The sequence below is a fragment of the Bufo gargarizans genome, chromosome 11, assembly GCF_014858855.1.
Source record: "Bufo gargarizans isolate SCDJY-AF-19 chromosome 11, ASM1485885v1, whole genome shotgun sequence".
Taxonomy (NCBI): domain Eukaryota; kingdom Metazoa; phylum Chordata; class Amphibia; order Anura; family Bufonidae; genus Bufo; species Bufo gargarizans.
In genome coordinates, this window is record NC_058090.1 from 38,265,727 (window position 1) to 38,554,084 (window position 288,358).

The window sequence follows — 288,358 nt, forward strand, 5'->3', positions numbered from 1 at the left end:
TGGCTGCCATAGTAACACTGAACGCATTTTGAAGACGGATCAGTATTCAAATGCGTTCAGTTCACTTGCGTTTTTCCAGATCCGGCGTGTAATTCCGGCAAATGGAGTACACGACGGAACCAGACAACGCAAGTGTGAAAGAGGCCTAAACCCAGCATCTCAGGGAGAAGAGCAAACTAGAGATCTAGCATACAGCTGCTACAAAATGCCAGATACAAGTTATATTATGGCTGGAAATAGTTATTCCTTATATACAAACTGTACTACTGGTTAATACACAGTTTGTTGAAAGCTGCTCTGAGATCTCACTGCTGTTTAGTCACAGGTCTACTGCACTCAGTGATTTTTATTACAAAGGCCTTAGAATATTACAAATTCAACACTGTTCATATATATTTATTATACTTGTCATTTTCTACCTCTGTTTTGTTCTATTTCAATGGGAGCTTTGATATTTATGTAGAATAGGTCACCGGATGCCAACTTACTATTTAATCACTGCTGTTGAACTTGCAAATACAGTGCTAATGAAGAAGCTTATTCTTTGCGTTTTCGTGCTCAAACTTATGTCACAAGAACAGTCTGATCCAACTTAAACCTACAATTACAGTCAGTGGAAATTTTCAATTTGACACAAGCAACATTCGCCTAGAAGCAAACAAGATCACAATGACTTCAAACACACTCACTGTAGGGTAAAAAAAAAGTTTTTTTAAACTTTATTGGGATCTCAAAGTATATCACAGTTACATAGGATTTCATTGCCTACATCGACAGACCGTACAATCTGCTGAGCTACAACACTAATAATCGCCAGGGTATAGGCCAAAATGTGGAAAATAATGTTAATATGATTTAAAGTGTATACTTATATATGGATATTAACATTACTTCGTACATAGCAAAGTTTAACCCTCACCAACCCATCCAGCCTGGTATAAAGGGTCAGGGGCTGTCAGCTGTTTTCGGTCTGTGTTCCTTGTGTACTCTGTGCCAAAGACACCCAGCAACACCAGGTCCACAAACCTTGTCTGGGCGTCCTACAAGACTCGGATGATGTTTACCTGACCTCTGCAAGATTTCCAGCATCTGTGCAGCAGACGTGACTAGCATATCTCCAGTGCTTCACATTCCCAAAGCCGTTCCTACAAACAAGACAAAGACATGTGATCTGGTGCCGTAACGCACAACCCTCAGCTAGAAGAGAAACTCTAGAAAGTCCACACCAATCAACACTGCAGCAGTGGCTGGCTGACGGAAGGCTTGTATATAGCTTATTGCATATGCCGCAACACAATTAATTTTTTCTCTGTCTGGTACCTACCACTCTTGTCCATTTCCTTTTAAAGGGGTTCTCCGGGAATAAACTTTTTCTGTACTGCCCACAGCCTGCATCCTTAACTAGAAGATTCATACTTACCTGCTCCAGTCCGCTGCACATCCATTTTCTGGTGTCTGGACTGTTTGCATCCGGTGGTGCACGCTCTGCCGCAACATGTGACCAAGCACCGACGGAGGTAAACAATCCAGGAACCAGAACATGGACATGCTGGAGGACCAGAGAGCAGTACGAATACCTGGAGAGACCCTTTAAAGCCCCCATATACATCAGTGTATTGGTCTGACAGAACCTAACATTTCCGTCAGGACCAGCCATCAATCTGATGTTTTTGGGAGATCATGATCCTCACCTGGTGGGGGTAAAAGATTGGGTGAAAAGATTTTATTTTCATCCGATCCTTTTGTTCTCCTACAAGATAAACCGCTATCTGAGGTGTCTGGCAGCAGCTTTCTCCTCTGCCCCCGTTGAAAATACATACATGGTTTTCAATATTGGATCGGTGAGGGTCCAACACCTGGCACCCCCACCCATGAGCCGTTACAGGTTGCTGCAGGGCAAGAAACTATACACAGCTAAAGCAGACAGTGCCGTACGCGGTGTAGAGGCCACGGTGGGGTACTGCAGCTCAGCTCCTATTTAAGTGAATGAGAATATAAGTATAATATCATCGGCAATTGTAGAAAAGACGGACGGCACTTACCCTTTTGCGCTAATACGATCTTTTTATTGGCAGTGGGTAGCGGACAACATGTACAGCAGTGTGACCAGCTGAATGGGCCCATTCAGCTGGTCACACTGCTGTACATGTTGTCCGCTACCCACTGCCAATAAAAAGATGATCGTATTAGCGCAAAAGGGTGAGTGCCGTCCGTCTTTTCTACAATTGCCTATGAAATTTTCTGAATGCAACTTGCTTGTTACACGTGGGACAGAGCACCGCCAGCCAGCGCTTCGATTTAATAGCAGACTCACCTGACTTCACCCTCATTGACGTCTCTGCCACAGTAACAGGGGCACTATTCATTCTACTGCAGTGCCACTCCGTCTCTCTTCTCCTCAGTATATAAGTATAATATGTTGATGACTTACACGGAGCATAGATCATCAATACAAGATAAGTGGTGGTCCAATACATCCACCAATTAGCTGTTCTCAGGAACCACCAGCGCCAGAATATACACAGCGGACAGAGCTGGAAGCAGAGGGTGCTATACATTGTGTAGGGACTCTTAAGAAAATACCTGCAATGGCGGATCCCAAACGTTTCTCCTAATGACCCCAGGCCATTGCTCAGCATCGTAGTCCTCATGGTACATGCGTCTTGGCATCTTCGAGCCTAGCATTGCCTTTTCTTTCCGGTTCTTAACCTTGTCCATGATGTGGTGCTCCTTCAGAACGTCTCGAACAGTCCATCAGGAAACTCCTGGATGACACTTTCATAGCAAAGTCCCTGCCCACGGTGGATGCAAGTCGTCTTATGGTGGTAAGAAGTCATCTGAAAAACAGCCCTATTTAATACCTTCATATAAGATTTGTCTAAGACGAGAACCTGAAAGTGCTAAAGCTGGTGACGGACAGAAGCTTTGTACCAGCAGGTCTTGCAGTCAGTGTCGATGTGACATCACTGCTGCAGCCAGAAGATTGCGTGGGTTGTCATCTCAGACACTGGTTGTCAGACAGGTGCAGGCCTTACTTTTGGGACCCACTCCTATCTCCAGAACAGGGCCTCCAAAAGCGCAAAGAGTGCACCGCGCGCATGCATGGCCACCTCTCCATTCGCCTCTATCTGAGCTCCCATGGCAGTAAATAGAGAACATGCCGCGCCTGTGTGGTGTGCTCTCCTTTGGGGGCACCCGTTCTGGAGTGCCAGTTCTTTTTCCAGCTCCTGCAGCGTAACATATCACATAGAAGAAGACATTAGTCTTGCAAGTCCCCTGCCCCACAAGTTATTTACCAGCAGGCAAACATGGTGGGTCGGCTGCGCTCACGTGTCAGGCGCTGCGCGTCATTGCTTAAGCTTAGAAAGCAAAAGTCAATGGGGGAGAGGAGAGACTCTCAGGATCAGTGGTGCTTGAGAGGAGAGTATGTGACACCGCACATACCCTCAGGGTAAGATTCGCCACAGATTTCACCCCTATACGCCATGACACCCACTGTGAAAAGCCGCCGCGTTTCCTTAACAGGATGAGCGTGTTGGTTTTTGCGGCATTTCTGAAAGCTTACTGACAAATATCCTCCTTAGGCCTCACGCACACAACGGAGTGCTGTCCGCATCTTTTGCGGCCCCATTAAAGTGAATGGGTCCGCATCCGAGCTGCAAAAACTGTGGCTCGGATGCGGACCAGAACAATGGTCGTGTGCATGCGCCCTTACACTGAAATTTTAAAGGTTCATGGAAACTCCCTTTAAGGCCACTTGGAAACACTGTAGACATCATCGTACAGCACACTCCGTATGCGGGCGGTTACTGCGGGAATAGGAGCAGGCTCCAGAGTTCTCATACCAGCAGCACGCTCTTTATGTTGCTGAAAAGCCGTGGACTTCACCCTTGCAATGCATAAGGTATAATCCCCACTAAATCCTCATGTAACACACGCAAATGTTTGGACTGGATAGGCGCCAAAATCCACTGCAGAAATGATCCTCTTCTTAAGGTCAAGCTTAATTAAAAAGGACCCGTCACCTCTCCTAACACGTAGTGACTACTTCCATTTCCCATGTCATATTTCGGTATGACTATGTTGTGTTCTTGCTCTATTATTCCTGCTAGAAGTGAATGAATTACTAGCAGTTTGCAATAGAGGTCCATATAGACGTTACCAATTGGGTGTGTGTCCCTGCATTGCTTGCCTCTATCCTATCAGTGTCAGACTGTGCAGGGATGCACTACCAACTGGTAACGCCCATCTGGACCTTCAATGCAAACTGCTGGTAATCCATTGATAACTTCTAGCATGATTATTAGAGGAATGGCACAGAGTCATAGAATAGATGCTCCAAATTGTTATTACATGAGGAATGCAGGTAGTGACTAAGCCGTGTCAAGAGAGGGGAGGAACATAATGGAAGGTAGCAGTGTGTTAGGGTTAACCCTTAAAAATAAACAAAAAAAACTTGATTTTCCAAAATGCCCTCCGCTCCCATTGTTTCCTGCTTGGCCAGAAGTGACGGGGATCTGTTCTTGGTCATGTGACTTGTGCATCCAATCAGTAGCCATGTGTGCAAGAACGGCATGACACTAGTAAAGGCTGCAGCAGCCATGTGACGTGACCGCTGAGGCCACTGATTGGTTGCAGCAGTCATGTGACCAAGAACAGGTCGCTGTCACCAAGTTACTGGGGGCATCGAGAGCCGCTGCGCTGGAACTGAGTTTTTTTTTTTGTCTGCCATTCATACCTTTTTGAATAGGTCGGACAACCCCGCGACAGATTCTGTAAAGCAGTGTTCACACCTGCCTCGGAGGTTTGCAGATTGAATCACATTTAGTGACCCAAGGAAAGAGGAAAAAAAAAAAGTTACGCTGCATGCAAAATGTCAGACACCGTGACTCCATTATTGGTGAAGGAGGGTCCGTCATGGTGCCCTCGGCGTCTGCTGTGACTCACCCAGTGCGGCACCGTACCGCTAATGTGAACAGCACCTTATAGGGATTTTCTTTACTGGAGAACTCTAAACACTGCGGTTCCTGCTTCAGTCTTATTTTCAGCGCCGCTAACCTGCTCACGATTTACTGCTGCCGAAATTAGCTAAACCGCGAGCATACGCCTGCCGCAGCATCCACGCGGAATCCCTGACAACAACACCTTAACGATCCTTTGGGGGCATGAACGGTGGTGGCACAGGTGAATATAACGGGCGTTCAGTTTTATGTGCAGGATCTGTGGCCAAAAAACAAAACCTAGACTTTTTTTTGGGAAGCAAGAATCAGTGATGGCGCCTCCGACACAGATATGAACAGTGCATTATTACATATATTTTCTTTTATAGAATGTATTTTTTTAATTAAAAAAATTTAACATTTTTTTTTTAAAGAATGAAAAAAAAAAGAGATTATAAAAATATTCATATATTAAATAAAAAAAAACATTCTCTTTAACATATGCATATTTTTAATTCTTAAAAAAAAAAAAAAAAATATTGGTTTAAAGAAAAGAATTATAAAAATATGCATAAAGAGTCTAAAACTAAACACACACAAAACTAAAATAAAACTGAACACACGCTCCCGTGTATCTGCTGCCGGAGGAGCTGACGTGGGTAGCAGCTGTCGCTGCTCCGGACCACACAGGGTTAACCGCACCCGGAAGCGCAGCTCCTTTGACAGTCATGACTTCCTGTGACGCTGCTGATGTCACCTCAGCAAATGGATTCCATTACCAACAACGTCACAGCCTTGATATGACCTCTGGTCTCCGTTAGGAGCGGGTATCTCCCCGGTACATACCCCTCAGGCGTCCACACCGTGTGTATACCTCGACAGGACATTGATAACGGCTGCTCCGCCCTCCTCCGCAGCGTCCGCCGGCCTCCCCCGGGCTTCTTCTGCCTCCCGTACCGCTCGCTCCTCCTGCCCGTCTAAGCATAAAATGGGAATCATCCCCCTTTACAAAATGGCGCTGAGCCCTTTGGCAGGCGCAGGCGCACGCGCACTGGCTCAAAGCGCGCACGAGTCGCCGCCCCCTTGCGCAGCCCTTTTCAGCTCGCTCTAAACTCGGCTTTTAGTTCCGTTTCCAGGAAACAGAGCAGCCAATGGCAGGGCAGGGACGGATTCATCCCTCAATCCGCGGAGCCAATCGGAGCTCTTCGAACTTCATCCGGATCCCAGCTAGCCAATGGCGTCCAGAGAAGGGCTGTCTCCGCCGTCATCTGTCTAATAAGAGGCGAGAGCCAGAAGCGACCAATGAGCGGAGAGAATGAGCTCACCTGTATTCCGGAGAGCCAATGGGCGGGGTTCAGTCGCTTCAGCCAATCGGCGTCTTGGATGGGCCGTCCAATCAGGCGCTGCGCCTGCTCCCCACGGCAAGAGGCTGAGCCAATGGTCTTCGGAGAAGGATTGGTTCTGCTCAACAGCTTGTTATTTCGTTTACTGCTTGCAGTTCCGTGCAAGTGGGGAGTTATAGGAGCCGAGTGTGTGAGTGAAACTTTCACCCGTTTTGGGGTCACTTTGCGGAACCTGAGGGTGCGTTGAATGGGAAGAGGGTGCACGGTGGTGGTCGCGGTTGACGGAAGGAGGGGGGGCGGACTCCTTCAGCTTGGGGCGTCCGGCTTGGCCGAGAGCTGACTTCTCAGTCAGGCGAGAGTTTGCAGGTATGTGACGGGGCCGGGAGCTGAGGGGCCGGCGGCTGCGGAGCCCTGTGAGGAGGACAGTGAATGAAGTGCGAGGAAGTCTGACGGGGGGAGGGGAGGAGGGGGGGCACCTGGCATATGGGGGTGCCCTGTCCATGTGCCCCGGTGCTGCCCCCCAACTTCTGCCCGGGAAGCGGGAGAAGCCCGCAGAGGCCGGGGCTCTGACACGGATCTGACCAGCAATGGCGACGTGACATTCCGCCGTCTGGATGAAAGGAGGACCCCCTCCTCCTCCACACAAAGCCTACAGACCACCCCGATCATGCCAGCTCTGCTCCACCGCTAGGCCTGAAGGGGTTAATGTGCCCTCTTTTATTTTTGTTTTTGTGTCCCTTTAACTGTTGTTCTTTTGTTGCTGTATGGTAGCATTGGTCATGTCAGACTGGGGTCCTCCTTGTGACTAGTCCCCTTTTTGGGGAGGGGGGGGGGATAAAAAAAAAGTTCGGGCTGTTGCCGAGCAACCAATGTGGCAGTTTGGGGGGGCGACTACGCAGGTCCTTTAAGAAAATTGGTGTCGCCATGCTGTGTAGGGGGTATGTGTTCATGATGCGTCACTTCTGCCCCCCCCCCCCCCCAAAAGGAGCCTGGTGGCAGAAAGCGGTGGTCTGAGTGCTGCCCCCGAGAGGGTGACTGGTGACAGAGAGGGGTGGTATGAGTGCTGCCCACTCCCCCCCCCCGACAGCGGGCGAGTGGTGGCAGAGAGGGGCGGTATGAGTGCTGCCCCCCTGACAGAGGGTGACTGGTGACAGAGAGGGGCGGTATGAGTGCTGCCCCCCTGACAGAGGGTGACTGGTGACAGAGAGGGGCGGTATGAGTGCTGCCCCCCTGACAGAGGGTGACTGGTGGCAGAGAGGGGCGGTATGAGTGTTGCCCCCCTGACAGCGGGCGAGCGGTGGCAGAGAGGGGCGGTATGAGTGTTGCCCCCCTGACAGCGGGCGAGCGGTGGCAGAGAGGGGCGGTATGAGTGCTGCCCCCCTGACAGAGGGTGACTGGTGGCAGAGAGGGGCGGTATGAGTGCTGCCCCCCTGACAGAGGGTGACTGGTGGCAGAGAGGGGCGGTATGAGTGGTGCCCCCCTGACAGCGGGCGAGCGGTGGCAGAGAGGGGCGGTATGAGTGTTGCCCCCCTGACAGCGGGCGAGCGGTGGCAGAGAGGGGCGGTATGAGTGCTTGCCCCCCTGACAGCGGGCGAGCGGTGGCAGAGAGGGGCGGTATGAGTGCTTGCCCCCCTGACAGCGGGCGAGCGGTGGCAGAGAGGGGCGGTATGAGTGCTTGCCCCCCTGACAGCGGGCGAGCGGTGGCAGAGAGGGGCGGTATGAGTGCTTGCCCCCCTGACAGCGGGCGAGCGGTGGCAGAGAGGAGCGGTATGAGTGCTTGCCCCCCTGACAGCGGGCGAGCGGTGGCAGAGAGGGGCGGTATGAGTGCTTGCCCCCCTGACAGAGGGTGAGCGGTGGCAGAGAGGAGCGGTATGAGTGCTTGCCCCCCTGACAGCGGGCGAGCGGTGGCAGAGAGGGGCGGTATGAGTGCTTGCCCCCCTGACAGCGGGCGAGCGGTGGCAGAGAGGGGCGGTATGATTGCTTGCCCTCCTGACAGAGGGCGAGCGGTGGCAGAGAGGGGCGGTATGGGTGATGCCCCCCTGACAGAGGGTGAGCTGTGGCAGAGAGGGGCAGTATTATGGGTGCGGGTGTATCGCTGCCATGTGTAACGCCTGTGTCTTCTTCTTTGCAGTTGTAGTGAAGACAAATCTTCGAGCTGGAATCCCTCAAATAACCTTCGACGATGAAGGTAAGTCCTTTTAAGCAGAGGGGGAGGGGGGCGTTAGTGACATGCCACCTCTCTGGGCTCCCATGGCAGCTGACACGTATGACTTTTTATCAGAGGTCATACGTGTAGTATGCGTGTTTCAGTGTGACGCATGGGCTAAACCTCCCCGTTCTGCATGTTACAGATGTAGCAGAGGCGGCACAGCTCACCATGCAGTGTCTCTGGGCTTACACAGGGCTGCAAATAAAAAGGCTAAGACCACGTTCACGCAGTCAGTGTTTAGTCAGTGCTGGATCAGTGATTTCCATCCATGATTGTCAACCAAAACCATGATTGGAGGCTGCACGGAGACTGAGGTATAGTGGAAAGATCTTCTCCTGCTCTGTGTTTTGGATTCGCAATCACTGATGGAAATCACTGATTGGACACTGACTAAACGCTGACAGCGTCAATGTGGCCTAACTTCAAGCTGTCAGTCGTGACAGAGTTAAATGACAGTCGTCTCTGCTGCATCTGTGCATGCTTTGCTCAGACCCAGTGGTAGCGGGATGCTGCTGACGGCGATGTGCGCTGTAGTGTTACCAAGGGGCTGATACGCTCGCTAGGTTTAGATGTGTCAGTTTGTACTGCTTCTTTCCTGTGGTTCTTGGGTGAGATGCTGTGCGTTTTACTGTCCGGAGCGGCTGTCATTTGTGTCTTCTCGTTGCCTGTCCTTCTTGTGTGCGCTTTTTGCTGCTGCTTGTTCAGCGTCTGTCTGCTCAGTCCTTAGTTCAGTCCGTTGAGTTCTTTTTAAGCGAATTTCATTGCGTGTCCCGTGCAGAATTCCGCGGCAGAACATGCGTGTTTTCTGCAATAAGAATCCAGTGTGTAGTTCATACGGTGCGGATTTTAAATCCGCCTCGTGGAAAGAGAAGTATTGACACCTCCATTCTTTAGGGTTTGTCCACATGGCGGGTTTTGTGACTGTGAAAATTCGGCATGCGCTCAGCGCATATTTTTTTTAAATTTGAGATCCCTGGAGCTAAACCACGAGTAGACACCCGCCACGGCTTCCAGCAGCGTCCGTATAGACATTGTGCCAAGAGAGGACACGTCCTTTCTCGACCTAAACCATTGAAAACAATGGGAGGCTGTGTCGGCTCTGCTGCTGGAGCGTCCACACACGGCGTCAGCATCCGGATCCTCGGCCTCCGATTTCTGCCATGGGTTTTCTGCTGTGTGAACATGCCCTTACTGGTTTCTCCAGCTAGAACAGGGGCAGCAACCTTCTGCACTCCAGCTGTTGTGAAACTACAATTCCCAGCATGCTCCATTCGTTTCTGTGAGACTTCTAAAAAGGGCAGAGCAAGTATGCATGCTGGGAGTTGTAGTTTTTCAACAGCTGGCGTGCCAGAGGTTACCAACCCCCTGAGCTAGAAAGAGACAGTTTGTTTTACTCTCTCCGATGTTGCATGGGACACACAATGGGCCCCTCTAAATGTTGCTGTCGGCCCTCGGGCTCCTTTGCTGGGGGGCGTCGCCTTCCGACTCCGTCCTTTTGCTGAAGTGTTTGGTTAATTATTGTAACATGTGGAAGGAGTTGTGAAACACGTGAGTTGTAAGACTCCTCGGTCAGACCTGCCGCTGGGCGGTAACCTGACTTTACAGGAGGCTGTATAGGAGAAGACGCATGTTTAAGAGCTCAAGAGACAGACTTAGGCCTCATGCACACGACCGTTGTGTGTTTTGCGGTCCGCAAATTGCGGATCCTCAAAACACGGATGGCGTCCTTGTGCGTTCCGCAATTTGCCTATTCTTGTCCAAAACGGACGTTGCTCGATACGGAACAACGGATGCGGAAAGCACACTGAGTGCTATCAGCATCTTTTGCTGCCCCATTGAAGTGTATGGGTCCGCATCCTAGCCGCCAAAACTGCGTCTCTGATGCGGACCAAAACAACTGCCATGAGGCCTTAGGCCGCTTTCACACGTCCGTGTTTGATCAGTGATTTCCATCAGTGATTGTGAGCCAAAACGGAAAGATCTGCTCCTGTTCTGTGTTTTAGAGCCGCACCTGATTTTGTATCACAATCACTGACCAAAACACTGAGGCCTCGTTCACCTTTCCATGTCACGTCTGTGGAAAAAAGTGTACGTGTTTCATCCGTGAAGGATCCGTGGTGGGTCCGTGTCCGTTTTTACCATCCGTGTCACATCTGTAATTCACTGACGTTGTTCAGCTGAAAATGTATTTTTCAAATAATCTCCTATTAGTCTTGAAAAACAGACACAACACGGATGTGTCAGTGATTTTCACGGACCCATAGACTTCAATGCCCGCAGGAAAAGTTATTGGGCATAACACGAGTTTTCGCCCCCCAGTTATGTAACACTAGGTTTCACATTTGCAGCACAGCGTTCCTGCATAGAGCAGCCTGCCAGATTCTCTGGATCTGGTATTGCTGGATCTTACCAGAATGGTATCCGGCATGCAACGACTTTTGCTCGCCTGCCGGAAGGCTGTACCGCGAATGTGTGAGATGCCTAAGATGCACGGCCAGCCTCAGCTTTAAACATTTCTCCCAGCAACACCGTAGACACGCACGCTCGGCTCGGCTGAGTGTGCATGTTTATTGCAATGGGGACAGTCTCCCGTAGGAACAAAAGATCAGACATATTGAAATCTAACATGTCTGATCCTTCTTTTGCCTCAGCAGCTAGCCCCACCAAAGTCTGCGTGGCACTACTTTATATTGTATATGGCCAGCTTTGGTCTGTGCTCACTGCTGGGAAGATGAGGGTTGTAGTGTTTGTTCACGGACAGGCATATATAAGCAGACGTATGTACAGAAGCCAAACTGCAACGTCAGCACTACAGCTTTCTACAGCGAGGACCATATGTCCGTCCTAGTGCCATTTCTTCTCTGCCCCAGTAACTTACCAACTGAATTAACCCTTGAGGTACAGTATGTGTCACATAAGACTTCCTGGTAAAGGGGCGCCTGGCCTTGTCCCCTGTATAAGCAGCCTGTGCTTTGTTGTGGTGAAATTTTTCCCCACCTATGGTGTGTGAGAGCCTCCTTACAGAAAATTACGACGTGCTCCATGTCATGGCTCCTTTTGGGGGTTTTGTGGAGATGTAAGTCTGATCCAAAAATCCACAGCGGATCTATTGCAAAATCGTATTTTGCTGATCCGCGATTCAGATATGGTTGTGTGAATGCCCCCTTGGGCAGCACTCCTTTTCAGCATTGCGTCACGTGGTAATTTAATTTATACTTGAAGCGGTCCAGAAATACTTGGGACTTTCTGAAGATGTCCAGACATAAAGTGAACCGAAGAGAAGCTTATCGTAATGGATTGTAAGCTCATGTCTTTGTCTTTTTAGGCAGCGGATGAGCCTGCCTATCTAACAGTGGGGACCGACGTCAGTGCTAAATACCGGGGTGCCTTCTGCGAGGCGAAGATTAAAACCGTCAAACGGTTGGTGAAAGTCAAGGTATGTTGTACAAGAGTAGAGTATCTCCACTTTCTAGTTATATCTTGTTGAACTGCAACTAAGGCTACTTCCACACTGGCGTTTTGGCTTTCCGTTTGTGAGATCCGTCATGGGCTCTCACAAGCGTCCAAAACGGATCAGTTTTTCCCTAATTAATTCTGAATGGAAAAGGATCCGCTCAGAATGCATCAGTTTGCCTCCGTTCCGTCTCCATTCCGCTTTAGAGTCTGACGAAACTGAGACCAACAGATACGTCCTGGCACACAATGTAAGTCAATGGGGACGGATCCGTTTTCACTGGCACAATAGAAAACAGATCCGTCCTCCATTGACTTTCAATGGTGTTCAAGACGGATCCGTCTTGGCTATGTTACAGATAACACAAACGGATCCGTTCTGAACAGATGCAGACGGTTGGATTATCTGAACGGATCCGTCTGTGCAGATCCATGACGGATCTGCACCAAGCAGCGAGTGTGAAAGTAGTCTTACAGCATCGTATCCCGGCCATATTGGGAGGGTGATTTCTGATGTGGCTTGTATCTTTAACCCCTTTATTACCATTTCCGAAAGAGCCTTTTTAGCAACTTTGGGCTTCTGGTGGTTTAATAGCCCCGGCTTTTTGTTATTTCCTCAACTCCGAAATTTATTTTTGCAGTGCGTAGTTTTTATTTTTTTATTTTTAAATACATGGCTGTTCTTTTGGTCAAGAGTTAACCATACTGATTCTTTCATTTACTAAATAAAGCATTAAAATAGGTTCCATGTTTTATGTCAGTCATTTTGATACCTAATGTGTATGGTGTCTGGCAGCTATGGTGACCTAGGTTGAGGTTTTTTCCCTCTTTCTTGTGCATGTATAGTATGTCCCACAAGGTCATAGTATACCCCTGGGAGACTTTTTTTTTATTTTTATACAGTTTTCTGCTGTAACTGTGGCATCTCTAGGAGCCCCCTGTGGAGATGGGCCTCGTCATTATGTGGACTGCAATAGAGAAGCCAGAAGTAGGTGGTTACAATCCTCTTCTGCCTTCTCCATGTCTTTTACATCCAGACCTACAGGTCTCGAAAAATTAGAATATTGTGCAAAAGTCCATTTATTTCAGTAATGCAAATGAAAAGGAATTGCATTAATGCAGCTTAAAATTAGAATATTGTGAAAAGGTTCAATATTCTAGGCTCAAAGTCTCACGCTCTAGTCAGCTAATTAATCCATACCCCCTGAGCAAAGGGCACCTGAGATTGTGACTTTGGGGGTTCATAAGCTGTAAGCCATAATCATCCAAATAAGGCTTGAAATATCTCGCTTTGCATGTAATGAGTCTATCTCATATGTTAGTTTCACCATTTAACTTGCATTACTGAAATAAATAAACTTTGCATGATATTCAAATTTTTCGAGTTTCACCTGTAGTCCTGTTAGATTGAGGGGTTGGCATATCTCTATAATGGAGCCTGCAAAATGAAGGAGAGAGGACCCTGCATGCGCGGTCGCCCTCCATTCATTTCTATGAGACTTCCGAAAATAGCTTTATTGGCTTTGCTATTTCCGTCAGCTCCACAGAACGGAGCAGTGGCACTTCCAATAAATTTCTATGGGACTTTGGTCACTCCCTTAGAAATGAATGGAGGGAGGCTGTGCATGTGCGGTCCGCCCTTCTTCACTTTGCGGTCCGCCCTTCTTCACATTACAAGCTCCATTCTAGAGATAGGTGCAGGTCCCAGAGGTGTGTGACATGGGCCAACCACTTCAATGCAGTGACTGTAAGGGACTGCACTGACACTGATCGCCGTAAAAACAAACCAAAAAACGGGTGGTCGCTAATGACTCATTTCCGTGGCCTGATGTCAGGCAGTTTATTGGGTATGAACGTTACTAAAGAACGATCAGCCCGTGTAAAGGTGTCGGCGATCACCATGAATGCATCGGGTGAATTCACCTTTCCTGCGGACACTTCAACAATTTCTGGCAGCAGATTGTGCTGTGTGAGAAAGGAATACAGTGGAGGTGATCACTACATGTAAATGCAGCTCTACACCTCCACTAACGAGCATTCCGTTATCTGGAAGGAACGCTTCACCCCGATAATTGTCTGCTCACTGGCGCAGTGTAAATGCGCCTTGAGGTGTTAAACCTCCAATAAGAATGCGCATTTCGGATTTCCTGCATCTACAAATGTTGTACTTTTAGTTTGTCTGTCGCTGGAGTTGCAGTTCAGCGTCAGCCATGCAGAGCCCAAATAATTTTTATATATTTTTTATTTATTTTTTGGCTTTTGAAGGGGGTCTCCGTTTTAGGGTCCATTCACACATCCGCATCAATTTCGCAATTTTGCGGAACAGGTGCGGACTCATTCATTTTCATTGGGGCTGGAAAGGATGCGGACAGCACTTCACGTTCCGCGGCCCCGCAAAAAAATAGAACATGTCCTATTCTTGTCCGCAGACACGGACAAGAATAGGTATTTTCTATGAGAGTGCCGGCCATGTGCGCACATGGCCAGAGTCCGTGTTTTTTGGATCTGCAAAACCCTTGCGGACATGTGAATGGACCCTAAGAGAAGGATAAAGTGCTCAGTGTTGTAGTAAACCTGTCTGTCAGCCTGTGGTTTTAGCCTCCTGCTGCATTTGTTTACATCTGTCAGTGTAATGACGACGTGGGCTCTATGCACAGTGTGTCCTTTTAGGTTACTAGAAATGTATGTAGCATGACAAGCCTGCAGGTGCCATCCCCGACACCTAAGGGGCAGGCATTATGCCTCACACATAGCGCCCATCTGCTATTCACTTTAAACTGTTTCAAACCATCAGAATTATTTTACATTTTCTATTTGGTTTATTATTAATAATATTATATTTATTTTTTTGTGTGTTTTTGGTACTGCAAAATAGGCGCACAGCTGAGATTGGTGATCGGCCTAAATGCATTTGTCTTGTTAGCGCGTTTCAGCTCTTTCAGTGGGATCTTAATAAACTTGCTATGATTAGTAATAAAACTTTTCCATATAAGTCCATAAGACTCTGCACTTTCTGTCATCTACTTAGTTAAGAAATGCCAGTGGTGTATTCCCAGTGACCCACCTCTTCACGCCTGTGCCAGTTACTCGATAATTGGATTTTCAGACCTCTAATTGATTTGCTCTTCTTCTGCTTTCCTCCACAAGCTCCTGTGTTTGACAGTGCAGGCGCCAAAACATAGTAATCTGACTGTGGCTTCATTTGCAGGTGACTCTGAAACAAGACAACTCTAGGCAACTGGTTCAGGATGACCAAGTTAAAGGGCCATTGAGGGTACGTTACTTTCACACTAATCAGTATGCATTGTATCCTGTTCTACTGTGTTTATTGGTCTGTTGTCTGTTTTGTTTATTGGTATCACGGCTCAGCCCTGTTCAGTTCAATGAGGCTGAGCTGCACCTAAGCCAAGTGAGCGAGAAGGCCGCAGCGCTACCTTTTCAAGCCCCACCAATCGGATATTGATGATCTCAATGAGTTAAAATATCTTGGGGAAACCCCCTTTTAATAGGTTTTCAGATCAAGACGACCCACGTCCTGTTAGGGCGCATGGAGGCAGACTTGAGCCATCCTGTATTATTTGTATGCCACTAACCACCATATAATTCTACTTTTCCCCTGCAGCGGGCCTGGCTGGTCACGGCTTCAACTGGACAAATTCAGTTGTTTGCTGGGGTACCAGGAGATCAGTGGGCAAGGAGACAACCCCTTTAAATGGACTGACCATTTCACAAAAAAACAGGGTTTGTGTACATTGTCAAACTTAATAGAAATCGGTGTATTTGGGCCTTATAGCCCCACATACATAGACCCACCAACACAAACCAGACCCCTAGACCCCCCCCCCCCCCCCCCCAGCAGAGGATTCAGATCCAAGTGCTGAATTATTGCTTGTGTCCTGTAAAAGAAAAGCAGATCTAAGACTTAGAACCTCATTAGCAATGTAATTTTCCTCTAATTAACTAAGAACTAGCAATTTCTAATTTGGTGAATAATGAATTTTCCTACAGCCCTGATGTCGGAGGGACTTTATAGGCGCCATTCTAAAGAATATTGGTTTAGCCCAAAATAACTCGCTCAAGTGCGTGTGTGTGGGTGAGAATGTTAACCCACTCACTGTGTATGTACTTTTGTTGGAAAGAAGAAAAGAACCTCATGAAGGGTGTAAAATATTCCTTATATTTTTGGCATAAAGACATGCATATGGTAATCTGGTTCTGCAGGCAGAAGCTCTAGGAACTTTCTTAGATCTTCCTTAAAGGGGTATTCTGATTATACGAAGTTACTCTGTATCCACAGCAGGGATGCTCAACCTGCGGCCTGCCAGCTGTTGTAAAACTACAACTCCCACGATGCCCTTCTGTAGGCTGTCAGGGAATGAAGGGAGTTGTATTTTTGCAACAGCTGGAGGGACGTAGGTTGAGCATGCCTGATCCACAGGATAGGGGATAATGATTAGATTGGTAAGAGTTCCAACCACTGGAACCCCCATTGTTCTTGAGAATGTGGGCCCCGTGCTCTAAAATTAATACAGCAGTAGGTTGAGCATGTGCACTGCCGTTGTATTTATTCTCTATGGGACTGCCGGAGATGGAGGAGAACAATTTTCATCTGTTTTCAGCAGTCCTATAGCGAATAGAGGGAGTGTCAGCGCACTTGCCTTACTTGCCATTCCATTTTAGGGCTCATGCACACGATTGTTGAATGTTTTGCGGTCCGCAAGTTGCGGATGCCAGTTGTGTGCATTCCACATTTTGCGGAACGGCCGGCCCCTAATAAAACAGTTCTATACTTGTCCATAAAGTGGACTATAATAGGCCATCATTTTGCGTGATGGACATGGAATGAACACAAAGTTCTTAATTTTTAATTTTTTTTTTGCGGCCTCATTGCCGTATCTTTGGATGTAGACGTGAGGCTGCAGGTTAAAAGCTCCAGATCCGGATGCTTCCAGTTTGCTGCGTCTCGCTGCTCATCCGGCCCCAGTTTTCCTTTGCATTTAGAGCATGAGATGATGTCTCATTCTACCATCTCATGCTGTAGACACTGGGGAAGAGCGCTGAGGTGGAGGCAGAAGACTGCAAGGTCAGCTATATGCACTGAAGGGGTTTCATTTGTATCCGTCATTTAACCCTTGGGCGAATAGAAATAGAGAAAACACAATGTGTACGTGAAGCCCTCAAATCCGTGTAGTAGTGTTGTAGTGATTAAAGGGGTTGTCCGAGTGTTTAATTCTGATGACCTACCCTCAGGATAGGTCATCAGTATCTGATCGGCCAGTGACGTCATGTTTTATTGGTCACATGGCCTGGGCGCAGGTCAGTCCCACTTAAAGGGAACCTGTCACCGGGATTTTGTGTATAGAGCTGAGGACATGGGTTGCTAGATGGCCGCTAGCACATCCGCAATACCTAGTCCCCATAGCTCTGTGTGCTTTTAGTGTGTTAAAAATCCGATTTAATACATATGCAAATTAACCTGAGATGAGTCAGGGACAGGACTCATCTCAGGTTAATTTGCATATGTATCAAATCGTTTTTTTTACACAATAAAAGCACACAGAGCTATGGGGACTGGGTATTGCGGATGTGCTAGCGGCCATCTAGCAACCCATGTCCTCAGCTCTGTACACAAAATCCCGGTGACAGGTTCCCTTTAAGTGAATGGTGCTGAGTTGCAATACCAAGCACTGCCACTATCGAACGGATGTCGTTGTGCTTGGTAAGATGCGGGGTGTCAAACCCCCACAATCCGAAACTGATGACCGATATTTAGGATATCTCATCGGTATTAAACTCTCAGAAAATCGCTTCAACTTGATTGTCAAAGTTCAATTAACACTTTGTCAGGAGCAGTAAAGAAAGTGATGGTCACCACGTCTCCCCTGCTGCCTCCAGTGCTCTGCTCCTGTCCTTCACGCTAGTGTTTTCCTGGTAGCAGTGGTGACTAGAGATGAGCGAATTTCACGGACCATAACGCAATTCTGCTTTTGCCACCAAACGAAGCGTGAACGAATTTCAAAATATGAAATTCGCTCATCTCTAGCTGTGACGTCCCATACACATCACCGCTGGAGCCAATCCCTGGCCTCTGCTGTCATGTGGCTGGCCACACAGTGACCTGGTGTCTACGGGACGCCACTGCTGTAGCCAGGAAGATGGTGTCAGTGCTGCAGAATCGAGCAGGGGAGGGAAGTGTTAAGCGTCAGTGTTGTTGTTTTAGTACCTTTACTGCCCTGCCACTGACCCCGTTACTAGTGGATGTTTTTCTTTTGTTGTTTGTTTTATTTATTTACACAATGAAGAAATACATAACATTGTGCGAAACAGAAGTGATGTTTATGCTCCAATTTCCTGGTCTTCAGAGGCCTGATGGTGTAATGGATGAAAGCATGCAGTGTAGGTTGTTAAAGGGGTTTTCTGGGGATTTCATCTGAGCATTTGGTAATAACCTGTGGATGGAAGATGTTTTACATAGTACTTGCTCCACCTATGCCGCCATCTCCCCTGCACTCACACAGGCTATTTCGCTCCGCTCCCGACAGTTTTTTGATTTTTATTTTCTTTTTTTTTTCCATTGAAAATGGTGCTCAGTAGAGAACTTCAAAGGGGTTGTCTCACTTTCAGCAAATGGGGGGGGTCCATCAAGGTTCTACTGTTTTTGACAGCAAGGATATTATTGCAGGCTACCCTGTCCTTGCCATCAAAAACAACTGAACCCTAGAGGTAAGGCGGAAACCACCCATGCCATACTTGTTGTTAAAGACCCACATACTGTGAGATTAAAAGGTGTACAAATAGTGCAGTCTATAACCTCTCATATTGGTTACTTGCTGTAGGTTGGCGCTACAGTTGAAATGAAAGCACCTGACGGATCCGTCCAGGAAGCCGTTATAAGTAAGCTGACAGATGCTAGCTGGTATACTGTGGGTGAGTATCAGATGTATGTCAGTATATGAAATACAAACATTTGACAGACAGGAAATTCACTCCTTGCTAGACCGGAAGTGATGATTGTGGTCACGTGACCACTGCAACCAGTCTCTGGCACTCTGACACATGCACGAATGGCCAGTGACCACAAAGGCTCGGCTGTCAGGTGCTGTGTTCGCGAACGTGTCGCCCCTTATGCCAGTGATGGGTTACTGCAGTCACATGACCATGGACCCTAGGTCAGCTCTTCTGGTCCTGTCTGTATGGGAGCCGCAACACTGAAACGACAGGCCTTTTAAAAGTGAAGTGATGTTTTTGTATTCACATGGTTCCTGTCTATCATGACTCTTTTGTCGAATGATCCTTTTAATTATTATATTATTTTCCTCACGTATATAGCGCTGACATATTCCGCAGTGCTTTACAGACATTATCAATGTGTGCTGTCTCCAATAGAGCTCACTAATTCCCGATCAGTATGTCAGTGTGGTAGGAGACACAACATGGGGAGAACTTACAAACTCTGTGTAGATGTTGTCCTTGGTCAGATTTTAATATAAATCATACAAAAAATGTTGACAATTTATTTTTTATTTTTAAATTGTTAATTATACTGCCATATGAATTCTTTCAATCCAGCATAAATGGGACCTAAAGTTCAGAACTACTAGTTATTATTTTTTTGTATGTAAGGAAACTGCTGGTCTTAATGTCCCAGTTCCATCCAATCCAGCGCTACCACTTCTTTCTCTTCCTCTTCCTTGGGCTGCTGCAGCCAGTGACATTGTTTTGGGTTCCGCTGCGACGTCCTGTACACCGCTGCAGCCAATCACTTGCCTTGGCGTTGTATGGCACATGAATGCTGAGGCCAGTGACTGGCTCCAGTGGCGTATGGGTAGTCACTTTCTGCTTCCAGAGCGGCGTGCTGGGAATGTTACTTACAGGACACATAAATCTAAAAGTTTGTGTGAAGGTCGCCCTCTGATCTGTTGTGTTATCTTGCACTTGAGAAGATTGGGAATAAACTAAGGTGGATGGTAAACAATGGAGGCACGCTGAGCTTCAAGTGTCCCTGTGTTGTGACTACATGAGGAATCGCATGTGTCCTGTCTGAAAATGGGAAGGAAGTCAGTATGTGAGTCAATCTACCTTCCAGACAACTTGCACAGTGTACATTGCACAATATAAGAGTTAACACGACGAACTTGCCTGTGATTTGCTTTTTCTAAGTGTGCTTTTTTTATTTTATAGTTTTTGATGATGGTGATGAAAGGACTTTGAGACGGACATCGTTGTGTTTGAAGGGAGAAAGGCACTTTGCGGAGAGTGAGGTAATCCTAATGAAGTTTTCTGAATGTGCATCAAATATATAGACCTAACGATTCCCAGAAATAACATTTATCCCCGATCTGATGGAGCCCACCCATCATGAAGACGGCTGTCCCATGCCCTGTGTCTGAATGGATCAGCAGTCACTCATTTCCACTGCTCCATTCAAACTCTTGGATTACCAAAGAGAAGCCTAGCACAGCACTCAGCATTTTGTGGCGGTCCCAAAGAGTTTGAATGTAGGGCCAGCAGTCATGTGCTGCCACACATGCATTTAAATAAGGGAGGTGGAGCACTCCTTCTTGTGATCAGTGATGGGTCCCACAGCGTCCAGAAACAGATTATCTTTCCTATGTTCGTCATGGGATAAAGTTTTTAAGGAAGCTTTTACTTTTGTGTCTCGTTTAGACTTTGGACCAACTTCCATTAACCAATCCCGAGCATTTTGGCACGCCTGTCATTGGGAAAAAAAACCAACAGGGGAAGAAGGTCGTCTCTTCCAATGTAAGTAAGATCGCTTCCTTGTGTAAGTATACAGATGTTTTTTTAGGACTCATTCTGGCAGTGGCAGTGTTCACATCCGGGTGCTCTCAGTCTAGAACATACAGCACCCTGACTGAACACTGGCCCATTATAGTTCAGGGGCCAAATTCATTGGTCTGAGCAGAGAAATTTGCAGCGTCCAACTAGATTAACTCATTTGAGTAAAATGGTCTGGGAGACAAGGGGACTGCACACAGATGCCATCTGTGTGTGGTCCCTTTAAAAACGTGTCCTTAACGTCCGGAACACAGATGAGTTTAACATCAATTGTCTGAAGGAGCCCTTAGATTTCAACCCTCCCTGATCAGCTTTGCTCTGAGAAACCTGCAATATGATATGGAAACTTTTTCTCTTTCCATTGCTGGATGGTAATGTGATAGCAGCATGATCAGAATTTGAGGCTTTAAATATTCCAGTCCAGCGCACTGTTTACCGAAGTGCCAGCCGCTCTCTAATTATGACGTTACCATAGTGATTACTCCCCTGTCTACTAAAGCCCATTATGTTCATAAATATAGAGCACCGCTGGGTAACATTGGACTTACACTAAAAGCTATCTGTGTCAGCTGAAGATTGATGAGAATAGGGTCGCGGTGGTGGTGAGGATTTTGGGTTGCCATCTACAATAAGGCCCCTTTCACACGGGCGAGTATTCCGCGCGGATGCGATGCGTGAGTTGAACGCATTGCACCCGCACTGAATCCTGACCCATTCATTTCTATGGGGCTGTGCACACAAGCGGTGATTTTCACGCAACGCAGGCCCCATAGAAGTGAATGGGGTTGTGTGAAAATCGCAAGCATCCGCAACCAATGTGGTGCGATTTTCACGCACGGTTGCTAGGAGATGATCGGGATGGAGACCCGATCATTATTAATTTCCCTTATAACATGGTTATAAGGGAAAATAATAGCACTCTGAATACAGAATGCATAGTACAATAGCGCTGGAGGGGTTAAAAAAATAATAATAATAATTTAACTCCCCTTAGTCCACTTGATCGCGCAGCCCGGCTTCTCCGTCTTCTTTTTTGCTGTGTGCAGGAAAAGGACCTGTGGTCACGTCACTCCGGTCATCACATGGGCCATCACATGATCTTTTACCATGGTGATCCTTTAATGTGATTTAGATATTGAAGACATTAAAGGGGTTCTCTGGGAATTAAGAAAATGAAAATACTTAAATATTACTTTATTAAAAATATATTCTCAATTACCTTTCATTATTTATAATGGCTTGTTTTGTCTGGGGAGCAATCATCAGGGGAAACAAAATGGCCGCCATCCCATTAGTTCACATAAAACCTGTTCTGATCACACATGAGGACAAGTTACTTTACAACACTGAGGTAAAAAGCTGCCTCATCCTCCTCTCTGCTCTACTTGTCAGGGATTATGATCCTGAATACAGATGATAAGAACTTTATCTGAATCTCTGGGGAATCGAATTCATGAGGAGACACTAAGTACAGAGAGGACAGACTGTGGTAATGGAGACTACATACAAGTGCTGCTGCTCATTGGCCACATCTCCTCTCATGTCTCCTCATCATCTCCATTCCCACAGAGATTTACCTGTATTCAGGATCATGATTCCTGACAAGCAGAGCAGAGGAGGATGAGGAAGAACTATGGCTCATTGTGGTGAAGTACCTTCTCCTCATGTGTGATTAGGACAGGTTTTGTGTGTACGGATAGGACGGCGGCCATTTTATTTCTTCTAATGATTGCTCCCTAGACAAAACAAGCCATTCTAAGTAATGAAAGGTATTTGTGAATATATTTATTATAAAATAATTTTTAAGTATTTTCCTTTTTTATTTATTCCTGGAGAACCCCTTTTAGAAAATCCAATGCTCCTGAGCAAGATTTTATTTTATTTTTTTACCAGGCAGAAATGTTTTTTTATTATGGTTTCGGTTGAGTGTTTTTATGTCAGTCATTAACCTACAACATATAATATTATCAGGGTAGTCCACTCAAACAACTCCTTTTTGTAAAGCATCTTGCCGCGTGTCCACTCCTGTGTAAGACTGTTTCATCCTGGATGGTCATAAATGATTGTGTGGTAAAATAGTACTTTATTTTATTTTTATTTTTTTTCCTGACCCTTGTGTGAAAGACTGAGACTTGACGACTACAAGTGAAAGTGAAGCTTGTACCGCATAGAATCCTATTAATCTCTAAAGAAAATCTCAGCTTACCTTGGTGGAGTGGATCTTTTAATAATGCAGAAGAAATATTATCTAGATCTAACTTCTGTTTTTGTCACATTTTCTTACAGGACAGAAGATGAGAAAGAAGAAAGCAGCAGCGAAGAGGAGGATAATGATATGAAACGTTTTGGGGATGAATTATTGGGAAAAGTCGTGAGTGTGAACTGCAGCACAACAAAGGAATGCTATACTGCGGTGGTGAGTGATGCGGTTTTGAATCTCTGGGCTGGAGCAGCCGTACACTATGGGAGAAGATTTATCAAACTGGTGTAAAGTAGAACTGGCTTAGTTGCCCATAGCAACCAATCTGATTCCACCTTTCATTTTGGACAGCTCCTTTGGAAAATTGAGAAATCTGATTGGTTGCTATGGGCAACTAAGCCAGTTCTACTTTACACCAGTTTGATAAATCTTCCCCTATATACCTCATTATCCAGGATGTTCGGCCTGTTCACGATTTATAAGAGTGCTGCTTATTTAGTTTTTATCTTGCTGAATGAAGTTGGTTATAGACATGAAATTGGATCTCATGCAAAAAATGTTATCCTGCTGGAAAACCCTTTAAATTAAGTATTTTAATCGGTATAATAGGTTAAAAAAATAAATTTACCGGTCCCCAGCAACTGAAGTACATTAACCAAACACATATGCCAGTAAGACAAGATGGATAACTTTTGGCATAAGTTTTTTTTTAAAGTTTTCTGGCATAAATGCTTCATGTAGTTCTCAGTCGTGATATGTACAAAGCCTAAGGGTACCTGCACACGGGGCGGGTTAAGCGTGTTTCTTCTGTGCCGCATAATACAGTACTAGCAAAGTGAATGAGCTTTGACGTATAGTGTGGCTTTTAAAATCCTCTGCGTGTCAATTGTTTGTGCAGATCTGCGGGTGATGTAGTATGGTTTCCCCATGGGCTTAAATGGGGTTGTTAAAATACACAGGAGATCCGCAATAGTGTCTATTTATGCAGTGTTTTTTTTCATAAAATTTTTCATGCAGATTTTCTCCATACAAATCTGCACTGCTTGCAGGTTCCCTTAGGCTGGGTTCAAACATCACTGAAAAACTGCAAGTTTTACCATTCTCGTATGGCAAATCTGCAGCGTTGTACAGTACCATCAAAGTGAATGGAAATTTCTGAATTCTCAATCACACACTGCGTCCAAAAAAACGCTGAGTAAATTGACCTGTGGTGCGAATTTTTGAATCTGCAGCATTGTCAATTTATGCTGCAAAAACTATGTGAGGCTACTTTCACACCTGCGTTCAGGTGTCCGCTCGTGAGCTCCGTTTGAAGGGGCTCACAAGCGGCCCTGAACGCAGCCGTCTGGCCCTAATGCATTCTCAGTGGAGGCGGATCCACTGAGAATGCATCCGTCTGCCAGCGCTCAGCCTCCGCTCAGTGAGCGGACACCTGAACGCTGCAAGCAGCGTTCGGGTGTCCGCCTGGCCGTGCGGAGGCGAGCGGATCCGTTCCGACTTATAATGGAAGTCAATGGGGACGGATCTGCTTGAAGATGACACCATATGGCTCAATCTTCAAGCGGATCCGTCCCCCATTGACTTTCAATGTAAAGTCTGAACGGATCCGCTCAGGCTACTTTCACAGTTAGAAATTTTTCTAAGTTATAATGCAGACGGATCCGTTCTGAACGGAGCCACCATCTGCATTAATATGAGCGGATCCGTTCAGAACGGATCCGCTCGAACGCTAGTGTGAAAGTAGCCTAATGCATGTCGTTTCAGAAACGCAACAAAATCTGCAGCACATTTTTCCACCGTATTTTCAGTTGCATGTGAACCCAGCCTTAGAGTGTGGTCATACATCGTGGTCAAATTGTGTTTATTGCCATGATATTCACATAGTGGCACGATTTGCACAAAATCTCTAGCCTTCTTGCTATCGCATGGACTGCCATTCTAGAGAAACCCTTTTAAGATTTTTTATTTTTTTTATTTTTTGAAAGAAATTGGATGCTGTGATTTTATGAACATCTAAAATAGGTTTGTGACATTTGGGGGAGTTGTTCCTGGTCAGTTTTGTATGGTTGGCTGATTTCTGCAAGCCATAACTTGTGTAGAAAAAGAAGGTCTTTGAAGCAGTAGGGTTTGATAATGACCCACGATTTGTTACTTTTGAGTTGTTGCTCCTTTTGAGTAGTAATACTGAACAGCAGGTTGAGATTTAGTGTTTTTGTTCCGTGTGTCCATTTTCCACAGACGGCACACGTACCCATTGATTTAAATGTGTCTGTTCATATCTCAGTATCCCTTTTTTTTATTTTTTATATCTGACCATAGGTCAGTAAGGCTACTTTCACACTGGCGTTTTGGCTTTCCGTTTGTGAGATCCGTTCAGGGCTCTCGCAGGTGGTCCAAAACGGATCAGTTTTGCTCTAATGCATTCTGAATAGAAAAGGATCCGCTCAGAATGCATCAGTTTGCCTCCGTTCCGTCTCCATTTCGCTCTGGAGGCGGACACCAAAACGCTGCTTACAGTGTTTTGGTGTCCGCCTGACGATGCGGAGGCAAACTGATCCATTCTGACACACAATGTAAGTCAATGGGGACGGATCCCTTTTTTACTGACACAATCTAGCACAATAGAAAACTGATCCGCGCTGAACAGATGCATGCGGTTGTATTATCGGTGCGGATCCATCTGCAGATCTATGACGGATCCGCACCAAACGCGAGTTTGAAAGTAGCCTAAATAAATCGCTGAGACATTCACTACTTTGATCCATGTTGTGGACAATATAACAAAATGGCAAAGGACAGGTGCACTCTGCGGTATTACTAAATCCTCAAACTGGTTTTAAAATTGAGAAATTAGTCAACATGTCCTACGGAGTAGGACATGTCTAAGCCCGGGCACCGCGACAAGGTTTCTCAAGTAGCCCGGGACCTAACACTCTCCTACCTGTGCCAGTGGGCAAATACCAGGAGCCAGTGGGCAAATTACAGGAGCATAAGGCCGACTCACAAACAACTCACCAGTTACCTCCAACATGTATCCATGCTTGCAATGGGAGGAGGGAGGAGTCTGCAAGTCCCACTCAAGACTGTCTGGTATGGCCCAGGCCTCACAGGTGCACCTAAATGTGGCCTGTAGATGGAACACAGGCACATTTAAATTGGAGTTTATATACCTCCAGGAATCTCTATATATACAAATTGAATGGAATGACGTGGTATAGCAGGAGGTGCTCAAACCCACATGCAGTCGTGCATATATATAGGGGAGCAAATCCTGCACTTGTGGCCCGTTGCTAATGGCAATCCCCAGCAAACATGCATACGGTGGAGGATGCCCGCAGCGAACCACAAGTGCCACAATAGACATCCTACACAAGGTAACAATTGTGTGGATGTGATAATCAATATAACAATATAACAAAATGGCAAAGGACAGGTGCACTCTGCGGTATTACTAAATCCTCAAACTGGTTTTAAAATTGAGAAATTAGTCAACATGTCCTACGGAGTAGGACATGTCTAAGCCCGGGCACCGCGACAAGGTTTCTCAAGTAGCCCGGGACCTAACACTCTCCTACCTGTGCCAGTGGGCAAATACCAGGAGCCAGTGGGCAAATTACAGGAGCATAAGGCCGACTCACAAACAACTCACCAGTTACCTCCAACATGTATCCATGCTTGCAATGGGAGGAGGGAGGAGTCTGCAAGTCCCACTCAAGACTGTCTGGTATGGCCCAGGCCTCACAGGTGCACCTAAATGTGGCCTGTAGATGGAACACAGGCACATTTAAATTGGAGTTTATATACCTCCAGGAATCTCTATATATACAAATTGAATGGAATGACGTGGTATAGCAGGAGGTGCTCAAACCCACATGCAGTCGTGCATATATATAGGGGAGCAAATCAAGCACTCCCATAGAAGTCTATGGATCAGTGAAAATCATGGAACACCACGGATGGCATCTGTGTTGCGCCTGTTTTTCACTGAAGACTAATGGGAGATTCTTTGGAAATGAATTTTCAGCTGAGCAACGTCTGTGAATTACGGATGGTAAAAATGGACCAACCACGGATTCTTCACGGACATCTTCACAGATGAAACGCATACATTTTTTTCAGACGTGTCACTGACCTGGAAATGTCGAGGCCCAAGGCATGAATTCCATGTGGTTTTGCTTTTGCCACAGATCTCAACCTTGCAGGGTGAAATCCGCACAAAAGAATTCATGTGATGTGGATTTCAGAATCTGCACGACAAGTCGATATTCACACTGAAGGAAAAAGTGAAGTGTATGTGAGATTTGCCATTTTTCCACATGAGAATTTGCAATGAAAGTGTGCAGGTAGTGCCTTACTCTGTATTGTACGGTGTATCAGGACATAAAACTGCACGCTTTAGAAGCACCGCAATGTTCTTTATTCAGATACTAGTTGGCTGTGGTGATCTGCCCCAGAAGAGTCTGCCTGCAGGCTCCCCTCCTTCTCTTGCTGCAGCCTCTTGTTCTGCATAGGTGTCCTTTGCATGCCCCATGTGTCTGTACTGTCCTCTGACTCTTCCCCGAGCCTCTGGTAACTCCTTCTCCCTGTGAGGTCAAGCAGCTTGCCGAGAGCAAGGAGGTATCTGGAGCTGCATTAGGCTAGGTTCACACGCATTTCTGCTTCTAATATGCAGCAGAAAACAATGCGCCAGCATCATGTACATGCTGCGGATTTTGTTGCAGGAAAGCCCTGTTAGTTGCAGTTTCATTCTTTTGCATTGGAAAGGATGAAATCCGCAGTATAAATTGACGCGCTGCAAATTTCAAATCTGCATTACCGCATCTTTTCTGCTACGTTTATTTTTTTATTTTTTTACTAAATACATACTGTACAACGCTGCGGATTTGCCGCACAAAAATCCGGAATGGCAGCTAATCAGTCACATGTGACACCAGACTCGGAGTCCCCGGCTGGTGAAGTCCTTCTCCTCGGTCTCCAGCAGCTCCTGATCCTCCCTATGGCCTGGAAGACGGAACTGTTTAGCTTGGGGAGGACAAAAAAATAAATCGGAGGAGCTGCAGTAGAGGTAGAGGACAATATGTGACGCATGCAAAGGACACTTGGGTAGACGCTACTGCAAAGTTAAAAAAGTTTAGGGGCGTGTGATAAGTCTGCTACTGTGGTATATGGCCTGAAGTAAGAGGGGCAGCACATCGCTGTAGAAGCACCTAGCGGTATATAGAGAGGTCATTTATCAGTGGGGGTATTTGTACGCTGCTGTGGACATGCTGGTACATGGATAGCTATGCATATATTGATATGCATGCCCTACATTTTGTGACCGCCATTTTCATTTGTAATTCGTGTATCTTTGTGGCACACAGTGATCAGCGGATGTCCAGGTCCCGTGTTATGGGAAGGTTGACCGTCTGATCACTTCACAGTGAACTTTAGCAATGTATTCGTGACAGTCTGTGGAAGCAGCCGCCCCTCTGTAACATCTGTTTATTGCCTCTTGAATGTTGGGCTTGGCACCGGTCCACCACCAGCCCCGTCTTAGCGGTTCAGTACTGCGCACATAGCTGGCATTCTGTCTCAGCTGCGTTGCTTTCCTTTGTCAGGAATTATCTAGAAAAAGCCTATTTATCAAGGTTCATTTAGAAGGTAAAGCCCATTGCAGCACAGCTGAGAGGGGAGGAGAGGGACACGAGTGTGCACCCAAATATCTGATCTTCAGTATAGAAAGAAATACTCAAGACCAAAAGGCCATAGCCTGTGAATATGATCCACGTCTCTCCGGACTTGTGTCCAAACCTCCTTTCATACTTGGGCCCCTTGCAGACGAGCGTGCCCGGATTAGGTCCGGATGCGTTCAGTGAACACTGCGCAATTTGGCAAACAGTCATTCAGTTTTGTTTGCGATCGCGTTCAGTTTTTATTGCGCGGGTGCAATGCGATTTACTGCGTTTTGCACTCATAAAAAAACGGAATGTTTACAAACATCTTTTAGCAACCATCTGTGAAAATCGTATCACATCCGCACTTGCTTGCAGGTGCGATTTTTCACGCAGCCCCATACACTTCTAGGGGGCCTGCTGCGATTTTCATGCAACGCAAAAGTGATGCATAAAAACCACCGCTCGTGTTCACAGACCCATTTAAATGAACGGGTCCGGATTCCGTGCGGGCGCAATGCGTTCGCATCACGCATTGCACCTGCGCGGAATTCTCGTTCGTGTGAAAGGGTCCTTACTCATGTACATGTTGGTGAATAACACTCTTCGGTTACCTGCACGTTTTGCAGAACATGTGCGTTTTTCCCATGCGGATTCTCGTGCAGAAAAAACGCGGCTTAAGACGGCACCTGGAAAATGTATGGTATTTGCTTATTTTTTTTATTTGTGCAGAAATTGACCTGCTGAGCGGATTTAGAAATTTGCAGCGTGTCAATTGTTGAGCTTTTCTTGTGCCTTGTCAATAGAAGAGTGACATCTGCGGCAAATTCGCACCAAAAACGCATAAAAACCACACAAACATACTTAAAAAAAAAAGTGGTAGTGCGGATTTATGTCCCTTTGTTAATTCTTTTGGACTACCAGCATGGCCTCCATTACAGCTCCCACATTTGTCATGTGTGCGTGCACTATCAGTTCGGGGTGTATGCGTGCCAAACAAGATGGGATGTTTGATTGTAAGACAATATAACTGTGACATCAATTGATTATACGTTGTCACGTTCCACATCATTAGTTGATCTTTGAAGTGCTTTTTAAAGGGTCAGACTTGTCATAAGAACAAAATCGGAAGCTATCTTCTGCAGCAATTGCCAGATTGAAGGAGACGCAGCACCACTTTGTCTTTGATATGTCAACTAACCAGCGACTGAATATCTGCATATCTGACAGCTACATATACATCATTCCCTTTGTAAACTCCCGTTACATTGCTATCCCAATGTTAATATATATATATTTTTTTTTCCTCTCTTGCTTCAGGTTGTTTGTCCTAGCTGCAATGAGGATACATCAATGAAAAATAACCAATGCTTGGTTCGATCCTTTGTGGATGCAAAATTGTAAGTAATTTTACGATTTGTATCGGTTATGTTCAAGTATAGAGCACAATTCATATAAAAGAGAACGGTATTATCTCTTAACTCGTAAGAAGTGTTAGCAGTCAATACATGATGCGACTGTAAATCATACGTAAAAGACAATTAGGTCAAAGGCGTCAACTGCGATCTAATTGTCTTTTTTTCTTTTTACGTGTGATTTAGTCGCATCATTTAAGGACTGTTAACACTTATCAGTTGAGAGATAATACCGTTCTATAAAATACCTTTTATATGAATTGTGCTCTATATCCTACTGTATCCTACTATCTTTAAATACATTGTGGCGCCCCACACACTTGTTTCTCATTAATGTTATTGGGGACACCGTACCATGGGTATATGCCCAGCTACCACTAGGAGGCGGCACTAGATATCAAAAAGGTTGACTCCGCCCAGGTAGGCCTTACCTTCTCCACAGACACTAGGCTAATCAGTTTTAGTCTAGTGTCTGTAGGAGGCAGACATGACCTGCTGCTTTTTTTTTTTTATTCTTTTATTTTATTCCTTTTTTATTTTTTTTGTCTGCAGGTCTCTGCCTGCTGCAGGATGGGGCTCCATCGTGGATATCCACTTTAGTTGCACCCCCTGCGGGCGCGTACTTTGAGTACCTCGCCGGTCACCCAGTCCTCCATTACTGCATCCGCAGTGGAATGCCGGTAATCCCACATAAGTGAGAGTTTGCCGAAGGGGTGACCTTGCGGCGCCTGAAGACGCCGGACGGTAAGTATTACCCCCTGCATCCCTGTCCCATGTGGTCTCGGGTTAGTTCTCCTCCTTTGGCCAGGTGGTGGGTTTTAACTTATTCGGGGGGCCTGGGAAACCCTTCTCCTCCTGGCCACCCATGCCCCTCCCCGGCCTTTCCTTCTACCTTAGTCCCCGGCTTCTACCGGGACTAGGCCGCATCTTCTCTGGCCTGTCCTCTGGTCCCAGGTGCGCCTTTTCCCCCGTTTTTCACCTACCTGAGCGTCGCTCCTCCTTAGGAGCCCCCCACGCCTGTTTTATTATTATTTTTTTCTCCCCAGAGGGCCCCCAGCTTCCCGCGGTTCTGTTCCGCCTGACTTCTCACTTTTCTCATTCAAGTGCCGGCTTTAGCCGTGGAGTTTTTCACTTAACTCCGGCTTCAGGGCCTCCATCTTGCCAGCATCAAGGATCATCCCATACAGCCTTTCTGCACACTTCTGCGGCTGCTGCAGCACCCCTTTGGGGACACTGCACCTGGGGTCTTTTTTTTATTTTATTTTTATTTTTTTGTTCCTGCTGAGAAATACCCCATTCCCAGCCCACCTTCGAGGTCGCCACATTATTTTCGTGCGCCCGCTGTAGAAAGTCGCCATGCGGTCAGCCTGACCCTGTTTGTGTGCAGTGCCTCCAGGCTCCCTCAGGGCTCCCTTCTCTGTCCCAGGCCATTGGGAGGGAAGGGCTAGATTCCCTATCTATGGTGGAGGTTTTGGACCGCTTGCCTGCCCAAATGCGGCCGCCTCTGGGGGCCCCCCCGCACGGACTCTTCTGAGTGAAACTCCTCAGGTTTCTCCTGCCTCATCGAGGGACTCCTCTGCACTGAGTCTGACTCGAACAGAGCATCAGGCGGTCTTCCACCATACAGAATCTCGCTGGGTGGTCAAAGACAGCTGTCCAATGAGGAACCTCTCTCAGGGTTGGTATCCCCTTTAGTGGATTTTCAGATGGCACTCCCCTGGTTGCACAAGTAATTATCCGCATAGGTAAGTCAGCTTGCCGCCTCTCCAGTAGGTGGTGCTTTACCTGCCACAGTGTTTAGCACGCCGGCATACCTATGTGGTGTCCCAGGTACATACGCCTTCCCCTTAACAGGGGGGTACTCGTACCACTGCCAAATGCTGTATCCGGCAGAGTTTCCTAGTTCCAATGTATTTCCTTTTCAGCTGGAGTAATTTTACTATTACCAGGAGCTATATTCAACACGCTGTCCTAGTCCGAGAGTGTTCCAGGCCACCGTATTACTTCTCCAGACGCTGTAGCCAATTCACCATCCTGGTGCTAGTGTGCACCACGCAACCATATTACTCCCTTATTAAGCGGAGTACCTATACCATCTTCAGATGCTATAGCCACTTCACTTGTCTGGTACTAGTGTGCACCATGTAGCCAGATTACTCCATTATTAGGTGGAGTACCTCTACCATCTCCAGATGCTGTAGCCATTACACCTGTCTGGTTCTAGTGTGCATCACGCAGTCATATTACTCTTTATTAAGCGGAGTACCTATACCAGTTCCAGATGCTGTAGCCATGTTCCCACTCCCACTATAGTGTGCATCATGCAGCCAGATTACTCCTATTCTCAGGCGGAGTATTTGTAGTATCTCCAAGTGCTGTGCCCTATTGGTACAATCTGTGGCCCATACGGCTCCTGCATTGCCCTTTCCAGGCTCTTATGTGTGCTAGGCAATCATGTGGCCCCTCTTCATGTGGAGTGATGGTACCTTCCCCAGACACTGTATTCATCACTCTTTTCTGGTTCTAGTATGCATCTGGCACCCCATTACCGTCGTCCTCGGCGGTGTACTTGTACTATCTCAAGGCGCTGTATCCGACAAACCATCCTGGTTGTAGTATGTACCTGGTAACCATATCCCCCCCCCCCCCCTCCTTCTTGGGCGGAGTAGAGTTGCACTAGTTAGATCCAGTATATAGCTGGCCTGTTCAGATCTGACACCCGTGCAGTACCTCCTGAACCAGGCCCTCTGAGTGCACCAAGTCTTCTCATTGCCCCTGTACTAGGCATGATTTTTACTTTATTGCTTGACGCATTACTTCTCAGTCCTGTTATGCACCAAACAACCACACTCCCTCAGCCATGGGCAGGTTGTTGGCTATCATGCTAGGTTTGTTCTTTGTCAACCCTATAAAGTACTACTGTATTCCGCACAGCCACGTTACCCCCAGTTCATGGATGGAGTACTCTCGTTGTTACTGCCTCTCTGCTTTGTTTTCAGAGTTACATGGCCAAGTCCTGGCAGATTACCTGGATCACCACTGGATGTTCTATCCTGCAGGGATACGCAGCATTGTGAGCACCAGCCGCTACCGTAGTTTTCGGGGCATCGCTGGACGTCCTCTCTGATATGGCTGTGACAGGACTAGTGAGAGTCACACACCTACTTGGTGGATGGAATTTTCTGCTGCTCGCCATGGTATCGGACATAGTCCCGTAGTTCTTCCATGGTCCGGGCGTTCTTTATACTTTCTTATGGTCTCTGATTAGTTGTGCTACATGACAGAAGTGCCGTTCCCTTGGGCCTTGCCGTTGTCTGCACATGTCAGTTCCTTCCCCCTTCCTTGGGGGTTTCATTGTGCTCTGCTGGTAGCTTCTACATGTCGGTGTAGTCTCTCCCGGCTTCCCCAGGCGAATTCTGCATCCTTTTCTGACATATGGATGTCTGGCGATTCTTTTACAAAATCCAGGCTGCTGTACTTACCCCTTCCGGGGCAGTGTTATACAATATGCTAGTCACTACACTTAGGATGGTTGATTAACCATGGTTGATGTTTTTTTCCCTATGATTGCTACATTTCATTTTTCCTTTGATAATCTGGCTATTATTGTCCTCATGTGGTCCAGTTCTGTGGACCCTACCTGAGCCTCTGACTGGGTAATCCTGCTTGGAGTCCCTGCCCCAATGGTTCTTAGACGATCTAGCTACCCTGGCCTTCACTGGCCGGTTCCCTCTGGGGAAGCTACTCATGGCATCTCTGACCGCACATGCTCTGTATGACAGCTGCTTCTTTGGGCACGGTTTGGTTCTTTTCCCTCCTGGGTCCTCATAGGCTTTTTCCCCTCTTGAGATTCTAACCTCTCTTCCCGTCTCCCCAGGTTCAGGTCCTGGTACCTTGGAGTTGTTGCTCTGGTTTGCAATTTACATTCATATTGGCCACTTCTGGGATGGAGCTTTCCCTCGATTGAGAACTGTTCCTCTTTAGGCTGTTTGGAGTCCTCTCTCTTATACTCCGATATCTCTCAGACGAGTGTGTCCCCACTTGTATTACCAGGGCCTGCGGCAGGTTCCTTTTTTTCCTGAGGCTTTATCTGGCCAGGGATTCTCCGGTCTTACATTTCACAGTGATGTTTTGTTCTAGTATTTCTGAGGCTTGATTCTCGCCTACTTTGTACGGGACGCAAGTCTTTACGTTCCCTTCTCCTGGCCATTACCGAGGACCCCCTCCTCCCCCCAGAGGTTGGCTGCTTTATCTGGCAGATGGGGTTTCCACCTTCTCCTAGGGTGTTTCTCTTTTCCCACCTGCCTTGCAGTGGAAGGAGGCTTGCTTGCTTCCCGTGGTGAGTCTTTGCTATACTTTCTCTCAATAGTTCAGCCTCCAATGCTTCACATGGTGTTTGCAACAGACAGGCCATGTTTTTGGTCTGAGACAATTTAGAGTTTTTTTCCTTGTCGGGTCCTCTTACTGGTCGAGTTCCTTTTACTTCCAGGCCTTATGGTATCGCCTTCCTTTTGCCGAGGGGTGGTCCACTGGGTCTTCCTTTAGTTTGTCTCCAGGAAGTTTTTTCCGGTTCAGGACTGCTCCTGTCCTTTTTCCCAGGCATTTTCTCTCCTGCCAGGTTCCCTCATGGTCTAATTTTTCTTGTTGGGTCTATCCTCTTATAGATCCTCCTCCTGGAGCATCCTTCTATATGCAGAGCGCTAGGTCATTACCAACAGACGCCTTCCGGTTGTGATGCTCTCCTGTCTCTTCCCTGACACTTCCAGATCCTTCCTCGGGCTCTGTAGTGCGCACTTGTTCAACTCTTGGTTCTTGTGCAGGACATCTAGCCCTGGTCCGTATTCTCTTGGCTATTATTTTTTCACCTTGGGTGGAGCTGGATGTTTCCCCTTGTACCCTTCTTGCATATGGCCTTTTTTCCCAGGCACTTGTCCTTGGAATCCTGGCGGTCTCCCATAATTTGTTTCTTTGGACTCTTCCTTGTCCTGGAACCTCTCGGCTCACTTCCTTAGTTTTCTATCTACCATTTTATGCTATGGCCTCTCCTGGTCCTGTTGGGTCACTTGGTTCTCCTGCACCTGTGCTTCTGACTTTTTGTATGAGATTTCCTTCCCACCCTAGGGGACCCCCAATGACCTTTTAATGAGAAAATTGGATTTTTGTACTCGCCGTAAAATCTGTTTCTCGTTCAATTCATTGGGGGACACAGATCCCACCCTTTGTTTTCATTTCTCTTTCTGTCACCGGGCTGCTGCTCTTCTTCCTTCCCCGGTCTAGGACACGTTGGTTCTTCGCTTTTGTTTCTCTCTCCTACTGCTATTGGTACAAACTGATTAGCCTAGTGCAGTGTTGGCTAACCTTGGCACTCCAGCTGTGGTAAAACTACGACTCCCAGCATGCTCCATTTATTTCTACAGAGTTCTGAGAGCAACCAAGCAAGGGGGGCATCTTGGGAGTTGTAGTTTTACCACAGCTGGAGTGCCAAGGTTAGCCATCACTGACCTGGGCAGAGACAACCTTTTTGATATCTAGTGTTGCCTCCTAGTGGTAGCTGGGAGTATACCCATGGTGCTGTGTCCCCCAATGAATTGAACGAGAAACGGATTTTACGGCGAGTACGAAAATCCAATTTTTTCAACTCTCCAGATATACGGTCCATCACCCTTGATGAGTCCGTGCCTTTTTGTGGTTCTGTGGGCTGCTGCCTAACACTTCCTCGATATCTGACTATTTCACCTAGGTGTCTCCTTGGCGATCCCACCCACGTCCCTTTTCCTATTGGTTTATCCTCTCCCTTCTGTGTCTCACTTCAGTTTTTGCTTTTTATCTATGTTGTATAGGAAGTAAATATATTGTGTGTGGATATAATGGGGCAGATATAGTGAGATCTTTTCGTAATTTTTATGGTCGTTGCTTATAGCTGGAGTAGCTTTGAATTTTTGGCGCACGGACTGCCAGAAGATGCTGTACATTTATTAAAGAGCATCTGTCACCATGGTCAACTCTCGTGCCGCAGACCACATGTTCATCAGGTGAAAAAAATTGTTCACGCACATACCTAAATTATCAGTTCTGGGCAGCAAATGATGCTGTGTAAACAGCGATCTGCTGCCCAGAAAAAAATGTAGCTGTATGAGGACGAGTGATGGCATCAGCCATTGCTCGCGCTCATACTATGGAGGTGATCGCTGCATGTAAATTCAACTCTTCACGCCCACTAACGTGCAGGCAATTATCAAAACAGAACACTTCCTTTCCGACAAATGTGTGCTCAATTGTTGCGTGTAAATGCAGCATAAAGCCTCATTCACACGTCCGTGCTCAAATCCGTGAGCAGGGCATCTGTAAAGCTGTCCGTGTTGCATCCATGTTTTATTTCCACTGAACAGCTGAAATTTTAATTTTTTATTTTTTTTTATCCGATTTTTATTGAAGTAAAAGTAAATACAAATCTATTCAATAAATACAATAACTAAATCCCCCATAACCCCAACATTGTGGGAGAAGAGCAGCAAATCTAACATATTAGTCAGATACATTAGAATATGTGCAATTACACAGAGCACAGTAATGAATTCAACAGCGGAGACAATGGAGACGCCGGCAGAAAAATAATTTTCAAAGCATCTCTTCTTAATGATCCATGAAACACGGATTGCATCCATGGTTTTCACGGACCCATAGACTATAATGGGCATGAGGGATCCGGTAACATGGACCAAGATAGGACATGCATCCGTGCTGAAAACACGGACCGTGCTAAAACACTGATGTGTGCTGTCCGCATTGAACACGGACAGCACACGTACGTGAAACACTGACGTGGGAATGAGGCTTAAGACTGGCACATATAACCCCAGTCTTAATGTATTTGCCCAATGGTTATCATGCAGTCGTCTTGGAGCCATAAATAATTAGTATTGTGCCAGGGTACACATTTTTTTTTCATCTTGAAAATGGTCTAGATAGGAGTCCTTATGTGTTGCTGTGGACATTTTTTACTATATAACAGAATAAATGGCCACTGCAATTTTTTTTCAGTTTTGCATCACTTCAATAGGTTACACTCATTTTTCTGCAGATTTTTCGGTAACCTATAGCTGCATACAAAATGAGTATTGCCACCTTGTGGTTAGATTGGGTTGCAAATGTGTTGCATATGTCTTTGCTGGGTATGGTGGCCTAGGGCTATAGGGCAAGTTGCAGTAAAACTGTCAGTTGATCGCAGCGCAACCTCTGAGGAAATTTAGTAAGAACCCCTATTGGAGTCTGGTTGTGGGCCACCTAAGAAATGTTGAATGCTACATTTTCTTAGGAACATTTTTAATCTGGGCAGAGAAAATAGTATTTTAGTAACATCTGCACAGTTACTTAGAAAACTTGAAATCTATACAGCGTTTTGCAGATTTCCCAGAACGCAGCCCAGTGTGCAGTTTCTGGAGTAGAAATATTGAGTTACTTCTTAAAAAGTGAGAGTATATTGCTCAGCTATACCGTTACTTTATCGCCCTGTGTGCTGCGGCCTCTTCAACCAATCAGTTGGGGCTCATGCACACGGACGTTTTTTTGCGTTCAGTATACTGGACGTTTTTTAGTTCAGTATGCGTTACTTATACTAAACCATTCATTTCAATGGGTCAGCACAAAAAATAAACAACTGAAGTGTCTCCGTGTGCATTCCATTTCCGTATTTCCGTTTTTCCATTCAAAGATAGAACATGTCATATTATTACTGCCCGCAAATCACGTTCCGTGGCTCCATTCAAGTCAATGGGTCAGCAAAAAAACCAAAAAAAAAACGGAACACATACGGAATGTACTCCCTATGTCTTCCGTATCTGTTCCGTTTTTGCAGATCCATCTATTGAAAATTTTATGCCCAGCCCAATTTTTCCTATGTAATTACTGTATATACCATACCGAAAAACGGAACTGAACCGGAAACACTACTGAAACGAAAAACGGATCAGTTAAAAATGGCCCTGAAAACGCCATACAGTCGTGTGTGTGTTGTGTTTTGGATCCCCACCAGTCGATTTTAAAGTCCGAACAATCCCTTCAAGCCAAACCTTATCTTTAGAATTATTTCGGCACAGATCTAGGGGAAAGTGCCAGTATCATATAGAAAAATATGTAATAAATGTGTAATAAATGTGTTTCTTAGTCTATTTTTTTTCTTTAATTTATGAACGTTTTTCATATATATATATATATATATATATATATATTTTTTATTCAGCCATTCGGTAGCAAGGAAAGATATCGAAGAGCTTGACATGAATGCACTGAAATCGGAGAGCCCTGAAAAGCCAGGTAACTGACTTATTGTGCCCATGATCAGTGTGTGGATATACTAAAATAATAAGGAAAGAGTAGCATTGTATCAGAGGTAGTAATCATGCAATGATGCATCTGTTGGCCTACTTCTCAGGTGGCACACGGTAATGAGTAGACCCACAATCCCTTTTAATTTTTAGCTTGGGCTACTTTCACATCTGCATTTCTGCTGCATCCGTCATGAATCGGCAAAAAACGCTTCCCTCATGATAATACAACCGTCTGCATCTGTTATGAACGGATCTGGTTGTATTATCTCTAAAATAGCCATGATGTTTTGCGTCAGAGAAAACTGATCCGTCACCATTGTGAGTCATGACTGATCTGTCTTGCTCCGCATCTCGGGACACGCTCAAGAAACGCTGCTTGCTGCGCTTTTGTGTGCAGCATGGGAACGCAATGAAACGGAATGGAATACATTCTGGAGCACTCCGTTCCTTTCAGTTCAGTTTTGTTCCCATTGACAATGAATGGAGACAAAACTGAGGCCGCCCCCCCCCATTATTGAGATCCTATGACTGATCTCAATAGCGGAAAGGGAAGATGTGAAAGTAGCCTTAGATCTAGGAAAGGCATGATATTTCATCATTTATTGACTTCAGGCGACAGCTTAAATTAAAAAAAATATATATATAAATAACATATAAAGCAATCAAATAGAATCTCTTCTGCAATCAGGTCTCATCCCCTACACAGCAGGACAATGCCTTTTAATATAATACTATCAGTTACTCAGAGGGCACCGATCTTTGTAAGCAGCCCTGGCTGATGGCAGGGTCTTTAGAATCCCCCTACCCTTCAATGATGTGTGCTGTAATACTCTATGTCCATTAGTTGCCATGATGTACTGAAGGATCATCAAAATGCACCTAGTGCTCAGGTTCTTGCAAAAAATGTGTTCAAAGTTTTTGGGAAATGCCTGTGTCGTTGTCTGTGTACATGAAAGACAAATTAATCTTTGGGAAAATAGTGACTAAACCTTCCTTCCTCCTCCAGGTATAGAGGAAGCCATGGCTTTTTTCAAGTCCCGGACAGTACCCAGCAGTTGGAAGATGGACATAAGTGAAATATTGGAGTCTTCCAGCAGTGATGAAGAGGATGGGGATGCAGAGGCTAGCGATGGCGAGCGGCACAAAGAGGAAGAGGAAGAAGCTGCGGTGAGTGTCTTGTCATCACCTAGACTCTTATACTGCGCAATAAATGAAGTTGCACCTTTTTAATAGAGATTCCTGTTTGATGTGATATCGGTCTTAGGTAAAGGATTCATTCAGGAATTTGGAGGCATTAGACTAAGGCTACTTTCACACTCGTGTTTTGGCTTTAAGTTTGTGAGATCCGTTTAGGGTTCTCACAAGCGGTCCAAAACAGATCAGTTTGCATTCTGAATGGAAAAGGATCCGCTCAGAATGCATCAGTTTGCCTCCGTCCTCGCACACAATGTAAGTCAATGGGGACGGATCCGTTTTCGATGACACAATCTGGCACAATAGAAAACGGCTCCGTCCTCCATTGACTTTCAATGGTGTCCAAGACGGATCCATCTTGGCTATGTTAGAGATAATACAAATGGATCCGTTCTGAAAGGATGCAGACGGTTGGATTATCTGAACGGATCCGTCCATGACTGATCCGCACAAAACGCGAGTGTGAAAGTAGCCTTACTAGTACTGTAAATCCACAGAGTATAGGACCTGTGTGGATGTACCCTTAAAGGGAACCTGTCGCCGGGATTTTGTATATAGAGCTGCGGACATGGGTTGCTAGATGGCCGCTAGCACATCAGCAATACCCAGTCCCCATAGCTCTGTGTGCTTTTATTGTGTCAAAAAAAAACATTTGATACATATGCAAATTAACCTGAGATGAGTCCTGTCCCTGACTCCTCTCAGGGAAAGGACTTATCTCAGGTTAATTTGCATATGTATCAAATAGTTTTATTTTTACATAAAAGCACACAGAGCTATGGGGACTGGGTATTGGGGATGTGCTAGCGGCCATCTAGCAACCCATGTCCTCAGCTCTATACACAAAATCCCGGTGACAGGTTCCCTTTAAAGGGTTTGGCCCATCTGGAACATTGATGGCCTATTGCTAGGATAGGCCATCAATGTCAGTTAGGTGCAGTTCTCGCCTCTGGAACCCTCTTCTATGTCCAGAACGAAGCCCTCGAAGTGAAGGATAGAGCACCGAACATGTGTGACGTGCTCTCCTTTTTATTGATATGGGTGTTCTGAAAACAGCTGAGTGAATGCCCTCGGCCATTTACAGCAGTCCCATTAACAGTACATGGAGCGCGCACTATGCAAACGCAGTCACCTCTCCATGCACTGCTGGAAATGGCCAAGCCAGTGCTCATAGCAGTGAACGGAGGGTGGCCGCTCATGCGTGGTTGCTCTCCATTCACTTTGGTGAGTCTGTAATGTAGTAGTCCTCAGTATGTTTTTACAAGACCTGATGATGGCTTCAGTACTTGCCTGGTTTGAAAGGGTTTTTATGTTAAGCGAAATATGCTTACCATGTGAATTTCATCTTGGCCACATGTCACGGGGCAGATGGCTTGATTGAAATGTGGTAATATGACGTCACGACTGTGGCAGCAATACATGGTCACTTTCATTGCTTGGTCATGTGATTGGCTATTAGTTATAATTGTAAGTTGAGGTTTGAGGACGTGATTTACATCTGAAATGCATGAGGATAAAGATGCCTGAAGTGCTGTGTCTCGACTTCTGGGCCGAATCCTGACTGATGACAACCCATTCTTGCCTAATCAGTGCTTGGAGTTTATCACAATTTCAGTGTTTTTGTTTGTTTCCTGCATTTTTGAGGATTTACCGAGATCTGTAGAATTTCTTGGCCATGGAGTCAAGTGCTTTGTTCACTAAGGCACTAGGTCCTCACTTTTGCCTCCCATCATGCTGGAAGAAGCATTGTTCATCAGCAAATTGCTCCTGGATGGTTGGGAGAAGCTGCTCTTGGAGGTTTTGATCCCATTCTTTATTCATGGCAGTTGTTCTTAGTCAAAATTGAGAGTGAGCCTTGAGAAGCAACCTCAACCATAAATGGTCTCAGGATGCTTCACTGTTGGCATCCCTGTACTTCCTGCAGAATGTCAGTCTGTCCTTGATGTTTTCTTGGAGAAAAGTGGTTTCTTTGCTGCCCTTCTTGACGCCAGGCTATTCTCCAAAAGCCTTTGCCTCACTGTGTGTGCAGGTGCTCTCACACCTGCCTGCTCTGCAGAGGTGGTGATCCGATCCCATAGCTCCATCCTCTTTAGGAAACAGTCCTGGCACTTGCAGGACTTTCTTTGGCATGCTGAAGCTTTCTTGACGGCAATTGAGCGCCTCTCTCTTTGATGCTCCAAGAAATTAGTGATTTAGGTACAATCTTTCAATGTCCTTGCCTGTGAAGCCCTTTTGATGCAAAGCAATGATGACTGTGTAAGTTTCCTTGGAGGTAACCATGGTTAACAGAGGAAGACAATGATTCCATGGACCTCCACCCCCTTTTAAATCAGCCAATCTGCTCCTCCAATTCAGTCAGTTTAATAGAGTGATATCAGTTGCCTTGTCCTAGTATACACTTTCTCCTGAGCTAACAAAAAGATGTTAGCAGGTTATTTTGTTGCAAGGATAAAATGCTGTGGAAATGGGGGGTTTGTGATTACATTTTTGTGAAGCAGTGATCTTTGTGAAAACCAAAATTTGTGTCAGCCTCAAAACTTTTGGTTAAGTCTTTACGTGAGGATGGTTGTTGCCTAGATATAACTGCGCCACTGGTGCGATTTTTACGTGTGGTTTCTTAATTTTTTTGCAGCAGATTTTTCCGTCACGTGTGTCCCTGGCCTAAGGAGACTTAGGGGCCTTTTGTCCACTCCGGTCAGGGGTCTGAATTTAGCTGTCTCGTTTGGAGTCTGATTTAATTTTGGAGTCTAAGGCTACTTTCACACTTGCGACAGAGTGATCCGGCAAGCAGTTCCATCGCTGGAACTGCCTGCTGGACCCAACAAAACGTATGCCAACTGATGGCATTTGTAAGACTGATCAGGATCAGAGTAAGACTGAAAAATGCCTGATCAGTCAGAAAAAATTATTAAAAAAGCTGGATCCATCTTTCTGGTGTCATCTGGAAAAATTTATCTTTTTTTTATTTTATTTTATTTTTTCACTTTATTTATTTTTTTCGGTCTGCGGGAAGGTCGGATCCGGCATTCTGGTATTTTGAATCACTAATACATTCCTATGGGAAAAAAAATGCCAGATTCAGGCAAGTCTTCAGTATTTTTTAGCCGGAGATAAAACCGTAGCATGTTGCGGTTTTATCTTTTGCCTGATCAGTCAAAAAGACTGAACTGAAGACATCCTGATGCATCCTGAACGGATTACTCTCCATTCAGAATGCATGGGGATAAAACTGATCAGCTCTTTTCTGGATTTGAGCCCCTAGGATGGAACTCAGCGCCGGAAAAGAAAAACGCTAGTGTGAAAGTACCCTAACAGAAGCTAAAAGACCTTGGTTGTAGAAGAACTTTTCGAAGTGCATATTATTCCTGAGGATGTCTATTCTTTCACCGGGGCTGACCTTCATGGAGAACCCCTATTAATGTCTGGTATTTGAAATCCCTTTTAAATTAATAATTTTGAGATGCCCTAAAAAGGGTAAGGCAATGGGTGACACTGTACCTACTGATCCCTTACAGTGACTGAAAACATAAAAGAAAATGCTTTTTTATATACCTACTGGCTGAATTAGGTCTGTCTCCTGCTACCTGTCTTGGGTGTTAATTGGGCCCTGGTGTGGAATAGCTGTTACATCATATGGCACAATGTCACTCTGGTCCACAATATCCCAGGGCTGTTGGCACGGAAAAGGAAAAAAATGTGTAGATTTAAAGGGGTTCTGCAGTTCTTTTAAACTGACTATCTATCCTATGGATAGATCATTAGCATCTGATCGGCGGAGGTCCGACACCCAGGGCCCCCGCCGATCAACTGTTTGAGAAGGCAGCAGCACTGGCAGTAGCGCCGTGGCCATCTCGCTGTTTACCGCAGGCCCAGTGACGTCACGACTAGTGTGCCTGGGTGGGGCTAAGCTCTGTTTACTTCTCAAACAGCTGATCAGCGGGGGTCCATAGGATAGATAATCAGTTTAAAAGAACTGCAGAACCCCTTTAAGAGGACTTGTCCTCACTAAATGCAGTGCAATCTGCAGGCAGCGTGTTATAGAGCAGGAGGAGCTGAGCAGATTGATTGTATAGTTTTGTGGGAAAAGATTCAGTACAAGTTATATTTTATTCATTTACATTCCTGCTCATTCTGAGCTTTAAAGTTAAAGGGTTTCTACCACTTTGATTTCACATAATTAGGTGTCAGACACTAGCGATCCGCTAGTGTCTGCTCTGCCAAACTATCCTGCTATAATAGCTTTTGGGGCAGCCGTTTACCTAAAAAAAGAACTTTATATTGATATGTAAATGACCCTCTAGGTGCTATGGGGGCGTCATTAGCACCTAGAGGATCGGTCTACCTTCTCAAGATGCCGCCGCCCAGCGCCTCCCTCCAGCCCGCCCATCTGCTTCAGAATGCATCAAACGGACGACTTCACGCGCATGCGCCGTGCGCGGCTGTATTCGGCACATGCGCCGTGCGCGGCTGTATTCGGCGCATGCGCAGTGAATGTCCGACCGCTTCCCTGCTCAGACATCTTTACTGCGCCTGCGCCGATGGAGCACTATGACGTCATCGGTGCAGGCGCAGTGGAGATGTCTGAGCAGGGAAGCGGTCGGACATTCACTGCGCATGCGCCGAATACAGCCGCGCATGCGCGTGAAGTCGTCAGTTTGATGCATTCTGAAGCAGATGGGCGGGCTGGAGGGAGGCGCTGGGCGGCGGCATCTTGAGAAGGTAGACCGATCCTCTAGGTGCTAATGACGCCCCCATAGCACCTAGAGGGTCATTTACATATCAATATAAGTTCTTTTTTTTAGGTAAACGGCTGCCCCAAAAGCTATTATAGCAGGATAGTTTGGCAGAGCAGACACTAGCGGATCGCTAGTGTCTGACACCTAATTATGTGAAATCAAAGTGGTAGAAACCCTTTAAGGAAACTGTCCTATCAGTGATTGACAGCTCTCTGTATATACAGTCAGAGGGAAGGCTGTCAATCACTGATAGGACCTCCTCCTCATAGAGGGAAGGCTGTCATCACTGATATGACCTACTCCTCATAGAGGGAAGGCTGTCATCACTGATATGACCTACTCCTCATAGAGGGAAGGCTGTCAATCACTGATAGGACCTCCTCCTCATAGAGGGAAGGCTGTCAGTCACTGATGGGACCTCCTCCTCATAGAGGGAAGGCTGTCAGTCACTGATGGGACCTCCTCCTCATAGAGGGAAGGCTGTCAGTCACTGATGGGACCTCCTCCTCATAGAGGGAAGGCTGTCAGTCACTGATGGGACCTCCTCCTCATAGAGGGAAGGCTGTCAGTCACTGATGGGACCTCCTCCTCATAGAGGGAAGGCTGTCAGTCACTGATGGGACCTCCTCCTCATAGAGGGAAGGCTGTCAGTCACTGATGGGACCTCCTCCTCATAGAGGGAAGGCTGTCAGTTACTGATGGGACCTCCTCCTCATAGAGGGAAGGCTGTCAGTCACTGATGGGACCTCCTCCTCATAGAGGGAAGGCTGTCAGTCACTGATGGGACCTCCTCCTCATAGAGGGAAGGCTGTCAATCACTGATGGGACCTCCTCCTTATAGAGGAAAGGCTGTCAGTCACTGATGGGACCTCCTCCTCATAGAGGGAAGGCTGTCAGTCACTGATGGGACCTCCTCCTCATAGAGGGAAGGCAGTCAGTCACTGATAGGACCTCCTCCTCAGAGGGAAGGCTGTCAATCACTGATGGGAAAATATTAATTAAAACGTGTAATGTATTCATTTATATCTCTATTTCTGGTTTCATTGTAGATGAAGGAGGTGTTATTGGTGATTGATGGTTATCTCTGTATACACCCTTACACAGAGAATGCTATCAATCACTGGTAACACCTCCTTTGTAAACAATGAAGTCAGAAAGAGGAGAGATATAAATGCATAAATTACAAGTTTTACTGAATAATTTCCTATAAAACTATATATTGGTTTGCTCAGCTCCTATTATTTAAAGAAACCAGTCATGTTGAATATAGTGCTCAATCTGATAGCAGTATGTTATAGAGACGAAGGAGCTTAGCAGATATATTGTTTTTTGGGGAAAAGATTCAGCATAACTTGTATTTGAGTGATCCAGATCCCTTTACGTTTTGTGCTTAGGAGTACAGTGTGCCTTTGCTCCGTTCTGTGGCTCCGAAAAAAATATAGAGCGTGTCTTATTCTTGTCAGTTTTTCTATAATGGGCTGCCTGTTCAGTTTCGTAAATTACAGAATTCCCACGAGCGACATCCATGATTTGCGGACTGCAAAACACTGCATGGTCGTGTGCATGTAGCCTTATACTGAATCCTTTCCTACAAAGCGATGTATGTCTGCTCAGCTTTACCTCCTTTATAAACATGCTACCTGTAGGTTGAATAACCATTTTGATGGACAGATCCCTTTAAGAGATTATCCTCTGGACAGGTCATTGGCTTCTGATCGGTGGAGGTCTGGCACCCAGGACCCCTGAGGATCCGCTGTTTGAGAGCGCCTAGGCAGCCATGTAACCAATGGTTGTGACGTCGCTGGCCTAGGGCAAGCAGCAAGAAGACCAAGGTTCTCACAGGAGCTCCAGGCTTTCTCAAACAGCAGAGGTGTCAGACCCACACCGATCAGATGCTGATGACCTATCCTGAGGACAGGTCATCAGTTACAAAGAGTCTGATGACCCATTTAAGTATATGTCAGTTTCCTTTTGTAGGCCTTTTTTTGGTTTACTGTAAAACTCACAAGCTAAAGCTCACAAAGAAATACAAAAACAGTGTCTCCCCATAAGAAAACATTGAGTTTGTAGCAATGCTTGATTCTTAGCTCAACCAAAAGTCCCTGTGAAGCCGTGCATGTTACCCATGGATTTACCATACGGATTTGTATGCAGCAGATCTGCATCTAAGTAGATAAGATTTTGCGGAAATATGCGCCGTGAAAATTGACCTGCGGATCTTGCAATCTGCAGCTTGTCAACTCTTTCTGCAGACTACATTGCAACGGTTGAAAACCTCAATGAAAAAATTTGAAATCCGGGGGCAAATCTGCATGTAACACTTGTTGCCTCTGAGTCCACACTGAAACATAATCTGCATAAAAGATATGAGCCGTTGATTGTAGTGCAACTCTCATGCGTCAGAATTGCACTGCCCCAGAGTTGCGGTCAGTAGTCAAAGAAGTCACATTGGGGCGACTAAACTACCAGCATGCCGTTATATTAATTATAGCATTTAATTACTGATGACCCATCCTTAGGATAGATAATCAGTATCTGATCAGTGGAGGTCCAACACCCTGATCAGCTATTTGGAGAAGTCAGCGGCGGTCCTGTGAGTGCCGCAGCCGTACATTGTATAGCGGCTGTGCTTGGTATCAGCAGATCAGCCCCATTCACCTAGGAAAAGCTGCCAGAAGCCTGCGGCAGTCACAGGACCACCGGTGCCTTATCAAACAGCCGGTCGGCGGGGGGTTCGGATAGTCAGACTCCCACTATCGGGTACTGATGACCTATTCTGGGGATAGATCATCGGTATTAAAATCTCAGAAAACCCCTTTTGAGAAGAGTCCAGGACTCTTCTCTAGTGTTATCAGGGGCATGCTCTGGGATGGATCCGAGAATGGTGCACCTCCCTTCACTGCACGGTGTATCATTGGCATCATTGTGTATGCCTCTGGTGCTGGGGAACAGTCTTGGACTCTTCTCTCAGTAAGTTTGAATTTCTTTTACTTTCTTTTTTTTCCAGATTTGCCGTGGATATTTTTGGGATCCTAAACCCTCCCTGTGTAACAGCGGGCTGGTGAGTTAGTGGCCTTTAAACCAGGTGACAGGTTCCCTTTAAGTCAGACGAGTTGCATGGTTCGATCCATTCCTATGGAGGCTACGTGCATGCCCTAACCTAAATGCAGTCTGTGCGTCTGCAGTCGGCACTTTCTCTGCCGGGCAGGACCAGGCCCGTGTAACCCCTTTGTGTCTGGATCTCTGACCGTAGAATTTGCTGAGACAGTGAGACCCCAGAACACAACCTGTGTATAGAGCTCTGCAGCAATCCGACGAGTTAGAAGCCCCCCCTGGGGGGGAGGGAGGTGACTTTGTAACTTATGATGTATCACATTCCCTTCTATTCTTCTTTCTTTTTTTTTTTCTTCTCCTGTCTGATCCGTGCAAAGCTTTAGGGTTTCGTATAGATCCACAGCCATATGGGAGACGAGGGGAAGCACTCTGTATGGTATTGTGTCTAGTTCAGAAATATTTCCCTTTTTTCCCTCTTCTTCCTCCCTCCCTCCCTACATGCCTGCTGATGGCATTTTTTGTCTATGTGAAAACACAACGCTTTCTCCCCCTATTCGAGGGGCTGCCTAGAGTGTTACCATGGAAACCTGGTGCTGGGCATAAAGCACGCATGCTCTACCGAGACAGGAAGGTTGAGCAGAGGCTTGGCAAGCTGCCAGGGGAGGTTCGCCAGATGCTTTGAAATGGGGCTGTCTTTCTCTTTTTCATGTAATGTCTGAAATTTTTTTTTTGCTCCCTTACACGGGAGGGAATAATGCAGGCAAAGCAGCGAGCGCGTAGCTACCCCAGGCAGGCAGAAGCGCTGTAACGCAGGCCCGTCTGAAGGCAGCACTGGGGGCTCTCATGCTGCTAGGACATGCATGAACAATTCCCATCCTGGAAGGAGGAAAAGCAGTCGTTAGGTAAGCATTGTGCCATGTTCCCTCTGCATCGCCGGCTGCAGGGGAGCTCTCTCCTCGTCAGGATCAGAGACGTAATGTGGTCTGCTCGGCGGGGGGAAAGAAAAATGCCTAGGAAAAGTGAGACGTTTTAGTGCTGGTCTCGGAGGGGAAGAAGTAGCGTGTGCATGGCTCCAGCAGATTGGCATGTTCTGAGTGGGGCTGACATGAGGAGGCTGGGCAGGCTCGCAGACAATAAGTGGGATCTGTCACGCTGCTCATATCTTTTAATAAAGAGATCAAGAAGAATGATCTGCCCCCCACCCTTGTTGTTGTTGGGTGGGAGCTACTTTCAGCCTGCAAATCATTAAGGCGATGGGGTGGTTTGTACATACGTTAAGTTTAAGTCGACCTGAGGTGTGGAGAAGGGGAAAAAATGGGAAGGCCGAGCGGAGATCCAGCCCCTTGATGTCTTCAGGAGTTAGGTGGCAGCAGAGCAGAATGGAGACGCGTTTTTCTTTTCTTTTCTTTCCTTTCCTTTTTTTTTTTTTTTTGTAATGTAGCCATGAGGGTCCACAGCCTGCCTGCTTGGGGCTCACATTAAGGGGGCTGTGAGTATTTTTATTTTATTTTTTCTAGCTTTGCAAGGAGAATGTGTTCCATTTTTTTTGTTTATTCACTTTGTCCATGATGGGGCATCCAGTGACGAATTGGGGGGCGCGCAACGATATGTCGGCTGCTGCAGTTTAACCCTTGGAAGTCTGCAGGGAGGCTGATCACAGGCCATGCCTAGAGCAAGGTGTCCCGGCGCCGGCCTGTGCAGGATGACCTGGCAGGGCTTTTAGCGTTCCTTATGGTGCTGTGTTAAGCAGGTGGGTGTGGAGGGAGCCACTCGGCCGCATTGTTTCTGGCTTTTTATTGATTAGCTCCGATTGTCCCTTTTTGTAAGGTTGTGGTTTGCACAAACGTTATTAGAACTTGTTTGTTGGGATGGGATGTATTCAGCCATTTTTTCTTTTCCCCCCTCCATGCTGTAGTTGCTATTGTGCAGCAGCCTGCCTGTCTCTCCTAATACAGCACAATGAAGCATGCACCCGTGGGCAGAGCACATCCAGCCATATATTTTCTACTGGTTTGTCGCATGGAAACCTGCTAGGATACCTTTTTTTTTTTTTATTAGCATGATTGAAAATCGAATGCACAATACCAGTGTATACACAAAGGACATATAAAGCACATGTGTACAGTTAAAGTACGTGCCTCGTTTCCAATGGGGATGGCCACCAGCCATGCATAATATGTATATATGTTGTGTCTCCTACAGTGATGTTCCTGTAAAGAGTATGCCTCCGTACACGGCGGTGTGCATGTGTGCTAGTGGCAGGGAGATTAGATTGTAAGCTCCTGTGACATATTACCTGCACTTTACAAAGGATATGTACTATGCAAAAACAAATGCAACGGGCAAATTAGTTATAGTTTTCTATCATGACTATGATGTATTTCCAGCGATTTAAGACCCTTTCACTCGCGAACATTGGTTCTCTGCTCCCACAAGGGTTGTTTCACAGCTTTTCCAAACTCCTGAAGCGCTAATTTCTCCAGTTATGCAGCGGTTTTCCTTCCTGCAGCGCTGTATAGCATGGCACTGGGCATTCAGTGCTCTGAGGAAGGTGGGTTTTAAAGCGGTTCTCTGATCCTTGCTGGGCCTGTACTGACGATGTTATGTGCATGAACAGCACGAGACCGCTAAGGTCAGCGAAATGGCTGCAGCGGTGATAGAAGCTATGAGTGGCATCTGTCTGCTGCAGGCCCAGCGGAGACAGAATGGTGGAGAATTTTAAGGGGAAGGATTTTGGGGGGTAATTTACGATCAGAAATACGCCTATATTAGGCGTATTTCTGGCGCAGATTGTGGCGCCAAGGTTATTTGCTCCACAATCTGTGACTTTTCCCCTGTCACGCCAAAAAAGTGGGCGGGGAAAGGGAGGCTTATTTATAATTTTCTACAGTGGTGTACATTTAGACTGGCACCGGATACACTGAAGTTATGTATAGGCCGGCGCCGCTACATAACTTCAGCGGATCCATCGTAGGGGCTTATTAAGACCGGCATCTAAAACACTGGTCTTATTAAATGACCCTCTTTAAGTTTCTACAGCCTTTTGCTCCCAGTGGAGAACCCCTTTAACTCCCTTTGAGCGCGGTACTGTGGGCAGTTACAGTGATTGCTCAGCTTTCCCAGAGCAGCTCTTCGTAGAGTCTTGACGTGTTCGAATGATGGTGTTCCAGTGTTTCTCAGACTCCTACAGTTACGCATCATTACATTCAGATTTGAGTGCTAAAGTCAAGCTGTATCCAAACAGTCTGCTGACGTGGTGTCACGTCCTCTGCAGAAGCCGCACTTGGGATTTGAGGATTGGCCCTTTGCTCTTTAAAAGAAAGCACTGTGCATGGTTTTGTTTGAATCTGGCATCTCCTTCGTCTGACTCTGCACTGGGAATAGCACAGGAGTTTTGTCTAGTGTGTCCCTTTAAATCTCCCGGGGACCTAAGATTTCATTATTAAGACCTGCATCCTAATTGAGGTTCCGACCTGGAAATCACAATTTACTTTTTCCTTTAACATGTCTTCCATTTTCAGTGATGCAGCTGATGAGCCGGAGTGTTGCACAGTTTCTTACGTTTCTTTCTTTCTCCTTCCATGTAGCCAGAGGAAGAAGCAGACCCAATTGAAAGGGACAACTTCCTGCAGCAGCTTTACAAGTTTATGGAAGACAGAGGTAAGCTGCAGTCTAGCATGGTGACGATAATGGGCATTTATTTCACTGGTGACTAAACTGCTGCTAATACTCATGAAAACTACGTACCCATTGATTCAGCAGACGTCAAAGCGGCAAAGACATTAGGAAGGGGCAATCTCTCCTGATCCTCCCTTACATATGCGTGCTTGACAAGGCCGAGCATGCATATGTAAAGAATGCGGTGAGGAAAGAAAGCTCCTTCCCAATAACTTTGCCATTCTGTTGGATTAGATGTCTGCTGGACACCTCTGGCTGTGCCTTATCTCCTTGAGAACATGGGATCAGGCACCTGAAATCCAACATGCCCAACTTTTCTCTCCCAACATCAGCCTTCAGGGAAGAGTCGGGAGGCCCCATACACATTAGATCAGGCATCCTCAAACTACGGCCCTCCAGCTGTTGCAAAACTACAACTCCCAGCATGCCCGAACAGCCTACAGGTATCCGCCTACAGCAGGGCATTGTGGGAGTTGTAGTTTTACAACAGCCGGAGGGCCGCAGTTTGAGGATGCCTGCATTAGATGGTCGTCCGAACCTGCCGAGATCAGTGGGTTTGCCCAGCGTAGACCTAATGTGTATTGCCAGCTCCACTAAATTGCTGAAAATAGCTAGTAATAGACCTGGCTTGGTCGAAACGCTTTCTGTTCTGCCATTTTGAATTCAGTGAAATTAACTTTGTTCAGGCACTGTGTGCTGTACAACTCGAAGGTTCACACACAAAATTACTGAAGAGCTTTTTGAGACTTTAGTAAGAGGAAATGGTGAATAAGAAATCTGCTGCAGGATAAAGAGGTCACAAAACAATATGATAGGATCTAGGAGATTAGGTTTCCTAAAGCAGGTCTACCTTATGCATGTACCTGCTAATTATCTAGGTGTGGCAGTAGTTCGGCTTGGCAGCTCTTACCTGTCGCAACATGGGGTCTTTTCACTTTAGTTTTTATCCTGCACATTTTTGTCAACCTAAGCAGCAAATATGGTATTTTTGTACTGAAGAGTTAAAGAAAACTTTGCTGATCCCGTGTACAGCAGAAGAATAGTCATTCGCCAGCGATATGCTGAAGCTGTAACGACCAATATCTCAGAGGTGTTCAAAATATCTTACGAAGAAGTAGCTAACGGAGGTTGTGTTCACATCTCCGTTGTGGCTCCTGTCTAGTCTGTCACCTCACCTTCATTGCTGGACAGAGAAATTGCTTGCAGGGATATTTCGGAGGGATAATTTTAATTAAAACTGCTGTTGTAGTGGGTTAAAAGAGCAAAGCATGAGTTCTCACCTCACCGATCCCTCCGCTGCTGCGATCCCTGCTTTTCTTCACTTCCTAATCTCTGGCTTAAAGTGCATCTGTCAGCAGATTTGTACCTATGACACTGGCTGACCTGTTACATGTGCACTTGGCAGCTGAAGACATCTGTGTTGGTCCCATGTTCATATGTGCCCGCATTGCTGAGAAAAATGAAGTTTTAATACATGCAAATGAGTATCTATGAGCAACGGGGGCGTTTCCATTACACCTAGAGGCTCTGCTCTCTCTGCAACTGCCACCCCTCTACACTTTGAACAGGACCAGACAGTGAAATCGTCATCACACCTGGCCCGGTCAAAGTGTAGAGGGCACGCCAGTCGCAGAGAAAGCAGTTTCTCGGTGTAAAGGCAACACCCCCATTGCTCCAAGAGGCTAATTTGCATATATCTAAAACCTGTATTTTTCTATGAACATGGGACCAACACAGATGCCTTCAGCTGCCAAGCGCACATGTAACAGGTCAGCCAGTGTCATAGGGACAAATCTAAAGATGCCCTTTAACACCCCAGGAATGGCTTGGACTGCCCATTCACTGGAGTGGCGACTTTTTTTGGCGGTGCATTGTAACAAAAAGAAATTGCCAAAAGCGGATGACCCTTTTTTAAAGCAACTCTGTAGCCAAATTGACTAAAAACCTGAAATCAGACTCGGAAGTTTGAGGATCACCAAATATAAACACACTTACTTGTAGGAGCACCACTTCTGTTACTAGCTATCATTGAGGTCCCAGTGCACAGAGGAGAATAAAGGATTTCTTACTTAATATGTAGTTTAGTAGTAGGCCTTCAACAATGCAGTTTATATGCAGCGGAACTTGCAGATTTTTTTAAAGGGCACCTACACATATGACTGTAAAAAACGCATAAACACAATGAGGGTCCTTTACAAACTGATATACACCACTTTTTGGCATATATCTGACGCAGTTTTCAGCACAAAGGTTATTTGCGCCACAATCTGCTTCTCTTCCCTGCTCAAGCCAGGTCTAAAAAAAGGGGGCGAGGGGGGTGGGAAAGGAGGCAGATCAACAGACTGATATGTTAACATTTTCTACACCTGTTTGAGGTGTCGAGAATGGTTTATATCTATGCCAGCAAGGGAGCTGGCGTAGATTTAGACAGGCGGTGGATTAGCCAAAGTTATGTGGAGGCTGGCACCTCTACATAAATTCGGCACATCCATCGCTAGCTAAAGGGGTATTAAGTCCGGCATCTAAAATGCCAGGCTTAATAAATGACCTCCCTCCCCATTTGTTTTTGTAAAAATATATTTTTTATTTTTTGCAAACAATGGGAGTGATTTAATATGACCTCCACTGTGCCTGAAACTGGTATAAAATTGTCGCGCGGCCCTGTTTTGCATTTTTTTTTAATGCCTGTGCGCCTATATTCACATGGCATTTCCATGCCGTCCTCGCCACTGTGGAGTTATGGGGGGTGTAGTGTAGGCTGGTTTCTGGTGTAAATTGTGATTCAAACCTACTCCAGCAAGAGCCTGGCATGCGGAGTGCCAGAGAATCCACCTTATTTTATGACAAGTCCAGCGCCTTGTCATAAATCAAGCACATCCTGCGGCAGCGCTGGGTTTTAAAACACATGACTTTGACAAATGACCCCAGTGTGTTTGCCAATTGCATTTTCTTCATGGCATTTTTCCCCTATAAAGAGCAGATGTCAAAATGCTGGAAAAAAGCGTCAAGGGCTCCAGCATGTGTTTTTTTTTTTTTTGTTGTTTTTTTAAAGAGGCCAAAAACACAAAAAAAAAAACACTTGAGTTTCATATTTCCATAGACTTTAAACTAGTCTCTGGAACAGGTGTTTTTATTGCAAAAATCCCCCAAAAATAAACACCAAAAATGTAAGTGCAAAAAACGCCACTAAAACTGCAGAATAACGCTACTATAAACCTATGTGTGAACTCGCCCTAATGGTATCCCAGGTAGACATCCCCTGTCCATATAGGGCTTTTGGATATTGTAGGTTACATTACTCCGAAAGCACTCAAATTAAAATGGTCGCCTCCTGGGGCATCTTTTTGGGTCTTTTTTTGCATATTTTCTGACTCCATGCCTGCTTAGTGGCATGATGCTGTGCCGAGGACTGTGAACCAGTGAGATGTTTCTTCCTCGCTGCCCCCTCACAGCTTCTAAAGGAAAAACCTGCAGCCGCATCCCCCTCCTCCCTCCCTACTGTATGTATTACAGAAATTAGAAGCTATTAATATGCAACATATAATAAACCCACAAAAGAGAAAGAAGATGGAGAAATTGATGGGGCATATATATTTGGACTTGAGCTATTTTAAAGAGGAAGATGCCTCTTTATTCGATCAGATACTTAAAGGGGTTGTCCGGGTTCAGAGCTGAACCCGGACATACCCAGAATTTCTCCAGGCAGCCCCACTGACAAGAGCATCGGAGCGCTGCACTAGCCTGTAAAACGGCTAGGACAGTGCTAAAGTCGGCCCACCAGAACCGGTGACGTCACCGAACACACTACTGGGCGGAAGCCTCCGCCCAGCAGTGTGTTATAGTAAATAAAGGAGCCCTTGCCCTGCGCGATCCTGCACAGGGCAAGGGGAGAGCATTGGAGCATGAACTGCTCCGATGCTCATGTCAGGGGCTGACTGGGTGAAATTATGGGTATGTCCAGGTTCAGCTCTGAACCCGGACAACCCCTTTAACAAAGATTTCATGTAATCAAAGAAATAAAAAGATGACAATAGATATGCTTAAAGGGGTTGTTACAGTTCACCATTCCACGGCGAGTTAGGCCTAAACACTGACCTGGTGGCCGGGTTTATGGAAGGATCAGAGCGGGCTGTCGCTCTGCTGTTTCCATAACTCTGTGTAATGCTACACTGCCTCCATATCTACTCCAACCCATGAATTCCAGTCTGATGGTTTATCCCAATATCTCGCTTAAACACACTGCCTGTCCAAAAAAAAAGTCGCCACCTGGATTTAACTAAGCAAATAGTTATGAGCCTCCTATTGGATAATTACTGCATGGGCCATTATCTTTCCGCTGGCAACAAGTTATTTAACCCCAACTCGTGCAATGAGTTGCTTCTCACTTCTTAAACAACCATGTCGAAAGACACGTCTCGTGGTCGTGGAAAAGATGTTAGTCTGTTTGAGAAGGGTCAAATCATTGGCATGCATCAAGCAGAGAAAACATCTAAGGAGATTGCAGAAACTACTACAATTGGGTTAAGAACTGTCCAACACATTATAAAAAAACTGGAAGGATAGTGGGGACCCATTGTATTCGAGGAAGAAATGTGTCGGGAAAAAAATTCTGAATGATTATGATCGGCGATCACTTAAACGTTTTGTGAAATCAAATCGAAGAAAAACAGTAGAACTCAGGGCTATGTTTAATAGTGAAAGTAAGAGCTTTTCCACACGCACAATGTGATGGGAACTCAAGGGATTGGGACTGAACAGCTGTGTAGCCGTAAGAAAACCACTAATCAGTGAGGCAAACCAGAAAAAAAGGCTTCAATTTGCTAGGAAGCATAAAGATTGGACTCTGGAGCAATGGAAGAAGGTCATGTGGTCTGAGTCCAGATTTACCCTGTTCCAGAGTGATGGGCGCATCAGGGTAAGAAGAGAGGCAGATGAAGTGATGCCCCCATCATGCCTAGTGCCTACTGTACCAGCCTGTGGGGGCAGTGCTATGATCTGGGGTTGCTGCAGTTGGTCAGGTCCAGGTTCAGGAACAGTATGTGTTGTTCCATCAATGGATTTTTTTCTTCCCTGATGGCACGGGCATATTCCAAGATGACAATGCCAGGATTCTTTGGGCTCAAATTGTGAAAGAGTGGTTCAGGGAGCATGAGACATCATTTTCACACATGGATTGGTCTCCACAGAGTCCAGACCTTAACCCCATGGAGAATCTTTGGGATGTACTGGAGAAGGCTTTGCACAGCGGTCAGACTCTACCATCATCAATGCAAGATCTTGGTGAAAAATGAATGCAACACTGGATGGAAATAAATCTTGTGACATTGCAGAAGCTTATCAAAACAATGCCACAGCGAATGCGTGCCGTAACGAAATATTAGTGTGTGGCTTTTATTTTTTTGTCCCATATATCCCAGCTGCCTGAGCGGCAAAGTGGGCACTTGGTTATCGCAGTCGCTTTTAAATTTGTCATTTTTTTTTAAATTTTACTATTTAATGAAATGGCGAGCTGCCCCCTAGGTTTCACCTTGCTGACTCACTGAACTGGATTAGCTTGGGGGGGGGCAGATGTAATTTCCATGATCCAAAAACACGTCCAGAGAACATCTCCCACACACTCGCAGGAAACGAGGGGTACCTGTCGCCTACACGTGCAGGGAACAGCCGCCTTGTGGGATGGAATAGTAGTCAACGTGCTAATTGACGAGATATAGCACCATGAAGCTATTCCTCCGTCAGCACGGCTTCTGTTTAACAAGGACAGGAGGTAAACCGGAACTGATCCCAAAAAAAGTTTAGAATCTTTGCTAATCAAATACAATTACATTAAATGTAATGACAGCGTTGTATACCAGTGTATAGTTCACTGAACAGTTTTTATGTATGATTTACGTGAAATTCTGTGCAAGAATACAACATTGGTACAAACTAAGGTCTGATATATTCATACACACCGAGGGACATGCATAAAAAGTAGGGACCTATAGCCACGATCCAAATGTCCCCACCTTAACGTGCTGGGTTTTGCCTCGCGTTTGTTCCCCTTTGTACTCCCTTTCCATCACCCTTGGACCATTCCCAACCACTTGTCTTCTAATGATGCATGGCCCTTTGAGAGGGGAGTCCTGCTCTCACCACTTGGCAGCAATGTGGATGGGACCAAGAAGGCCTCACCCTCCCTCTAAGGCCTGCACCGTAGCCGCATGGTTGCCTGTACAGTCTGTATGCACTTGCATGTGGTCCCGGACCGGTTTTGATGCTACATGAGAGTCTTGAGCTTGATCTTTCCTGGTTCGGGTATTGGATGCTACATGACAGTATGTGAAATGCATATTTAGTTGCTATGTATTGCTAAGTTTTACCTTTTGCATACACACAGTAGTAGGTGATAGCAGACTGCTGGTTTACGTTTTCATGCGGCTGTGGGCTATGTACCTCCTCATAAACCTGATTTGAGTTTTTCTACTTTTGCAGCGGCTGCCTCCAGGCTTCAGACTGTAGGCTGTCCCTCACCCACTGACCCGACCAAGGGCCCATGCTGCGGGGGGGTGCTCGTCTCCCCTAGGCAGTGACTTGTTCTGTAAGTTTGGTCGGTCTGTGTGGGGGCCCTAAGGTTTTTGTTTTTTTTTCATTCGCTTCATTTCGGGACGGTGCCTGTTTCTCAGAATTTCTTTTCACAAACATTAGTTTTAAGGCGACTGCAATGTTGAGTTCATATGTCATTTCTTCTTTGCTTCATTCACAGAAGGGAAATGTTGTGACCTTCTAATGGCAGTTATAAGGTTACACCGCAGCAAAGACCTTTTAGTGTGCTTCCTCTCTTCTAGCATATGCAGTCTTGCATACCTTCTGGGTTTGCCCACTAATATTCTGGTATTGCAGTATTAAAAGGGGACTCCAATTGTTTGAAGTTATCCTCTATCCACAGGATAGGGGATAACTATTAGATCACAAAAACGGGGGGCCCGTACCCCCATGCAAACACCCTAAAAGCAACGGGGCATCTGTGCTCCCGCTCCTTTCGTTTCTATGGGAATTCCAGAGATGGCTGAGCACTGTACTCGGCCATCTTCGGAGCTCCTATAGAAATAAATGCATGTGCGACCGGTCACTCCGTTCATTTCAGGGGGGCTGCAGGGGGTACGGAGGCCCCGTTCTCATGATTGGTGGAGGTACCAGGGATAGGATATAATAGTCCTGTGGATAGGAGATTTCTGCAATCAGTCGGAATACTCTTTTAAATTACTTTAAAAGGGGTCTCTTCATTTGTACAATAATCCAATGTTAAATGTTCTTTTTTTTTTTTTCTTCAAGGGGTTGTCCAGGATCATAAGAAAGTTGCTTAAGAGAGGGAAATTGAATAAAAACAAAAAAAATCATTGTTCAATCCACCTCCACTTTACAACGATTTCCTCAAAATGATATAGCCATCTGTTTGATTCTGTTATAAATTACCTTAAAGGGGTATTCTGGTTATTCCACAGTATAGGGAGTAACTCTGTATCGGTGGAGGTCTGACAGTTAGGACTTGACCAATTACAAAAACAAGGGACCTTATACTGCATGGGCTTTCCTGAAACGAGCAGCTGGTTGAGCATGCACCGTGCAACGCCATTCATTCTCTATGGGACTATTTTCACTAGTCCCATAGAGAATGAATAAAGCTGCACGTTAAATGCTTGACCAGCGATTCCATTTATTTTTGGAGGCCCCGCGAGGTACAGGGCCCTCATTCTCAAGATTCATGGGGACCCCAGTGGTCACACCTCCACCAATCTAGTAGTTATCCTCTATCCTGTGAATAGGAGGATAAGCTTATATACAGTAACTGGAATACCCCATTAAAGATGATATTGCCAATAACTAAATTCCTGTAGCCCCCACAAAATAAAATTGTGGAGTATATTTTCTTACAACCCTGTATCACCGTTCCTCAGATATTTACCCTGGAAATGTGTGAATAGATTGGTGTATCTCTTGGGTGTGTCCCTACACTGTCTGCGGCCACATTCACATCACCATTTAGTTTTCCTTTCTTCTGATCTGTCAGTAGAACAGAAAAATAAAAAAAAAGGATCCTTTTTTGAGCATGCGTTATGCTCATTTTGCATCAGTTTTTGTCAGCTCCGTCCAAGATCTGCTATTTTAGACGAGAAGTCCTTTTTTCTACCGTCTAAAATAATGAATGCAAAATGAGCACAACGGATGCTTAAAATAATGGATCCTTTTTAAAATGTATTAAATTTTTTCCCCCCTGTTCTTTTGATAGATGAGAAGAACGATAAACTAAACGGTGATGGGAAAGTGGCCTAACCGTGTCCAGTCACTCTGGGCATGATCAGACTTTGTTAGGGGCACACCCTGTTGATGAGGAGAATGATAGTACTCAGTTGTCAATGTATTCATATAGTTTTAGGGGGAGTAATAGAGGACTAGCACAGTGCGGAGTTCTACAAAAAATATTGTTTATAATATATATATTTTCTGGTTTACTGAAACATCTTCTGATTATCTCATACTTTCTATATTTGATTAAATTCTATATTGCACATGCTAATCACATGTATAACCGCTTGTGTCCAGTTCATGAGATGCCATTTTTATGGATCTTCCTCTATTTATTTTTTAATTTTATTTTTTATTACTAGGAACCCCAATCAACAAGCCGCCAGTATTGGGTTACAAGGATTTAAACCTCTTCAAGCTTTTTCGACTTGTGTATCAGCAGGGGGGTTGTGACAAAGTAAGTAGAAGTTAGAGTGAGTACTATCTCTGCTTCAATAACCTGTTGGGGGATTGATATATCTGTAATTTTATTTTTCCCCATCAGATTGAAAGCGGCCCTGTATGGAAGCAGATTTATATGGACCTTGGCATTCCTATTTTGAATTCGGCAGCGTCTTACAATGTAAAAACAGCATACAAAAAGTACGTTGGAGTGTAAGGTATCGTGTGTGTCCCTCTCTCCTCTCTCTTCTCTCTCTCTCCTCTCTCTTCTCTCTTCTCTCTCTCTCTCTCTCTCTCTCTCTCTCTCTCTCTCTCTCTCTCTCTCTCTCTCTCTCTCTCTCTCTCTCTCTCTCTCTCTCTCTCTCTCTCTCTCTCTCTCTCTCTCTCTCTCTCTCTCTCATATACAGTGGCGATCAAAATTAAAGAATACACAATTTCCAAAATGTCAAGGTCATAGTGTAGTCCTATGTGAATATATCCTAACATGAGTAAAATAGCAGCATTTTAAGCTTATTTCATAAATTGTATTTATGCTAAATCGCAGAATAAAAATGTAAATGAGATCATTGAAAAGGAACACTGATCAAAATTAGAGAACTCTTTCAGATACCTGCAAGTTATTGGTGTTAATCTGGTAACTGGTGCTAATTTCCTTAATGATCTGACAATGACAAACCCTATTTAACTGACAGCCTAACTTTCCAGTTTTCACTGACTTTTGCCAAAATGGTGTGCCGTTCCAAAGTGACTGAAACCCTCCGACAGCAGATTGTCCAGATGAAGGCCAAAGAGGTGACCCTATCAGCCATAGCAAGAGAAGTTGGTGGTTCCAAGTCTGTGATTTCTAGAATATTGCATCTTTACAACATCACAAACTCATTCAAGTCCCCCAAGAAGGCTGGTCGCCCCCGAAAGACAAATGCAAGAGAGGACAGGATAATGCGGAGAATCTCCATGGGTAATCGTTTCGACACTGCAGCCGGAATTGCTCGCCAGTTCAGCACTGAACAGGGTAAGGATCTGTCTCGTCATGCATGTTCTCCACGTTTAAGAGCATTTGGACTGAAAGCCCACTCTGCAGTGACCAAACCTCTCATTAGCAGAAAACATCAAAAGGCTAGACTTTGCTGAGGAGCATGTTGTGTGGACAGAGGAGAAGTGGCCCAGAGTTCATTTTAGTGATGAAAGCAAGTTTAATTTATTTGGCTCTGATGGGCAACATTATGTTCAGTCGATAAACTGGAGAAAGACTGAACCCAAAGTGTGTAAAGAAGTCAGTGAAAGGTGGAGGAGGAAGTGTGATGGTTTGGGGAATGTTTTCTGCAGCAGGAGTTGGACCTCTCATACAGCTACATGGCAGAGTGAATGCAAGTGTGGATCAGAACCTTCTTCCAACACACGGTTCCTTCCTTGCATTCATCACTCAATCAGCCAGCAATTTCCATGCAGGACAATGTCCCCCTGTCACACAGCAAAACGGGTAAAGCAGTTCCTTGAAACTGAAAACATTGAAACAATGAAATGGCCGGCACAGAGTCCTGATCTAAAGCCCAATAGAAAACCTCTGGAAAACCCTTGGTGACCAAGTTTTATGGTCAAGAAACCCACAACAGTCACAGAACTTTTGAAGAGACTGGAAGAAGAGTGGAGCAAAATCCCACCAGAGCGAGAGACAAGTGATGTCCTGCGGCTGCAGATGTGCTGAAGTCATTCACAGCCAAGGGCATGTGCACTTCTACTGATTGGTGACCGGTGTAACCTGCAGAAAAATCTCTCTGTGTTAGTCATTGCTGTTCTCTAATTATGATCACACGTTTTGAAAAATAAAGGTTTTATGTTGATATACTTTAGTTATTTTGGAAAACCACAGTTCTAATGGCATGGTGTACCCCTTACAAAACATCCTTCCAACGATGATCAATGTTGGGAGGTGTAGAAAGAGATGGTACCCACTCTTGCACCAGACTGTCTGCCTGACTAAAATACACACCATGGATCGCAATGTCTACAGCAGGACCTGGACCTCTAGAGTCTCTAGACAAGTATATCACTTACCCCGCATGCCTCCAAACTGGCCGGAGGCATTGGCTCAGTGTATCATTCCTGGATTTACATACAATGCTGGTGCTACTGTTATTCTATGTTAACCTCACTTGATTAAATATAAGTTGGATATATATCATTCTTGAGGTTTATGGGCTCTGTACGCCTGAACACCAACAAGATGTTTTATAGTTATCCAAGTGACTAAAAATCTAAAATGATATGTTGTATTTTATGTTCGAGAATATTCCACCAACCCGGATTATTGGGCCATAGTAACATGTATTCTAATATTTGCTTATTTCAAAAAAAAAAAAATGAAATTTGAAACAAATGATGATCAATGTAGATTACATTATTTCTGAAAAATCAAGTGTTCATAAATTGTTCTCTAATTTTGATCATATATATATCGGAGTCCCAAATATGTGAACTGCACAGCAGAAATGTAGAGAAACTGGTGCCAGCGGCTGATGGAGCGATCCTCTCCTAGATAAATAATCGAAAATATCCACAGCACTTTCAGTAAAAAAGTGTAGGTTTATTCACCAGTAGCAACGTTTCGGTTCACACACTGGAACCTTCAGAAAGGTTCCAGTGTGTAAACCGAAACGTTGCTACTGGTGAATAAACCTACACTTTTTTACTGAAGGAAGTGCCGTGGATATATTCAATATTAATAAATATATATATATTATATTGTGGTGTGCTGTCGTATATTGAAAAAATAATAATTTGGCCTGTTAGCTTGAAAATGGGGTAAATTAGTAATAGGCCCAAAAATGTTGTTACTCTATATGATGTATAATATCCGGCTGTCGTGTATTGAAGAAGAGGGGCAGAAGACGCGCAATCGTAACAAAATGCCTCAGACGGTGTACAAGCTACAAAGAAAAGAAAAAAATGATTGCTGTATTTGACCTTTGGCTTCTAATTTCAGGTATTTGTATCGGTTTGAGGAATATTGCCGTTCCTTAGAAATTCAGTTCAGGACTATTCACCATAATGACCCTAGACCTATAGAGGAAAGCCCGGCACAGGAAGAACCAATGGAGAATAGTGACAAGAAAGAAGATGCAGACCCCCCAGTCAACGCAAAGATTAAAGATGATGATGACGATGATGACACCGATTCTACCAGTGAGAATGAGAAGGATGAGACTGAAGTCAGATCGCCAAGGGTGAGTATTTATTAATTGTGCAGCTCCGGAAGGCTTACTTGTTGCTTCTGTGTGAAGTTACACTACACATAGGATAAAACCCATGGATGTTAGGGAATGACCATGTGCAGGCTGAGTACTGGAGACGGCATGAAACTGTCATGTATTCTCAAGGCCTTCTGACCTCATTACTTTTTGTCATAGAAAATAGAAGGGTAGGAACTCCGACTGTGCCAATGTGAACCTTAGGTCCAAGATCCGAGACATCGCTTGCAGAAAACAGGTGGCTGTGAGACATCAAATTATGAATGGCCAATCTTAAAGGGAACCTGTCACCGGGATTTTGTGTATAGAGCTGAGGACATGGGTTGCTAGATGGCCGCTAGCACATCCACAATACCCAGTCCCCATAGCTCTGTGTGCTTTTATTGTGTAAAAAAAAATCGATTTGATACATATGCAAATTACCCTGAGATGAGTCCTGTCCCTGACTCATCTCACGGACAGAACTCATCTCAGGTTAATTTGCATATGTATCAAATCGTTTTTTTTTTTTTAAACAATAAAAGCACACAGAGCTATGGGTAATAGATATTGCGGATGTGCTAGCGGCCATCTAGCAGCCCATGTCCTCAGCTCTATACTCAAAATCCTGGTGACAGGTTCCCTTTAAAGAGGAGCTGTCTCCTCTCCTGACCTGTCTGTTTTAGTAACTACCTACATTCCCCATGTAATATCAATTCTAGAGCATCTCTTCTTATGACTTGTTGTCATTCCTCTTTTATTCCTGCTAGAAGTTTCTTGATATAGGTACAGATGGGAGTTAACGGCTGGGAGTGTGTCCCCAGCCTGACACTGGCAGCACTGATTGGATAGTGTCAGTCTGTACAGGGACACCCCCTAGCTGTTAACACCCATCTGGACCTGTATCCATAATATTCTAGCACGTCATAGAACCATAGGAAGAGATGCTCTAGAATTGTTATTACATGGGGAATACAAGTAGTTACTAAAACAGGCAGGTCAGGAGAGGGGACATCTCCTCTTTAGAGGGCGTATGTCAGCTGAAAAATCACTATTAAATTAACCACAATGCCTGGTAGACGTGCCTCCCTGTATTGCATATTTGCTGCCAAAGGGATCTTGCAATCCAGAGAAATTAATCTTTTAATACATATGCAAATTAGGTATTCAGTGCGCCTGCATTAGACCTGAGCACAAGTGCAGTACATGACTGTCCAGGCATCAATGGAGAGTACAGCATAAGCAGTGTTGTTTGAAGCAGGATTTCGGGACCAGGCGAGATAGCCATGGGGATGTCTGGCCCTGTTAATCAATGTGTGCTGGGAGGCAAAGACACAGAGCTATGATGCACCATGCGGCTCGGGCACACCCTCAGCTTCTGCACTGAATACCTAATTTGCAGATGAATTTCCTGTGAGTGCAGGATCATTTTAGGCAATGGTAAGTGTATAATACAGGGAGGCACCCCTGCCAGGCATTGCGGTTAGTTTAATTGTGATTTTGCAGCAGACATACTTCCTCTAATGGGGTTTTTGTTAATTTTTGGATGTGGGTAGATGCGCCCTTAAAGAAAACCCTTTAAATGACAGAGATCGGAATAGATCATACAGATAACTCGTACGTTTTCTGTAGGGGAGGCGAAGGCCTGCCTGTAATGCAGTTTCAGTCACAAAAGATCCAGAAGATTGTGACCAAAGAAAGGACAACGACAAGGAAAATAAAGATTTGGAAGAGGAGCTGGATAAAAGCGATGAGAAGAAGGAAAATGATGCTACTCCAGGAAGGAGAAGCCTATCCTGCAAATCAAAAGACAGGAGAAGCCAGAAACAAGAGGACTCTGATCAGGAGTCTGATGAGGAGGATGACGAGCTCTGTGATGGGTGAGTGAAGCAGGTGTATTAAAGGGGCTATGCAGGGGTTTTATATTGATGACCTATTCTCAGGACCACGCCACACTGCCACCCATTGTACACTTGCACCTCTGGCTGAGTTAGGCATGCTTGTGTGCTTAGTGGGGAAGGGGGTAGTAAACCACTCCCAGATTTCTGATAGTGGCTTATGTTCCTTGAGAAGAATTGTTCAAATCAAACATGCCTGTTTTTACATTGGCTCAGCATCTGTCATTGTGGGGAAGCATTACCAGACCTGGGAACCTCGAGAAACATCTAGATGCAATGCCATGTCAGTACTTAAAGGGATTGTGCAGCCAGTACATATAGATGACCTATCCTCAAGATAGGTCCTCAATATCTGATGGGTGGTGGTCTGACTCCTGGCACCCGTCAATTAGTGGCGCTTGTATGAGCACTACTGCCTCTATAAGAATGCACTGCGTGTAGTCTTGGAAGTCTCGGCAGCCCAGTGTAATTTAATGGTGCTTGTTCCATTCACTTGAATGGGATGAGCACTTGTAATCATACTGCACTGCCACTGCAAGCGAGATGACACACATTGTCATCTCAAGGAGGAAGCAGTGCTCCTACGAGTTCCGCTTCCTCTTTTCACAGCTGATCGTGAGAGGCGCCCATCGATGGACGCCCACCGCCCACCTGTCCTAAGGATAGGTCATCAATATGTACTGGCTGCACAACCCCTTTTAAGTTATATTTTTATACTTGATCTTGGCTCTAAGATCTATACCGGATATCTGCATCTGTGTTAAATCACAAGAATCCATTTATTTCTCAGGTTGTAATTGACAGTCTGTACCCACGTATGCCCCACTTACAATTTACAAACACATGCTGGGTCACTTGGTTACTATAAAGTGTATGCCAAGAGGGAACGGCAGCACATAACAGAGTGCCTTCCTGTTGGTAACAGTGGCAGTCATTTAGTTTGCTATGCCAACATTATTACCAGTAGGGTATCCCTGCCAAGATTCACAACCCTGGGTTTTGTTTCCTCTGTTCTAAATAAGCATTTTAATTTGGTACCTGGGTGTTTTTTTTTTAAAGTACAGCTGTAATCTGATGTATTGATTTCCATCCCCCACCTTCACATTGGTATTGTTGCCTCGTACAGAGGAGACGATTCAGACCATAAAGGAGACAGCGAAGGAGACGACGACTCGGAGGATAGAGACTATCTCGCAGGCACCAAAGTGAAAGTCAAATATGGACGTGGGAAAACCCAGAAAATCTATGAAGCCAATATCAAGAGCACCGAGGTAGACGGAGGAGAGTTGCTGTACCTGGTACACTATTATGGCTGGAATGTAAGGTAAGTCAGGATTTACAATGACACGACGTGCCGAGAAGTGTACTGTATGGAAGAGTCATGGTGGCTGTTGCAGAACGCCTCCATTATTATATGATGTATGTACAGTGATTAATGCCTTTACCCAGTTTGAATAGTCGGAGATGTTTCTGTGTAGTGTTTTCTGCTGTGCAGTCCTGATATTCGTCAAGCAGTTGGCATGTACAATTCATTCTCTTACAGATATGATGAATGGGTAAAAGCCGACCGAATCATCTGGCCTACGGAGAAAGTTTTAACAAAAAGAAAGCAAAAGAAAAAAACAAAAGTAATTACATTAACCTTACATTTTACCAGTTTTCTCAGTCGTATAATGTAATCTTGTAACTTCTTATCCATTGTGAATGTGAGGCTCGAGTATTTGGGGGCTTGAGGGCAGGCTTACAACACATTACCGTGAACTTTTTGTTCTTTCAGAATAAAGATGAAAATGAGGAAAAGAAGGACGATGAGAAAAACAAAATAAAGCGAGGACGCCCTCCCTTAAAATCAACCCTGCAGACTAATGTGTCTTGTGCCATGCCCAAGACACCCAATAGTGAGAATAAAACAGCCAATAAAAATGTGAGGCACAGCCTGCCCGACGGTAATTTCTTGTCAAATGGAGTAGAAGGTAAGGGAAGCAGCAGTAAAGACCTGCTAACCTTATATATGGATTTTCATCTGATTTTTACAATGGTTAAGGCTACTTTCACACTTGCGTTTTTCTTTTCCGGCATAGAGTTCAGTCACAGGGGCTCTATACTGGAAAAGAACTGATCAGGCATATCCCCATGCATTCTGAATGGAGAGTAATCCGTTCAGGATGCATCAGGATGTTTTCAGTTCAGTCATTTTGACTGATCAGGCAAAAGATGAACCCGCAACATGCTACAGTTTTATCTCCGGTGAAAAAATGCCGGCATTTTTCCCCATAGGAATCTATTAGTGCCGGATCCGGCATTCAAAACCGCAGACTGGTAAAAATGTGAAAAAAGATACAATACGGATCCGTCTGTCCGCATGACCAGCGGAGAGACGGATCCGTTCTTGCAATGCATTTGTGAGACGGATCCGCATCCGGATGCGTCTCACAAATGCTGTCAGTCACATCCAGATCGGCGGATCCGGCAGGTAGTTCTGACGACGGAACTGCCCGCCTGATCACACTGCCGCAAGTGTGAAAATGGCCTAATTTAATTTTTAAAAGGGTTTTCTGGGAATTTTAACTGATGACTTATCATCTGGATAGGTCATCGGTATCTGATTGGTTGGGGGTCTGAAACTTGGGACCCCTGCCAATCAGCTGTTTGAGAAGGCTCACAGTAGCGCTGCAGCCTTCTTGCAGCTTTGCCTAGTCCATGTAACGTCTCATTCATCGGTCACATGGCCTAAGCACAGCTCAGCCCCATTCACTTTCATGTACAGCGCTGTGCTTGGTGAGCAGAGAGAAGGCCCTGTCAGCACTGTGAGCGCTGGCGCCTTCTCAAACAGCTGATCATCAGGGGTCCTGGGTGTCGGTCCTCCGCTGATCAGTTAAAAATTCTTGGAAAACCCCCTTGAGTCTGTAAAGTTTAGATCAGTCTAAGACCTTGTTCCGGTATCTGTAATGTGGGTGCCTGTTAGCATCTATATTACAGCCTCAAATGCTAGCCCGACCACAAGTCTGTGCACCCAAACTAAAAGCATTGTGGTGATCTACCATGCTATAGGTTTGGGTCATTACATGCATGGTCGGACTGGAATTTGCAGCTGTAATACTGATGCTCCGAATGAGCCCACATTACAACCACATTGAGGCCTAGGAGTTTGCCTTCTAATATGGCGCTTCCTGTATGTACACTACCATACACATTACGTAAAAGTCACTCAAACCTGCCATTTCCAGCAGGACCAGCAAGACGGTCTCATTTGTATGGGGGTGACCACAGGTATTGGGGATGGAGGAGGGAAAATTACAGACAAATTGCAAAAACCTGCTACAAATACCGGATACAAGTCGTATAATGGCCAGAAATACAGTTTTTTCGTGTATACCCTCTTAGCAGACTATTGTGAAAAAAATACCTGAAATGACAGCTACACTTTAATTTTGCATTTAGTAAGAAAAAAAGCAATAAAAAAATGAATGCAAAGGTGTCCATAGACTTGAAAGCAATACTATATGTAACGGCACACTGCTCCAATGCGCAAAAACACACGCAAACACTGGAAATATGGATTATTCCGAATTGCATTACTACTATACTTATAGTGCCTTGCAAAAGTATTCACCCCCTTGACTTTTTTCGTATTTTGGTGCCTCACAACCTGGAATTAACATGGATTGTTTGAGGATTTGCATCATTTAATTTACAGGAACATGCACACAACTTTGAAGATGTTTGCTTCTCAATAAAAAATAGGACAAAATAACTGAAAGTCAATGTGCATAACTATTCACCCCTCTAAGTCAATACTTTGTAGAGCCACCTTTTGCGGCAATCACAGCTCCAAGTCGCTTTGGATAAGTCTCTATGAGCAGTCGCCACATCTTACCACTGGGATTTTTGCCCATTTCTCCTTGCAAAACTGCTCCAGCTCCTTCAGGTTGGATGGTTTGCGCTTGTGAACAGCAATCTTTATGTCTGACCACAGATTTTCTATTGGATTGAGATCTGGGCTGTGACTCAGCCATTCCAACACATTTACATGTTTCCCTTTAAACCACTCAAGTGTTGCTTTAGCCGTGTGTTTGGGGTCATTGTCCTGCTGGAAGGTGAACCTCCGTCCTAGCCTGAAATCACACACAGAGTGGTGCAGGTTTTGCTCAAGAATATTCCTGTGTTTAGCACCTTCCATCTTTCCCTCAGCTCTGACCAGTTTCCCAGTCCCATCCCCCCCCCAGCATGATGCTACCACCACCATGTCTCACTGTGGGGATGGTGTTCTGTGGGTGATGTTATGTGTTGGGTTTCCGCCAGACATAGTGTTTTCTTTGCCCCAAAAGTTCAATTTTAGTCTCATCAGACCAGAGCACCTTCCTCCATACATTTTGGGAGTCTCCCACATGCCTTTTCGCAAACTCACACGTTGTTTTTGTTTTTAGCTGAAAGTAATGGCTTTCTTCTGGCCACTTTGCCATAAAGCCCAACTCGATGGAGCGTACGGCTTATTGTCGTCCTATGTACAGATACTCCAGTCTCTGCTGTGGAACTCTGCAGCTCCTCCAGGGTTAACTTAGGTCTCTGTGCTGCCTCTCTGATTAATGCCCTGCTTGCCCGGTGCGTGAGTTTTGGTGGGCGGCCGCCTCTTGGCAGGTTTGACGTTATGCCACGTTCTTTCCATTTGGTTATGATAGATTTGATGGTGCTCATGGGGATCATCAAAGATATGGATATTTTTTTTATAACCTAACCCTGACTTGTACTTCTCAACAACATTGTCCCTTACTTGTTTGGAGAGTTCCTTGGTCTTCATGGCAGTGTTTGGTTAGTGATGCCTCTTGCTTAGGTGTTACAGCCTCTGGGGCCTTTCAAAAAAGTTGCGTATATGTCATGACCGATCATGTGACACTTAGATTGCACACAGGTGACATCATTTCACCAATTATGTGACTTCTGAAGGTAATTGGTTGCACCAGAGCTTTTTATGGGCTTCCTAACAAAGAGGGTGAATACATACACACATGACAATTTTCTGTTTTCTATTTCTAAAGAATAGTTTATCTATTTTTCTCATTTCACTTCGCCAACTTAGACTATTGTGTTCTGATCCATCACATAAAATTCAGATTAACAAAACATTGAACTTAAGGCTGTAATGTAATAAAACACGAGAAAAGTCAAGGGGGGTGAATACTTTTGCAAGGCACTGTACTATACATGAAATTTGAAGCTCTTTAAAAATGTTTGCAATTAAAATTCTTGTCAGGCCTATCTACCAGAGACAAGGTGGCTTCTTCAGATAAGAAACTACACTATCATACTTGCCTATTTTGGTCCTAGACCTACAAAATTCAGGGCAGTGTAGAATCCAACTTTGCTATACTCTATATATAAAAGCCTTGGACAAATGGGCAGGAGTGCATATTCCCGATTTGAGGCAGCCACTTCCCCATATGTGCATAGCATAGCTGGATCCTACACTGGCATGACATTTGTAGGCCCAAGTCTGATAGTGTAGGTCCCGTCTGAAGAAGCCACCTTGCCGTTGGTAGATGGGTCCAACGCAATTTTAATCAAAAATGTGCGCAAAGAGTTTCTAATTTTCATGTGTGAGAAGTATAGCAGTAATGCAATTCTGAATAATCCATGTTTCCAGTGTTTGCATGTGTCTTTGCGCTTTCTGCAGTGTGCTGCTACCTATACTGTTTGTTTGCTTTTTCATGTCAGTCATAGGAGCGTGCACCTGTACTTTTTTTCATATTACTTGGAGGTGATGGTCTATCTGATTGCTACGGGCAAGAAATACAGTTTTCCTGTACACCAGTTTTGATGAATCTCCACCATTGTGCTGAAATTCTCTACTAATTCTTACTCTGTACCCGTTTGGAACAGCTCGTAGGAGGACGAGAAGGAACTCGGGAATGTACGATTCAGATAGATGCTCGAATGGTGAGTTCCGATCACTGGCACCGTAAATTTGTTTGCTTGGATTGTGCTGTCAATTTTGTATTATGATGAGATTTTGCTGTAATGATGGTTCACTCTGATTCCAGATTCATCAACATCAGGAAGCGATTCGGAGGAAGCTATTGAAAAGACACCGGTGAAGGAGGAGGTTTTACCAAAGGTCGAAAAGGAGCCTGAGCAAACTGATAACGTGGTTGAGAATATTATTGAGGAGGAAGAAGCAGAAGAAGAAGAAGTCATCACTCCAGTTCTTTGCCCTGTGAAAGATCAGGAAACAAGCCCTATAAAGCCAGCAGAGACCTTACAGCAAGAGGTGGAAGAAAGTGAACAAATTGTGCAGAGTTACGGGAAGCAAACAGAACAAATTGTTGAGGTCAAGGAGACAGAAAATCTGCCAAAAAAAGGCAGAAGAAGCAAAACAAAAGAGCCTTGTCCGGAGACCGTAAAAATTGTTTCGGTGCCTGCAGAAGAAGACTGTGAGCCGGAACCCAAGGTAGAACCCAGAATAGAACCTGAAGCCTTAGACTTTGCTCCGTTCGCCTCATTACAAAGTAAGGAGTTGCTGTTTGTTCCAAATGAGTTAGAACTTCCTAATGATCAACAGACGAAGGAGAAGAAAGCTTGTAAAAGAAAACCTGTGGAGCAGACATCCCCAGAAAAAAAGCTGCGCACAGAGTGCGAGCCAGAGTTGCCCATTATTACTGTGGAGGAGAAACCAGTAGAAAGCTGCGAAGCTCTGGAACCCATCTGCATCATTAAGGAAGAGCAGGTCCAGAATACCAACGAGGAAATGCCCTCCTTAACGGCGGAGCTGGAACACGTGCAGAGCACTAGGACTGAGGACTACGACATGCCGCTGAATGACATCACAAGGATTTCATATAAAGAAGAGCAAGAGGACATCATGCCCATGATTGGACCAGAAACTTTAGTTTGTCATGAAGTGGACTTGGATGATTTTGATGAAAAGGACAAGGTGGAGGATATGGTCATAGTGAAGCCAGAGCCAGAAGCACAGACTGTCCTTGCCCCCACCTTGCAGCCCGCTGTCCTGCCACCTCAAACTTATTCTGAGCCTTCACCCCTTGCCCTGAGCCACGATGAGTCCCACAGCATAAAGAGCGAGAGTGACATAACCATTGAAGTGGACAGTGTGGCGGAAGAATCGCAGGAAGGCCTTTGTGAGAGTGAATCAGCTAATGGCTTTGAAGCCAGCACCACATCCAGCAACTGCAGCATAGCCGCCCAAGAAGCAGAGATGCGGGACAAAGGTAATATCCTGTTTAATGCTAAGGCAGCCATTAGTGCACACAAATTGTAAGTGACCCAGTGGTGGAATCGGGCTTTCTGTCCTCAGATTACCATTAAAAAACAGGAAAATAAATTCTACCTAAAATCCTGCTGTCCCTATGAATATTGAAAATGACCTTAGTTGGAGCTTTGCGACTTGAAAACCTGAACCGCCGACAGATTCCCAAAGCGAAGCGGCTACAGTACAGTTACATGCATTCTACTGCCCCTCTTATAAGCAAAGTCCGCTTCATTTTGAGAATCTTTGTTTTGAGCTCCGTTCACACCACAGTGCCATGGTTGTTGAAAGCCGTGACTTTTATCAGGTGCGCACAAATCGCATTTCCTGTAAATGTTGAGGAAGATTGAATGGTTTGCATATTAGGGTTATTCCAGTGTCCATTATGAAAGGGTGAAATGGAAATAATCCTTTAACCCTTAGAATACCAGAGTTTTTTTCGTTTTTGCATTTTAATTTTTCTTCCCTATTTTCCGTCAGCCATAACTTTTTTTTTGTTATATATATTTGCGGGACAAGTTGTACTTTCTAATGCCACCATTGATTATGCCATAAAATGTAGTAGGAAGCAGGAAAAAAATTCCAAATCGGGTGGAATAAAAAAAATAAAAAATAAAAAAACACAATCCCAACACCGTTTTACGGGTTTTGTTCCCAAGGCGTTTTGTTTATGACAAAACTGACCCATGCCCTTCATTCTCGCGGTCAGTACGATTACAATGATACCCCATATGTATAGGTTTTTTTGGTGTGTAAATAGTGTAAAAATAAATTTAAACATTGAGAATTTTTTTGACATCACCATATTTGGACAACCATCATTTTTTTTATATACTTTTGTCTACTGAGCTGTTTAGGGGCAATTTTTTTCGGGGCAATTCATAGTTTTTATTGATACCATTTTGGAATCTGCATGACTTTTGGATCACAATTTATTAAAAAAAAATTTGGGTAAGAGAAGCAATGAAAAAAATGCCAAATCTGACATTTTAACCCTTTTTTTCCGTTACGCCATTCACCGTATTGTTGTGTTGTTTTTTTTTGTTTTTTTTATATACACTGGTATGATCTATACGAGTGTATTACTGTAGTGCAGCAGCGGCATGAAGCGCACGGTGTCATAGCAACCAGTGACGCCGTGCGCTCCTGCTCTCAGCAGGAATCCAGGCCGGGTTACCACGGACCGCTCACAGCCGTGGAACACATACACGATATAGCAATAAGACAGCAATACTCACTTTTCTGTTAGTTCAGAGATTCCAGTTTGTGGTGGTGCCTGCAGCGTTGGATCCTGGTCCAGAGGTTCCCGTGTTGGCTTCACTATTTATCTCTGACAGCCGTGAAACACGGCCGTGTGCATTCGGCCTAAGGCTCATAAATGACCTATAAATGATGTTTTAGAATTTTTCATTTTGATCTATAAGCGATTTAAAAAATGACAATTTCTTAGCATTTTGCTCATTTCTTATGTTGGCCTGCCATCTGGTGGCCAAAATAAAGAATTGCAGCATTAATGCTCTGAAGTCCTGATTGGCCGCACAGGGCTTCAGTACTTTGCGCTTCCGGGTTTTTGCGCATTCAGGTGCCGTGATCTCACTTGATCACGGCATCTAAAGCATTTAATTACCGGGATCGGACATTATTGCCGGTTGTGGTAATTAGCCGCAGGTCTCTGTTTGAAACAGCAGAGACTTGCCGGCCATGATGCCCGCTGCACGCGCGAGCAGGCGTCATGCTTGCACAACGCTACCAGTGCCGTACATGTACGGCGCTGGTAACGAAATGGATGAACAGTGGCCATGGGTGACCAGAGTTGCAAGCTGTGCTTCGCCGTTTCCACAACTCCCATAACATTGAATGTAAGCTACACAAATAGCATATCGCAGCGAGCTGCACGATTTCTGTAACCTCAGCTGTCCTTGACTGACATATACAAGGGTTAATCTGTGTAGAACAGGGGTGTCAAACTCAAATTCATCAGGGGCCGCATCAGCAGTTTGGTCACCCTCAAAGGGCCGGTCCCGGCCTGACCTGCAAGCGCTGACTGGGGTCACATAGCATTATACTGATTTATTATGCTATGTAACCCTTACAGTTCTGGAATGTGTTGGATAACACTGACATAATGCTGTCAGTGTTATCCAACACATTCCAGAACTGTAAGGGTTACCGTATTTTTCGCCCTATAAGACGCATCGGACCCATAAGACGCACCTAGGTTTTTGAGGAGGAAAATAAGAAAAAAATAATGTTGAAACCAAAAGGTGTGCTTTGGTGGGTTTTGAACTAATTGTGGTCTGTGGGTGGCACTGTTATGGGGGACCTGTGGGTGACGCACTGTTATGGGGGATCTGTGGGTGACGCACTGTTATGGGGGATCTGTGGGTGACGCACTGTTATGGGGGATCTGTGGGTGACGCACTGTTATGGGGATCTGTGGGTGACGCACTGTTATGGGGGATCTGTGGGTGACGCACTGTTATGGGGATCTGTGGGGAAGCACTGTTATGGGGGATCTGTGGGTGACCACTGTTATGGGGATCTGTGGGTGACGCACTGTTATGGGGGATCTGTGGGTGACGCACTGTTATGGGGGATCTGTGGGTGACGCACTGTTATGGGGGAATTCTGGTGGGTGGACGCACGGTATGGGGTCTTTCCGGGATCTGTGGGTGACGCACTGTTATGGTGGATCTGTGGGTGACGCACTGTTATGGGGGATCTGTGGGTGACGCACTGTTATGGGGGATCTGTGGGTGACGCACTGTTATGGGGGATCTGTGGGTGACACTTTTTTTCGCCCTATAAGACGCACCGGCCCATAAGACGCACCTAGGTTTTTGAGGAGGAAAATAAGAAGAAAAAAAATGTTGAACCAAAAGGTGTGCTTTTGGTGGGTTTTGAACTAATTGTGGTCTGTGGGTGGCACTGTTATGGGGGATCTGTGGGTGGCACTGTTATGGGGGATCTGTGGGTGGCACTGTTATGGGGGATCTGTGGGTGGCACTTATGGGGGATCTGTGGGTGACACTTATGGGGGATCTGTGGGTGACACTTATGGGGGATCTGTGGGTGACACTTATGGGGGATCTGTGGGTGACACTTATGGGGGATCTGTGGGTGACACTTATGGGGGATCTGTGGGTGACACTTATGGGGGATCTGTGGGTGACACTTATGGGGGATCTGTGGGTGGCTCTTATGGGGGATCTGTGTATGACACATATATAGCATCTTATGCTATGTGTCATCCACAGATCCCCTCCATAAGTGTCCCTGTAGTGTAGTGAATGACCCTCAATACACGGGCTAGGGGCCGGCATCTGCTTTTATAATGACAGCGGGGCCCGTGCAGTGACTATTCTACTACACGGGCCCCGCTCACTGTATAATCCTATGTCTAATAGTTAATTGTAATTGTATGTAATCGCATAAGGAGCGCTGTGTATTACGGTACTTACAACTACAAGCGCTCGCCGCTCGGTAGGTAGCAGAGAGGAGGAGGCAGGCCTGGAGGACAGGCGCTGGCAGCGTGAGTCATACGTCATGCGCCCACGCCGCCTGCTTTATTCATAAAGTGGGCGGCGCAGGCGCGTGACGTATGACTCACACTGCCAGCGCCCATTCTCCCAGCCTGCCTCCTCCCTCCTCTCGGCGAGCGCTTGTAGTTGTAAGTACCGGTAATGCACAGCGCTCCTTATGCGATACAACCGATACAGGAGCCGGGAGGAGCGGGGGCCGCCTGCGGCTACGCGGGCCACATGACGAGGTCTGGCGGGCCGGATTCGGCCCGCGGGCCTTGTGTTTGACACCCGTGGTGTAGAATAAAGGGGGTAGGGCGCTCACCTCTTGTTCCAGGTAGAGGGTTCTGTCTCCGCTCCCTTCTGACCCCTGTGGACCGCAAATGTGACATTGCATCTGTGGTCATGTGCACTGGCACTGCTGCAGCCATTAAGTGGCCTCAGTGATGACATGTTTCTGAGCAGTACATGACCACTGAGCTTCTGCTGCTCGGAGACTCATCTCCACTAAGTGCTGCACGTGACCACAGACTGCACATCACACTTCTGGTCCACAGGGGACCAAAAGCAGCTGGGACTGGACCCTCGACAATAGAACAGAGGCGAGTGGCTTTTTTTTTATTTTTTTATTTTTTTATTTTACGCTCACAAACGCCATTAATTTTCGATTGGAGGTTGGTCATCCCATTAAGATTAGGCAAAAGCAAACCTTTTTGTTGTTGGTTGTTTTTTTTTTGTTTTTTTTTATACAAATACAGTCCTGATCAAAAGTTTAAGACCTATTTAGCATGGCTGAATCTCAACAAGGTTCAAAGTAGAGCTTCAACATGCAACAAGAAGAAATTGGAGCGAGACAAAACATTTTTTGAGCATTCAATTCAATTCAATGAAAACAACGAATAAACTGAAACAGGCTGTTTTTCAGCTGATCAAAAGTTTAGGACCACACCTCCCAAAAAAAAAATAATCCAACTTCCAAACATGAACTCAGTAATGAGTAGCTCCGCCGTTATTGTTTATCACTTCAAAAATTTGTTTCGGCATGCTTGATGCAAGCGTTTCCATGAGGTGAGTGGGAACATTTCTCCAAGTGGTGAAGACGGCCGCACGAAGGCCATCTACTGTCTGGAACTGTTGTCCATTTTTGTAAGCCCCTTGCCATCCATCCCCAAAGGTTCTCAATTGGATTTAGATCAGAGGAACACGCAGGATGGGCCAAAAGCGTGATTTTATTCTCCTGGAAGAAGTCCCTTGTCCTGCGGGCATTGTGTACTGTAGTGTTGTCTTGTAGAAAAACCCAGTCATTACCACACAGACGAGGACCCTCAGTCATGAGGAATGCTCTCTGCAACATCTGGACATAGCCAGCGGCCGTTTGACACCCCCCGCACTTCCTGAAGCTCCATTGTTCCACTGAAGGAAAAAGCACCCAGGCCATTATGGCACCCCCTCCACTGTGGCGCGTAGAAAACATCTCCGGTGGGATCTGCTTGTCATGCCAGTAACGTTGGAAACCATCAGGACCATCAAGGTTAAATTTTTTCTCATCAGAGAATAAAACTTTCTTCCACCTTTGAATGTACCATGTTTGGTGCTCTCTTGCAAAGTCCAAACGAGCAGTTCTGTGGCGTTCAAGGAGACGAGGTCTTTGAAGACGTTTTTGAAGCCCTTCAGTCTCAGATGCCGTCTGATGGTTATGGGGCTGCAGTCAGCACCAGTAGGGGCCTTAATTTGGGTCGAGGATCGTCCAGTGTCTTGACGGACAGCCAATTGGATCCTCTGGCTCAGTGCTGATGAAATTTTTTGGGGTCTTCCACTTGACTTTTTTGTTCCATAACCCTCAGGTTCATTTAAGAAATTTCAAATCACTGTCTAACCCTGGTTTCACACCTAAGCGTTTCTCAAACGCGCGTTTCTATGCGCGTTTTTGATGCGCGTTTTTTTTAATAGTGAACGCGCGTTTGGGTGATTGACAGCAGTGTTGTCCAAAGTCCCACCTCAGCAGCGATGGCGCGCTGTGAGAGACCCTGCTTATGCAGTTCAACAACCCGACCACGTTCAAAAATAGTTTTTTTGCCTTTACCATCACAACGTGTGACTACCTGACAGAAAATGACAATGAATCCACATCTTTGCACAGATTTGGCCTTTTTAAAGGCATGTGGTCCTAAAATTTAGATCAGCTGAAAAACAGCCTGTTTCAGTTTAATCGTTATTTTCAATTAATTGAATGCTCAAAAAATGTTTGGTCTCACTCTCATTTCTTCTTGTTGCATGTTGAAGCTCTACTTGGAACCTTTCACATGGAAACACATTGTCAACTAAGTATCATGACATATAGAGCGGCGCCCGGGGATCTCACTGCACTTACTATTATCCCTGGGCGCCGCTCTGTTCGGCCACGATGTCCTCCGGTATCTTCGCTCACTTGGTTATAGTAGGCGGAGTCTGCCCTTGTTCTGCTCGGCGTCTACTCCTCCTAGTCTGTAGCGCTGGCCAATCACAGCGCAGAGCTCACAGCCTGGGAGAGAAAAACCTCCCAGGCTGTGAGCTCTGCGCTGCGATTGGCCAGCGCTAGAGCAGAACAAGCGCAGACTCCGCCTACCATAATTTAGTGACTGAAATCTCCGCCTACTATAACTTAGTGAGCGGAGATACCGGAGGGCATAGCGGGAGAACGGAGAGGCGCCCAGGGATAATAGTAAGTGCAGTGAGATCCCTGGGCGCCGCTCTCCATGTTTGTATAGTTAGTTCACAATGTCAGGATTGGTGAAAGGTCCTCTTTAAACTTTTGATCAGGACTGTAACACCACTCCTATATGGGTTGTGTTTGGTATTTCAGCTCATCCTCATTCACTTGGATAGCGCTAAACAACAGTACCAGATAACATCATAGACACAAGTGGTTCTACTTTTAATGTACCGACAAGATACTTGGACTTTGCTTTATCTTATCTTGACTTTTTTTTAAATCTTTATATTCTTTATCAGGCCATAAACGGATTAGTGACAGCAACATGGGAGCACTAGCAAAGAAACAGAAGCGTACACCAAAGCGAATCAATACTTCATTGAAAACTGAGAAGAATGGGATAGGTGAGACACCCGTTCATGAGCCTCATCAGTCAGAGCTTGAACCCCCTTTTTATCTTTAGTGTTGTTTCATTGGATTTTTTTCACATTTTATTTTCAGGGCAAAGCAGCGACAGTGAAGATCTTTCTGCTATGGACAGCGCCAGTAAATGTTCTCCAGGTAAACATGTAAATGTTCCCAAGCCTCAAAAGATCATGAGATCACCAGCAAGAATCACGTCTCCGCATACAAAAGATATGGAAAAGGATAAGCATCGAGAGAAACACCACCACCACCACTCAAGAACGTACAAGTGGACGTTACAGCTCAGTAAGTAGATGGTCACTCAGTGTAAAGACTTCTAGGAGATTGCATATACAAGAAAATATGGGGATTAAAGAGCTGATCTCCTCACACACAACCACATAAATCTGTAAGTCACTGGAACCTATCAGTTGATCCCAAGACCCTCAGCAAGCAGCTGTCAATAACCTACAATGCAGCTGTGTTTTCACACAGTGATTAATAAAAAAATAATAATTCACGATGGATTCCGATATGTGTTACACTGTGTAAACATACACTTAATAGGGTTTTCTCATCCATATCATTGAGGGACACAGGCTTGACCTTGGGTATAGCTATTGCCACTAGGAGGCGACACTAAGCACAAAAGTGTGAGCTCCTCCCTCCAGCTATACCCTTCCTACAGGGACTAAGCTAAAACGCCAGCCTTCGCGTTACCACGGCCGCCCATGACAAGTCCCCTCTGTTTCTGGTGTAGCAGCCCTCCCCAAGGAGCCACACACCGAAGGTGGTGACCCAGCTGGAACCAGGGGGGCGGAAGACGCCGGCCGGTTAAGTATTCCTGGCTCCAAGCCCCCCTTTCCCCCCCCTCCCTCTTCACAGGTTACTTGCTAGGATGGCCCCTACGAAGCCTTGTTCCCCCAGGCAGGGAAAGAGTTAAAGGGTTTCTGTTATCCCAATTTTTGCTATTAAACAGGCTGACATTATAGATGTGAAAATGTCACCTGAATTTAACTCTGCATTTCTTTTTATTTAAGTATGCTCCTGTTTTCGTGTAATTTTAACTTTTATGATATGCAAATAAGTTTCTAGAAGGGGGGGGGCATTGCACGGCTCCGTTCGCCCACCTCATTTGCACGCCCTTCTGTCTTGATTGACAGGGCCAGGCCAGCGTTGGCTCCCCTGCTGGCCCCCTCTGCCGTGTAAATCTCGTGCCTATGCCGTATTTTGCATAGGCGCAATGAGAAAGCCGGCTGTCAGACTCTGGTGAACCCTCTGCTACTCCCCATCCTCGAAGGGTGTCTGCGTCCCCCGTTTATCCACCTCCCCGCCACCTTCCAGGGAGTCTTGCCCCGACGCACCCTAATTAGAAGAGGCGTGTTCTGAGGAAAAGTGGTCAGACGCTGACTTTGTCTCACCGGAGGAGCAGTCTTCCAAACTGTCCTCTATGGTAGACAATCTCATCGCAGCAGTTATAGAAACCTTACAGGTTGAGGACCCTGCGCCCTCCTCGGTTCTGTTTTTTTCTTCAGGCGATCCTGTTGCTCGCCAAAGGTGTTCCCCAACCACCTGGAGTTTGATTTCTCCCTTTCCAAGGAATGAAACTTCCCGAACAGGCGTTTTGCTTTACCGAAACGCTTAGATGTCTTATATCCCTTTCCAGAGGCCTTGACGTCCCTCCCCTTTGCCAGGTAGACTTTTTGGCAAGTGTCTGGATGAGATTATCTCTGATGCTACAGGGGGTAAAAGCACCCATTTGCCGCAGAGCAGGACGTGCTTCAACATATCTAAAAAGCGCAGACCTCTTTTTCAGCCCTTTCACAGTTCCTCCAGCTCGAAGCGGCCAACCGACAAATCTGCCCGAGAGCAGAAGCGCAAACCATCTTTCAAACCGTGCCCTACCCACTCCAATCTCTTTGTGGTCCCCAAGAAGGAGGGTACAGTCCGTCCCATCCTAGACCTCAAAGGCCTCAACCGATCTTTACCAAGATCCTCGCCTCAGTCATGGCTGTTTCATACCAGGGGGATAGTGGCGATTCCGTACTTGGACGATATCCTGATCAAGGGTCCGTCATTCCAGGCATGCTGTTCGACACCGATCGGGCCAAGATTTTTTTGCTCCCGGACAAACTCTCTGCTCTCCGTCGTCAGATCCTCCCTTTGTTGCGGACTCGGCCGCTTCCCATTCGACACTCTGGGCCACATGGTCTCTTCCTTAGAAGCAGTGCCCTATGCTCAGTTCCATACCAGGGCTCTTCAGCGGTGCATTCTGTCTATTTGGGACCGTTCCCCAGCTTTCCTGGATCGACTCATCAGTCTCCCTGCCCCGACGCGCCGAGACCTTCGGTGGTGGTTTATGTTCGATGCTGACGTCGGGCCACTCCTTCCTTCCCCTTCGTTGGATAGTGTTGACAACGGACGCCAGTCTCTGAGGCTGTGGGGGAGTTCTGGACAATCTCTCGGTCCAGGGCTCCTGGTCCCGTGAGGAACGCCAACTTCCGATCAATATTCTGGAATTGTGGGTGATTCGTCTCTCTGTCAAATTGGTATCTAGTTCAGGGTTGAATCCGACAATTCCTACGGCAGTCACATATCTAAACCACCAGGGTGGCACCTGGAGCCCCACAGCCATGTCTGAAGCAGCGCTTATCCTCTCCTGGGCGGAGAGAGCCATGTTCCTGCTTCATCCGCAAGGTAGAGACCTTTGTGGCGAGGTCCAAGGATCCTCTGGCACGGGCGTCGGACGCCCTTGTGATCCCGTGGACGCAGTTCACGTTTCCTTACGTGTTCCCTCCTCTTCTGCTTATTCCACCTCTTCTCTGAAAAATCGGGTCCGAAGGTCTGCCTGTCATTCTCATGGCCACGCAGAGTATGGCACGCATCCCTAGTCTCCCTCCTCGCCGACGAACCCTGGCGCCTACCCCTTCGGGAGGACCTCTTGTTGCAGGGACCGATCTTCCACCCAAATTTAGGGTCGCTACATTTAACGGCATGGCTGTTGTCGGGTGGTAATAATTCAATTAATAATTATTAATTATGGTCATAAAAATAATCAACCATAAAATTTATAAAATTTGTCATAAATTCTTACAATCATGACCTGGTGAATTGTAGACAACCTAATTGATACCATTCACATCTGAGTCCGACTATTTCCTCAGATAAATAAGTTCTTTTTGACGTGAGATGACGTTAATGATAAAACTGTAGTCTTACATTATACAATAATACACAGGTATTATAAAAATATGCAGATTTATTGGTTACAAGGTTATAAACATATATAAGTAAATAAACACAATGATACATGCAAATGAATGAATATATATATATATATATATATAGCGTTAATATAAAGCATTACAAGCTTAACAATACATGTGAGTGGAAATAACTTGTCACATTATAACCAAGCCATTATTAGGTTAGGATATCAAAATGGGAACATAAGTTATATACATTACCTCTGTTCAGAGAAAACCTCATGATATCAAGATGGGCATGTCTAATCCTAGACATCAATATGGAATGCTAAATACATTCTGCCCCCTTCTAACCAACTACACATCACATGACTTCAAGATGGGAAAATCCATTCAAGGATATAACTTAGAAGAGCTGTATCCTTCCGCCCTATCCTGGACTATTTTGACACATTTAACTTTGGTAAGACCATTAAGACAAATAACGGGGATCTAGGATTTTGCTAGATCATATCTTAAAGGGGAAGGACTTGAAATAAGTCTTTCCTGTGGGAATCCATCACTTAGCTTGGCGAAGAATGAGATATATATATATCTCTATCTCATATATATATCTCTATCTCATATATATATATCTCTATCTCATATATATATATCTCTATCTCTCTATCTATCTATCTATCTATCTATCTATATATATATATATATATATATATATATATATATATATATATATATATATATATATCATTTAATGCTTTGCTAGATTATCAGTCTAGATTCTTCTGCAGGTAGAATGAAGCCTCACAATATCCTAAGACTACATCTCAATATGGAGATAATCAATAAAAAAAAATATTTATTCGCCAATCTAGATGGTATAATTTCACCCACACTATCAAATTAGTCTTAATAAATTGAAATATAATTTTCTGTCTTTTACCAAGTCCTAGTAGAAATCTCACTTCTGTTCCTAGAAAAGCTGGGTGGTCCATCATAGTGCATCTCACCATGGCTTTCATCTTGATAGACCCCTCTAGAGAGCTTTACTTGTCTCCTCTCCTCTTCTTTTTTTTTTTTCTTTTTTTTTGTGTCCTTTCTCCCCCCTGTGTATGGTTTAATGGTTTATGATCACAAACTTATCAGTTAGACACACCTTCCTAGTTTGGAACTTTCCAATCATAGTCGGATGGGCGTGACCATTGATAAAAATGTGACATCATAACCTTACCCAAAATGCACTTATGCTACTGTTGTTAATGTAACCTACTGATACCTAGGTGGCACTTCTGTATAAGCTATTTGCATCATAGTATAAAGGGTTAACTTATGCAAGTCTGAATAAAACTTATTTTATACATTTGACCTTAGAAGCTTTAATTCAAAGCTATAGGGATTAATTCTGACACTTGTAGCAATTAGAGACCTCTAGGCGTCTCTCTGAATGTTTCTCACACTGTTGATTTATATATCATAAATAACTTGAATGGCCTTGTTTTCTCAGAGATATCATTACCTCCTGTCATACCAAAGATGTGAATAATAGTTACAAAACGCACATCTTCACAGACACTCTTTTAGAGACTAATATTCTCCTAATGAGAAATATATAATATATTGGATACATGTCTTCATAACATATAACAATATAAGATAGAGAGAGAGATATAGATATATATATATATATATATATATATATATATATTATATATATATATATAATCTATATCCTACTGATTGTCTTATGCTAAGGACTAACTAAGGCTCATTAAATGAATACATGAATATTATATATTTTGCTTCATTAATAAATGCCTAATTGTATAGGTAATTATCACCAGCTGCATAGAGCTCATCTTTATCTCCCGTCATAAATTTATAAGTAGACAAGGAGGATTCTTCTCAGACTGGTACATTCATGAGAAGAATAACACTAAAGAGCAGAAACTTTTGTGCGACCTTACTTTGGCCTACTCAAGACATACAAAATTGTAAATATAGTCGAGCATGGCTCTTAAAGGCAATGAACATCCATCTTGACTAGAATGAATTGGATATCAATGCATTTACCTATGAAAAGGCACAACACTCTTGAAGCCGCCGTACTAAGGGCTTAGGGTTTCTCGGATGCTGTTTTCCAGACCATGATTCGAGCTAGAAAACCATCGTCCTCCCGGATCTATCACCTGGACCTGGAAGTCTTGCTTTAGTTGGTGTGAATGCCAGTTGTCTCCCATTCGGTTCTCATTGCCTCGACTCTTGTATTTCCTACAGTCGGGCATGGACGTGGGGCTGGCTATCAGTTCCCTCAGAGGGCAAGTTTTGGCCCTTTCCATTCTTTTTCAACGAAACCTTCGATTTCTGTGGTTCGGACCTTCCTGCAGGGGGTGGTGCACGCTGCACCCCCTTACCGTCCCCCGTTGAATCCGTGGGACCTTATTCCGGTGCTCAGCGCTCTCCGGTCCTCTCCGTTTGAGCCTTTGCAGCAGGTGTCCCTTCGGTTCCTGTCCTACAAGGTGGCCTTTTTGGTGGCAATCCCTTCCATCCGTAGGGTGTCGGACCTAGCGGCTTTTTCCTGTCAGTCTCCTTTCCTTATCCTCCATCAGGACAAAGTAGTCCTTCGTCCGGTCTAGTACTTCCTTCCGTAGGTCGGACATTATTCTCCCTTCCTTTTGTCCTGCCCCGGCTCATCCTCGTGAGCAGTCGCCCCACACTCTGGATTTGGTTCGGGCCATTCGCATCTATCTGTCTCAGATGTCCTCTTTCCGACTGGCGGATTCTCTATTTGTCATTCCAGAGGTAACGAGACGAGGGCTGGCTGCATCAAAAGTTTCAATTTCCCGATGGATTAATTTGGCCATTGTGGAAGCGTGCCGTATCTGCTGCACTTCCGGGTTACTGCTCATTCTGCTCGGGCAGTGGGGGCCTCTTGGGTAGTACATCATGGAGCGTCGCCCCTTCAGGTGTGCAGGTGATCGTCTTTACACACCTTTTTCCAAGTTTTACAGAGTACACACTTTTTACATCTTCTGACGCTTCTCTAGGGCGTAGCGTTTTGCAGACGGCAGTTCTCTGATTGGCCGGAGGTCTTCTTTGTTTATGACCCACCCCTGGGACGGCTCTGTAACGTCCCAAGGTCAAGCCGGTGTCCCCCAATGATACAGATTATTTTTGGACTTACCGTTAAATCTGTTTCTCTTCCGTTCCCTGGGGGACACAGCTCACACCCATTTTCTCTGGCTGCGGGCCTCGTCGTGGCCTGCGTGATTCTGGGTTTGTACATTGTTTGGTTTTCCTGTTTTTTGTTTTCTTTTGCACAAACTGATTTAGCTCAGTCCCTGTAGGAAGGGTATAGATGGAGGGAGGAGCTCACACCTTTGTGCTTAGTGTCGCCTCCTAGTGGCAATAGCTATACCCAAGCCTGTGTCCCCAAATAAACGGAAGAGAAACAGATTTTACGGTAAGTACAAAAATGTAGTTTTAATACACACACACACACACACACACACACACACACACACTTGAGAAAGTAAGGTAAAGGCTCTGGATATGAAGTAGAATATTTGCAGTGAATTAGTAGAAAACCATCCACCCTTTTGTTTAAAAAAAATAATAATTATAATGTATTATTTTTCTAATATTTGTTATGTGATTATTTTTTACTTACCGTATTTTTCATGTATTCCTTAGGTGAGTTGGATAACATGACTGGAGCAGATAAGATTGTTTTCCTGCAAGACAAGTTGCAAGAAATCAGGAAATACTACATGTCTTTGAAATCTGAAGTAGCTACAATAGACAGGAGGCGGAAGCGGTTAAAAAAGAAAGATCGGGAAGGTAAGTTTTGTTTTTTGTTACTTTTTTAATTACGGGTTTTCTCTATAATTTGTAATACGTGAAAACTTCTCTTAACGGGTCCATAAAGGCGGCATCATGTTGTGGCTAAAACATGACTATTTTATCAGTGTAAATCTTAGTGTTGCCATCAGCTGTCTGAAGAGACTGTGGTGCTTCGGGCAGTTCTGTGGCCTCCCCACAGCTTATTAAAGGAGTTGTACCATAAATAATGTAAAAAATTAAAATAATTTAAACTGAGCATGTTCACCCGCACAAGAAATAAGGAAAAGAACAAACAGCAGGTGGCGCTATACAGATACATTTCATTGAATAACTCATTGGCTATACTACATTTTTAATTACATGCTATTACAAAAGTATTGAGATCCAGGTGCTGGTTTGAAAAATGTATAATGTTATATTAATTGATTACCTATCCTCAGGATAGATCGGCGGGGGTCTGACACCCGGCTACCCCGCCGATCAGCTGTTTGAAGAGAAGGCGCGCGCCGTGCCAGCACTGCCTCCTCTTCATTGTTTACCTGCTCGCCGTCGCATCTGCAGTGGTGGGCAGGTGTAATTACACCCAAGCCGTAAGGAACGAGCCGTCCCATTGAAATGAATGGGATTGCTTGGGTGTAATTATACCTGCTCACTGCTGCCCATGCAACGGCGAGCAGGTAAACAATGAAGAGGGGGCAGCGCTGGCACGGCGCGCACCTTTTCTTCAAACTGCTGATCGGCAGGGGGTGCCGGCTGTCGGACCCCTGCTGATCTGATATGGACCTGTCCTTAGGATAGGTAATCAATAAATATAACTTGGACGACCTCGTTAAGCACTGCCCTGTATATTGTATAGAGGCTGTGCTTGGTATTGCAGCCTTTTCACTTGATTGGCAATGTGAGCGCTGTGACCTCTTCAGTCAGCCGATCGGTGGGGCTGAGGATAGGTCATCAGTATTTAACTTCCAGAAAACCCCTTTAATCTGAAATTTTACATATTTCTATGTAGTAATATATTTTTCTTCCTCTCTTTACAGTGTCCAATACAGGAGCTTCAACGTCATCTGCGTCCTCAGAGACCGGAATGAGTCCTTCGTCGTCTTCTCCCCCACAGAATACACTTGCTCTAGAGTGCAGGTGATATGTGCCCTGCTGCCATGGACACTTATCCTCCCTTCCCCCTTTAATCCCACCACACAAAAGCACTCAACCAGTTTGACATTGCCAAGTATTTTTATTTTATTTTTGTTTCGGAACTTTCCTCTGCTGGATTGCTTTTTTATTATTTCCATGTCATGTGTCTTTTCTTTTGAAATAAGATTATGATTTAGGAATAGGAGACTAGCAGTCAGCGTGCCACAATGGCTTCTTATTTTGTTCAACCTGAAGACATGATACTTTTTTTTTTTTTTCTTTTTTTGTTAGAGAAATGACAAAATGTCTGAATAAAATTTTCAAGGAGCTCCCAGAAAAGGGATATATCCCCGCTACCCCACTCCTGCCCAGTATAAAAATAAAATGAAACAAGTGCATACAACAAACCTCAGCGAGCTACTAAAGATCCGATCCTGGCAGCTGCACTTTACGACAAAGCTGCACATTAGCTCCTGAAGTTTTATTTTTTACAGGCCGTGTTTTCGGAAGCACTTGCAAATGTACAGAACTGCCAAAGTCCAATGTATTCAGCAGAGTGCCCAGTTTTAAAGCTGTAAGTAAGCGAGACAAAATAAATTGTGAAAGGGAATGTAGTGGACTGAAAACTACATGAAGAAAAAATAGTCTTCCACTTTTTACAGGAATTTAGAGCACAGAATTATGCAACTATTTTAAATGTCTATTAATGTTTACAGTGGAATTGTGAATATGTTTTCAGTGGACTATCTTACCCCTTGACAAATCTATTTTGTCTTTTTTTCTATGTAATTTCAGAGTTTTTATTTTGTTACAAAAACAGACAAAAAAATAAAATATATGACAACAGCGAAGTTATTTAACAAGATTTCTAAAGCTGAAATTTTTTTTTGTGTAAAATAAGGTATTATCTTGCAACCTGTTAAATATATTTATTCAGACATTGGATGTTGTATTTTTATGTATTTTTTAAAATATTAATAAATAAAATTAAAAAAAATTAAGAGAAGGATCTAGCTTAGTTCTCTCCTCCAATACACCTATAGCTCTTGGCCAGGTTTACACAGAGGTTTTTTTTTTATATATATATATATATTAAAGTGCATCTGTCAGCAGATTTGCACCTATGACACTGGCTGACCCGTTACATGTGCACTTGGCAGCTGAAGACATCTGTGTTAGTCCCATGTTCCTATGTGCCCACATTGCTGAGAAAAATGATGCTTTAATATATGCAAATTAGCCTTTAGGAGCAACGGGGGCGTTACCATTACACCTAGAGGCTCTGCTCTCTCTGCAACTTCCATGCCATCTCCGGTTTGGCAGGGCCAGGCGTGATAATGATTTCCCTGTAAGTCAAAGTTAAGAGGGCACGGCAGTTGCAGAGAGAGCAGAGCCTCTAGGTGTAATGGCAATGCCCCCATTGCTCCTAGAGGCTCATTTACATATATTAAAACATCCTTTTTCTCAGCAATGCGGGCACATATGAACATGGGACCAAGACAAATGCCTTCAGCTGCCAAATGCACATGTAACAGGTCAGCCAGTGTCATAGGGACAAATCTCCTGACAGATGCCCTTTTAGCCAAAACTAGACATTTTGGCTATACAAGCTAAAACAATCTGTGTGAACCCAGGCTTAACCTAATTTACTGCGTTTTGCTTTACAACACTGAAAATTAATTTTCGTTTCTTCTTCCATGTCAGTTTGTTCCTCCTATGCTCCTTCCTGTTTTCAGGAAGCCGTTTTTTTTTTTTTTTTGTATATTTAATATACTGCCAATCCAATTTCTTTATTTTTTTCTGTCCAACCGTTGAAGAATAATCTCAAATTGTTGAGATTTGCAGCATTACAGCAAAGAAGCGTACACCCCTGAGGACTGTGGTTCATTCCATAGGCTAATCCATGTAAATAATTCTTCCTGAAACGTGTATTTAAGAGATTTTTTTGCATATACATTATGTACAAAAGTGATTTTTTTATCAATTTTTTATTCATGTTTGTACATTGCAAAAGGGTTTTTAAACCCCTTCTTCCGTGTTTAATATGTGTAGAATAATGTAGATTTCTCTAGAGCGATGTTTTTCAGCCATCCATGCATACCAGTTGTCTTAGACAAAACCCACTATTCTTTCGGTCTGAATATCAATGTATGTGTAATTGCTATATCATCAATGATTTATAAATTTTTTGATTCCACCTTTCAGGAGATCAGACTAACACACACCGAGCCTGTTAATAGTGAGCGAGGCTTGTTCTACGGCTGGGTTGTGCAGAGCAGTTAGGAACGGTTCTAGACTGTGTAGGAGAGACTCGTTCACAATAGCTGAAAATCTGAGCGAAACACTAAAATTGGGTAATCATTGCTAAAATAAAGAAATATATTATTTTTTCTTTTTCATCATGCTGCATTGTGAACTTGTCTGATTCTTTCCAGCACAGATTTATCTTCTCAGCTGTCAGAGGGGGTTATACATAAAATACTCCTGTAATATGCACTTTTTCTGTTACACAACTCTGCGTTGCTTAAGAGTATGTAAACGGCGCTCACTTGAAGAGCATCAATAAAGGCCATGGTTTAAACGTACCTTTTTTTTTTTGTGCCTTTTTTGTATGTTTTTTTTTTTTTTCCCTCTTGGAGATAAAAAAAAAAGGGTTATCCAACTGTCTAAGGCAGGCATCCTCAAACTGGAGCCCTCCAGCTGTTGTAAAACTACAAATCCCACAATGCCCTGCTGTAGGCTGATACCTGTAGGCTGTTTGGGCATGTTGGGACTTGTAGTTTTGCAACAGCTGGACGGCCGCAGTTTGAGGATGCCTGGTCTAAGGGCTCATGCACACTGGTCCGCAAAAAATACGGATGACGTCTGTGTGCATATTTTGCGGAACATAACAGCAATCCCCTAATAGAACAGTCCTATCCTTGTCTGTAATGTGGACAAAAATAGGACATGTTCTATTGTTTTTTTGCGGCACGGACCTACGGAAACAGAATGCACACGGAGTAAAAAAAAAAAAAGAATGGACACGGAAATAAAATACGTTCATGTGCATGAGCCCTAATGTTGATGGGCCTACCCTCAGCCATCAATATTACATTGGTGTGAGACCAGCTCTCAGCATCCCCACCGATCAGCTGTTTGAAGAGGCCGCAGAGCTTGGGAAGCGCTGAGGATAGGCAATCGGTATTGGAAGGCTGGTTAACCCGTTAAAAAGTGTTGGTCTTTCACTGTATAATGAAAACTTTAAAAGGAGTATCGGTGAGATTTTAATACTGATGACCTATCCTCTAGATAGGTAATCAGTATCTGATCGGTCGGAGGTCTGACCCCCACCGATCAGCTGTTTGAGAAACCACTGGCGCTCACAGTACCACAGTGGCCTTCCTGCAGCTTTCCCTAGGCCAATCAGTCACATGACCTGGGTGCAGCTCAACCCAATTGAAGTGAATGGGGCCGAGCGAGATACCAGCACAGCCACTATACAGTGTACAGCAGCTGTAGCTTGATGAACTAAAAGAAGACAGCGGGGGTCTCTGGTGTCGGATCCCCACTGATCGGATACTGATGACCTATTCTGAAGATAGATCATCAGTGTTTAAAATCTCGAAAAAAAAACTATTTATTTAAATCATTTTCTAGTATAATATCTCTTTCAGTTGCTCACAGGATCTCTGCTTTCAGTAGTCAAATAGGAACAGTCATCACTTTCATCTAGTGGATGGCAAGCTGCCCGAGTCTTTCATGTTTTCACCTTGTGATAGGATACTGCTCTAACTGTACTCTAATGACCTGTGTATCCATCATGTGACCAGGGTAGAGTCTTGTCCACTAGAAGTAAACAGTGAATGACAGCAAGCAGAGATCTTAAAAACCATGATAGACAAACCTTAAAGGGCATCTGTCACAGTGGCGGATCCAGAGCCTGGTCTCGGGAGGGGCACTTCCAGATTATTTTCTGTCCGCTGCCACAAAACAATGTGGTGCTTATACAACAGACTACACAGTGTAGCGGTATACTGTATATTGTGTGGCACAGTGTAGGCTATATGTGTATAACAAACATTTCACATGAAAACTTACAATTACTTGGCTTGGCCCTTGGGGATCTCGGACACCACTTCCACACTTTGGCCGGGGGCTCGGCGGAGCTGATGTTGTGCTTTATCCTAATGAGAAAGATTTCATATTAAGGATTTGGAGAAGGGGCAGAGGGATAGCAGAGCAGGGAGAGGCTGGTGGTGCTACTAGGGGGTCATACCATGGGGGAGTAATAAAGCCCACCATAATGCCCCCCTCCCAGTAGAAATAATTCTCCTTATAATGTGACCGTGCAAAAAATACCCCTTGGAATGCCCCCAGTTGAGCTAATGTCCCCATAGTGCCCCCATAATGTGCCAGTATTAAAAAAACTATATAGTGCCCCAGTAAATGCCCCCATAGTGCTCTTCTCCCCCTTCCTCCTAGTGCCCCCCATAATGTACCAGTATAAAATGCCCCATATATAGTGCCCCCATAATGTACCAGTATAAAATGGCCCATATATAGTGTTCCTCTCCCCCTCCCTCCTAGTGCCCCCATAATGTACCAGTACAAAATGCCCCATATATAGTGCCCCCATAGTGCTCCTCTCCCCCTCCCTCCTAGTGCCCCCATAATGTACCAGTATAAAGTGCCCCATATATAGTGCCCCAGTAGATGTCCTCAGTGTCCCCCATAATTTGCAAGTATAAAATACCCCTTCTTAGTGCCCCCATAGTAATCCCTTCCCCATAGTACCCATTATAATGTGTCCCAGTATAAAATTCTACTGTACAGAGCCCCCATATAAAATGCCCCTTCTGTGGCCTCCATAAATGCCCCTATAGTGCCCACCAATAATGTGCCAATAAGAAGTACCCCGATAGTGCCATCCAATCATGTGCCAGTAATTAGATCCCCCCCCCCTCATCATGTGCCAGTAACATGCATACGTCCTTTATATATAGATTTTCACAGGATCCCTGGCAATTTGCTACAATAAAAACTAGATTTTTGTACTTACCGTAAAATCTGTTTCTCTTCCGTTCAGTGGGGGGGGGGGGGGGGGACAGGCTTGACCTTGGGTATAGCTATTGCCACTAGGAGGCGACACTAAGCAGAAAAGTGTGAGCTCTTCCCTCCAGCTAAATCAGTTTGTGCAAAAGCAGTAGGAGAAGCAAAAGGATAAACAGGAAAACCAAACAATGTACAAACCCAGAATCACGCAGGCCACGACAAGGCCCGTAACCAGAGAGAATGGGTGGGAGCTGTGTGCCCCATTGAACAGAAGAGAAACAGATTTTACGGTAAGTATAAAAATCTAGTTTTCTCATCCGTATCATTGGGGGACACAGGCTTGACCTTGGGACGTTACAGAGCAGTCCCAGGGGTGGGTCATAAACGAAGACTACCTCCGGCCAATCAGAGAACAGCAGTCTGCAAAACTCTACCGCCTTTCGTCGGCATCGGAGACATCAACCACCACCAAAGGTCTTGACTCGTCGGGGCAAGGAGATGCATAAGTCGATCCATGGAGGCTGGGAAACAGTCCCAAATGGTCAGAATGCACAGCTGAAGAGCCCTGGTATGGAACTGAGCTTAGGGCACTGCTTCGAAGGAAGAGACCATGTGGCCTAGAGCCCTCATGCACTGGCGAATGGGAAGAGGCTGAGGTCGTAACCAGGAGATGATCTGACGACTGAGAGCAGAGAGTTTGTCCAGGGGCAAGAATATCTTGTCGAACAGCATGCCCAGAAACATCGGCTGCCGAGATAGATGAAGACATGACTGATAGGTTCAGAACCCATCCCATCCAGGGTGTCCTGGACAATGTGCAGGCTGTCCGCCGTTGCCTGGAATGACTGACTCTTGATCAGGATATCGTCCAAGTACAGAATCGCCGCTATCCCCCTGGCATGAAGCAGAGCCATGACTGAGGCCAGAATCTTAGTAGACTCTGGAAGCTGTGGCCAGACCGAACGGGAGGGCCACAAACTGATAATGAAAAGGGCCCACTGTGAACCGAAGATATTTCTGGTAACCGCCGCAGATGGGAACATGGAGGTAGGCGTCCTTGATGTCTATCGAGGACAGGAATTCCCCTGGGTCCATGGATGCAATGATCGAACGCAGGGAGTCCATCCGGAAGCGAAGCCGAAGGAATCGGTTGAGGGCTTTGAGGTCTTAGTATGGGACGATTGGAGTAGAATCTGCGAAAACTGTCTTGAGGCGGAACCGGAACAATCACTCCCTGCCGCAGAAGGGAGAGAATATCCTGAAAAAAGAAATGGGCAGCGGAGGGAGAGGACGAGCGAAAAAACCAGGGTGGAGGTGGGGATCGGAACTCCAGTTTGTAACCCTCTGATATGACTTTAAGTACCCAGGCATCTGAGACGTGAGCTATAGCCAGACATGCTGGAACAGATAAAGACATTCCTCCCACTCGACTGGGGGGCGCCAGAGGCCACCCATCATGCAGAGGAGGACTTGGAGGTAGGACTTGGAGGTATAGGACTTGGAGCCCTGGTGGCGAGGACGCCAGGGACGGTGAGGCTTGAAAGATGGTATGCGCTTCTGCTCTGAGGCAGATTTGACGGCTGGCCGCTTTGGGCTGGAGGTACTCCAAAAGGGCCCAAAAAGAGGTCTGCACTTTTTAGACCTGTTGAATCACGTCCTACTCTGCGGCAAATGGGTGATTTTACCCCCTGTAGCATCAGAGATAATCTCATCCAGACGCTTGCCGAAAAGTCTGCTACCTGCAAAGGTGAGGGACGTCAAGGCCCGTTTAGAAGCGTTCAGAGAGGCCTTACAGATGTAAGAGCTGGTGTGGGAATGTTGCACTGCAATATCCGAAAGTTCCTCCGGGGAATCCCCAGAGGCGAGGCCCTGACGTAGCTTGTTTTCCCACTCATCATAGCCTTACTAACCCATGTCGAGACAAAAACTGGGCCCAGGGCAGTGCAAACTGCTTCAAAGGAGGATTTGGCAAAAGAGAAGGAATAGAAGGAAGCCCTATCCGCGAAAGGCAAGGTGGTATTCTTAGCCAGGTGGGATGCCGGCAGGGTCAACAACAGGAGAGGATTGACCACTTCTTTGTCAAATCCTCTGGAAAGGGATATAAGACGTCTAAACGTTTCGGTAAAGCAAAATCGTGTCGGGGAAGTTCCATTCCTTGGAAAGGGAGGAATCAAACTCCGGGTGGTTGGGGAACACCTTTGGCGAGCGACGGGATCGCCTGAAGGAAAAAACAGAACTGGCAGATGAGGGCACAGGGTCCTCAACCTGTAAGGTTTCTGTAACTGCTGCGATGAGATTGTCTACCATAGCGGACAGTTTGGAAGACTGGTCCTCCGGTGAGAAAAAGTAAGCGTCTGACCACTTTTCCTCAGAATACGCCTCTTCTAATGAGGAGGCGTCGGAGCGAGACTTCCGGGGAAATGGATGAAACGAGGGACGCAGACTCCCTAGTGAGCAGCAGAGTGGTCCCCAGAGTCTGATTGGTCAGAGGGTGGCTACGCAGCCAAACGCTCCAGCATGTCCACAATGACCCTGTTCGAATGGGAAACGTCCTGCACCATCTTAGACAGAGAGCGCACCCACAGGGTCAGAGCCACTTGGCGGGGGATCAGAGCAAGAGGAGAAGAAGGGGTCCGACTGACCGGATGGGAATTTTGAGTGACAAGAAGCAGATGCAAAATGTCGGACGGAAGTGCCTGCCGGCTCTGGGCTTGGGATCTGGGTTCAGACATAGTGAGTACCTGTAGTGAAATGTAGGAGGGTAAAGCTAGACCCTGTAGGAAGGAAGGGAAAGAGCTTACCCAGCCTGTTTCCCTTACTGCAGCCTGTTCGGAGAAAACCTAGTGCCAGGGTCCGCAGAGGTCCTCCTGAGCAGGAGATGGGCGGAGTTAGAGAAACTATCGCAAAGAATTTGCGCGAGGATGCCAGATAAAGGTGGGGGGAAGCGGGGAGAACGCATGCTCCGCCCCACAATGGAGTGGCCGCCCGTGAAAAAACGATTGCCAACTGACCACCCAGGACTCACCCCCACACCCCCCGTACAGTGGTACTGCCACAAGGAGCCCTGGCCGAGCTGAAATGTCGGCCGGATGAGAAGTATCCACGACGAGCGGATTGGAAGTAGGCCACAGTAAAAGACGGGGCCTCAATTTTCACGTTGCCCCAGCGGAGGAGAATACAGGGGGGCGGGCAGGCGGCACTTGGGTGGTTTGTGGTGCAGGGCACAGAAAGAAGCTTGGCAAGTACAGAGGACTACCCTACCCCCACAGGGGAGCTGACATGCATCTTCTCAACTCTTTTCCCGCCTGGGGAGACAAGGCTTCGTGGGGGCCATTCTAGCAAATAACCTTAAAATCAGCAGACCTGCAAAGCAGGGAGGTCTGCTCCTACGGACACTAAGCTAAAACCGTTTTAGCTTAGTCCCTGTAGGAAGGGTATAGCTGGAGGGAGGAGCTCACACTTTTGTGCTTAGTGTCGCCTCCTAGCGGCAACAGCTATACCCAAGGTCAAGCCTGTGTCCCCCAATGATACGGAAAACGCTTCCGTCATGATAATACAACCATCTGCAACAGTTATTAACGGATTTGGTTGTATTATCTTTAAAGGGCTTCTGTCACCCCCCAAAAGTCATATATATATTTTTTTTTAGGCTAATTAAAATCCTTATACTGCGATTTTTCAATATATAGTGCTCTTACCCTTTTCTGTTGGCTAGTTTCTTTAAAAACGGCACTTTTATAATATGTAAATTACCTTTCTACCAGCAAGTAGGGCGTCTACTTGCTGGTAGCCGCCGCATCCTCCTTTCAAAAAAACGCCCCCTCCTCCTGTTGATTGACAGGGCCAGGGAGCGCTCTCCTCCTCCGACTGGTCCTCTCTGCAATTCAAATCCCGCGCCTGCACCTCATTCGGTGCAGGCGCTCTGAGAGAAGGACGCTCGCCTTCTCAGTGCGCCTGTGCCGATGACATCACCTGAAAGAGAAGACGTCATTGGCGCAGGCGCACTGAGGAAGCGAGCGTCCTTCTCTCAGAGCGCCTGCACCAATGAGGTGCAGGCGCGGGATTTGAATTGCAGAGAGGACCAGTCGGAGGAGGAGAGCGCTCCCTGGCCCTGTCAATCAGCAGGAGGAGGGGGCGTTTTTTTGAAAGGAGGATGCGGCGGCTACCAGCAAGCAACCGCCCTACTTGCTGGTAGAAAGGTAATTTACATATTATAAAAGTGCCGTTTTTAACCACTTCCCATCTGGGCCATTTGCCCCCTTCCTGACCAGGCCTAATTTTGCAAAACTGACATATCTCACATTATGTGGTAATAACTTTGGAACGCCTTTATTTATCCAAGTCATTCAGAGATTGTTTTCTCGTGACACATTGTACTTCATGATAGACATAAATTTGAGTCAAAATATTTCACCTTTATTTATGAAAACATCCCAAATTTACCAAAAAATTTGAAAAATTCGCAATTTTCTAAATTTCAATTTCTCTGCTTTTAAAACAGAAAGTGATACCTCATAAAATATTTATTATTTAACATTCCCCATATGTCTACTTTATGTTGGCATCATTTTGGAAATGTCATTTTATTTTTTTAGGACGTTAGAAGGCTTAGAAGTTTAGAAGAAATTCTTCAAATTTTTAAGAAAATTGCCAAAACCCACTTTATAAGGACCAGTTCAGGTCTGAAGTCACTTTGTGGGGCCTACATAGTGGATACCCCCATAAATGACCCCATTGTAGAAACTACACCCCTCAAGGTATTCAAAACCGATTTTACAAACTTTGTTAACCCTTTATGCGTTCCACAAGAATTAAAGGAAAATGGAGATCAAATTTTTAAATTTCAATTTTTTGGCAGATTTTCCATTTTAATCCAATTTTTTCTTTAACACATCGATGGTTAACAGCCAAACAAAACTCAATATTTATTACCCAGATTCTGCGGTTTACAGAAACACCCCACATGTGGTCATAAACTGCTGTATGGGCACACGGCAGGGCGCAGAAGAAAAGGAACTCCACATGGTTTTTAGATGCCATGTCCCATTTGAAGCCCCCTGATGCACCCTTACAGTAGAAACTCCCAAGAAGTGACCCCATTTTGGAAATTAGGGGATAAGGTGCCAGTTTTATTAGTACTATTTTTGGGTACATATGATTTTTTGATCATTCATTATAACACTTTATGGGGCAAGGTGACCAAAAAATTGGTTGTTTTAGCACAGTTTCTATTTATTTATTTTTACAGCGTTCACCTGAGGGGTTAAGTCAAGTGACATTTTTATAGAGCAGATTGTTACGGACGTGGCAATACCTAATATGTATACTTTTTCTCATTTAATAAAGTTTTACACAATAATAGCATTTTTGAAACAAAAAAATTATGTTTTAATGTGTCCATGTTCTGATAGCTATAGTTTTTTTATTTTTTGAGAGATTTTCTTATGTAGGGGCTCATTTTTTGCGGGATGAGGTGACTGTTTTATTGGTACCATTTTGGGGGACATACGCGTTTTTGATCACTTGGTGTTGCACCTTTTGTGATGCAAGGTGACAAAAATTGCTTGTTTTGACACCGTTTTTTTTTTTTTTTTTACGGTGTTCATCTGAGGGGTTAGCTCATGTGATATTTTTATAGAGCTGGTTTTTACAGACGCGGCAATACCTAATATGTATACTTTTTTTTATTTGTTTCACTTTAACACAATAATAGCATTTTTGAAACCAAAAAATGATGTTTTAGTGTCTCCATGTTCTAAGAGCTATAGTTTTTTTATTTTTTGAGAGATTTTCTTATGTTGGGGCTCATTTTTTGCGGGATGAGGTGACTGTTTTATTGGTACCATTTTGGGGGACATACGCATTTTTGATCACTTGGTGTTGCACCTTTTGTGATGCAAGGTGACAAATTGCTTGTTTTGACACAGTTTTTTTTGTTTTGTTTTTACGGTGTTCACCCGAGGGGTTAGCTCATGTGATATTTTTATAGAGCTGGTTTTTACGGACGCGGCAATACCAAATATGTCTATTTTATTTTATTTTTTCTATTTTTTATTTATTTTTTTATTCCTTACTTGGGGACCTGAAACTTTTTTTTATTTTTTATTTTTTTTTATTTTACACTTTTCGTCCCCCATAAGGTCATACAAGACCTCTGGGGGACATTTGCTTCACTTTTTCTTTTTTTTTTCACTGTTGATTTCTCCTGTAACTGGGGCTGACATAGTCGCCCCAGTTACAGAAGAAATGCACCCCCCAGAGAGGCTGTACAGCGTGATTCTGCGCTGTACAGCCTCAGAGCAGGGCTGATCGAGGTCTCTGTAAGACCTCACACAGCTCCTGCACGCTCCGGTCCCGGCGATCACATGACCGCCGGGCCGGAACAGGAAGCGCACAGCGCTTCCTGCTCTGCATACACAGCGCTCGGTGAGCGCTGTGTCTGCAGCGATCCGGAAGGCAGGGACACCTGGGCACTGTCCCTGCCTTATCTCTGGGTTGCCCTGCTGTCACTGACAGCGGGCAACCCGATCAGCAGCTGCACGATTAGCGTGCAGCTGCTATTTCTGAAAGGACGTTTTAAAACGTGCTTTCAGAAATAGAGGTCCACCCATAGGACGTTTATATCCTATGGGCGGACTTAAAGTGGTTAAAGAAACTAGCCAACAGAAAAGGGTAAGAGCCCTATATATTGAAAAATCGCACTATAAGGATTTTAATTAGCCCAAAAAAAATAAAAAAATTTGGGGGGTGACAGAAGCCCTTTAACATAAGCAATGCCAGATCCGTCTTGCTCTGCATCCCAGGACGTACTCAAAAGCGCATTTGTGTGTGTCATGGGAATGCAATGAAGCGTAATGGAATGCATTCTGGTGCACTCCGTTCCCTTCACTTCAGTTTTATCCCCATTGACAGTGAATGGGGATAAAACTGAAGCCTTTTTATCCACTATTGAGACCCTATGACGGATAACGCTGGCCTTAGTCCCATGTCCCGATGTGCCCGTATTTCTGAGAAAACTGATGTCTTAATATATGCGAATGAGTCTCTAGGAGCAACGGGGACGCTGCCATTACACCTAGAGGCTCATTTGCATATAATAAAACATTTTTCTTAGCAATACAGGCACATCGGAACATGGGACCATAATCATGCAATTAAAATTTCCAAATTTTTGGGCAGATAGAAGTCTATCGGCTGTCGCAAAGGATTGTTGGCCAAAATCGGCTATCTTGGGTGACTTTACTCTTGTGTATAGCCATGTTTTGGCCTAGTTTCACTTGTCAGTAGTGATGAGAAAATCTGTTTGTACAATTCAAATGTGTTCAAAAGTCTCAGCCTGCTTGAGCAGTGAGGGGCTGCGCAAGAGACTCCCCTCTCCCCCTTGATTGCAGGAGCAGAGCCTCCGCTCTTGCGTCGCTAATCGGAGCAGTGGGATTGACAAGGAGGCAGATTTTTTACATTCTATTCGTACAGATCGATTCGCTCATCACTGATCACAAGGCTTGGATTTTAAGAGGTTGTGCCATAAGTATGAATCAAATATAATGACATTTGACCACAGTATCTCCTTTCCTCCATGATGAATCCTAACTAACTGGTTTGTTCTGCATGCTGTGCGTTCCTGGTGTGGATGTTCTGCCGTCACCATGTCTTGTGGCAATAACGCCAACATTTTATACGATCACTCACAATCGAAACACAATAGTGTGCTGGGCTCCAGTGGAAGAACGGTGAGCAGGCTGATCCAGTGATGTCAGAACACAGTCACAATAGAAGCGAGACGAGTAAGGCTACTTTCACACTAGCAGGTTTTTTTTTCGGATCCGTCATGGATCTGCAAAAATGCTTTTGGTACAATAATAAAACCGCCTGCATCCGTCATGAACGGATCCGGTTGTATTATGTCTTCTATAGCCATGACAGATCTGTCATGAACACCATTTAAAGTCAACGGGGGACGGATCCGTTTTCTATTGTGTCAGAGAAAACTGATCTGTCTCCAATGACTTACATTGTGAGTCAGGACGGATCTTTCTTGCTCCGTACCACATCGCGGACAGAAAAGCGCTGCTTGCAGCGTTATTCCGTCCGCAATGGGAGCGCAACCAAACGGAACAAAATGCATTCTGGTGTACTCAGTTTTGTTCATTGTCAATGGGGACAAAACTGAAGCGTTTTCATCTGCTATTGAGATCCTATGACGGATCTCAATAGCGCAATTGAAAACGCTAGTGTGAAAATAGCCTAAGTATAACTGCAACCTGTATATGACCACCATGTACTGGACCCTAAGGTGGTCATAACCTGGAATAACAGTGGAGCCAATGGCTTACCATTCTTAGTGCACAACTTTTCATGCAGAAAAATGTTGTTTTAAAGTGATACCAATAAAAACGGTTCCCCCTAATTCTGAAGTGGTCGTGATTTTGCGCCCTGAGATATTGTGAATCACCTATGGAGCTCTAGCCCAGCACTGAATCCTCTACCTACATTATGCACTTCGTAAATTTGGCAGCTCTGCCGAAGTGTGTATGCGCCATCATATTTGACGGCACACACTACGGCAGAGCACGACGTACCCCGCTATCAGTTACGGGTATAAATCCAGCACTGCAGCGTTTTAAATGGCAACCGTGGTGCAGATGTGACCAGAGATATTAGTGTACAACTGTAATGTATTGTAATTGACATAATTCCATCAGTACAAAGTTTAGGTCGGTCGGAGACACACAGCATTATAAATCATCATAATGCTGTGCAGTCAATGGAGCAGCATTCACTACAGGAATTCACACTCCGATATGGAGTAAGTTTCACGCAGTGAACAAGCTCATTTCAAACTGGCCTTACTTTGTGAAAGCCACAAGGCGTTTAGGTTCTCTGATCGTCCAGCTTTGGCGGACCAGACTTCTGCCCGTGGTTAGAACCGACAGCACCCGGACTGAAGACTCAGCCATGTTCAGTCCATTTAAAAACATGTCTGTGTTCACTGTCCAGAACGAGGACGAGTCTCAAGTCCTTAGGGCTCATGCACATGAACATATTTTTTGTTTGTGTCTGTTCCATTTAAAAATAAAAAATTCTGTGGAACCATTTATTTCAACGGGCCACAAAAAAATAAAAATAAAAAATAAAAGTACGTTCCGCAAAAAAAAAAATATAACATGTCTTATTCTTGGCTGTTTTGCAGACAAGGACAGGCATTGTTACAATAGATCCGCAAAAAAAAATAAAAAAAAATTCCAATGTAACACGAACAGTGATGGCCAGTTCGCCAGTGAACACATTCGGGCTGCCATCTTTAGTACGGTTAGACTCACCCGTCCGGCGATGCTCATGTCCTTGCCTGTGCCGCGAGCCGGTCTGAAATCAAATGCAGTCACCGGGTGCAGGCAGTTCCGAGAACAGCCCGATGAAGGCCCCCGGCGGCTGTTCTCGGTGCATTTGATTTCAGACCGGCTCGCAGCACACGTAAGGGCTTACCTGTGCATCGCCGGACGGGTGAGTCTAACCTTACTAAAGATGGCAGCCCGTATGTGTTCGCTGGCTATCACTGAACACGAACATTACACGGATGTCATATGGTCGTGTGCATGAGCCCTTGGTCTGAGGGAATCCTTAGTTTACCCTGTGGATGGAGCGCTTGGTCATCAGCGACCATTATCTTCTGTGTGTGGATTTACAATCAGGTAAAACTAGCATGACCAGTGTGAGCATCATTAGTAGCTTATCAGTATACCATCTACTCAAAAACGTTTATGGTACATAAATCTTGGGGCATGTTCACGCAAATAAATACGTATTCATATATGATTGGTGTGGGCTCCGTCTCCGGGCACACCCCTCGATCAGCTGTTTGGAGAGGCTGCAGCCTCCTCACAATTTACACAGCGCTGTGTAGTGGCTATGCTTGGTATTGCAGCCCATGGCCCTCCATGGCCTCTTCACACACCTAATCGGCGGGGGTGCCTGGAGTTTGCCCCCCCCCACCCATCAGTTATTGGAAACCTATCCTGAGGATAGGTCATCAATATCAGAATCCTGGAAACCCCTTTATAGGGGTTTTCCCATCACAAAAAATAGGGGCATATCGCTAGGATTATGCTTCCGTTGTCTGATAGGTGCGGGTCCCAGAGATGGGTTCAGCTATTACCGACAGCCCCATAGAAATGAATGGGAGCTGTGGCCGTGCAAGCCCGGTGAGTTTCCATTCAATTGTATGGGGAGAGTGCTTAGCAGAGGCCGGACCCCGGGGTCCTCCAGCCACCAATCTCCCCGCTCCTATCTCGGCGTAGGTCCCAGAGGTGGTACCCGATCCTATCAGACAATGGGGGCATATCCTAGCGATATGCCCCCATTGTCCGTGATGGGAAAACCCCTTTAAGGATAGTAATATAAAGTAATTAGCAAAGCGCAAGGAATACATGGCTATGCGATAATTCATTCTTATAACCACGTTTATTTCACTGGAATATTATTACTTTAGCTGGTAGATTATGGACCCATGATCTCCTTCATGTCACATCTTCCAAAAGATGTAAGAAACAAGTAACCTGTGGTTTTCTGTCCAGATGAAGTGTGATAATGAAATCAGATTTTTATTAGAAAAGTATTCAGAATGTCCAGTGATGCGGACACCTCTCAGGGAGCACAATCTACGACTGCCTCCCATGACCAGTTTCTTCTGGTATCAGTCATTCTTCAGCATCCATCAATGCTCAAGTCCGGGGCTCTGTTGGGAGTAGACTGGCACACCTGTCACTCCAGAGCGTGAGTACCCGGACCGCGCAGCGTGTTGTCACCTGGACTTGATGGGACCTTGAATAGCTGATTCAGCTCTTATCGAGGCTGCCCAATAAGTCCTGCTTTGGCGGCCAAGGCCTCGTTCTGCTGTATGTGGTACTCTTGAAATCTCATGGATATCCTCTGTGTCATTTTCAGGTACTTCTGTAGACAGTGCTCTGAGCAAGTAATCTAACAGCGGAGAAAAAAAAAAAAGGAATACAGGTTTATCCCCATGCGCAAATAGCGAAGCCTCAGTCTTAAAGAAATGTCATCCTAAATTTAAAGAGGTCAGTGGTTTTCATCAATCTCAGGCTACATTCCGTATGTGTTTTGCGGTCCACAAATTGCTGATCTGCAAAAAAAATAAAATAAACGGATGACGTCTGTATGGCATCCGTTTTTTTGGGGCGGATCCATTGTAACAGTGCCTATCCTTGTCCACAAAACGGACAAGAATAGGACACGTTCTATTTTATTTTATTTTTTGCGGGGCTATGGAACGGACATGCGGATCGCACACGCTGATCATGTGAAGCTGTAGAGGTCAGAAACCTCAGTCATTCATGCAGTGATCAGTAGGGGGTAGTAGGGGTCTGACCTCTACTCCTTCACATGATCAGTTAGGGCAGTGTTTCCCAAACAGTGTGCCTCCAGCTGTTGCAAAACTACAACTCCCAGCATGCCCGGGCAGCATTTGGCTGTGCGGGCATGCTGGGAGTTGTAGTTCTGTAACAGCTGGAGGCACACTGGTTGGGAAACACTGAGTTAGGGTACTAAAGGTCTGACCTCTACAGCTTCACATGATGAGTGGGTGGTAGTAGGGGGTCTGACTTCTACAGCTTCACATGATGAGTGGGTGGTAGTAGGGGGTCTGACTTCTACAGCTTCACATGATGAGTGGGTGGTAGTAGGGGGTCTGACTTCTACAGCTTCACATGATGAGTGGGTGGTAGTAGGGGGTCTGACTTCTACAGCTTCACATGATGAGTGGGTGGTAGTAGGGGGTCTGACTCTACAGCTTCACATGATCAGTGCGGGCAGTAGGGGGTCTGACCTCTACAGCTTCACATGATCAGTGAGGGTAGTAGGGGTCTGATCTCTACAGCTTCACATGATCAGTGAGGGTAGTAGGGGTCTGACCTCTACAGCTTCACATGATCAGTGAGGGTAGTAGGGGTCTGACCTCTACAGCTTCACATGATCAGTGAGGGTAGTAGGGGTCTGACCTCTACAGCTTCACATGATCAGTGAGGGTAGTAGGGGTCTGACCTCTACAGCTTCACATGATCAGTGAGGGTAGTAGGGGTCTGACCTCTACAGCTTCACATGATCAGTGGGGATTGTAGGGGTCTGACCTCTACAGCTTCACATGATGAGTGGGTGGTAGTAGGGGGTCTGACTTCTACAGCTTCACATGATCAGTGCGGGCAGTAGGGGTCTGACCTCTACTTCTTCACATGATTAACGGGGATAGTAAGGGTCTAGACTCTACAGTTTCTCATAATCAGTGGGGGTAGTAGGGGTCTGACCTCTACAGCTTTTCACAAAATTCTCGTACCATTTTACATGGAGAGGAACATACCTCTTCAGGCTTAACATCTCGTGTAGTAAAATCCTTCACACAGTCCAGGAAGCAGTTCTCTGTAAGTTTATTATAAGTCCCAAGAAATTCTTTGAACTGAGAACAAAGAAAAATGTTGGCAGTGAACTTTGGACCAGCACCACTTCCAGACACATACGTGTGGTAAGTAGTGTTGAGCGAACTTGTGTTTTAAGTTTGGCGTCTAAAGTTCGGGTTATCGAAGAATCGTGTTGTGGAACGGAATTTAGAATCCATAACGCGATTCTTCGATAACCCGAACCCAAACTTTAGACGCCGAACTTAAAACACAAGTTCGCTCAACACTAGTAGTAAGTAGAAGCCTGCCAGAAGCCTGACCTACTGTAGTGTGTGGCATATATGGTCAGTGTACCTCAAACTTCCCTGATTCTACTGCTCTCACCTGCTTAAAGAGTAACTAAACCTTTAATATGTTCTCCCTAATACAACTATCTCTAATATACTTTATTAATGAATTTTCTATTTTTACAACACTTTACAAGATTTAACAAAATCTTGCTCTGGAGAACCCAGCAGTTACATGAGTGAGATAGCCTAATCCATCATTATCTGATCGGAAGGGGTTCCGACACCCCCCACGATCAGCGGTTTGAAGAGGAGGCGGCGCTTCCGCTTCATTACACTGCCCGCCCTCTCGGAAGTGCAGAGTAATTACAAGTATTCGCTCCAACCACTTGAGCGCTGTTTCCACTTCAAACAGCTGACTGGCAGGGGTCCCGGGTGTTGGACCCTCGCCAATCTAATAATGATGACCTATCCTGAGGATGGGTTACCAATATAAAACACCTGCATGACCCCTTTAAATTTCCGCTGGGGCTAGACGGCAAAGGAAATGAACACTTGCAGTGGAATTCCCAGCTAGATTACAGCAGAGCCCTTGTGGCAATGGAAACCCAGGAATAAGAGCTAAATAAAAGAGACATCCAGGACATCCCCTTTAAAGCGGACCTTTTAGCAGGCTAGCCCTAGTCTAATTATCATCCTACCTTATAGGGCGGCCCCCACTGATGTAGTACAGGCCATACACATTAGCTGCAAGACGCCTGCTGTGTCCATTTACCTGCTTGATTTGATCGGATTCGGTGGTCTGAGCTGCCATGTCTCTGAGAATTTACAATCAGTCACCTGGAAAGGAGACAAGACACTGAATACACACAGTGGATATACTTTAAATGGACACATCTCTCTTTCACACAAGCAAGTTTTCCCATCTGGGTGCGATGCGTGAAGCAGACGCATAGCATCCGGACTGTGCACATGAGCGACTATTTTCAGGCCTCATTTCTGCGTTCAGGAAAAATCACAGCATGTTCTATATCCGGATGAAATGCGTTTTTCACTGATGGTTGCTAGGTGATGCAGATTGTTGTTCTTCAGGGGGTTTTTTTTTCACACGCGTGAAAAATGCATTATAAACTGATTGCACCCACGTGGAAAAAACTGAACGCAATCGCAGACAATCTGACAGAACTTACATGCAAATCTATAAGGTTTTTTTCTGAACAGACCCTGAGAGAATCCGTATCTTTCATGTGAAAGAGACCTGAAGGGGTTGTGAATACAAGCCACTTACTAATGTATTGTGATTGTCCATATTGCCTCCTTTGCTGGCTGGATGCCTTTTTCCATTATATTACACACTGCTTATTTCCATGGTTACGACCACCCTGCAATCCATCACACTGCACACTATAGGAAAAAAGCACCAACACTCTTGCAGGTGTCGGCTAGAGGATGGTGCTTTTTCCTATGGTGTGGAAGCACGACCACCGCTGCTGGATTGCTAGGTGGTCATAACCCCTGAATATGAGCAGTGTGTAATTTGATGGAAAAATTAATCCAGCCAGCAAAGGAGACAATATGGACAATCACAATACATTAGGAAGTGCCTTGTATTAACTTTGTCTACATCAGGCATGCTCAACCTGCGGCCCTCCAGCTGTTGCAAAACTACAACTCCCAGCATGCCTGAACAGCCTACAGCTATTAGCCTACAGCAGGGCATTGTGGGAGTTGTAGTTTTACAACAGCTGGAGGGCCGCAGGTTGAGCATGCCTGGTCTACATGATAAAGGCCATTTGCAGAAGTGAGACAACCCCTTTAAGTGTGTCCATCAAGGGTTAAATGCTCAATGCAAAATTGGGAGGGTGGAAAACTCTGCTAGATGTCACTGGTCGAACAGGGATACACAGATAGCAGGCGTGTCTCTGACATTAGCACTGGTGACCTTGAATAAGAAATTACAGCAAGGTCAATCAGAATTTTCAGTACTTATTAGGAGCCAATAGACTGGCACTGATATGGGCACATGGGGTGAGACACGGTAGCCACCAAAACGTGTGGTCGAAAACAACTTTGTACAAGTGGAGTCAATGGATAGTGCACAATGTTTCAGTTGACTTTGGCGGCCTGTGCTGCAGGCTGACGTCAGAGTGACCCTCAGTAGAAATCTATATCCGGTAAACCCTGCTCAGCCTAAGGCCCCATTCACACCACGTATTCAGCCCACGTTTGACATATACGCCAGAAAAAGCTTTAAAAACCCAGTATTACCATACCCAACAGAGGTCAAACAGACACTCTAGGGTGAATGGAGCCTTAAAGGGGTTGTCCCATCTTGCCGTATCCAGACGGCGCCAGGGCTTGCGGAAACTGACGAGCACCGCTGTTTCCGTAACTTCCACTACGGTGAATGGAAGCCAAGTAAACAGCACAGAACAAAGTACAAGCTGAGTTATGGAAACAGCATACCTCCAAATCACTGCAATGGGAGCTCCGGAAAGAGACGCTAGGCCCGGCCACCTGAGGTCAGCATGCAAACGGCGAGATGAGACAACCCCTTTAAGGACGCACTTCGCGTGCGAGATCTTAAAATGCAGCTCTATCACAAGTTGTCCGAAACTGGCCTAATGCTGCATCCATGAGGCTGGATTTTAGTTTCCAAATTTCTTGTTTAAAACAGAATCGGAGAGAGGAGCACCATACGGACCCAAAATACAGGCATGCAAAGCCGAGCGTTTGGCCACCAACGGAGGACACGCTGCCCATTTTCCATCTGGATTTGTGGGCAGAAACTCTGCAAGGCATTGCGGTAAAGCGGATGGGGGGATTCAAGGGGTGTCCAGCCGATTCTTTTTAACCCTCTTCGCGACTTCAGCTGTCCATGTACGGCAGGACTATGTGTCTGCACCATTCTGCTCTTATACTCATTGTACATGATCGGCGATTACTGACATTTAAAGGGTTAATTCCCATTTTGGACATTGGGGGCATATCACTAGGATGAACCCCCAATGTCTGATAGGTGCAAGGCCCAGCTCCGAGACCCGCACCTATGCTTAGCACGGAGCCCAAAACGTACAAGCGCAGCCACCACTCCATTCACTTCTATGGGGCTGAGATAGCAGTCAGCGCTCGGCCATTTCTGTAAGCCCCATAGAGGTTAACGGAGCGGGGGCCGCGCTTCCCATTCATTTCATTGGGACTTCTGAAAAAAGCCGGAGCGCGCCGCTGAGCTATTTTCAGAGCTCCCATAGAAACTAATGCAGGGCAGGCACAGTGCCCTGTTCTAAGTATAGGTGGGATCCACACCTATCTGAAATTGGGAGCATATTCTAGTGGAATACCCCTTTAACCCCTCCAATGCCATGGCCAATTGTGACCACGGTGTCTGCAGACTGGCGAGATCGAGAAAGCCCTTTGGTTGCTATGGAAGCCCAGTACTACAGTTAAATCCCATTCAGTGGGTGCATGTGACCGTCACCCTCCACAGGAGTCCGTCCGTGACAGTGTGACATCTCCATGGAATCCATTGAACATGTGCTCCCACAAGCCTCATGCTGCCCTCTAGGCGGTAGGACACGGCAGTGCACATGGCGTCGCCACTACATGGGGACACACACACACATGCGGCGGCCTCCTCCGCACCCCGGTAGTCACTGACCTCCGCAGCAGCAGCACCTCTCTCTGCTCTCCTCGTTTGCAGGGGGATCACGTGGGCGGGGCGACAGCTATTTCACCTCGGCAGATTCGTCGCGGACTCGTCTGGCCGCTCCACTACAGCGCTTCATACAATATCGTAGCTTTCATCTCGCGTCACTCCGTGTATCGCCCCGTTTAGAATTCTATTATCCCAATATTTATTTATTTTTCCCCTTGTGGAATGGTTACATGTGAAACCTCAGCTCAATTTACAACCGGCTACTAGGACGTTCTTGTGCATCACTATAAGCTTCCCGTGGAAACAATACACGAGCTTTAGGTTCCTGAAGACTTTTGCATTTTGTAACCTGCCGGGAACTCACTAGAACTAGAACAGTCTTGCTGCCAGTGCCACCAGTAGCCACTATGTGAGGACACAATGACAGCAGCAGTCACAGATTTTACCCCCTTGGTCTGTTTTAGGCCTTAAAGGGGTTTTCTGAGTGTTTTTTTACCGATGACCTATCCTCAGGACAGGTCATCAGTATCTGACCCATTGGGATTAGGGTTGCCACCTTTCCCAACACAAAATACGGCCAAGGGAGGGGTGGGGGGTGGCTTAAAGGGAACCTGTCACCGGGATTTTGTGTATAGAGCTGAGGAGATGGGCTGCTAGATCACCGCTAGCAAATCTGCAATACCCAGTCCCCATAGCTCTGTGTGCTTTTATTGTGTAAAAAAACCGATTCTCATCTCACATACAGGACTCATCTCAGGTTAACTTGCATATGTATCAAATCGTGTTTTTTTTTTTACACAATAAAAGCACACAGAGCTATGGGGACTGGGTATTGCGGATGTGCTAGCGGCCATCTAGCAACCCATGTCCTCAGCTCTATACACAAAATCCCGGTGACAGGTTCCCTTTAATGGTCAACATGCTAAAATGACTCCAGGAGAACACGGACAACTTGTGCGGTGAGATAATTCCGTAAGTCAATTACTCATATATTACCTCCTAGCCAGGCCACGCAGTTTGGCTTTGCAGGTGGACTGTGAACCTTGAAGGTCTTGGTGGCGAGGGCTTCTTTATATTTTGGCTTTTCCACCAAGAATCGTATCTTTGCCATCAACCGGTGTAGAAATCCCTCAGCTCTATACACAAAATCCCGGTGACAGGTTCCCTTTAACATAGTGTTAAGTCGCTGTGATACTGTGGCTCCCAATAATATTAATGCCTCTATTAAATTTCCCCCCAGTAATATTAGTGCCGCCCAGAATTAATAATGCCCCCATTAGCGCTCCCTAAAATTTATATTGCCCCCATTAGTGCCCCCAGTAATAGCAGGGATCTCCCTGACGCCCGCATGTGAAACAATATATCCCGGATACTAGTGATGTCCGGTTCATGAACGAATCGTTCTTTTGAATGGATTCAGTTCACTGAACCGGAGGAGTCGATTCCTCTGACTGAGCCAATCCGCGTGAAGCCGCTCAGTCAGATAGCAGAGCAGAGAGACGCTGGCAGCAGGGAGGAGCCTAATCTGATCCTAGAGTGGAAGCCCCTCCCCTCCTCGCCCACCCCGGCCTGCAACCAATCAGAGCTGACGCAAGCACTAGCAGCACTGAGTCACACAGTACAGGGAGTCTAAGGCTGGGTTCAGACGGGCGTTGCGGGAAAAGGTGCGGGTGCGTTGCGGGAACATGCGCGATTTTTCCGCATTGTAATGCGTTTTGCACGCGCGTGAGAAAAATCGGCATGTTTGGTACCCAAACCCGAACTTCTTCACAGAAGTTCGGGCTTGGGATCGGTGTTCTGTAGATTGTATTATTTTCCCTTATAACATGGTTATAAGGGAAAATAATAGCATTCTGATTACAGAATGCATAGTACAATAGGGCTGGAGGGGTTAAAAATAAATAAATAATGTAACTCACCTTAATCCACTTGCTCGCGCAGCCGGCATCTCTTCTGTCTGTCTTCTGTGCTGTGTGCAGGAACAGAACCTGTGGTGACGTCACTCAGGTCATCACATGGTCCGTCACATGATCTTTTACCATGGTGACGGACCATGTGATGACCGGAGTGACGTCACCACAGGTCCTTTTCCTGCACACAGCACAGAATACAGACAGAAGAGATGCTGGCTGCGCGAGCAAGTGGATTAAGGCGAGTTAAATATATTATTTTTTTTAACCCCTCCAGCGCTATTTTACTATGCATTCTGAATTCAGAATGCTATTATTTTCCCTCATAACCATGTTATAAGGGAAAATAATAATGATCGGGTCTCTATCCCGATCGTCTCCTAGCAACCGTGCGTGAAAATCGCACCGCATCCGCACTTGCTTGCGGATGCTTGCGATTTTCACGCACCCCTATTCACTTCTATGGGGTCTGCGTTACGTGGAAAACGCACAATATAGAACATGCTGCGATTTTCACGCAACGCACAAGTGATGCTTGAAAATCACCGCTCATGTGCACAGCCCCATTGAAATGAATGGGTCCGGATTCAGTGCGGGTGCAATGCTGTTCACCTCACACATTGCACCCGCGCGGAAATCTCGCCCGTGTGAAAGGGGCCTAAGAATCGAATGAGTCTACAGGTTAAAAGAAAACCTCTTGGAAATGAGAAGTGCACCTCCCTGAAATGAGTTTTTGCAGGTTGGGATGTCTGTAATAGTAATGCCCCCATTAGTACCCCCCCAGATTAAATAATGCCCATATTCATGCACCACAATAATATTAAAGGATAACTGTCATATTTTTTATTTTATTTTCGTAGTTGGATTGTGGTGATTAATATCTCCTTGGTGGCCCTATTTCAACTTTTCACTGTGTATTCAATTACCCCTTAATTCCACAGTTTTGTTCCCTGTACTGCCTACTTTTACCTGTGCTTAAAATCAGGTTGCTATGCAGGGTCGTCTATGTGTTGAAGGACGGAGGACGCAGAAGCACGCAGCGTGCAAGGTCACATTACAGACAGCCAGGGACTGTAAGTAAATGATTAGAGCCAGGTCCTCCCCAGCAGCTGATAACAGTGCCTGGGCTGTGTGCACTTCTCCCTGTCCCTGCGCTTGGCAGACGCTCCCTCACTCAGCAGAGCTGGGACAATGCAGAGTTGAAGCAGCGCAGACCAGGGAAGGGAGATCTGCCATCTGCTCAGTGTATAAATGAAAGCAACGTGTGGTAAGAGGACCCCTTTGTGCTGCAGGAGATTAACCCTTTAGGGGGGAGGGCTCTGGTTACTGACACTTTTGGGGGGCTATTGTTACTGGCTAGTGAGGGCAGGCGGGATTAGCCTCAGGGTGAGGGCAGTTGCGGCCATCTTAACTGAATAGTGAGATTGCAGTTTTATGCAGACTGGTTGCTAAGGGCTGAATCTTATTAAATATGGGGTAAGTCAGTCTAATAGTAACTGATTCTGGAATATCATGTTATTAGTAACTACATACAGTGGGATGCGAATATTTGGGCAACCTTGTTAATCGTCATGATTTTCCTGTATAAATCATTGGTTGTTACGATAAAAAATGTCAGTTAAATATATCATATAGGAGACACACACAGTGATATTTGAGAAGTGAAATGAAGTTTATTGGATTTACAGAAAGTGTGCTATAATTTTTTAAACAAAATTAGGCAGGTGCATACATTTGGGCACTGTTGTCATTTTATTGATTCCAAAACCTTTAGAACTAATTATTGGAACTCAAATTGGCTTGGTAAGCTCAGTGACCCCTGACCTACATACACAGGTGAATCCAATTATGAGAAAGAGTATTTAAGGGGGTCAATTGTAAGTTTCCCTCCTTAATTTTCTCTGAAGAGTAGCAACATGGGGGTCTCAAAACAACTCTCAAATGATTGTTCACCATCATGGTTTAGGGGAAGGATACAGAAAGCTGTCTCAGAGATTTCTGCCGTCTGTTTCCACAGTTAGGAACATATTGAGGAAATGGAAGACCACAGGCTCAGTTCAAGTTAAGGCTCAAAGAGGCAGACCAAGAAAAATCTCGGATAGACAGAAGCGACGAATGGTGAGAACAGTCAGAGTCAACCCACAGACCAGCACCAAAGACCTACAACATCATCTTGCTGCAGTTGGAGTCACTGTGCATCGTTCAACCATTCGGCGCACTTTACACAAGGAGATGCTGTATGCGAGAGGGATGCAGAGGAAGCCTTTTCTCCGCCCACAGCACAAAAAGTGTCGCTTGAGGTGGGCAAAAGCACATTTGGACAAGCCAGCTTCATTTTGGAATAAGGTGCTGTGGACTGATGAAACTAAAATGGAGTTATTTGGCCATAACAAGGGGCGTTATGCATGGAGGAAAAAGAACACAGCATTCCAAGAAAAACACCTGCTACCTACAGTAAAATATGGTGGTGGTTCCATCATGCTGCGGAGCTGTGTGGCCAGGGCAGGGACTGGAAATCTTGTCAAAGTTGAGGGATGCTTGGATTCCACTCAGTATCAGCAGATTCTGGAGACCAATGTCCAGGAATCGGTGACAAAGCTGAAGCTGCGTCGGGGCTGGATCTTTCAACAAGACAACGACCCTAAACACTGCTCAAAATCCACTAAGGCATTTATGCAGAGGAACAAGTACAACGTTCATCTCAGTCCCCAGACCTGAATATAATGGAAAATCTGTGGTGTGACTTAAAGAGAGCTGTCCATGCTCGGAAGCCATCAAACCTGAATGAACTAAAGATGTTTTGTAAAGAGGAATGGTCCAAAATACCTTCAACCAGAATCCAGACTCTCATTGGAACCTACAGGAAGCGTTTAGCGGCTGTCATTTCTGCAAAAGGAGGATCTACTAAATATTGATTTCATTTCTTTTTTGTGGTGCCCAAATTTATGCACCTGCCTAATTTTGTTTAAACAATTATAGCACACTTTCTGTAAATCCAATAAACTTCATTTCACTTCTCAAATATCACTGTGTGTGTCTCCTATATGATAGATTTAACTGACATTTTTTATCGTAACAACCAACGATTTATACAGGAAAATCATGAAGATTAACAAGGTTGCCCAAACTTTTGCATCCCACTGTATATGAAAATTGAAATTAGGGTCTAAATGTGACAGTTATCCTTTAATGCTCCCATTAGCGCCCCCCCCCCCAGAATAAATACTGCCCCCCAGTAATAGTTATGCCCCCATTAGTGCCCCAAGTAAGAATAATGCCCCGATTATTGCCCCCCAGTAAGAAGAATGCCCCAATTAGTGCCCCAGTAAGAGTAATGCCTCTATTAGTGCCTCCTTCTCTACTTCTGCAAAAAAAAAAAAAAAAAAGCACTCACCTCCTCCTCCTCCTCGGAGGTGAACACTCACTGCTGACTGGAAGCTCAGGTCTTCTTAACATAAGTGGGGGAGGGAGGTAAAGGCTGTACTAATGAGCGCTCCCCAATGGAAGCGCTCATTAGTAACAGTCCGCATAGGAAAATACCGGCAATTAATATTTCCGGTAGAAAAAAATTACCGGCATCAGCAGGTCCACTAAAATACTGGCCTTGCTGGTGAGATACCAGCCGGGTGGCAACCCTATCCGACTCCCGAAACACCCTCCTCTCAGCTCACCAAACACAGTGCTGTCCGTTGGTTAGCGGCTGTACTTGGTATTGACGCTCAGCTCCATTCACTTGTATGGGACTGAGCTGTGCCTAGGTCATGAGACAGATAAACGTGACGACACTGGCTTAGACAGAGGCCGCAGCGTTCACCGGTTCACCACAGCCCCTTCATATAGCTGATCAGCGGGGGTGCCAGCAGTCAGACGCCCACCGATCAGATACTGATGACCCATCCTGAGGACAAGTCATCAGTATATTACACTTGGAAAACCCCATTAACCTAGCAAAATAAGACTAAGGGCTCATTCAGATGGCCGTATGCTGTCCGCAAAAATGTGGATCCGTTTTTTGCGGATTAGATGCTGTCCCATTCACTTCTGTGGGGGGGGGATTTTTTCCATTGCACGGCTCAGCAAAAAAATTAAACATGTCCTATGTATGTCAGTGAAAATCAGGACATGGCCCTATTAAAGTCTATGGATCAGCAAAAAAACGGAATGCAATCCGTTTTTTTGCGGCCATGCTGAACTGTCTGCAAGAAAACGGATCTGCATTTTTGCGGACAGCATACAGCCGTCTGAATAAGCCCTGAGTAAGCGTCAGCCCCAGGTGGCCAAGCTTACCGAAACTGACGAGCGGGCAAGCACTCCACTGTGTTCATAACTCCCTTTGGGGTACAATTTGTGTCTTGTAACATGAAAAAGCCCACTTACCTGTCTGGGATACTGCTGCTTCGTTCCCAGCCGCTTCCAGTCCTGGCAGAAATGGGAAGCAGGTTGGACCGTGACTGCTGCAGCCAAGCACATTGGCTTGAATGAGCTGTGATGTATCATTCAAGCCAATGAGACTGCACAAGACCAAGCTGCTTGGCGATCCTGCAGAGACCAGAAGCAGCCAGGAACCTCAGATGGGTAAGTGGGCTTTTTTTATTTTAAGGGTCACAGATTAGAACGCAGGGGTTGCTTGACTGCAAGGCTGGACAACAACTTTTTCCTTAGACTGGTGTAAGAAATGCCAGACTTAGGCCTCTTTCACACGAACAATACACATTGTCAGGATGTCCATCAAGTTCAACCAAGGGATAGGTGAGAGGTGAATCCCAGAAGGAAGTGACTCTCAGATTTCTACACATTTTCATAAGCATTAATGTCATTTACTTTCAAGAATATATCTAAACCCTTTTTAAAACTGTCCACTGTTCCTGCTGTGACAACGTCCTGAGGAAGTCTATTCCACAGATTCTGTAACTGCAGCTGCTGGGCGCCGCTGTTCCCCTGCTTACCGCCACGGTCCCAGGCGCCGTGTTCAGCGGTGATCTGCTGCCAGTGCTTCCCATTCACCGCTGCAGTCCTAGATCCTTTTTTGAATACGGGCACTACATTTACCTTGCGCCAATCACTTGGCACTGTACCAGTACCTAGAGAATCTTTAAAAATTATAAACAAGGGCAAATCAATGACTGAACTGAGCTCTTTAAGCACTCTTGGGTGTAATCCATCTGGACCCGCAGCTTTGTTCACATTTACCTTATCTTGGACCATATCTACAGTTAGCTATATTACTGGCTGTACTAACAGCCCCAGCACCATAGATATCAGCTACTTTCTCTTCTTTTGTATATACAGAGCTAAAAAAAAACATTTAGTAACTCTGCCTTTTCCTTATCTTCAGTGACTACCCCCCCCCCCCCTTTACCATTATTTAGGGGACCTACCTGCTCAGACCTTGGTTTTTTAGCATTTATATATTTCGAAGGCTACAGCTGACCCCTCAGATTGGTATTTTTTTAAATGCCCTTTTTTTAATCATTTAGTGCCCTTTCTACAGTAGAACGAACAAAAACCGCCTCGGCAGTATATAGACAAATGAGGAAGTGTAAATTATACGTAAAGCTAAAACATTTTCCCATTTAATAAAATATAACTTTTAATGATATCTTAAAAACATATGCTCACATAAAGCTCAAACCCCACGGATCAAGATACCAGATACATATGGAATACCTATTATCTCAGAACAGAATATTGATTCTGGGATTACTCACGGTTTGTGAACCATAAGCTGCAGGGGACTCTCTGCAGAGACGGACGTAGTGAGGATGTTTGCTGATAAACACTTCAGATAGGCGAAGCACGGGAAGCAAATGGAACAGATGATAAATACCTATTTTTCCCTATGCGTCCCTCCCTAGATCTAAGCCCTCCTGACAGAGTTTGCTCCTTATTCTCTATGTCTACGTTATTTTAATCATGAGTAAGGCGCCTCATATGTTTTTGCTATAAGGCTATGGCTACACGGCGGCATCTGTCATGCGACATTTCATGTAATGTATTTCAGTGTCGCGACGTGCTGCGATGCGACAGTTGCAAAAAATCCAAGTCATATTTTTTGGTGTGTTGCGTCACATTGCGACATTGAAATACATTACATGAAATGTCGCGCCACACGTGTAGCCCCAGCCTTAAAGTTGTGCATAATTTTCATAAAGTATATGTATCCTTTATTTTTAGATAGTTTTCCCCTCTCTTTTTGAATGACTATGCCAAAGGTCAGCCTTAATACTTTAAAAACACTTTTACAATAATTTGCCTATGAATTTTATTGTATTCGGAATCAGAACAGACCATAATGTGTTCTTATTAAATTCAGCACCGTTTTTCCGGTACTATATGTACACGCTGCTCTGTTTCCGCCCGGAACACTTATTTTACGCTGACGTTCCAACCGTTATTACTTGCAGGAGTCTGCTAGAGGCCGCTGTGCTACAACTAATGCTGTCTCCGTTTTCGGAAGCCATTTTGGCGCAGACATTTCGCCCGGTTCCAATGAACAAGCGGTCTCTGAAGAGATGGCCGCCGTCCTTAGTGGAGCCTACTGAATTGACGACACCTCCTACAATAGCGTTGTATTAGCTACAGTAATAGTCGCTGTCCGCCTCTATATGTTTCCCCCTGTTGATGTTTTGCAGCCTAGTGACCGGGTAACAGCCATAGAGGAGCAGTGTCCTCCTGACTGCTTTCAGAGGGATGAGGGAAGAAGCTTCTGATATTAGCCTGGATTCCATGGCCAGCACTACTGCTAGTGACGTCCTCATCCGCTCCACAAGTGTCCATAAGACCTTCCACAGTAAGGAGGACAGCAGACCCCCCACTGCTCATGGGAGACTGGCCCCAGGTGAAACCAGCTCCTTACACTCAGGTGAGGCAGCAGGAGGAGGCCTTGGGCGCCCTGTTTCAGGGGCCTCCAGAATGGAGCACAGTCAGGTGGCATCTGCTGATGGTAGTGGACGCCAGGACAGCGATGCCAGGAGGGTGCACATCTCGGTGAAGAGGTTGCGGGAGGTGCCCGCTCCCGTCCTCCCAGACTTTGCCTTTAAGAAGCGAGACCCTGCCCACATCCCGCCGGCTCTACCTGCTAATAAGTACCCCGCTGTCACCTTCACCCTAATGGATGGTAAGTAGGTATGCGGGTAGTCACCCAGCTTTTCTAGAGTTGCCCTGTAGTTATACAGTCATATTACGTCCTTCAGGAATCTGACAACTCGGTAGTGGCTGAATTCTTGCCATGGTGGTTGTCACGCAACCAATGACAGAATAGGATTATGTCTGCTCAGGGTTTGGTTGGTTTTGTGACTTTTTACATTAGGTATCTTTTCTAGGACTGCATTGTGCCGTTCCTCAGTTATTCCTCTTGGAAATGTATGAATAAATGAACACCAGGGTGTTCTTCTCATTCCACTTGTCAGTAGGGTGTGTACACTGACCAATCGGTGCAGACCTTGTCAGATTGTCTAGCGCAGGGGTAGGCAACCTCCGGCACTCCGGATGTTGTGAAACTACAACTCCCAGCATGCACACTTGCTCTGCTCTTCTCATAACTCCTATAGAAATGAATGTAGCATGCTGGGAATTATAGTTTCACAACAGCTGGAGTGCCAAAGGTTGCTGCCCCTGGTCTAGCACAGAGATCAGCACCATCCCGCACTCCAGCTGTTCTGAAACTACAACTCCCATAATCCTACTTTCACTTCTGTGGGAGTTACAAGAACAGCCAAGTAAGTGTGCCTGCTGGGAGTTGTAGTGTCACAACAGCTGAAGAGCCGAAGTTTGCTGATCCCTGGTCTAGCGTATGGACAAGGAGAATGGTAACGTCCAGTTGTGATTTTCTACTTGCATTTCCAGTAGGAATAACAGAAGAAGAGAACTAAGAATTGTTTCATTAGGACATGTCAGAAGAGAGGACAGGTGAGCAGCTCTGCCGATGTAAACAAGGGGCCGCACGTTCACAGGAGCACCAAGGTACCAAGGCCCTCTCGTTGTGCAGTGCAATAGGGCGTTGGACCCTTCAGGAGCAGCCATCAGTTTTGAAGGTGCAGAGAACCCCATTTAATGGATGTTTTTTGGCTTTATTGATGGGACCTTTGTACTTGACATTGTTTAACCCAGTGCTTCTCTGGCTGAAAGGCGCAGCTCACTGGGTGGTGAGGCGCGGGGTCCCCACCAGTGTCGGCATACATGAGAACCTCTTCATATGTACACAGCCTGGCAGTGCCGCCCCTACTGATGTCACACAGGTGCCAGTATGGCTAGCAACTCAGGAAGGTCATCAGCCCAAACAAGACCAGGAGAGCCCCCAGCCCCCCCTCCGGGGAGGGAAAGCTGAGGTATAAAGGTATTCCGGTTCCAAAAAGTTCTGGTTACAAAATCGGATCAGTGGGGGTCTTACCGCTAAGGGGCCTCAAAACCCATGGAGCTCCCCCCAAAATGGACAGAGCAGCTATCGGAATGCACACCGCCCCTGCTCCATTCATTTCTATGGGAACGCCGGGGATAGCTGAGTACAGAGCTTTTTATTTTAGCACAAGGCCACAACCGAACAAAATGTGAAAAAGGTGAAGGGCTCTGAAGACTTCCCACTTGTCCACTGAGTTGAGTAGTGTTTTTTGTTTTTTTTTGGGCCTAGGATCTTTTCATGTTCCCTGGTAATACAGTGCCACCTTGTGGCTAAAGTCTGCATTACATGTATCACATTCTACTCGTGTACAAATAGAGGGAAGACGATAAAGGGGACCTGTCGGCATGTTTTGGCTGCCTGCCACTGACTGACAGCTTTCCTCCCATGAACAGTAATATTGAGAGCGCTGTCAGTCAGTAGGAGAACCCCGCAGCTCATGAATATGTCGCAGTACTCTCAGCGAGCTGCAGCTAATACACTGTTCAGCCAGAATACGGAATATGTTCCCATAATGACACAAGGCTGCCGCCATCGCCCCTGAGATGCCCTCAGAGAATTTGCAGAAAAATCTGCTTGGTTGACATGCGGATCTTGTTACGGGTATCACCCTATGCATTGCAGAGGTTTAAATTTGGGGTGAAAATCTGCAACGTAACTTGCTAAAATACATATAACAAGTCAGACTTTGCATACGTTTTTTTTTTTTTTGTGTCGTGTTTGGATGACATTTCGTGTTCTGCTGAGGATGATGCAGCAGAAAATCTGAAGCGTATCCGTCGTGTGTGCACATAGTCTAAACACGCTGACAGCTTGTCTTTGTAAAGGTCGGGAGACCATCCCCTGGTGGCAGATGAGGATCGGGCAGTTGGATTTCAACAATCGAGACTCCAACCAGAGGTATCCGGCTTAGGGCTCGTTCACACGACGGTGCTGTTTTTTGCGGACCGCCAATTGCCGATCCGCAAAAAACGGAAGCCGCCCGTGTGCCTTCTGCAATTTGCGGAACGGAACAGGAGGCCTATTATAGAAATGCCTATTCTTGTCTGCAAAACTGACAAGAATAGGATTAGGACTCATCATTTTTGCGGGGCCACGGAATGGAGCAACGGATGCGGACAGCACACAGAGTGCTGTCCGCATCTTTTACGGCCCCATTTAAATGACTGGTGGACCCTATGCGGAACGCAGAAAACGGCCCGTGTATGGAACGCAAAATACGTTTGTGTGAATGAGCCCTTACTGCCCTATCCCTATGTAGCGCACATGCCTAGAAAGCATGTATGGGGGAGGGGGTCAGGAGAGAGAGCTCTGGGCAAGCGAGATAATGTGTATGGTGATCCTAAGGATGGGGGTGATAACATCAAGAACTAGTTTATGCATCATGCCTCTGACTGGACTGGAAGGCTGTGCAGGGGAGAGGGGACAGGAGCAGGCAGTGACGGGTTAGGATTTTCCTTCCTTCTCTTACTCAAAGGGTTTTGCCATGATGCATGTAAAATTTGAAAATCAGACATCATATAGTCCATGACAGTCTCTTTCTAACCAAGCCAGAACCAGCCCTGTACCTCACATGGATCCAGAGATCTCCCCATTCATTGCTCCAATTGCTTTGCTAGATTTATATCAAGCTGGCAGCTCAGGAGGAGTGTCCTTTTCTGCTGCAGCTCAGGAGGAGTGTCCTTTTCTGCTGCAGCTCAGGAGGAGTGTCCTTTTCTGCTGCAGCTCAGGAGGAGTGTCCTTTTTTGCTGCAGCTCAGGAGGAGTGTCCTTTTCTGCTGCAGCTCAGGAGGAGTGTCCTTTTTTTGCTGCAGCTCAGGAGGAGTGTCCTTTTTTTGCTGCAGCTCAGGAGGAGTGTCCTTTTTTTGCTGCAGCTCAGGAGGAGTGTCCTTTTTTTGCTGCAGCTCAGGAGGAGTGTCCTTTTTTTGCTGCAGCTCAGGAGGAGTGTCCTTTTTTTGCTGCAGCTCAGGAGGAGTGTCCTTTTTTTGCTGCAGCTCAGGAGGAGTGTCCTTTTTTTGCTGCAGCTCAGGAGGAGTGTCCTTTTCTGCTGCAGCCCCGGAGGAGTGTCCTTTTCTGCTGCAGCCCCGGAGGAGTGTCCTTTTTTTGCTGCAGCTCAGGAGGAGTGTCCTTTTTTGCTGCAGCTCAGGAGGAGTGTCCTTTTTTTGCTGCAGCTTTCTCCCCATCACAGGTCAGGGGCCATGTCCCTTGTGCTGCATCTTTCTCCCTATAACTGCCACAGCTTTCAACACAACATATGGCTGGGCACAGTTGGAGATTTAAACTGAGCATGTGCGACCACCTCAGTGAGGTGGCCAGAGAAATGAAGAAAAGAACAAGCAGCAGGTGTCGCTATACAGATACATTTTATTGAATAACTCACTGGCTATACGGAAGGTGCTGGTTTGAACAATGTAGAATATTTTTCATGGCACAACCCCTCTCATCTGACCCCCATTCATGGCATAGGGGATAAGTGCAAAAAATAGCCCGACCGCAGCGCAGGCGCCAATCCCCAAGCTAAAACAGGGTCAAATAGAGATAGAAGCCCGTGGAGATGGAGAATTATTTGGCTATTTTTGAGATCTAATAGGTGTAAGACAGTTCAAAGCGGGGAAAAAAAACATGAATAGAGAACGAGGTGATGTTATCAACCTGGACATCAAATCCGTACATGCCAATGTATATAAAAATTATCAGAGACGGCTAAAAACATCAATATAAATAAGTGTATAGGCAACTCACTTCACTGGGGAGATGGGCTGAACTCTAGGCACCCACCGGCTTCACTCCCCCGCCAGGATCGCTTGTAGAATCACAGGAAGAATCGCAGCCACCACCGAAGGTACTTCTGGAAAATTCCCTTTATTTAAATCGAGGCTCCAGCTCCACGGGCTTCTATCTGTATTTGACCCGGTTTTAGCTTGGGGATTGGCGCCTGCACTGTGGTCCGGCTATTTTTTTGCTCTTCTCTCACTTTCCTTATTATATGCATCTGCCTGACACAGATCCAACCACTTCCGGCAGCCTTTCACCACTTGTCTTTTAAAACAAACTACTCGCCTATTTTACTTCTTCCTCTCCTTTGGCGCCCGGTAGTTACTCCTAATACCTTCTTTGGACTTCGTCCAAGGGGAATTTTGTGACTAACACTCAGTTTTTTGGGGATTTGTGTTCCCTTTCCTTTTTTTCTGCATAGGGGATAAGTGTCTGGCAGGGGGTCCAACCACTGGGGCCCCGCTGCTCACAGGAACAGGGGCAAGGTTCCTCCCTTGGAATAGAGAAGCGGACACACATTCAGCTCTATAGGACTCCCAGAAATAGCCAAGTACAAGCGCACATGTGTCTCCAGCAGCCCCATAGAGCTGCATGGAAAAGCAGCATGCCTGTGCGTCCGCATCTCCAGTTAAACTGGGAAACGCACAGTCGGACTGCAGCCGATAAGACACTTATCCCCTGCCCTGTGTTCAGGTTATTTTGGTTGTGATTATTTTTTTTTTGCTTTTATGTAAAGCATGTACAATGAAATGTATTTCAGGAAAATTTATTGCTTGTTTATTAACATTTTTAATTACATCTTTTTATTACATTCTTTTAGAAACCTGTGAAGGAATGACTCTTTTGTAAATGTATTTTATGCTTCTAATCTATTAGTGGACTCCTGTACGTTGTGCTCTGTATGGCACAGGCTGTGGGAAGGGTAACACCAGCGTGCCCGAACAGCAGGATTACTGAATTTACAGACCTGGGGTCATTCCTAGGCCCCGACTACCCAGCCTCCGATCACATCACTGTGGAACCCAATCAGAGGGGGAAATCCCTTTTGATCACGTTGTAATCACAGACTGGAACAATCAGAGGGTTAACAGTTGGTACTGGAACTACCTCCGATCCTGGCTGTAGAGGAAAATGCGGCTCTAAGAACGCAAAGCGGTTTGCGTCTGGCCGATTCTCTGCATTGTCTGCCGTACGAGTCTCCACTGGACCATATTATACTTAATAGGGCCGGCGGGCATTCCGTTGGCATCCGGCAGCGCTGGATGCAGAGAATTCCGTCAGTCTGTTCTCTGCCGGAATTCGCCCCGCGGATGTGAAACTAGCCTAATAGAGATCAGAAAAGACAGTGGGTGGTCATTAAAGGGTCAAAATGAATGCTGCTCCCCTAATATTGCATGCTTTAGCCCTTCTATTCGAGCCAGTGCAAAAGTGATTATGCATTACATATGCTTTTGGCAGGCAGAGGGTTAAAAGCAGCCTGCGATTCCTGAAGGACGTCTGCCCTCAATATGATTTCGACCACTTTTATGAGATTGCCTTGAGCTCGTTCCCCTGTGGCGGACCCCCATAGATTGGACATTTGCTCGATGTATAGAATTATTTCGGATTTCTGTAATCATTGCTATCACTTTGTAGATACGAGGAATGGCTCCACCATGCCGAAAACACATTCTCCATCCCAAAAGGTAAGAGAGAGCCAGTCCTTTGTATCACTGGTACTGGAAGCGCAGTTACTATATTTATCGGGATATATTCAGTCATTTCTATGTAAATGACCTATTTTGTGGCTTGATGGAGTTCTCTCAAAGTACACTGTAATGTAGTCTTAAAGGGCACCTGTCACCATGAAATTGACTGTTACACCAGGCACGGTGCCTTGTAGGGCTCGCTCAGTACGAGTGCTCGCTTGCCTGACGGCTCTTTCTCCTGACTTCTCCCTACACGTGCTCACTTGGCCGAGTGTTTTTTTTGGGGACACCTCTGGCCATAACAGAAAGATGCACACTACATCTGTCCCCTAAAGTCATCTGCTGGGGTACGGTTGGGGCACCCACCCACACACACATAAGATAGTGGGCCGATCCTGATGAAATCTGTGGGGTCGGCCGGCTTTTCTCTTGTGTGTGTGTGTGTGTGGAGGCCCCTGTAGAGATCCTGGCTTTGCAGCTAATGGAAGCTGTAGTATATGACTTGTTCTATTGCACAAACCTCTTGTCATCCGCTGTCTCCAAAAGGTTCATGTGACAAGACATTTTCAAGACTCCGCTGAAGAGAAAACGGTCATGAAGAAACCACTAGAGGGCAGCACACAGAAAAGTAAGTGGCCACTTCTTATTTCCGATGGGCTGATACACATTTATGTGGATATATCCCATGTGATGGGCTAATAGGGAATAATTCTTCTCCCACCTATTGAATCACATCGCTGTCCAGGGACGGACTGTGAACTTAAAGTGGCCCTGGAAAAAAATCTAAAAGTGGCCCCAATTTGTAGGCAGGTCCAAATTAACAGAAGGCGGATCAACACAAATAGTTGGGGTCAACAATACCATGCCAGCAGAACCAAATAACACAGTCTAGGACAATATACTGCCCCAAAAGCTGGTCCTCTGTGGTGGCCATCAATAGCTGCCAGCTTTTGTCCTCCTCCTCCAGTTGTCTATGGAGCAGGGGGCTTAGGCGGTGAGGTCAGGGTCATAGCAGTCAAATTCAGGAGAGGGTTCTGGCGGTCGCTGGCCTTTTAATTACTATTGAGTGCTCTTATGTACCCGCTCAGACGCAGAGAGGAGGTCTGGGGCATCGGCCCACCGAGAAATTTCCCTGTAAGGTCTATGGCCAATCCGCCCCTGTCGCTGTCATCTACTCCTGGGATTACTTTTGTTGTCAGTGATTCTTTATGTCTTTAAAGGGATTTTCTGAGATTCTGACATCGATGACCTACCCTCAGGATCCAACACCCAGGATCCCCCTCCGATCAGCTGTTTGAGGAGGCAGCAGCATTCAGGTTACCAAGCACAGCGCCGTCCGTTGTATAGTAGCTGTACTTGGTATTGCAGCTCAATCCCATTCACTTAAATGGGACTGAGCTGTGTCTGGGCCATGTGACAGATGCACGGTGAGTCGGTGACGTTACTGGCCTGCGGCGCTGACTAAAGCACTGTGGCCTCTTCAAACAGCTGATCGGCGCAGCGCTGGGGAGTTGGACTCCCACCATGCAGATGCTGATGACCTATCCTAACAGTCAGGCAACCCCTTTAAAATAAGTTTTCACAATGATGCCTTGTCTCTAAGATTATATAAATGATGATATTTGTATCGTATCCTATTGTCCTGTCTTTGAATTGCAGGTACGGACGTTCAGATTTCACAGTTTACTAATGGCCAAAAAGAGACTTTGTTGGCAGCTTTAAATAAAAGGTAGGTAGGTGGCACTAATGAAGTCTATGGCACAGATTCCATTGTTCATCTCACACATGTCGCCTGTACAGCATTGCCCCCTGAGATTCTCTCTCAGGGACTCAATTTTCACAAGTCTGTAGTGTAATAATTATTGGCTGAGTGGCAATGCAGAAAGTCCGCTGTCTAGTGGAGATCGAGAGTTGTCACTCGTTGAGTGCCTTTAACACACGTGCATACGTCTAGTCTACCTAGACGTCCGTTACTGGCGGTCAGGAACCAGTGCTAAATTCTGGGTTACTGTGTGTTTATTTTTTATTTTTTGTGAAGTGGTAGATGGCTGCACATGTCAGCAAGGAGACCGCCACATCAAGAGCTGCTATTTCTAATGGCTTTCCACTGTAATAGAACAAGTTGAGGCTTTAAACCCTATTAGAAAGGGCTAACCTGATGGGGGGATACCTATTAAATTACCACTAGGTTATTCTATCAGTAATGTTGGAAATATTGGGGTGTAAAGTAGTTGTTCTCTCTTCTGCAGAGCCCAGAGTGGACCTGTCGCCAAACACGTTCCCGTTCAGCTGCTGGGTGATGTTGCTGGTAAAGGTAGAAAGACTGTGAGCAGCGCTGAGAAGAATCAGGAGACCAGTGCGATTCAGACAGCTACCATTGCTGCTGCCACTGCTGCTGCCATCGCTGCCGCTGCTCCAGTGCTAAAGGTGAGTGGATATTTCATAGGTGGTTTCTAGGTATATGTTTTCTTACTCTTTATATATGTGAAATGTGAGGATTTCCAATATGTAGGCATAGATAAGGTAAGCAGAGAAATCGATATCTTGAATAGCGTCCATTAAAACAGTGTTTCCCAACCAGTGTGCCTCCAGCTGTTGCAAAACTACAACTCCCAGCATGCCCGGGCAGCCTTCGGCTGTGCGGGCATGCTGGGAGTTGTAGTTTTGCAACAGCTGGAGGCACACTGGTTGGGAAACACTGCATAAAAAGGGTTTTCCGAAGTCTAAAAGATCCCGCCCTCCCCTTCCCCAATGCCCGGGCTCCTTGTATATAATATACGTACCTGCTTCGCGCCACTGGCTTCGCTCTGGATCCCTGCACGGCCACCGCGGGAGAGGCTTGAGCTTTATCCTATAGTGTGCAAGCACGACTACCACTGCTGGTTTGCAGGCTGGTCGTGACAGTGTATAATGTGATGGGAAAATCAATCAAGCCAGCAAAGGAGACAATATGGACAATGACCATACATTAGTAAGTGACTTGTATTAACATATTCTACATGATAAATACCAGTTGCTGAAGCGAGGCGACCCCTTTAAGGGAATTTCAGCAACAACTGTAATAGTCTGGACAGTGTCACTTGGGTCAGCGCTGCAGCAAGGCAGAACACGTGTAATGTAGAAATAGCGGTTTCCTTATCTCTTTCTTTACCTCCGTGCTGATGTAAGGGCTGAGGTCATTTTGTCTTTCTTGTCCCCTAGGTTCAGGGTAATCTGGAGGCTCAAGTGAACTCTGTGACTCAGCTGCTTAACAAACTCCAGGAGGCTGACGGGCAGCTGCAAGCGCTCACAGAGCAGCACAGACAGATCCAGGGTCAGCCTCTGGAAAGATTGTATCAGGGGAGAGTCAGCGAGCTGGAGAGGCAGCTGACCCTGCTGACAGAGCAGAGGCTCCAACATCTGGAAAAGCTCCAGCAGCAGCAGCTGGAGATGCAGGTAAGTACTGCCTGCGTACATGCAATGGGTGTCCTGTAAGCCTCCCCCATTTGATAATTAAAGGCTATGTACACCTTCGGAGTAAATTTTCTTTTTTTTTCTTTTTATGATTGCATGTTACTAGTGTTGAGCGAATTTCCGTATTGCGTTCTATCGTAATATAAGTCTATGCTGGCCAACCAATTCCTTCAACTACTCCAGGTTTCCCTTTCCTGGGGTACCCTGTTTGCAAGATAGTGGGCTTTACAATTTTCTCCATGCTAATACAGGGCAGCAAGGACTGTGGTGTGGCATCTTAACGTGGGCCCGGTGGCTCACAAGGGCATACTGGCCATAGACCTTAAAGGGAAATTTACTGGTGGCCCGATGCCCAGGGGACTAACCAAGCCTTTCTCACCCCCTCCAGCTAACTAAGAATCTGATGCTTTCAGCAGTAATTAATGCTAGGGGCATCAGGTACTTTTGCACCTGGCGATGGCCGCAGGTGCCCTCCTGAATTCAGCTATATTGCTGTCCTTGGGACGGTAATAAAGTTGAATGCTGCAGCATGAGCAGTGGTATTTTGTGCTGCGCTGTGGTTTTGCTGCCTCCCCACTTCTGCTGTCCGTGCCTACTTGTGTTGTCCCAACTTCTGTCAATTTGAACCTGTCTGCAACATAGAATCACTTTTAGTTTTTTTTTTTCCAGGGCCACTTTAAGTTTCCAGTCCTCCCCTGCTCACCTGCACTTGGTTGTCCAGAACACCCACTCCTCAGCCTTCAATTGTTCTTATAAAGCCTCCATGAAGGAAGATGTGGGGAATTATTTTTGTTCTTGATGGGCTATGCCACACCATAGAGTTGAATATACAACCTATGTTGCCCTCATGGAAGCCTTTGGGCCACGTTTATAGCTACATCAATGAAGCACTGCTACCATGTTTGATAGGTACTACTGCCAGGTACAGTTATCCCGGCCTGCTCTCACAGGGCATATCTTCCTTGGCACACATTCTTACTTCCCGAAACAATTTCACTAATTCAAGTTTTGGTGTGATAGACTTTGGTCCCTAAAGGCTGATCTTGTGTGTATGGATGCTTGGTGTTGGGGTATGCTCCTCCATATAAACACGATGCGTATATAGGTCTGAAAAGACACTGAAGTCATTGTATGGTACAGCTCAGTCCTAACAGTTGTTGTCTATGTGCTTCTCAGTCACAGTTTATGAACTCCGCTATTAATGCCAGCGCAAGTCATCGTGAAGCTGCAGCTCCAGTTTATTCTCATCTGCCGGTGACGGTTTTTCAGCCCCAGACAAGTGCACCTCCGAAGAACCGCGAGAAAGGTTGGCTTTTCCACTTTGTGGTGATTTGAACAGATAGGAGTTTTAACATTATGAGATATTTTCCTAAAATGTATTCCTTGGCTGGCATGCTTCCATTTAATGTGTACAATTGCCGCTCACCCCTGGAGAGACCGTCTCTACCTCCTCAGGACAGGAACCAGAACCGCCTTTTAAAAGAGGGATCATCCCCTCTACCTCCAGTTCTGTTTCCTGTCCTAAGGGGCCGGAGGGAATCGGATCCGCCAGATAACACTAAGATGAAGCTGCTGGGCCCCGGCTATTGTTATAGTGTGAGGAGGTTCACCCCATGCGGCATAAGACTCCTCTAGGAGCCGCTGCAAAAGTCTGGGCTCCCTTTCGTTCTCCTTCCCGGCTGCTGGGGAGGTTTCGGCCTTTCTGGGCTACAGCCAATCTCTGCGGCTGTGTTTGCATGTTCGGCCGCTGGCCATCGTGCTGTATTCCATTACTTCCGGGTTGCGGCGGTGGGAGGAAGCTGAAGCTGCGGACCGGAAGGGGAGGGAGCCGGCTTGTGCGCGCTGAGGAGTAAAGCCCAGCCAGCTCACTGCCATGCCGAGTGGAGTAGGTTGACCGTTTTTCCTCCATTCTGGCTTGGTTTTCTGTGAGATATGAAGCAGGCTCAGCGCACTGAAACCACCAATGATACATCGGTACCAGGGTGGGGTTATACCCCAGCATCTATTTTAATTTTATTTAGAATTGTGCTCATGAGGTCATGTTTTGTGCTTAAGTGTCTAAGGAGTCTTCCAGAAAGACCTCCAGAGCAAAAGAAAGGGCGTGTGCTGTGTGTAAAAAGAAGCTACCTTCTGCCTGGGCAAAACCCCTATGTCAATTGTGTATCAGCAAGTTATTGGAGGAGGAAACTCTGTCTTTAACGAGTAGCATTAAGCAGATGATCCGTGAAGAGGTCAAAGAGTCGTTTAGCGGTTTGATTAAAAGCCACCCCAGTACTTCTGCAGCTAAGGATTCCCCCTCCAGTGACAGTGATATACTTTCTGGTTTGGAGGAAGGAAAATGAGTGTCATCAGATGAGTCTTCTGAGGACAAAGCCTTAGGGAAACCACTGTTTCATGTTAAGAACACTAAGGCCCCTTGCAGATGAGCGTTCCTCCCGCAGCGAGTCCGCAACGCAGCTCCCGGCCTGACCTCCCAGCACTGCCGGGGGTCACATAGCATTATATTGATTTATGATGCTATGTAACCTTTACAGTTCTAGAATGTATTGGATAACACTGGCATAATGTTGCCAATGTTATCCAATACATTCCAGAACTGTAAGGGTTACATGGCATCATAAATCAATATAATGCTATGTGAATCCCGTCAGGGCGGGTGCTGCAATGCGGACTCGCTGCGAGACGAACGCTCGTCTGCAAGGGGCCTAACTCCCTAGTCAAGGCGGTTAGAGCTACCATGGGGTTGGATGATTCAAAGCCACAGCAATCAGTCCAGGACTCTGTTTGAAGGTTTAGGTCCCAAGAAAAGAAAGGTGTTTGACGTGCATAAAAACATTCAAGCAGTGATTTGCCAGAGTGGAAAAAACCTGATAGGAAGTTTTTTGCTTCTTTTTCTGTGAAGCGGAAGTATCTGTTTGATGAACAGATCTCAGCTCCTTGGGTTAGGGCCCCAAAGCTTGATGCTCCGGGAGAGCAGAGGTTTATTTAAAGAAGAACTGGGAAGCCTCTGCGGCGGCTTTTAAACCTGCTATTGCCGCTACGTCTGTTGCTAGGTCCCCAAAAGTGTGGATGGGGGAGTTAGATGCTCACATTAAGAGGGGTACCCCTAGGGAACAGTTACTTTCTTCCTTCCCTACTTTAAATGCTTTAAATTTAATAAGGGATTTCTTTTTTCCGGGTCAGATGCCTCAAAAAAGCATTCCCAATGACGCCAGGGCACCTGTAGGAGGTCGTCTGTCTCTTTTTTTTTTTTTTTTTTTTTTTTTTTTTTTTTTTCTCTTCAATGACAGAAGATCTCCAACAGCCCGTGGATACATTCTGTGATAGGGGAGGGTGTAAAGCAAACATTTCAGAGCATTTCAGAAGGGAGATTTAATAATTACCGTTCAGATCCCACAAATGCAGTCGGCCATCATCTCAGAGGTTTTTTCCCTAATAGAGAAAATGGTGTTGGTAAGAGTTACAGAGCAGGAAGTGACAAGGTGTTTTATTCAACCATTTTTCTTGTCAAAAAAACAAATGGCTCGTTTTGGACAATAATAAAATAAGTGTTGGAACCGGTATCTGCTGTACGAGAGATTTCGTATGGAGTTCATCAGGTCTTCTGTGAACAGTCTTTTCCTGGACTGCTTTATGGCCACAGTAGACCTGAGGAATGCCTACTATCATGTCCCTATCCATCCCAGCCACCAGATGTTTCTGAGGGTAGCCGTCCAGTTAGAGAGAGATGTTCTGCATCTTCACATTAGGCCTCACTGCAGGCTTTACCCTTTGGGCTGTCACAGGCTCCGAGGGTCTTCACGAAGATAGTTTCAGAGATGATGGCCCATGTGAGAGAGGAGATCGTCATTATACCATACCTTGACAATTTTCTTCTAGTGGCCCGGTCAAGTTAGATTCTTCAGGGACAGATTGCCTGGTTGAGGGAGGTTCTAGAGAAACTGGGATAGGAGATAAACCTAGAAAAATCCAGTTTATGCCCGAGCCACAGATGAAGCTTCCTAGGAATGATTTTGGACTCCAGTTCCCAGAGGTGCCTGTTACCCATTCAAAAAGCTTTACTTATCAGATCAAGGGTTCAGCTTCTATGCTCGTGTCCGTCAGTCACCCTAAGAGACCAGGTCGGTGCTGGGTCCCGTGACAGCCGCTATTCCGTGAGTAGAATGGACCCAGTATCATTCAAGGTTTCTTCAGATTCTGTAGGATTGGGACAGACATCTCCTCTCTCTGGACGCAGAGATCTCTCTATCACCCCAGACTCTGAGTTCCTTAGGGTGGTGGATGGATCTGCAAAATTTGATAAAAAGGGTTCCTTGGATCAGGGAGGCAGTTCTCCCCTTGACCACGCATGTGAGACCATCCGGTAAGGGAGCCTAGGTGGGGGTCCCTGCTGTTGCAGGAGAACTGGGACAGGAATTCTCTATCCCAGTCTCACAACTTAAAGGAATTGAATGCAATCAAGATAGCCGGGAGATTCTGTACTAAGGCTATCAGGGGCAGAAACGTGAGAGTCTACTCGGACAATACGTCAGCCGTGGCCTATATCAATCGGCAGGGAGGTACAAGGGCTCAGGACCTCATGTTTCTCACTCATCAGATTTTCAGTCTTGCAGAAGCTTCTCTATTATCTCTTTCTGCAGTACATCTAAGGGGTTCAGACAATATGAAAGCAGACTTTCTCAGTCGTCATCATCTGTACCAGGGAGAGTGGTCCCAAGATCAGGGGGTATTCAATCAGGTTGCAGCGTTGTGGAGGATTCCAGAGATAGATCTTTTTGCCACCAGGTCAAACAGGAAGGTTGAGGACTTCTTTTCCCTATCTCCGGGGGAGCATCCGAGAGCAGTGGACACATTCGCCCAATCATGGCAGCAGGGCCTACTTTAAGCCTCCCCCCCCCCCCCCCCCCTAAAGTTGTTACCAACGGTTTTCAGGAAAATCGGAGAGGAGGGAGCCACGGTGATAGTTATAGCTCCTTTTTAGCCGAGATAAGTGTGGCTTTCCTGGCTTTGCAAGATGTCAATAGCGACCCCATGGGTGCTTCCAGGGTCTCGGGAGCTTCTGTCTCGGGGTGCAATCTTTCACCCAGAGATGACAAATCTGTACCTGACTGCCTGGTTGTTGAGATGGAGATGTTAAAGAAAAGAGGTCTCTCTGGGGATGTAGTTAACACTCTGTTGGCCAGTCTGAAGAAGGTCACTTCTGATATCTATCTTTTTGGAGTTTGAAGGGCCTTTTTCAGATTCGCCCAAAAACCTGTGGATGTGCTAGAAGTTCCTGACATCCCACTCGTATTAGATTTCCTACAAGAGGGATGGAAGAAAAAACTTAGGCCTAGCACTTTGAAGGTCCAAATCTCAGCTTTATGCGCTTTGTTTGAGTTTAAGTTAGCAGAACATCCTTGGGTTAAGGGGTTTGTGACAACAGTGTCCAAGTTATCTCTGGTCTGTAAAAATAGAGTTCCTCCCTGGGATTTAAATTTGGTCCGGTCTACTCTCACTTCAGACCCAATTGAGCCTATTGATAGGATCTCCCCAAAGATGCTCTCCCTTAAACTTGCGTTCCTTCTGGCCATTACTTCGGCTAGAAGGGTTAGTGAGATCTCTGCTCTCTCGGTTGACCCTCCCTACTTGTTAATCTTGGAAGATCGGTTGGCGATTTCTCCTGATCCTCCTTTTTACCAAAAGTCTCTTCACTTTTTCTCCGTTCTCAGGAGATAGTGTTACCTTCTTTCTGTGCTTCCCCTAAAAATAAGAAGGAATCAGAATTCCATTGTTTAGCTGTTAGGAGGTGTATTTTGCAATATCTACAGGTGACTCAGCCTTGGAGGTCCTCCTCACGTCTGCTGCTTTTATTTCAGGAAGCTAAGAAGGGATCTGCAGCTTCTTCTCAGACTATTGCTAGGTGGATTAGACAAGCCATTTCCTTAGCTTACTCTTCTAAGGAAGTTGTTCCGTCCTCCGGGTTTGGGGCTCACTCTACGAGACCAGTCTCCACTTCATGGACAGAGAGAGCTTCAGCTTCTATAGAGCAGATTTGTAAGGTGGCAACCTGGAGCTCTCCACATACTTTTTATATTTTTTTTTTTTTAGGCACTATAGACTTTAGATACCTTCTAATGAAGGTCTTACCTTTGGCCGTAAGGTGCTTCAGGCTGTGCTCCCACCCTAGAAGGGTTTTCTTGCCTATTCTCCAGGGGTGCTGTCATAGGAGAAAGAGAAATATTGGATTACACTTACCGGTAATCGTGTTTTTTGGGGTTTTCTTTGAGCCTATGACAGCACCCGATTAATCCTCCTCCCCAAAAAATATATCTATATCTATATCTCTATAAAAACAAATGTATAATGTTTAGGTTGTTTAGATATTATGTTTCTTAGTTCTTGAAAAAAAGACTGGAGGTAGATGATCCCTCTTTTAAAAGGGGGTTCTGGTTCCTGTTTCCTGTCCTGAGGAGGTGGAGGTGGTCTCTCCAGGGGTGTCATAGGCTCAAATAAAACCGTTTACCGGTAAGTGTAATCCAATATTTTCCCATCTGGGGCATTGATGGTATATTGCTAGAATATGCCATCAATGTCAGATAGGTGCGAGTCTAGAGCATCGGGACCCTGAAGTGAAGAATAGCGGTTGCTCATGTGTGGAGTGCTCTCCATTCGTTGCTATGGGAATTCTGAACAAGCGCGCTCTGTTATTTTCAGAAGTCCCTTGGCGGTGACTGGCGAGAGCACCACACAAGCACAGATGCTCCATTCACTGCTATCGGGCTGCAGGAAATAATGTCCCAGATGTGAGTACCCCTTTAACCCCTTAAGGACCGGGCTCATTTTCACCTTAAGGACCAGGCCATTTTTTGCAAATCTGACCAGTGTCACTTTAAGTGCTGATAACTTTAAAACACTTTGACTTATCCAGGCCATTCTGAGATTGTTTTTTCGTCACATATTGTACTTCATGACACTGGTAAAATAAAGTAAAAAAAAAATAATTTTTTTGCATAATAAAATACCTAATTTACCAAAAATTTTGAAAAATTTGCAAATTTCAAAGTTTCAGTTTCTCTACTTCTGTAATACATAGTAATACCCCCAAAAATTGTGATGACTTAACATTCCCCATATGTCTACTTCATGTTTGAATTATTTTGGGAATGATATTTTATTTTTTGGGGATGTTACAAGGCTTAGAAGTTTAGAAGCAAATCTTGAAATTTTTCTGAAATTTACAAAAACCCAATTTTTAGGGACCACTACAGCTCTGAAGTCACTTTGCGAGGCTTACATAATAGAAACCGCCCAAAATTACCCCATTCTATAAACTACACCCCTCAAGGTATTCAAAACTGGTGTTACACAAGAGTTATTGGCAAATGGGGATGAAATTTGAGAATTTTATTTTTTTGCCTAATTTTCCATTTTAGGGTACTTTCACACTTGCGTTTTTCTTTTCCGGCATAGAGTTCCGTCACAGGGGCTCTATACCGGAAAATAACTGATCAGGCATATCCCCATGCATTCTGAATGGAGAGTAATCCGTTCAGTTTGCATCAGGATGTCTTCAGTTCAGTCGTTTTGACTGATCAGGCAAAAGAGAATACCGTAGCATGCTACGGTTTTATCTCCGGCGAAAAAAACTGAAGACTTGCCTGAATGCCGGATCCGGCATTTTTTTCCATAGGAATGTATTAGTGCCGGATCCGGCATTCAAAATACCGGAATGCCGGATCCGTCCTTACGGTCTGCGCATGCGCAGACCTTTAAAAATGAAAAAAAAAAGAAAAACGGATCCGTTTTGGCTGATGACACCGGAAAAACGGATCCGGTATTGCAATGCATTTTTCTGACTGATCAGGCATTTTTCTGACTGATCAGGATCCTGATCAGTCAGAAAAATGCCTGATCAGTCAGAAAAAATGACATCTGTTTGCATACAGTTTGCCTGATCAGGCAGTCAGTTCAGGCAACGGAACTGCCTGCCGGAATCAAACAACGCAAGTGTGAAAGTACCCTTAACCCATTTTTTCCACTAACAAAGCAAGGGTTAACAGCCAAACAAGACTGTATCTTTATTGCCCTGACTCTGCCGTTTACAGAAACACCCCATATGTGGCCGTAAACTACTGTACGGGCACACAGTAGGGCGTAGAGTGAAAGGTGCGCCGTATGGTTTTTGGAAGCCAGATTTTGCTGGACAGTTTTTTTGACACCATGTCCCATTTGAAGCCCCCTGATGCACCCCTAGAGTAGAAACTCCATAAAAGTGACCCCATCTAAGAAACTACACCCCTCAAGGTATTCAAAACTGATTTTACAAACTTTTTTAACCCTTTAGGTGTTGCACAAGATTTAATGGAAAATAGAGATACAATTTCAAAATTTCACTTTTTTTGGCAGATTTTCCATTTTAATATTTTTCCAGTTACAAAGCAAGGGTTAACAGCCAAACAAAACTCATTATTTATGGCCCTGATTCTGTAGTTTACAGAAACACCTCATATGTGGTTGTAAACCGCTGTACGGGCACACGGCAGGGCGCAGAAGGAAAGGCATGCCATACGGTTTTTGGAAGGCAGATTTTGCTGGACAGTTTTTTTGACACCATGTCCCATTTGAAGCCACCCTGATGCACCCCTAGAGTATAAACTCCAAAAAAGTGACCCCATTTTAGAAAGTACGGAATAGGGTGGCAGTATTGTTGATACTAGTTTAGGGTACATATGATTTTTGGTTTCTCTATATTACACTTTTTGTGCGGCAAGGTAACAAGAAATAGCTTTTTTGGCACTTTTTTTTTGTTATTTACAACATTCATCTGACAGGTTAGATCATGTGGTAATTTTATAGAGCAGGTTGTCACGGACGCGGCGATACCGAATATGTATACAATTTTTTTTATTTCTGTAAGTTTTATACAATAACTTCATTTTTAAAACCCAAAAATTGTTTAGTGTCTCCATAGTCTAAGAGCCATAGTTTTTTTTCAGTTTTTGGGCGATTATCTTGAGTAGGGTCTAATTTTTTGCGGAATGAGATGACTGTTTGATTGGCACTATTTTGGGGTGCATATGACTTTTTGATCGCTTGCTATTACACTTTTTGTGACGTAAGATGGCCAAAAATTGCTTTTTTTACACTTTTTTTTAATTTTTATTTTTTTACGGTGGTCACCTGAGGGGTTAGGTCATGTGATATTTTTATAGAGCCGGTCGATACGGACTCGGCGATACCCAATATGTATACTTTATTTTTATTTATGTAAGTTTTACACAATGATTTTATTTTTGAAACAAAAAAAAAAATCATGTTTTAGTGTTTCCATAGTCTAAGAGCCATAGTTTTTTTTTCAGTTTTTGGGCGATTATCTTGAGTAGGGTCTCATTTTTTGCGTGATGAGAACGGTTTGATTGGTACTATTTTGGCCTACATGCGACTTTTTTGATCACTTTTATTACCTTTTTTGGGAAGTAAGGTGGGCAAAATAAAAATTTTCTCAGTTTTTATTTTTTTATTTTTATGGCGTTCACCGTGCGGGGAAAGTAACATGACCGTTTTATAGATCAGGTCGTTACGGACGCGGCGATACCTAATATGTGTAGTGTATTTTATTTTTTAAATTTTTATTCAGTGATAAATGTTATGTTTTTTTTTATCTTAACTTTTTTCACTTTAAAAAAAAAAAAAATTAACCCAGACCCACTTGGTTCTTGAAGATCCAGTGGGTCTGATGTCTGTATAATACAGTACAGAACCTATATAGGTTTCTGTACTGTATTTTACTTACAGCACAGATCTGTTCAGCACCATGGACAGCAGGACGCCTGAGCAGGCGTCCTGTTGCCATGGGAACCTTCCCCGTCTGCCACAACTTCGCAGACGGGGAAGGGTGAGGACGGGGCTTTGGGGGGCTGCCTGGGGGCTCTCTCCCTCTCCATCGGGGGGCTGCAAAGGCACAGCAGCCCCCCGATCGGAGAGGGAGGGAGCTCCCTGCGCTGTTAACCTTTTCCGTACGGACCGCTGTATGGAAAGGGTTAAACGGCTGACATCGCATCAACGATGTCAGCCGTTTATACCAGGGTGCCAGCAATGTGCTGGCACCCTGGTATACCCACTGTACACCAACGATTATTCAATGGGAGGCGGCCGGGGGATCGCGATCCTGCCTGCCACACCGCCCGCCTCCCGCAACGCCCCCACTGCCTGCGACACCCCCCCTGCACCACCCGCCGCCATCAAATCGTGCAGGGGGGAGGTGCAATCTTGATTTTAGGCACTCTGAAGTTTGATAACCGCAGGTCTGAATTGACCTGCGGTTTGCTGCGATCGCCGACACGGAGGGGTCACATGACCCCCCCTGGCGTTGTGACAGGATGCCGGCTGAATGATTTCAGCCGGCATCCTGTTCAGATTAACCCCTGGGGCGCCGGAATGCCGATTTTAAAGTTAGGACGTACCGGTACGTCCTTGGTCCTTAAGGACTCGGGAAATAGGACGTACCGGTACGTCCTATGTCCTTAAGGGGTTAATGTTACCCTAGAATATTTGTCTGTACGACGCTTCATTTTATATGGAGCTGTAATTGCATACCCATATAAATCCACTTGGAAGTGCACCCAATATTTAACACTTCAATTGCTAACTGGACAAAAGCGATCACCTGACATCCTAGCGTACACCGCTCTTGTAACGGTTCTCATTCTTGGCCAGAATATGCATCTTTACATACACCTTTTTCTTATCCCATTCTAGTCCCAGTCAGAGCTGCACCCACTTCATTAGGACTGGTCTTTGGGCATCTTTTAGATGCTGTAATATAAAAAAGTCTGTATGCAAGATCTGAAAAAGTGCTTTTATAGTGTTAAACCGCTGTAGGCAATGATTTCCTGCTCTGCAGCACTGGTGAATGTGCTGAGTAGACAAAAAGGTCCTGTGAGAAATGGACAACAATTCTCATAACTTTTATTATCTGTGTATGTTTTACTGGTCGTGTGATCCCATATATGTACATGCCATCCTGTGATTGTACGTTGCGTTCCTTCTGCGCCTTCAGGTGGAATACGCACTGACCTTGGAGGAAATCAGTTTATCACCTGAATGTTAAAACAACTGGTCCTTTTACAAGTGGTAATGAAGGTGGTTCCTGGAAATGCAGACACTCAGACAGCATGGAACCTCTCCCTGCAGGGGTCCAGAAGCTTTTCTAATACAGTGCGAGAGGATGAAGAAAATATCTCATAAGTAATAACTCCTCTCTAGTACTGCTCACGTATTAATAATTGTGATCATTGTATTCCGAGTGATGTGGGCATCGTAGGGGGTCTAAATATCCCATCCCTGACAGCCAGCATTTCCACATAACCAGTATCTCACCTTCTGGGACAACCACACCGGTCATGTGTGGTATCAAAATGATTAGCCGGATATAATATGCATTATTAAAACATGTCGGGTCCCAAATATCCATTAGTGTGGACGGGAAGCTATGTTTGAATATTTATTGTCTGCCAGCTGAATAGGAGAGGTGGAGCATGTACAGGTAATGAGGGCCATCCCAGAAGACTGGGACAGAATAGGAGGGAGATTCTTCTCCGCTCAACCCTCTGCCGAATGGGGATAAAAATGAACTATTGGGAACATTTATTTGACACAATTTGGGGATCCGATCAACAGAGGGAACTCTGACCACACAATTCGTTGAGTAAGAACCTTTCTGCTTTTTATCCTTTTTTTTTTAATTTTCTCGCTCGTATCATTGGGGGACAAAGGACCGTGGGTATAACTGCTGCTGCCACTAGGAGGCGACACTAGGCTGAAAAGTGTTAGCTCCTCCTCTGCCGGCTATACCACCTCCAGCCTGGAGAGAGGATATCAGTTTTTAGCTTAGTGTCGTAGGAGGCAGACCTCCCTGCTTGCAGGGCGGCTTCCTTTTTTGTTATTTTTTTTTCTTTTTTCTTTTTTATCTTTTTCCCTTTTTAGGTAGGGGAAACTGAGTCGCCTAGCCTCTCTGTCTACCCTGGGAGCAAGGACGGTGTCGGGTTCCCTCACCGCCCGACCTTCCCAAAGAAGCCAAAGTGGACCAGGGCAGCCTAGCTCCCTTGCTTCCCGCCAGCCTCCTGGTCGGGCGCGCGCTGCAAATTTAGACCCCGGCTTTAGAGGAGTGTAGGCCGCAACTCTGCGCCTCCCACAGTGATGCGAGGGGGCGGAGCTAGGCTTCCCGCCACGGCTCAGAAGACTCAGCAGGACCGCAGCTACCTGCGCGGACTCAGCTTCACCCTGCAGCATGATTTTTCAGGGACCACAGGGCCTGGGATACCCTGCATGCTGGTAGAACGGTTACCTTCCCTCTCCAGCCTTGAGACCAGTAGTGGGCAGCGATGTCCGAACCCACAAGTGACCCCCGCATGCCAACAGCCGCCACTTATTTTGCATGTGTTAAATGCAAAATTAAGTTCCCTCGCGGCCAGCTGGACTCTGTATGCTCTGCACCCACACAGGTTATCCCTACGCAGCCACATGACCGCCCTGACCATATGGAACCGGACTGGGCCCGTGCCTTATCTCGGGGAGTGGAGGACCTCTTCCGAAGGGGAAGTTCTGTCTGATTGGGAGATTGTTCTGGATCCATATCTGAGTCGCCAATCTTCCAAGGTTGCTTCCATTGTGGACAGCTTAGTTTGTGCTGTCGGTGACACCTTCCAGGTGCATGATGACTCCCCCTCCACAAGTCACAAAAGTGTATTTTTTTCCGTTCCAGGCAAACTCCTAAAGACTTCCCCTTGCATGACGACTTTTCGGTTGTCATTGCCAAGGCGTGGGACCATCCAGATCGTCGCTTTACCAGTCCAAGCGGCTTGATCTGCTTTATCCCTTTCCGGCGGATTGGGTGGCTAAATGGTCCTCTCCTCCCAAGGTGGACCCTCTGGTAGCGCGCCTCGCCAAACACACCACCATTCCGATGGCTCAGCCCTTCAGGATCCCGTGGATCGCTTCTTTGGCGCGCATCCAGCAGCAGGAGCCCCTCCCAGATCCTCCACGCAGGACCAGCGGAAGAAGCCGTTCTTCAGGCCTCAACCAGCCCGGCGCCCGTGGGCGCAGCCTGCCCGTCCCTCGACCGGCAGGCAGTCCCCCGCATGAAGACGCGCCCCCACCTTCTCGGGTGGGGGGTCACCTACTCCTTTTTCAGGAAGTGTGGCGGACCCACATCTCAGACGTGTGGGCGCTCGAAATCGTAATCTCGGGTTACGTGTTTGCGTCCCCTCCTCCACAAAATTTTGTTCTCTCCCAATCACCTAGGGATCCAGGTCGGGCTGTTGCCTTTTTCCAGGCAATTCAATCTCTCCTCGCGTGGGGGGTGATCTCCCTGTTTCCTTTGACGGAAAAATTCACTGGTTTTTATTCAAACCTGTTTGTTGCTCCCAAGAAAGAAGGATCAGTTCGCCCGGTGCTGGACCTCAAGTTGCTGAACCGGTTCCTCCGGGTTCAACACTTCAGAATGGAATCCCTTCGCTCCGTGATTGTGTCACTGGACCGAGGCGTATTCCTCTCTTCAATAGACATTCGAGATGCGTACTTACACGTCCCTATTGCCCCGACACATCAGCGCTTCCTCCGCTTTGCAATGGGGCACCATTACAACCAGTTCGTAGCCCTTCCCTTTGGCTTGGCGACGGCACCGGGAGTCTTCACAAAAGTACTCGCTCCTCTCCTGGCACTTCTTCGTACCAGGGGCATCACCCTGATTCGCTATCTGGATGACATCCTGGTCAAAGCAGCGACTCTTGATCAGAACAGTCTGCGTTTCACTCTGGATACCCTGGCGCATTCGACTGGCTGGTGAACTTCCAAAAGTCTTTCCTACGTGCCACCAGACTGATCACTTTTCTAGGCATGATCCTCGACACAGCCGCGGCGTTAGTGCGCCTCCCTCTGGACAAGCGGCTAGCCCTTCGTCGGTCAGTCCGCCTTCTCCTCCTGCACAGGTACCCTTCTCCCGGTCTCATGGACAGTCATCACCACTGACGCCAGTCTTCAGGGTTGGGGCAGAGTCTTCCCGCCCCAGACAGTCCAAGGCGTATGGTCTCAGTCGGAGTCCAAACTGCCCATCAGCATTCTGGAACTCCGGGCCATTCATCTGTCCCTTCTACATTGGGCCCCTCTCCTGAAAGGCCGGCCGATCCAGATACAGTCAAACAACGCCACGGCAGTGGCTTATATCAATCAAGGAGGAACCCGCAGTCGAGCAGTGCTGGCGAAGTTGGAGAAAATCCTGCGGTGGGCAGAGACCCATGTTCCAGCTCTTTCGGCGGTCTACATTCTGGGATTGGACGGCAGATTTCCTCAGTCGGATGACGGTGGACCCGGGAGAGTGGTCTCTTCACCCGGAGGTGTTCCAAGTGATCTGTCTCCGGTGGAGTCAACTGGAGGTGGACCTGATGGCATCCCAGCTCAACCACAAACTCCCCGCCTTCTTCTCTCGAACAAGAGATCCCAGGGCATGCTCTGTAGACGCGCTGGTGGCACCATAGGACGGGTTCTCCCTGGTGTATGTGTTCCCGCCTCTTCCACTCCTGCCTTGAGACGATCCTCATCGCTCCGGATTGGCCCCATCGCTCTTGGTACACAGACATCGTCCGTATTCTAGGAGACACGCCGTGGCCTCTTCTGCTCAGACCCGATCTTCTCTCTCAGGGTCCTGTCTTCCACCAGCATTTAGAGTCACTATGCTTGATGGCGTGGCTGTTGAAACCACCATTCTGAAGCAGCGAGGTTTCCCGGACAGGGTCATCCACATCATGATTAAAGCCAGGAAACCAGCGTCGTCCAAGATTTATTACAGAACTTGGAGGTCTTTTTTGCATTTCTGTGTGGAATGTAACCTCCCCCCGCTACGCTTCTCCCTTCACACCATCCTTCCCTTTCTGCAATTGGGTCTGGATTTGGGTCTTGCACTTAGTTCCTTGAAGGGGAATTTTTTTTCCAGCGTCCTCTGGCACTTCAGGCTACGGTTAGGACCTTCCTACAAAGGGTGGCCCACACCGTCCCTCCTTATTTTTTCCCCCTTCCCTTCTTGGGACTTGAACCTGGTTCTGGGTTCCCTCCAATCGGCTCCATTTGAGCCCCTCCGTATTCTCTCCTGGAAGGTTGCATTCCTGGTGGTTATCACTTCCATGGGAGTTGGCAGCGCTTTCCTGCAAGGAACCCTTCCTTATTCTGCACCAAGATAAGGCGGTGCTCTGACCTATACCTTCTTTTCAGCCGAAGGTAGTCTCTGCCTTCTATGTCAACGAAGACATTGTTCTTCCTTTGTTCTGCCCCTCTCCTTCGCATCCTAGGGAGCGAGCTCTCCATCAGCTGGATGTGGTTAGGGCTCTCAGGTCTTACTTATCCGTCTCGAAGCACTTTCCGCCGTACGGACTCTCTGTTCGTTATTCCGGTAGGTCCTCGCAAAGGTTTGGCGGCCTCCAAGGTGACAATTGCCAGGTGAATTTGTTTGGCAATTGCTGAGGCATACCGCTCTCCAGGGGCAAGGCGCCGCCCCCTTTCTCGCTTAGTTCATTGGAGGACACAGCTCCCACCCATTGTTTTCCGTTATTGCCCCAGGTTCTAGCGGTTTGTTTGCTGGTGGGGTCCTCAGTTTGGTTCGGCCCTTCCGGCATTAGTTATGCTCTGGTTTATTTCATGTATGTTTTTTTTTTTCTCTTACTCCTACTGCTTGGGCACAAACTGATCTGCTCTCTCCAGGCTGGAGGGGGTATAGCTGACAGAAGAGGAGCTAACACTTTTCAGCCTAGTGTCGCCTCCTAGTGGAAGCAGCAGCCATACCCATGGTCCTGTGTCCCCTAATGATCTAAGCGAGAGAGCTTTTACATGCAAGTCCACAAAAATCTCGTTTTTATACTGTTTTGTGCACGTTTATGTAGGTCTTATTTCTTAACTTTTTGTAACTAAGTGCTGTACCTTTTTAGTACATTAAAGGGGTTCTACAGTTTGTTTTAACTGATGATCTATCCTCTGGATATCCTCTGGATAGATCATCAGCATCTGATCGGCGGGGGTCCGACACCCGGGACCCCTGCCGATCAGCTGTTTGAGAAGGCCGCGGCGCTCCATCAACTGGCCTGGGCGGGGCTAAGATCCATTCAAGTAAACAGAGCTTAGCCCCGCCCAGGCCAGTGATGCTAGTCATAATGTCACTGGGCCAGCGGTAAACGGTGAGAAGGCACGGCGCTGCTGGAGCGCCGCGGCCTTCTTAAACAGCTGATCGGCGGGGGTTCCGGGTGTCGGACCCCCGCCGATCAGCTGCTGATGATCTATCCAGAGGATAGATCATCAGTTAAAACAAACTGTAGAACCCCTTTTAAAGCACATCTTTAATGGTTTTGCCTTGTGCCCTGAACGAGCCCAGTAACCTCCTTTTTTAAGTGTATGAGTTCGGTTTGCGTTACCGTGTATTTGCTATACGTGTGGCCTGTGGCACCGGGAGCCTGCTTGCGAGTGGGGCGCTGTGGGGTTTTCTATGAGCCCTTAATTAAACGGTGTATTGATTTAAATGTCATAGATGGTGGCAGCGTTTTGGGGTGCATGAGAAGCTGTGTCAGGGTGTGATCGAGGCTTAATCTGAGGCCTGTGTGTAGGGGCGCGAGATAGATCGACCCTTGGCAGTCACATTCGAGTCATGTGACAGGGCGGTTCCCGTACGTGACGGGTCCATCAATGTATTTGATCCTCTAATGTCTTCTTTTACACTAACGAAAACATAATGGTACTACTTTACGAAGACTGGCACTGTTGAAGTAAGATGTTCCAAAGGTCTGGCCCCATCGATGACGCGGGGGTGGATTTGAAATTTTGTACAGCCTCCAATGAATTCTATGGGTTTGTTCTCATGGAATTATTATTTTTCTTTTAGTTACTGCTCCAGCTGTGACAGAAATAACTCAGAATACAGGGAAATCTCCATTAGAGACTCCTGCCCCTCGCAGATTTGCACCAGTACCTATATCTATGGATGTTCAGGTTCCATCAAGATCATCGCTGGGAAAAGAAAATGTGGAGGAACCCAAACTATCAACTTCTGGTGAGACAGTAGGGCCATGGCTTTCAATGACAGTTTTCCAATAAGCAAACACAGTAATTCTAAGCTACCCTCAAGTAGCCAGTGAATGTTCCCTACCACTGTATGTAGACACGATTCAGAATTACTTGTATTTTATTCAGTTAAATCCTTGACCTTTCTGTACTTAAGAGTCCAGTGGGTGGTCCTGCTGAATGGTTGAGATAGCTGACTCTCACTGATTAGGACCGCCCACTGGACTCCTGAGCATAGAAAGAGCAAGGATACAAGTGAATAGAATACAGGGTTTATTGAATCATTTCCCACAGAAGTATTTATAAATCTGCCCAAGCTCCTCCATCTCTATAACCTGCAGATCAGACAATATGTTCAACTTGACAAGTTCCTTATAATGCACTGCTTGAATTCTATCTACGGAGTGTGTACAAGCGTCATGTACATGTAGTGCACAATATTGGTGTATTTCCCATTTACATTTGTAAATCTGTATAGTGCAATGAGTGGATAAAGTGAACCGGTCACTAGTTTTTTGCTGCCCGACCTAAGAGCTGAATAAACTACTGTCAGAGACCCTGAGCAAAATGCTAGGTCACTTTCTTGAATTGACCCTGTGTGCAATAGTCCGCTCAGGAGTCCTCATATTTATATGAAATAGGGCAGCATACTAAAACCGCCGACAGTTTCTCTTTAGAAATTATACTCTATTGGCTTGAGTTATAAACTTTAAGGAGAGTAGAATATTCAGTATTGAAAAAAATCAAGTGCAATATCGAATATATTGCACTCGATATTCGATATTGCACTTGATTCTTTTTAACACTTGATTTTTTTCAATACTGAATATTCTACTCGCCTTAAAGTTTGTTATTTATGGTTATAACTCAAGCCAATAGAGTATATTTCTATATGTTGTATGCAAAGTGATTATACATTTTTAGGTTTTATATTTTAGACTACCATTATTTACTAAATTTTATAATTTTTTTAAAAATAATTTCTATAAATGTGTTTATATATGTGAAATACAGATGGTGAGTGCCTGCTGATTAATATATAATTGTTTGAATTAAGAGATTAGGTGAATCACTTACAGCAGGGCGCCATTACCAGAGTGACAAGTGAGGTGAGCCACTATATTCCACAAAAATTCAGTTTCTCTTTAGGGCTCCCTTTCCCTTTAGGACTCATGCACAAGGTGTTTTGCGGTCAGCAATTCACGGATCCGCAAAACATGGATCCAGGCTGAGTGCATGTCTCCATTTATTTTTAAAGTTCTGTAGAAATGTCCTATCCTTGTCTGAAAAATGGATGTAAATTATTATTATTTTTGTGGGGCCGCAGAACGGACATGCAGACAGCACACGGCCCCATTTGAAATTAATGGGTACACATCTGATCAGCAAAAATGTGCATTGGATGTGGATAGAAACTACGGTCGTGTGCATGAGCCCTTAACTGCATGTCTTCAGGATATACATCCTGGCTCCCCACATGCAGCATGATGGAGCGCACACAGGGACACATTTTTTAAATAAGAGAAGCTCATAAAGTGACTTCTATTACCTAAATATAGTGAATTTCTATAAGAAGGATGTTGCCATTTTTCATTGTGTTCTGCGATGTGCAGCCGTTTTGAAAAATACTAAAGTGTTTGACAGAACAAGTCTTATTATTATAGGTAAGCACCATTTTGTCTATTTTGTGCTAAATACTGGCGTACATGTGTGACTTCCATGTGGGGACATGAGGAGGGCCATGAGGGGGTCACAAGGAGGAGAATTTGGTTTGCCAAATGGACCTTGTAGCGTTCTCCAGCTGCCTGCATGCAGTGTTTAGTAGGAGAGCTTTGGTAAATCAGTAGGTGCTGTGCGGCAAGTCTTCCATACAGAATATGGGAGATCAAATGCTAGGTCTCCTGTTCTGCATTTTATGGGCTGGATGCAGCGCAGAAAAAAATAAAGTCTCTGCTGCAATATCTTAGGAAGTAAACATGTAGCACGGTCTCTTTCTTGATATTCATTTCTATATGTAACGAGAGGTACTTTTAAAATTATATCAGTTTTAACGTAAGCAAAGTTAATAAATGGTTCTCATCCAGACGGCTTCGTTTTAGATTCAAGCGTCCTGGCTTGATGCAGCACTTTCTAAGCAGCTCTGTGCTCTAATAGACCGTGTCCCCCTTTAAAATCCATATGCTGTAATGGGGCATATAGAAAAGCTTTGTCTTCATAAGACAGCCTTTAAAGGGGTTTATTTTCCCCCATGCCCAGGCCCCTCTTATGGATTATACTTACCTGCTCCCCGACACACAGATCGATCCGGATCCCTGTACGGCCGCTGCTGCATCACGTCACTGTTGCAGCCTGCAATTGGCTGCTCCCCCCCCCCCCCCCTGTCGCCGGATGTCTTGATCCGCATGACTGGGAAATACAGCGGCAGCTATGCAGGGATCCGGCTCGACGCTGGTGCCGGGGAGCAGGTAAATATAATCCATACGAGGGACCTGGGCATTGGTGGGGGGGGGGGGTCATTATAGGGGGTTGGATAACCCCTTTAAAAGTAATGCTTTTGGATTTTATTCTGCTTTAAAACAATTACATGGTGCTGTATTTATGCACTATAAGACGCACCTACAATTGTCATACAAATAGAAATTACAGTTTTCTGTAGCAGTTGTAGCGGACCATTAAGGTACACTCTATCTAAATTTGACAGCCTAGGCTAGGGTACCTCACTGAGATATGATGCTATGTCATCCCTATGACAACCTATACGTGACTGATACAAATCGGCAGAAAAGGAGCCAATGACAGACACTATTGCCTGGCTATCCACAATTTCCGTTCCATCCACCCCCTGTAAAGCAGTGACCTTTGCCGACGTGGACTGTGCCCTAGCCACAAGGGCTAGTAGGTGGCCCGCCTTCTCCCCCTCATCATAATACTTCTGTCGCTGAAAGGCTTGCTTTGTGCGGGCAAGATCCACAACATGCAAGTTATATGCATCCTGTGCCTCCTTCCAGACGAAGACAGCTGATGGCCCTTCTCCACAAAGTTCGCCTCTGTCACCCCAACCCGATCTCTCAAAAATACTCCAAACTGTCGACTTGGCTCTACTAATTTCTTCAATAAGCACCCCCTTAGGCAAGCCTTCATGGCGTCCCATACCACCCCTCACAAGACATGCATAGTCCTCACAACTGCACTGCCAGGACCTTTCAGTTACTAACTTGACTCCGAGTCTCCTGCTTCTAATGTCGGCAAGGAGAAAAATTGCGTCCTATAGTCTGGAAAATACAGTAATTATTTGTTATTCTTATGTTTCACTGCAGTTTCATCTTGTATTTTTATCTTACAGGTAAAGTGCATTTTTTACGTGAGATCCTAGGACCTGACAATACTCCAGTATCAAGATCAGCATATAAAACCCACAGTCCCTTAAACCTGACAGCAACTGACAGCCGCCCCTTCACTGACAGGTAAGCAAAGCTACAAAATACACTTTTTGCATAAATTATCTATCAGTCAGAGCAAACTGTCTCAGTGCATAAAGTTTTAATTGTTATCGCTTGTCATAATGCATCTCCCCATAATACACCGGCTGAGGAGATCAGACTGGGCAGCTTTTATAGGTATCTGTCATGGGAAAAGCCACCCTGTTTACGGCAGCTTTTCAAAGGAGGTGTTTAAAGGAGTTGTCTAAATCTTTTTTTAAATGGAACCCCTCTGACAAACAGATGTTTTTTTTTTTCACTTCCAACTTTTTAAACACCTTGCAACTAGCCATACATACAGGGAATATGTAGTAATGCATGACTAGGCTGAGTTAGGGTCCTTTAACGTGGCCTGACGCAGGACCATAACGTCCGTTCGATAATATAGAGGGGTGCTTGTTTAAAGGCATGGTCCCATAATATGTGTCTGATCTGGGAGGGTTAAACCTCTTGGGTCCCTGCTGCCCCATTCAACTCTCAGGGGCTGGCAAAGATTGGAAAGCGCTTGTACTCGGCTATCTCTAGCTGAGTAGACATACAGGGAACACAAGCTCCCATTCAAGTGATAGGTGGGTTCACAGGGGTCAAAACCCCGCTGAACAGGCACTTATTCCCTATCCTGTGAATAGTGCTTAGAGTCACTGTACTTTCATATAATTTTATTTAACAGAGAATGGTATAACTAGCAATTTTATAAATCGCTTAATTTAAAAAAATCTGCCTGCATCCACTTAAAAAAGCTGTAAAGTCATGGCCACTAGGGGTCTCACTTCCACCTAAGTTGCAGTCCACCTCCTGTTGTCAGGCAAGATCCATCTCTAGTAACGGAGACACAGAAGGCAGTTCACAGGAAATGGGGGCGTAATAAAATAACTGCTTCTGAAGATCACAGGTGCCTCCTGCCTTTATATGTGTGTAATTTATCCCCCCCCCTTATTTTTTCTGTGAGCTCCAGTGCTAAAAACAAACCTAGTGGGAAGTAAAGAAAATGAGGTCACTGGCAGAAGGGAGACACCCACTGCTTCTGGGTGAAATGCATCTAGCTGTGCGGCTGAAACAGGGAGTGATATGGCTGAAAGAGACTTTAGGAAAGCCCAAACGTAACTCTCCAATGTAGCTTATAGAGACGAATCCCTTTAACCAGATAACCCCCATAGAACAATTATGATCACGTTTATAGTCCCCTAATGACATATGACAACTAAAGGGATAATTATCCTTTTATAATAGTATACATTCCCTACTAATTTTTTTCAAGAAGGCTGAACAGCGTTAAAACATTTTTCAGCTGTGGATTACTATAGACGTGACGCATGTACAAACCCGTGCCATAACATCTTGTAAATAGTGACGCCCACCTAATCATACGGATTAAATGCATGCAGTCACATCAGCACTGGATTCTCCTCCAGCAGCACTGTGCACCATGTCGTCCTTGGCTTATGCCATTGCTCCAGCTGCCTCCTATAAATCTGAATTAACTATACTTATCCCATTAAGGGGGGAAAAAAGTTTGAGCTGTTACAGCTGCCATTCCTGTATTCATGATGGCCTGTAGTGTTGGTTGCGCTTGAGCGCGCTAATGGCAGAGGCGAGCAGCTGGCCCCTCTCCAGGCTTCGATGGTAGAGAAGACGCACTGTACTGCGCGGTTGTCATGTTGTCAGGGCTGCTTAATCTTTATGGTGTCTGAGAAGATTGACCTGCACTGGGTTCCAGCTGGAGCGCTTCGAAATGTCAGGTTATAGGAGTGCGGTGTAATGAGATGTCATCCTGTGTTAGACCAGATGTACTTCTACACTGCTGGAAATCCCAGCTACATGGTTTGTGTGGTTCGCCTTCCCCGGACTTTACTAGTTCTTTTGATATATAATGAGCAGATTTACGAAGACTACTGTACCTGCCATCTGTACAGAGTTGGCTAGATCTCTAAACACTGGGAATATGTTCAGTACATGAAAGGAAGTCCTATACTGATCGCAGCAGAGTTACTCTTCTCTTATATCTTATGGTTTGTTTTATTCCAGCTTCCTCCAGAATAAGGATCCATGTGGTGCTCGAACATTGTCTCTCGCCTCTAGCACTGCGGTGCAGAAGGCCAATGATGTCCTGCAGGATCTGAGTGCTTTAAAGCAGGAGATGCAAATTATGATGAAGGTGAGAATGCGCGGGCATAGTCTAATCTGTTATTATTTGGTTTGGTATTACTTTGTTTTTTTATTGTTTGTCTCTTCTAAAGGCCGGATTTACTTTATTGTTTTGTTTTCTGTTCTACTGATCCATCAGAAGAATAGAAAAAAAAATGGATGTCCACAATCCTATAGGCTTCAGGCCTGACAGCTCTCCTTTATGGCCACCAATATGCCTTTTTATAGTAGTCATTAAAGGGATATTTCAGGGTTTTCCGAGATTTTAATATACCTCAGGATAGGTCATCAGTATCTGATCGACGGGGGTCCGACACCCAGGACCCGCGCCAATCAGCTGTTTGAGAAGGCACCAGCCTCCTTGCCCTTACCAAGCACAGCACCATACATTTGATAGTGGCTGTGCTTGGTACTATGCTCAGCCCCATTCACTTCTATAGAGCTGAGCTGCACCCAGTCCACGTGACACATGAACGTGTCGTCACTCGGCCTAAAGAAACAAGGCCACCACACTACTGCAACAAGGCCACGGCACTACTGCAAGCAACAGTGCCTTCTCGCACAGCTGATCTGCGGGGGTGTCGGGTGTTGGTCCCCCACCAATCAGATACTGATGACCTATCCAGAGGATAGGTCATCGACGGGGCATCCGACAGCTCTACCCCCAGCGATCAGCTGTTTCAAAGTTGCTCCAGTGCCAGAACTACACCGCTCTATACATTGTGAAGAGTGTGCAGCTGGTATCACTGTTCACAAGGAAGTGAATGGAATCAGCGCTACAATAATGGATGGAGCTGTGCTGTAGTCCCCCCGACGCTTTTCCTCTGTCAGTCGGAGGATAGGCCATCACTGTTAAAATCCTGGAATACCTTTTTAAAGTGCCTGATTGTACACTGGTGTAAAAACTGTAGGATAAGTGCTGCACAGGCGTTCCTTTGCCACCGTAGAGCGGGTACTCGACTGTAAAAGGACCACCTAGAGCTTTGATTTCAGTTACTAAACCATAAGTGACCATGGCATGATTAAATATGTACCCCCGATAAGCACGGTGAAGACAGCAGTGGACCCACGAAGCCAGAACCGAGCAGGGGGCAAATGTAATTCCCTTCACAAGTCTGGCGGGGTGGAGGTGTTATTTTAAGAACATGTCAGTGTTGGATAACCCCTTTAAGACCAAAACTGTTGTGTCATTAGTGGGTTTATAAGATCCAGACTTTGATTTCACTATAATTGCATAATTTTACAAATGTGTAATTTTTTTCCTTTAAGGATGCAAAGCAGTGGAAATCTCAAGAAGCTGAACTGAAGGTGTGTTCCTCCCGTGGCTATGTTTTTAGTAGGGATAACCATTCTAAAGGTTGCTCGCACACGAGAGTAAAATCGGTAGAATGCATCCAATTCATCAGGACTAGCCAACTACCTCCTGTGTATGGGGGTGTGCCCACTCTCCCCGACTGATCATGTTGACGGAATGAAGGATCAGACATGTGGATTTCAATGTCTGATTCTTTTGTTCTCAGGGCACATAAGTCGCCCCCAGAGCGGTCAGTGGCTTACTGCCCTCTCCGAGCTGAGCATGCATGTATATGAGGTGGAGACAGGAAGAATAGCAGTCAGGCCAGTGAGCGTTTGACCGACCACTATCGAAGGAGCATATGGGCACCTTAAAAACGTGGTCTGGTGGATTATTACTGTTTTGTTTTTCCCAAAAAATGAAACTAACAATTTTATCTTTAGCCCAAGGAGAAGCCAGCATTTCTCTCCACTTGTCTATCTAAATCCCCTGTCTCCTGGAGAAGAGCTGTGAATCCCCCAAAGTCCATGTTTGAGGACGCTGAACGCATCTTAAGAGAAGTACAGAATAATAAGAAAATACTTGAAGACAATTTAGAAGCCATTGCCCGAGCCAATGATTGGGCCCGCAGAGATGCCTTCATCAGTGCCCTGGCTACAGCAGACAGGTAACATTCCTATTGGACATTTGCTGATCTTGTCTTTCTGTAATAGTAAGTGAGCCAACAGGACATCTGGTGTCGGGGAAGAGTCAGGCCTCTAAAGACATTAGATGGTCTGCCAGTCCTGCCAAATCAATAGGTTTCACTGACATACATGTAAAGTGTGTGACCTGCTTTCCAGATAGTGTTCAACATCATTTGTATCATTGTACTGATGAATGCTACAGTTGTTGAAGTTATATATTTAAAGGGGGTTATATGCCACCAATGTCAGATAGGTGCGGGTCCCACCTATGAGACCTGCTCCTATCTCCAGGACAGGACCCCAATACTGAATGGGTTCAGCTATTTCTGGCAGTCCCATAGAGGTTAATGGTTCAGTGGCCACTTGTGCACTGTGCTCTTTCTATTCCTTTCTAAGGGACTTAAGAAAGTAGCCGACTGCCCTCACTCGCTATTTTTGGAATTTTCACAGAAATGAATGGAGAGCACGCCGCGCATGCACAATGCGCTCTCCTTCACTTTCGGGGGCCCATTCTGGAGATAGGTGCAGGTCCTAGAGGTAGGACCTGTCTGATATTGGTTGCATGCCACCAATGTCTGAGGAGATAAAACCCCTTTAACACATTGTAGATCCTTTCCATTGCTTCAAAGAGCTTTTAACATTTGTCACCTAAAGATGCAGGAACGGGGGAGTGTCACGGGAATGTCTGTTTGTCACACAAGACCTTCCACTAATTGCCGAGTGACACTCTTTTTGACACACACAACGTGACTATCTCTTTGGCATATAATATCAGAACCGTGGTCATGGTTGGGACATGCATGACATTTGTATAGTTTATTGAATTTTTTGTTTTTTCCTCAGTAATGAAGCAGAGAAAGTTCGAATTCAACAGACTGTAGATTCATGGATTACTGTAATCTCCTCTGAAATTCGGGCAAGTCATCCTTTCATAATTTAAAAATTTCTACATTTCTTTTGGCTTGAGTACCACAAATAACTTTTGAAAGACTGGAAATAACCGATTGAAAGACTGGAATCCATTAGATTTATGGAGATTCCTCTTGAAAGTATTTCTTGACATCTAATTGCTATGGTCATCTTAAAGGGGTTGTCTCTTCTTAGACACTGGTGACATATCTCTAGTAAGAACCAAGGTAGGATCCGCACTCCTCTTCAGAATGCGACCCCCTGAAGTGAGCGGAGAGCAGCCATGCATGTGCGGCCTTCCTTCACTCACTTCTATGGGACTGCCAAAAATAGGCTAGCACTGGCTTGGCTATTTCCGGCAGTCCCATAGCAGTGAATGGAGCAGTTAGCTGCACTTGCGCGGCGGGCTCACCATTAATTTCTATGGAAGTTCCTAATATAGCTGAGCACACTCACATGACTATTTTCGGAACTCCTATAGAAGTAAATTGAGAGCATGTCCCACATGCGCGGTGCACACTACTTTCAGGGGCCTGTTTTAGAGATAGGCATGGGTCTCAGAGGTAGGACCTGCACCTACCTGACTTTGATGGACACAACCCCTTTATTTATTTATTGTATATTGGGGGAATGGTCAGACAGTGAAAAGCAAGAAGGACACAGATCTTGTATCATGGGAATAGAAGACCCGTCGCCACTCCCGACATGTGTTTTTATTTTCGTAAATACTTGTATTCCTCATGAAATAACAATTCTGGAACATTTTTTCTTATCACTCTGCATTGTGACTTTCCTCAGTTATTCCTCTTAAGTGTTTCTGATTAAAGTGAATGCTGGCCTTTACCATCCTCCTTGTCAATGGCGTGTGTCAAACCTTAGGTACTGTCAGAACTAGTTGGATATTGCCAGATTGTCTAGAGAAACCCCCTGATTGGTAACGCCCAGCTGTGAGTTTATTCATACTTTTCCAGGAGGAATAACTCCAGAATTGTTATTTAATGAAGAATACAGGATTTTTCTTGAAAAGGAGTCCATAATGGATGTCCATTCTAAGGACTGTGATTGGTAACCAGTGATGGCCAGTTCGCAGTGTTCGCCAGTGAACACATGTGGGCTGCCATCTTTAGTTAAGGTAGACTCACCCGTCCGGCGATGCACAGGTAAACCCTTATCTGTGTCGGGAGCCGGTCTGAAATCAAATGCAGGCAGTTCCGAGAACAGCCACCGGGGGCCTTCATCGGGCTGTTCTCGGAACTGCCTGCTCCCGGTGACTGCATTTGATTTTAGACCGGCTCCCGGCACAGGTAAGGGCTTTCCTGTGCATCGCTCTGGACGGGTGAGTCTACCTTACTAAAGATGGCAGCCCGAATGTGTTCGCTGGCGAACACTGCGAACTGACCATCACTGTTGGCAGAAAACAGAAGAAAAGAGCTTAGAGTACCAATAATTAGAAAAATATATACGCTTTTATTAAATTCATGATAAAAAACACACATATAGTGAATGCCAAGGACAGGGTAAGGGAGCAGGGGAAGAGAAAATCACTGTTGGTAACCACGTATAGAGCCCTCAGGTAACAACCCTGGACTCGTGGATATCCGATGTCACTCCCATACAGATCAATGCCATGGGGCACCATACTAATGTGACACTGGCATGGAATATCATTCACGGTGCTTTGTTTTTCCCCAGAGAACTGATTTGATTGCCCTGTAATATGTAGAAGGACTATGTGATGGACAATTATTATTTTATTGTCAGCATTTTTAACATGTTTTTTTTTTTTCCCCCCCAGGATGAATTGGCAACAGATGATTTAAGAAAAAAGAAATCGGATGAGAGCTGTAAAGAGTCTGCAGTAAGGAGAAACACAGGAAGCACTAAAGACATAAAAGATAATAGATGGCGGGACATCAAAGCTCCAGCGAGCAGTGCGATGAGAAGTACAAAGCCTTCATCTGGGGTCTCGGCCAAACTTCAATGTAAGAAAAGTGGAGAGAAGATCGCAGGGCAGAGCAACCGAGACTTGCCAAAGAAAGATGGAGGTTCAAAGGTGAGATCCAGCGGGACTTGACTAGTGAGAGGCTTCTTCTTCTGCACACAGCTGTGTGCTCCTCACCTATATTCTCTGCTGGGTTTCCCAGCGGTTCTTAGTCAAGTATTTATCTTTTATTCATAAGGGAAATTACAAAAGCATTTTCTGTACATTTATCCTAAAGTACAAAGAACGTGTAGAGTATAAGAAATTTCGTCTTGGAGGCCACCTTCAAAGGTAAAATCTAGACTTGAGTCACACTAAGTACTGCAAGAAAAAAAAATGTGTCCATTGCAGTGACAGTCCTTTTCAAGGGGTTGTCCGCTTTTGCTATATTGATGACCTATCCTCCTAGCTCATTAATATCAGTTCATCGGGGTCCGACTGCCGGTACCCCCGCCGGTCAGCTTTTTGAAGAGAATGCAGCGCTCGTACAACTCGCTCCTATTTACAAGCACTGATCGGCTAGAGTACCGGCAGTTGGGCCCCTGACGAACTATTAATAATGACCTATCCTGTGAATAGGTCATCAATATACCAAAAGCAGTCAACCCCTTTAATTATTGCTTTTGTAATCTACTATCTGTTCTAAAATGCTCTAGTTGTGAGAGATTCCCTTTAAAGGGATTCTGTCATCAGATTTGTGCCCTATAAGCTAAACATATGGCCATGTCGGTGCTAATAACATGAATCCTAAACTGCCCTTATTAAACCTACTTGTGGCTCTATTAGCCCAAAAAACAGGTTTTTATAAGCTGTCACTCACCTACCTAAGGTGCCCAAGGAGTTTTACGTTAATCCAGGGTGCCCGCCCGGACCCCTCGCCGTCTGGTGCCCAGCGCCGCCTCCTCAATCCACCCGTCCCTCTGCCAGATCCGGCACCTGCGCACTAGGCTCAGCCTGATGCGCCGCAGACTCCTGGCAGCGGCTTCGTTGAGCGAAGTGCGCATGCGCCGGCCTGATGCGCACTTCGCTCAACGAAGCCGCTGCTAGGAGTCCGCGGCGCATCAGGCTGAACCTAGTGCGCAGGTGCCGGATCTGGCAGAGGGACGGGTGGATTGAGGAGGCGGCGCTGAGGTGAGGAAGGCGGCGCTGGGCACCAGACGGCGAGGGGTGCAGGCGGGCACCCTGGATTAACGTAAAACCCCTTGGGCACCTTAGGTAGGTGAGTGACAGCTTATAAAAACCATTTTTTTGGGCTAATAGAGCCACAAGCAGGTTTAATAAGGGCAGTTTAGGATTCATGTTATTAGCACCGACATGGCCATATGTTTAGCTTATAGGGCACAAATCTGATGACAGAATCCCTTTAAAGAGGACCTTTCATTCTGCGCTCAGTATGCTAATAATGAACATCGGAGCAATGAGGAGGAGACAGTCTTTCTCTGTGGGTGTCTCCTTCTCCCCTGGCTGTAGCGCTGTCCAATCGCAGCGCAGAGCGTCATGCGAAGGAAACCGCCCACAGAGAAAGACCGTGTCTCCTCTCCGTTGCTCCAATGCTCATTATTAGTATACTGAGCGCGACATTTGCAATTGTCACGCTCAGGCTACTTTCACACTAGCGTTCGGCTGTCCGCTTGTGAGCTCCGTTTGAAGGGGCTCACAAGCGGACCCGAACGCTTCCGTCCAGCCCTAATGCATTCTGAGTGGACGCGGATCCGCTCAGAATGCATCAGTCTGGCGGCGTTCAGCCTCCGCTCCGCTCAGCAGGCGGACACCTGAACGCTGCGTGCAGCGTTCGGGTGTCCGCCTGGCCGTGCGGAGGCGTGCGTATCCGTCCAGACTTACCCGGTACGTCAATGGGGACGGATCCGTTTGAAGATGACACACTATGGCTCAATCTTCAAACGGATCCGTCCACCATTGACTTTCAATGTAAAAGTCTGGACGGATCCGCTCAGGCTACTTTCACACTTAGAAAATTTTATACAATATAATGCAGACGGATCCGTTCTGAACGGAGACACCGTCTGCATTATATGAGCTGATCCGTTCAGAACGGATCCGCTCTGAACGCTAGTGTGAAAGTAGCCTCAGTTGGACAGCGCTACAGCCAGGGGAGAAGGAGACGCCCACAGAGAAAGACTGTGTCTCCTCCTCATTGCTCCGATGTTCATTATTAGCATAGTGAGCGCAAAATTTGCGGGGGGCCATAACGGGGCGCTGGAGCGCTATTTTAAAAAAACAGGCAGGGTGGCAGCACAGCGGGGGATACACCGAAGGTACAGATATTTATCTCACTTACTACAAACCAATGAAAGGTCCTCTTTAACTTAATTATAATGGTGCCCCCTAGTGTTTTAACTGTATGGTAACGTGCATGCCCACCCACTGAGGTGGTTGCGCATACTCAGTTCTGTCCTTCAACTGTCACCAGCTGTATCTGCTGTTCAGAAGCAGTGACTGTTACAGGGAGAGAGCTGCAGCAGAAAGGACACCCCCATGTGAAGGGATGAGAACACACTACTGAGCTGTCATCTTAAAAAAATCTAGCAGAGCAATTGTAGCAATGACTGAGGTCAGCTCTGGACCCATGTGACCAGTAGGTACCCAGGAGGTGAAGCTTCGATGTGATGTTCTCTCAGCATTGTGATGCATCACAGCCCGCCCCTCTTGCCTTGAGTGACAGCTATAGCATCCAATCAGGAGACCCCTACAGCCGTCACTCAGAGCAGAGGGGAGTAGCTGTGAACGAGCTCTTCACAATGAAGCCCAACCTCCTGGCCACCTGCAGGAGCACAACCCTGCCGAATAGAAGTTCATATTCACACTACTCCTGATAATAAAAGCTCCACAAAAGGTATGTTTATCCTGCTCTCCCTAGCCCCTACTCTGCGCTGTCAGCAATTTAGCATGGTCAAAACTGCTGCTGACAGATTACCTTTAAGTAAATTTAGTTTGATTGGAGGACATCTTGGAAGTCTTAGGATAAATGTACAGAGTCTTATTGCGGTCAAAATTGTATGCAAACAGATTATGGATGGCGGTGAGAAACTGATCTAGTTTCTATTACCGACGTGCTGTATATCACTCTAACTGGATAGTTCTCTTTTATAGGGAAGGCCCTCAATACTTCGATTTTTTTTTTATATAATATTATGTTTTTGTTTGACTATGTGAGTATTATTTTTCTGCTACTGTACGATTTTACAAAAAAATTATAAATTAAAACACATTGAAGCAGTGAGAGGGGCCGCCGGTTGGGGAACTCAGCAACTGTTTAAGCTTTCGATAGAAGTGTCTCCTCCACTTAAGGATCCTGCCCGACTGGAAAATGCATTAGAGTCTGGTAAATGTTTCCCCGGTGGGACACAGAAGCCATCCATCTTCGCTAATCCATCCAACACTTCCATACAGACGCCCCCCTCCATGCTCAAGATGTTGACATAGTGTCAGCTTGTGGAGGACTACCGCAGGTAGCCACTAAATCAATGTCAGCTGTTTACACCGCCAGATATTCAGGGGACCAGCGTGTCATCAATAGAGGCTTTGCACAATTCACACTGCTAAGAACATGGCCACCTGGAAGGGAATAGGTCGCTTGTGCTGGAGGTGACCACTGTGGATTGCATTTAATAGCCCGACATGCTTTGCACTCCTTCGAGTGAGGCCTCATGCACACGACCGTTTAGTTTTTTGCAGTCTGCAAACCGTGGATCCGCAAAAAACGAAAGCAGCCTGTGTGCCTTCCGCAGTTTAACGGAACGGGCGGCCTTCAATATAAATGCCTATTCTTGTCCGCAAAGCGAGGTGAGGTGGTTGCACATGCTCACTTTAAATTTTCAGCTGCCAACAGCCATATCTTATGTTAGAAGCCACAGCAGAGAGCGTACATCCCCTGAGCTGTGATAGGGAGAGAACTGCAGCAGAATGGACACGCCCTCTGAGCTGTGATAGGGAGAGAACTGCAGCAGAAAAGACACTCCCTTTGAGCTGTCATCCTGATGAGAATGTAGCAGTACAATTGGAGCAATGAATGGGGGAGATCTCTGGACCCATGTGAGGTACAGGTCTGGTTCTAGCTTTGTTAGAAAGAGACGGTCATGCACTGATAAATATATATCAATCATGGGCTTCATGGCACAGGACGACAGAACAGCAGATTCTCAGGAGGGAATCGTTCTTTCCCTTCAATCGCCTGCTCGTCAGCGGAGGAGGCCGCTGCATTTGCATGCAGAGATCTTCTGCACAGTCTGAGGAGGAGCGATCGCTAATGCCATTGCCATACAGCCTTTTTCACATGTTTCTATTGAGTTTAATGTCTGTATTAGCACCACAGAAGCATGGTCTGCGATTACGGATCCCTTGTGCACACTGTAGTCTGTGGGTCTGTGAAAACGGACACAACACAAATGCCATCCGTGTTCTGTCAGTGAATAGGAGATGGGCTGAAAACTAATTATCAGCCTAGCAGTATCAGTGGAATGTAGATGACCCATGGAGGGCAAAAAACGGACACATGGACCAAACACGGATCTTCACCATCTGGTCAGAGATATCATCACTCACACATACAGGTGAAAGAGGCCTAAGGGCTCCCTTGACCCAGCTGACCATCTAAGGCTACTTTCGCACTCGCGTTTTGGCTTTCTGTTTGTGAGATCCGTTCAGGGCTCTCCCAGGCGGTCCAAAACGGATCAATTTTGCCCTAATGCATTCTGAATGGAAAAGGATCCGTTCAGAATGCATCAGTTTGCCTCCGATCAGTCTCCATTCCACTCTGGAGGCGGACACCAAAACGCTTCTTGCAGCATATTGCTGTCCACTTGACGAAACTGAGCCAAACGGATCCATCCTGGCACACAATGTAAGTCAATGGGGACGGATCCGTTTTCTATGACACAATCTGCCACAATAGAAAACTGATCCGTCCTCCTTTGACTTTGAATGCAGTTCATGACGGATCCTGTCTTGGCTATGTTACAGATAATACAAACTGATCCGTTCATGACGGATGCATGCGGTTGTACTATTGTAATGGATCCGTTTTTGCAGATCCATGATGGATCCGCCCAACTAGCCTAATGTGTATTGGATCCTCAGCCTGTGTTAGCCTATATCAGGGGAAAAACCAGGATCGGGCATGTTGCATTTCAACATACCCAATCCTTTGTTCTTATGGAAGATAAGCCGTGTCTGAGAGGTGTCTAGCAGCAGCTTACTACTGCGTTTGTATTGGGGAGTCTGGAGAGAGAGCCACCATGACCGTTGTTAAAGGGGTGTTCCCATCATGGCCCTTCATGGCCAGCTCTGGCCAGGTGTTAATACCTGAGTGGCTGGCTCTCCACTGTTTCCGGAACTCCTATCCGTTACGGAAGCGGTATAGCTTGCTGTGCTGTTTTGCTTAGCCGCCATTTGCTGCAATGAGAATTACAGAAACGGAGGAGCTCCGACCGCTTGGCCATTTCCGTAACTCCGCCTACACCTGGCCAGTGCTTACTCTTAGTATTCCCATGTCTGGCATGAAGGCAGAGATGGGGATAACCCTTTAACTACAGTCCCCCCTCCCAAACTGCTATGGTTAATAACAGGGTGCAATATACTGTACTTAGTACATACTGTACTATAGACCTTAGGGCCCTTTAATGGACACTTGTCAGCAGGGTCGTTTATGGTCCAGGTAGCTTTGTATAGTGAATTTTATATAAACCAATCCCAATATAATATAGGACCTGCTGATGGGTGGGCAGAGAAACGCCAGTCATTTCCTGAGGTGGGTGATGGCTATTTCTTAATAAATTACTGACTTTCTGCTTGTTTTGTCATCATTGCTGCACTTTGAGCATTTCCAGTCCATCCTCTAGGGATCTTACTGGGATTCGTGCCATCTTTAGTGAGAATATTGCTCCAATAATACAAATGGAGGAATGTGCAACGTTCCAGCAATGAATGCGAGCGCAGTCTTTCTGAGTGTCGGCATGGTTCTTCAGGTTTCTTCACGTCAACCACCAGACCAACCGAGACTCCCATCATCCTAGCATCCTCATTTGAAGTAACCCTTTAATTGCCCACACCATGCCTACAATGTTGGTTGTAGGCCGTCTATAGACTTTGGGGGTCATTTATTATTAGATAAACCCCCAATTTTTGGCATTTATCAGTCACAGATTCGGGTACAAAGGGGATTTGCGGCCGAATCAGCGACTTTTTCCCGCTTGCGCAATGCCTAAAAAAGGCGGCGGGCCGGCCAGCCCGTCTAGTTTATCATTTTCTATGCCTGTTTTAAGAGTTGAAAATGATCTAAATCTACACCAGCAAGGGAGCTGGATTTAGACAGGCGCGTCCACCGTCAGCACAGGGGTTATTAAGACTGGCGTCTAAAACGCCGGTCTTAATAAATAACCCCATAGGTTTCTAGAGCATAGTACATTGTGAACATGTCGGTGTCAGATACCGGTATAGCAGTGACTTGTAGATGTACTCACGATTATGTCGTTTTTCCGTAGGTTTTACCATATTGTACGTTCAGTAGGTAGGATACTTTTAAATAGGACCTTTCATGGGTCCAGACATTATAAACTAAGTAGCACGTTATGTAGGGATCAGGGATCTAACTGCGCTTACTATTTTCTCTGTGCACCGCTCCATTCGCCTGCTGCGTCCCCTATAGAATTCTACCGCCCTGTATGCTAATGTTAGCATCGGAACAAGGGGGAGGAGACTGCCTTGTTTCTCAGTGGGCGTCCCCTTCTCCCTGGCTGTAGCGCGGTCCAGTCGCAGCAGAGAAAGTGATATATATATTTTTTTTTTTTATTTCTCCCTGGTGGTGACGCTCTCCGCTGCGATTGGACCGCACTATAGCCAGGGAGAAGGAGACGCCCACTGAGAAACAGGGCAGTCTCCTCCTCCTTGTTCTGATGCTAACATTTAGCATACAGGGCGGGAGAATTCCACGGGGGCCACAGCGGGCGAACGGAGCGGCGCCCAGAAAAAATAGTAAGTGCAGTTAGATACCTGGACTATGCCCTACATAACATGCTACTTAGTTTATAATGTCTGGACCCAGGAAAGGCCCTCTTTAATATTGAGTCCATCTTCTTGCGCAGGTGCCTCAGAAGGTCAACGCATCCTCTGTGATGGATGAAGAAATGCTAAACCGTGTTTATGGGACACCCGTCTATCAAGGACACCGCGGGACTCTTAAAAAGGGTCCATATCTTCGGTTTAGCTCTCCCCCTCCCAAAACCAAACCGCAGAGGCCTAAAGTTGTGGAGACTGTGAGGGGTAAGTGACTTTAAATGGTCAATCAACTTTCAAAAAAACTTTTGATGTGTTTTTAAGGCATCAGCACTGCCGCAAATGAGATGACAGGATGCCAATGTCTTATATTATAGCCATGCCCCCACCTGGCCAACCTGGAGTGTATGCCTATCAGGCTGTGCCCTCCTTCCCAGATCTTTCTCTGGGGTCTTTATTTTCATCATGTGATGTCTACTACTTTTGACAATGTGTGAAGTTCTCTGGTTTGCACTTTGCAGGTGTCAAGGTGAAGTCTGCTAAGATACAGACCAGCTCCTCTGAAATGGAGAGAGACGTCGTCAAATCCCGATCTCCTGACTTTTCTGTACCAAAGAATTGCGAGCCTCAGTATGTATTTATCCCGTCACGAGAGACCTATGCATTAGATACGCCAGTGGAGGGACGCCTCATCCCAATGGCGATACCACTAGGTAAGAGATTGTCAGGATCAGTGGACCATAGGTCAGGCCACAGCTTTCATGTGGTTTGCAATAGCTGGAATCTATTAATGTTCATTTATAGATTTTTTTTTTTTTTTTTCTTGCATTTCCACAAGTTTAATTTACCCAACGATAGTCATGCCTAATTGGATCTGCAGAATTTTTGAGAACGGTTTCTCTAAGGCCCCTGAGGGGAAGCGAGATGAAGAATGATTCTCTCTGGGATTAGAGAAACAATTGGCATTGAAAATCCATATTGTACATGAGATCTACGGCTGCATTCATATATTTCTGAACTTGGGTAACTGTAGTTGACCTGTCACATCACCATATGGATTCTGACAGCACTTTCATCTTGGAAAGATCTTCAAAGAGCCGAATGCTCCCAGAATGGTTGCACCTTGGAGCAATCCCTCTGCATGAGTCCTCAGCATGGACATCAGACGCAAGACACCCCAGCAGATCCCTCAGTGTTTATATAGCTGGACTCTTCCATCTTCATTCATCCAGGAAGGATTATGGCTCATCGTTGGTTTTATTGTCTTTTTTTTTTTTTTTTCTTTTTGAAATATCATTTCAATCTGTTGTGATTTTAAAGGGATTATCTGATATCACAAACAGCCCCCCCCATGTGTCGGGCCCCTCAGAGGTAATATACTTACCCCGCTCCCTGCGGCGCTCCTGGTCCCTGCACCACCGCTGCTGCTTCTCCTGTACACGGATTGAAAACATCCGGTGTAGGGGGGAGCAGGCAATGGGAGGCGGGGATGGGGACGAACCTTCCTAGCATCGCGGGTGACGCTGGGGAGGCTCGTCCCCTTGCCTGCCTGCTATTGGCTGCTCCCCCCATCGGATGTTTTCATTCGTGTACAGGGAGAAGCAGCAGCGGCGGTGCAGGGACCAGAAACGCCGCAGGGAGTGGGGTAAGTATATTCCCTTTGAGGGGCCCGACACATGGGGAGGCTGTTTGTGATATCGGATAACCCGTTTAAGAAGTGTTTTTAACAAATCTTAAAGCGGTTGTGCACCTTGAGGGTGGGGGGAATATTGGCAAACTCCCCATCTTGGGTAGACCTGCAAAGAGAAGCAATACTTACCTGCTTCCTGACACTGGCTCCGCTCTCCTCTCCCCGACCTTAGCTGCTCCGCTACGCTCCCATGATGCAAACTTACATTTTGATGCCGCTGCAGCCAATCCCTGGCGGTAGCGGTGGCTTGCTCCTCTTTCATCACGTGACCATTCGACATGACGCAAGGAAATTAGGTCACCGTATGCAGCCATCGATTGGCAGCAGCAACATCAAAAAGTGAGTTTACATCTTGGGAGCGCAGCAGAGCAGCCAACCCGGGGAGGGAAGGAGCAGTTACCTAGCGCTGGGAAGCAGGTAAGTATGCTTTTCTTCAGGTCTGCCCAAGAAGGGAGGGGTTGCCACACATGCCCTTGCCCACCTTCCATCATATTTGGCGATGCTGCCACAGCTACAGCTAAAGGAAGTATTCTTTCTATAATAACCTTATCAGGGATTTTGCTGGAGGCAGAGTTTTGCTTTAAAGTGGTTTTCTAGACTTTTTGAAAATCCTGGAGTTTTGAGACCCTGTGGAGGAAAGACTGTTTCCTCTCTGATTCCCCGTCACCCCCGATACAGCTGTCTCTGCTTCGCTCGGACTTGCTGCGGGGTCTTCCTCTCTGGTCCTACCTGTATCTGCCTGTGTTCTCAGTCCTCTTGTTTGGATGCATTACGCAGTTGAAAGACTCGGGAACACAGCTCTTCGGGACCTGAGCGGATCAAACGCAGCGGGGATGGCGGCATCGCGGACGCTTCAGACTACCCCCCGAATAAAACGTAGCCTTTAATAAACATGCATTAAAAAGTAACCCCCCCATCAACGTGAGGACAGTAATATACATATACACAATAACAAATGGGCAATAAATATTAGGGCTTTTGTTTAGGTATAGCTTGAATCCCTAGATGGAAACTTTCCCTAATTCTACCCCTATGCTGTCGGCCCTTCCTACAAACGGAATGGCCGTCCTGACAGGGGCGATCCCGTATTCAGGAACCTCCTGTATGCCCCTGGAAGACGCTAAAAGGGAGGCGGTGGTGGTGGTGTGACCTAGAGCAAGTTTATTTGATGGCCTAATCTAAATGCCAAAAACAATAATTATGGATACAAACATTATATACTGATAAAAATGTCGGATGCTGTTTCCACTCACAATGATTAGCAACTCATTACAGATTGGTCTCATTCAATATCCCAATATTCTAGTCCAGTAGGACCAACGCGTTTCGCCCTGTAGAGTTTAAGGGCTCATCAGGGGACCATGAAAAAATCACTGTCACTAGTGCTGCCCTCAAGCAGTGGTAACACAGACGCAACAGGGGGTAAGTACAGAGGGAACGATTTTACCTCCACAGGATCTGAAGACTCCTGGATTTTCACAAAAGCCAGAGGAACCCCTTTAAAGGGGGGTTCCAGAACTTTATTGATACTGAAGATAGTTCATTAGTACTTTAAGTTATTTAAAACCCCTTTAAATTGAATGTCCATCCTTTATTCTAAATAGGTTCAAAATATTGTACTGGGAAAATTTCTGAATATATCTTTAAAACTGTTCATTTTTCTGATACAAAGCTCTAAATCCCCTGTCTAGCAAGCTGTCCTATAAGCATCTTATAATTCTGCATGGTGACGTTCCTCTGTCATTCCCCCTGAAAATGTATGCATAAATTGATAGCTGGCTCTGGAGCAATTTATGCCTACAAGTGGCTGGAGCAGGAGCTTCCCTGCTATGTCCCATCTGCAGTATTACAGAAAGCTTGAAGGGGTTGTGTCACCTCAGCAAGTAGCATTTATCATGTAGAGAAAGTTAATACAAGACACTTACTAATGTATCGCGATTGTCCATATTGCTTCCTTTGCTGGCTGGATTCATTTTTCCATCACATTATACACTGCTTATTTCCATGGTTATGACCACCCTGCAATCCATCAGAGGTGGACGTGCTTGCACACTGTAGGGAAAAAGTGCCGGCTTCACTGGTGGCGGGACCATGGGAGGAGCGCACATAGGCTAGTGCTTTTTTCTATAGTGCGCAAACACGACCACCACTGATGGATTGCAGGGTGGTCATAACCATGGAAACGAACAGTGGAAAATGAATCCAGCCAGCAAAGGAGGCAATATGGACAATCACAATACATTAGTAAGTGGCTTGTATTAACTTTCTCCACATGATAAATGCTGTTTGCTGAAGTGAGACAACCCCTTTAAGCCCCGCCCCCTGGGTCAGTCTCTAGCCGGAGATTAACCTCTTTGTTCTCTGTAGGATTTCTACAACACTTTATCAGTCTGCAGCAAGTTTATTTTATGTTTGCATTTAGCATTCTTTTCTACGTTTAGTGCTCCTTAAAATGTATTGGTTTGGCAGCTGTGTGACTTGATAAACTATTATTATCTAGCCTTTTTTATGCATTTGCATCACTGTAAGGTCTATAGCTTGCAATATCCTTCCTGCCACTAGAGGTCACTTTCACATGAATTTGTATTTGCATACATGTAACTGCAGATGATTCAATATGTCTTCCTCCATATTCTTGTCATATTTCTATAATCAAATGATTTCAGTGTGATGTCCTGCTTACGGCTGATTTTGATATTGACCCATCAGTGTCTCCTAGTAGCACCACTGCAATGAAAACTGTTTAAAGGGGTATTCCCATCTCAGACATTGATGGCATATGGTCAGATAAGTGTTGGTACCACGTGTGGAACTCCCATAGCGGTGAATGGTGGGTGACCCCTTCAATTTGGTAGGCCCCGTTATGGAGATAGGTGCGGGTCCCACCTCTGGGACCAGCTCCTATCTGACATTGATGGCGCATCCTACCAATATGAGATGGAAATACCCCTTTAACTACTCGTTGTCAGCTCCTCATTTATTCTGCTGTACTGTCTGTGTCTCACATGCTGTATCTTGGTTTCAGGGAGACCACGATTTGGTAGGACTTCTCCTCTTCCATCTTCTGTAATTCTTGCCCCTCATCAGCCTGTGGTGAATGTTTCTATTCCACCAATGCCAGCAAAGCCTAAGGCAGAAGTTGTGAAACCCAACATCGCTGTGGTAGAGATGAGGTCCGAGAGAAAGGATCCCCCACAGCTTAGTGTGCAGGTACTTGTTAGGTTCCCCTTTTTGTCTTTCTCATTTGCAGCTTTTTGTAGCAGACCTGTTTTTCTCATCCGTATCATTGGGGGACACAGGTTTGACCATGGGTATAGCTGCTGTCACTAGGAGGTGGACACTAAGCACAAAAGTGTGAGCTCCTCCCTTCCTACAGGGACTAAGCTAAAACGGTTTTAGCTTAGTGTCCGTAGGAGCAGACCTCCCTGCTTTTGCAGGTCTGCTGTTTTTTTTTTTTCTTGCCCCCGGAGATGCTATCCACTCTCCAGCTTCAGATTCTTCCCTTGTTGCGGCCCCGTCCTCTCCGTATTCGGCTCTGCATGAGGGTTCTGGGTCACATGGTCTCTGCCTTCGAGGCAGTGCTCTATGCTCAGTTCCACACCAGGACTCTTCAGCAAGACATCCTAAGGCCCCTTTCACACGGGCGAGTATTCCGCGCGGATGCGATGCGTGAGTTGAACGCATTGCACCCGCACTGAATCCCGACCCATTCATTTCTATGGGGCTGTTCACATGAGCGGTGATTTTCACGCATCACTTGTGCGTTGCGTGAAAATCGCAGCATGCTCTATATGCTGCGTTTTTCACGTAACACAGGCCCCATAGAAGTGAATGGGGTTGCGTGAAAATCGCAAGCATCCGCAAGCAAGTGCGGATGCGGTGCGATTTTCACGCACGGTTGCTAGAAGACGATCGGGATGGAGACCCGTTCATTATTGTTTTCCCTTATAACATGGTTATAAGGGAAAATAGCATTCTGAATACAGAATGTATAGTACAATAGCGCTGGAGGGGCCGACATTTCCTTCTGCCTTCATCTTAGCTGTGTGCAGTAACAGGACCTGTGGTGACGTCACTCTGGTCATCACATGGTCCATCACATGATCCATCACCGTGGTAAAAGATCATGTGATGGATCATGTGATGACCGGAGTGCGGCCATTGATTTCTGGTGTGGCTCATCTCTCCTAAAAACAAAAGGATTGGGCTTTGAAATTCAACACATGTGAAAGGGGTTGTGCAAGAATTGGGGGGGGGGGGGGAATGGATACTCTACTTGGCTGGACCTGTAAAGGGAAGCTTACTTATTTGCTGGCTCCCCACTCCTTCTCCTCCCCCCGGTCTGTGATGCTCTGCTGGGCTCCCTCACTTTGAATATCCGTTTTGACATTGCCGCAGCCAATCACTGGCCACAGTGGTGACCGGATCCCCTTACGTCATGACAAATGGTCACATGACGCAAGGGATCTGGTCTCCGCCACAGCCAGTGATTGGCTGTAGCAATGTCAAACCGGATGTTTTCAGCAAGGGAGCCCAGCGGAGCAGCCCAGGTCTGGAAGAGAAGGAATGAGGATCCCTATCTGAGAAACAGGTAAGTAACAGCTCCGGCCAAGTGTATGTGTGTGGAGGGATTGCCCAAAAAAACTAATTGTTGCAGCACAAGTCCTTTAACCTGACATAATCTGTCCTGGCATGATTTCCGTCTTTTTAACAACATTATGCTATTTTGTATTAATCTAAAACCTAGTATACACTTTGTTATGTAATAGTTTCGAGGGGTTTCTCCAGATAATTTAAAAATGGGAAGGGTGGAGTGAACGGCCATTAAATAACACTCATAAGACTCATCGGTCACCTGATACATCTGCTGTACACCGCTGTTGTTGGCAATTGACCTCAGAGGTCACGTGGGTAGTTTGAGACGTGACTATTGCAGCATAGACCAGCGGGAGCTGCAGTGTTGAAACGGCCTGGGATTTACACCCCACTTGACATCATTTTTGATTATCTCTGAAAACCGCTCCATCCACCCCGGACTAATGATCCATGTTACAGAGTTAACGCCTCTAATACCCTTATGTTCCAGGTTCTACCTTGTGTTGATATAGACAGCATTGCCAGTGACAGCCCATCAACGAGCCATAGGACCCCAAGCCCAGATCCACCACCTCGTACACCCAGCCCTGTGAAAACTGAGATTCAGGTAGGAAGTGCTAAAAATGTTCACTGACTTCTCCAAACCAGTACTTATTCTGTAAGGTGGATTCATACATCCATGTGTCAGCTATGTTATCCGTCTGTATTAGGGGCCATTCACGTGCCCGTATTGCGGCCTGCAAACTATGCGGTTGCGGAACCATTGACTTTAATGGGTTTGCGATCCGCAAGATACTGAAACAGGTAGGACATGTGCTGTCTTTTCCGGAATGGAGGCACAGATCGGAAGTGCTCAGAAGCACTTCCGTGGGCTTTCGGGTCTTAGCCTCCGCACCGCAAAAGATAGGACGTCCTATCTTTTGCTGTATTTCGCGGCTCACGGACCCATTCAAGTCAATGGGTTTGCCCACGGCTGGGCACAGAGCACTTACATTTGTGTGAATGTATCCTTACTTAGATATTTAATGGCCCAACCACAGGTTTAACCGACTGATCTATGATGTTTTGAGTTGGGGGCCATTAACCCACAGTCGGGCCATATCGCATCCGAGTATTATGGACAGAGGACACTGCTGGTACATGGACTTGTGAATCCAGCGTTATAGGGATAGTCCAGGATCTTTGTTAATGATTGCCTATCCTTGGGATAGGCCATCAATATCTGATCGTCAGGGGTGCAACATCCTTCTGATTGATTAGCTGTTCTGCAGTAGCTCCGGTGCCAGGGTTACAATGCTATGTCCATTGTGTAATGAGACGATCCGATATCGATTGCCTATTCCCGCAGTATAGGCCATCGATATCAAAATCCTGGAATACCCCTTTAATCTCTCTTTATAACTAAGGAAACAATGCAGATGCCAGGATTCCTCATACAGATATCGGTTCTGATCTGGGGTGGTGTTTGGGAAGTCTTGTAAAATTTGCCTTTGAAAAATATATGCCAGATTGGTCTAAGAATTTGCAACAGGAGTCGGAGGCTGAAACTGATATAACTGCAGCGCTTGTACATTGTAAAGCAGCTGTGCTTGGTATTGTACCTCTGTTCCATTCACTTGATTGGGATTGAGCGGCACACAAATGCTGAGGAAGAGGCTGCAGGGCTTACCCGAGCGCCGTGGCCCCTTCCATAGTTGATTAGTGGGGGTACCAGAAGTTGAACCCCCACTAATCAGATATATTGATGACCTTTCCCAAGGACAGCAATACAATATTTAATTCGCAGAAAACCCTTTTAAAGGGGTTGTCTGACTTCAGTTATTTGGGGCATATCGCTAGGACTGTGCATGTGCGGCCGCTGTCCATTCATTTCTGTGGGAACGCCAAAAACAGTCGGCTATTTTCAGGAAGTCCCATTGAAATGAATGGGAAGCACACTGCACAAACGCAGCCACTGCTCCATTCACTTCTATGGGGCTGACGGAAATAGCCGAGACAATGCTCAACTATTTTTGGCGCTCCCATATGAATGAATGGAGGGGGCAGTGCATGCGCGATGCGCCCTCCTATACTTTGTGGGCTCCGTTCTAAAGACAGGTGTAGTTCTCAGGTGAGACAACCCCTTTAATGTTTACTACATAAACATGGATTCTTATTGCAAGAGTGTGTGAATATCATGTCATAGGTAACACAGGGCATCTCTCACATCATGTTTACAAGGATATTTCCACCTCACACTGATGACTTATGGCTAGGATACAGCACCACTTGAGATGGAATGCCCCTTTAATAGGTGAACAGCACAAAAGGGTGACTAGCTTTTCAAAGTGCAAAGCCAGTTTAGCATATGAAGGAAGAGCCTTAAATGTACAGTGCATTCGGGAAGTCTTCAGACTCTTTCACTTCTTTCAAATTTTTTTACATTGCGGCCAAGTTTTCTCTCATTAGTCTGCACCCAATACCCCATAATAAAGAAAGTGGAAACACTTTTTAGAAATCTTTGGCAAATTTATTAAAAAGGAAAAACTAAAAATTTGCATCATCATAAGTACACTTGCAATTTATCTCCGGGGCCTTGTATTTCTCTTCATCTTTGAGATGTTTCGACAGCTTGATTGGAGTCACCTGTGGTAAATTCAGTTTATTGGTCATGATTTGGAAAGACACAGCCCTGTCTATATAAGGTCTCACAGCTGCCTGTAGAGCTCAGAGACAGGATTGTGTGGAGGCACAGATCGGGAGAAGGATATAACAAATATCTACTGCACTGAAAGTTCCCAAGAGCATTGTGGCCTCCATAATACTTAAATGGAAGAAGTTTGGAACAGCCAGGACTCTTCCTGGCCGCCCCTCCCAAGAACCCAATGGTCACTCTGGCTCCAAAGATCCTGTGTGCAGATGGGAGAAACTTCCAGAAGGTCAACCATCACTGTAGCACCCAGTCAGTCTGGGCTTTATGGCAGAGTGGCCAGAATGAAGTCTCTCCTCAGTAAAAGACACGTAAAAGCACCTAAAGGACTCTGATGAAACCAAGATCGGACTTTTTGGCCTCAATTCTAAGCGTCATATCTGGAGGAAACCAGGGCCTGCTCATTAGCTGCCCAATACCAACCCTACAGTGAAGCATGGTGGTGGCAGCATCGTGCTGTGGGGGTGTTTTTCAGCGGCTGGGACAGGGAGACTGGTCAGGTCTGAGGGAAAGCTGAAAGGAGCAAAGTACAGAGATATTCTTAATGAAAACCTGATGCAGAGTGCTCTGAACCTCGGACTGGGCCGAATGTTCTCCATCTGACAAGACAATGACCCTAAGCACACAGCCAAGACAACACAGGAGCGGCTTAGGGACAACTCTGAGAATGTCCTTGAGTGGCCCAGCCAGAGCCCTGACCTGAACCCAATCAAACATCTCTAGAGAGACCTGAAAATGGCCGTCCACCAACGGTCCCCATCCAACCTTACAGAGCTTGAGAGGGTCTGCAGAGCAGAATGGCAGAAAATCCCTAAATCCTGATGTGCAAACCTTGTGGCCTCATACCCAAGAAGACCGGAGGCTGTAATCACTGCCAAACTAAGCCCTGAGTAAAGCGCCTGAATACTTAGGTCCGTGCAAGATTTTATTTTTTTATTTATTTAAATAAATTAGCAAAGATTTAGAATTATTTTTTTTACTTTCTCATTATGGGGCATTGAATGGTGAGGAAAAACTAGAATTTTGTATTTATTTTAGCACAAGGCCGCAACATAACAAAATGTTTAAAAAAAAAAAAGTGAACGGGTCTGAAGACTTTCTGAATGTATTTTATTTCCAGCGACATATCGTTCGTCTTCTGTACTGTGTGCGTGCTACTGGTGTATACTGTGAAAACTGAGGGGTTAATACCTATGGGCTCCCATTACAAGCAGCAGAGATAAATAATTCATAATTTAATTACTCCTCAAACACAACAAACGCCCCGTCTGCGAGCACTCCCTGCCTCTAAAGGTAATTTATTCGTTCTTCATTTGGCTTTGGCAACTTTTCAGTAATGTCACCAAACCTTCCATGCGTCTGAGTAATGGAAAACATCTGTGCGAATTGTGATAAAACGCGCCGTTTCCATAACATTAGACAACAGATTAAATTACCGAGCGAGCGAGGGTGCAGTTGATTAAAACTCGGGCAGGGCGGGAGGCAGCGCGGCAGTTCCTTGCTTGGATAAATAAGGAACACGTTTCCTTTAAGTATTGGCTGTACGTAGATGGCTTTATTTTGTGTCCTCGCTAAATAATTTTGACTGTTTGCAACAGAATTGCACGTTTTATGCAGCTGAGCCATCGTGCCCAGTTCTCGGGGTTAATACATGTACTATGGGTCTGTAGCGTTCTCTACAAAAGCAGTAGCTGACTCTCTTTTTTACAGATGTTTTTGTCTTCAGTTTCATGTTACTTCCTTTGTCTTAAGCTGGCCGGCAGCTATCGGCCCCGGCTTATTAACATGCATGTCTTGCTCAGCCAAATGTGCACATGATTTTAGTAGAGGGGGATAAGCAGCTGCCAGACACTTCGGACTCCACTGATCTCTGGGGAAAACAAAGACTCGTACAAGAAAAAAAAAAAAGGCAAATGTCTGATATTGTCGAGCAGTCGCCATAAACCTTAAAGGGGTTGTCCAGTTCCAGAACAACGGACATCCTGGCAGATCTTGCGCTGCTGCACATGGCCGGGCTCTAGTGACCTGGCTTCAGCGTTGATGTAACGTAAGCAAAATGCTGACCTCATTGGTGCATTAAAAAGGCCAGTGATTGGCTGCAGTTGTAGATGCAACATCACCACTGCAGCCAGGTAAATAGCGTTCGTCTGGTAAAAATGGTGTTGCAACACGGAGCCTGTCGTTATTGCAGGCTGACTCTGAGGGTTGTCCAGTTTTCTCCTGAAACTAGACAACCCCTTCAAAGAGGCCGTTCACCCCTGGCAACCTTTTCTGCAGGCGCCCGTCTCCATCGCTACCCTGCCGCTCTACGCGTTTCCTCACATCAACATCCGCTTTAATGTTTGCAGCTAGTCACTGGCAGCAACTGTGATGTGCCACCCATGCATTAGGTCACGGTCATGTGGCGCATGACTGACATGTCAGCGTTTGACCCTTGTCAAAGTGGATGTTGATATGGGGAGACTCGGGACCTGACAAGCCGGCAGGGGAGCGATGGGGCTGGAACGTAGTGGTGGGGATCAGATAAATATGATTACCCATACCCCCTTAATAGTTACCTCCACAGCCCCCACCCCCTTAACAGTGACCACTACAGCGCCCCACCCCCTTAACAGTGACCTTCACAGCGCCCCACCCCCTTAACAGTGACCTTCACAGTGCCCCACCCCCTTAAGTTACCTCCACAGTGTCCTGCCTCTTTAACAGTGACTTCCACAGCACCCCGCCCCCTTAACAGTAACCTCTACTGCTGCTCGTCCCCTTAAGGGCTCATGCACACAAAGGTATTTTCTTTCCGTGTCCGTTCCGTTTTTTGGGTTTTTTTTTTTGCGGACCGTATACGAAACCATTCATTTCAATGGGTCCACCCAAAAATTTTTTAAGTGCATTCCGTTTCCGTATGTCCGTATTTCCGTTCCGCCAATTTTTTTTACATGTCCTATTATTGTCTGCATTACGGACAAGGATAGGACTGTTTTATTAGGGGCCAGCTGTTCCGTTCCGCAAAATACGGAATACACACGGACATCATCCGTATTTTTTGCGGATACGTTTTTTGGGGACCGCAAAATACATACGGTCGTGTACATGAGGCCTAACAGTGACCTCCACAGCGCCCTGCTCCTTAACAGAGAAGAATAATGGCTTCATTGTTATGGAAACCTGGTGTAACTGTGTGTATGTTAGTGAGGCGAAGCCTGAAGGACCTTCAAGCCTCTATTGGCTATTAAAGGTCATGTGACCGTGTGTATGTCAGAATATGAGAGAAGGCGCTGCGAGCTTCTATTAGTTAGAGTCGTGTGATGTCATTTTTTTTTTTTTTGAGAATATCTCAAGAACACTACGTCCTAGAGAGCTGAGACCTTTATGTACCTATACGCCAGATTTGGTATCCAACGGTTCAGGTGTTTGGATGCCTATAGAGGACGGACATGTTTATAATATAAATGTTCACAGAGGTTGGTGACATGTTTGGCCCAATTTGGACGACCATTAGCCTTTTTTACACAAGCTATTAATCCATGATCCTCCAGCAGGTCGATGGTTGGCTTATTCACATCGGCCGGATCAATAACCATGTGTATGGCCGACATTAAAGTGGACTTGTCACCACTACAGGTCTTTTTAATACAACAATTCTGGAGCATCTTTTCTTATAATTTGTGCTGTTCCTCTGTTATTCCTTCTAGAAATTTGAGAACAAAGCAATACTTGGGTGTTCCAGTGCCTTTGGCAAAGGGGTGCGTCTACCCATGGCTGCGCTGATTGGAAGGTGTCAGACCGTGCAGAGATATGCCCCCGACTGGTAACACCCAGTTTGTTTATACATTTCTAGGAGCAATAGCTGAGGAACAGCAGATTACACTTATAAAAAAGGATGTCCCAGAACTGAGACTTCATGAGGAACACAAGTATTTTCTAAAGCAGACAGGAATGTCAGGGGCAAGGTATGTTATTTCAGTGGAGGACGTGTGCTGAGTGTCTGGCACTACTTACCTCCCAGGAAAATAAAAGGATTGGATGGAAAAAGAGTAAAGAAACCTGTTATTACCATTACTTAATCTGTCATCTGTATTAGGGCGCTATTACACGTGCCTCTCAGCCATGGTAAGCGCTCCGCAGTTATAGCCATTGGCCGGGCCGCACCCATACTCTGCAGAGACGGGCGAGGCCCAGCGGGTACTGCTGCCCGTGTAATAGCGCCTTTTAATATTATTTCCTTACTTTTTAATGAGTGGAACATTATGGCTTTCCATACAGTTAACACTTATAATCGTGGTTTGCTTTTCGTTTTTTTTACCTTTTAGATGCCAGAAAACATTGAAACTGAAGAAGAAATCCTAGCAATTCCCGGCAACTCCTTGCAAGAAACAGACATCACTCCGGTAAATGTTGGCCTGTACCGATCTGTGACGGTGTAATCCTAACACTCTGAATAATAATACGCCCCACCGTGATCCGTGTCGTTGATATGGATTTTGGGGTGTAACACTAATTAAAACTCACGGTCAGTCCCTGTCCTCAGTTTTACAATATCCAGTGTTGAAACTCCATTACTTATTAGTGTGAACTGCACCAAAGGATTGGAGTTATACTACTGAAGGAAATGGCGGTCACTGTCACTTTAGGTTCGGCTACGTGGCGATCTTGGTTGCACAACAGGTGTCGCGCCCAAGTATTGCAGTGTAGCAGGGCAGCCATAGAAATGAATGAGGTTGCAGCGTGACTTGCGTGTTTCCCACAACTGCTATCCCAGAATCTAAAGAAATCCAGCAAGGTTGGATTTTTTTGATATTTTGTGGCCACTGCAAACGTGTGAGTCACACTGTGAACCCATCCTTTTTTATGGCAGCCCTGATACACTTCAGTACTTGGGCGTGACACTTGTCGTACGACCAAGATCGGCATTTAGCCGAACCCTTAAGGGGAATCTGTCACCCCGATTTTGGACTATTATCTACTGTAATACTTGGGTAGTCCTACAGATAAAGAGTGCAGATCACTATTTTATTCTCCTTCTACCTCTGGTTCCCCCGCTGTCAGCGCTCACGGCCACACTGAAATAGTCAGGACTGTTGTGCTGACATAATGGAGAAGGACTCGGGCGCGTGCACAGCAGTCCTGACGATGTATTTCCTGGGAACGGGGGGAGTAGGGAAATAATAAATAGTGGTCTGCACTCCTGATCTGCAGTACTACACATGTTTTACTATAAATAATAGTCCACAATTGGGGTGACAGATTCCCCTTAAAGACTCCAGCATGCATGGAACAGGCCCAGATAGCACACAGTCTCTTGTATACTGTATATGTGTAGTGTGTGTGTGTGTGTGTGTATACCGCACTACCTGCTGCACCCATTGATTCAGCAGTAGGGATCTTTATATCAAGACTGTGCAATTTCTTTCTAGGATAATCAGTTAGATGAAGTCCCAGAGCCTCTGTTGGAGCTCAATGGTTTTGGGGATACAAATCCACCTCAGTATGGAGGAATACCTTTCCCTCCTCCGGCACCTGCTCCGCAGACCAGTTCTGATATCCTTGATGGAATCTTTACAAGGAGGGAGGCTCTGGTGAACAGACTGGTCAACCGGTAAGTACAGTTTTGTGGACCGCAAGCCCTTCCTGTACGGTTCTGCGTCTGTGCTACAAAAGATGGGACATGTCCTATCTTTACCTGCAACATGCAGATCTTGGATCCATCAAAGTCAATAGGTCCCCACTACAGTGCGGGTTTCTCATGGCTGATGTCTGCATTTTGCGGTCCGCAGAACGTACACGGCTGTGTATGCAGCCTAAAAGTCAAGTTTATTAGCTACCTCATGACTGCCAATATACTTTTTTACAGCAGTCATTAAAGAGGTTGTACCAAGAAGACAGCTTCTAACCTACCCACGGTATAGGAGATAAGTGCCCCTACCACTGCGGTGGATAGGAGATAAGTTGCCTTGATAAGACAACCCCTTTAAGGGACCTGTAGAATAAGCTGTCTACATCTGTCCTGTTCCATTCTTGGCTGTCTAATAACAGCTTAGCTCCTGCTGTCATGGCTGTGATCCGTCCATCTACCTCTTTGTTTACAACGATTCTGATTTACATTCAGATTTAAATAAGGTAAGAAGGGCATATTTTTAATCACCTGCACCAGTTTTTCCAACTTTTCTCTAGCTATTTGGAGACGTGGGCAGTGCATCAGTCACTAGTTTTGTCAGATTTTCCCCCCACTTTGCGGAGCAGTACTAGGTCTGACTTGGTGTTGTCTAAACCCCCACATTGTATTCATCAAGAGGGCCTGCAAGACCGGTACATCTCCTGCGCAGGTGCCGAACAGTGTGGTCTCCCCCAGTGTTCTATTGTTGATATATCTGATTACCATTACATTGGTGGACTGGTGTGCCCAGGGGCATATGTAGGTGATGGTTTGGGGGGCACAGACTCAGATCCTAGGCAAAAGCTTCAAGTTTCCAGCTCTGGTGATGCTGAAGGAACTGCAGTTACTTATGCCACCCAGTACGTTATACATTGCGTCTTAATTTGTAGCTACAGTGTGTAATGTCTTTTTATTTCCTTCAGGGTGGAGCAGGAAATTATGGCCAATTTAATCAGAGAAATGGATTCAAGGAGACAGGACGTCACCACGTACAGCAACGAGAATAGTGAATCGTCGTCTTCGGATATTGGTAGGCGGATTGTTTTATCTCATCATATTTACAGGGCATGTTATGCTTACTCAGGGCAGTTTTCATTGGTCAGTACAGCAGATATGGAGACACTCATGAATGAATTTTATTTGTCAGATGTCATAGATGATAGGGGTGACCATTAGGGCTGATTCACATGACTGTGATTGGCCTGGGAAACTCTGTCCATGTTTCGGCAGCATATCCACTGACCTGGACTAACTGCACCATAGCAATTTATGATAGTCAGTTCCTATCTGATTGTGGGTCTCTTATGTGAGTACAGTACAATAGCCCCATGATTAGATAGACTGACTGTATCCTAAATCTCTATGATGGAGTCAGGTCGGGTCAGGGGAGCCACGGCCACGTGTGAATGAGGCCTGTTCTGATACCATTTGTTTGCTCGTAGACTTGATGTTTGGAGCTGAAAAGTATTAATCTTAAAAATATGTATGGAGGTGAAATCAGATGTGAGCCGGGAATACATGTTAAGAGATGGCTATGCCACTTTTTGTTCTACCCAGCAATGCAGGACAGATTTTTTTGGTAATTTTTCCATCATCATGGATGCCAGGTCTGCAGCAATTTCCTTTGTCATATACATAGGTATATATTGGGGTTATGTGCTTTTTTTGCCAAGATGTTCCTAAATCATGGCAAGAATGCTATGGTTTTAAACACAAAAAAAAAACTATATCAATTTTGTATCACTCTAATCGTACTAAGGCACAGTTCAGTTTTACCACATAGGGAACACAGTAAAAATGAAAAACCATAAAACTGTGGCGGAATTAGTTTTTTTTCAGATTCCCACTACATTGTATACAATAATAAATGGTGCCATTAGAAAGTACAACTTGACCCATAAAAAACAAGCCCTCCTACGGCTATGTGAATGGAAAAATGAAACAAGTTTATGGCTCTGGGAAGGCAGTAAAAAAAAAAAAAAAAAAGAAAAATCATTCGATATTTAATGGGTTAATATTGCGCTTTTCTTTTGCAGTGGAGGCAGCAGGAGGAGAAGGCTTGCAGTTGTCTGTTGATGCTGGTGTCCCTGTAGATTCCATCCTGATTCGCCAGTATGTCGAAGACTACTTCCGAGAGACCATCGCCATAATACTGCGTGAAAGAGAGACTCGACGTGCGCCAGTGTCTCCACCAAAGGAGCCTGTGGTTCAGGTATATGACGTGCCGCTATAAAGGAAACCTGGTGTCTGTGCACCCAATCAGTTGTTCCATCTTCACCCCATACAGATTTCATACTATAGAGTGGGCTGTAAGAACTGTGCTCTCCGCATGTATAGGGTATTGGTTAGGGGGGGTTTACAAGGGTACGTTTACATGGAGATTTTGGCCGTGACAGTTGTCGCACAACTAAAGATGAAAGTGTATCAAGGCTGCCATAGGAATAAATGGGGTTACAGTGTGACTTGCACGTTTGAAACCTTGACACGTGAATCCCGAAAAATCCAAGACTGCAAGTCTTCCTGCGACCCCATTCGTTCCTATGGCGGACCTGCTACACATCACAGCAATTGTGGCCAAAATCGCCATTTCGATAATGCCAGAAACCCCCCTGCATGTGTAAGCCTGATTTCCCATTCTGACCTCCTCTCTTCTGACAGGGTCGCATGGCACTGTAATGAGTTATAATGCTGTGTATTCCTGTGAGGCCTGATATCTAGCGAATTGTTCTGACATGAAGCTGTCGGTGTAGTTCAGGAGATTCCAGGTCTAGCAGGGACACACAGCATTATAATGCTGCGATCCTGGCAGAGGTCAGAACAGGAAGTGACACTTACACATGTGTTTCTCACACTACACTCACTTATCTGAGTCTGGTCTAAATAATATATGGATTGATGTGACATGAGGTTCTCCTTTCTTCAGCCAGCACGTGTTGAGATTACTCCAGTTGCCACCCCTCAGTGCACACCACCATCGTCTCCTCCGCCTCCTCCAAGAGAGGTCATTATATTGAAAACACCTGAACTATCTCCGCAGACTTCATTGGATGAACCCGAACTTCATCAAGAAGCAGGTTAGCTTTCATTACAAAACTATGGCTTGGCTGTGGTATCGGAGCAGCCGTTTACCACAAATTGCTGTAAGTATAATGTAGGTGAAGAACCTAAAACCCATGTGCTTCATCTGTACTGGCTGCAAAACTGCATCAGTTTTTGGTTATGAGCCACATGGCACATTTCCGCCTGCAATGTGGAAACGCAGCCTTGAGGACATTGGACTGCTGTATTAGTAATCAGTCCCCAGTTCTTATGGATTAGCATTACACTGGTAAACATTTCAGGCCAGATTTAGTGGCGCACGCCAGGCTATGATAACCAGGAGCTGTGCTGCATGCTGTGCCTGATTTATGACCAGGTGTATTCCTCTTCATAAGTTAGGTGGAGCACCCGGCAATCCATGTGCCTGAACTGCGATCTACGCCTGACCCTGGCTGCTGTAGATTTCAATGTTCTTCTACACCAGAAAACTGCCGTAGAAGATGATGAATGTGGCAGGGCTGGCAGACTCGCCCTCTTATCGATAAAAGGGCGAGGTCAGAGGAGATATGGCACATGCACAGCATCAGAACGATTCATGAGGTTGTGAATTCCTTTCTGACCATGAGTCTGTGGAACTGTATTCAAGGCATTATGTGAGGTCCACAGACTCACGGGCCAGGAAGGAATTCACAACATTACAAATCATTATGGTGCTGCAAATCCACTTGAGATGAGCAGTGTCTGTAATGGGAAATTCAACTACCACACGGAGCATGTTTGCTGGGGGGAACATGCTCGTCTGAGGCTATTTCACACAGGTGAGTGTCTACTGGGAAAATGTTCCTGTGATAGATGCGTTTCCCAGACTGATGCGGCGTGGCTGACGTAAATTCACTGTATCATAATGAACTATGATGCGGCTGAGTTTCAGCTGGACTGCAGGTCTACTTTTTCGTACTAATAACTTCATTTGAATACAGCGCAGAAGACCCACGGTCGGCCTGGAACTCACAGCATCATGAATCACTGATGACGCAGTGAGTCCAGGTCACGCTTGGTCTGGGAAATGCGTCCGTCACATGGACTGATTTTCCTGGACCACTCTCGCCCGTCTGAAGTTAACCTAATGTTTCACTGATCTCCATGTAACATTTGGAGATTTTGTGCGTGAAGGATTTCTTGATGCAAGTGACTCTAAATAATGACGGTGTATAATTGGGTTTTAATACTGTATTTTAGGGCAAATGCTTCCATTCACCCAAGTTGTTACACCCACGATGACACCAGTAGCTTCTCCGAGCAGAGTGAATACTCCCACATCTCTGATATCAGAAGATAATAAAGAACAACCCTCCATAAAGAGTCCTCTTCCCGATCCGTGGAGCAATACGGAGCTGCCATTAGATGAGGAAAACCCTCACCCTCCTGTAGGGGCTGTTCAGTACAAGGATGCTGTGTAAGTAGTATATAAAATGCATGCAGTGAACTGTGGCCTTACCACAGGACATCAGACAATTGGACTCAAACAGAAGACAGTGATCAGATCACATCTTTATTGTGCTGGCCTAAAAACCCGAAGGTACATATTATAGTAGTACATTTTTTTCATTCAGCATATTTTACATTGTTGTACATATCAGTCAGTATCCAGGGGGGCTCCCTGTCTTTTTCTAATTGAAGTGAATAGGACGGAGGAGCTGTAATTGCACCTGCTCGCCTCTGCAATGTCGATGGTGACCAGGTAAACAGAACTGGAACGAGCACTGTGCTCTCTTCAAACAGCTGATAGCAGGGTGACAACTGCCGTCACCCCGCCGATCTGATATTGATTACCTATCCTGAGCATAGGACATCAGTATAGCAAAATCCGAGAACCCCTTTAAGTGTTGTGCTTCTAGCTCTCGAACACTAGTGACCCGTAGTCATTTTTTATCATATTTAAGGTTGATACAATGTTATATAATCCGCATGTTCACCAGTTTTTGTAGGCTTATTGATTATTGAACATCACAGGCAAGCACAGGGTTAAGCACGTCCATGTCTGCACATTTCTTTACGTCTTGGTCCTTATCTTTCCGTAGAGTAATGACGGTGGCTGAAGAAGAACCAAAGAGCTTAATCTCAGTTACAGCTCCTGAACCGCAGAGGCCAATGGTTCTTTCTCCAAAACCAGACATGTTGTCACCTCCACGTTCTTCATCAAGCTCTTCAGCTTCCACCGAGGAGAGCAGCGTGACAGTCACAGAGTCAGACACCACAGACAAACCGCTCTCAGAAGGAGAGGTCCTGTACAGCTATGGACAAGTAGTTCTTCCTAGAGGTAAATGCTAGAAGAAAAGAAATAAGAAAATGCATTTAATGAGGTTCTCTCCTATGGTACAATTCTAAAGTCTTTTTCTGCAACAAAATACGACAGCATAATTTTTTTTTTTTACTTTTTTTATTACTTGTATCCCTTCCATCTTTCAAGCTAAAGTTAAAGGGGTTATCTAAGAATTAATATGGATGACCTATCCTCAGGATCGGCGGGGATCGGACACCTGGGGGCCTCCACCGATCAGCTGCCAGAAGAGGTTGGTGCTCCTTGAGTGCCACAGCCTCTTCCTAGGCCAGTGACGTCACCATACATTGGTCACATGGCCTAGTTGCAGCTCAGCCCCATTCATGTCAATGGGACTGAGCTGCAATACTAAGCACAGCCGCTATAATATGTATATTCTGTGCTTGGTAAGCGCCCGGGAGGCCACCATACTACCCCCTTTCTTACTTACACTGAATGGTCCCTATGGTTCTGGTGACCTCCTCTATCTCCTTCCTGTGTGTGTGTCCTCCACCTCTGTGGTGCTGGTGCAGGACCTTTGCCTTGTGACTCTGAGGTCACCAAAGGTCCGCAGACCACAGTTACTTTAAATTGCTGTAGAATTGTGGTGGTTTTGGTGCAATTTTTCACGAGTCCCAGCAAAACTGCTTTTTAACAGAGGCAGGCCAAGTGGCCCACTGTTTGAGCAGTCCTTCAGGAATAGACGGCCAGTCTGGGTCTGTGCACACTGCATGGCTGTACACTTGTGACTGATTCTCCCTTTATGATGCCACCTATGGGAACTGGCTTTTAAATTGTGCAGGTATATTTTTCTGTAGTAATGTTTTCTAGAATCTTCTATGATTTTCATTATATCTTTATTTTTAGGCTTTTGTCTTGAAAAATTAATGTGTGTGTGCTTTGTTCCAGCCTTGGCGGCAGGTGGATTGATCTATCCAAACATGACGGAAAGTTTATCCAGCACTCTTAAGGACGCTAATGACATGGTAATCACTTAGAAATCTGTTTCCTGCGCACGTCTTAACATTTTCCTTCCCTGTTCCAAAGAGCCAGGGTTCTGTACTATAGGACTGGATTTTCTGAAATGTCCTCGCCCAGGGACTTCCCGTATTCTATTACAGCCAGAAATGTATAGAGATGTACTTTGCTAGCTGTGTGTCACATGTGTGAGATCTGGGGTATAATATGGATATACATGGTATTTCTGGTGTGTATAAGAGGTCCTTAAACCACCTAACAGTTTTCCCTGAGCTCAGCTTGGGCTATGAGCTTTAACTGCTCATATCTCCTCATTGGTAGCAGCTATAGACATGGGCCTGGTTCATGTTGGAAATATGACATTCCAGGCTTTCATACAAGACCAAAATGACAGCATTAGCAGGAGATATCACTGTTAGAAATAGAGTTGGGATTAAACACAGTGAAACCTGCTTGTACTTTCACTTTCAGCTGTATTAACTGCATCCCAATTTCTAACAGCAGTATCTTCTCATGTAGTGAAGATGATGCTGTGATTCTGGTATTGCTTGAATACATATCTCTAGCTGCTACCTATGCAGAGATATGAGCAGCTAAATCAGAATCCCCCTCCCTCCCCTTCAGTCTGAAGAACGGAGGGGGGCATTTGGAGAGCTGACAGCTGCAGGAGGAAAAATTCATTATAAAAAAATATGTAGAAATGTGGCATTATCATCATTGTACTGACCCACATAATAAAATTGTTATTTATAAACACACAGTGAATGCCATAAATAAATTCCCAAAATTTTTAAATTGCATTTTTTTTTTATCGTTCCCCCTAGGAATAAAATAATAAAAGTTATTTAATACCAAAAAATGGTTCCTAAAACACCTGCAACTATTCCTGTAATATAAAAAAAGATTTAGAAGAATAAATTAAAAGTTAAGCATGCTGGAACAGGAAGAGGGAAATGTTACTGGTCCTTAAAGGTGTTATCTGGGGATTTTAATATCGATGATCTATCCTTAGGATAGGTCATCAATATCAGATCGGCGGAGGTCCGATACCTGACGCCCTCACCGGTCAGCTGGTTGAAGAGAAGGCCGCACTCTGTGTGAGTGCAGCCTTCCCTTCATTGCTTATCTGCTTGCCGTCGACATTGAAACAGTAATCGGGTGTAATTACAAGAAGTCGCCCCATTCACTTCTCCTTCCCAGTCACTCGGCTCATTCACTTCTCCTTCCCAGTCACTCGTATCATTCACAGCTCTTTCCCATTCACGTTTATAGAAACGACCTGTCCCATAAAAGTGAATGGGATGGCCTGTAATTACATCTGCTCACCACTATGATGGCGAGCAGGAGCACGGCCTTCTCTTCGCTGATTGGTAAGGGATGCCAGGAGTCGGACCCTCGCCGATCTGATATTGATGCCCTATCCTGAGGATGGGTCATCAATATTAAAAGCCCAGAAAACCCTTTTAAGGCTAAAATTATTTATGTCACTAAGGGGTTAAAAATGAAATTGTGTTCCCTGAGTTGTGTGGCAAGATTTACTTCAGACACATTTACAAGAAAAAATAAAGTCACATTTTTGGAAGGGTTTTTCTAATTTTGATGTTACTGTTGGGAGGGTAAAGGGCGATTCCTTCCTTAGACATTCATAGCACGTCCATAGGATATGCCATAAGTATCTGATGATGCGGGTCCCACCCCTCGGAAACAGAAGTTGGTGCCATAAATGTCGAATGTGGTAATACTCCTTTAAAGAACCTGTCAGCTGGATTAACCCCATTAAACCAGGCATACTGCCTGGTAGGGATGATCCTGCGCATTAAAATGATTCCTGTCTTGTAAAAATCAGATGTGCGTTCCTGAGAAAAAATAAATAAAAATTATTTACGTAAATGAGGGCTTCAGTGCGTCGAGGTTGCCAGCATCCCTCCTTCAGTGCACTGAAGCCCAAATTTGCATAATACCACCCTCATTTTTCTTGGTAACGCCACAACTGATTTTCACAAGACGGGTATCATTTTAATCAGCTGGATCAACCCTACCAAGACAGTACTGCTTGTTTAATAAAGGGGTTGACCCTGCTGACAGGTGACTATACTACTGTCAGTAACAGAAAGAAAGATTCTTCCTCCAGGAACTGGATCCTCCCAGTGAAGGACAGGTAGTGGACAGGCCTCTCAGAGGAGCACATCCTGACCCCATCCAGTCGCTCTTGGCCAAATTGAATCAGGATTCTGTTGCACGGCAAGAAGCACTGTACCGCCCAGAGGTAACTCACCCTTCTTCACTGGAGCATGAAGCTAGTTACTATAGTTGTGTAAGGTGACGGGTGCGGGGATTTGTGTGTGGCTTTCTTCATGGGGGTCACAATTTAGCCCATTTACACCCATTTTAGGCTACTTTCACACTTGCGTTAAGAGCGGATCCGTCTGGGGTCTGCACAGACGGATCCGCTCATATAATGCAGACTATGGCATCCGTTCACAACTGATCCGTCTGCATTATATTGTAGAAAAAATTGTAAGTGTGAAAGTAGCTTCAGACGGATCCGTCCAGACTTTACATTGAAAGTCAATGGGGGACGGATCAGTTTGAAAATTGAGCCATATAGTGTCAAATTTAAACGGATCCGTCCCCATTGACTTACATTGTAAGTCTGGACAGATCCGTTTGCTTTCGCACGGCCAGGCGGACACCCGAACGCTGCAAGCAGCGTTCAGGTGTCCGCCTGCTGAGCGGAGCGGAGGCCAAACGCTGCCAGACTGATGCATTCTGAGCGGATCCGCATCCACTCCGAATGCATTAGGGCTGGACGGATGCGTTCAAGGCCACTTGTGAGAGCCTTCAAACGGAACTCACAGGCGGAGCCCCGAACGCAAGTGTGAAAGTAGCCTTATTGGCAGCTTGTTCTACCCGCATCCTTCTAGTGGACATTTTAGTGTCTTTCCAGAGGGGTGTATTCACTTAGCTATTTATTGTCTTTACTGTAGAGCTCTGGGGATGAGAACAGCATGGGGGAAATCAGCGAAGGTCAGAGGCCACCTCTGACACCGGCAGCCGAGCAGATCCTGTTGGGACCTTCTGCTTTTATGGACAGAGCCCACACTACGGGTCAGACGGCCAGACACCTAATGATACATCCGTCATCCCATGGACCACAAGTGAATATACCAGGTTATATAGACATTATTCTTTTACAGTTTTTCCCTGTTGCTTATATAGAGCCAACTTGTTTTGCAGCACTGTACAGAGATTGTCTCCATTCAATTCAGTCCCTAATGGGGACAGTCACAATCTAATTTCCTTTGGGGCCAATTTCATAGGATTGAAATCAGCCTGTTTTTAGAGTCTGTGGTGGAACCGAAATGCCCAAGCAAACATGAGGAGGACATACAAACATTTGAATAGAAAAGTAATGGTCCCCTTGATCAGCAGGGGTCCCAACAGTCAGGACCCCCCACCACCGATCATACATTTATCCACTATGTTTACAAAACTTTCCCACTTTCTCTGACAGCTAAAATCATTTAGTGACACTTCTCCTTTTTTTTTCTAATCTGTTTTTATTTTCTGATTGCAGATTTTTTTTATTCTGTTTCCTGAACAGGATTATGGGGTCGGCCATCTTGACTGAGCTGTTCTTAAAGTAGCACTTCCACAAACATTTTTATTCTCTGACATGTTAGGAAGGTACATGATGTAAACTTTAGTGAAGGTAATTTTCTTACCAGTGACTGTATTTGTGAGTTATAACCTCCCTTCTGATGCTCAGCTGTGTCATGTGACCAGCACTCTGACTTCTTGTCCTTTGTCAGGTGGAGATCAGTTACTGCTCTATTAATTCCTATGAGAAGTCCTATGAGGGTCCTATAGGAATGAATATAGAAACTGACTTCCTGTCCACACATAAGATGCTGTGTTGTTTGGAGATCAGAGTGTTGCTCACATGACACAGCTGAGGATCAGAAGGGAGGTTATAACTCACAAATACAGTCACGGGTAAGAAAATTACCTTCACTATTCTTTACATTATGTACCTTTCTAACAGATCAGACACTAAAAATGTTTGTGGGAGGGCTACTTTAACAGCATTTAGAGATATTGCTTTACAGCAGCCACATCGGCCATAGAAACAAGGAGGGGACCTCACTGACTTCCACGGGAGTGTTTTCTGGGCATGCTCTGTGACCTGTGCAGAGGTCAGGAGGAAGTAGATAAGCTGTGACAATCACCTGTTGTGTGTTAACTATACACACACGGGATATCTGTCATTCTAATCCTGCCTGTAATGATATGAAGATAACTGCAGCAAAACGATCTGTACAGACTGAGAAGTGGCGCCTATTACTATTCTTAGTGGCTAGTGCGAAAACCTCACAAGATTTTAGGTTTTTTGTTTAAATTATAAATATTGAAAATTAAATATATCACCAAAAATTATAAAAAAAATGTTACCGTAAAAAACATGATTTAAACAATAGGTCATTTTCTGATGACACATTCTCTTTAAAGGAGTTGGCCCATGAATATCGCCTATCCACAGGATAGATGGTAAATGTATGATTGCTGACCGCAGGGACCAATCATGAGAATGGGGGTTCCTGTGGCCTCTGCTACATAAATTTTTGTGACTGATGGAAATAGCAGAGCGCTGTGCTCGGCAGCCCTACAGAAGTCTATAGAGTGGTCACACAATGCTCTGTTCACACACAATCAGTGGGGGTCCCAGCAGTCGGACTCGGCATTTAGGATTTTGTCACCCAGCTCTCCTATTAAAAGATCTGACCCATGGACAACATCTGTCTCCTCTACAGGATAAGGCCTCATGCACACGAACGTTGTTTGGACCCTTTCACTTCAATGGGGCCGCAAAACATGTGGACAGCTCTGTGTATGCGGTCTGCATCCATACCTCTATTCCATGGCCCCGCAGAAAAAATAAAATAAAATATGTCCTATTCTGGTCCATATAATGGACAAGGATAGGACTGGTCTATTGAGGGCTGGACCTTCTGTTCCGCAAAAGGGGGGGGTCCCTTGACCACCACTCCTGTCACTGACAGAAATAGCTGAACAAGTACCACAGTCCCCTGTTCTCTCAGCTGGGGGGATCCAAGCAGTCGGACCCCCAGCAAATCAGATGCTGCAGAGTCTGAGCTTTTTATTTCTTCATTTTAGAAATTCATAAACTAAAAGAAAATCTGTTCCCTCCGCAGGAGTAAGCCAGGGAGACGCCGACCATATTAGTTCTGGGCCAATGAGTCTCGGTGATCTGGAGTCTCAGCTTTTGCCTGCTTATTATCCACATGCCGAAGATTTGCACCAAATTCCAGCTGCGGCCAGAAACACCTCACAGGTGAAGACATGAATGCTTTGTTCTGTACAGACTTTTTTTTTTTTTTTTTTTTTTTTTTTTTTCCTCCACATGTGTTTTATATTTTGGTCTATTTCTCCTTCTGGAACAAACAAGGACCCTTCAGTACTTACGTTTTTATAGCCTCGGCCAGAAAAGAGACCCCAATTATTCTACTCCGCTCATAGAATACAAAAACAAATGTCTATTTCTATGATGGAAAGTGGAGAATTGTTGGGAAAGATTTCAATGTCCTCTAACTTGGAGTGCCTAAAATACATGAAACGGGCGACATAAGATGGGCCGATACATTACACTCCTCAGAAGGTGGCATCTCTGGGGGTCCAAGATGGCTTATAGCTTACAGATGACATGTCAGTGATTGATGAAAGCGGAGGAGTCTCCACATCTGAATGTGATTTATTTTTTTGGGTCCAAAATTCGGCACTCATTAAATGTCCTTTCCCCTGGTTCCCTCCGCACATAAAAATCAAGTTACCAACATCCAGTAGGCAAGTAAGCAAACTGCATACACATTTATGCATCTCCTATAGCAGGGATCAGCAACCTTCTGCGCTCCAGCTACTGTGAAACTACAACTCCCAGCATGCAAACATACTTGGCTGTTCTTCTAACGGAATGGAGCATCCTGGGAGTTGTAGATTAAGAATAGATTGAGTGCCTTAGGTTGCCGACCCCAGTGCTATAGAGCAGAGTTCCTCAACTCCAGTCCTCAGGGCCCACCTACCGGTCAGGATTTGAGAAAATCCAACAGAATGAATACCTGTGGTAAGTCGTGATGCATTGACAATAATATCACGGAAATCCTGAGAACATGACCGGCAGGTGGGCTCGAGGTTGAGGAACACTGCCATAGAGTTCAGCAATAAATATGTATTAAAAGGGTTTGCCATTTTAGACAATCCCTACTAGTTAGAAGGGCTCTTTAAGAATAAGCTGATCACGTAGTGTCCCCTGCTGGGAAGCTCATGCACAAGACCGTATATTCGGTCCACTTCTGGTTCTCATTTTTTGTGGCTGGAATGCAGACCCATTCATTTCTATGGAGCCGCAAGTCCATCCCGCAAAAGAAAGCTAGAACATGTCCTATTCTTGTCAGACAATAGACATTTGTACAAGAGTGCTGGATGCACATGGCCAGAATTTGTGGTTTGTAGACCGCAGAACACGAGGTCTAAGTGTTCAATTTCCTTGCAGCGCCATCACAGGGGAAAAGGAGCATTACCGGGTACACCTTCTAATCAGTGAGTGGTCTTTGTAATGGAGGACAGGACTTCCAGAAACTGATTGGAGGGAGTGCGAGATGTCAGATAATAGAGGAAGGCACAGGAACGCAGAGTCATTTGTAATTGGTATTACATGGGGAGTGCAAGCAGCTACCAGACCTTACAGGTCCGGAGAGGGGACGGGGCCTCGTCTGTTGAGATGACAACGGGTATGTCAATGTCGAGCAATCGCCCCCAGTTCTGGGTCTTGTTTTACAGTGCTGCCCCTTTCACGAGAAAACTGGATTGTTGTACTTACCATAAAATCCATTTCTCGTTGGATGCATTGGGGGACACAGATCCCACCCTTGTTTTTTCTATATTCAGTTTCCTGAGTTCTCGGGGATTCTTGTTTGATGGTTCTCTTCTGGGTTCAGTACATGTTGGTTTTCGATCTGTTTTGCTGTTCTCCAACTGGTTAGTCCAGGGTCTGTGCAATGGGTATAGCCCATCTGGGCAGAGCCAACACTTTTTTTTTTTCTTTTTCAGGCTCCTGATATTGATGATCTATCTTCAGGATAGTTTATTAATATCTGATCAGTGAGGGTCCAACACCCGGCACCCACGCCAATCAGGTGCTACCTGCAGCCTCTGGAATTGCATGGAACAGCATTGTGAGTGGAGCAGGAAGCACAGCTCCGTTCAAAATGTAGTGGCCATACCAGGTTACTGCAGCTCAGCTACCAGTCACTTCAGTGGGAGATGAGATGCAGTAACTCAGCACGGCCACTACACTATGAACGGCACTGTGCTTCCTCTTCCATTCACAGTGCTATGTCCAGTGCTGGAGGCTGCAGAGAACAGGAAAGGCATCAATATCGGGAACCTGGAAAACCCATTTAATCTACAAATAAAATCCAAATTTGAGCAAGCTGTGATCCCAGTTTCCACCATGTATTATAGTCCAGTGCTGCATTCACACAATAAAGATCACTACTGAGAGTTCAGCTCCAAAGCCTGCAGAATTATGAATGCAGCTGTGCAGCCTGTATTAGACAATCGCTTGCTGATCTGCCTGTCTATCTCTTGCTAGCTAGCGGCGGAAACCGTTGCTATTACATGCAGCGATCTCCTCAACAGTATGGGAAGGTGCAATTGCTGTACCATTGCTCATCCACATACTGTCTAGTGGTTTGCCGGCAGCATTTTGCTATTAGACAGCACGATCTGCCGCTGGCAAGCGCTGATTTTGAAGCATGCTTAATCGGCGGCAGTATTACACTGCAATCATCTGTCGAAAAATCGCCTGGTGTAATACAGCCGTAACTCAGGATCTGTACAGATAAGTGTTCAGTGGTGACCGTGTACTGTCCTCCGACCGGCATCACCAGTCAGTGAACCCCCACGACGTTACAGTCTGCGCTCCGCCATCGTTTGGATGTGATGTTAGTCCGCACACGCAGACTGGCTGTCTTACTAATTAGCAGCCCTATGAGACCTTCTCTGTATATTTAGACAGTCCCCAGCGCTGAAGGTGTAAATGTATATTTCCCACCAGTGACTGACGTGTTAATGAAAATCAATGGGCTGTCCGTTTAAAGCCGATCTGTCAGCTGAATATGCGCCCTATGTATGGGCAACATGTTACAGGTCTGGATTTCTCCCAGCCCAAATGACAGAAAAAAAAATTGTCATTACACTGGGCTTATAATGATGGTTATTGAGCAGGACAGCCCCCCACCTCAATCTGTAGTGACAGGCCTTGGGGGGGCACACTGATACAGCATCATAACAGTGAGGCCGCTGTATATTTTCTGCATAGTCTTCCATAGGGCGGCCCATCCTGCTGACTGATCTCCTCTTCAGCTAATAGATTAGCCCCAAATGAGAGACTCCTCTCTATCAATGGGGTTGTCCCATTAAGGTAATGTATCCTCTATCCACAGGATTATCTGATCTGTGAGGGTCCAACCAATGGGGCTCCCGCCTATCACAAGAACAGGGGCCAATTATCCTTGTTTGACTGGAGACGCAGACATACATTTGTATGCAAGCTCCAATCAACTCTGTGGGACTGCCGGAGACAGTACAGGCGCTCCGTTATCTTTGACAGCCCCATACAGCGGCAGCGTGAGCGCCTGGCGAGCTTCATCCCTGTACGCGCTCAACATAGTGGCGATCTCGCTGCCATGAGACTTCAGGTCCAGGCGTGATTAAGTCTACACGTCTGGCCCGGTCAGTCAAAGCACGTGGGGGCACAGTATGTAGAAAGTGAGCGGTGCTACAGCAATGCCCTCGTTGCACCCAAGGACTAATTTACATATGATTTAGGCCTCCTGCACAAGACCGTTGTGTGCACCCGTGGCCGTTGTCCCGTTTAACGTGTTTTTCTGCGGTCCCATTGACTTTCAATGGGTCCGTGGAAAAATCGTAAAATGCACCATTTGGCAGCCGAATCCGTGATCAGTGTTTCCTGGCCGTGAAAAAAATAGGACCTGTCCTATTTTTTTTCACGGCCAACGGTTCATGAACCCATTCAAGTCAACGGGTCTGTGAAAAATCACGGATGCACACAAGATTGTCATCCGCGTCCGTGATCCGTGTCCGTTTTTTCCTATAATTTCAATGGCAAACTTGACTAAGATTTTTTTTTTTCATTTTTCATGTCCGTGGATCCTCCAAAAATCACGGAAGAAAAAACGGGCACGGATCACGGTACAACGGAACCACGTTTTGCGGGACGTTAAAAAATACTGTCGTGTGCAGGAGGCCTTAAAACGCAGTTTTCTCTGCAAAAACGCCGCTGAGCGACATGGGAGCCAGAACATTACAGGCAGCTGGCAATGGCTCATCCAAAATGTAATCCGGATTTAATAGGGTGGATTTGACGACATTCCCTTTAAGATATAGATGGAAACAACAGCCTAATACCTAAATGGAGCTGTCACTTATATATTGTTCAAGATGGTTTATAGACTCGCTATAAATATAGATATTTTTGGACCTTCCCTCTCTCTCTGAAATATTTCAGGATGCGATTCGCAGGCTAGAATTAGTGTCTGCGCTTGGTGCTAGATCACGGCGTTACCCTGCGCCTTCCATCAGCCCCCAGATGCTTTATCTACAAGCCGAGGTGTGAACTAGGATAGCAGTGACAGCAGGGTCGTCTTTGCACTTACATCACCCTCCGAAAGCCAAGGTGTTTATAAGGAGAGACATTTACGGCTGTTTTTAACCGATTTGCTGCCAGGGGATTGCTTCACGGCCGTTTCTGGAAGGGCAGGTGTTAGCAGCTGTCAGTTTACAGTGTGTTTTTCCTTCTTTTTTAGTATCCCGTTCTCAGTTGCTTTTTAACACGTTCTATAATTATCACAGGGTCCTGCAGAACCTCAAAGGCAGCACCAGCCAGTGCCTACCCGCCTCATACAAGTTGGCGTCAAGTCAAGCGATGATCCACAGCAAGGTAAATGTTTGTCTGAGCTTTAACAGCCAGTGGTTTGGCAGAGGATGTTTTTCTATGCACATGCTAAGTATTCTGGGGCTGGTGTGAAAGTGCATTCTGCTGGGAGGCGTCAGACAGCCTATTGTAGGAATGTGGTAAATAGGGCCACAAGGTGGCAGCACTGCTCCTGCAGTCCTACATGCTGAGGTCATAGAATGCGGTTGGGGGGGGAGGATATTGTTTGTGGTTCTTTGTTAAAATTTAGCTTTTTTTTTTTTGTCAAATTATTATTTAATGTAAAGTCACATTATTATTAGTTTTTTTTTTATACAAATACGTCAAACCATTTTTTAAGATTGTTTCAGCGTTTCCAGTCTAGGAGAAACGCACACTGTGAAATGCCTATGGTGTGCATGACAAAGGAAATCTGTCTGTAAATCCTTGTGTCGTGCACCACCCCCTCTGCTTTGCTTTACCAGAGACCGTATTACTTTTGCCTGGAGTCTTCCTTTTAGGCCTCATGCACAAGGCCGTTCCGTTTTTTGCGGTCCGCAGATCGCGGATCCACAAAGAAACAGAAGCCGGGGCGGCGCAATTTGTGAAACGGAACGGCTGGCCCATTGTAGAAATGCTTATTCTTGTCCGCAAAATGGACAAGAATAGGACCTGCTATATTTTTATTTTTTTTGCGGGGCCACGGAACGGAGCAAAGGATACCGACAGCACACGGAGTGCTGTCCGCATCTTTTGCGGACCGGAACTACGGTTGTGTACATGAGGCCTTAAAGGGTTTCTACCACTTGCATATGACATATTTGGTGTTCAGACACTAGCGATCCGCTAGTGTCTGATGTACCATACAAGCTAATTATTACATTAATCCGTTCGGCCGATAGCTCAAAAAAAGCACTTATATATTTATGCAAATGAGCCTCTAGGTGCTATGCAGGCGTTTTTCCAGCACCTAGAGGCTCCGTCTACCTTGCAGTTTGCCGCCCAGCGCCTCGCTCCAGCACGCCCATCTCTAACTGTATTCGATCCTCCCCCTGCTTCAGCCTTCCGAAATCTCGCGCCTGCGCCGTTCGTCGCGGCATTCGGAGGCATTCGGCGCAGGGGCAGTCAATGTCTGACCGCTCCCCGCTCAGACATTTCCACTGCGCCTGCGCCGAATGCCGCGACGAACGGCGCAGGCGCGAGATTTCGGAAGGCTGAAGCAGGGGGAGGATCGAATACAGTTAGAGATGGGCGTGCTGGAGCGAGGCGCTGGGCGGCAAACTGCAAGGTAGACGGAGCCTCTAGGTGCTGGAAAAACGCCTGCATAGCACCTAGAGGCTCATTTGCATAAATATATAAGTGCTTTTTTTGAGCTATCGGCCGAACGGATTAATGTAATAATTAGCTTGTATGCTACATCAGACACTAGCGGATCGCTAGTGTCTGAACACCAAATATGTCATATGCAAGTGGTAGAAACCCTTTAAAGGGGTTGTCAGTGATCACATTATTTTTTATTTTACCCTTTCCTCTCCGGACCCATGAGGAAAGCATACATTCCTGCTCTCGGCCACTCAGTCCGGTTTCTGGCTGTCTTCGATGCCGCATGCATATTTCGGACACGGACAGGATCTGTGCGCCGCTGCAGCCAATCGCTGGCCTCATTACTAATGTGTTTCCAAGCAGCATGTGACCCAGCAGTGACAATGCATATGGTGACCCAGTCTACACCAAAACTTTACATGCGGGGACTGAAGTGCAGCCAAGAGCAGGTAAGTATGCTTCCATCATGGGTCTGTCAAGGAGGGGGTGAAATTTAAAAAGAACGATTCGATCGTGGACAACCCCTTTAAGGTTCATTTATCTTGCTATATATTGCCCAATATTTTAGTTCTTACACCCCTGTCTAGATGGCCTATTAGAGCCTATGGAAAGCTTGTCTGGCTAGCGGAGCGATCCTGCTCTGGAGAACTCGGTGGAACCATCACATGCTCGCCCAATAGTTTGCGCCACTCCTGACAATGTAGCTCTGCGATATTGCTCTGTATGGTGTTGTTGTAGGACGTGGTCTTTACTAGTATGCCCTGGGATTCTGAAAAGTCTGTCCACAGGGTGTGCACCTCTGCCTCACAATAGACAAGCCTGGGGGTGACTTGTCATAACAAGAGATATTGGGGGGGGACATTCTTGGAGTGTAACATCACTCGGGTTTGCTATGAGCTACTATTTTACCGTGATCAGAACCATTTTCCCTGGGGACTTGGTTCAGCTGATTGCGCTTGAATCCTAGGAATGTAGCAAGAATGCGTCCGACCATCTGAATATAATTATTGAACAGGACCAATACCTTCACCTGTCAATGCAGTACGCTGGCCGGACGTGTCCTAGAACCGATTCTTTCATCACATCTGCACAAAGTATGATTTTGTCTGCTTATTATCAATCTTCTTGTTGTGGCGTCTATGTAGGATCTTACATGGAAATCACAGAAAAAGTCAGATTTAGGCTACATGCAGGCGACCGTTGTGTGTTTTGCGGATCTGCTCAAAATATCGCGCCTGCGCCGTACCGGTCTTTAATCGGCGCAGGCGCACTGAGAAGCGGCCGCTCCATCCTCAATGCACCTGCGCCGATGACGTCACATCTACACCCAGCGCAGGTGCATTGAGGATGGAGCGGCCGAGAGAGCGCCTGCGCCGATTAAAGACAGGTACGGCACAGGCGCGATATTTTGAATTCAAACAGGGCCAGCACAGAACGATTCCGTTCCCTGGCCCTGTCAATCACACAGCGGAGGGGGCGTCATTAGGAGCGGAGGATGCGGCTGCTACCAGCAAGTAGCCGCCCTACTTGCTGGTAGCAAGGTAATTTACATATTATAAAAATAGCTTTTTAACTAAATCTACTGAACCAAAATGAATATTTAGCTTATGTATAGGGAGCTCGCAGTATAGGGGGCTGACAGAAGCCCTTTAAGGCAATTTTTAAAAACCAATGCCAGGAATAGATCATAAAGGGAGGTGGAGAAAGATAGAGGACACTCTTTAGGTTTGGCTTCAAAAACCGCATTACAAATCTCACAGCCAGGCATGCACCGCAGCGTAATAGTAATATGCCGTAAGAGGCACACACTGGCAGCATGGCCGACCTTTACTGGCGGTACAATGCTGCATTTCTAGTCGCCAGGAGTGGATCCAAAATGGGACAAAGTATGAAAGACTGAAACGCGTCCAGTGCGGTTTCAGAAACGCCTGACACAAGTTCCCTGTATGTTCATGCAGTACAGAAACCTAACATTACGCTCTGCTGTTGGTCTTATGTCATAGGAATTTTTAGAATCGCGCCGCACACAACGGGTTGCTTGCAGTCGCCATGGAAAGCGCACGTGCAGCTTGTCTTGATTTATTATTAATCTGTATCATTCCTGAAATGACATTTGTAAATCTACACCGTTTACCATTAATAGAAATAGATTCTCCTGTTCTGTAGACAAAGTGGAGACTTTGGTGCAATTTCTATCTCATTTTGGGCTTTGTGGCACCCTCGCGCTATAGGCAGCTGTTTCCAGTGATTTAATGCCCTATTATTTATGTGGTGGTGAAACCGCAGAGACTGTCTCCATAATAAAAGTTTTCGTTTTTTCACCAGTAGAAGGTTTTCATTCATTCGAGGCACAGCCTGAACAGATTTCCTTTGATTGATGATGTGGATAGGGACATAATGGATCGTGTTTTTCCTACTGCTGTCTGCAAAGGAACCTGTAGCTTCTAATTATGTGAATATTCATCTGTAGGCCACTGATAATGAACCCTTTTAACAAAACCAGAAATCGAGTCTCATGGACTGGAGGTTCTGGCTTCTATTGTAGTCCACATAGTGTGCATAGTTCAATGTGTGGAAAGCTGGTCCTTATGGCTTGATACATTAGTGGTGGGATCAGCCGACTAGCTAATGTGTAGAGGGGGGCTCACAGCTGGGCAGGGGTCAGGCTGTTGGATTTCAACATGCCCAATCCTTTTATTCGCTGACAGGTAAGCCACCACCAGAGTGTCTGCTAGTGGCTTTCACTCCATACAGACTACATGCACGCTCAGTTAATGGGCATGACAGTCGGGAGGGATGGCGTTCAGTCTGCAGCTGTCTAAAATGTATGACCATGCCTGGTTTGTCCAAGGACGACCACAGTATGAAATGGGTTCATTTGAATTGGACTTTCCCTCTTAGGGGCTATAGCTACTTTAGGTTTAAATTTCTTTTTTATTATTATTATTATTAATTTAAATGTATTTTGGTCCCAAAAATATTTTTGTAATTTTTTTCTGTTTTACAGCACCTAGCAGCTGCAGAATGCCATTCTGTGATAAATCTGTCAGATTGGCTCTGACTTCTCCTGCATGATATTCTAAGCTAATTTATGCCCAAATCAATGTTTAAGGCAGGCATCCTCAAACTGCGGCCCTCCAGCTGTTGCAAAACTACAACTCCCAGCATGCCCGAACAGCCTACAGGTATTGGCCTACAGCAGGGCATTGTGGGAGATGTAGTTTTACAACAGCTGGAGGGCCGCAGGTTGAGGATGCCCGTTTTAAGGGATAGAGAATGAGCTGTCAGACAGGCAGGCCGATAGATTTAGGACAGGATAGCTGCAGCTGCTATGTACTGTGAAACATAGAAGCTGCAGAAGCAAAAAGTGTGATTTGTATTTATTTATACAAAAATATTTTTAAGCCCAAAATACATATACATCAATAATTATAATAATATAACAAATTGTGCCAAAAGGCAATTAATTTAAGAGAGTCACAAACATTGAAATCTCTTCTCCCTGTCGGAATATACACTTTGGAAAAGTGAACCTGCAGTTTTTTCCGGATAAAAAGTAAATAAATACAATTATTATATTTTTTTGTTCTTAGTGAAAGACCACTTTATTTTTCCCGAGTACTTGTGTGTACAGAAACCAGTCCACGCTCCATTTGAGTGAAAACATATATGTATCCGTCGGCAGCGGAATATATTGAGGCTTTGACTGTAGGAAACAGGGCAAGCGATTGACATGAAACATTAACTCCGAGACGCGAGCCCTTTCTTCATACATACCTGCAACAATTAGGAATAATGAGCGATGCTTGTCGTACGTTTGCCATGTGGAACAGAAATGGCTCTGTCTTTTATTTTCACCCACTGGCGATTACGTTAATGCCTTCCCCGCTGCAAGGAGCTGGCTCTGCATTACACAGCCGCTGAAATAAGACATTCTTGTTCCCGGCTGTCCGCTTCAGCGGCTTATTGTCTCAAGCCTGTGATTTCCCATTGAGCATTGCTGGAGTAAAGTCAGCAGGGCTGTGTCAGGCTATCTTTGTAAGTTTCTAGTGGAGGTCATTTGGAAGCGGGGGACCCTGGAAGAGCCAGGCTGGTCTGTCTCAGAGCGCAGTCTGGGGGTTTATCCCGCAGCACCGCTATAAGTGTGCAGGCCAGTGCGCCACAACCGTTCCCTTACAATTAATCCTTCATTCTGGGATTCTGACAAGTACAAATCATTGGTTTGGCATCACAGGCTTCTGCCGCTTTATGCTGAACAAGTCTCCTGCGGCATACAAGAAAAGAACAGTTACACAAAAGGCAAAGCCTTGTGTCTAGGAAATGGCGGTTTTTCTTTAACTCCTTCTGTAATTTCTCTTGCGCTGGGAAGGAAGGGTTAACCCAAACCTGGAGCAATGGAGACCCAGTCCCATGCATTCTGCACCCGTTTGCTAGGAGAGACACATGATCACCGGTGCTGATTGTCTGGTAGCCATGCCGACCAGACTATGTCCAGCCTTGCCGTAAAGTGATTCTATGCAGCAAAGTTTACCCTCCATCACTCTATTTCCCAGCAGCAGGTTACTGGCAACATCAAGGACAGGGGAGGACTTGGAACTTGGGGCTCATGTACACGACCATATGTATTTTGCGGTTCGCAGAAAATACGGATGACATCCGTGTGCATTCCGTATTTTGCCGAATGGAACATCTGGCCCCTAATAGAACAGTCCTATCCCTTTTACATGATGTTGTCAATAATAGGACATGTTCTATCTTTTTGCGATATGTATATACGGAAACTGAATGCACACGGAGTAACTTCTGTTTTTTTTCTTCTGGACCCAGACACAGAAAGAAAATACGTTCGTGTGCATGAGCCTTTAAAGTGGCCCTGGAATAAAATTTTAAAAAACTGAAAGTAGCCCCATGTTGTAGGAGGGTCTAGCAATACTGTAGTGCAGCACAAAATACCGCCCCAACAGAACCACAGTCCAGCATAAAATACTGCCACCCCAGCTGCAGTATTCAAGTGTATCACCATCCTGGGCCCTTTCCGCTGCCAGCAAGGTGCAAAAGTACCTGCTGCGCCCTAGTATTAATTAATGGTGAGAGCATCAGATCGCTGTGCTCTCGGAGGAGGGCTTGGGCGGCTCCCTGGGCATTGGCCCACCGGGAAATTTCCCTATAGGCTATATGGCCAGTCTGCCCCTGGAGGCTTCCTTGAAGAATGGAGGGATGCTGCTTCTCCTATAACATTGAGATAGACCCTGAACAATGCGTACTCTGCTTCACCAAATCTCCGAGCAGCACTCTAGGGGTACAGCATGTGATGGACCATGCCAGGATTTTGGGGCAGCACGGTTGATATCACGGCTGTTTTGTCACACTGGGGCCTGGTTTCCAGGATGAGCAGAGAGAGAAGCATCCGTATAGAGTTGGTCTGTGACCAGGTTTACGCTGCCCGATCTAAGGGTGGCATAAGCTAGTGTCAAACACAGATTCGATCAATGGATGACTGAGAAAATCTACCTGTATGAGCTGCAGTGGGAGCCAGAGATGGAGACCGTTCATTGCTTTGTGTGTGCAGGTTAGCCCTCAATATTCATGAACTGTGGCTCCCTCTGCCAATTGGTAGCTTTCTCCCTATGCATAGTATAGGGAGAATGTTGTCAGTCGGCAGAGGTTCGGGAAGGGGGGGCGCCGCTCATGAGTGAGAAGTACTGCATCTGATAAAGAGTTTTTTTCAAAATAACACAAGCCATCCGCTAAGTAGTACATCGATCGACACTAGTTTATGCTGTCCTAAGATCGGGCATTAGCAACCTGGTCCAGATTCCATTTAAAGGAGTATTTCCATCTGAGACAATGGGGCCTATCGCTAGGACCCGCACCTATATAGAGAATGGAGCGGGAAAGGTGGTAGCTGGAGGACCCCGCATCTGGCCACAACCAAGTGCTCTCCCCATAGTAGTGAATGGGAGCGCACCGCTCTTGAGTGGCCACCACTCCCATTCATATCTATGGGGTCGACGGAAATAGCAGAGCCGGCTCCCCATAGAAATTAATGGAGGGTGGCTGCGCATGCACAGTGTTCCTTCCATAACTCCGTTCTCAATATTGCTATTACACCTACTGGGCACAATATATATATATATACACATAATATAAATATACACATATACAAATAGGAATGGACTAATGTAGACTGACCTAGATCAGAAGCCAGCAGTGGACTATTGAAGACTTTGTTGTGGTCTATTATGAACTTCCTTCTGGTCTATCCACAGCCTGTATATTACACTGACTAATCTGTTCCATGCATTCTGTGTTTTTTTGGGAAGAGGCAGAGTGTGGGTTTGGCTGGCCTGCCTCCCGCAACATATCCTTGAAAGGGAGCAGATGGCACTGAAGAGCTTGTGACCAATTTCCGCTATCGTTTTGCGTACATTCCCTTTTAATGATGGAAAATAACATGTTGTTGTCGGCCTGCTTGGCAGATCTCTTCCCACAATCCAAGTACTTAGCTTCAGAGTATGTTACGAATGTCTACTTAAAATGAAAGCTTACAGAGCGGGTCTAATATCCAGTAGGTGGAGCAGAGACCTTTATGTTTTTAATATTTTCTGAAGGAGGGGGCGGGAAAGAATCTAAATTTTCCCCTTTTAAAAGGTCATAAATGTATGATCGCTGGAATCCCCACCGATCACAAGAACAGGGGTCTCCGAGTCCAGCGTTTGAATGGAGCAGTGATGTGCAGCTCCGTTCACTTCTGTACAGCTGCCAGTCCGCAATGCACGGGCACTGACCGTGGGGATGCTGCATGCGGATTGCGACTACCCTGATCAGTCCGTCCCGCCAAAAGATAGGACAAGTTCTAGCTTTTTGTGGAACTGAGGCATGGAACGGAACCCCACAAAAGCCTCCATAGGGTTCTGTTCCGTGCTTCCGTTTCGCATCTCCGGATTTGCGGACTCATTCAATGAATGGGTCTGCATCCGTGATGCGGAATGCACACAGCCGGTGTCCCATGTATTGCGGACCCACCGTATGCAGGCGGCCGTGTGCAAGAGGCCTTAGTAGAAGAAAAGCTGTCCTGCAGGGTTTGTTAAAGGGGCATGCAAAAAATCCCCCAGGCTGAGGTTAAGACAACCCTTGTATGGTGATCAGCTGCTCTCCAAAGGATCACCTACTCTAACCCTGGCGGTCTACAATTGGAGAAGGCCTTATAGATTGGGAGCGTCCACCCTGTGACCTCTGTGCGCCCTATAGCGGTTGTTGTGAGACATCCCCTTTTAAAAGGAGTTGTCCAACATTTTTCTGAGACAAACGGCAGAAAGGTTGGTAAAATGATAATCTAACAACTTCCCAAGCCCCCTTCCTATCCAATGCCTCGGCTCAGTCCTCTCAGCTGGGCTGCAGCAGTGATGCCCTATATACCACTGCAGCCAGGTGTACACCTCGTCATAAATTAGGCACAGCACCTGGCAGTCCGTGCGTCGGGCTGCCCTAGATTTCAGTATTCTTTTACTCCAGAAAACTGGGGTAAAAGATGATAAATGCGGCGGAGCTGCTAGCCCGGCCACTTTCGGAAAGTGCAGAGGTTGGCTGGGTAATGCCATTTGCACAAGTAGCATTTAAAAAGTGTCAAATGTGCAGTTAGTGACTCTTTCACACCACGAAGGTAGCGAATTTAAATAATACATCTGGTGCAGTGACTATTATTCCACCCCAGTGACCAATATGCAACGGCAGCAGACAGCCTTACCCTTATCTCAGCCTGTCGGTGGTTTTCCCAGACTGGTGGCAGTGTCGCAGACTGACAGACATGGACATTTGCAGTCATTTTAGAGGCAGAGACATGTAAGGCAGCTTCTTCCACTCCTCCGCTATAAGCCGTATATGTAGCAATGAGTTGTCCTGTCCGGCTGACATGGACGTGTATCCTGTATCCCCCCTTCTCCATATCCTCCCACCTTGGAAGCGGATTTTATTCTTCTCTGATATTGATTAGTTATGTGACAATTACTTCCTCTGACAATTACCCTCTTCAGCTTTAGGTTTAGGAGACCACAGGGGCTCGTTTTATTATTTTATGCTGTAGTTTACCACTGGTATAGTCGTCCAAGCAGAGCCAGCAGGTGGACAATTGTCACAGTACAACTTTTACTACATATAGTGATTAGTGTTGATCACGAATATTCGAGTTTATCGCGAATATAGGTACTTCGAAAATTAGCGAATATTTTGAATATAGTCATATATATTCGTAATTTTCGAATATTCATTTTTTTTTTTTTTTTTTTTTTTAATCCGTACACATGATCCCTCCCTGCTTCTAGCTTGTGGGCCAATGAGAAGGCTGCAGTATATTTGACTTTAGGACTAGTGTTTGCGAATTTTCATAATGGGAATTTTCGTAATGCAAATTTTTATTGTGAATTTTTCAACTTACAACTATTAGACAAAGAAGATTAAAGCACTATATTAGCTAAATTGCTCTATATTCGTTTTTTTTGAATATTCGCTACATTGCTATATATTCTTGTTTTAGAATATTACGAATATTCGAAAAAACTAAGTTATAGCAATATAGCGAATATTCGGAAAAAAAAAACGAATATAGAGCAATTTAGCTAATATAGTGCTATAATCTTCTGTCTAATAGTTGCAAGTAAAATTCGCATTACTAAAATTCGCATATTACACGATCATTACCTTGCCGATTTTTCGAGTAAAAAAAATTGTAGAATATAACGAATATTCGAATTAGCGAATATTCGACGAATATTCTGCAAAATATTTGCGAAATATTGCGAATTCGAATATGACCCCTGCCGCTCATCACTAATAGTGATACGCCATTAATGTTTCCCCTGATATAACCCCTCATAGTCGAGGTCAGTGTCTGACCGTATAGGCCACACTTGGCCTATTTGTCATGGATTATACTGCAGATTGTGCACTAAAACCCCTTGACCAGTAACAGGCCGGATCCCATTACAGTCAATGGGGTCTGGTGGTGCTCTGACCCTATCCCGCTATGTCAGAAAGGATGAACTCCGACAGGCTGTTCCTCTGCCGGATAGTTTAAACGCATATATGAAGATACGAAATGTGCGGTGCCAGGAATGGCTGGGGGGACCACACAGAACAGCAGCGCATGTGCACCCCTGCTCCACACTGAGACAGGACATTGCAAGGACATTTAGCTCTACTTTTGGAAGGTAAATAATTTTATCAATTTTTTATTTTTTTTTGTAAATATGACTTCTCTAAAAATCTCTGTGGGTCATCTGCACAATCGGACACACTGGTGCAGCTGAAGATGTCCTCAATGCACGCATTGTGCCCGTATGACTTGTATGTGACAGGACCCGATAGCTTGAGATGACCCAGGTCCGTGTGAGCTGTTCCCCATTTCCTGCCTGAAAACCGGCCCTGGCCATAACGCGTCGCACATGCCCCCACTGATTAGATTATGAGGGTTGTTTCAGCACAATTACATTCCAGAGACTAAACAATAACATATAAAGCGGTGATGGTAATTCAATTCACAGCTCCATCCATTACCCTTCCCTCTACTGCGCAAAGTGAGGTTTGACGTAAATCAGCAGAATTCGGTTACGGATCCGCTTCTGTGAAAGCCGAGATCTGTGGCCACTGTTACCATTTATATGTCTGCTTCTATGAGTAGCAGGGTGTTATGCCCACTGGATATCTGCAAATGTACCAGCTGTAAAGGTCCTATTACATGGGCCGACGATTTGGGGGTCATCATTGGGTACCAGCGTTCCTAGGAACTCTAAGTCCTGATAACTGCCCCCTGTCTATAGGACTTTTATGGCGTGTCCAGAAAAGTCAGAGATGGGAATACCCCTTTAAATGATGGTTGCACAGTATTGCAGGTTTACCCCAGGGATGCACCCTTATTAACAGACCCACTTTTCATGATGTATCGCCCAGCTGACTCTTAGGGCTCATGCACACAACAGTATTTTGCGTTCAGTATACTGGCCGTTTTTTGAGTTCAGTATGCGGAACATATACTGAACCATTTATTTCAATGGTTCAGCAAAAAATACTGAAGTGTCTCCGTGTGCATTCCGTTTCAGTATTTCAGTGCCGTGAAAAGATAGAACATGTCCTATTCTTGTCGGCAAATCACGGTGCTTGGCTTCATTCAAGTCAATGGGTCCGCAAAAAAAATGGAACACATACGGAAATGCATCCGTATGTCTTCCGTATCCGTTCCGTTTTTTGCGTTTTTTTCATCTATTGAAAATGTTATGCCCAGACCAATTTTTTTTCTATGAAATTACTGTATACTGTATATGCCATACGGAAAAACGGAACACAACGGAAACAAAAAACGAAACAACGGATCAGTTTAAAACGGACCGCAAAACACTGAAAAAGCCATACGGTCGTGTGAAAGAGGCCTTAGAGGGAACATTGCATGTAAATCGTTTTTTGCTGGCAGCAGATCACCCTACCTGCAAAGTACGATTCTCTTTGCGGGATGAACGATCATGGAAGTGATCACTTGTGCCCATACAGAGTAGATGACTGCAGCCTATCGTTCAGAAGAGGGGAGAGCAGCAATTGGCAAGAATGAACGCTTCATTCCCACTAATTGTCTGATCAGTTGGCTTGTATAAAAGGGCCTTTATAAATAGAAGACTAAAATACTCTGGAAACCATCCACGATCGGCGACCATCATACACTTGCTCTGTAGTGGCCCCTGCAGGTAAAATATAGCACTACATGATAGACATTGAAATGATTACATGAATGGGTTATAAGACACTTTTTTAGTTGGTGACGTCCATAGGCCCTAATAAGATACAGAGTGCAATATACACAGCACCAGCCAGGGGGCGATAGCCCGAACTTGTTTGAACACTAGCAAAAAATTATAATTAAACTTTAATCACATGCTTATTGTAATTATTGTTTCCTTCAGAATCATGCCAGGAACCTTGCAGAGCAGCATCATCTCTCCCACGCTGAGCGCTGAATTATTTACTGTATGGTGACATGAAGCCACACCTGGCTTTGTCACCTCCTAGGACAGCGCCGCGGGTCAATGTCATTCATCCCCTAACAGTACATTACTGCTACTTAAATTGGCAAGAAGTATATTACGCATAAAGCACCGGGTGTCAGACCTATCCCTGGGCGACATGATACCACCGCACACGAGCACAACTAAGTGAAGCTGTGTTATCAAAGACGTCATGTAGTCCTACTGCAGAAAAGGCCGAGGGGGGAGGCTCCTGCTGCCGCCAGCTCTCTGACAACCAGACACAGGACAGTAAGGTGAAGGAGGGGGTAACATGACTTTCAAAGGAATGTATCATGTAGAGACAGCTAATACAAGGTACTTACTAATGTATGGTGATTGTCCATATTGCTTCCTTTGCTGGCTGGATTCATTTTTCCATCACATTATACCCTGCTCGTTTCTATACTTACGACTAGGGATGAGCGAATCGACTTTGGATGAAACATCCGAAGTCCATTCACATAATATTTCGTATGAATACTGCATGGAACGAGCGCTCCGTACAGTATTAGAATGTATTGGCTCCGGTGAGCTAAAGTTATTACTTTGCGAAGTCTCACAAGATTTCACATTAACCTCTTAAGGACACATGACGTATCGGTACGTCATGTATAGTTTCTGATCGAAACCCGGTGCCTGCTCAAATCATTGAGCAGGCACCTTGGCTAAATGCCGCCCCCCCCCCCCCATGTCAGCGATCGCAGCAAAGCCCAGGTCAATTCAGACCCGTGGTTTCAGAAGTTTCTGATTCTCCCCCCCCCCCCCCCTCTTTGTTATCTGCCGGCGGGCACAGCGGGGGGGGGGGATGCGGCAGGGCGGGCGGTGCTTGGGGGGGCGGGCAGGCATGCGATCATCCACCCGCCCCCTCTCTCAGGATGGCCAAGCGGTTTGCAGAGTGTCAGCACATTGCTGACACTCTGCTTGAAACGCCTGACATCTGTGCTGGCACAGATGCCATGCCTTTAACCCCTTCCATGGAAAAGGTTAAGAGGGAGGGAGCTCCCTCCCTCTCCCATCGGGGGCTGCTTTTTGGGATTCGCTCATCCCTAGTTATGACCACACTGCAATCCAGTAGCGGTGCTCGTGCTTGCACACTATAGGAAAAAGCGCCGGTCTCTCTGGTGGTCGGAACCGCAGGAGTGCATATAGTCCAGCACTTTTTCCTAGTGTGTAAGCACGACCACCGCTGACAGATTGCAGGATGGTCATAACCATGGAAACGAGCAGTGTATAATGTGATGGAAAAATGAATCCAGCCAGCCAAGGAAGCAATATGGACAATCACAATACATTAGTAAGAGCCTTGTATTAACTTTCTCTACATGATAAATGCTATTTGCTGAAGTGAGACAACCCCTTTAACTCCCGTAAGCAATAGCATAACAGTGCCTTGCAAAAGTATTCACCACCTTGACTTTTTTTCGTATTTTGGTGCCTCACAACCTGGAATTAACATGGATTGTTTGAGGATTTGCATAATTTAATTTAATTTAATATAAAGAACATGCCGACAACTTTGAAGATGTTTTTTTTTTTTTCTTTTTTTATTGTGAAGCAAACAACAAATAGGACAAAATAACAGTCAATGTGCCTAACTATTCACCCCCCTAAAGTCAATACTTTGTAGAGCCACCTTTTGAGGCAATCACAGCTCTAAGTTGCTTTGGATAAGTCTCTACGAGCAGTGGCCACATCTTATCTCTGGGATTTTTGCCCATTCCTCCTTGCAAAACTGCTCCAGCTCCTTCACGTTGGATGGTTTGCGCTTGTGAACAGCAATCTATGTCTGACCACAGGTTTTCTATTGGACTGAGATCTGGGCTGTGACTCGGCCGTTCCAACACATTCACATGTTTCCCTTTAAACCACTCAAGTGTTGCTTTAGCCGTGTGTTTGGGGTCATTGTCCTGCTAGAAGGTAAACCTCTGTCTAGGCTACTTTCACACTGGCGTTTTGGCTTTCCATTTGTGAGATCCGTTCAGGGCTCTCCCAGGCGGTCCAAAACGGAACAGTTTTGCCCTAAAGCATTCTGAATGGAAAAGGATCCGCTCAGAATGCATCAGTTTGCCTCCGATCAGTCTCCATTCTGCTCTGGAGGCAGACACCAAAACACTGCCTGCAGCGGATCCGTTTTCTAATGTGCCAGATAAAACGGATCCGTTCCCATTGACTTACACTGTGTGTCAGAACGGATCAGTTTTATCTGGCACAATAGAAAACGGATCCGTCCCCCCATTGACTTTTAATGGAGTTCATGACTGATACGTCTTGGCTATGTTACAGATAATTTAGTACAAAAAGGAGACAAGGGCGGCACTCGCCAATGTTTGCAGAAGTGGTTTCTTTATTCCATTTTCGATATAAGGTAGGGAGCAGACTACATATAAGAGTACGTCAGCAGGATAAGGCGACGGACGTTTCGCACCTCGGTGCTTCGTCTGGCCTATAATCAGGTGATGAATTTCACCTGCTCTTAAAAACCCTGCTGTGATGTGCTTCTCTCTGCGCCGCCCAGGCACGGCGCTCACCTGTGCGTCACAGAGGGAGGATCGCGTCACTGTGTGAAAGATACATTACATTAAAAATAATACAAATCAGTCATGCAAGCAATACCATATGAGCACATGCACTTACAAAAAGATCCCCATATCGATCTTATCGCTGAGACCTAACGGACCCATTGCGCCTGCGCGCGAGATCCACTTGCTCTCTCTCCTAAGTAATTCCTTATGCCTATCTCGAGAATACTTCTGAAGGTAATTGGTTGCACCAGAGCTTTTTATGGGCTTCCTAACAAAAGGGGGTGAATACATACGCACAGGCCAATTTTCTGTTTTCTATACAATAGTTTTATTTATCTATTTTTCTCATTTCACTTCACCAACTTAGACTGTTGTGTTCTGATCCATCACATAAAATTCAGATTAACAAAACATTGAACTTAAGGCTGTAATGTAACAAAATACGAAAAAATTCAAGGTGAATACTTTTGCAAGGCATTGTAGGTGGAGGAGGGGTGAGCAATACTCTCCACTGTCACTATAGAGGAAGATTGCAGGACGTGGAGATCCAGCAGGGTGACACCTAGTAGCTGCCCACACTCATTTGGGCACTACCAAGAGCATAAATATTAACCCCCATAATAAATACCAGATTGATGTAATGTGTCTTCTCCAAGGTGGAGAGAACGGTAGCGCTATGCTGTGGGTACAGGATATGCTCCTCACCAGTCTTGTATGGAGATGCCGTTAGGTCTCTGGTGCCACAAGGCATTCCACCTCATCCTTTACAGCAGGCATCCTCAAACTGCGGCCCTCTAGCTGTTGCAAAACTACAACTCCCAGCATGCCGGCCTACAGCAGGGCATTGTGGGAGTTGTAGTTTTACAACAGCTGGAGGGCCGCAGTTTGAGGATGCCTGGGTGAGGGGACGTGGCACGTAGCTGCTCCTTGTTTGCCTGCGTCCTGCCCGACATTGTCCTGTGTGAATTCTCTGGGCAGCGGTCTGATTTTGGTGAATGAGCCAATTGTTTTCCTTTGCGTTGCCCATCGAGCCGGCCCTCCATCTGGTTTGTATCAGACTGTTTTCACAGCCAACAACTGCTGCCTTCTCTGTATCCTGACACTCGGGGCCCCCTGCTATCAAAGCATTGCAGCGATAGCGTGTGTGTCTGGGCCGTACAGCTGTGCGCCGCAGCCTGAAGCTATTACACCAGAAGTGGCTCTCTCCTTTCTAACTAGTAATCTGTAGGTACCGGTTAGGACGAGAGCTGCCGCATTTTGCCAAATTCTTAATTAACCGTCTCTCCCAAAAAATGCCACGGTTATAGGTTGTTGCCAGATATATGTATTAGTTTGTATAGAAAATCCCTAGGATGAGCCGTTCCCAGTAGAAAGACTTGAAGGCTGCAGAACTGACTGCACCATGGTGGCCCTGAAGACATCACCTTCCTGCAGGCAAACCCTGGCTTCTGCTGGAGGTGTTACATCCTCCTCGCTGTCACTGTCTGTCATAAGGCAGATAACGCAGAGCGTTCCAGGCTGGGCAGCGGTGGTCTGCAGATAGCCCCTGCTTTCAGAATGGAGAGCATTATCCTCCTGTCCCACAGACCTAGAGGTGTTTGCCAGATGATGTCATCCGGACGGCCTGGGAGCAAGCTATACTGGCAGCAGCCTATCTCTGGCTTAAGTGGTCTCCAGCTGGTTACGTGACTGCGTGTCTGATGTATCTGCATGGACGCCTACTGCAAAACGCGGTGAAGAGTGTGGCCCCTTTATATAGGATGATGATCAGGAGCAAACGTTTGTACGAACGCTCATTCCAGGTAATAGTCTTGTGTAAGGGCTATGGGAGTTGCAGTGCGATCCCATGTGGCATCCACTTCCGGGCTCACGTGCCGTACGTTGGACATACAACATTAGCATGCGAGTAGTACCCATAGCTCAAGCGACAGATTCAGACTCGTGCATGCACTGCAGGTTCTAACCCCAGGCTAGGATCGCTCAGTGTGACCCCAGAAATGGCCGCCGCACAGGACTGCAACGCATCTCTGAGACCCCCATTAAATCATAATTTCTGGGCTGCAGATCATGCTGTGTATTATACAGGGATCATGTGCCCATAACCAGTAAATCTGCATGGGGATGAGTAGCAGTCCCTCTCCCCCATACAGTGGAGGGGATTGCTGCATGTGAATGCAACTGCACCTTCCATTGACAAACAGGCAATTATAGAGAATAAATGGTTCATTCCCGATAATCGCCTGCAGAGTTAGCCCATGTAAATGGGCCTTAGAGGGTTTGTCCGGGCTACGGATACGGAGGATAATCAATATCCGATCAGTGGAGGTCTGAGTCCTGGCACCCAGCCGATTAGCTGCAGCAATGGTGAGAACGCTGCTTCCTCTTCACTGTCTCCTGACTGTGCAGGGTAAGAACTCTGCCTCCCATTCAAATGGATGGAAGAGGAAGCACCGCCGCTACATAAAGGACGGCATGCAGGTATACATTAATAAGGATGCAGCGCTCTCTTAAAAGTTCTTCAGCCCCTTCAAACAGCTGATCGGCTGGGGTCTAACTCCTGGCACCGATCTGATATTGGTGATCAGTCCTGAGGATAGGCCATCAGTATCTGTAGCCAGGACAGCCCCTCCAAAGCTGGCCGTGCACAGTGACCGTGGTACACATCCGCCACCCTCGTGTGCCGCTTGCAGAATTTACCGATAAATGGCAATATTGTCGCGGTTTGCTTTACTTTTCATGCGGACGTATCGTTTCTACTTACATTATACTGTTTATAGCTGACTGCAGGTATTTATTAATTTCACAAATAGGATTTTCTATGGTTTTTGCAGGAATACGGGAGGACCCTGACAGAACTCTAGTGGAGCCCAGTGTCTACCTCGGCTATTCAGGTAGGACTATGTGAATGCTCTCCTCATCTCTCCTTGCTTGACATAGCGACCATTACAATCCAGTACGTTTCTTAGCAATATTTAGAGCACACAACATAAAAGGGTTACGCAGATTCAGAAGATACCTTCAAAATTGCTTTTGATGGTATATAGAGGCCTACTACAGAAGACTAGAGCACAAATCAATATGGCTCCAGGGAGTTTAAAAGTCTTAAGATAGGCTATCAATATCAGATGGATGGGGGTCCGATGATCAGCTGACTGAAGGGTCCGCAGTGCAGCAGTGAGCGCTGGGTCCTCTTCATTATTGACCAAGCACAGCGCTTAGTAGTGGCGGTGCCTGGTATTGCAGCTCCTTCATTTAGCCGATTAGTGGGGGCCAGGAGTCATACCCCCACCAGTCTGATACTGGTGTTCTCTGGTCACTCCTTAGTGGGGAATTCTACACCCAATATGCACAACACAAGTGAATAGACTTTTTTTATTTAAACAATATGCCGAGAAAAGAGCGAATACTCGCCTGCTGGCTGATTGCACTTTTTATGTCTACTTAAGGCTACCTTCACACTAGCGTTTTTGCTGGATCCGGCAGGGTCCAGCAAAAATGCTTCCGTTCTTGATAATACAGCCATCTGCATCCGTTTGAACGGATCCGGTTGTATCATCTTTAACATATTTTTAACAGTGGAGGACGGATCTGTTTTCTATTCTGGCAGATTGTGCCAGAGAAAACGGATCCGTCCCCATTAACTTGCATTGGGGGTCATGACGGATCCGTCTTGATCAGTTTCCCAGGACGGAAAGTAAAATACAACATGTTGCGGTCTGCTCTCCGGTCTGGAAACGCAACTAAACAGAGCGGAATGCATTTTGGCGCACTCAGTTCTGTTCAGTTCAGTTTTGTCCCCATTGACAATGAATGGGGACAAAACTGAAGTGTTTTTTCCCCTGTATTGAGCCCCTATGACGGAACGCAATACCGAAAAACTTAAACGCTAGTGTGAAAGTACCCTAAGCAGGGGACGTGCTGCAGACAAAAGCTGTTTGGGGGCTGATTGATCCCATTTGCATCATGCAATATAAAAAGCCTTGTAAGTGAACATTGATCAGCCATTGTCACTCCGCTCTCATTATGGCCAGACTTTGGCCTGTGTTAAGGGGACCATTAGGGTATATGCACACAATGCATTTATTGCGTGGTTTTTCCAGCAGAGTTGTTTTTCCAAATCTCATATACACTGTGCGTATTTTGTACATGCGGAAATTGACCTGAGGTGCGGCTTTTAAAATCTGCAGCATGTCTATTGTTTGTGCGGCTGATGGATTGTGGTTTTTCCCCATAGACTTCAATGTGGTTGTTAAAGGGGTTTTCCAACTCTTTAAGTGACGACCTATCCTCTGGATAGGTCATCAGTATGTGATCGATGGAGATCCGACACCCAGAACCCCCGCCGATCAGCTGTTTGAGAAGGCAGCAGCGCTCTCAGTGGCATGGCAGCCTTATCTAGGCCACCGACGTCATGTGGCCTAGGCTCGGCTCAGTCCCATTCAAGTGAATGGGGTTGAACTGCTGTACCAAGCACAACCACTATAAAATGTACGGCGCTGTACTCGGTGAGCTGAGAGAAGGCTGCGGTGCTCACCAGAGAGCCGGTGCTTTCTCAAACAGCTGGTCGGCGGGGGTCCTGATTGGACCACTACCACTCCGATAGAGATTACCTATCCAGAAGATAGGTCATTAGTTAAAAGGTGTCGGAAAACCACTTTAAAATGCATTTTTCATGCATTTCTGCAGCAGTCGCACTAAAGAGTAGCACAGATTTACGTGCGTTTATTACGTTTTTCAGATACAATTATGCACCATGTGCATATAGCCATAAGGAATACGATAGAGTGCACAGCATGCCCAATATGGGGTTTATTTGCAGAGTTTTGTAAGGCAAAGGGAAAACGATCCACAAGTAACGTGCAGATTTGGTCGCCAGTCACTAGGTGCCCGTGGTTCTGCAGCCATGCCACGCTCTGCCTGGGCACCAGATACAGCCTACCTTATCCATATGTCAGAAGAGACACATCCTACGGTGTAATGATCGTCGGGGTCATACCCTCACTGGTCATACATTGATGGCTTAGTCCAAGGATATGCCATCCATTAAAGAGCTCAGATGACCCCTTTAAATATATAGCCGTACAGCGCAGCTACTGCGGATGACGGACTGGATGCTTATACAAGCTTATGTAAATGCTGAACCTCTTACCTTCCGGCAAGGAGTGACATCCTTCCGTACATCACGGACTTTTCATAGCAGATCAAGTTCTAATTGATGCTTAATGGCCTTTTAAAAAGTTTTGTTTTGTGCTGTAGACGCTAAAGATGATTTTCATTTGATGCTGCGGTTTTTCTCAGAAGAGGAGTGGCAGCGAGGAGATTAGGACTTAAGACATTTCTGAGGCTGATGAGTGACGTGCAAATTATCGCATGTTATTAGCAGCACCGTACAATGAAAGGCCGGGAGCACTGGGACCAGTGATGTGTTGGGTACAAGCAGCAAGCTTTTATTTCTCCACCGGGATTATTCTTTTATACTGAGCAGATTGTGATTTCAGTCTAAAAGGCCCCGAGCAGGACTCATTTTTTTCTGTTTCTATATCTTTTATTGAGATTTTTCCAAAATACATACCAGTCATTAATTAGAGGGTGAGCGTTGGAAGCCGTCAAGGTGCTCCTTTTGCTGTTCCTGATAGTCCCATTCACTAATGTCTGCACCCACCTTCAAGTCTATATCAGAGACCCTCTTTCCCTGCAACGGTGGGGGTCCCAAAGGTCTGATCCCGACTGAACTTTTATTACCCCACTGACATGTTGAGGGACAAGCAACTCCCTATTATAATGTCTATATCAAAATCAAGTGCTTTACAAGTGGAATAAACTTAAAAAGATTCCCCTTCCTCTTCCCTGCAAATGCCATCAGCTTGGGCTGCTCACGGAGGCCACCGCCATGCCGAGAGGTCTTCTCTCCTGACATGTCTGTTTTAGTAACTATTTGTATTCCCCGTGTAATACCAATTCTGTAGTATCTCTTCTTATAACTCTGAATTGTCGTTCCTCTGTTATTCCTCCTACAAATTTATAAACTGACAACTGGGTGTTGCTATTACTCTTGTCAAATGAATGCGTCAGCACTGACTGAACAAAGTCAGTGTCTGTAGGGACACAGCGCCAACTGGTCACACCTGTGGGTTCATTTCATCATAATTTGTAGGAGGAATACTAGAATAACAGAACAGTACAGAGATCTAAGAACAGATGTTGCAGAATTGACTTATTGTGAGAAATACAACTATTTACTAAAACGGGAACGGCAGGAGAAAGGACAGCTACTCAGGGGCGTAACTAGAAGTGACTGGGCCCCACAGCAAATATTTGTAAGGGCCCCCCTCAGCGCGCTTCGCACCTCCCTCCTCCTGTGTAAACCCCACTCCTTTGGCACGGTGTAGCGGTATACTGTATATTGTGTGGCACAGTGTAGAGGTATACTATATATTGTGTGGCACAGTGTAGCGGTATACTGTATATTGTGTGGCACAGTATAGAGGTATACTGTATATTGTGTGGCACAGTGTAGCGGTATACTGTATATTGTGTGGCACAGTATAGAGGTATACTGTATATTGTGTGGCACAGTGTAGCGGTATACTGTATATTGTGTGGCACAGTGTAGCGGTATACTGTATATTGTGTGGCATAGTGTAGCGGTATATTGTGAGGCACAGTGTAGAGGTATACTGTATATTGTGTGGCACAGTGTAGCGGTATACTGTATATTGTGGGGCACAGTGTAGCGGTATACTGTACATTGTGAGGCACAGTATAGAGGTATACTGTATATTGTGTGGCACAGTGTAGGCTATATGTGTATAACATAAACATACTCCACATGAACACTTACAGCTACTTGGCTCGGCCCTTGGGGATCTCGGACGCCACTTCCACACTTTGGCCGAGGGCTCGGCGGAGCTGATGTTGTGTTTTATCCTAATGAGAAAGATTTTATAATAAGGATTTGGAGAAGGGGCAGAGGGATAGCAGAGCAGGGAGAGGCTGGTGCCGCTACTAGGGGGTCATACCATGGGGCAGTAATAAAACCCACCATAATGCCCCCCCCCCCCCCCCCAGTAGTAATAATTCTCCTTATAATGTGACAGTGCAAAAAATACCCCCTTGTAATGCCCCCAGTTGAGCTAATGTCCCCATAGTGCCCCAAAAAATGTGCCAGTATAAAATACCCCTATATAGTGCCCCCAGTCACTTCCCCCATAGTGCTCCTCTCCCCCCTTCCTGCTAGTGCCCCCCCAAAATGTACCAGTATAAAATGCCCCATATATAGTGCCCCAGTAGATGCCGCTCAGTGTCCGGCCTCTGATAGGCTGCCGGCCTAGTGTCCCCCATAATGCCCCCCAATAATGTGCCAGTAAGTGCCCCTATCATGTGCCAGTATCAAGTGCCTCTCCCCCCCCACATGTCCCAGTATCATAGTGCCATCTCCCCCCATGTGCCAGTATCAAGTGCCTCTCTCCTTCCCACCCCCCATGTGCCAGTATCAAGTGCCTCTCTCCTCCCCATGTCCCAGTATCATAGTGCCATCTCCCCCCCCCCCCCCACTAAAAAGTGCCAATATCAAGTGCCTCTCTCCCTCCCCCCTCCCTATGTGCCAGTATCAGGTGCCCCCCCCCATGTGCCAGTATCAAGTGCCAACCCCCCCTCTCCCCTCCAGGTGCCAGTATCAGGTGCCTCCCCCCCCCCCCCCCCCCATGTCCCAGTATCATAGTGCCATCTCCCCCCCCCCCCCCCCCACCACCACCACAAAAAAAGTGCCAGTATCAAGTGCCTCTCTCCCCCCCCCCCCAATGCCAGTATCAGGTGCCTCTCTCCCTCCCCCCCATGCCAGTATCAGGTGCCAATATCAGGTGCCAACCCCCCTCCCCCCATGTGCCAGTATCAGGTGCCTTCCGCTCCCCCATGGCAGTAACAGTCGGGTATTAAAAAAAAAATAATAAACACTTCTACTTACCTCCATGTCAGCGATGCGATGCAGCCTCTTCCTGTGTCCCGCCTTGTATTCTGTCCCGCCCTGTATGCCCTTATATGGAGTCAGTGCTTGTATTTCAGAAAAGAGTCTGCTGGGATTCGAACCCAGGACCTTCTGCTTCAGAGGCAGAGCAGCTATCCACTAGACCATAAGAGCTGCCTTGAGGCTGAGTGAAAAAAATATGAGACTTCTACTGTTATAGCTGGCTAAGTGTACATCTATACACATGGCAGCTGTTCATATATAGAGATGTAGCAGAGCTGAATGTGCAGGGACAGCTGTCATATACAGATATAGCAGTGCTAGGTGTGTTTGGGCAGCTGTCATGTGTATAGATGTATTTTTTTTTTTTTTTTTACAGTCAGTTGTAATGCAGCCTTTATGGCTGTGAGGGTAAATGCTTTGCCACTGATTCACTTATAGATTGGAGGTTGTGGGTTCGAATCCCAGACCAGGAGACTTTTAGCAGACAGTAAAATTAGATCACTCTAGCGGCTGTGAAGGGGCCCTGAACACGATATTTATCTAACTTGAAAATAAACTGTCACACACGCTGCTTGGGGCGCCGGGCCCCCTTGGCAGCCCGGGCCCCGAAGCAGCTGCTTCCCCGGTAGTTACGCCACTGCAGCTACTCTTTGTCCTAGTAACTACCGTATTTTTCGCCCTATAAGACGCACCTAGGTTTTAGAGTAAGACAATAAGAAAAAAATATTTTTCATTACACCTCAGGTCAGACCACCAATCAGACCCCCAATGTTAATAAAACCTCAGATCAGACCCCCAGCCATATATATCAGCAGCCCCCAGCCTCAGATCGCAAAATAAATAAACCACTTACCTCTCTTGCTCCCAGACATCGCTGCTCCTCTCCTCCAGCGCGATCCTCTTCCTCCTGCTGTCAGCTGCGCTGTAAACTGGTGCGCACAGCGGGAGGTCACAGAGCGCCCCCACGCTGTGCGCAGCCACTGTACAGCCGAGGACCAGGAAGCAGTGAGTACAGAGCCTTCACCGCTTCCTGGTCCTCAGTTACTAATGAGCGATTCCATAATGGAAGCGCTAATTAGTATTCGCCCCATAAGACGCAGGGGCATTCCCCCCCCCCCCCCCCAGTGTGTCTTATAGGGCGGAAAATATGGTACTTGCATTCCCCATGTAATAACAATCCTGTAGCATCTATTCTTATGACTCTAGGTTGTCCTATGCCTTTATTATTCCTGCTAGAAGTTTAAAAATTAATTCTAAAGGTCCAGCTGGGTGTTGCCACTTGGGGTTGTGTCCCTGCACAGTCTGACACTATCCAATCAGTGCTGCCAGTAACAGACTGTGTAGGGGCACCCGTCAACGGGTAAAACCCAGCTGGACCTTTATTGCTGACTGCTGGCAAATAATTTTTAAACTTGTAGTAGGCATAATAGAGGAATGGCACACCATGGAAATGGTATTACATGAGGAATGCAAGCAGTTACTAAAACAGACCGGTCAGGAGAGGGGACAGGTTATCAGTATTCTTTTCTCTATGCTCCCCAGTGACAAATTGAAGTTAACCTCCGGTCACTGATGGCGCTAGAATACCTGAGCCCGTACCGCCGGGGGCCTAATTATTCTGCCGGGTTTAAGGTGTCCTTTAGCCTAGCACCTGTGTTCTTCATCACATTTCCTGCCTCAGTGCAGTCTCTGTAGTTCTGCCAATAGTAAGAGCTCGGCGTTTTCTCACTTTGTAAATGGTGATAAATCAGAAGACTTTAGCCCACGGGGTGTCAATTGCCTTGTCACTTAAAAACATTGGCAGAAAACTTTGCAGGTGCAGGAATGTGGGAGAAAGACCTCTAGCTGTGCGTGATGTGATGTGCAGCTCTGTCCATGACTGGTGGGGGCTGGTTAGTGGTGGCGTCATGCTTCATTTCCTCTTCCAGATAGTATGGGGGAGAAATACTCAGCTAAATAAGACCAAATTCTGGCTTAAAGGGAGTCTATCACCTAAAATGACCATTATACACCCCAAACATGATGAAATTCATTACATTCCCCATTTTATAATCTTACCTTTGATATTGCTGTCCGTCGCCTATTCGCTCTTAAAAACACTTTTATTCCATATGCTAATCGGGTTCTGAAGGTGCCCAGGGGCGGCGTTTATGCGGCCGGTGCCCAGGCTCCACGGCGCTGTTCAAATCAAACCCCTCCCCTTTCACCCCTCTGGCCCGCCCTCGGTTCTTCAGATACCATCCTCCAGTCAATGAGCAATCCGGCGCCTGCGCCCTCCATTACTCACTAGGGCAGAGGCAGCAGAGCGTTTAATGCGCATGCGCCGGCCCGTACATCCCGATATTTTGGCAGTTTACTTCCGCCGGCTAGATCGGGATGTACGGGCCGGCGCATGCGCATTAAACGCTCTGCTGCCTCTGCCCTAGTGAGTAATGGAGGGCGCAGGCGCAGGCGCCGGATTGCTCATTGACTGGAGGATGGTATCTGAAGAACCGAGGGCGGGCCAGAGGGGTGAAAGGGGAGGGGTTTGATTTGAACAGCGCCGTGGAGCCTGGGCACCGGCCGCATAAACGCCGCCCCTGGGCACCTTCAGAACCCGATTAGCATATGGAATAAAAGTGTTTTTAAGAGCGAATAGGCGACGGACAGCAATATCAAAGGTAAGATTATAAAATGGGGAATGTAATGGATATCATCATGTTTGGGGTGTATAATGGTCATTTTAGGTGATAGACTCCCTTTAATTTGCACCCAAAAAATCGCGTACATTCTTTGCATGACATTTACAATGTGTTTTTGACTTATTTTGCTCCTCGATTTATAGGGATAGTGGACTGGGTATCGGCCCACCGGGAAATTTCCCTGTAGGGTCTATAACCAGTCCACCCTTGTAGAGGAGAAGTATTCCACATACATGAAGCATTAACAAGCACTACTAGACTTTTCTACCCAGGTTTGGTGATGTAAGCTGGCATCAGTAGGGCCCCCTATTCTTTTATGGGTTATTTATGGTCCTATGGGGCATCTTATTAGCGGAAATTAAGGTTCTGTTCAAATACTGTTTGTGAACTGCATTCGGCATATGCACTGGAAAAGTTCTGAGCACGCCGACGGGATTGGTAATAAAAGTTATATCAGTGAGTCTGAATGCTGGACCCCTCGAGAATTTGGAGTTCATAGAGGGAGGGGGGCTCTGTTCAAGATTCTCAACCAATGTGGAGACACGTTAGAGAGAGTCTCTCAATCTGTCCAGCATTATATGGATAACCCATTGATTTCAGTGGACACTGTATTGTGCTTAATTTCTCCTGTGATCACGCCACATGTATTGCCAAATTTACCCACAGATTACAGCTACTCACTGGGGCTTCCATATTTTGTTATGGATCCCTCTAAGAAGTAGGGAATTTCTATAAGAGTATAATAATAGCAAAGACAGGTGCACTCTGCAGATGTACTAAACCCTCAAACTGATGATAAAATTGAGAGATTAGCCAACATGTCCTACTAGAAGGACATGTCTGAGCCTGAGCACTGCACCAAGGTTTCTCAAGTAGCGCGGGTCCTAACACTCACCTACCTGAGCCAGTGGGCAAATTACAGGACTGTGAGGACCGACTCACAGACCACTCACCAGTTACCTCCAGCATTTACCATGCCAGCAACGGGAGCAGTCTGCGAGTCCCACTCCAGACTGGCTTGTATGGCCCAGGCCCCGCAGGTGCACCTAAATGTAGCCTGTGGATGGAAAACAGGCTCATTTAAGCTTAAAGTGGCCCTAAAAGGGGCCCTGGAAAAAAAAAACTAAAAGTGGCCCCATGTTGTAGGTGGGACCAGCAAATATCATAAGTGTAGCGCAAAATGCCATCCCAGCAGAACCAAATTCACAGTGCAGGACAAAATACTGCTGCCCGGCTGCAGTATTCAACTGTATCCCCGTCATGAGGACCGTGATCCAGTTGAATTCAGGAAGGCACGCTATCTGAGGCAACGTCTATGTTCCGGTTAGTGGCAGAGTTTTTGCCGGTCGCCAGGATTAAAAACCGCCTCATGAAATTTCTCCAACCAGTATATTTGGGCGTAGCACTTTTTAATTTCACCTCTTTCTGACCTGGAATTTTTCTAGAGCTAAATAAATTGCTGAACAAATCAGAATCTCCTACAATCCTTCCAGGGATGTAATATATGAAATATTTTTAGAGGTTAAACATTCACGATTGAGGCGTGGATGCAGCAGGCAGAAAACTGTCCATTGTATTAAACCATTCCAAATTCCCATGAAGGAAGTAGCAGCATTTTGAAGGAATTATGATTATAAAGAAGAAAAAAAAATGATAAAAATTATGTTTTTGAAGCTTTGAGCGAAGCAGTGATAACCGGATACTTAGAAATGTGAGCAGCATATTATTGTTCATATGGCCAGATGCTCTCGACGGCTCCCTTCTCCCGGGAAGGCTTGCACTCTAATTTCCCTATCTGTGTCTTACACACTTACATTAGGACCATCTGAAAATGCAGCGTTAAAAGAGAATGTCATCAGAAAATGACCCATTGTTTAAATTAAGCTTTATGAAACATTTTTCCTCCCTATACAGATCATGCCTAGAAAACTCCCCCATAGAAGTCAATGAACATCTGTCTGTGGTGGCTGCTATAGAGCGGATCTCATGCAAGATGGTCGGCCCCGTAATCACGTACAGAGGATAAAAAATATTTAAAAAAAAAATCATCTGTTTCACGATCTGGTTTTAATTAGTAAACTATATCTAGGTGATACATTTTATGTAAGGGTACCGTACATTCACATGTCAGTTGCTAAAAACAGAAACTGTCAGTTTTTCATGGTCATTTTGCATCTATTTTCTGCCCATTTATCGGTTTTTAATTTCCATTCAAAATGAATAAATTTCATTGGCATTTTTTAAACCCCAACCCCTGCAGTGCCCTCTGTATAAATATACTGTGGCCCGCTTTGTGTCATATATATATATATATATATATATATATATATCTATATCTATCTCTCTATCACAGCCTAAAAGCCCTTTGCCAACAAAAATTATGAACACAGGCGCTCGCAGGAACACTCACTCGGCACTGGAGGCAGCAGGACCTGATCATGGGAATGTCACTGTGCATCAGGTCCTGCTGCCTCCAGTGGCCGCACTTCTATCTAAATGGCAGTTAAAACGGACCCATTGACTTCATTAGGATCCATCTGGCCATCAAAACTGCCAAAAGTAGGACATGTCCTATTTTTGATGGCTGTTCATTGGCTATTAAAAAAAACGGCCATGTAGATGGCCCATTAGTCTGCAATGGTTCCCAAAATGGCCATGTGACAGCTGTTAATAAAAAATAGAAAATGCCATCACACATCCGTTTTACACTGTCCATGTGAATGTACCCTAAAGGTCTTGTCCAGGATTGTTATATTGATAGCCGATCTTCAGGATGGGTCAATATCTGATCGGCCGGTGGTCTGACACCTGTTGGATTGGAGCGTCAGAACTACAAAGCTCCGTCCATTGTGTGGTGGCCAGAGCTGGTTATTGCAGTGAGTGGAAGCTGTAGTAACCTGCCCCGTCCATTACATGTTGCTCTGATGCCAGGGCTACTTCGGGACAGCTGTTTTGTGGGGGTGTCGGACCCCCACCGATCTGGTATTGATGGCTGAGGGATAGCATCAGCCAAATGAGAGCGATCTAACCTTTCAAGCAAGAAAGCCTTTCCTGACTAGTTTCCCATTTAAAGGAACACCTAGAAACCAATGCTAGAAGTGCACAGGAAATATTGTTTCCCTCGCTGTTTCTAGTATGATGGAGAAAGTTCTGCAGACTGACAGAGTCTTGTAGAAATCCTGCAGAGAACAAAGGAATGGATCTCCTGCTGATCTGCTCCATCCTTGGACAGGGCCTAATGTTTTTGTCCTACTTGCTACAGACAGGACACAGCAGGGAGGCTCCTGCTCCAGCCACTTGTCTTACAGCCAGTAGAGAACATACCTGGTCTCCTGGGACACGTGGAGAACATTTATTTACGTATTACTCAGTTTTAAGTGCAATATGACATGAAATAGGACTAATATATCTTTTTTTTATTGTGCATTTTCTGTGTTTAGGGTTTGTTAATACAAAAATGCAAGAATGGTGGAGAGCGGTATGAACCTCACGCTTGTTGGGCCTCTTTCACGCGAGTGATACGGATTGAGAGCAGTTCAATCACTTTTTCCCTGTGATTTCAATCATTTTTTTCAGTGTTTCGGGGGGGGTTTCCATCCGGATTCCACGCGTTTTACACATGCATTAAGAAAAACTGAATCGGCATCTCCTAGCAGCCATCAGTGATGTCTTCTGTTGCCCATGCAAGCTCCATTCACTTCTATGGAGCCAGAGCTACGTGAAAAACGCAGAATATAGAACATGCGGCGATGATGCATGAAAAACGTTCAGTCCGTTCACAACACGCATCGCATCCGGATGGAAAACTCACGCGTGTGAAAGAGGCCTTAGGGTATCTAATAAATGCCTAGATTTTAGGCATCTAAGTCAGGTACTTTGACACATGGCAATTAACTCTTTGTTACCCGCAATACGCTGTTGAGTGCTATCGTCATCTCTCAGTAGGAATCTACCTCATGTTAAGCCGAAAGCTTCACCCAGTACAAGCCCAGCTGCTGAAACGAGTAATCTACGTTGTAGTCTGAGAATATTACTGTTGACAAGGCCTATTGAATGCCCCCCACCACTTTCCATACACGCCCCTCCTCGGCATGTACCAGATAATGTAGTCTGCAGAACATATCACCGGCTAGGTTTGGGAGAGTTCAGCATGAATAGTCTTTCAGCACCCCGACTTCAAACACTTGGCAGTGACAAGCCAGAAACCCCACGGGACTTAGATATTCTTTATTCAAGGAGCCTAGAAGCAGCTGTTGAAACAGTGACATCATCGGCCGGTGGCGGCCTCCGCGGCTTATTACTAAATTCACTTCTAAACGCATCAAATTCTAAGTATTTTATGAGGACAGAAGAAACTACCAGTTCAATGTTCAGCGTTAGCTCCTAAACCTCCCCAGGCTACAGAGGGGTTGTGGGCCTGTAACCGCCCAGGACGTCGCCTGGACCCTGGATGCTCCCATAGTTTCCTTCTTTAAAAAAAAAATCAGCCTGACATTGTATAGCGGTTTATGTGAGGAGTTGCCAGAGCTTTCAACTTTCGTGATACAGCGAAGTTCAGATGCTCCGATTCCCCCTTTTGAGGTCTCTCTCTATATCTGCTCAGTCTTATAGCCAGTGTTCAACAGGAATAGGTGTCTCCGATCCTACAGGGATTACACTATTTTTTCACTGTTCCTGGTCGTTTGAAGGGGTTTTCCAGTAAATATATATATATTTTTTTTTTTTTTTAAGATCCTGCAGCCTGGCCCCTGAAACAGAAGATTCATACTTGCCGGCTCCACTCTGCTCAGCTCCTCCGCTCTCTGCATCTTCCGGTCCTGGTAATGTTTACATCACTCTGGCCATAGGCATGGTCACATGCACTGCTGCAGCCAATGACTGGCTTCAGCGGTGATGTGGCCACAAGGAGCAGGACTGAAGCCAGTCATTGGCTGCAGCGGTGCATGTGACCATGCCTATGGCCAGACTGATGTAAACATTGCCGAGGACTGGGAGATGGAGATAGCGAAGGCAATGCTGAGCAGGCAAGTACGAATCTTCTGTTTCAGGGGCTATGCTGCGGGAACTTGTTAGAAAAAATTATTTTTATCAGAAAACTCCTTTAAGGAGTTGTCTCTATCACAGACAACTCTGGTCATCAGCTGGGTTCAGCTCCTCGCACCGTAAAGGAAGAGGAAAATGCGGCAAAAGGTACTTTCACACTTGCGTTGTTTGATTCCGGCAGGCAGTTCCGTTCCCCGAACTGTATGCAAACGCATGTCACTTTTTCTGACTGATCAGGCATTTTTCAGACTGATCAGGATCCTGATCAGTCTGAAAAAATGCATTGCAATACCGGATCAGTTTTTCCGGTGTCATCAGGCAAAACGGATCCGTTTTTTTTCCCCCCCACATTTTTAAAGGTCTGCGCATGCGGTTTTATCTCCGGCCAAAGAAACTGAACTGAAGGCATCCTGAACGGATTGCTCTCCGTGCAGAATGCATTAGGATAATACTGATCAGTTATTTTCCGGTATATAGCCCCTAGGACGGAACTCTATGCCGGAAAAGAAAAACGCTAGTGTGAAAGTACCCTTAACTGGCAGCCATTAATCTGAATTACCGGCCATATTATACATGGGCAATAGAAGACCCCACAGATTGGCAATAACACTGGTATGAATGGAAATGCCATAAAGGTCTGGTAGATGCCGGGTGAGATGGCTGCCAAATCCAGGTGGAGAATGAATGGAGACGTGGCAGTGCATGTGGGACCAGCATCTCTCAGACATTTATGGCATATCCAAGGTGAGAATACCATTTTAAATGATAATTTTGCTACCACTAGAGGGAGCTTTGGAGCCTACTGCAGACTCTGTACATTGGAGGGAATTTATCAATGCCTCTACATCAGAAAACTGGTGAACAGAAGTTGTAAATATTGGATAGAGCATAGTGGGTGAGGGCATGAGCTACCGCAGCCTGACAGAGAGGATTTATACCAGATTTAAATTCTCTGGTGCTCAGGCAGGCAAAGAAGCTAGAAAACTTGTTAAAGGTGTTGACCACTTTAAGTGAACTTTTACAAATATGCCTGAAACAACAATATATTACGTAAGCTGAAAATAGTGCTATCAGGGCATCTTCGTCATTGTATAGAACCAGCTCCCATGTCCTATCCCAACATGGAGAGGCACAAGACTAGACCCGTCCATCAGTGGCTTCCATTCAGTAATACTGTTCATGCGCTGGTTACCCATACCATGCACAGTGATACTCAATGGAGGCTGCTGATGGACAGACATCGGCGGCCATCTTGGGACAGGATGGCTATATTTACAGCAGCCGGCAGTATATTAGTAATCTGACTAGGGCAATTTGTAATGGTTATTATATAGTGACCAAGCCCTTCAGGAGTCCTATTCCTCCTAAAACATTTGTGGCATCTTAGTCCAGACATGTTTGGACTAAGAATGGAGTCTTAGTAAATTTCCCTATTGATCTCTATAACGGAGTATATGCTCTGCCTGGATTGAACTCCATGTCTACGTGCTGGATTCAGGGCTCTGTAAGATGATCAGCACAGGGTTCCCTCTAATCTGACAGGGTATACTTACCTGAATATGGTTGGTCTTAAAGGGATGCTTCAGGAACAAAAAGATATCCCCATCTACTATGTAGGATATAACTGTTGGATTGGTGGGGGTCCAACTGCTCATCAGAATGGGGGATGTCAATTCCCAGACATCATATAGTACATGATGGTCTCTTCCTAAAAAAGCCAGAACCAGCCCTGTACCTCACATGGATCCAGAGATCTCCCCATTCATTGCTCTGCTAGATTTATATCAAGCTGACAGCTCAAGGGGAGTGTCCTTTCTGCTGCAGCTAAGGGGGTGTGTCTCAGCTCTCCCTATCACAGCTCAGGAGGCGTGTCTCAGCTCTCCCTATCACAGCTCAGGGGGCGTGTCTCAGCTCTCCCTATCACAGCTCAGGAGGCAGTTGAAGGATGAAACTGAGCATGTGCGGCCTTCTCAGTCAGCAGGTCAAAGAAAATAAGAAAAAAAAAACAGCAGGTGGCGCTATACAGATAGATTTTATTGAATAACTCAGTGACTATGCAAATTTTTTAATCACATGCAATTAAAGTATTCAGATCCAGGTTCTGGTTTGAAAAGTGTAGATTTTTTTTTCCTTTAAGCTTGACAGTATGGGTTGGTAAGCCAAGTACCTCATCATAGCACAGTTAGCTGTTTTCATGTAAATTACCATTCCCTAAAAATACAGGGGTGTGAGGAGCGCCTATTAACACATCTCCTTACTTCACAGTGTCAGGGCCCTTTGTACTTTCTTGGGTCTGTTTACTTAATCCCTAGGTGATAGAGGAAGTTGTGACGTCAGAATAATAGACCCTCACACGTACTGTACGTATAGTAGGAGACTATTAGTGAGGTTGTATATCACCTGCTAATAGACATGGCCGGCTCTACCCAGTCTGTACTGACCACTAGAGATGAGCGAATTTACCACGCTTCGTTTGGTGGTAAAAGCAGAATTGCGTTATGGTTTCCGTTACCACGAACCATAACGCAGTTCTATGACGGAATTCATAACGGAATGCCTTCAGAGTAATTCCGTTATTCATTCCATCATAATAGAAGTCTATGGCCTGCATAACTGATCCGTCCGGAGAGGACTCCCCTGCATAACGGAAACAGGACAGATCCGTTTTGCCGCCCATAGACTTCTATTATGATGGAATGAATAACGAAAGGCCTCTAAAGACATTCCGTTATGAATTCCGTCATAGAACTGCGTTATGGTCCGTGGTAACGGAAACCATAACGCAATTCTGCTTTTACCACAAAACGAAGCGTGAACGAATATCAAAATATGAAATTCGCTAATCTCTACTGACCACATATGATGCCTCAGTACCAGGCAGCGATCCAGAACGGACGCCCCTAAGGTGACCCATGCCTTCTTCAGTGATCCCATCCTCTTGCTTTGGTATAGGACACTTTGAAGATGCTATCACTGGCCGTCTGGGTGGTCATCTTTGAAGATGAAAGTGATCAGGAAGCCTGGCATGAAAGTCTAAAGATGGCCTTAGATAAAATGACTGATGTAGCAGAGCTGTTGTGCTCGCAGTTATCAGCCCTGATTCATACAGGGAGGAGCGAGCGTCTAAGAGCTTCTAACATCTCTGGAGCCAGGTGTATAACGTGTTCACCGCTCTTCACCGCCTGGGATTTTAATATTCATTACCTATCCTTCATATATTATATCATTACGAGTATTAGATTGGTGGGCATCTGAATCTGTGCACCATCAGCTGTGCCGCGGCCTCCTCATTACCAGGCACAGGGCTGTACATCCTGTAGTGGCTGTGCTGCTGCAATTGGCTCAGTTCCAGTCACTTGAATGGCGCAGGCTGCAGTAGAGGCAGACCACGCGACTGCTGTGGGACCGGGGGGGGGGGGGGATTAACTTGTTCTTTTCTTCCCGTGTGAAAACACTGACACTAGGGGGAGCTCAATGCTAAGAGATTATTACGGCTTTCATGGTAGTTGTATCAATTCCTATGCACTGAGCTCCCCCTAGTGGTGGCTGCAAGTAGCCAGCTTTGTGACAGAAGAGAAGCAGCAGATTTATCAATGCATTTTTGCCAGTTTTCTGGTGTAAATACATTGAGAAATATGGTGCACCTGTTAAAGTGGGTGAGGCCAAAGGCAACTTTTTAATTACAATTTTTTATGCAATTACAATTTTTTGAAATTTGGGGCGTGGCACATGTTCTGGATTGATCGACACATGCACTGGGAAACTAGGTGCAGGGGTCCATACTAAGTTTTGCTATGGGGCCCTATGATATCTGTGTATGCCTTTGCACATAGCCACTACTAAAGGTATGGCACTGTGCCTGGTAAACAATGAAGAGGCGGCGGGCTGTTTAAATAGCGTATTAATGGGGGCGTGACACGACTTGAGAACACCCCCCCAACCAACCAACCATCCATCTAGTATTGATGGCCTGTCCTAAGGTCAGGTCATCGATATTCAAATTCCGGACAGCCTGTTTAAAGGGGTAGTCCAGTTGTGTAATGTGAAGCCATGCACATTTAAGATATACTGGATGTTTCATTTCCTAAACATTTTTAAGAGTTCTGCTTGCTGTCAGTGAGTGGGGAGCTTTATATATATAATTTTTTTTAAAAGACTGAAAACCTTCCTTCAAACCGTGCCACTCAGACACCTGCAGGGTATTAAATCCCTCCGAACAAGCCCTGCAGCTGGTCGAGCAGCACATTTTCTGCCAATAATGTAAGGGTCTGTTCATGTTGCGGTCATACTGTGGTTTTTGCAGCTATTTTTGCAAAACCGCTGCATTTTCAGAAAAAATTTAGCAAAAACCACAAAAGAAGATTGCATGGTGTAAAAATACCCAAAACAATGATAATTGCCCCCCCCCCCCTTCCCTAAGCAGTCAGTATTGGCGCAGTGTATGAATGCAGCGCCAGTCTCTCCCCCGACGCAGCGCATGCCACATTCATGTCTTGTATCTAAATCAGCTGTACCTGTGTAAAACCAGAGTAGCTACATTAGGGAAATCTGTCACTAGGTATATTACAAAGTTTTAGAACTTTTCATCATACAAAGTGCTAAACTATCCAGAACATTAAAGGGGGATTTCATTTTTTTCTTCAAGGGGTTGTACAACCCTTTGCAAGTAATGGCCTATCATCAGGATAGGACATCACTGTCTGACCCTGTCATGAGAATAGGTCACCACTTGTAAAGGGTTGGACAACCCCTTTAAGATAGGTCATCAGTATCAGATCGGTAATGGTCCGATCATGTGTGTGCCACCTAATGAGGCAGCTAAGGACAGGTCGTCAATAGTTAAATTAGTTAAATCTAAAAGAACCCCTTTTAATCAGCTAAGGCTCGGCTCACACGACGTCATGCTTTATATCTTACATGTATGACAGAAGCCATGCACAGTGCTGTTGTAAGAGGTCCATTTGGATTACGCCTCATAGTCTCCGTAACATGTGCATCAGGCCATTTCTTCTGGAAAATCACTGTCTGTCCAATTTACAAGGTGGCTTTGGAGGAAAATAATATAGTATAAAACATTCCAGGCTTTCCAGTAATTTACACTGCGCAGGGAGTGTTCCTTCCCTATAACTGCCTGCTCGTCAGTGGTGGCGCAGAGCTGTACCTACATGCATTGATCCCCTCCACTGTATGGGGACGAGCTAGCTCTACTGCCATCTCTCATCCCCTTACAGATTCAGTGTGTCTGAGGAGGAGATCACTGTTCACACAGCATGATCTGCTGACCAGAAACTAATGTATAGTGATTGTCCATATTGCCTCCTTTGCTGGCTGGATTCCATCACATTATACACTGCTCGTATCCAGGGGTTACGACCACCCTGCAATCCAGCTGGGGTGGTCGTCCTATGCACACTCCCACAGTTCCGCAACCAGAGAGGCCGGCTCTTTTTCCTATAATGTACAAGCACGACCACCACTGATGGATGGCAGGGTGGTTGTAACCCTTGGAAACGAGCCGTATTTAATGCAATGGAAAAATGAATCAAGCCAGCAAAGGAGGCAATATGGACAATCACAATACACTAGTAATTGCCTGGTATTAACTTTGTATACATGATGAGCCCATTTAAGTTCTTCGCACAGACCTCTATCCTGGATATAAAGCCTGCTGTTTATTGACTCTCTATGTAGATTGATTGGACAGGACATCACCCCATTGTTTACCCAGTCCAGGCGAGGGTGCCAGCCAGCGAGGACAGGATCTGGGGCTGTTTGCCTATCTAATTGAATCAGCCATTATTTTGACAGGAAGGTCCTCGCTTTGTCTACAGTGTACACGGCATCGATCTGTAACTTGTAAATGCCAGCACGGGTGAGGCCGGCGATTCCTGACCTCTTCCTCATTGATCCGTGGTCTCTGGCTGTGAGAATATCCGCATCACACGGAGCCTGGATTATTGTATATCTCAGTACAGCCAGCCCCTGAACTAGCATTGCTAGTGTGTACCTTTTCATTACGGGCACACCTCCATGTAGCCCCTCGCTGAACGCTGCATCCGTTTTTTTGGGGGGTGTACACACACGTGGTCATAAAAGCCCATGTGTATTTCTGTGCAGAAATCCGAGGCTGACCCATAGAGGGGTGCAGCGGATTCACACAATGATCAATGGGGCTGATCACGTGGAATCACTGAAATAAGTAGCAAGTGATTTATTTGTAAAGATAAAACATTTTTCTCCCCTATGGGGGGGCACCAAGATTTTTGTCCAGACGATAGATATTGACGACCTATCCTTAGGTCGAGCTGGGTTATTGATGCATCTATTCTCATGACTCTGTTTTGCCATTCCTCTATTATTCATCCTAGACGTTATGACTTGCTAGCAGTTTTCAGTAAAGGTCCAGATGACTGTTACCAGTGGGGGAGCCCCCGCACAGTCTGACACTGGCAGCACCGATTGGATAGTGTCAGACACTTCTGCTGCTAACACTCAGATGGACCATTATTGCAGACTGCTGGCAATTCATTCATTAACTTCTAGCAGGAATAATAGAAGAATGGCACAACACAGAATTGGCATTACATGAGGAATACAAACAGCTGCTAAAACAGACATGTTACACGGGCGGATGCACAGGCAATAAGTGGAACCAAACCGTTCTTCGAGCAGAGGGGAGAGATGAATATACCCACATGTATTGGGATGAACAATCTGCTGCTGACAATGAGTTTATGTGACACATAAAATCAGGGGTCAAGTCCTGGGGAAAAAAGTGTGGGAACTCACCCAAGATCCACTGCAACCCCCCCCCCCCTCCAAAAAATAAAAAAGCACAGAAAATCTAGCATGCTGTAATTTGTGTCGCTGCGGACTAAAAAAAAAAAAAAGTTTGTCCTGGGATTCGATCTCATGACCTCTACACATCAGAGGCAAGGCATACGCCCTCACAGCTATGAAAGCTGTCTAGCTAGGTGCTTTAAAAAAAAATATATATAAGACTTCTACTGTAGGTAACTTTGCCCACTGTGTATGGATGTAGCAGAGCTGGGTGTGTTGGGGCAGCTGTCATGTGTATGGTTGTACACTAGGTATCAGTAAACTAGGTATCAGTAGAAGTCTTATAAAATAAAAAAAACACACTTTTAGAAAAGTTTGTCCTGGGATTCGAACTCATGACCTCTACACATCAGAGGCAAGGCATTTACCCTCACAGCCATAAAAGCTGTCTAGGTAGTTGCTTAAAAAAAAAAAATAAGACTTCTACTTATACCTAGTGTACTGCTACCTAGTGTACAACCATACACATGACAGCTGCCCCAACACACCCAGCTCTGCTACATCCTTACACAGTGGGCAGCTGTCATGTGTATAGTTGTACACTAGGTAGCAGTACACTAGGTATAAGTAGAAGTCTTATATTATTTTTTTATTTTTTTTATTTTACATTTTTTTTTTATTTATTAAGCAACTACCTAGACAGCTTTCATGGCTGTGAGGGTAAATGCCTTCCTCTGATGTGTAGAGGTCGTGAGTTCGAATCCCAGGACAAACTTTTCTGAAAGACATTCGAAATGATCTCGTAGTGAAGGAGATGATGTCATTAGGGGGGCGGGGCGCCATGAGAGGAGTCGCAGGCAGCAGCACCGCACAGACAGCTTCCTCTCAACTGAAGCCGCCCCTCCTCCCTTAGCCTGCCCTGCACAGTGCGCTCCGTCTCCCCCTGTGAATCTGATTCTGATTCAGCCGCGTTCTCCTGGCTTGAGGCTGAAAGGGAACGGCGTTCCTGCCATGAAAAAAGTGCAGGAACGCCGTTCCCATGCGTTCCCCCTCCACTCGACCCCTGCATAAAATATGTGATTATGTGACAAATGAGCATTAGGCCACTTTCACACTCGCGTTTGGTGCAGATCAGTCATGGATCTGCACAGACGGATCCATTCAGATAATACAACCGTCTGCATTTGTTCAGAACGGATCCGTTTGTATTATCTCTAACATAGCCAAGACGGATCCGTCTTGAACACCATTGAAAGTCAATAGAGGTCGGATCCGTTTTCTATTGTGCCAGATTATGTCATAGAAAACTGATCCGTCCCCATTTACTTACATTGTGTGTCAGAACGGATCAGTTTGGCTCCGTTTCGTCAGACGGACACCAAAACGATGCAAGCAGCATGGTGTCCGCCTCCAAAGCAGAATGGAGACGGGTCGGAGGCAAACTGATGCATTCTGAGCGGATCCTTTTCTATTCAGAATGCATTAGGGCAAAACTGATCAGTTTTGGACCGCTCGTGAGAGCCCTGAACGGATCTCACAAATGGAAAGCCAAAGCGCCAGTGTGAAAGTAGCCTTAGGTGTGTGATTGGTGGTACAATTACATGGGGCAATTATTGGGAACAATTGTTGTTCCCAATAATTGCCATGATAATCTGCTCATGTAAAAGGGCCTTTAGGATAGAAATACTCTACAGGGAACAGCAGTCAGTGAGGGGCTGAACACAGGAAGGATCTTGGGTGGAACAAGAACAATGGTGACGCCCTCATTGCACCAAATGACAGCTAGAGGTTCGCCCCTGTGCACCTTTTGTTGTCATTTCAGTTCATCGGCCAAGGCCTGTAGTGATAAACCAAGGCCTCTCAGCCCAAGGATTCTGTCACTCTCAGTTTACGCCAACTGGTGATAACTGGCACATCGATGAACAGGAGGCATCGCACCATCATCCCACACAACTTGATCCGATTTTTGAGGTTTTATGTGGCTAAAATATTTACTTTCAATCTGACACTGATTGGAGCTAGGTGCTTGAAATGTGATAATATCTGCAGAGTTTGGCGACACCCGCTACTTCGAGTTGCATAACCTTACAGCTTGTTCTTCTCTATGTTGGGGAGCGTATTTAGGGCCACTTTAAAATGGTTGTCCACAATGGATCCCAAAAGTGGAACACCCAGTGACTGCTGTGAACTGGTCAGTGTCCAGTTCCCCTGCAATGCCCCCCCCACAGGGGAAGTGAAGCATTACGCAGTTCTGATTGAAATCAATGCACGGATACGCCGGCTCCATAGCGAGGGGGGCTCATGCAGTCTCTATATACGAAGGCGACAATAGAAACTTCTCTGTAATGTTCCACTTTGTAAAAGTAATAACAGACTGCGGAAGGGGAAGTTAACCTCGGCCGCAGCGCTATTAAACTGTTGCGCTACCATTTCTACTCCCGCGGTGCGCCAACCACCTGCCTGGCCCATTACACACTCCGCTCCGACTTCCAGAACACAAATACAGAAAGATTTGCGAAAATTATAGTCCACATAATGTTAAGTGTTCTGCGTGACGCCAATAGCTATTTTCAGCAAATTAATCCTTGCCCATCCAGTGGGGGCATGCAACCCTTCCAGTCCAGAGAGAAAGTCATATAGAAAGAAATGGCGTGGACGGATGGAAGGCCGGAAACGTCCACTTACCGCTCGGACAGAGGAGCTTTCACGTTGGCACCTCCAGGCCTGCAGGTAGATTATACAGGATAGGGCAGCACAATAGTAAGCTCATACGGTCAGATGCCAGCCGCACTCTGCATTTCTTTACCGTTTTGTGGAAAATATACCAATAAAAATGAATGCCAAAAGCCGATGTCTACAGCGTTCTTACGGAAAGGCGTGTGAGCTCCTAGGCTTCCTGTATTGGGTTTACAATAAAAGTCAATGCGCTGTAGATACATGTGCTACGGGTGTCCTGAATGGGAGCGTGCCCCAAGTGCTGCTTAATATTAGATGTATTATACGAGACCAAATAACCCATTTAAAGCAGTTGTCCAAGATTTGGACATCTATGGCCTCAGGATAGACCATCAATTTCAGATCGGTGGGGGTCCGACTCCCCGAAGTCCAGTCACTATCCAATGGATGGCGCTGTGCTTGATAAGCTGCAAGGAGGCCTCTTCAAACCTCAGATCCCCACCCGTCTGATATTGATGACCTATCCCAGGGAACAGCAACCTTCAGCAGTCTATGAGACTACAACTCCCAGCATGCAGACCTACTTGGCTGTTCTTGTGACTCCTACAGACTTGAAAGGAAGAATCTGGGAGTTGTAGTTTCAGAACTCCAGGAGGTTTCTGGTCCCTAACCTATCCGGAGGATAGGTCATCAATATTAAACCCACAGAAAACCCCTTTAAACTTGGCTGCTTTCTTAAAGAAACAGTGCCACTCCTACCCACGGGTTATGTCTGCTATTACAGCTCCATCCAATGGAATAAGGCCGAGTTGCAATACCCAACACAACCTTTGGACCAGTGTGGCACCATACTCAGATTTTCGGTGGTCTTCACCCTATGTCAGTGGGGTCCAGAGCACCTACACTGAAGCGTTGCGGCCATTTCTGCTCATGCTGTATGACATATCACAAGTCAGAAGAGCAGCCAGGTTGTGAAATTTTATATGCGAGGTACAACCAGGACACGATCCGCCATCCAGTATGATCCGCGAGGACGTCTGGCTTCTTCCTTAAAAGGAGGTGAGGATTTTTGTGCGGTTAACACTTCATGTGGAGAAACACTTTTCCTTTTAGCAAGAAAACAAAGCTTTCAAACCTTAAAACAACAACAATCCCCCCCCCCCCTCCCCTCTTCTTCTTATTAGGCCCTCCGCACCAGCTGTAATTATACACACAATGCAGGAAATCGGCCGCGGCTCCAAACCCTCTCATGTTACTCGCCCGAATCAGAAGAATCCGTACATGGCTCGAGCCCATAAGGGGTAGACTGACGCAGCCTACACCCCCCTGCATTTTTGCTAACAATGGAGTGGGTGAGAAGCAGCAAGCAGCCTGTCTGGCACTGGAGCCATTGCGTGTGACACAAGCCAGACACACAAGAATATAATGCTCTGTAAAGTGTCATTATCGCCTCGAAAACCAAGTGGCTGCAGCCGGTGTAACCAAAGCACAATGAGCCTGTATGCCCGGCCAGCAGTGGGGACATGGAGAAGCCCCGGCCAGCAGTGGGGACATGGAGAAGCCCCGGCCAGCAGTGGGGACATGGAGAAGCCCCGGCCAGCAGTGGGGACATGGAGAAGCCCCGGCCAGCAGTGGGGACATGGAGAAGCCCCGGCCATGCTCCTGATGTGTTTTTGTAGCGTTCCTCTGTTATTTCTCCTGGAAATGTAGGAACACATTGACAACTGGACATCGACGCTCCTCATGTCAATATTGTCCCACATTGTCAGTTCTGATATTGGTAAAGGGGTTGTGCTAGAATGGGGGGATTTTGGCAGACACTTAGACCTCCCCTGCCCCCTCTTGGCCAGACCTGTAAAGGGAAGCTCTGGCTCCCCGCTCCCTCGCTGTAAACATCTGGTTTGACATCGCCGCAGTCAGTCATTCACTGGGTGCGGTGGTGTCCGGGTCCCCTTACGTCATGACGAATGATCACATTGACAGTGGCGGACATTGATTGGTTGCGGCTAGGGATGAGCTAATTAACTTCAGCTGAAACATCCGAAGTCGATTCGCATAATACGTCGTTTGAATACTGTATGGAGCGAGCGCTCCCTCCTATGAGCTGAAGTTATTACCTCGCGAGAATTTGCATAATAACTTCATAAATCAATTTCTACTGTAAAAAAAAAATAACATTTCCCGAACTCTTGGTTCCAAGTGGTATCTGCTTGGGCTACTTGCATTCCCAGTGTAATAACAATTCGTTCGTATGAATCTTGTGCTATTCCTTTATTACTCCTGCTGGAATTACTAGCAGTTTGCAACGAAGGTCCAGACGAGTGTCCCTGCACAGTGTGGCATTGACGGCACTGATTGGATAGTGTCAAACTGTGGCGGGACCCCCCCCAAACTGGTAACACCCATCTGGAACTTCATTCATAACTTCTAGAAGGAATAATAGGTGAATGGTAGAACGTAGTCATGAGAATAGATTCTCCAGATTGTTCTTACATGGGGGATACAAGTAGTTGGTAAAGCAGACATGTCAGGGGAGGTGACTCTCTGCTGCCGTGCAACATTTTCAGAATTTCCACCCACAAGGTAATTGCACGAGATTACATCTAAGAAGGGGCCTAACAGCCTTGAGGAGCATCGATCTGCAACTAGTTTGTCAATCCAGCCAAGACCAGCGCGACAAGGCGTAGGATTATTAGGCCATTGTTCAGACTGTACAGCGCTTCAGTTGATGCCTTTTAATCCGGGAGATTATCATATCTCTGCATGTGGTCCTTAGGTTTAATAAGGTAAAGCCTCAGTCCTATTCTTCCTTATCTTATCAGCGCTCACCTTCCAGTAACCTGTTCTCCAAACCTTCTGGCAATCATTGGCTTTGGTTTCCTGATCGCCCTCATAGCTGGTGGGATTATTGACACTCCTCCAGCTTTATCTTTATTGCTTGCTAGTATATCCCTTGTGTGCCATTAGTGTAACAGCGGCCTTCAGTAGATCACCTCCTCCGCCCCAGCACTGCAAACATCAGGGTCTTCTCATAAACCTGTTGCTAAGAGGATTTATAAACGCTAAATGACCAGTAAGTCAAATCCATTGAACTGTGAAAACCAGTATGGCTGCCATTACCTTTCCTGCAGACGAGTTATTCAGCATCCTCTTAAAGGGCGTGTCAGAGTTTATAAGAAATTTGGGGCACAGGCAGGGGAAGGTGTAAAATAAAGCAAGCATATTACCTATTGAATCGGCCGCCAGTCTAAGGCTACTTTCACACTAGCGTTGTTTAAATCCGGCGTTCAATTCAGACACCGGAACTGCCCGCCGGATCCGGAAAAACATGTGAAAACGGATTACATTTGTAATCCTGATCTGGATTTTGATCTGGATTTTGATCACAATGAAAAAATGCATTGGAAAAACTGATCCGCCATTTATGGACTTTAACTTTTTTTTTCACATTTTTCGGGTCTAACATGCAAAAGCCGGATCCGGTTTTACTGAACACACAGCGTTTATGCAAGTCAATGGGAAAAAGACCGGATCCGGCGTTCAGTCAAAGTGTTCAGGATTTTTGGCCGGAGGTGAAAATATAACATGCTACGGTTTTCTGAAAAGCCTGATCAGTCAAAAAGACTGAACTGAAGACATCCTGATTAGAGATGAGCGAACTTCTGTTTTAAGTTCGGCGTCTAAAGTTCGGGGGCGGGTTAGCGGAGAATCCCGATCTGGAACCGGATATGGATTCCGACTTCCGTTGTGGTCCGTGGTAGCGGAATCAATAATGGCCGATTATTGATTCCGCTACCACGGACCACAACGGAAGTCGGAATCCATATCCGGTTCCAGATCGGGATTCTCCGCTAACCCGCCCCCGAACTTTAGACGCCGAACTTAAAACAGAAGTTCGCTCATCTCTAATCCTGATGCATCCTGAACCGATTGCTCTCCATTCCGAATGCATTAGGATAAAACTGATCAGTTCTTTTCCGGATTTGAGCCCCTAGGACGGAACTCAGCGCCGGAAAAGAAAAATGCTAGTGTGAAAGTACCCTTACAGGGCTTCATTTCTGATGTCATATCTGCAACAGGTGACTGCTGCAGCCAATCATTAGTTTCAAAAAGTCTACTATTGAGGCTAGCGATTGGCTGCAGAGGTCACATGTTGCAGACAATGTCAGCGCGGCAGCCCTGTAAACAAAGACAGTCAGGTAATTAACAGAAGTAATACTTTTTTGTTATTTTACACCATCTCCTGCATGTGCCCCATTTAAAAAAAAAATCTTGTACAACCCCTTTAATAGCAATTCTGTCGAGTTTTTCAGTGCTACAGGAGAAGGGGATGCACATAAACCAGGTAACATTTCTGGGTGCCAGCCTATATAAATGGTAACTGCCCGAAAGGTTGTCCCCGTCATCAGCAGATCGCTGGGGGTCAGGCCACCCATTTTCTATACAGGGCTGCCTCTGGGGAAGTATACATTTTACATTAATCATGGCATAGCCCATTTTAAGGCAGTTGAAAGATGGAACTGAGCATGCGCGACCACCGCAGTAGGTGGATGTGCACATTACTATACAGATTAAACACCAGCGCCATTATAATGATGTAAAGAGAATGTCTCACAACTGGAGAATTTTTTAAGCAGAAGGTAAATTACAAAATAAACTAGTTTTTCATTTAATAAGTGACATTTAAAGGTGGCACAACCCCTTTAAGATCAGCTTAAAGAGCAATGTAACTGGTTGAATGCAGAGTTTTCTGCTCAGATCTAGAAACATGCACTGCCATACACTGTTCACCTACTGTATATCGTTCATAACATCCTGCTGTTTCTTCCCATGTAGGAGAAGCGGGTGAAGCTCCAAGAATGATGTCTGTGACCCTCCCATCTATGATAGAAGATGACGAGGATGTCAAATCTACCTACAAGGAGTCCGACTCTTCAGGAGCTGATAGTTTCTGAAAAAAAAGGACCGGGCAAGACCAAGGCAGACACGTCCTAGGCGGATGAGCAGGGGCCACACCAGCGTGAGAGCCGCAGCATCCAGGACATGGCATCTTCTGCCTGCACCTATAGAGCATGACGATTGTGTGGATGTACACTGTATAAATACCGAGAGCTTTTATAGTTTATGATTTTTTTTTAAATACTGGTTGTAATATATTAAACATTATGGTTTTTAACTGTTTTTTTTTAGCTTCCCTAACAGTTTTTAGGACAGAAGCGCTTGCAACTTTTTTTTTTTTTTTTTTACCTCATAGGGAACAAATGAATAATTTTACAATAATTAGTTTTACAGTCCAGAGCCACATTTACAATTCTCCTGTTTGTCGCTAGAACCAGTTGACATCCAGAGATCTCCCCAGTCGTTGCTCTGCTAGATTTATATCAAGCTGGCAGCTCAAGGGGAGTGTCTTTTCTGCTGCAGCTCAGGAGGCGTGTCCATGCGCTCCCAATCACAGCTCAGGGGGCGTGTCCATGCTCTCCCTATCACAGCTCAGGAGGCAGTTGAAGGATGAAACTGAGCATGTGCGGCCTTCTCAGTGAGCAGGTCAAAGACATAAGAAAAAAAAAACAAACAGCAGGTGGCGCTATACAGATACATTTTATTGAATAGCTCAGTGGCTATGCTAAATTATTCTAAATTATTATATTAAAGTATTCAGATCCAGGGGCTCATTTGAAAACTAAAATATTTTTTGTGGGACAACCAGTTTAAGCTCTAAGCAATTAGGGGATGCTTCAAGGGTGAGCCCAGCACAAGCCTACAGAACTTTGAATGTGCTGTAGCTAAAGCTAAGGCCATATATTACATCTTATCAATTCGGTCAGGACTCTTGTGTACCACAATATGTCTCCAAGGCACCAAATATCTCTACACATTTTTTTTTTCATATAAATCTGAGAAAAACCTGAGTGCCTCTATATAAAGTGGGAGTCACAGAGAGAGGTACTGTACAGGTTCTGTAATAAGCCTTGTGCATGAGCACGGTGATACACCTCAGACAGCTGTAAGCCAAACAGCAATTCCGCCCATACACATGCATGCTCGGCATGTCATCAAAAGAAAAGCATCCTGAGAGGTGGACTGAGCTTCCCTGATACCCAGGACTGAATCCAGACCATAGACACCTGAATAATGAGAATTATGTTTCTGGTCTTATGTGTCTGTGTTCTAGAACTAATGACCGGAGCAGCACACTACCCTGCAGTAGCAGCCACTTAATCATTGTCAGTTCTATGGTACACATACAGTATTACCATCTCACTGTATCACAATACTACAACTGGCTTTGAGAACTCAATGTAAGAGTACAATCAGACGACCACATTTTTTGCGGATTGCACACAGACCCATTTGTTTCTATGGGCCACAAAAATGCGGACAGCACACTTATGTCATCCATGTGCAGTCCGAATTCATGTGGCTGAGCCGCAAAATATACAAAAGTATAGACTTTTTTTTTTTCAATGGAGCCCGCCAAAAGTGCGGGATGCACACACACGGCATCTGCAATTTGTGGACCGCAAAACGGATACAGTCGTGTGAATAGGGCCTAAGAAGTTTGATTTTGTAGACCGAACTCCCATTTCAGTTCTCTTGGGCCCCTTTCAGACGAGCGAGCTCCACACTCCGGACTCCGGACTCCCAGCGCGAGTATGCAGCAGTTCCCGTCCTGACCTCCCAGCACCGACGGGGTTGCATAGCATTATATTGATTTATGATGCTATGTAACCCTCAGAGCTCTGTAATGTATTGTATTACACGGTCAGTGTTATCCAATACATTCGAGAACTGTAAGGGTTACATACCATCATAAATCAAAATGCTATGGGACCGCCATCAGTGGTGGGAGGTCAGGACGGGAGCTGCTGCAAACTCGAGTCCGTAGTGTGGAGCTCGCTCGTCTGAAAGGGGTCTTAGAGCCTTTACAAATTACTTCACCCCAATGTGGATACAGACGTATAATGAGAAGTCTGTGTCCAGATTGGGGTGAAGCCTGACAATGTATATGGCAAGTATACCATCCTTATCTTTACACAGCAGACATTCTATTTGACAGTACAACTGGTGAAACCCCATTCCCCCCGCATTGCAATATAAATCTGCAACAAATCCATCACATGTGCACACGGCTTTGAAGAGGTTTTCCAGGTAAACAAAAATAGTAGGCAGAGGGGTAAGATTGACTTAAAAACATAAAAGACAACGCCCCTCGCCACCAGGTCCCCACAAAGTACTTCATGCTTCCTTCTTGACATCCAGACTATGCCTCAAAATGCCAGCTCAGTCAATCTGTGAATGCATGTCAAGACGGGATCCAGAAGTAGGGAGCAGTGTGTGAAGTATCTGCCAATTTACTACGTCCTGTGCAACCCATTACGGACATAACTACCACTACTCCGGTCAGTGGCAGAGCAGAAGGGGAGGTACAGAAATTTCCAAAAAAGCATTCGCACAACCTGGTCAAGTAAGTGCATCAGCATTTACTTACACATACTGGTTACTTTACACTACAGTGTGCGCTATGGGGCGCCATGCTCTCTCCTATAAATGTCAAATAATTTGAATTCTGCTGGAATCTGAAATTTTTGATAAATGTCTCAAAATGCCAACCACCATTTTACAGGTCAAAAGACCAAGAAGGCATCTGCTACCAAAAAGGGATCATTTTTGGACCATGTGTTAATATAAAAATAAAATCCAAAATGCATTTCGTTATTAAACAGTATGTTTGTTATCACCAGATACCATCCGTTTTCCCATAGTCATTAAAGAGCTTAACATTGGTTGTATACAGTCCTAGGAGACCTCGGACTGTCATACACAACTGTTCTGGCCAATCCGAGCACTTTAGATTCAGGTCTAATTGATTTATTTCCAAGCAATTCTGTAAAATCAGACCTGAAATAAATTTCAAGAAATTATATCCCTGCTATATGCCTTTTACTGCCCTCTACCTGTACTACGTGTTCTGTACCTCTGCTACATGCCCTGTACTGCTCTCTACCTGTGCTGTATGTATTTTACTGCTCTCCACCTTTACCACATGTACTCCTTTCCAACAGTACAACATGTACTGTACTGATCTGTACTATGCTACAAGTCCTGTACCCCTCTCTGCCTGTACTACATGTTGTGTACCCTTCTCTGCCTGTACTACATGTTGTGTACCCTTCTCTGCCTGTACTACATGTTGTGTACCCTTCTCTGCCTGTACTACATGTTGTGTACCCTTCTCTGCCTGTACTACATGGTGTGTACCCTTCTCTGCCTGTACTACATGTTGTGTACCCTTCTCTGCCTGTACTACATGTTGTGTACCCTCTGCCTGTACTACATGTTGTGTACCCTTCTCTGCCTGTACTACATGTTGTGTACACTTCTCTGCCTGTACTACATGTTGTGTACCCTTCTCTGCCTGACTACATGTGTGTACCCCTCTCTGCCTGTACTACATGTTGTGTACCCTTCTCTGCCTGTACTACATGTTGTGTACCCTTCTCTGCCTGTACTACATGTTGTGTACCCTTCTCTGCCTGTACTACATGTTGTGTACCCGCTCTCTGCCTGTACTACATGTTGTGTACCCTCTCTGCCTGTACTACATGGTGTGTACCCTTCTCTAGCCTGTACTACATGTCATGTGTACCCGTCTCTGCCTGTACTACATGTATGTGTACCCTTCTGCTGCCTGGCCTGTACTACATGTTGTGTACCCTTCTCTGCCTGTACTACATGGTGTGTACCCTTCTCTGCCTGTACTACATGGTGTGTACCCTTCTCTGCCTGTACTACATGTTGTGTACCCTTCTCTGCCTGTACTACATGTTGTGTACCCTTCTCTGCCTGTACTACATGTTGTGTACCCTTCTCTGCCTGTACTACATGTTGTGTATGTTGTGTACCCTTCTCTGCCTGTACTACATGTTGTGTATGTTGTGTACCCTTCTCTGCCTGTACTACATGTTGTGTACCCTTCTCTGCCTGTACTACATGTTGTGTACCCTTCTCTGCCTGTACTACATGTTGTGTACCCTTCTCTGCCTGTACTACATGTTGTGTACCCTTCTCTGCCTGTACTACATGTTGTGTACCCTTCTCTGCCTGTACTACATGTTGTGTACCCTTCTCTGCCTGTACTACATGTTGTGTATGTTGTGTACCCTTCTCTGCCTGTACTACATGTTGTGTATGTTGTGTACCCTTCTCTGCCTGTACTACATGTTGTGTACCCTTCTCTGCCTGTACTACATGTTGTGTACCCTTCTCTGCCTGTACTACATGGTGTGTACCCTTCTCTGCCTGTACTACATGGTGTGTACCCTTCTCTGCCTGTACTACATGGTGTGTACCCTTCTCTGCCTGTACTACATGTTGTGTATGTTGTGTACCCTTCTCTGCCTGTACTACATGTTGTGTACCCTTCTCTGCCTGTACTACATGTTGTGTATGTTGTGTACCCTTCTCTGCCTGTACTACATGTTGTGTATGTTGTGTACCCTTCTCTGCCTGTACTACATGGTGTGTACCCTTCTCTGCCTGTACTACATGTTGTGTACCCTTCTCTGCCTGTACTACATGTTGTGTACCCTTCTCTGCCTGTACTACATGTTGTGTACCCTTCTCTGCCTGTACTACATGTTGTGTACCCTTCTCTGCCTGTACTACATGTTGTGTACCCTTCTCTGCCTGTACTACATGGTGTGTACCCTTCTCTGCCTGTACTACATGTTGTGTACCCTTCTGCCTGTACTACATGGTGTGTACCCTTCTCTGCCTGTACTACATGTTGTGTACCCTTCTCTGCCTGTACTACATGTTGTGTACCCTTCTCTGCCTGTACTACATGTTGTGTACCCTTCTCTGCCTGTACTACATGTTGTGTACCCTTCTTGCCTGTACTACATGTTGTGTACCCTTCTCTGCCTGTGCTACATGTTGTGTACCCTTCTCTGCCTGTACTACATGTTGTGTACCCTTCTCTGCCTGTACTACATGTTGTGTACCCTTCTCTGCCTGTACTACATGTTGTGTATGTTGTGTACCCTTCTCTGCCTGTACTACATGTTGTGTGTGTGTACCCTTCTCTGCCTGTACTACATGTTGTGTATTGTGTACCCTTCTCTGCCTGTACTACATGTTGTGTACCCTTCTCTGCCTGTACTACATGTTGTGTACCCTTCTCTGCCTGTACTACATGTTGTCGTTACCCTTCTCTGCCTGTACTACATGTTGTGTACCCCTCTCTGCCTGTACTACATGGTTGTGTACCCCTCTCTGCCTGTACTACATGGTGTGTACCCTTCTCTGCCTGTACTACATGTTGTGTACCCTTCTCTGCCTGTACTACATGTTGTGTACCCTTCTCTGCCTGTACTACATGTTGTGTACCCCTCTCTGCCTGTACTACATGTTGTGTACCCTTCTCTGCCTGTACTACATTGTGTGTACCCTTCTCTGCCTGTACTACATGGTGTAGTACCCTTCTCTGCCTGTACTACATGTGTGTACCCTTCTCTGCCTGTACTACATGTTGTGTACCCTTCTCTGCCTGTACTACATGTGTGTACCCTTCTCTGCCTGTACTACATGGTGTGTACCCTTCTCTGCCTGTACTACATGTTGTGTACCCTTCTCTGCCTGTACTACATGTTGTGTACCCTTCTCTGCCTGTACTACATGTTGTGTACCCTTCTCTGCCTGTACTACATGTTGTGTACCCTTCTCTGCCTGTACTAAATGTTGTGTACCCTTCTCTGCCTGTACTACATGTTGTGTACCCTTCTCTGCCTGTACTACATGTTGTGTACCCTTCTCTGCCTGTACTACATGTTGTGTACCCTTCTCTGCCTGTACTACATGGTTTGTATTGCTCCACTTTGCCAATACAAGATGCTCCTTTGGACACCAGGTGAAGGTTATTCCAATTTACTAAAACTTTATAGTACCTAGAATGAGCTTCATAGAATGCGCTGCTGGAAGCTGAGATGTTACCTCCTGACTATCACATGTAAGGGCATCTGTATTCATTATCAGCTGTTTCCTTTAGTATTATCTTTTTTTTCATATATTAAGGTCTTTGGAACCAAATACTAGTTTTGCATAGGGTAACAGCATATTTAAGTTTCAATCCCCAAACAAATGATCACATATCATCAGCAGTCAAGCCAGTATCTATAGCAGTGCACAGGGCCTCTTGAAATAGCTCTTTAAATTGAAACTGCAAAAAGATAAGAACTGAGCCATATAAATCTTTATGCTAAAGGATCTAATAAACATTAACAAGGTTGTAGGAAATCTGTAGACAAGTTTTTCAAGTCTCGAAGTTTCCACAGAACTGATGGTCCTACACAGAACAACAAGTTAATTTATTGACTTTACTTTTTACAGCTTTCTTTGGCAGAGAATTTGGGGGATCGACTTGCTAGTGTCACGATCAGTGTTGGGGAGAAACTCCACACTACACACAGGAGGGAAGGGGAAACAGTAACTGGGCCTGGAAACTAGGGAAGAAACAGGTCACCTCCTAGACAAGCCTAATCCGGGCCCTGACTACCTATCAATATGAATAGACCTTGAAGGTAGGAATATTCATATGCAGGATACCTAGGCCCTGATTTCCCTATAAGGCCCTGGACTAAGTTTAGGACCGATTAAGTTTATGATGAACAGAGACACTTGCGCTGCCGTTAGATATATCTCTGAGGCTGATGTTATCACCTTGTTTGCCGCTGCCTAGTATTGGGGTGAGTGTCCAACCTGTTCTCACCTTTAATAGGTGGCTAATATATATATATATATATATATATATAATACTGGCGCTGGCATACAGAGAGGGTAGGGGAGGGTGAGGGTGAGTATTATTACATGTTTATGCACAGGACGCTAATTATAAGGTCTCTACCTGTTATCTGATGAAATAGTCGTTCGTGATGTGGTGTGATCCCGTTGTTCCAGGAAGCGCTGTATAGATCTGATGAGACGCTTCTTGCTCTAACTCTCACCTAGCACGCTGCCCTGGCCAGTAGCTAGCGCACACGTGGAGGAGCCTGCAGGGATGAGTTCAGGAGCGTCTTCGTGTGACGTCACAACTTTCGCTCTGGGTGCCTCCAAAGGACAAATTTCCATCCAACGCGTTTGAGAACCTACGGTTCCTTCGTCAGGGATTTAGGACCAGAGACAACCCATTCCTCCCCAAAATGGAAGTCTATGTCTCAGGCCCAGATACAACAACAGGGAATAAAACAAATACAAACAAACGCGACACTTAACTTCTGTAGAGATGGAAGAACAGGAACACCAGAGACGACCTCACACCAGCTCAGCCAAACCCAAATGAAGCTTATCTACCGCATAGTCAGAAGGGTGGGGTCAGACTATAAAGGGTAGAAGTGATGACCACTGAGCAACAGCTGAGAAAAGGGAAGGGATCATTAACCCTATCAACACTGAATAAAGAGAAATCAAGGAAGCTGTTAGATTCCACCTCACTCAGTCAATCTCCTTGATTTCCTGACATCAGTCACCTGAGGGACCGTGACAGCTAGGGGTAAAAAACACAAAAACATAAGAGCATAGGCGTTGCAAAAGTGGGGCAAGGGGGGGGGGGAGAATTGCCCCCCTAGGTTATTAGGTTATTCCTTCCCCCCCCCCACTGATTCCCCGGGTCTGTGCTAATAAGTGGCAGATTATAATTGGGGCTGAGGCGTTTGGGTCTGCAGCCCCGGCCGGCATTGCTGGGGGCCCAATGCCGACCCAAACACCCACAAACTACGTCGGGGCACAGGAGCGCATAGTTAACTTCCCTGCCCCGCCGATCACCGCTAAAGGCTTCAGGCCTTGATGTCATCGCACGCCTGTGGTGGGAGGCAGCATAATGACGTGCGCGCCTGCCTACCAGCTACGAGTGAGCGCCAGGAGTCTGGGACATAGGTATGTATTAGCTTTTATTATTTTTTTGTGTGCCAACTTTGGGGGACATTACTGGGGGGCACAGGAGGATATTACTGAAGGGACAGTGGGGGTCAAATTACTACATGGAGAGCAAACTACTGCATGGGGGCAGTGTGGGGGACAATTACTACTGTGGGGGCAGTGTGGGGGACAATTGCTACTGTGGGGGACAATTACTACTGTGAGGGCAGTGTGGGGGACAATTGCTACTGTGGGGGCAGTGTGGGGGACAATTACTCCTGTGGGGGCAGTGTGGGGGACAAGTGCTACTGTGGTGGCCAATTACTGCTGTGGGGGCAGTGTGGGGGACAAGTGCTACTGTGGAGGCAGTGTGGGGGACAATTTCTACTGTGGGGGCAGTGTGGGGGACAATTTCTACTGTGGGGGCAGTGTGGGGGACAATTTCTACTGTGGGGGTAATGTGGAGAACAATTACTACTGTGGGGGCCAATTACTACTGTGGGGGTAGTGTGGGGGACAATTGCTACACAGTGTCATCCACAGATCCCCCATAACAGTGTCATCCACAGATGCCCCCATAAAAGTGCGTCATACTCAGTTGCCCCCATAACAGTGTGTCATCCACAGGTCCCCCATAACAGAGTGTCATCCACAGGTCCCCCATAACAGAGTGTCATCCACAGGTCCCCCATAACAGAGTGTCATCCACAGATGCCCATGACCGTGTCATCCACTCACATTATAAATGTAGTGTGGGGATTTGCTCTGGTAGACAGGCTTGCGGACGCAGTATAGAGGCAACGACAAAGTTTTCAACTTAAACAGTTCTGTGTTTATTCACACATTAGGATAAGCAAAACAAAAAGTCAGTTTCAAGGAAAACAGTCACCTTGAGTCTGGCGTTTGTTCACACCATGCAGCAATGCAGAAGTCCTTGGACATAGCAGAAACCGCCTGCTCTCACGCCAACCTTTACCCAGGCCCAAACTCCCAGGTCCCAACACAGAGACTGACAGAGCTTCACTGTCAGAGAAGAGTAAATTCCCACCACCTGACAGTGCTGCCTGTGTTTTATAGCCCAAACCAAGGAAGAAGCCACCCACCCTGCACTTCGGCTGCTCCCAGTAAGAGCCGGCCCAGATCGGCTTTACAGCCATACTAAATAGCAAAACCATGTCAGCCAGCACTAGCTGCCGCTGACACATGAAATTACCAGCTCTTACCTCACTGAGGCCAGGAATCTCGGTGACACATACCTTCCATCAATGACTTACCCTTGCACCTTCCTACATACTTCCCCCCTTTGTTAAACTCTGAGGGGGGTGAACACTTGCCAGACAGTGTACCCGGGACAGGCCATTAGCGTTTCCCTGTAACCTGCCTGCCCTGTGTTCCACTGAGAACTTAAAGTTCTATAACGACAAGAACCACCTGGTGACCCGAGCATTCCTCTCTTTTGCCTGGCTCATCCACTTGAGAGGGGAGTAGTCTGTCACCAGACGGAACTTTCTCCCCAACAGATAATAGCGGAGAGACTTGAGGGCCCATTTGATGGCCAGGCACTCTCTGTCCACTATACTGTACCTGGTCTCGGCTGGGGTAAGCTTTCGGCTCAGGAAAACAACAGGATGTTCCTCCCCATTGATGTCCTGAGAGAGTACAGCTCCGCCTACTTCAGAGGCATCGGTCTGTACCACAAATTCCCTCCCTCAGGTGTCACCAATACCGGGGACCCACACAGGGCAGACTTCAAAGCGGAGAAAGTATTTTCCGCCTGCTCATTCCACTGAACAGTCACGGACTTTCGTCCCTTCAAAAGGCCTGTCAATGGTGCGGCGACTGTAGAAAATTGGGGACAAACCTCATATAGTACCCCACCATACCCAGGAACGACTTTACTTGCCGAGTAGCGACAGGTTGGGGTTTTGCTCAATTTTGTTCACCTGAGGTTTGATCATTCCGTGCGCAATTACATACCCCAGGTACTTGGTCTCTTCTAACCCTATTGCCCACTTTTTTGAGTTAGTGGTTAAGCCAGCCTTCCTAAGGGAGTCCACTACAGCCTGTACTTTAAATAGGTGACTTTCCCAGTCGGTGCTATGGATAACGATATCGTCCAGGTACGCCGAAGCGTACTGACTATGTGGGCATAGTACAACATCCATTAGCCTTTGAAACGCGGCGGGAGCGCCATGTAGACCAAAGGGTAATACCTTGTACTGATACAGCCCCTCTGGTGTGATGAAAGCCATTTTTTCCTTGGCAGCCTCCGTCAAGGGTACCTGCCAGTACCCTTTGGTGAGGTCCAACACAGAAAAATACGGGGCTTGGCCTAACTTCTCAATAAGATCATCTACTCGGGACACGGGCTATGCGTCAAACTTGGACACCTCATTCAGTTTTTTCGGAAGTCGTTACAGAACCGCAATGTCCCATCCGGCTTGGGTATTAAGACTATCGGACTGGCCCATTCACTTTTTGACTCCTCGATGACACCTAGCTGGAGCATTAGCTGCATATCCTCCGCGATGGCTTGTCGCCGAGCCTCGGGTACGGTTTTAACCAGACTTTTGCCTGAGGCTGAGTGATAATGTCATGCCGGATTATGGACGTGCGTCCAGGGATGTCTGAGAACAGTGGCGCACCTACAGGGGGGGTCCAGCGGGTCTGGACCCCCCTAGAACAACCAGCCAAAATATTTTTTTTTTTTAATCCTTCAGGGCCGCACCGCCGATCACCACAGGCGGCGCGGCCCTGGATGCAATTGCGGGCATTTGCGGTGGCGGCGGCGGTGGGGGGGGCAATAGGAGATGAGCGCTCATTCTCTATATCTAATCCATCTGTATCGCTGTCCTTAGGAGCTGGGCCAAAAAAAAAAATGGTGTATTTTCCTACACATGCCACATTTTTTTGCCTTTCGGACCGCCCCTAGACAAAATTCCTGGGTGCTCCCATGTCTGAGAACACATCCATTGTCCCACTAATGAACTCCCTGCCTTCCTGAGCCTGTTTAGAGGAGAGGCTATCAGCAATTTTCACTGTGGCAGCCGCTTCCCTTGCTACAGACAGAGGGGCCGATCCTCTAAGAACCCTGGCCGTGGGCTGTCTTCCGTACAGATTTCCCTATCTTTCCATGGTTTGAGCAGATTCACATGGTACACCTGCTCCGGCTTTCGCCTCCCTGGCTGGTGTACTTTGTAATCTACCTCTCCAATTTTTTCAAGTACCTCATAGGGCCCCTGCCACCTAGCTAGGAACTTACTGTCTACAGTCGGTACCAGAACCAACACCCGATCACCCGGGTTAAAGTTCTGGACCAGAATCTGCCGATTATAGACCCTACTCTGGGCTCGCTGTGCTGCCTCCATATGCTCCATAACCAGAGGTAACACTGTTTCCATCCATCCTTGCATCTAGGTGACGTACTCAACAGTTTTGTGCGGTGTGGGTTGGTGTTCCTGCGCCTCTTTGGCGACGTCCAACAACCGCAAGGGTGCCGTATAACAGTTTGAAGGGCGAGAACCCAGTAGGGGCCTGGGGCACTTCTCACACTGCGAACATGAGATAGAGCAGAAGAAGGTCCCAGTCCCTCCCATCCTTAGACACTGCTCTTTTTAACATATTTTTTAATGTTTGATTAAACCTCTCTACCAGGCCATCCGTTTGCGGATGATACACGGACGTCTGTAACTGTTTTATGTGGAGCAATTTACAGAGTTGCCTCATGACCTTGGACATAAACGGGATCCCTTGGTCAGTCAGAACCTCCTTAGGCAGACCCACTCGAGAAAACATCTCCATTAACTCATTAGCTATGAGCTTGGCTGATGTATGACGCAGTGGCACCGCCTCCGGGTACCGAGTGGCATAGTCTAGGATGACCAAGATGTGTTGTGCTCTAGCGGACTTCTGTACTGGGCCTATGAGATCCATAGCGATCCACTCGACTGGAACCTCAATAATTGGGAGAGGGACCAGAGGACTATGGAAACTTGGCTGGGGGCTGGTTATCTGGCAGGTTGGGCAAGACTTGCAATACTCTTCCACCTCTCTGAGCACACTGGGCCAGTAGAACCACTGTAGAATCCAGTCCTGCGTTTTCTGCTGGCCCAGGTGTCCCCCAAGAACATGTTGGCGGGCTAACTCCAACATGAGCTTGCTATACGCCTTGGCCACCACCAGCTGTTCAATATGCTCACCCCGTAGTTGATTTACCCGGTACAGCATCTCCTGTTGAACCACAAAGTAGGGGAACATAGACTCGGCCCACCACCCTCAACTACTACCACATTCTCCCAGGCTCGGGCTAGAGTCGGGTCCTGGTGCTGTGCTATACCAAAATTACTTCCGGAGACGTTGAGGTCTGCCAACTCCGGACCCGGCGGCAAGTCCTCCACGTCTCCCACCATCACACTTAGCGGGGTTGTCTCCCCCTCTTCTACCGAAGTGGCAGTCACCACTACTGCTGGCCCATCGGACTCAGGTTCCCAGGGTTCTGGTCTCCCCCCTGAGCCGGGCCACTCTGCTAGGGTTACGTCTGTCTCCCGGGTATCGGTAACTTTCGTATCCGGCCACAGTTTCGTATCCAGCCTGCTCTTAGCCAGGGAGAAGGAGCTCAAGTTCTCAGCGCCTTCTCCCATGAGAACTTGAGCTCCTTCTCTCTGGCTAACAGCGGGGCGCTCTGATTGGAGGCTCTCGCAGCCAGGGAGAAGATAACCGCGCTCAGGAGAAATACAAGTCCACACCTAGTATAACCGAGTAGCCTCATTAGCATATGAGGCGCCAAAAGTCACGGGGACCACAGCGGACGAACGGGGATTCTTTAGAAAAAAGTGCCAAGACATCAGTGGGGGCCGCACTATAAAGGTAGGATAATAATTAGATTAAGGATATCCAGGTGAAAGGTCCTCTTTAAGTTTATTGTCCGTTTTTGTCTTTTATTATATTTTGGCTTTTGCTTAAAAAGGACAGTAAAAAATGTTTGTTTGTTTTTTAGTTATGTATGATGCTTTTTGATAATAAATAAATGTAAATGTAGTGGTGCTATAATGGGCACCCCAGGCCTCTCTGATGTCTTGCAGGCTGGGCTGGCGCTGGGGCAGCATACGGTTGGCCAGGCAGCAGAAAGGCTCTGGGGCTGTCATTGTGTGCTCTGGAACCTTTCCCTTCACAGCCCTACATACCGCAATACTCTTGTATTTTGTAATCTTCTTTATATATACTTACTTCGGTTTTTTTCAGTAGTATGATTAAGTGGTGAAAATTATTAGTGTCCCCCCCCCCCATTTTTGACTGTGGTATCTTATATGCCCCCTTCCCCCTATATATTGTTCCTAGAGTCGCCACTGCTTAAGAGGCAGTTTGTCATTTGAAGAGACAGAACTGAACAGGCCAAGAAAACACAGAGCTGATATTATGTGTGAGGGGACATATTATTTTTGCTGTCGCTCATTTTTCGTGATTAATGGTGGTCAAATGTGGCTCACGTTTCAAGGCCTTTTTTCTTTTTGGGGTAAAGAAAGTGAAAACCAGAGAAGCTGCCTGGGGTTGTGTGTTTAGTGTAGAATGTACAACCTGCAAGTCATTTATGTGTAATGTGATAGAGGGTGGGGGTTGCTATTCCGCATTATGAAAGTAAACCATGTTGACTTATAACATTCTCCCTCCATTTGGCCATCGCAGTCCATAAATGTTCTAAGCATTTGTATATGTAATGAGTAGATCAGAAAATCTGAGCTCCTGTTCCATGACAGCTGCGGCTACATCTGCGGGTGGACCCAATGTTAGCAGTGTTACTCTAGGCAAGAACATCAATGGGCAACCTCCCATCCATATCTGGTATACTGTGAATGCTGTGAACTCAATGCTTTGTGATACCATCAGCACCTGAGTTGTTAGTATCCAAACCAAGCCAAGGAAAAGGAGTAGGGGTACTCACTTATACTTCACACCAGATAAGGATAGCACTCTGTGCGGACCCATCAATTGCCATGATCCTCTGGAAGCAGTCTAGGAGAGCACTCCGGATCTTCATCTTACAGAACCTTAGGTAGAATGTAGTAGATTGAAGACTGTCCATACACAGTAGTTTACCATTGACTAAACCTGCTGACCAGAGGAGTTTGCCTGCGACTTACTCCCCACTCCCTAATGAAAATACATGCAAGTTAGGCCAGGCATGCATGTGTATAGCTGGGATAGGCGTCAGCTGAAGGAGCATTTGGACAACAGCTATCTAAGGTTATCGAGAACGTAGTTCTGCCACTTTACAAATCACTATTCAGATCACCCATGGAGTATTGCATACAATTTTGGACACACTGGTCCAAAAAGAGGGGAAATCATGAAATGGATACAATAGACCTAACAAGCTGAATATAGTGCAATGATGTATCAATCTGCACATGTACCATATAGGGTACAGTTCATATGCATCCATGTGTGCCACACTGCAAGTAGCTGCAGAAGTGCTATATATATGCTGTGAACTGTGAATAGTAATGCCTTCTAGTGCAATGTTTTGTTTTTTTCTAGTGTAATGCTTTAGTTTAAATGTCAGTTCTTGTTCCCCTGTCCATGGCATCTAGGATTGCTCCAAACAACATTTCATTGTATTGTACATTGTATTACATTGTATTGTACAGTGACAATAAAGGCATCTTATCTTATCTTAAGTGTCAGACCACCAAGTATGGCATGAACCTGGACTAAGATAGGGTAAGGTGTACCCCAAAAATACAAAATAGTCAATCTGTGCTAATAGACACAATCATGTGTCCAGGCGCAGTTGAAGCATCCAAGCAGGATTTCATCACAGGAGTAGCCCAGTCATCAGATAGAGAGTGGATCGAAACATAAATCAGGAACATTTTTTCCTAAATGATCCCCCCCCCCAATACCAGGATCCGGGGCGACTCTAGGGATAATCCCCAACAGCCACTACTGACAAACTAAAAGGATCAGTGTAAATAAAGGTAGACCCTACGCATTTTTAATCACCATATTATCAGGGGTCTGTGGGATACGACTGATTAGTATTCAAGTCTCCTGATGCCATATATTTCAAGCAACGGGTTAAACACCTTCAGAGCACAGCAAAGTGCTGCCGACACTGCTACTGGTGCTACAAAAGTGCTGACAGATGCCCTGTGCACAGGGCATCTGTCAACAGTTTTGTACCTATGACACTGGCTGACCCTGTTACATGTGCACTTGGCAGCTGAAGACATCTGTGTTGGTTCCATGTCATATGTGCCCTCAGTGCTGAGAAAAATTATGTTTTAATATATGCCAATGAGCCTCTAGGTGCAACGGGGGCGTTGCCATTACACCTATAGGCTCTGCTCTCTCTGCAACTGCTGCTCCCTCAGCACTTTGATTTACATGGTCTGGTGTGATCACGTTTACACTGCCTGGCCCCGTCAAAGTGGAGAGGGCTCAGCAGTTATAGAGAGCAGAGCCTCTTGGTGTAACTGGTAACGCCCTCGTTGCTCCTAGAGGCTCATTTACATATATTAAAACATCAATTTGCTCAGCACTGCGGGCACATATGAACATGGGACCAACACAGATGCCTTCAGCTGCCAAGTGCACATGTAACAGGTCAGCCAGTGTCATAGGGACAAATCTGCTAGGAAAAACCTCACATCTGAGAAGGTGCAGACACCAATTCTGTAGGTAAGGAGATATTAAGCTTACAACACAAAAAGTGCCCCCACTAGCAGAAAGCTAGCAGGGTATTATTAACATCAAGAATGAAAAGGATGGGTACTACCTCAATAAAGGAATAAGAATAATAATATAAACTATGTATAGTGAGCTGTAGGATGCTGTTAAACACCCATGCCTAATGCACATAAGGGAGACTGGAAATATATATTTATTCAGATAGGGGAAGCTCCGAAAACTGTACTTCTCATCACACAATAGGTACCATTCTGGGTGCCTGCAGCTGCCACTAGAGGGAGCTTACAGGCAACTCATTGACAAAATCTGTCTTCATTAGTCTTCAAAGCTCCCCCTACTGGTGCCTGTAGGCAGCTGCAATATTTTAACTCTAAGCAAAAAAGAAAAAGCTAAAATTCTGTCCCCTGTAAAGGATATTGCATACAATGAATCAGCACAATAGGATAAAGTGTTCAATGAGTTCTGTTATTATTGTGTATTGTATATTAGTGACTTTTTCCCCCTCTAACATTACATGGTATGGACAACTTGAATTCAATTATAAATCTGCCACATGACTTCGTGCATTGGAAATGGATTTCTGTCAAATTGTCAACTGTTTTGACAAGTTCTGGAAAAAGGCAGAATGAAAAGTCTGACAATTCCCTGGTATCACAGCGTGCTGTATCCCATCAGAGCCTGACAATGAGGAATTGCTCTCTCTGCCTCAGTGATCATGCGTGCATTGGTATCATCAAAGCCACCGGGTACAGTAGGTGCTGGATTTCTTGCTACGTTGTATCTAGCTGTTTGATCCCTTTGCATACATTGTAACTTCTATGGTAGGTATAATCAACCATGAGCTGAAGGAACGTCAAAGGATAATAAAAATGCTGCTGTCAAAGCAGAAGGCGAACACTAAAAAGAAATACAAAATTAGCAGAAAGTAGCTGTGTGGCTACAACTCTGACCCTCTGCTAAAGGGCTTTTCCCTTTCTGACATGTCTACAGGACAAGTTATAGAACTTTGGTAGAGTCTTAGCTGTACACGGAGAGCTGACAGATGTAGATGTGCAGGGGTGAGATTCAGGGAAAATGGGGCCCTGGGCAAAAGGAAAGTAGGGCTGTATTATACATATTGTTACCTGTATGTTTAATACTGAATGCTACCACAAAAAGTCCCAAAAAATAATACTCCCATACAGTGAACACGCAATACTGCAATGCAGTACCCAAATAATATTACTAATACAATCCGTAAATAATGCTTCTGTACAAAGTCTAGAAAATACTGCCATACACATACCTCGATACAGAACTGCCAAATAACTTCCACATGATACTGCCACTCACCTACCAAATATCATTGCCATACACTGCTACATATGGCTGGGTGTTTTCTGGATTAACTAATCTCGGGGGCTCAAGTGCAGTGAAGATTAATGGTTGGTAACACTAGGGTTTAAGTTCAAATAGCCTAAGGCTAATAGATTCCCGTTTCTGGTCTGATTTAAAACATAACGTTTATTTCATTTTATTAAGACTAGTATACACTCACCTAAAGAATTATTAGGAACACCTGTTCTATTTCTCATTAATGCGATTATCTAGTCAACCAATCACATGGCAGTTGCTTCAATGCATGTAGGGTTGTGGTCCTGGTCAAGACAATCCCATAAAACTCCAAACTGAATGTCAGAATGGGAAAGAAAGGTGATTTAAGCAATTTTGAGCGTGGCATGGTTGTTGGTGCCAGACGGGCCGGTCTGAGTATTTCACAATCTGCTCAGTTACTGGGATTTTCACGCACAACTATTTCTAGGGTTTACAAAGAATGGTGTGAAAAGGAGAATGGGCCGACTGATTCAAGCTGATAGAAGAGCAACATTGACTGAAATAACCACTCGTTACAACCGAGGTATGCAGCAAAGCATTTGTGAAGCCACAACACGCACAACATTGAGGCGGATGGGCTACAACAGCAGAAGACCCCACCGGGTACCACTCATCTCCACTACAAATAGGAAAAAGAGGCTACAATTTGCACGAGCTCACCAAAATTGGACTGTTGAAGACTGGAAAAATGTTGCCTGGTCTGATGAGTCTCGATTTCTGTTGAGACATTCAAATGGTAGAGTCGGAATTTGGCGTAAACAGAATGAGAACATGTATCCATCATGCCTTGTTACCACTGTGCAGGCTGGTGGTGGTGGTGTAATGGTGTGGGGGATGTTTTCTGGGCACACTTTAGGCCCCTTAGTGCCAATTGGCCATCGTTTAAATGCCACGGGCTACCTGAGCATTGTTTCTGACCATGTCCATCCCTTCATGACCACCATGTACCCATCCTTTGATGGCTACTTCCAGCAGGATAATGCACCATGTCACAAAGCTCGAATCATTTCAAATTGGTTTCTTGAACATGACAATGAGTTCACTGTACTAAAATGTCCCCCACAGTCACCGGATCTCAACCCAATAGAGCATCTTTGGGATGTGGTGGAACGGGAGCTTCGTGCCCTGGATGTGCATCCCTCAAATCTCCATCAACTGCAAGATGCTATCCTATCAATATGGGCCAACCTTTCTAAAGAATGCTATCAGCACCTTGTTGAATCAATGCCACGTAGAATTAAGGCAGTTCTGAAGGCAAAAGGGGGTCCAACACCGTATTAGTATGGTGTTCCTAATAATTCTTTAGGTGAGTGTAGATAGGGAAGAAAGAAAATGGTTAAAAATGAAAGTGCTTGTGAACTCTGCGGCTGGGGATATAAATTGCTTGGCCTATAGACACTGCCTCCCTATATGTATCTATCCGTATCATGGGATTATTTCAGCAGATTATTTTCAGATCTCCGCTTTCTGACATATTTGTCCTACAAGCTGGGATCTTTAATCTGTGTCCCTATATGTTGCATACGGAGGATCAGTATTGTCTATTATTATTTGCCTATCCCTAGGTTCACTTTGTTTGCCTCTAATATTGCACCCTGCCGCTTGTGTATCTCGCACGAGGTGTCTGCAGTACACCAAGATGCGGTCACTGAGTATCAACCTCACTTAACCTAAAAACTAGATTGCAGCTCCCCCAACATGTTTTGCCACAGACGTGGCGTCTTCAGGGGAAATGGAGCTACTGTCACCCTACGGTACCAATGTCTTCAACCTGTCCTCCTGCTTGCCAATTTATGGAAATACTTTTGAAGCAATACAATAATTAGTTGTAATGGTGGACACACACTTAAACAGGAGATACATATTAGATTTTGTCACCACCAGACATCTGAGAACCTCTTACAGATGCCTTTCAGAACCTCCTCCTTGAGCTTCCTTTGTTTTGGTTTTCAGTTCCTCATCTCGTTAGCCTCTCTCAGCTGTCATGTAGTTGGACTGATTGCATCCCTTTAAATTCCTCCCCATAATGCATTAGTGTGCAGTTTATACAACTTCCTGGAGTGTGTGCGCATGCTGATCCTATTTCCCAGTCTTTTACAAGATAAGTGTTGTACATTCATTTGTGATTTTCTGTTTGCTGGATCCCAGGTGACCCTGACTCCCTCCGTGTCTAGTGTAGGGAGCCGGTGGTCGTGTCCCCTCACTATTATAGGGTGTTCAGGTGTTATACAGTCGAGGTACGAGGATATGCGATCATCTACCATTGGGATTTTCGCATAGGCTGAGCAGTCAGGGAGAGTGCCAGGTCTGATGCAGGGGTCTCCCTTTTTGTTCCTTAGTTTTGGATCCAGTGAGTCATATATTCATTTTGTGTTGTCTTGTTTCCTGTACACCTTCCGTGACAGATTTATGCAGGCCGAACCAACCTAATTTGGCGGGATTAGGCGAACATATAATGTGTATGTGTCCTCAAAACAGTCCCCCAATGGAAGACGTCAGAGAAGATATGGATCTGGTATTTAGGTATAAATACATCTGAGGAGCTGACCACCAGCTAATTCTATGTATTGCTGGTCTTATGGTACCCATACACATTAGTCTCAAGTTGACCAAAACTGATGATTCCAACCAAATGGATGAAACTTAGCAAACGATCATTTTAGGCAGTCGCTGGCATACCATCATTGTTTGAAATTGGCTGTGTTAGACATTTTTTTGCCAATGGTAGTATAAAAGATCTTTCAGTTCAAAGAAAGAGTGTTCATGGATGGAAGAGGTTTCTGTGAAAGAACATTCCCAGAATGATCGTTCAGCCTTCATCTGGGGGTCACTAAACATGTACGGGCAGTCTGAATGACTAACAGCCAATATGGACTACATATGGCTATGTCTTGGAAATAATTGTTCACTACATGACCATTCATTCAGCAGTTCGTCGTCAACCATCAACCACCTTCTATCTAACGTGTATGGCCAACCTTCAGACATGAGATCCTGGGGCAATTTCTATGGTCAGACGCTCAATTTGCGAGATTTAACAAGTAGCATGGTATATTTGTTTATTTGCAATGACTGTGGTGTCTATGATAATAAGGTCCATCGTTGTCCCATTGATCTGATTCAAGCTGGTTTAGTTTTTCGGCCAATGGCAGGGGGGGCCATCTGCAGAGATGAAGCCTTTCCTTGTTATTTCTGGACACATTCCTTTCCTCTATACAAACAGATAGCTAAATTAGACTAAACAATTTGCAGGCATAGCTGTTTGGGTTGCACTGACCTCCATTGTTTTGTTCCTCCTTGTATCACATTTTTGAAGTTCCTCTGCTCTCCATCAGATACATTTGCTTCCACTCAAGAGATCTTTGTGAAATGCACCAAATGGCAGACACTTAGTCCCAATTTTGCCTCGCTCAGTAACCTGTCTGCTGCTTTGCTTACTGTAAACGACAGTGTCTTCTACAAATAAACCTATCTGACAGATGCTGCCAGGCAGACGCGGACCCTTTCATCTACATCTTGTACGCATCACGCTGCTTGTAATGTAAACCGACGGTCGTTTGTTCCGATTTTAGATGTGAAACCGAAATAGCTGATAGGAAATTGCTGTCAAACATTGGACTGCATGGGAGTTACCAATACCATCAAAACAGATCATTCAAAAAGTAACTAAATGATTAAAGTGGTCATTGGTGGTGGAGTGGCCCCCTATGATATTATGGACTACACATTGTATACTATGGATTACGTGCGATGCTGTGGCCATGAAGACCGTTGCTGTGCTCATGTCACTGGTAAATTGCTGGATGATTTATGATCATTGTTAATATGTATTAGATTGTGTTATATGGTAGAAGGACTCGTGGTCACATAGCAATGCAGGTCCTCAAGTAATACTTCTGTTAATGCACAACTTGGAAGTAGTGATTCTCTCATACATATGACTGACTACACCCATCCAACAAGGTGCTGGGGACAAAATATTGGTAGGGAGTAGTGATGAGCCAAAACTAGGTGCAGATCTTTCCCTTATACCTTATGTCTGTTGAGGCTCCAGTCCTGGTTTTGTCTCTCAGTCACTGATGGAAATCACTGCACAAAACACTGTGAATAAGGCATAGTCATCTCTGACCATGACCTGTTTGCACCACACACACATACACGTGAGCATATTGCCTATTTACACACAAGAGGGGACGGTTAGCGGTGCGCTTATGTTGACTTGAAGCAAGGAAGCCGCTGCCCCCTTGACTTCAGGCTGACCGGCAATATAGCGCTGATGGTGTTTAAAACATCGTATTTGTCATGTATGGAACATCAGATTACCGGATCAAACACATGATTAGTAACAGACTGGGGGCTACTATAAGGTAATGCTGGTGGTTTCATATGCGATTTTGAGGTGACAGGTTCCCTTTAAACCAAGCACGGCGCCATACATTGTATAATTGCTGTGCTTGGTAGTGCAGCACAGGTCTATTCACTTAAATGGGGCTGAGCTGCGCCTAGGCCACGTGGCCAATGAATGTGACGTCACTGGCCTAGGAAGAGGCTCACTGGAGCATTGTGGTCTGTTCAAATAACTAATTGGAAGGGGCGCAGGGAGTCAGACCCCCATCAATCAGATATTGATGATCATCCTAGCTGTACTCCCAGGAAAGCCCTTTAAAGGTTATCTGATCGATGGGGGTCCGACGATCATCTGTTTGAGAAGGCCCCATTGCTCCTCTAAGCACCACGGCCTTCTTGCTGCTTTCCCTCTGCCAGTGAAGTTACTACCAATGGTCAAGTGGCCTAGATGCAGCTCAGCCCCATTCATGTGAATGAGAGGATAGATCATCAGTTACTAAGAGTCGGATAAACCCCTTTAAGTGAAGATATCAGACGAGATTAATCAATGTACGGCTTCGTGAGTCAAGATACCATGCAAAGTTATTTCAGTTTCAGGGGCCATGCCTCATAGGTTAACCTTACACCTCCAGCATCCTTCTTCAGGCTTCACCGTTCTGATTACACCAATTTCCTGCATCCAAACGCTAAAATATATCAAGAAAATAAGGTTTGTGTAAGAAATTCCCCAGCATCCGCCAACTTGTTTATTTACGCCTTGAGCTACCAGTTGGGTCCCTTGGGCATCGTCCTGCCTCACAGAGCTCAGTCATATAGGGCGGCCATAGTAGGAATGCCACAAATTACTTGCAGGATAGAGAGTCACAGACTCATAAGAAAGCAGTTAATCTCTGGTCTTGGAAGGTGAAAGGCTAATTCACGGTAGTAATGAATGCCATAAGTGTCCACTCTGCCGGCACTAGCACGCCATTCATTTCAAGGATTTTCTTTTAAGTGGCATGTGTATGTCTTAGGCAGACATTTTCGGAGCATTTGTATATGACAGCAGAGAGCAGTTTCAATTACTAAATATGATGTCAAGGTAGTCTCCTATAGTAGTCATCTACTCCAACCTGGGACCTTCACACATTTTGTTATTACCATCCCTCTTGCATTCTGGGAGTTGTAGTTCTGCAACAGCTGGAGGCCCACAGTTTGATGGTCTCTGACAGTCATGGATGAGGTTTCTGTGACTTCTAGCAGGGATAATAAAGGAATGGCATAAGAATAGATGCCCCAGAATTGTTAGTACATGGGGAGTACAAGTAGAACAGACGGACATGTCAGGAGAGGTGACCACATCTCTTTAGGAATGCTTGAGCCCCTCTAGGGCTGATGATACAGAAGAGGTACTCTGTTCTCTGTGCAGATATGTCCTGCACATAGGATTTATCCTAGAAGGACCCATTTGTTTATTCAGTGTTGGTAGCAGCAATGGTAAAAAAAACAAAAAAAACGTTGGCCCCTTTCACACGGGCGAGTATTCCGCACGGGTGCAATGCGTGAGGTGAATGCATTGCACCCACACTGAATCCTGACCCATTCATTTCAATGAGTCTGTGCACATGATTGATGTTTTTCACGCATCACTTGTGCGTTGCGTGAAAATCGCAGCATGTTCTATATTCTGCGATTTTCACGCAATGCAGGCCCCATAGAAATTAATGGGGCTGCATGAAAGTCGCATCGCATCCGCGAGCAAGTGCGGATGTGGTGAGATTTTCAAACATGGTTGCTAAGGAGATGAGGGATGAGCGACCCAGGACCCCATTTACTTTATTATTTTCTATTATAACATGGTTATAATGGAAAATAATTGCATTCTTTAATGCAGAATGCAAAGTCTAATGTCAATTGAGGGTTAAAAAATAATAAAAACATTACTCACCTCATCCACTTGATTTCGCAGCCGGGATCCTCTCCTTTGTTCTTCTTAATGGACCTGCAAAAGGACCTTCGCTGACGTCATCGCGTTCACCATGTGGTGAGCGCGGTGAAGTCAGCGCAGGTCCTGCTGCAGGTCCTTCAAGAAGAACAAAGAAGAGGATCCCAGCTGCGAAATCAAGTGGATGAGGTGAGTAATGTTTTTATAATTTTTTAACCCCCAATTGACATTGGACTTTGCATTCTGTATTAAAGTGTTTCTGTCATCAGGAAAATGGGTATTAACCTGGCTGACATTAGTGATGTGCTAAGGTCAGCTGAACATAACTATATTAGTCCCATGTCACTATGTGCCGCCGTTATTTGGCCAGCAGCCAGCATGCGTCCTTCCCTCATTGCGCTTGCGCCGAATACTGAACGGGACGGCGCAGATGCAAGATTTTCCCGGCAGACAGGAGACCAATGCTGGCCTGGCCCTGTCAATCAAGTGTAGAAGGGCGTGGAAAGAGGTGAGCGAACTGAGCCTCTAGGAGCAGGTGCAACGCCCCCCCCCCCCTGGTCCGAGAGGCTCATTTGCATATAAAAAAGTTTGTTTTTCTAAATAACGGTGGCACATAGTGACATGGGACTAATATAGTTATGTTCAGCTGACATTAGCACATCGCTAATGTCAGCCAGGTTAATACCCATTTTTCTGATGACAGAAACCCTTTAAAGAATGCTATTATTTTCCCTTATAACCATGTTATAATGGAAAATAATAAAATCTACAGAGCACCAAACCCAAACCCGAACTTCAGTGAAGAAGTCCGGGTTCGGGTCTGGGTACCACATTCAGTTTTTTATCACGCGCGTGCAAAACGCATTGCACTCGCGCGGAAAAAACTGAACAACGGAACGCAATCGCAGACAAAACTGACTGAAATTGCGTGCCTACTTGCGCGGGTTTCCCGCAATGCACCCTGAACGCATCCGGCCCTCACCCGCGACGCCCATGTGAAAGAGGCCTTAGAAACCTATGAGCGACCATTGTTAGGACAGCATTACTCTACTGTGTATGCCGAAAATACAGGCAAATGGTCTGGATCTATAGCCGGATATACACTACATAGCTGTCAGCCAGCAACTATTCTTCCTGGAGGTGGGACTTACTAATGGGGGTTAAAAGTGATATCTGAGGTGTATGGCCGGCCAAACAGTGATATCTATAGACATAGACCTACTGTGTCTACTGACAAGTCCCAATCTACGGTGCAGGCATCAAGGCAAAGGTGATCTTGAATTGCTAATTATTAATCTGCTCTAACGACCCCTAACAAACAGTTATCGCCTTCCGACCAGATCTATTCAACAAACGAGAAGAGAACTGCAAACAGCTTTATCTATTATCAGCCTCTGACAAATTAGTTTGTTTCAATGTGAGAAGGAGAAAGATGGTCCCATAGTGCCAAACATGCCCATACAAATCTGAGGAGAAAGATGGCCCCATAGTGCCAAATGTGTCCATACAAATGTGAGAAAGATGGCCTAATAGTGCTAAATGTGTCTATATACTGTATATGTGAGGACAAATATGGCCCCATAGTGCTAAATGTGTTCATACCAATGTGAGAAAAAAGATGGCCCTATAGTGCTAAACGTGTCCATACAAATCTGAGGAAAAAGATGGCCCCATAGTGCTAAACATGTCCATACAAATCTGAGGAAAAAGATGGCCCCATAGTGCTTAACATGTCCATACAAATCTGAGGAAAAAGATGGCCCCATAGTGCTAAACATGTCCATACAAATCTGAGGAAAAAGATGGCCCCATAGTGCTAAACGTGTCCATACAAATCTGAGGAAAAAGATGGCCCCATAGTGCTAAACATGTCCATACAAATCTGAGGAAAAAGATGGCCCCATAGTGCTAAACATGTCCATACAAATCTGAGGAAAAAGATGGCCCCATAGTGCTAAACATGTCCATACAAATCTGAGGAAAAAGATGGCCCCATAGTGCTAAACGTGTCCATACAAATCTGAGGAAAAAGATGGCCCCATAGTGCTAAACATGTCCATACAAATCTGAGGAAAAAGATGGCCCCATAGTGCTAAACATGTCCATACAAATCTGAGGAAAAAGATGGCCCCATAGTGCTAAACATGTCCATACAAATCTGAGGAAAAAGATGGCCCCATAGTGCTAAACATGTCCATACAAATCTGAGGAAAAAGATGGCCCCATAGTGCTAAACATGTCCATACAAATCTGAGGAAAAAGATGGCCCCGTAGTGCTAAACGTGTCCATACAAATCTGAGGAAAAAGATGGCCCCATAGTGCTAAACATGCCTATATACTGTATAGGTCAGGAAAAGATGGCACCACGGTGCTAAACGTGTTTATATACTGTATATGTGAGGAAAAAGATGGCCCCAAAGTGCTAAACGTGTCCATATAAATATTAGAAGGACACGTTTGGCCCCATACTGCTAAACATGTCCATACAAGGTGCAATATTTTTGTCTAACCTCATGCAGATCTTGCCCCTGGTGGGACTAGAACTCAGGGCCCGGGTGCCACAAGACACCAGTGCTAATCATTGAGCCACCACATTTGTCTTGTGTTTGGTTCTGGAATGTTCTTCAATGGCTTTTCATACAATTTGATGGAAAAGAGACTGAAAGGAAAGGACTGATGGGTTTTGACCTAATTTGTACACAGTAAATCTACTATTCAATTTGTGACAAATCCTATAATTTATGGAAATGTTATCTGTAATTCGTTTTCTTTTCACAAAAGGGAGTTCAGATTATCTGACAGAAAAGCAACATGGCCGCCATTAGGTGCATTGTTTGGGATGGATTTTCCCTAAATGCTGGTGACCTCAGGCATGGTGAAAAAGCATGTGAGAAGTAGGAAAAACTGCAGGCTCGCCATGGATTTTGCAACTGATTTTGACACATACCAGGCAGTATACCTGGTTTAAAGGGTTGATCCTGCTGACAGGTGCTCTTTAAAGGTGTACTCCTACAAAAATATTTATTCTCTGGTACATAACGTAAATTATAGTGAAGGTAATCTTCATGCCGGTACGGGTATTTGCGAGTTATCCTCTCCCTTCTAGTCCTCAGCTGTGTCATGTGACCGACACTTTCACTCTTCACTACTTTGCACTACTCCACTACAACTACTCCAAAGGGTTAATTATTGCCAAAGAGTTAATGCAATGTTGACAAGTTTAATGTTATTTAGGGTCCATTCACACGTCCGTGTGTGTTTTGATCCGCAAAACACGGACAGCGGCGATGTGCATTCCGCATTTTGCGGACCGCACATCGCCGGCAATTAATAGAAAATGCCTATTCTTGTCCGCAATTGCGGACAAGAATAGGGCATGTTCTATTTTTTGGGGGATCGGAATTGCGGACCTGGAAGTGCTGCCCCATATAAATGAATGGGTCCGCAATTCCGTTCTGCAAAATGCGGAACGAAATTGCAGACGTGTGAATGGACCCGTATTATGTATTCACTGTTTAGGTTACCTGGGGGATGGACCTGGTCCACCCCCTGGCTAGTTAGTAGTAGGGGGTGTGAGTCTAGCAAGGCAAGGAAGAAGCCAGAGTTCAGAGAACCCCTGTCTCTGATACCTCTGCTGCCAAAGAAGCAACTCTAGCATCCTTAAAGGTCCAGAACCATCCAGGTTGTGCAAGGTATTCGCTCATTTATGGCAGAAAGGCTTTGCTGCTGTGGAAAGGATTATTGCCTCTGGCACCTACTGTACCTACTTTAAGATGGACTGACAATCTGTAGCTAAAGTTCCTTTTCCCCTCAGCCTGGGAATTGCAGAAGGAATGAAGGGCAATATAGCGCACCTAATCTCGAGAAGACAGCAAAGTGTTTGGAGGCAGACTCAGGGAGTACTACAACTACCATCATTGTTGTTGCCTCTACATTACTATCGAGAGAAGATTTCACTGTCATATACTTTAAAACTGTACTATTGCTGCTATACAGTATGTACTACTACTCCTACCATCAATTCAGTAAAGAGATTGTTATTTATTGCAACCTGCAGCCTGGTTATTGACTCCACCACCCGCTGGTCACTTCAGCCTTACTCCTGCCGTAAGGAGTACGCTAAGCCTCCTCCATCAAGGACACCCTAGCTACCACTAGGCAGGAGCCCCAGTACCAGGGTGGGCCCTGAGGAAAGAAAGGGAGCGTACCTCCATCCACTACACAGCCCCAGGTAGCGCCTAGGGGTAGATTGCCATTGTGAAATGTGAGTACTACTACCCCTCTCATGGCCACAGCCACGACTCCCATCCTCTCTGCCCTGTGTCTCCCCTCTGGTCCGCTGCATGTGGACAGGAAGTAATTTTTCTATTCCTTTCTATGGGAGCCTCAATGTCAATCTCATAGGAATGAATAGAGACACTGAATTCCTGTCCACACACAAGATGCAGTGTCAGCTAGAGCAGGGTTCCTCAACTCCAGTGCTCAGGACCCACCTACCGGCCATGTTTTCAGGATTTCCTTAGTATTGAGCAGGTGATATAATTAGTGTCAGTGCATCAGGACTTACTACAGGTATTTATTCTCAGGGATATTCTCAAATCATGACCGGTAGGTGGGCCCTCAGGACTGGAGTTGAGGAACACTGAGTTAGAGAGTCAGAGTGTCGGTCATAAGACATAGCTGTGTCGGCTAGAGAGTCATAGTGTGTCACATGATACAACTGTGTCAGCTAGAGAGTCAGACTGTCAGTCACATGACACAGCTGTGTCAACTAGAGAGTCATAGTGTGTCACATGATACAACTGTGTCAGCTAGAGAGTCAGACTGTCAGTCACATGATACAACTGTGTCAGCTAGAGAGTCAGACTGTCAGTCACATGATACAACTGTGTCAGCTAGAGAGTCATAGTGTGTCACATGATACAACTGTGTCAGCTAGAGAGTCTGACTGTCAGTAACCAGACACAGCAAAGGAGCAGAAGGCAGGTTATAACTCACAACTATAGCCACAGGTGACAAGATCATCTTTACTAGAATTTACATCATGTAACTTTCTAATAGACAGGAATAAAGAAAAAAGTTATGGGAGTGCTTCTTTAATTATAACCACCATGGAGGTGGTTATGGAGGACTATAGAGGACAAAAAAAAGTGTCATACTTGGTGAAATAACAGGCTATACAGGCCTCTACCACTTAATACAACAAAATATACAGCGTTCCAGTGCCATAGAAATACCACCATATAGTGTTCAAATAATACCAACATACAGTTACAGCATCAGAGCTTCATACATAAAGTAACCTTATAATAATGCTATCCAATGTCTAAATAATACTGCTACAAAAAAAAATAATCTGTGATGCACATGAGGGGAGGCTGATGTGCCCCGTGTGGATACACACATATGACGGACCTCAGACCTCTTGCATGTGGCAAGGCCTGTATGGGAAACACATGTTGTCCCTGTGGTTCCTTATTATATCCATGTGATGATAATGTCTGTAAGGCGTGATGAAAAAAATAATATATATGTAATGTACCACCATATGATGATGCCTCAGTGAGGCGCACTACTCTTTCCTGGAAGACATGCAATAGAAAATGGCACTTTTCATTACATCAGAGGCACACAGAGGTACAGTATCCCTTCATAGATTTCTATGGGGGTGTGCAGAAGATCTTATAGCCGTTCTCCAGTCTAGGAATTCCGGGAAACTCCTTTAAAGGATAACTGTCACATTTAGACTCTAATTTCAATTTTCATATATGTAGTTACTAATAACATGATATTCCAGAGTCAGTTACTATTAGACTGACTTACCCCATATTTAATAAGATTCAGCCCTTAGCAACCAGTCTGCATAAAACTGCAATCCCACTATTCAGTTAAGATGGCCTCCACTGCCCTCACCCTGAGGCTAATCACGCCTGCCCTCACTACCCACAATGCATTGCGCTCCTCACATGCACCAGCCAGTAACAATAGCCCCCCAAAAGTGTCAGTAACCAGAGCCCTCCCCCCTAAAGGGTTAATCTCATGCAGCAGAAAGGGGTCCTCTTACCACAGGTTGCTTTCATTTATACACTGAGCAGACGGCAGATCTCCCTTCCCTGGTCTGCGCTGCTTCAACTCTGCATTGTCCCAGCTCTGCTGATTGAGGGAGCGTCTGCCAAGCGCAGGGACAGGGAGAAGTGCACACAGCCCAGGCACTGTTATCAGCTGCTGGGGAGGACCTGGCTTTAATCATTTACTTACAGTCCCTGGCTGTCAGTAATGTGACCTTGCACGCTGTGTGCTTCTGAGTCCTCCGTCCTTCAACACATAGACGGACCCTGCATAGCAACCTGATTTTAAGCACAGGTAAAAGTAGGCAGTACAGGAAACAAAACTGTGGAATTAAGGGGTAATTGAATACACAGTGAAAAGTTGAAATAGGGCCACCAAGGAGATATCACCACAATCCAATACTCAAAAAATAATAATATGACAGTCATACTTTAAAGCTTTCTCGGAAATATTAGGCTAAATTGTTTGTTATTGTTCTGGCCTTGAGGCTTCCATGTACAATGTAAGGATCCTCATCATATGCTTTAAATTACTATTAATTTTATTAGGCACTTTTCATTTTCATTGGTAATTGACATCCCGTGCTCTGCCAAATATATATCTTGTCTTGTAACCAAAATGGAAAAAAACATCAATACTGAAGAGAATCATCCTGTCGGTGGATGGGCAAAATATTAATTACAGAATATGAAGGGTATTTTACAGGCTTTGACCACTAGGGGCACTGCTGAACATTAACCATAAATGTAACCGAGCAACAGAAGGCGGGTTGATTGCAGATGGGCGCGTTCACATATGCCATGTGACACTCACAACTTTGTGCCGACTAATTACCATGTGTCAGGCCGTGCATGGTTTGCTAGTTCCTGGCACATATATGTTGAACATATCTATAGCTCCCCGTTCACCTGGCATATACAGTAGAAATGCTATGCCACGCAGAAGTGTATAGAAAAAACAGACATGTTTTTGTTTCCCTATGAATATTATATATACTGTATATACACACACAAACAGTATATACAAAAGGGGTGTGAACAGCCGTAGCTTACACATAGACATCAGTACAGCAAATATATGAACCTGCTACGTCTGTCTAGACATGGCATCCAGGGCAGTGCCACCCTGACAGTTCTCCAGTGCAACCCAGTCTTATTTGCCATCGGATTTACATCTCAGGAGCCTGTAGGCACAGATTGTCTGGTGCCTTAGACTCTGCCCATGAAGTCTGCCTCATCTTTAGTCATTTATGACTGTACAATGTTGATAGCATAAAATAAAGCAGAACATTGGGATGCACCGCACACACCTAGTGCCTTCTGCAATGGCTTGCGGGAGAACAACACAGTTGTAGGAAATTTTCTGGATGTGGACACGTGCACTTGTAAGGAGCTCTGCCCCTTTTATGCATTGCTCTACCTCTTTTGTACAGCACTGTAACCAATTTTGTGCATCGTCCCCCTCCCTTTTATGTGGTTGCAACACTACGCTGGGTACCCCCGACACAGTCCAGGTTGCTACCCTCTGGAGGAGATGGTAAGGTGTGGTGCACACCAAGGGGATATAATTCCAGAGAGTCAGGGTCTGCAGTTAACCAGGGTACTTCTTTACTGGAGGAATTCAGGTGCAAAACTAATACAGGTGAGGCAATAGGGCTGGCTTCTCCGGTCTCCTCCCTGGTAGCAGAAGGTTCTGTGCTGAGGAAAGGACTGAGCTAGCTGTCCCTCTCTCTCGTAAAATACAGGTACCCTTTTCCAGAGGGTTGGTGGCCTAGGATCTGTGGCTCATTTGTCTGGTTAGTCAAAGGGCTGGTGAATTGACCCAGGGGAGCATTCCCATCTCAGCAGCTTCTGATTACTCATGCATTCTGGCAGAGTCTCTTCTACTAAACACAGATTCCTATCTGCAGACAATTAGGGGCTCTAATTACTCTCCTCATATACAGTTCCTAACTGAACTAGTGGGAGCGGGAGTGGAGAAGCACAGCCTAAACAAAAACAATGTTGAATTGACTTGTTTAGAGTTTCAGTACAAGTCTATGGGAATGAATATATGGAAATCTTCAGACCTAAACAACAGAGCTAAACCAGACAGCCAAAAGGTCAGAGTGTCTGTTTTTTTCTCTCCTCCAAAACTTTGCACAATCCCTTATAGCAATTTCCAACTTCTCAGTGCATAGATAGAAAGTCTCAAAGACACTCAGTATTCGCTGGATGTGCATTAACCCTTTCCACCATGCAGTGCAGCTACAGTGTAATAACAGTGCAAATAAACAGGATATATAACAATAAACATATAAAATACAGTTCAACAATAAAAACAGTATACGTTAAGTGCACCTAACAGCATAAATCATAGTGCAAGTCAACTCTTCCAAATGCACTAAAGTAGTAAGTTAATGGCTTTGCGTAGTAGCAATAGGGGCAAATGTCCACACATGTCCATAGCCTCCAGGGCATTACACATTCTGCCCCCCCCCCCCCCCCCCAATGTATTTTGGGCAGCAGGGCTGCTTTTAACAATGCAAAATCCAGGCATCACATACAAATAATGCCCATGATAGAAAGTAGCCCTCCATGCTGTGCCCAGGAGATTTGCCAATTCTTCTGGGAATCTGGGTGGTTTCCCCTGGTCTGACTCCTTGCTTAGGTGTTCTCCCCTTCAGATGCTGTGCTCCAACAAGGGCTGCCTATATGTATAGGATTACTATGCCTACAAGTAAATCCAGCCCTGACTGTGTACTTGCATGTTTTAGAGAGGGAACATTAGATAGTGAGCTCTACAAGGACCGCATGGACTAATTTTAGTGAAGCTTGGCATGATATCAATGGCACCTGGCTGAAGATCATATAACTGGCACATGACACTAAGGTGTGGCCCTGACTTTGTACCATTAGAATGTTTCACTGCTTCTCATGTATAAATTATCTGAAAATTATTCATTAAACATTTGTTTGTGTTAATCAGTTTTTAATTAAAGGGGGTTCTCCGAGAATGAATTAAAATAGCCTCCAGCAACTTGTCCTAGAATGTGAGCAGGACTTGTTTCCACCACTTGCAGAGCTGCCTAGGGGGTGAGGGGAGGTCCTCACTACACTGCTCTACAGTGGATGGTAATGATGTGACTTTGCCTATGATATGCCATCATGGCTGAGCAGCCTGACAGGAACCCTCACCAAAAATGTAGTATATCCAAGTGCCAGACTGTAGTGAGGCCATGTCTCCTCACCCCTCTAGGCAGCTCTGCAAGTGTTGGCAACCAGTCCTACCCACCCTCTAAGGGTACTTTCACACTAGCGTTATTCTTTTCCGGCGCTGAGTTCCGTCCTAGGGGCTCAATACCGGAAAAAAACTAATCAGTTTTATCCTAATGCATTCTGAATGGAGAGTAATCCGTTCAGTATGCATTACGATGTCTTCAGTTCAGTCATTCTTACAGTATTTGGCCGGAGAAAATACCGCAGCATGCTGCAGTATTTTCTCAGTCCAAAATTCCGGAACACTTGCCAGAATGCCGGATCCGGCATTATTTTCCATTAAAATGTATTAATCCAAGTGTTCCGGCAAAACGGATTTCACTTTCGCACTTTCATATATAGGTGAAAGATGACTAGGCCAATCCCTCATGGATCCCTCATTTTTTTCTTAGTTGATGCACCTTGCCAAACAGTCAACAGAAAATGAAAACTAACCCCTTCAAGACAGGGTGATTTTCTGCGATTTTGTTTTTAACTCCCTGCCTTCCCAAAGCCATAACTTTTTTATTTTTCCATTCACATAACCGTATTAGGGCTTGTTATTTGCAGGACAAGTTGTACTCTCTAATGGTACCATTTACAGCTGCAAATAATGTGATGGGAAGCCGGGGAAAAATTGAAATGAGGTGGAATTATAAAAAAAAATGTAATACAATTCCGCCACAGTTTTATGGGTTTTGTTTTTTTAGGAGATTTGCTTTTGCAGTAAAACTAACGTATTACTTTTATTCTCCATGTCAGTGCAACTACAACAATACAATATATGTATAGTTTTTCTTGCGTTTTTTTCTTTTTTCATCACCATATCCCGACCCCCATAACTTTTTTTTTATGTTTACGAAGCTGTGTGAGGGCTCATTTTTTTTAGGTACTATCTGTATTGGAGTGTTTTACGATTTGACTTGGTGAAGCAACTGAAAAACAACAAATCGAATTTTGACTTTTTTTTCCCCCCGTTTCGTAATTTGCCATATGGGATAAATATTTTTATATTTTAATAGTATGGGCATTTTTGCATGCAGTGATGTCCTTAATGTTTATTATTTTAAACTGTCTATGCATTTTTATTTTACTTTTGAGGGCGGGGGGGGGGGGGGTAACTGGAATTTTAATTTTTTTATTTATTTATTAGATTGCTTCTCTCATAGACCCCAATTCAAACAGAGAAACACCAGACTGTCAAGGAAAGGCATAGGTTTGCACTTTCAGGTGGGAAAAGTGTCTGCTGCCACTATATAAATCAGTGGTATCACCACAGAGTGACTATACAGCAGTCATATACTAGGTCCTTAGGTCTATACCAGAGAGTACACCACTGTCTCACAGACAGAATGCATAGCAGTCATAACCAGTGACTCACCAGAGCCCAAGTGTAGGCGCCGGAGCGGAGCCCAAGTGTAGGCGCCGGAGCGGAGCCCAAGTGTAGGCGCCGGAACACACACCTAAATTCAGACACCAAAGCAGGCCCCAAATTCAGATGTCAGACCAGACTCCCTAAATTCAGACGCCAAACCATACCTTTTAATTCAGACTCTTAACCAAACCCCTAAATTCACACACCAGAACCCTAGGTTCAGACGTCAGACTAGACCCCTAAATAAATTTAGACCACACTCAACCACAGCAGACAAGACATCATGGTGCCCCTTTGTATCATGACTTCTCTTACCACACATTCATATGGCAATGAGACCAACCTGGCCTGGCCCCCCTTTTTTCAGGGACCCCTTAGCAATATAACAGGCTACCTCTATGGATCATATGCCCCCTGATTCCACAGAACATTTTTACCTTTAGATGCAATAAATGATTTTTTAGCTATTTTTACAATTGTATTATAGAGATTTTACTTTTTATTGCATTAAAAAGTCAATGCAATAACAGATTTAGAGAACTAAGAAAAAAAATCCAGGGAAATCTTTCTGGTATGCTGTGGAGGACACAACCTTCTGCAATGTGCAGAGCTCTAGTAATACCCAGTGACCTCTACCACTAGATTTGAGGAAAATACATGCACAATTTACAATAAATTGTTTACAAGTGCACGGCCTATAATTCCTCTAATCTCGTGTCTCCAATCCCCCTCTCATTATGGCCAATGTGAAAACCATTTGCAGGGCCAACGGCAACCTGAGCCCGAGCTTCTCATTTCAGGAAGTGCCCAATTTTCAGCCTACATCAAATTGGATTAGTCTTGGTCTCAAGCCGAGAATGCATTCATGGAAGTGTGAGCGGAGGTTGCCTCCTCGTGATCCTTCTATCATTTGTGGCTAAAAACAGACCTCAGTCTACAATGCTGGGGTGGAGAGGAGATCATGCATATTCAATCCGATCTCCGGGATGTAATTGGATTGGGTGACGGATGATTATTCTCCAGGATAAGGCCAACGGGGCGATAATGGGTTGTGTCAGAGGATGAGTTATTTATCTGTAGGATCATAAGAGGATTGTGAGAACGTCTCTGAATTCATTCTGCTGCTCACATTAAGCTTTTCAGAGAATTACATTTTGCGTACAGTCAGGTTAAAAGCTATGGGATCCTGGAACCGGCAGCAGGCAAAGGAGAACACAAGTTGTTCTGCTTGATCCCAAACTCCTGATTAACGTCCCCTGGCTTGAAAATTTACTGTGACCTTTAACTTCATACCACCAGTGGATATAGCTCCTACCCATACCCATGTTGAGGGGGTCATCCAGGTTCAGAGAAACGGGGCTGCTTTCTTCTAGAGAGTGCCATACCTGTCTATGGGTTGTTTCTGGCATTCCAACTCCGCACCATTGAAGTGAATTTGATTTAGCTGTGAAGGTACATTTACATGGGCTGACCATTAATTCCCAATAATTGCCCACTTGTTAGAGGAGGGGAGAGCTGCATTTACTTGTAGCAATCATCTTTGTATGGGGACAGGCGATCGTTAAATGCAGCTCTCACCTCCTTTGAGTAGCAGGAAATTATTGGGAATGAACTGTTTGCTCCCGATTACTGCCTGCTGTGTCAGCTCATGTAAAGAGGCCTTTAGGTGACCACATCAGTAATTCGTTCATCCGATGAACGAGTGTTTGCTCAATTCCTCTATTTTTCCTACTAGAAGTCTATGACTAGATATACAACTATCTGTTACCAGTTGGAGGACTTGTCCCTGCACAGTCTGACGCACTGACTGGATAGTGTCAGACTGTGCAGGGCCCCCAAGTAGTAACACCAAGCTGCTCACAGGTTGTAGGTGGTCAAGCTGCAATACAAAACACAACCCATGATGTTTTTGCAAGAAAGTGGCCATGTTTTTCTAATCCTTTATAACCCCTTTAATTATATGACCTGTGTGGACAATGATAACATGTACATGATCTGTACAGGCTGTTGTAGATCTCAGAATTGCTCCCTCAGTGGGCACAAGCCTTGCCAGTCTGAGTCTGGTGGCTGCCACCTTCAGCGTGTATGTCTGACTCAAATGAGTATCCCTGTTCCAGCGCTCTCCCAGGCCACACAGGCAGTGATTGGATGAACGCAACCCTTCTCCTCGTGGCCCACCCTGGACTTTTGGGGTCTCCTGCCTGGTGGTGGCTGACTTGCCCTTGATGTTAAAAAATGAGCAGTGGCGTGCAAGTCAGGAGAACAGGAGGTAGAGGATGATCTATAGACCACAGAGACCACAGACCAGCTTGATTGTAGCAAAATAAAGTCTCTCCGTTACTGAATATATGATGGGGGGCACAGTCCTGTGGTATTTCAGAGTAGGCTTTTTCCAAAAGGCTGCATATAGAAGGTGGCTATGATGGTAATCCATCCTGAGTCTTTCTATACATACCAGAAAACTTCCCAAATGACCAAAGGCGTGCAATTCCTCAATATTTCTCTGCAATGCCCAGCTTTAGGCCTCGTTCACATTTCTCTGTCAGTGTCACGTCCGTAAAAAAAAAAAAGCGTACATGTTTCATCCATGAAGATGTCCGTGAAGGATCCATGGTGGGTCCGAGTCTATTTTTACCATCCGTCTGTCATCCGTAATTCACTGAAGTTGCTCAGCTGAAAATTAATTCCAAAGAATCTCCTATTAGGTCCCTTTCACACGAGCGTGATTTCCGCGCGGGTGCAGTGCGTGACGTGAACGCATAGCACCCACACTGAATCCTGACCCATTTATTTCAATGGGGCTGTGTACATGAGCGTCTTTTTTCACGCATCAGTTCTGCAATGCTTTGAAATCGCAGCATGTTCTATATTCTGCGTTTGTAACGCAGGACAAGGCCCATAGAAGTGAATGGGGCTGCGTGAAAAACGCATTGCATCTGCAAGCAAGTGCGGGAGGGATGCGTTTTTCACTGATGGTTGCTACGAGACGTTGTTTGTAAACATTCAGTTTTTTATCACGCGCGTGAAAAACGCATCAAAACGCATTGCACCCGCGCGGAAAAAACTGAACAACTAAACGCAATCGTAGACAAAACGGACTTGTTTTAGTGCCAAAATCGCAGCATTTTCACTGAACGCACCCTGAACGCATCCGGATCAAATCCGTCACGCCCGTGTGAAACCAGCCTTAGTCTTCAGTGAAAAACGGACACAACAAGGATGCCATCCGTGTTGTGTCAGTGATTTTCAGGGACCCATAGACTTCAAAGGGCGTGCTTGGTCGGCATCTCGGATCAAAGTAGTGCATGACCCCGTGATTTTTTTTACTGACCCACGGTCAGTAAAAAAATACCAAATTTGAACAGACACATTTAAAATCAATGGGTATGTGTGCTGTCCGTGAAAAAGGCGGACAGTTGACGTCAGTGAAAAACGGAAATGTCAACGAGGCCTTAGGGCTCTTTCACACAAGCGAGTGTTCCGTGCGGGTGCAATGTGTGACGTGAACGCATAGCACCCGCACTGGATCCTGACCCATTCATTTTAATGGGTCTGTGTACATGAGAGTTTTTTTTACGCATCGGTTCTGCATTGCGTGAAAAACGCAGCATGTTCTATATTCTGCGTTTTTCACGCAGCACTGGCCCAATAGAAGTGAATGGGTTTTCAGTGAAAAATGCATTGCATCCGGAAGCAAGTGCGGATGCAATGCGTATTCCACTGATGGTTGCTAGGAGTTGTAGTTTCTAAACCTTCGGTTTTTTATCATGCGCTTAAAAAACGCATCAAAACTCATTGCACGCGCGTGGAAAAAACTGAACAACTGAACGCAAATGCAGACAAAACTAACTGAACTTGCTTGCAAAATAGTACGAGTTTCACTGAACACATCTGGACCTAATCCGTCACGCTCGTGTGAAAGAGGCCTTACGGGTGCAGCTTTAAATCAGATTGCCAGACCGCCTCACTAGTGTAGCGGGTGCCAGAAGCAATAAACCCAGACCAAAGGCAGTAAAGTCTAAAGCCTTATGCGTGTGTTACCTTTACTGACTCCACTGTCCAAGCACTGCCCTCATAGTCCTAACCATCTCCAATATTTCAATGCTTCTTTTTTAACAGAGGTAGGCAGGGTTGCAAATAGCTTATCCCAAAATCATGGACATTTTTACGGACAAATTGGAAAACCATAATGAATGACAAAGATAAGTAATAAATGTCTATAGCTCAATATACTGATCGTAACAACCAGCATTTACTATGAGCTGTACAATTATGGTAATTACCACCCAAAAAATCTAGTGAAGTGCCACCAGCCTCAAAAAATAAAATAAAATAAAATCACAGACCCATCTATTTTTTTTTTTCACAGACTAAGGAAAAAAGTGGCCTATTTTTACAGACTGTCCAGAAATTTCTGGATGGTTGGCAACCCTGGAGGTAGGTCCCAGCAAGGTTGCTTTTATGGCAGCTTCCACTCACAGGAATGGCGTTTTCCTGAAGCACGGTTTGTCTGGGCCTACTTCACAGCAGCACACACCAAATAAGTCTTCTCCCTGGCTAGATTACTAGCAGACGCCACTAACCTGGGGAAAATGGGACCAGCCTGCTACCCGGCATGCTGTCACTAAGAAACTGCCTCTACCCATACATAACCTTTTTGGGTTCCATAGTACATAGATCAGAATCAGTATCACAGTAAACATCCTAACACCTCCACTAGTGAACATAGTACTAACCCTTTAGCAGTGAACCGGTGGGTCACTGCACATTTCACACGGCAAAGCTCATTCATTAGTAAAATGAAGCTAACCTTGACCTCTGCGCTGCCTAGGACCACAAGGGCATACACAAAAAGGCTCTATATATTCCCAAGATTCCTGTAGCCATGTATATGTTCCAGCTGTTCATCCTCCTGACTAATTTCTATAATAGGCTACCTGCCAAAGGTCAGCGAGTGATTATAAGATTTAAGCTGCCCCATCCACATCAAAGCTTCCTGATATTAATATCAGGCTGCTACTCCACATTATGTCTCTTGTTATTGACCTGGAGGGGGTTCAGGTTTCATACATAAGAGGCCTTTGCCTAAATCAGTACCCCTCCATGACTAAATGTAGGAGGAGAGCGACGTTTGCCTCAGTCTTATGTGAAGCCTCTCAGATCAGAAGAAACTTCTCTTCCTTCAAAGAAGAAAACAACAAACTTTTGCTTGATCCTCATTCAGCTTGGCGGTTTCTCAAGGTCACGGCTGACGATGGAGGTTCCATTAGTGGCAAACAGCATTTCCTGCCTCTAATTGCTTCTCATTTGCATAGCATTACATGTGTGGTCCAAACACCGAGGCAGGAGGTTTTATCTACATTATGCAAATGTCTCTATCTGGCTAATTAGAGCAATATATGTGAATTTGCCGGCGGTCTAATCTTCTGCTGGCGAACAGCGGGGTTACATCGGAAGATGCTGTAAATACATTTCTGGTTTAATCGGTTTGCTGGCAGCGAGCGGCACCATGCAGGCGAGGGATCTGGCATGGAAATGGTGGTAAAGGAAAATACTCTCTCTTCGAGGGCAACACAAAATCTTACAATAATACATAAAATATTAATAAAGAATCAATACAAATAATGATAAAATTAGAAGAATGTTACAAAGTACCTTCCCATCCACTGATCTCTTGCAACTGGGATTTAGTACAGGGAAGCTGCTGGGAGTTCGGCAAATAAGGCATAATTTAGACAGTAGTATCGTACCCATATTTAAAGGGCATCCGTCAGCAGTTTTGTACCTATAAAACTGGATGACCTGTTACATGTGCGCCTGGCAGCTGAAGGCATCTGAGTAATGGCAATGCCCCCGTTGCTCTTAGAGGCTCATTTGTATATATGTCGTATCTGGGCAGACGCCCCTAGAAGTCGCAGTGAGTGTCCATTCGAGGTTTAGGCATTCAGATTGAAAAACTGCACTTTCTGCTGCGGAACACGCTTTGGGTGTTGCCTTAAGGTTTCCGAATATGCGGCAAATCAGCATGTGGATTTGGCTGCATATTTGCTGACAATTTGTAATACAAAAGGATAAATTACTCAGCGAAAATCTGCAGTAAACAAGCAACATGCTCCTGCAGGCATGGCAAACTGCTCAAAGATGCTGGGCGTAGGCGGCAGGCAAAGCAGAAGTCTCAACCAGCGTCCATAATTATACAAGGCTCCATATGACCCTACACCAAGCTTCACTGAGGTAGGAATTGGGGTAGGTGTCCCTTGGGAATTGAAACAGTGTTCAAAAGGTGCCCCATCAATAATACATGATTAGGAAATCACTGGGGAGCTACTGATATACATGGATGTATATACACAAGTATGAACAACATTAGGAAAGAAACATTATCCCAGATTCTGGGGTCACAGTGCTGATCATCGCGCTGCCTGGTGGGTCTTGTAGAAATCGTGATCCTCCCTTCACTACATAACTAATCTCCAAGTGTCAAAAAGGGAAGTTTAAAGTGCAATAGTCATTTATTTAAAAAAAAAATATTATGTGTAGGCGGAAGTAATTTTGATTATTTCTGCAATATACTTTTAGGTGACTTTGTACTATTTCATTACAAAACTGGCTCTGAAGTTGTCCCTAATCCGTCTTCAGTGTTCAGTACTGATGGCTGAAGAAGCTCGGGCTCGCTGCGGCTACCATCACTACCTCACTCCTATACATTGCTATAATTGATCTTATATAACATAGAACCACTTCTGCCTCTCTGACATCTCTACACTGACAGTGTATGTGCGCTTGCTAACCAACGAGCAGCCGCTGAGACTAATATATATATATATATAAATAAATAAATAAAGGGGGTCAATTCATTAAGACTGGCGGTTTAGATTCTGGTCTTAATAACCCTATGCACTGGTTCCGCCGAAGTTATAAAGAGGCGCTGGCTTCTACATAATTTCAGCACATCCACTTCTGGTCTAAATGTAAGACTGCTTCCTTGCTGGCTTAAATGTAGACCAATTTCTATGCCTAAAACAAGCGTAGAAAATGATAAATGAGACGGGCCTGCTGGACCTTCCACTTTCCCACCCACCCCACGTCTCCTTTTTTAGACCTGGCATAAGTGTGGAAAAGTCGCAGAACAACCTTTGTGCCGCAATCTGCGACAGATATACACCAGAACTGGTGGATATCTGATAGTAAATGACCCCCCCAAAAATAAATAAAAAAATAAAATATATATATATATATATATATATACACACACACACCCAGTAGAACGTCTTCTTCCTTTCTCCCTGCCTTCTATACATAGTGTCAATAGTGAGTGCTGACTCCCTGCTTTGCTGGAGCTCCCCGGCGGCTCGTTAATTAGCGACCACGCCAGGGATAGAGAACACACATACGCTGTCAGCGCTCATCACTGACAGTGTGCAGATGTCAGGGAGACAGAGCACCAGTGCTTCTAGATTATATAAGGTCAGTTATAGCGGTGTATAGGAGCGAGAGTAGCAGCAGTGAGCCGCAACGTCTTGAGCCCTCAGTACTGCGCTGTGCCGTACACTGAAGATGGGTTTTCCTTAGCAACTTATTGCAAAAGGACAACTTGGGTGTCCATTCACACGTCCGCAAATGGGTCTGCATCCGTTCCACAATATTGGGAATGGGTGCGGACCCATTCATTATCTATGGGGCCGGAAGAGATGCGGAGAGCACACCATGTGCTCTCCGCATCAGCACTTCCGGGCCGCGGCTCCGCAAAAAAAAAAAAGAACATGTCCTATTCTTGTCCACAATTGCGGACAAGAATAGGCAGTTCTATGGGGGGTGCCGGCCGGGTGTATTGCGGATCTGCAATTTACGGATCGCAATACACTACGGATGTGTGAATGGACCCTAAGAGGCAGAATATCATAATATTGCAAAAATAATCACAATCACTTGTACTATACTTAATAAATAAATAGATAGACAGCTATACTTTAAAGGGAACCTGTCACCATAAAACCGCAGTGCAATCTGCAGGCAGCATGTTATAGAGCAGGAGGCGCTGAGCAGATTGATGTATAGTTTTGTAGGAAGTTTCTGAGCTCAGTAGCCAAGCGGGCGGTCCTATCAGTGATTGACAGTTACGTATACACACATACAGGGAATGCTATTAGTCACTGATAGGACAGTCCACGTGGCTACTGAGTTAAGAAAAAGCAGATAATTATTTTAGTGTTCTCATTAAGGGGAACAAAATAAGAGTTTTTTTTTCTTCTTTCTCTTAATGAGAGCACTAAACTAGTTTTCTATTGGCTAACACGGTACCTAGACTTTTTCCTTTGACGAAATAGCGGATATAAACGCATCAATCACAAGTTTTACTGAATTGTTTCCCATAAAACTATACATCAATCTGCTCAGCTCCTCCTGCTCTATAACATGCTGCCTGCAGGTTGCACTGCATTTATTTATGGCAACAGGTTCTCTTTATGCCACCTCACCAAAACCAGGGGAACCTGTGCTGCATATTTCTATGTCACCCCCCTTCCCTAATTCTATAAACGCTCTGCGATTCCAACCGAAGCATCTGTTTAAAATAAACTTGAAATGCGTTAACCCTCACTAATGCAGCGCTGATATATTTATAATGGGTTAAAAAAAATTCACGAAGGAAGGGAAAATAGAATAAGGTGCCAAGTGGATAGATACCTGTAATGTCTCTACTCGCTAGCATCCCTTTATTACACTGTATAAGAGCAGCCATTATATGATATCACTACATTAATATGATGGGACCCCGAGAGGTTAGAAATATTCACTGGCCCCTGTTTCCAATTAACAATAAGTAGTAAATACAAATAAAGCCGATACTGTTCTTTTACAAGGCAGAGGGGCCTTATTATTTCACACGCAGGTTCTCCAGGCCTAGGTTATGGCTGTGCAACTCCTGGAATAATCTAAACCTCAGAAATAGTCATTTTTTTTATTTTTTCTTGCACTGTCCGTTCCGTCTTTCTTTTCTTGTATTTAACGTCCATCCATCTATCAGGACAGGACAGATGTGAGAATAGATATGGTGGCCAGGTTGTTGATGGCGCCACCTTGAGTCAATTCTAAAGATTAACAGACATTCACCCAATTGTGATAAAAATGGCTGATTTCAATCAAAACAATTGAAGACACATAATCGTCTGGAAAGAAGATGGCAGTGTTTAAAATGTTTATCCAGTAATCCATAGAATAACATTCCAGGAAAGATCATTCATCCTTTGCCTGGTGCCATTGAACATGTATGGTCAGTCTGACTGTAATGGACAATATGGACTAAAATGTCTATGGCTGTGTCGACATAAGGCTCCTTCACCAGATGATCATTCGTTCAACCATCAACCTGCTATCTAATGTCTATGGCCACCTAAATAATGAGCAGGATCCTCCAAAATACATCATCTGGGGATTATATGGGTCAGACACACTTACAACTGCTCATGTGATAAATGCAATGCGGCCAAAAGACTCAAACCCACTATGGTTTTACTGAATTAAAGGGGTATTCCGGTAATTTCAAGTTATCCCCTTTCCACAGGATACGAGATAACTATTAGATTGGTGGGGGTCCTATGACTGGGACCTCACCAATCATGAGAATGAGGGTCCCCTACCCTATAGGGCCACCAAAAATAAATGGGGCAGCAGGTAGAGCATGCGCACTGCCACTTCAGTCTGCTCTATGAGACTGCCAGAGATAATGGAGTATATCACGCAGCTACTTCCTTCAAATTATTGGAATACCCAGTTAACCTGTTAGTTACCCGCTATTACACATTATAACAGTGGTCACTTATGAGTAGAGATGGCCTTGCGGTTCACCCGGCGGTCATTTCCCGGCGAACTTTGCGTGTTTGCTATTCGCCGAACATGCGAACATATGGAGATATTCGCGCCCGCCATATTCTTTTACATTGTGAAGACTTTGACCCATGACACATCCATCAGGTGGTACAGGACAGCCAATTGAAAAGTTTCAGCACATGGACATACCCCCTACCTTATAAATAGACCCGATCTGGCTGCCATTTTACATTCAGTCTTTTGCCCGTGTAGGGAGGGGTTGCTGTGTTGAGCAGGGACAGGCTGTTCGGGACACCAAACGCTAGCTAATAGGGCCACAAAAGTCATTTTAAGGACTGGTATAGGTGTGCTATCTATATGTGTGATACACAGAGGGGTGCGATATACTTATAATACACTTTTATAATAATGAGTCAAAAACACATAGATCTATATAGTGAACACCTGGAAGTAAGGGGCCTAGGGGCTTACTAGGGCCATTTTTATATAGGGTAAGGTTCCGGACGGGGTGGATCTTATCAGGGTGGGTGGTCTGTGGTTAGGCTATCAGGGCCAGAATAGCACCCCCCTGTAGGGCAATATCAGGGACAGTTCTTTGCCATCATTATCATTACATCATTATCTAGCCCAGGTATAGATGTTTTTTGCTTTCCCTCCGGGATTCATGGATGTGCACTTGGAACCCCCCCCCCGGATTGTGGTAGGACATTTGGTTTCTGATTTGGTGCCGCCGAGCACTTGTTATTGCCGACCACATCTATGCTTTTTGCTGAACTTTAATAATTTAATTTATTTTCATTTTGAGGAATATCTTTTCTATTCACACGTCCACAAAATGGGTCCGCATCCGTTCCGCATTTTCTATTATAGTGCCAGCGATGTGCGGTCCTGCAAATTGCGGAATGCACATTGCCGGTGTCCGTGTTTTGCAGATCCGCAAAACACTTACGGACGTGTGAATGGACCTTCATAGTAGCATTATTAAAGGTTACGTTTTATCTTTATGTATATTCTAATGGCTTGCCTTCCTTGTACAATGTTATAATATACTTTCTATGTTAGACAGCAAATTATAGTGCATTTGTATTGTGCGGCAGTTGTGTGCGGTTCTGCCGCAATACTGCAGGTATATAGAGGGACAAGCGTTATTGGAACAAATAATTTCTACTGGTGCAGGGGCGTAGCTAGAAATGACTGGGCCCCATAGCAAAAAAAATTATGGGCCCCCCCTCCCGGATCTCCCACCCCCACATACCTACTGGACCTCCCACCCCTTCCAGAGCTCCCACCCAAGCACCCCTCCAGGACCTCCCACCCCAACATCCCCCCAAGTGTCGTCCACAGATTCCCCCCCCCTTCAGTGTCCTCCACAGATCCCCCCCCCTTCAGTGTCCTCCACAGATCCCCCCCTTCAGTGTCCTCCACAGATCCCCCCCCCTTCAGTGTCCTCCACAGATCCCCCCCCTTTCAGTGTCCTCCACAGATCCCCCCCCAGTGTCCTCCACAGATCCTCCCCCAGTGTCCTCCACAGATGCCCCCTTCACTGGCCTACCTCATCTTCTGCTCGTGCAGCAGTGCGCCTCGGGCCCGCCTACTCCAGTCCTGACCTGACTACTACTCTGCTTCCTTGGCTTCCCCCCCCAGCCAGGCCCGAGCCGCGGACCGCCCAAGCCCCGCCCACTACAGCCGCGGCCCGCCCAAGCCCCGCCCACCTGGCTGCCCGGCTGTGTAAAAAAAAATAAAAAAAAATTAATGCAGTCCGGGACGGGCCCCCAGTGGCGTAGGGCCCCATAGTCACTGCTATGGTTGCTATGGCTATCCCTACGCCACTGTACTGGTGTGATATACCAATATACTTTCTTTATAGTGCATTTGGGTACTGTATACTGCATTTGCGCATGCACAAAAATTATATTGCTGATATTTCGCATTGAAAAAAATAAAATAATGAATGGAGTTGCAAATTCGAATAATACATCTGGTATGTCACTGTCCATGTTGTGGGACTATCTGTCCATGTTCTAGTAATTATTTCTTGGCTGCAAATATGAGCTGAAGGTTTTTCAGGTTCGCCTGCAATTAAAATGAATGGGACCAGCCGTGAACTTGCGGTTCGCGAACATTTGATCACGTTCGCGAAACGTCCCGGCAGATGTTCGTCCATCACTACTTATGAGTCTTAGGCTAGTCCGCAGCTTTTTTACAGCAGCCTAGTCTAAGCACTGCTCGAACCTCCCATTTAGTGGACAACAGGAGCTCTGCTCTTGTATGACAGCCAGGCTCCTGTGCTAACCGCTCAGATTGGCAGAAGCTCCAATCCAAAACGTTTAACCCTTAGGTGCCGCAGTCAATAGTGACCGCAGCGTCTAAGGTATTTAGAGGGAGGGGACTCCCTCACTCAGGCATTGGCACTCCTTCTATCATCTTAGTATGGTAGCCAGGGGCCTAATGAAGGTCCCCAGGTCTGCTGCAGTGTACAGTGAGGAACAGAAGTATTTGAACACCCTGCGATTTTGCAAGTTCTCCCACTTATAAATCATGGAGGGGTCTGAAATTCACATTGTAGGTGCATTCCCACTCTGAGAGACAGAATAAAAAATAAAAAAATTCAGGAAATCACATTGTATGATTTTTAAAGAATGTATTTGTCTTGCACTTCTTAACGTTTGAACACCTAAGAAAATCAGTGTTAGGCCTCATGCACACGACCGTTGTGTGCATCCGTGGCCGTTGTGCCGTTTTCAGTTTTTTTTTCACGGACCCATTGACTTTCAATGGGTCCGTGGAAAAAAAAAAAAAAATGAAAATGCACCGTTTTGCAGCCATGACCGTGATCCGTGTATCATGTCCGTCAAAAAAATAAGACCTGTCCTATTTTTTGGACGGACAACGGTTCACGGACCCATGCAAATGCGCCGCACAGACCTGTCACTTACCAGTAGGCGATAGTGATGGGGACGCGCCGCACAGACCTGTCACTTACCAGTAGGCGATAGTGATGGGGACGCTTCTTGTTAGAATATACTGAGAACTGTGTACATGACTGCCCCCTGCTGCCTGGCAGCACCCGATCTTACAGGGGGCTGTGATCCGTACAATTAACCCCTCAGGTGCTGCACCTGAAGGGGTTAATTGTGCGTATCATAGCCCCCTGTAAGAGATCCGGCACACTGCCACCAATGTTATTGATGCAATAGAGGGAGGGAGGGGGGGCTGGGGGAGGCCGCACACTGCCACCAATGTTATTAATGCAATAGAGGGAGGGAGGGGGGCCGGGGGAGGCCGAACACTGCCACCAATGTTAATAATGCAATAGAGGGAGGGAGGGGGGCCGGGGGAGGCCGCACACTGGCCACCAATGATATTCAAACTGGGGAGGGGGGGTTTGCCCCCTGCTGCCCGGCAGCCCCTGATCTCTTACAGGGGGCTATGATACGCACAATTAACCCCTTCAGGTGCGGCACCTGAGGGGTTAATTGTGCTGATCACGGCCCCCTGTAAAAGATTGGGTGCTGCCAGGCAGCAGTCATGTACACAGTTTGTAGTATATTCTAACTAGAAGCGTCCCCATCACCATGGGAACGCCTCTGTGTTAGAATATACTGTCGGATCTGAGTTTTCACGATGTAACTCATATCCGACAGTATATTCTAACATAGAGGCGTTCCCATGGTGATGGGGACGCTTCAAGTTAAAATATACCATCGGATTGGAGAAAACTCCGATCTGATGGTATGAAAGAGACTCCAGAATTTACATTGAAAGTCAATGGGGACGGATCCGTTTGCAATTGCACCATATTGTGTCAACGTCAAACGGATCCGTCCCCATTGACTTGCATTGTAATTCAGGACGGATCCGCTTGGCTCCGCACGGCCAGGCGGACACCAAAACTACTTTTTTTTCATGTCCATGGATCCTCCAAAAGTCAAGGAAGACCCACGGACGAAAAAACGGTCACGGATCACGGACCTACGGACCCCGTTTTTGAGGACCGTAAAAAAAACGGTCGTGTGCATGAGGCCTTAATATTTGGTACAGAAGCCTTTGTTTGCAATTAGTTAGTTCTTGACCAGGTTTGCACACACTGCAACAGGAATTTTGGCCCACTCCTCCACACAGATCTCCTCTAGATCTGTCAGGTTTCGGGGCTGTCGCTGAGCAACAAAGAGTTTCAGCTCCCTCCAAATATGGTTCTATTGTATTTAGGTCTGTAGACTGACTAGGCCACTCCAGAACCTTGATATGCTTCTTACGGAGCCACTCCTTGGTTATCCTGGCTGTGTGCTTCTACTTTGGTTTCATCTGACCACATGACTTTCTCCCATGCCTCCTCTGGATCATCCAGATGGTCATTGGAAAACTTCAGACGGGCCTGGACATGTGATGACTTGAGCAGGGGAACCTTCCGTCCAATGCACGATTTGAAACCATGATGGCGTAGTGTTTTACCAACAGTGACCTTTGAAAGTGTGGTCCCAGCTCTCTTCATGTCATTGACCCTTGTAGTTCTGGGCTGATTCCTCACCTTTCTTATCATCAGTGATACCCCACGAGGTGAGATCTTGCATGGAGCCCCAGTCCTAGGGAGACTGACAGTCGTCTTTAGCCTCTTCCATTTTCTAACAATTGCTCCAACAGTTGATCTTTTTTCACCAAGCTGCTTGGCAATTGCCCCGTAGCCTTTTCCAGCCTTGTGGAGGTCCACAATTTTGTCTCTGGTGTCTTTTGACAGCTATTTGGTCTTGCCCATGGTAGTAGTTGGCATCTGACTGACTGTGGGGTGAACAGGTGTCTTTAAAGAGCTCAGACAGGTGCTATTAAGTTAGATTAATGAGTGGAGCAGAGGTAGACTTTTTAAAGGCGCAGTAACAGGTCTTTGATAGCCAGAATTCTTGCTGTTTCTCAGGTGTTCAAATACTTATGTTCAGCAGTGCAAGACAAAAAATTTTTTCAAAATCATACAATGTGATTTCCTGATTATTATTTTTTTTAAATCTTTTCTCTCAGAGTGGGAATGCACCTACAATGTGAAATTCAGACCCATCCATGATTTCTAAGTGGAAGAACTTGCAAAATTGCAGGGTGTTCAAATACTTCTGTTCCTCACTGTATGCCCATCTTGTGACAAAAAATAAAAAATTCTAGGAACTCGCTATGCCCCTCACGGAATACCTTGGGGTGTCTTCTTTCCAAAATGGGGTCACTTGTGGGGTAGTTATACTGCCCTGGCATTTTAGCGGCCCTAATGTGTGCGAAGTAGTTTGAAATCAAAATCTGTAAAAAATGGCCGGTGAAATCCTAAAGGTGCTCTTTGGAATGTGGGCCCCTTTGCCCACCTAGCCTGCAAAAAAGGGTCACACATATGGTATCGCCGTACTCAGGAGAAGTTGGGCAATGTGTTTTGGGGTATCATTTTACATATACCCATGCTGGGTGAGATAAATGACACCATTTTGGAAAGAAGACACCCCAAGGTATTTTGTGATGGGCATAGTGAGTTCATGGAAGTTTTTATTTTTTGTCACAAGTTAGTGGAATATGAGACTTTGTAAGAAAAAAATAAATAAATAAATAAATCATCATTTTCTGCTAACTTGTGACAAAAAATAAAAAGTTCTATGAACTCAATATGCCCATCAGCGAATACCTTATGGTGTCTACTTTCCGAAATGGGGTCTTTTGTGGGGTGTTTGTACTGTCTGGGCATTGTAGAACCTCAGGAAACATGACAGGTGCTCAGAAAGTCAGAGCTGCTTCAAAAAGCGGAAATTCACATTTTTGTACCATAGTTTGTAAACTATATAACTTTTACCCAAACCATTTTTGTTTTTACCCAAACATTTTTTTTTTATCAAAGACATGTAGAACAATAAATTTAGCGAAAAATTTATATATGGATGTCATTTTTTTTGCAAAATTTTACAACTGAAAGTGAAAAATGTCATTTTTTTTGCAAAAAAAAAAATCGGTAAATTTTGATTAATAACAAAAAAAGTAAAAATGTCAGCAGCAATGAAATACCACCAAATGAAAGCTCTATTAGTGAGAAGAAAAGGAGGTAAAATTAATTTGGGTGGTAAGTTGCATGACCGAGCAATAAACGGTGAAAGTAGTGTAGTGCAGAAGTGTAAAAAGTGGCCTGGTCATTAAGGGGGTTTAAGCTAGGGGGGCTGAAGTGGTTAAAAGCCATTTTTAAAATTTTCAACAAAATTTCCAAAACCATTTTTTAGTTATAAAGGGATTTTGAGCGGCTTACATAATTGAAACCACCAATGAATGACCCCATTTTAGAAACTGCACCCCTCAAATTATTCAAAACGGATGTTACAAACTTTGTTAACCCTTTAGATGTTCCACAAGAATTAAAGTAAAATGGAGGCAATTTTTTTTTTTTTTTATGCTGACTTTTCATGTTAATCAATTTTTTTCTTGCAACACAGCAAGGGTCAACAGCAAACTAAACCTCAATATGCATTACTCTGATTCTTCACTTTACAGAAATACCCCATATGTGGTGGTAAACTGCTGTGGAGGCACATGGCAGGACTCAGAGCAGAAGGAGCACCATATGGCTTGGTATTACACTTTTTGTGAGGCAAGATGACCAAAAAAATGGCTGTTTTGGCAGTGTTTAAAAAAAATTTTTTTACAGCATTTACCTGAGGGGGCATCTCATGTGATATTTTTATAGAGCAGGTTGTTATGGACGTGACGATATCGAATATGTCTATCATCTTTATTTTTGTTAAGTTTTACACAGTAAATGCATTTTTAAACAGAATTAAATCTCGTGTTTGTGTTGCCATTTTCTGAGAGCCATATTGTTTTTTTTGGGTGACTGTCTTAGGTAGGGTCTCATTTTTTGCGGGATGAGATGACTTGATTGGTACCTTTTTGGGCTAAATACGCCTTTTTGATCGCTTGGCATTACACTTTTTGTGAGGGAAGGTGAACAAAAATGGCAGTTCTTTTTTTACTGAATTCACCTGACAGGGTGGATTATGTGATATTTTTATAGAGCTGGTCGATATGGGCAAAGCAATACCTAATATGTATACTTTTCTTTTTTTTCCTATAATTTTTTTTATTAATTATGGGAAAAGAACACTTGAAACTTACATTTTTTTTTATTATGTAAAAGTTTTTTTGAACTCCCCCCCCCCCCCCCACAACTTTTGGGGGTCTGATCCCCTTTACAATGCATTACAATACTTCTGTATTGTAATGCATTGGCTGTAAGTGTGATACCAGTGTAATACACTTACAGCCTTCCTGCTTGTGAGATACAGGAGACTGGATCTCACAGGCTTACATGGAAGGCAGCCCTGATGCCTGTGGCAGGCATCGGGCTGGCTTCTCTGCCTTTAGGTCCCCGTCACAGCAGTGCGGGGACCCGATAGTGAAGGAGAGGGAGCTCCCTCCACACACCCCACACATGCAGCGGTCAGCACTGCCTACGCATAGTGAGGGTTAAAGTGCTGGCATCTGTGTTT

The 288,358-nt window shown here is 45.5% G+C and overlaps 3 protein-coding genes and 1 long non-coding RNA gene across 5 annotated transcripts; 2 read left to right on the forward strand and 2 right to left on the reverse strand.

Moving 5' to 3' along the window:
- Positions 1-691: 691 nt before the first annotated feature.
- Positions 692-5,942, reverse strand: LOC122921594. Its single transcript, XR_006387041.1, has 3 exons — positions 5,787-5,942; positions 2,584-2,837; positions 692-1,145 (listed from the first exon to the last, which is right to left on the reverse strand). It is a non-coding gene; the product is annotated as an uncharacterized LOC122921594 (long non-coding RNA).
- Positions 5,943-6,364: 422 nt separating this feature from the next.
- ARID4A (AT-rich interaction domain 4A) lies at positions 6,365-88,059 on the forward strand. The gene is given in 26 exon segments (XM_044271955.1): positions 6,365-6,473; positions 8,415-8,471; positions 11,818-11,928; positions 15,154-15,219; positions 18,782-18,872; positions 20,127-20,206; positions 20,613-20,666; positions 20,668-20,708; positions 23,031-23,160; positions 29,919-29,998; positions 38,253-38,326; positions 39,347-39,507; positions 50,912-50,984; positions 59,651-59,745; positions 59,833-59,930; positions 62,713-62,953; positions 64,589-64,836; positions 65,981-66,178; positions 66,398-66,482; positions 66,632-66,827; positions 70,732-70,788; positions 70,893-72,077; positions 78,628-78,732; positions 78,830-79,039; positions 85,630-85,776; positions 86,817-88,059. Coding segments are annotated over 25 exon segments (3,936 nt in total). The 5' UTR covers positions 6,365-6,473; positions 8,415-8,465; the 3' UTR covers positions 86,921-88,059.
- Positions 88,060-102,386: 14,327 nt separating this feature from the next.
- On the reverse strand, positions 102,387-121,359 carry TIMM9 (translocase of inner mitochondrial membrane 9). 2 transcript variants are annotated; one of them, XM_044271852.1, is made up of 4 exons: positions 121,340-121,359; positions 105,414-105,478; positions 104,315-104,410; positions 102,387-102,921 (listed from the first exon to the last, which is right to left on the reverse strand). In XM_044271852.1, exons 2-4 carry the CDS (start codon positions 105,450-105,452, stop codon positions 102,787-102,789), a joined length of 270 nt encoding a protein of 89 aa, XP_044127787.1. In that variant the 5' UTR covers positions 105,453-105,478; positions 121,340-121,359; the 3' UTR covers positions 102,387-102,786. The 2 variants fall into 2 exon arrangements, with proteins under 2 accessions (XP_044127787.1, XP_044127785.1); XM_044271850.1 differs by lacking the exon at positions 121,340-121,359 and adding an exon at positions 108,297-108,355.
- KIAA0586 (KIAA0586 ortholog) lies at positions 116,837-237,291 on the forward strand. Its single transcript, XM_044271849.1, has 32 exons — positions 116,837-117,320; positions 123,008-123,057; positions 123,607-123,688; positions 124,720-124,789; positions 125,310-125,487; positions 126,262-126,495; positions 127,690-127,819; positions 143,414-143,581; positions 146,936-147,056; positions 149,097-149,226; positions 150,486-150,524; positions 150,954-151,177; positions 152,040-152,112; positions 153,901-154,158; positions 161,187-161,364; positions 161,619-161,810; positions 165,813-165,997; positions 167,874-167,990; positions 174,380-174,457; positions 175,484-175,665; positions 176,646-176,752; positions 177,759-177,934; positions 178,646-178,796; positions 180,001-180,217; positions 180,843-181,081; positions 181,991-182,067; positions 184,191-184,325; positions 185,047-185,230; positions 187,273-187,412; positions 192,011-192,098; positions 209,796-209,855; positions 236,947-237,291. Exons 1-32 carry the CDS (start codon positions 116,894-116,896, stop codon positions 237,063-237,065), a joined length of 4,809 nt encoding a protein of 1,602 aa, XP_044127784.1. The 5' UTR covers positions 116,837-116,893; the 3' UTR covers positions 237,066-237,291.
- Positions 237,292-288,358: the final 51,067 nt, after the last annotated feature.

What these genes read in the sequence shown, in the direction of transcription:
- TIMM9 (XM_044271852.1), bottom strand. Translation starts at nt 105,452, where the DNA reads ATGGCAGCTCAGACCACCGAATCCGATCAAATCAAGCAG. An exon ending in AATCCGATCAAATCAAGCAG is followed by an intron (nt 104,411 to 105,413) that starts GTAAATGGACAC and finishes CTTTGTTCTCAG; the next exon opens with TTCAAAGAATTTCTTGGGAC. An exon ending in GAGATGTTAAGCCTGAAGAG is followed by an intron (nt 102,922 to 104,314) that starts GTATGTTCCTCT and finishes CTCCGCTGTTAG; the next exon opens with ATTACTTGCTCAGAGCACTG.
- KIAA0586 (XM_044271849.1), top strand. Translation starts at nt 116,894, where the DNA reads ATGAGGGAAGAAGCTTCTGATATTAGCCTGGATTCCATGGCCAGCACT. An exon ending in CCCCACAGCTTAGTGTGCAG is followed by an intron (nt 165,998 to 167,873) that starts GTACTTGTTAGG and finishes CTTATGTTCCAG; the next exon opens with GTTCTACCTTGTGTTGATAT. An exon ending in CGAACTTCATCAAGAAGCAG is followed by an intron (nt 178,797 to 180,000) that starts GTTAGCTTTCAT and finishes ACTGTATTTTAG; the next exon opens with GGCAAATGCTTCCATTCACC.